Genomic DNA, 210,394 nt, shown 5'->3' on the forward strand with positions numbered 1-210,394 from the left:
AAGTAATGGAAAGTTAATTTATACCTAATCCGTTGAAATATAAATATGGTGTCGTCTACTTTTTTGTAGAAAATTTAATTTTACACAACTTGCTCCTTACATTTGTTTTGCATCTTTAACCGTAAAAAAAATCATTTTTCTTCAAAAAAAAATTTCAACAAATCTAGGACATCATATGCATATTCTATCATCTACAGTTTAGGTTTACTAATAAAAATAATAATAATAAAAAAAATGGTTATTATAAATGGTAAATATTATCTGTTTATTCAGATCTGTTTATTCTTACACGACAAAACATTACCATCAAAACATTAAGTTGACTAACCTTTTCTCCAGTATTGATCTTCGTCAATTTCCTAAATATGAAATTTTTTAAATAATGTTTGACTAACAGTAAAAACAGTGATGCATGGAATTATTAAAATTTAGAAGTTATACAGGTTTGAATTTGAAAATACGTTTAGCAACATTTGAAATTTCTTTATTGTAACAACGTTTGCCGAACTTGGACAAATATTTAGCGAGCAAGTAAAAATAGTGAACTGAAATTTTTGTTAATTACCATACATACTTTTAGAATAATCCGCTTTTTTAGCATTTGATGGATTGTCCTTGGGATCTATGGAATATCAAAAACAGAAAAATATTTTTGATGTTTATGGCAAATTTAATAAAACCAAAAACATTTTCCTGGAGAGGTATTTATTACATTTGATTACAGCTTTTCTCTTTCTGTAAGTAGGTATAAAAAAGTGATTACAAGGGTATTAATTATTTCGTTGTTTAGATCCTCAAAAAGTTTTTTCTTATGCCTTGGTTTTATTTAAACTGAGAGGCAAAACCATTAGCCATTAACATAAACGGTAATAAATTGTTTTTACTTAGTTTTTGTATTTTATTTATTCAAAGAGTTCCTCTGAATTCTCATTATTTTTTGTGATTTCTCTAGTTTTTACACCGATTTATTCTTAATTGTCTTTATCTGATTTGTTTAAAATTTTTTGCTGTGAAAAAAATGTGGTGCCCAATATCGCTCAATTTTATTAATTAATTAATTAACATTGTAAAACAGGTACAGGTAAGTTTCCAACCATCAAAACATAGGCGTTAGGATAGTTATGTAAAAATACACTATCGGACAAAAGTAAGGCAACATTTTGAAAAATATAGAAATCAATGTCTATCTAATGTAAATAAATTATGATCGGGCAAACTATGGTATTATTAAAAGAATCAAAGGAAGCTACTGTCATTAATGTCAAGTAATTATTTATTAAGGTTGAAAAAAACCGCTTTGTTGACTTGTAGTGTAAAAAAGGATTATTTTAAGACGACAAAAGTAAGGCAACATTTTGATTTTTTCAAAAAATGTTGTTGTAATGAAAAATTTGTTAGGCCACTATTAACAGTTCGTCTTGTGCAACAAGAGCCATGCCAACGGGTACACCAATTGGTAAAGAGTTGAAAGAAAGAGTGATAGATGCTTTCTTAAACAATGAAAAACAAGCGGATATTGCAAGAAGATTTCAACTGCCTAGATACAGCGTGTCTAAAATAATTATTCGCTACAACGAAAGAGGACATTTAAACAATAATCCAAAATCGGGAAGACCACGAAAAACCACTATAAACATGGACAGACGCATTAAAAGAATTTCGGAAAACGATCCATGGAAATCTGCATCTAAAATTATAGCGGAAATACCGGAAGTAGGAGTTAGTACACGAACAATTCAAAAAAGACTGGTTGCAGCAAAGCTTTTTAGTAGACGTCCTGCTAAAAAACCTTTGATTTCCGAAAGAAATAGACGCGCCAGACTTCAATTTGCAAGAGAACATTTGAATTGGACAGTGCAAGATTGGAGGAAAGTTCTGTTTAGTGACGAAACTCGATACAAATTATTTAATTCGGATGGAATGAAACGTGTGAGACGGCCAATCAATACACGATTCAACCCCAAGTATGTTACACCCACTGTTAAACATGGTCATGGTAGCGTTTTTCTGTGGGGGTGTTTTTCATGGAATGGTGTGGGTCCGTTGAGCTTTATTGAGGGTAATATGGATCGGTTCATCTATAGGGACATACTCCAAGATGTAATGCTGCCGTATGCAGAATGGGAAATGCCTCTTCGTTTTATCTTTCAGCAAGATAACGACCCCAAACACACTTCTGCATTGGTTAGTGAGTGGTTCCAAAATAACAATATTCATGTTTTGCAATGGCCTGCCCAATCACCAGACCTCAACCCAATTGAGAACTTATGGGAAGAGGTAGAGCGACGAATCCGGATACAAAGATTTCCCAACAAGCAATCTTTGATAGATAAAATCAAGGAAGTGTGGTCAAATCTGGATGAAAATGTTATTCAAAAATTAATTTTTTCAATGCCCAGACGGTGCCAAAAAATTATACTTAATAACGGCTATGCCATAAATTATTGAATTTTTCGTTCTATTTATTTAAACTTTGGTGTTGGGTAGTGTTATGTAAATGTTGAATCAAATAAAATTTGAGTTGAAAATATTTTCTGACAATGTTGCCTTACTTTTGTCGCATTAATATCGGGCTTTTTTATATTTCAAGCTAGTAGTATGTCATAATAATTACCCATAGGCTATCCATTTTCAACACGAATAAGAATATCTTTAAACATTTATTATAAAATTAAATTGAAGGTAAATACCAACTCTTAAAATTTAAAATACCAATATTTGTATATTTTTCAACATGTTGCCTTACTTTTGTCCGATAGTGTATATATGTAATTTTCTTAATAATGTTTGACGAACAGTAAAGACGCAATGACATTTGGGATGGTCGAGGAGGAATAATTTTATAATACATTTATTGGCCTTTAACTACAAAAACTACAAAAGTTTTTTGTAAGTAAATCAACTTTAATGTGCTAATAAAAGTTGATTATACCTACCGTTTTCAAGATCAATAAAGAATACATCAATAACTAGATATGCATCTGGTTTCTGTAGACTAACTAGTTTATTCCTTCATACATACTCTTCAGTGTTAAAAAAAATGAGTGATAACACAAAAAAGGCTACTACCAAGTCATTAGACTTGACGAACCCTTACTCTAGTTTAAAAAAAGTTTTTATCAATTTTGCTTACAGTAAAATAATGATTGTCTACACCAGCGCAACTTTAATTTTCCATATATTGTCACTTATCCTAGAAATTTATTACTTAGCCACCAATTTTAGTGTTGAACTTATTTGTCGGTATGGATGCATGATGTGTCTTATGACCTACGTAATAAAGACAAATAGTTTGATACGTTTTGTAAGTTTTGTTTCCAGATGGTTACTGCAAAATTTTTCGGAATGTTATTTTCCAATCAATTTAAATTATTGGAAGAACAATGTTTGTTGGATTTTTGGAAAGCTTTTAACTCTGGTCCAACAACGCAAAGATTAATTTTAAAAGAGTCTTCAAAAATGAATAGAAAAATACATTTGGCCCTAACTTTCTATGTCATATTGGCCATAATTATGCTTCCGATTTGGGAAGATGTGAACGATTTTTTTATGTTCAGTCAAGTATATGAAAATTATTTTGCAAATTGGGCCCCAGTTTTATATTATTTTTACATTTCTACCTTTGTTTGGTGTAGTTATTACTCGTTTCACTTCGCAGGGGTGATAATGTATCTTACGTTACTTCTCGATTTACAATTCAGATTAATCAATGATAAAATCACAGAAATTGATCAAAATTCCACTCAAAATGAAATATGCGGTACTCTACGTTTGTGCATTTCACATCATATTGCGTTGAAAAGGTGAGTGGATACAAAAACAAGACTTATTTCCTTAAAATCATTTTCAGATGGATGAATAAACTTGCCAACTCGGTGGACACAGCAATGCCTGTTTTTATTTTATTAGGAGCACTTAGTACAATAGCAGTTTCATTTTTTGTTCTCAACGTAAAATTTATTATTTGTGGATTCAAACAAAATTACTTATCATATTTTAGACATTGCAAAATACAAGTGTGATTTTAAAAATACGTTTAGCAACTATTACGGTTTGTAATCTCATTGTTGTAGCAACTTTTGCAGAACTTGGGCAAATATTTAGCGATCAAGTAAAAATAATGAACTCAAGCTTTTGCTCACTTACATACATTCTTTTAGAACAATTCACTTTTAGAGCATTTGATGGATTCTCCTTGGTATCTTTGGGATGTTGAAAATAGAAAAACACTTTTGATGTTTATGGCAAATTGTATGAAACCGAAAACATTTTCGTGGGGAGGTATTACACTTGATTATAGTTTTGCTCTTTCGGTAAGTAGAAAAATATTATAAAAATTATAATAAATTATTTGTTGCTTAGATCTTTAAAACATCATTTTCTTATGCTCTGGTTTTGTATCAATTAAGGGGTAATACCTTTTAATATTAAGCACAAAAAGCAATAGATTATACTTATTTAAAGTTTTGTCTTTTATTTATTAAGAATTCCTCTGACTTCTAACTCACGGTATTACGGCTACCCTTCGATTTTTTCTTATTTTACTAGTTTTATCACTTTTATGTATAACTTTTATCTTATTGCAAAAAACATTAACTCATTAGCGCTCAATCAGTTCTTCCAACGTATATTTAATTCAGCAGTATCTAATTTAATATTTTTATTCCACAAATTGCACTAAAATTATGTTTCAAAGGTTTAGAAGTAGCCTTCTTATGTGCCCAACAGAAATAAAAACGATTTAGTTGAGTAGAGTATTATCTGCCATTTTTTAACACTAATTTATTGAAAAAAATAAAAAAAATAAAAAATAGTTAGCATTAATGAGTTAATTAAAAATGTGAAACAATACAGTAAAACCTCACAACAATGAACAGCGATGGAGAATCTTGAATTGTCCGATGTGGAAACGTTTCCACTAATGGAAGGTGGAAGAATATAACATAAAATAAATGTTATATTTTTAATGAACAAATGGGTGTAATTCTGACATTGGAATGTGACAAAGTAACCACATAAAGTATATATGATCTGCTAAACTCTCAACATAATACCGATAAAGAAAGTTATTTATAGGGCTACGAAAGCATCATTCAATAAACTGTCCACCAAACATATTAAATATTAAATTAAATTAAACATATTAAAACATATTAAATGTTTGACTTGACTCTTGGAATTACTTCCAGGTTTTTTATACATAATGGTTGTGACATCAAAAAAGAACAAGGAAAAGAGTTTTTGTCAATCATTTTTGTTTAATACGCTAATGAAAGATGATTATACCGTTTTTGAGATCAATACCTACAAAGTATATGAGCTAGTCATGCACTTTAGATTAACTCTTAGTCAAAATTGAGTGTTACGACAATGAGTGGTAAAACAAAAAGAACTACTACCACCAGAAAAATAAACTTGGCAAACCCTTACTCTAGTTTAAAAAAAGTTTTTATCGATTTTGCTTATAGTAAAATAATGATGTTCTACACAAAAGCAACTTTAGCTTTCCATGTTTTGTCACTTCTTTTAGAACTTTATTATGTGGCCACCAATTTCAGTGTCGACCTTATTTGTCGTTATGGATGCATGATATGTCTCATGACTTATGTAATTAAAACCAAATAATTATTTTTTATGATTTTTTTCCAGGTAGTTACTGCAAAAGTAGTCGGGATTATGTTTTCCAAACCATTTAAATTGTTGGAAAAACAATGTTTATTTGTTTTTTGGAAAACTTATAACTCTGGTCCAACAACCCAACGATTAATCTTAGATGACTCTTTAAAAATGAATCGAAAATTATATTTGGCTCTAATGTTCTATCTTTTATTGGCCATAGTTTTGCTTCCGGTTTGGGGTGATTTAAACGAAATTTTTATCTTTAATCAAGTGTATGAAACGTATTTTAAATTTTGGGCCCCAGTTTTGTATTATTTTTACATCTCTACGTTCTTGTGGTGTTGTTATTATTCCTTCCACTTACCAGGGAGTATATTTTATCTTACGCTCCATCTCGATTTGCAAATTAGATTAATCAATGACAAAATCACCGAAATTGACCAAAATTTTTGTCAGAATGAAATTTCCGAAACTCTACGTATGTGTATTTCGCATCATATCGCATTAAAAAGGTAGATAAGCAAGTTCAAATTTATATTCTTACAATTTTTTTTCAGTTGGATGTCTAAACTGGCTAAACTGGTGGATGCAGTAATGCCAGTTTTTGTTTTGTTAGGAGCACTAAGTACTGTAGCTGTTTCATTTTTTGTTCTTAACGTAAAATTAACTATTAATTTATTCAAACAAAATTGATTGTTTCGTTTTAGACTTTGGAAAATACAAGTTTGATTTTAAAAATACGCTTAACAACTCTTACGGTTTGTAATGTCTTTATTGTATCAACGTTTGCAGAGCTTGGACAAATATTTAGCAATCACGTAATAATAATGAATTAAAAGTTCGCTAAGTAACACGAGCACTTTTAGAATAACACGGTTTTTGAGCATTTGATGAATTGTCCTTGGTATCTTTGGAATATTACAAACAGAAAAACACTTTTGATGTTTATGTTAAATTGCATGAAACCGAAAACATTTTCATGGGGAGGCATTACACTTGATTACAGATTTGCTCTTACTGTAAGTACAAAAAAGTGATTTCAAGAATATGATTATTTTGTTGCTTAGATCCTCAAAACGTCTTTCTCTTATGCCTTGGTTTTATATCAGCTAAGAGGCGAAACCAATTAACCATTACAATAAACCATTGACATCTTACTATGGCTGCGCTTGGCCAATGCTTACGCATATAAAAGCTGCTGTCAACATGGTTAAGCAACCATCAATTCGCATTAGTGGCAAAAAGCATTGGAACTTGTATGAAAGACAGTGGGAAAATTAGTTTTAATAGGCAATAGGGTATCCACAATAGTTCAGTTGGTTTACATTTAATACAATCATACATTACCTTGATTGTAATGTAGTATTTTCATTAATATAAACAAGAATACCCTTATTTCATGATACTAGTACCATGCGATCATTTAAATTTATAATTAGAGGAGGCGGTTTTGTGTCTTTGTGATTGATAAGCTAATACGAACCAAGGGAAAAATGTATTATACTTTAATAATACCTTTCAAAAGATATTATTTGGCTTTTAGTTTGATTAAATATCACATTCGGCATTTTCATCTAAATTAATTAGTTGCATAGGTCAGCTGATTTCATAGATTATAATTAATCTATGAAGTTAAGCAGCTCTGACCCCGGTCATTCCTTGGATGGGTGACCGGATAATGTAATGCCAAAAAACATCGCAACTAACTCGTCTTTCGGAGGAGAAATTGAATGCCGAAATCATATACTACGAAATTTTTGTACTAAAATTAGAGACATCGCTAAAACTCCTCGTTCTGACATAAATATAAAAACTTTTTTGCGCAACAATTATTTGAAATTTAGAACCGCAATTGAAAGAAAAAACGAAAACTGTACTTTCGATCAAAAAGCAGAAAATATGAATGCCATGTTACCAGAAATAATTGATTCAAGACATAGTCGCAATTTACCATTACGCAGCATAATAAAAAAGGATTTGTAAATAATATTTCAAGTTTAGTTTTAGAGATTTTTACATAAATACATAATGTGATGATAAGCATTTTAATAATAATTATAATTTTTAATTTGAACAATAAAAGTAAAAAAAAACTTCCTCAGTGGGTTGACACCTTGTCGTGGTGAGGGAGCTCAGTAGTTCTATCACAAAACCTGTGCAGAACGAAGCTAAGTACAACCAAAGTTTTAATCATCTTTTTTTATATTTTTTTTAAAACAGGAATAATTTTATTGTTAAAAGTATTCAAAAAAATAGAGAGCGTGATTACTCGTATTTCAAAATCTCATAAGATACGTTGATAGCAGTGTCTACAAAAAAAACGTAATGCAAATCTATAGGTACCTAATTATTTTGTTAAAAAAATTAGTTCCGAAATCATGTGCTTTAATTTTATACCACTATTAGAGAAATCGCTAAAATTCCTATTTGTGCCGATACATTTCTCTGTCTTGAACAAATGCAATAAAATTATTATCTTGTGGGTCACCCCAATGGTGGTTACCTCCAGCGGTGCGTCCTAAACCCGTCATAAATCTTCTTCCAGCTAGCTACGCATTCGAAGAAGGATGCATTAAAAGTTGCCTACTTACAATTTAATTTTTGCTTTATATCTAACAATTAAGAACAGTTAACAAAAATCTAAAATATCTCAAGTCTGTATTTTTAAATTTCCTATAAAATGGTTTTTTTAAATTCTCAATACAATGCACCGTTATCAAAAATTCGTATCAACTTCATTAACAGACATTTTATTTAATAAAAAAATATCTAGGCATTTATTTCAATCAAAAATGAATCTTCGACCTACATTTACTTATAAAGAAACACTGCAAATGTCAAGAAACTCTTCAAGTCTAAATTTGCGGCTAAAAACAGTAAAAACAGTTTACACGTAAAACGTATGCGCCAGCTCCCAGAGGGTCTAGAGCCTTAAGCGCTGTTGTTTTTAAGTCAGTAACTCAAAACTAATGGATTCTTGAAAAAACATTATTAAAATATACTAGAAAGCCACAAAACCCAAACTAATAACTACCTTTTAAATGTTCCGTCGGTCCCGGTCACTACTAGTGGTCGTTAGGTCAGGTGATGCGACCTGAAAACTCTGGCACTTGGGTGATGGCATTACCACCATACGCATATTTATATTTATTTTTATTTTTATCTAAATTAAAAACCTGACAAAGTCTACTCTAATTATAAATCAAATGATCACACGGTATAAAAAACAGCTCATTCTAAATAATTGATAAATACTGATTTACCTATGATTATTGTTGAAAATTGTCACTTTTATACTATCCATCGATACTGTAAATATGTAGTTACCAAACTGTGCAATTAGTTAGTTAGTAGTAATTAGTCGTGTAACTAGTTTACGGTTGTGCGATTATTTGGGGGTTTTACGTAATTTTATTTTTAGACACTGTCAAAATTTACAGTTTGTTTGCTGTCTAAGAAAGTTTTGACAACTGTTTGGCATATTTCGAAACTGATAAACGCTGATACTACCTTAGACTATGAATTATCTCCTGATGGAGCAAAAGATGTGGTGTTGATTAAATTTTTAGGTAAGAATGCAAGGTAAATATTTGTTGTTTTTAACAACATTATTAAATACAACACTACAGATATGGAGATTAGCAAATCCAAAAAACCCGTTTTTCTCTAGCTAAAAATTTCGTTTTGCCACCATTGAGTTTGATGTGTTGCCTACCTGTGTTGACAACAAAATTTTTGCTCAAGCGCAGTCTATCATTGTAGGAGATTAATGCAATAAACAGAGAAATGAATTGTTATTAAAGTTTGTATTTATTATTCAAAAAATTCTTCTAATTTCTACCCGATTTGAACACATTGTTTATAAATTTTAGATGTTGCAAAATACACGTTTGATTTAAAAAAAAAGTATAGCAACTGCTACGATTTGTAGTCTTATTCTTGTACCAATTTTTGCAGAGTTTGGACAAATATTTAACAATCAAGTAACAATAGTGAAGTTAAACTTTTGCTTATTTACTTAAATACTTTTAAGACAAATCACTTTTTGAACAGATGATAGATTTTCCTTGGAAACTTTGAAATGTTAAAAACATAAAATCATATTTATGGGAAATGGTATGAAACCTAAAGAATTTTTGTGGAGAGGTATGAAATTTAATTAGTTGATTAAAGTTTTGCTATTTTGGTAAGTAGTGAAACTTGTTAATATTAAAATCCAATCTACTGCTTTTGTGTTTACAGCTAAAAGATTTCGCCTCTGAATTGGTACAAAACCAGAGCATAAGAAAAAGCAAAAGCAAGTTAAATAAAAATTTAAAAAAATCATAAAAAATAATTATTTGGTTTTAATTACATAAGTCATGAGACACATCATGCATCCATAACGACCAATAAGTTCGACACTGAAATTGGTGGTCACAATAAAGTTCTAAAAGAAGTGACAAAACATGGAAAGCTAAAGTTGCTTTTGTGTAGAACATCATTATTTTGCTGTAAGCAAAACCGATAAAAACTTTTTTTAAACTGGAGTAAGAGTTTGCCAAGTTTATTATTTTGGTGGTAGTAGTTCTTTTTGTTTTACACTCATTCTTGTAACACTCAAACTTGAGTAAGAGTTAATCTAAAGTGCATGACTAGCTTTTATACTACTTTGGAGGTACTGATCTCAAAAACGGTATAATCATCTTTCATTAACCCATTAAGCAAAAATTATTTACAAGAACTCTTTTTCTTGTTCTTTTTTTTGTTGTATTAACTATTATTTACAAAAAAACCTTGGAAGTAATTCCAAGAATCAAGTCAAACATTTAAAAAATTACAAATACTTACATATTTGTAACCATCCTGAAGCTGTTTATTGTTAAAGTTTAGTGTTGAAATGAAAAACTGTCTTGTATTAACATTTTTAATTGATGTTTATCTCAATAAAATAAAAATTATATAAAAAATTGTTAAAACCAGTAAAACGAGTAAAAATCGAGAGGTAAATAAGTGTACAAAACTGAGGAAATTACAAGACATCACAAGAACTCTGAATAAATAAAATACAAAGCTTTAAATAAGCACAGCTGAAAGGTTTTACCTCTTATTTGAAACCAGACTACTTATAAGAAGAAAACATGTTCAGAAAACTAATTAACTTTAAAACCTCACACAAATCCTTTTGATTTCACACGTTTTGCAGTAAACATCAAAAGTGTTTTTCTATTTTTAGGGCATAAGAAAAGGAGGATCTAGACAACGAAATAATTGTTTTAGAATCACTATTTTTCTACTTACAGAAAGAGCAAATCTGTAATCAAATGTAATACCCCCCATGAAAATGTTTTCAGTTTCATGCAATTTGCCATAAACATCAAAAGAGCTTTTTTCCAGTGATACCAAGGACAATGCAACAAATGCTCAAATGAGGGTTATTCTAAAAGTGGTTATTTTAATTAGCAACAATTTAAATTCACGATTTTTCTTGATTGCTAAATATTTGAACAAGTTCTGCAAACGTTGATACACTAAAGACATTACAAATCGTAAGAGTTGCTAAACGTATTTTTTAAATCAAACTTGTGTTTTCCAACGTCTAAAATGTAACAATTAATTGTGTTTGAATATTCTAGTAGTAAATTTTGCATTAAGAACAAAAAATGAAACAGTTACAGTACTTAATTTCTTATAATTTCTTCCGTTTCTTTTACGGTTACCCTTCGATTTTTTCTCGCTTAACTCGTTTTTTGTGTATAACTAACATCGTAATTGGAAGAACATGAATTATAAATGTGAAATACTACAAGACAGTTTTTCAACATCTTAATAAAACATCTTTACAATAAACAGTTCTACGGTGGTTATAAATATGTAAGTACTTGAAATTTATTAATTGTTTGACTTGATTCTTGGAATTGCTTCAAAGGATTTTTTTATAAATAATGGTCGTTAGGCATCAAAAAAACAAGAAAGAAAAGAGTTTTTGTAAATCAATTTTGTTTAATGCGCTAATAAAAGATGATTATACCGTTTTTGAGATCAATACTTACTAAGTGTATGAGCTAGACATCCACTTTACTACTTTAGATTAACTCTTACACAAGTTTCAGTGTTACGAAAATGAGTGGTAAAACAAAAAGAATTACCACTAAAACTATACATTTGTCAAACCCTTACTCCAGTTTCAAAAAAGTTTTTAGCGATTTTGCTTACAGTAAAATAATGATATTCTACACCATAACAACTTTAGCTTTCCATATGTTGTCACTTTTTTTACAAATTTATTATGTGGCCACCAATTACAGTGTCGAACTTATTTGTCGTTATGGACCCATGATGTGCCTGGCGATTTATGTAATTAAAACCAAACAATTGTGTTTTATTACTTTTTTTCCAGGTAGTTACTGCAAAAGTAGTCGGGGTCTTTTATTATAAAACATTTACAATGTTGGAAAATCAATGTTTATTCGTTTTTTGGAAAACTTGTAACTCTGGTCCAACAACCCAACGATTAATTTTAAACAAGTCTTTAAAAATGAATCAAAAATTACATTTGGCTTTAATGTCGTATCTTTTGTTGGCCATAGTTATGCTTCCAACTTGGGGCGATTTAAACGAATTGTTTATTTTTAGCCAAGTCTATGAGAGATATTTCAAGTTTTGGGCGCCCGTTCTGTATTATTTTTATATTTCTACGTTCTTATGGTGTTCTTATTATTCTTTCCACTTACCAGGGTGTATATTATATCTATCGCTACTTCTCGATGTACAAATCAAATTAATCAATGACAAAATCACCGAAATTGGCCAAAATTTCAGTCAAAATGAAATATCCGAAACTCTACGTTTGTGTATTTCACATCACATCGCATTAAAACGGTATACAAGCAAGTTAAAATTTATTTTCTTAAAATTGATTTCAGTTGGATGTCAACACTGGCTAAAATGGTGAACTCTGTAATGCCAATTTTTGTTTTGTTAGGAGCACTAAGTACTGTAGCAGTTTCATTTTTTGTTCTTAACGTAAAATCTACTATTAAGTAGTGTATTCAAAATTAGTTATTACGTTTTAGACGTTGCAAAATACAACTATGATTTTAAAAATACGTCTAGCAATTCTTACAGTTTGTAATTTTGTTATTGTGTCAACGTTTGCAGAGCTTGGACAAATATTTAGCGATCAAGTAAAAATCGTGAACTGAAATTTTTATTAATTAACATGAACATTTTTAGAATAACTCACTTTTTGAGCATTTGATAGATTGTCCTTGGTACCTCTGGAATGTCAAAAACAGAAAAACACTTTTGATGTTTATGGCAAATTGTATGAAACCGAAAACATTTTCATGGGGAGGTATTACACTTGATTACAGTTTTGCTATTTCTGTAAGTAAAAAAGTGATTAGATTAGTATTAATTAATTTGTTGTTTAGATCCTCAAAACGTCTTTTTCTTATGCTCTGATTTTATTTAAATTAAGAGGTGAAACCATTAGAAATTAGCATAAACATTAAAAAATTGTCTCTACTTAGGTTTTGTATTTTCCGCTGATATTTTTTGTAATTGTTCTAATTTTGTCCACCGATTTACTCGTCGATTGTTTTTATCAAATTTTGTGTATAATTTTTTTCTTATGTATGTTTTATGCTGTTAAAAATAAATTTGAAAATATTTTTTTTAATATTGTTTTTAACTAAAAAACAGAAATGCTTTATTTTCTTGTAGATATTAAAAAGTTTCTCCATAGGTCAAAAGCTTTTACAAAAAATACAGAATGTTTTAAATAATTGAGGACATGGATATTAAGGACAGTGTTAATTCTTAGTCTTTAGCGGTTTCAAAGGATATTTTTTTTCTAATTTATGGTCGTTAACTTCAAGAAAAGATAAAAGAACAGTTTTTTGTAAATGAACTTTGTTTAATGTGGTAATAACAGTTAATTACACCGGGTTTAAGATCAATAGAAAACCGAAGGATTCTTCTTACACAAATTAGCTTGCAACTAAGTATAGTGGTGCAAAATGCGCGGTAAAACAATAGAATCTACTACCAACCCTTACTCTAGTTTAAAAAAAGTTTTTATCGATTTTGCTTACAGTAAATTAATGATAAGCTACACCAAAGCAAGTTTAATTTTTCATGTGCTATCACTTATTTTGGAAGTTTACTATCTGGTTACCAATTTCAGTATTGAACTTATTTGTCGTTATGGATGCATGATGTGCCTTATGACTTATGTAAGTTAAAAGCATATAATTTGCTTATTGAATTTTTTGTTTCAAGGTGGTTGCTACAAAATTAGTCGGAACCATGTATTCGAAAAAATTGAAATTGTTAGAGAAACCATGTTTGTTAGATTTTTGGAAAGTTTATAACTCTAGTACAGCAACGCAACGATTAATATCAGAGGAATCGTCAAAAACAAATCGCAGATTATACTGTGCTTTAACGTGCTGTTTTTTCTTGGTCATAATTTTGTTTCCGATATGGGGCGATCTAAATGAGTTTTTCATATTCAGTCAAGTCTATGAGAAGTATTTTACATCTTGGGCCCCAGCTTTTTGTTATTTTTACGTTTCTACGTTATTGTGGTGTTGTTTTTACTGTTTCCACTTACCAGGAATTATAATGTATCTTACGCTACATCTCGATTTGCAATTCAAATTAATCAAGGATAAAATCACAGAAATTGACAAAAATTGCAGTCAAAAGGAAATATACCAGATTCTACGCTTATGTATTTCACATCATGTTGCATTAAAAAAGTACCTACATTTGGTGAAATTTAAGTTTTTCTCATAACTGTTTTCAGATGGATGGATAAACTTGCCGATTTGCTGGTAACCATAATGCCCTTTTTTTTCTTATTCGGAGCACTTAATTCTATAGCAACTTCGTTTTTTGTTCTTTACGTAAACTTCATTATTAGTGTAATCAATTCAAAAATAATTGTTTTAGACATTGCAAAATACAACCATGATTTTAAAAATACGTCTAGGAACCCTTACACTTTGTAATTTTATTATTGTATCAACGTTCGCCGAAGTTGGACAAATATTTAGCGGTCAAGTAAAAATAATAGACTGAAATGTTGCTAATGAACAAGAGCACTTTTAGAACAACTCGCTTTTTGAGCATTTGATGGATTGTCCTTGGTATCTTTGGAATATCAAAAATAGAAAAACACTTCTAATGTTTATGCTCAATTGCATGAAACCGAAAACATTTTCATGGGGAGGTATTACACTTGATTACAGTTTTGTTCTTTTTGTAAGTAGAAAAGAGTAATTACAAAAGTATTAATTATTTTGTTGTTTAGATTCTCAAAACGTCTTTGTCTTATGCCTCCGTTTTATTTAAATTGAGAGGCGAAACGTTTTAGCCATTAACATAAACAATAATAAATTGTCTTTTTTTGAGTCTTGTTTTTTATTTATCAAAGCATTCTTTCGATTTCTAGTTTTGCATACCGGTACAAGTGGGTATTTCTAGATTGTGTTTTTGTATTTAAATTTGAGTAAAAACACAGAAGGAAAATAGCATCGAAATAGTTAATTTCATTCCCATAGCTTCCCATAGCAACGTGTTTTAAATTTAATTTAATATATAATATAATATTAATTTAAAACACGTTTTTGATTCGAAAAAAATTGAATAACACTCATGCAAAAACACTTAAAGTTTTCGGGTGTCTAACTTTGGGCTTATGTTTTCGCTCTTGTAGTATTAATAACTAAAATTAGAATGGTTATATAATAAAATATTTTTTTAAATAATGCTTGGCGAATAGTAAAGATTCATTATGCTTTGGAACGTTTAAAAATGACTTTTTAATATTTAATGGTCGTTAGACATCAAGAAAAGAACAAGGAAAATAATTTTTGTAATTCAATTTTGTTTAATGCGCTCATAAAAGATGATTACTCCGTTTTTAAGATTAATACCTACTATTTAGTATTTACAGAGTGATTCTTAAACAGATCTGCAAAATTATCCCTGTGGTAGTATTAAATGAGTAGATGCTGCAAGAAATACTAAAAAAATACTTTGTATAACCGTTTCTGAAATAAAAATTTGTAATGTTATGGAAGAGATTCATCCTACGTCAATGATATGTTAGTAAGTGGTATTAGCACAGTTAGAGGAAAGCATGATCATCATTTAATGATTTCTAAGAATGTTTTTGATCAATGATTATTGTGCTTTACCGATATTCGTAATGAAAACCATCACATTTTTTTACAATACAACTAATTTAAATTCATGAGGGTCGTAAGTGTTATGGATTATTCCTACGAAATAAAAACGTAAATATGGTATAGATCCTCGCCACTTATCCTGGGAAAGTTGTGATTAGTTTTCGGTGTATTTAAGAATTACCCTGTATAAATATAAGCTAGAAATGACCTTAGATTAATTCTTACACACGTTTTAGTGTTACGAAAATGAATGGTTAACAAAAAGGACTACAGTCATACCTTGTTAATCCGATGTCAATAAAGCCAAGTTGATTCGGACTATGAAACAATTCTGATAACTGAGTGTACTTGTAGAATGTAAAATTTCTGTGCATTTTTAGGCTTTATCTATGTAATACGCATAAACAAGTAACAACAATAGTTATTATAATTACAATGTGAAGAGACGTGGAGTTTTTAATAAATACATCATAAGTATAAAATACATATTATTGAAAAGTTTTAACACTCTTAAAATAATTGTGGTTTAAATTAGATTAATCCAAATTACAGGGACAGGATAGTTGCCTGCCCAACTCTATTTAAGTTTGCTAAGACACTGCCGTTTATAACACTCGATAATTTAACTACTATTTCTGGTTTTTGTTTTATTGTCAAAGTGCTGTGTTTCCTCATTGGAGCCATTGTAACAACTAATAAGTCTAATAAGAATGCAAACTGATAATAATTATTCGGATTACAAAAGCTTCGGACTATCGAAATCGATTATAACGAACTCCGAAAATGCATCAAAATCAATTTGTTACATCCGAAGTTCGGAATAAGCGGTAAATTAAAAATTAATAAATAAGTATCTTTTGTGAAAAAAACATGAATTTTTTGGGAAACAGTAATATGTACACTGTGTGAATTTTATAGATGTGCAAATATTGTAAAAGGTGATAATAGAGCTCAAAGAAAGTGAAAATAAATTTGCATTATCCAAATGTTCATAGTTTCTGAGATATAGAGCGTTTTAGTCGGCGAATAAATTTGGAACCAATAAAAATTTTAAATCAGTCATGATCTCTGAGCTTAGTTCTTCAAAATATATTACACTGTGGTTAAAATTAGCAAATACAGCCATAGAACAAACAACAAGTTCTCCCATAACAAAATTATAAAAATGTAAAAATTTTGCACTGAATTTCATTTTCTCAAATGTCACCGCCTATTATTAGTCATGTCAACTTTGAAAAAAAGTACTCAAAAGTATATTTTTTTAAAACTATTTTTAGATGGATGGCCAACTTATCGATTTGCTGGAAGCAGTAATGTCTTTTTTTTTCTTGTTTTTTTTATTAATTCTGTTGCAACTTCGTTTCTTTTTTGTTTCTTTACGTAAACTTCATTACTAGTGTAATCAATTTACCAAAATTAATTATAGACTTTGCAAAATATTTAATGATTTAAAGATTTTTAAATTTCTCTTTTCTTTTCTAGGATATCTGTTAAAAATTACTGCAGGTATTTAAGAAGTTTTTGTTTTAGAAAAAATATTGCCATTATTACATTTTCTTCTATAACATGTACTTGTGTTGCTGTGTATTTTTGACGAAGTTACTTTTTTGGGTCTAGTTACAGAGATAGGAATTAAAAACAAAATTGGTTTATTTGACTAGTTTCGTACTAAATCTGCTTTTGTTTTTTCTTTTTGTTTTTTATTACTTTGTAGAAAAGCTTGTTTTCTTGACTAGCTTTTACTTTGTTCTCGAAATTTTTCTTTAATTTGTTTTTGGTCGTATCATTGTTTTTTTTTGTTTCTGTGATAACTAGTATTTTTCCAGTTTTTTCTTATTTCTATTTGTTTATCCATTTTTACTAAATCTTTATTCAATGTTTAATTTTATTTTTTGTTATTTAAAATACTGAGCCTTTTTGGTAAAAGAAGTGCATCTATCTACTGTAAAAATTTCACGTCTTTACTCGAATTTTTATAAATATTTATTAATAATTGATCTGATGTGATGGACTGTATGTCATAAAATTTTAACGTTTTTAGGGCATTAGGTATTAAACCATTAAAATATTAATGTAAATAATTTTGCACAAAATTTATGGATACAAACTCTGTGTATCACCTATATACATGCTGACGTTTTGCAGCTTTTTTTGGTAGAGCTTGTTCAGTTTTTTTTTTTTGAAAAAGCAAATTTATTTTAAAATTCTCTTCATTAAATTCAAAAATAAAAAAAATCAAATAGGGTCAGCTTGAAAAAAGAACGCTTGCAGTTGCATTCGAAAAGTTAAAATATGAATTATTCTCTTAATAAAACTTGTATATTTTTTCAATCTATAAAAAATAAAAACATTAACAGTAGAGTATTTCTTACTGATTAGTGATTAATGATTTGGTACTCAAATTGCAAAAGGCTAAATGACTATTACCTACAACTTGAACTTTGGTTCTTAAAATGGTTAAAACCTTATTTTTCTAGTATTCTCAGTTTTTGTGTAATACATTTTTATAAAGAAGTAGAAACCTAGTATTAGAAACGACAAATAAAAGTTTCTGAAGATGTTTTATTAAAAAATACTTTAGTTTTGTATTGTAACTTTTTTTAGAAACTGAAAAAATTTATTAATTTTCGAGCCTTGGAATCTGATAAAAACAAATCAGTAAATATGTGTCTGCTTTTAATTTCATTCTTTTTATCAATTTTCTCTAAAATTTTAAACTATTCTTTGTTTTTATTTAGTTTATTTGTATGAAATACAACCCAATTTTGCAAATTTAATGATTTAAAAAAAACGTTTAGCAACTTACTTTTGTAATTTCATTATTGTATCAACGTTTGTTGAACTTGAACGATTATTTAGTGATCAAGTAAAAATAATGAACTGAAAGTTCGCTAATTAACACGAACACTTTTAAAACACTCGTTTTTTGAGCATTTGAGGGATTGTCCCTGGCAACTTTGAATTATCAACTAGTTAAAAATAGTATTAATTATTTTGTTGTTTAGATCCTCAAACCATTTTTTAAGGCCCTGGTTTTATTTAAATTAAGAGGTGAATTTTAATAGGTTATAAGTATAAACATAACAAGCTCAAAGAAAAATAAATTCTGTTTGAAGTTTTGTAATTTTCTTATTAGTTCCTTTTAGTGGAAATTCAATATGCGATATATTCTCTCATAGTAATTTCATTAATATGCACAAAATAGAGAGACAGAAAAGTTAACTAGAAGAGGATTTCTAGAACCTCTACAATCGAAGAAGATTATTTGATTTTTTGATTATTACCGTAATTTGATTTAGAATGGATTTTTTTCAAAAATTTATTGTACATCAAAAGTAGAACAATTACTCGTTGTTAATTTTTCAAATGTAGAATATTTAGGGCTGATTTACAGTACGTTTTAATCGTAATTAAATTTTAATTTCGCTTTCTGTATACCGACCCTTAATGTTTGAACATTATTTATTAGACATCAAAATTTTATTACATGATATTTTTCCGATAACAGTTTAATGACAACATGGAAAGTTCTTCGTAATATAATTTGTGATGATTGTATGTTATACCATAATTAATTCTCAGCAAACTAATTGACTTTTTATTCAGTCTTTGTTCACTATCTTAACCCACAACCCTTGTCTTTAGTGGCTTGGAAATAATTGTGTACCCATCTGTACTAAGGGGGTGTACATCGAACAAGACGTCTGACCTATATTTGCATAATTTTGTGTGATATTTTGGACTCTTCATGTAAACACTATTCCTATAAAAGCGAGAGTTTTGTCCGAAAATGATAGTTCGCAAACTACTTCCAGCAACTAATAAAGTAAGTTACTTGTTCCAAAACCCCAATAAAATACGTGTTTCAACAGATGGACAAACGAGTTCTGCTCTTCTTCTTCCTCATTAACATTATTTACGTCTGGTCTTCACCGCACATGGTCCACTTGATGAACAAACGCGAAATTTTCTGCGGCACAAAACTGGCCGAGACTTTAGCAATGCTCTGCAAAGGGAACTACTACTCTCCGAATCCAAACCCAACCAAAAAGTCGAGTAAGAATCGATTTTTTGTTATGTTGCGAGTAATAACACTTTTCCAGCCAATGATATTTTCGCCTACAACGAATACGACGAGTATTTCCCCAACGAGAGCGACGACGAAAATCAACTCGATTTTCCGTTCCTTCAAAAAGAAGCGGTCAATTCGTTTCTTCCAATCAGATTTCGGAGGACCAGAGTTGGGATTGTGGACGAATGTTGCCGGAAACCCTGCTCTCTCAAACACTTGAGTTTGTACTGTGGACAATAACTTAATAATAGTGCTCGTAGTTACGCTAAAAAATTATGATATTTTTTGTAAAAGAATAAACGATGTTGCATACACTTTGTAGTTTTATTCTTTTCGTTTTGAGTGATTTTTTTCCCAAGGTTGTTCAAAAATAGCCGCAGCTTCGCTGTTGTATCAGACATAAAATACCAAACCATCATGCGTTTAAAAATAAATTCGTTGTGACAATGTCGGCTTCCTGCAGTTGCTTGAAGTTGTGTTCAGTTGTGGTTGCTTTATCGAACCTTGTGAGTGCATTTTTTGTTTGATTAACCCTGGAATCGACTTTTCAGACCTTGGGCTTGTACATATTGGCCGAAGGAATTTTGCTGTTAACGAAATATTTAAACAACGATGCCGACGTGACGGTAGGTTTCGTCGTGGTGGATTTCCAAATGGCCTCGTTTCTTATTTTCGTTGGTCTGTTATTATTAATAGGTATCATAAAGGTTGGTTCATTTTGCGCGCGTTTCAACGCTCATTTTTCGATTTTTTAGGGGAAAGAGAAACATATTTCCTTGTATCTCTTGTTGAGTTCGCTGATTTGGTTTATTATAACTATGTTGGCGGTTAGTTACATGATTTTTTACAATACAACAGGGATGACTGTTGAGATACAACACAGTGTGGAAAATAATTACACGACGGCTGAACCAAAACCCAAAGAAACGGTTCCGATGGAAAAAGCTGTGGGATTTTCGCTTGGCTTGATTGCGATTTGGTGCGGACAGTTGGGTGTTTATAAATTTCATGACCAAGTTATTGAGAAAAATATGATCAATGCGGGCCAGAGTTACGTCAGCTCTGCTATTCACAGCAGTTGAGGAAGCTTATTGGTTTATTTTCGTTTGGGAACTTATTAACCAAAGTTTAAGCTTTTTAATCTAAATGGAGATTAATCAGGCCACAAATGATAAGAAAACGAATTATGCTCGAATATTATGTTTCTTGTAATAAAATTCTCTCATATTTTATTTAGAAATATGGATCTGCTTGTCCTCATCATTGGAGAAATGCGGCGCCTCACAATTTTATTTTAATAAAGATCTGTTGAATTTATTGCCTTTTTCATTTATCCTGTAGTTTTTATGGGGAATACTTTTGAAACTACACGGTTTTTAAAGATTAAGACACTGAGTTAAAAAATATCAAAAAAGTCACGTCTTGTTTAATAAATACGCTATTAATACAAACACAAAAGTATAATTTCAAATCCGCCTAACAAATTAAAAATGAGTTATTTTACTTTACTTTTTACATCAGTCTATATTATATTTTTGCGAGAAATGCTTTAAATTTATTGAAACAATCGCATAAAGGTTTTTTCGTAGAAAAACACTACTAAAATCACAGGAAATCTCATAAATGTTGTAAATAAATGATCATAAATAAATTTGTTTAAAGAGGCAGATGTACCTAACATATTTTTTGCATTATTTCAAAACAGTTTTACTTATTAAGTAAATTTCTGGTTAAAGAACGGCGCCTTTAATTTTGAAATTTTTAATATTTTTGAAACTCATTTCTAATTTAGTTTTCTTTCAATTAAAAAAAACACATTTTAGATTTGGTTTTTAAAAGTAACGTCTGTAGACTTAATTTAGCGCTTTAACTTAATGTTATGCTTGTCTATTTTTTTTTGTCAAAATATTTTTGCTTTAGTGCAGTTTAGATTTTCACTAAAAATGTTCTTAAATTACCAAAAAATAAATAAAATAAATAAATCTACGCGAAGTTGAGGTGCAAGCATGTATTGTTCTTAAGAGTTTGAGCCTAAAACACCTTAGTAAAATGTTGATGAATAACAAACATACAACTTCTTTTTCTTTTATTTTGAAAGCCGACCTAGGCTATGAAAAAGTAATAATAGAAGTAACATTGGTATCCATAATGATGATGTAGATTAATTTGGAGCGCTCATCTCAAAACGGTAGTTAGACCGGACTTAAAATTTTAGAATACCTAAACACTATCTCGGTTATTAAAAACATTTTATTTAAAACGATTTAGGCTAAAACTCTTAAAAATAGTGCTTAGAATCTCGTGTTAAAAGGAACGCCTTAACTTTGCGAACATCCGGTTCTAATACTAATGATTTTCCACTTTATTTTGGCACATTGTCGCTGAAATCCTAAATTCGTGGAAGTAAATACATTTCTTTTTGTTTGGGAATTTTTTGATTTGTTTTTTTAGAATCTTTCGAATTTAGTGTAGTACTTTGTATCATCTTTGCCTGAATATGGTTCCGTAAGGTATCGAAACGTCTCAACGTTAATATTTTTCTTAACGTACTAAAAACATAAATTGTTAATTTCTCGTCCAAAAATGCTTCATCTTTATTAAAGCAATCACACAATGGATTTCATTTTTGAGTGTTTTTTAATTTAGTGGATTTTTTTATAGAAAAACGTTTTCTTTTCAGCAAATAATACAGCTTAATTTAGTTTAATTTTTTTTTATTGATTTTGAAAAAATCTTTCCAATTTCTAAGTTTATGTTTGAATTATCTATTTTCCTAAATATGTAGAACGTCATACTTACATTTCATAGTTTAACGATTTTACATTACATTTTTCATCACAAAATCCTTGGTGCCGGTCTTCGAAGAAAAAAACAAGATGGCAAGAAAATTATATCTCGTAACACAAAAGTGTGAATGAATACAATGTAAATAAACATAAAAGTAATAATCCGGTCAAACGTATGTAAACTAATCTTATAGTTTGAATTCAACGATAATTTTTATTTATCTTCATAATTTTTACTTTGTTTTTGTTTTGTTTTCACGTTTTACTTTTACTTATCGTTGAAACAATTATGTTGCTAACTATACAGATATTATTATTTATACATGAAGAGGCAAATATAAGAAATATATAAAATATAAGAAACTTTTTTATTTTTCTTGTAACTTATGTCTAATTTTTTTTTGATAAAAATTTTACATGAAATAAAACATTTGAGACCTTGATATACCAATTTTTAATAATATTTTTTGATATACCAACAGTAAAACCTCTCAATAACGAACACAGATGGGGAATTTTTAATTGTTTATTGTAGAGAGATGTCTATTAATGGGAGGTAGGAAATTTTAATATAGGTTGTGTTACGTTTCCACAAAAATGTCCGTTGTGAAGAGGTGTCCGTTATTCGGAGTTGTTCGTTAAGGAAAGTTTCACTGTACTTATTATAGCGCTTAAACATAATTGTATGCCTTACTGTCTTTTTTTTCAAAATATTTCTGTTTCTGGAAGTTAAACTTTCATTGAACAATGTTCACAAATTTATACAAAAATTTAAACATGTTTACCAACTACTTTCTACTTTATATTAGCACATTATTCTCTCAAATTTTTAAAGCTTTTGCTGAAAAATTAGATCTTAAAGTTTTTGTTAATTTAGGAATAGAACAGAATAGAAATGAATTTTGCTTTATTCGTGATAAAAACCATAAATGGCGTTGAACATGTCTACTTTCTGGTTTCGAATTTAGTTGTAATTTCTTGTTAAAAAACGCACTAAATCTATTAAAGCAATCACACAATCACAATTTTGGATTTATTTCTTGATTTAGTTTATCTCAAAAATACGCTATCATATTCAAATATTTAAATGTTGTAAGTTTATCGTTAAAATAATTATGTTTCTAAGTAGATATTCATACAATAAATTTTTTGAAGACAAGAATATATAGATTTTTTCTGCGTTTCGACACAATTTTACGAATTTTTAGTGCGTTTCCTAAGTAACAAGTGTCCATCTGACTAAAATCCTGCACTTTTAATTTTTTTTTCAACTTGTTTCTAACTTCTCTTCCATTTTTTACATTTACAATTTACAAAAACTAAGATATTTTCAATGTGATATAACGGTTTTACGCTTTGTTTTGATTCACAAGTTATAGCATTTTAAAAAGTAACGTGTTTAAGACGTAGTTTAGCGCTTTAATTCAATTTTATGCTTTTCTGTTTTTTTTGTCAAAATATTTTCGTTTTTGTGAGAGTCAGACATTTACTAAAAATGTTTCTAAATTATCAAAAAAATAACAAGCTGATGGACATCTACAGGGTTTACTTGAACTTAATGGAAATCGTCGTAGAATTTTTCCACCACTTTGTTAAGTTCTCAGCAAGTTTTATGAAAAAAAGGGGCAATCTTACATATCAAAAGATAATTCAATTATTTAATGTTTTAAAATGTATGATGGATGATTTTTCAGTTTACTTTGCCACATTTTTAAGGTGTATTTCGGTTATTTTATGACTTTTTTGTTTAGTTTTTGCAGAATATTTCAAAATTAATGGTAATTTTTTTTTCAAAAATGCTGTAATCAGTCACACAAGGGACTTAATTTTGGATTTATTTTGTAATTTTTTTACTGACATTTTTTTACTAAAAACGCCCTCTTTACTTCAAACTGTTCACTTCGATCAATTTTATTTTATATTAATTGTGGAAAATCTTTCAAATGTTCTAAGATTATCGTTGAAATAAATATTTGCACAAACAAGCTAGAAAGAAGGTAAGAAAATTATTTTTCGTAGCACAAAGTGTGAAATAGTAGAAGGTAAATAAACCTAAAATTAATAGTTTGATGAAACGAGACATTATTTGTAAACTAACGTTATTGTTTGAATCCAATGATCATGTTTATTTCCTCATATGATCACAGTGAATTATAAAATTTCACTTTCTGTTTAAACAACATCCGTTGCGTCGCCAGAAACGCGAAACGCACTGAATAAGCGCCAAGAAGTTTTACGAGCGATAATAAAATCTTTGCAAAAAATTTAGTTTAGTGTCGTTCTTCCTTAGACCTCCCTGAATAAAATGTCGAAGACTTGCCGTCAGAAATTCGTCCGAATTGTGGTCTATTTTATGATTTTCAGCAACATCGTGAGTTCTTTTGTTCTTGTGTGTTGCTATCACACGTGGAATATTTTAGGTGGGAGGATTGTGCAGTATAGTTACGAGGGGAATAGCTCCATTAAGTGGTTTATTTTTAATGCTTGGTTTATTGGCGATTGCTGGTGGACTTGTATTGTTAGCGGGAGTTATTAAGGTTGGCTAATATTTTTCCACATTTCAGGATTAAAGGAAAATTTTCAGGGCAACGATAGATTTATCCTTGTCTACCTTATACTTGCAATTATGGTAATTGCGTTCACAACGGTGCTTATCTCAGTTTTAATTATCCCAAAAGTGAAAGAAGTGAAAGGACATGTGTTTGTTATCGTCTATTTTCTCCTAATCATTTGGTGGCCAATCCTCTATTGTGTCTATTTATTTTACAAAGACCTCCTCAGTACTAAAACTATGGAAGTTCCAGCTGTTGAAATTCAAACAAGTGGTGAAAAATGTGACGTTGTTGTGCATGAAGAAACGTCAGAAGGAACATCGGTGTGATGATTATTTTTATTTTTGTAACATTTTTATACTCAAATTATAATAAAAATTATGGGTAAAAATAGACAACATCCTCATTCTTTGATATGCAAAAGGCTTGGCATTATTTCAAGCTGCGTTGTTCAGTCAAAAAATGTGCAAATATCTGAGGTGCAACTGCAGCAAAATTTGCGTTAATTTCGGCGGAATTGTCGATATTGTAAGTGATTTTGTAAAATTTTCAATCGGTTAACATTGTCTCAACTTTTGAGGTCACAGGGATCATAATTTTCTGTTTGAAGGACTTTATTATTCCATCGTTTTATTCGGAAATCCACAATTATGTTTTACTCGCAGTTGCTTGCTTTTTAACACTCAAAGGATTTTTCTTGTTGCTTGTGTTAAGTCTGGTCAGTCTATAACAAAGTTTTATTACAACTAATTGTGTTTTTTTCAGAGAAAAAATTTACAAGTTCTAGTCCTAATTTATCTGGTCGTTACCACAATATTTTTATTGTTGGCGAAATTTTACATTATTTATTGCGCTATTCAAAAATTTAATGAAGTTGACCAAAACTATTCACAATCACTCAAACTGCACCACAATTACATTCTCATCGTAACTTTTGCCTTAGTTTGTCCCACAATTTTGATGCTAATGTGGCACATCCAACTCTATTTGTATCTTTTTTATCGAACGTTAACTCGAAGCTAGTCAAATTAATTTGGCACATATTTTCTGTAGCGTCACACATAATCACGACAGATGTTCAAAATTTAAAAATAAGTCAGTGTGGCGCTGCTTACTTACGAGGACAACACAATGAATTGTTGTCACACCAAAGTTTGGGCTTTCATAGCTGCTGCTGTTAATCTAGTAAGTGGATAATCGTCAATTGCTTGTTTAAAAAAATTGCAAAATTTTAGCTAGTTGGAGGCTTGACTTTAGGCGGTTTTATTTATAAAGTAGTAGTTATCAAAAATGGGCGAATTGGGATCATTGTCATCATGTTTTTAATGAGCATTTTACTGATTTATAACGGAATTTTGCTAATTGTTGGGATAGTTATGGTGAGTTGTTTTTTTCCAATTTTTCGTCACAATCACTTGTTTCAGGTGAATCAAGTGTACGTTTTGTTATACCTAGTGCTAAACTGTATGAATTGGTTAGTGGTGACTTTTGTGATTATTAAAGAAATCTCCCACAACATAGCGTTCGCCGGATTTTTAATACTTGTGATTATTATGACTTGTTTAGAATTAGTTGTTTACAAATTTTATAAACAAATGTGCAAATTGGAAATTAGAGACACGGAAGCAGGTCGTGGCAAAAACATATTTCAAAAATGATTTTGTAAACTAGCCAATTTTTTGTAATTTTATTCCACATTTCATTAAATTAAAAATATGTTTTAGTGTAATTATTTGCTGTTTGTTGTAAATGTGTAGAAAATATGAATTAAATGTATTAAATGATTGTGTTCAGGAAACTGAAGTAACTATCAACCATGAAGTTTTAACTTCGATCACCTAACATCCGTCCTCAAAATTAATCTAGCATTTTTTATTCCAAATCAATAATCCAACAATAGTAATATATCATACGTGTTCCATTTAATGGTTTCGTTAAGATATCTGTAAGCATTTCTTCTAAAGGGCAATATTAAAAACTTTTTTCGTTATTTTTTCATAAATGAAATAAAATTTAGTATTAATGTGCTTGCCTCAGTTACTAAATTTTGCAATTTACTAAAATTTTAAACAGTTTTGATTATCTTTAAACATTATCAATTTAAACTTTTTATGCTAAAATCAGTAAAAGCCATCAGTAGCTTTCTTAACCACAAAGCTTCTTTTATGTAAGTTTTCAGCTTTTGTTGAAAACAAAGTAACAACTTCTTGTTTTCTACTCGATCAGCTGGTTATGCCACCAAAAAATTTTAACTAATAATTACAATCTCATTTTCTGTCTGTTTTGTCTCTACTTCAATCAGCATAAACAACTAATTAAATTTCAATATAAAACGTTTTGTCTTTATATTTTGTTAATTGTAAATATATAACAAAATAAAATAACATTTTATTTTACCCAAAGATTGATTTTCAGTTATTTTCTAATCTTGGTTTCTGTGGTTGAATTTTGTCGATACTTGCTGTTAAAATATCATCAACATAATTGAATAAATAAATCCAATTTAAAATTTCCCCTTTTAAATCCAATATTTTCAAACATTTCACTAATTTTTTTATACCAAGATCTTGCTTGAAACATAAATCCTTTTTTTTATTTACAAACCAATTTTTTTCCTAATACCACACATCTGTTTTTTTTCTTTTTTGCTATTACCAAAAAAGTAATTAATGTCGTTTGTCGAACTGCAGGCGCGGGTACTTTATAATAATCATAATCATATAATAATTTTGAAAGTTTCTTTGTGCAACATGTCTTGCTTTAAATTGCATCTTTCTTTGTTTTTTGGACTAATTTTTAATTAACTGCTTTTTTTCTACAGAAACTTGCTTTGTACCTTGCTTGTGGACCTATATTTTTTCGTCAAAAGATTCTTTTATTTTTAATTTTATTTGTTTAATTTCTTTCTTCTATGTGACGTTTTACAACTTTAATTCTTTCTTGATCTTATTCCTCTACATTTTTCTCTAGATTCTTGTAAATTGCATTATTTAACCATCTTTACTCTTCCGTGAAGAAATTATTTCTATTTCCACTTCCCTATTAACTTCTTCAATTCCTGAATTATGTAACAATGTTTTCTTTTTCATGTCATTATCTTCCACAATCTTGTAGGTCTATACGCTTTTGATCTATTTTTTCAACCAACAAAGATTAATTTTGTGGCGGGTTTTTGAGTTTTCAAATTTGTGTTTTTTTTTACTTTTGGTCAAGCGGTGCTCTGCCAACACTACAATTTATTTGTGCATAAGATCCTCAGACATAATTTGTGAGAAAAACCATTTTCTGGAGAGAAAGAATTTGCTGTCATAAAAACTCTAATCATTTCTAAACTAATTTAATATTTATTAAAATAAAATAAAAATTTGCAAACATGAATACGTTAAAAAAATATAAAAAAGATTATAAAATGAGTAAACTCTCTGAACTTATATGAATTACAAAATTTTTACATTTCACATCAAATTTTAGGATTTGATTGAATCTCAAAAGCATTTTATCATTTCTAACAAATTTCGGAAGCAGTACAGAAAAATTATCATTTTACTATTATAACTAACAATTAATAAAACCTAAAACTTATTCAGAGAGAGACTGAAGCATAGAGACATACATTTAGTATGTATACATTTATTGTGATTATTACTTTAAAACAAATCATCTTCAAGTTTTAAGTTTTACAATTCATAATTCAAGTTTATCCCGGTCGAGTATGGTTAAAGTTATAAATTCATCTTGCAATGAATCAAACTTACGTGATGATTATGTTTATTTTTTCTTCAAAATGTCTTTAACTTTGTCCATATTCATCTGAACTAATTATTTTTGGCTTTCTTTCAAACATATTCTTAACTTTTTCTACATAAATCATTTGCTACTTCTAACGGGTAAATTTTTGTTTATTGTCTAAAATCGTTAATAAAACTTCCTAAAGCTTTTATAAATTTTAAAATCTTAATTTGTAAGCAAAAATATTCTCCTGTGTTAGAAAAACATAATTTTTTACTTTTTAATGCATCTTTTAAATAAAAGCTTTTTTTTAAAAATACATTTTTAATTTTTTTATTTAACATTTTAAACATTATCTGTTGTAACCTGTAGTAAATTTGTAGATAATACGAAATAAAACTATTAAACCACTTATTCAAAAACTGGAAATAACTATCTACAATAAAAATAGTATGTTATGTTAACTTCGATCTTCTGAAACTTTTTAGTCTTTTAATTATTTTATCATTTTTAAATGCGCCAAAAGGTGTACACAGAGCGCCTGTCTGGCGCCACATGAACTCTTCCTTTTTCAGCATATTTTCAGTAATGATCAACACTAAAGCCGCAATTTCGCGTTTAAGAGTGTGTGCTTTTATTTTGGTATTCATAACACCGGTAAGCAAGTTAAATAATTATTTATTAATGTTTGTTTAGATTGCAGGAGCTTTACTACTTATGGTTGCATTAATACAGATTTTATCACACTTGAAGGATGGATTACTTTTTCTAGACATTTATCAACTCACTGTTCCTGTAACTATCGGAGTAATACTCATAATTAGTGGATTGTTATTACTTTTCGGTTTAGTCCAGGTATTTAGTGACGATTATTTTTCAATTTAATTTTTCCATTTCAGGAAAAAGCAACGTGGATTTTTATTTATTTGACTGCAAGTAGTCCGAGTTTGGTCTATTTAATGTGTGAGGCCGTTTCAATGCAATTTTTAGACACACATTTTAAAATTCCAATGGTCATAGTTGTGGCTTTTTTACTGTGTGACCAGTTCTGTGTGATTATATTTTTCGTGTTTATGATTAGGAAAAAAAGGACTGAAAGCGTGGAAAACTTAGTGATTTTTTACAAATATGGGTACTTAAATAGCACGTTTTCTAGTAGTTTTTCTTTGAGTGATGTTACAAGTGTTTGAAAAATAATAATAAAAATTGGTGGATGCGCCGGGTGATTTTTTTATTTTGAAAATCGATCCATTTCCAAGGCGCCAAGAAGTCTGGCGTCTCGTCCCACCCAATCAAATCTCTCAGTTTGACTCGTCTCCTGTACCAAAATGCCGAAACATTTTTGTGTTTGTATTAGTTTGAAAAGTGGGGCGATTATTATGTCTTTTTTGAACCTTGTGAGTACATAAAATGTTAAATACAGAAAACAAAGTAAAAATTTTAGCTAGAAGGGGCCGTGTTGGCTGTGTCGGCTATAATCGAACTTTCGGATCTAGATGCCAAAGAACGTTTAAATTCCATGACTAGGAAAGTAAATATTCTTGAAAATATTTGTAACAAAACTGAAATTTGTAATTCCACGACCATACATCATTATAAATATGGAGATGAAGTGTCGGGGCTTGAGGGACATGTTACTCTATTTTCAGTGTGTCTTGCAGTAGGGCTTTTGTCCATGTTCAATGGAATTTTGCTTTTAGTCGGGATTATCAAGGTTTGTTACCAAGTGTTTAAATACATTTTTTAATATTCGATTGCAGGCGAAGGAAAAATACGTTTTGCTGTACTTATTGTTAGGTTCCACAACGTTGTTCATCGTAATTATTTATAGTGGAATTTATATGTTTAAAAATGGGGTTCTTTTCCTCTTGTTTTGTTTTTCAGGTAATTAAAATGAAAATGACGCGTCTATTGCGGAACTTTCTTTCAAAGGTTTTAGCACATTTTCTAGCCAGAAATTTAACTATTTCGCAAAATTTCATTACAAATAAGCCGTAAAAAATTGAAAAATGGGCCGAAAAATGGTAATATTGTCTTTTTTTTTAAGTTTAAGTTCATTTTTTAGGTCAAAACGAAACGTTTTTGATTAATTTTGCTAATACGTATTCATATCATTTTAGTATAACATTCTGACCTTAATTTTGCAAGATCATGCTATTAAAGCTTTATGTCATTTGTTTTAATCGATTTAGATTTAGTTTGTTTTTGAACGAAATTTCTTCAAAAATAAACTGAAAAACCATGAAGGATATGTTATTTTTATATTTTTTAAGCAAGTAAACACATGTTTAAAGTTACATTCTCAAGTTTTTGTGAGAAACAAATACACTAAATTTAGTCGATTAAAACATCATTTTACTTTTATTGAATGTTTTGACACTGTTTATATCTAGTACAAGAAAAACAAATTAGACGGAACTTTGCGTAAATTTAGCATTTTTCAACTTTTATTTTTTTTTAATTCCCCTAAAAATGCGTGAAAATTAGATTGTTTCAAACAGCTTTCAATAAAAGATGCAAGAACATTTTACAGCAATAAATTATGGTCAAAAGTAATTGTTATTTCTGCCTATCTTGAGGATTTAAGCAGGTTTTATTAAAGCTAAAATCTTATTTTTTTTATTCAAAATTTGCTCAGAGAGACGGAAAAAAACATCAATTCCAATCTAAAGTTAAATTGTTTTTACTTTTGTTGAGCACGTTTTTTTATCCAGAAACGCAATTTTTACAAAATTTTTGTTGAAAACATTTGCAAGAACTTCTCAAAACACATCTAAAAATTACAAAGTAAACGGAAATTAATGTTAGTTTTTCTCGATTTCACTCGTTTGGTCCACCATTTTGTCAAAATAAGCCGAAAAACAACACCATTTACTTACTTAAAAATGATGATTTGTTTTTGAGTTAAACTTTTAGGCTTAGAGATGTAATTAAAACGAACCGAAAAATTACTAAATTAAGTCTAAAGTAGGTACATAATTTTTGTCTGTTTTAAGTGTCACATTTTTCAGCCAAAAACGGAAATACACGGTGTTTCACATTATTTTACAAGGCCTGCGCCTGTAAAGTGCCACCAACAATACATATTCCGAAACGAACTTAATTAGAAATTTAAAAAAACTGGATAGTCATCTTTATTTTGTTCACACTTTCAAAAAATCACAATGTTTTTAGTTAGTTAGTGATTAAGATAAATATATTAGAATAATATTCGTGCCGTCTCTTGATAGAACACATTATAATTGTTTGTGAAAAACAGAAAATTATGACTAATAATGAAACAATCATTATTCTGACAACTACTGTAATGGGTTTCTAAAAATTTAATAATTTTTTTGGGTGCATACATTAGGCGCAGGTCTCCTAAAGTTATGTGGAACAACCTGTAATTCACAATATTTTATTCAATCTAAACTGATGTTTTTATAATATTAGGCCGAATTGAATTAGGATGTTTGGTTTTTTTGAGTGATTAACACAGTTTTCCCTCTAGAATTATTCAGCTAAAATTGACATATTTTGAATACTTTGCTAAAATCACTAAAGATCGAAATCCATATTAATTTTATCTTGTTTCATATAATTTAGTTCGTTTTTAAACCTAAAACTTATGCATTTTTAAGATTTTGTCAAAACACATTTTAAAATTAAAAAATAAAATAAAACTTATTTTATTTTGCCTGTTTCACTTAATTTGTTTTTTTGTTTTGAGCAAAATTTCATCAAGAATAAGCTAAAAATGACAAAATTAGTCTTTTAGTTAAACTATTAAGTTTAGAAATGTAGTTAAACAAATCGAAAAATTTACCAAATTAGGTCTAAAATAGAAAATAGGTATTTAAGTGTTGCTTTTTTTGTTTAGCATATTTTTCAGCCAAAAACGGAAATATTTCAGAAATTCATAAAATTTGGCCGAAATGAATTAGAATTGTGTTTTTTTTCGAGTTTTCTCTCTCTCTTTCGCTAAAGTTGACCATAGGTTGCAAAGATTGAAATCGATATTACTTTTATCCTGTTTTACTCAATTTAGTTCGTTTTTGAAGCTGACACTCATTCATTTTGTAAGATTTTGTCACATCACACTTCAAAATCAAAAAACAAAATAAGACTGATGTTACTTTGTTTGTTTCACTAGATTTTGTATCTTTGTGAGCCATATTACGTTAAGAATCAGCGAAAAAATTGTAAACTTTGGTCGAAAAAGAGTTACTTCTACTTTTTTAAAGCTTTTAAACACGTTTACACGTTTTTGCGTTCCATACCTGAATAGACCTAACTGAAAAATCACCTAATTGAGTCAAAATTCAAAAATAGCATTTTTCAGTTTCTTCTATTTATTAGCACGTTTTTGATTCAGAAACGTAACCGTTTTGTAAAAAATTAAAAATTTGTTGAAGAATTTAATTTGAATGGTATTCTAAAAAAATTAAATAAGAATCTATGTTTGTTTGTTATTCGACAAATTATAATTTCACCTTAATTTTTTTTTTCATCAAACAAAAACAATTTATTTTTGAAAACAAGCAAATTTATTTGTTGGCCTTTTATTATAGGCGAAAAATTTGAAAATTTATGGACGCGTCATTTGCAATTTTGTGTTTGTATACAATATACAGGGTGAGTCATTGATATGGGCGTGCCCGATTACACCTACACTGTCAAAGATATCTAAAGAAATCAAATGGCACTGCAATTGGGAACTCAAAGTGCACGTACTAAATTTATTTTGTTCTATACAGGGTTTCAGTTTTAGAGTGCAGATTTTAACATAGTTTTTTTAAATGGCACTCCTGTATATTTGAACATATTCAAATTTACACTTTATTAAGATTTATAAATTAGTTTAGTTTTTGCAATTTATTTTAACCGTTCAAAAACTATTTAATTTGCGTCTGCAGGCACATTGTTAAAAAATCACAGAGCGCTTGGTTTTTGGGATATCAAGTTAGGACTTTGTTCGTGGGTAAACAAATGTCTGGGGTATCCTACGGCGACAAAATCATACATTTACATTTTACATCACCTTGCTCGGACAAATTCATTTTGGTAAACTTTGAAGAACTATAACTTAATTTTTTAATGTAGCGTGCTATGAAAAACAACACATTCTGCCACATTAATGTGGAAATGGCATTTATAGTGTCATGTTTTAATTTTATTGTGAAAATGAATTTTTCGCGTAAAATGCATACCTATAAATTTTATCGAGACATGAAGTTTAATAAAATTTTGACAATAATTTATTTAAAAAGAATGATACAAATTTATAATTGAGAAATAAGAAAATAAAAAACTGAGGTATCACAAATCAACAGCGAAACATATTACTTGCAATTACAAAACTGTTTAAAATGACGACTTTTTTAAGCAACAAAGTAATACATTGGTCAATTCTTTTTAAAAATTTACCGCTTCTAGTGTGGTATGATTAATTCTACGAAAAGCTTTTATAATCTTTTCTTACATGTTTTCTCTGGTAGTGCCGTGTTTTTTTTCATTTTTATTTAATTCAATAATTTATTATCAAAATTAAAGTTTATATCTCGATGGGATTTGTATGTATTATACATGAAAAATTCATTTTCACGACAAAATCAAAATATGACGCTCAGTCTGATGTTGTTATGTCAGAATTTATTGTTTTTCATGGCATCCAATGGCATCCATCTTGGTATCCAAGAGATTTTATTTGCATTTTTCAGAAAAATCGAGTTATCTCTTAAACATCAACTTTTGGAAAAAAGTTAGGAGGTAAAAAAAGATGTAAAATGAGACGCTGAATAATAATTAGTAATAAAATACAGAGGGTGCTATTTAAAATAATAAAGTTATGGTCCTCCAAAGTTTACCAAAATGAATGTGTTACAGCATGGTAATGCTATTATAATAATACAATTGATAGTCTTGTCACCGAAAGATACCCCCGAAAGTTCTTTATACACAGACAAAATTTCAACTCACTATCTCAAAAACCAAACGCACTGTGATTTTTAAATGTGCCTGCAGACGCACAAAATTGTAGAAAAAATTAAATAACTTCTGTACGGTTCATGCACATTGCAAAAACTAAACTAATTTATAAAGTCTAAAGAAGCGCACATTTAAATATGTACTTATATACAAGGGGTGTCATTTAAAAAAAACTATGTTGAAGGTTGTACAGTAAAATGGATCACTTTGCAATTTGCAAATGCACTTTGACTTCCTATTTACAGTGCCGTGCCATTTGATTCATTTCGGTATCTTTGACAGTGTAGGTGCAATCGAGCACGCCCATATCACTGACTCACCCTGTATTTACCAGTACTTTCATTAATTCAAGTCTTATTTTAGTCTTCATGTGTTATGGACAAGTATTTATGTTCTATTTCTACGAAGAAGTCGCCGAATACAACACTGTTAAATCGGGAGTTATCGAAATATCGTACAATGGTGACCCGAAAAGTTACGACAATTCTGCCGTTGCTGCAGATGGGATAATTGATAACACAGCAGTTTAATCACATTTATTGCTTTTGCAATTTAAAGATTTTGCTTCAGAATTTGTAGAATAGTTCAAATTGTTGAATGCCACAATAATTAAAACATTGAAAAAACAAAGTGTTTTATTACATTATTATCCATCGAATTGCAAGACAATCACTACATAATTAATAATATCTGAGATAATGTCAAAAAAGGCTCTTCTGTCTACTGGTGACCCTTGCGGAAGGCGAATTGTGGGCGCTAAATGATCGACTTGTTTCAAAAATTGTTTCATAATTTTCGTTTTCTTTAGATTGCGACACAGTTGTGGCGTTTTTTTCGGCTTCTTGGTTGGCTCTATCACACGAAAAAACAAGCACAACGCAACCAACAATCAAAAATTTGTTCCACAGAAGGTAGCAAATGGCTTCGGCTACATGAAAATTTAATCCTGACGACTTCAGTAAGTGGATAAAGTAAAGACCTCCTACTATATACAAGGCTAACATTTTGTACATTAATAATATTTGCCAGCCGTAAATTGTGCTAATATTTTCCATCAGTTTGCTCAAAACATAATGAGTTTTCATACAGTTTGTAATTTGGTCCACGTCGCAAGTTTGTGCCATTTCACGATGTAAAATATTAAATCTCCTTTCGATTTTTGTGGCCAAATTGTGGATTTGTAATGCGAATAATTGAAACTTGTAGAGAAAAAATAAAGGCACTAAATTGTATTTGTAAGCAGCCCATCCCAAACTTCTGTTTCGTGAAAAAATGTCCCAGCTGAAGGTTAAACAGACAACACAGTGGACTGAAACGTGTAATAATTTAGATCGGTTTGTTTGAATGTCGATTTTTTTCACTGAAGCGTTAATTGAAAGCTGTTGTTTTCTGTTTAAAATGTTTGCAGAGAGTGTGTTTATTACAGAAATTCCGACAACTAATGCGTCACCCATTGCATCCATAATGCCACTGGTTAATTCCAGTTTTGGGTATGTTTCGTTTATTTTTCCCACAATGTCCCATAAATACAAGGCCAGCATTGCTAGAATTGTGGAAACTGAAGAGATTTTGTGACAAATGGGCGAGGATTGATTTATTTTTAAAAAAGCCAACGTTTTGTTAGACATTCTGAACGTGAAATAATCTAAAAACTCAATTAATAAATTGTACTTTAAGTTAATAGCTATTAAGCGGATTACTCGAATTAATTCATAATTATTACAACTGGTTAAATATTGACTAGGCAACACAATATTGACCTGTGTAGGTTTAATTCAATACCTGACGACACTCGCTGAAAAGCGTCGAATTTTAAGCATTTGTTGAAACGTTTTGATCAAAAGTGTTATTAAAGTCAGTTTTTTTGCGAAATTTCGTTAAAGAGGTTTATTAAAGCACCAAATAAAGTCTAGCGATACATATTTTGTTCGAGTGTTCTAGTTTATATTTTAGGCAGACACCTAATATATCCCATTTCAGTTCATAGTAGAATTCTAACAGCACATTTGATTTTTTTGGAGTGAAAAATAAAGCACAAAATAGGAGTTTCTGTATACACTTTGAGCTAATAAAAACCATCCAAAAATTTTCAATTTGTGCTCCATTTCATTCAAAAGAAATGCCAAATGTTGCAAAATTCTACTGTAAACTGAAATGAAATATACCGGTACAGGGCTGTTCCGTTTTTATTGTTACAAATTTAAACAGGTGATAGAACATTCAATTTTAAGATAAAAGTTTCTTATAAACATGTATCGAAAAATTCTTAAGGGAGCTACACCCTCTGAAAGGGGTGCTTTTTTAGTGACTTTTCTCAATATTTCAGAAACCATTACAGATAAAATTACAAAATTTGCTACACTTAGTAATTTTTATACGCCTAATCGAATTCAAGAATCAAATGTAAAAAAAATAATCAGTGGCGTTACAAACTGGGGGGAGAGTGTGGAGTAAAAACTACCCAAACTATTTTGGCTTTAGTTTTTTGACATTTTCAGTGTAATAAACTCTATGGTTTTTATTTACACAAAAGTGATCTTTTGTGTTGTTTTGATAAAAAAAATAATCAGTGGCGTTACAAACTGGGGGGAGAGTGTGGAGTAAAAACTACCCAAACTATTTTGGCTTTAGTTTTTTGACATTTTCAGTGACAAAATAATAAACTCTATGGTTTTTATTTACACAAAAGTGATCTTTTGTGTTGTTTCGATATAACTTACTGTTTTTAAGTAAAATTAATTTAAACTTTGTCTAACAGCATGAAAATCAGAGATGAACAGAGACTTTTGCGGTCATAACCTGTCCTGAAGATGCTCCTTACAAGAACTGGCAAAACGGCGACATTTTCTTACAAATTGATGCGGTCTAACTCCAAAAGACTCAGATTTTATTTTTGTTCAGGTCATCCTTCTTGATTTTCATGCGGTTTATAGCCTGTAACATAAATTTTAAATTGACTTTACTCAAAAACGGTGAGTTGTATTGAAACAACACAAGAGATCATTTTTGTGTAAAAAACTATGGAATTTACGATTTTTTTGCCGAAAGTGTCAAAAAACTAAACTAAAGCCAAAATTGTTAGAGTATTTTTTTACCCTACTCCTCTCCAGTTTGGGACGCCCTTGAATATTTTTTTTTACATTTAATCCTCGAATTCGATTAGGCGTATGAAGGTTACTAACTGTACCAAATTTAGCAAATTTATCTGCAATGGTTTCTAAAATATTGAAAAAAAAAACCTCACTAAAAGAAGCACCCCTTTCAGGGGGTGTAGCTCTCTTACAGAGCGTTTTTTTAATACATGTCTATAACAAAACTTTTGTTTTAAAATTAAATGTTCTATCACTTGTTTAAATTTGTAACAATATAAACGGAACATCCAGTTTTTCACAAAAAAATGTAAATTTTAATTACTCTTTGCCCCAAATAACCAACAAATCTTTTCCGGCTAACAAGTACAATTAAATTGTTTAGGACTGGTTTACAGAACGTTTTATTCGTAATTGAAATTTAATTCGAGATTAACTTGACTTTTGTCAATGCATTTCAATTGGCACTTATTCGAATTAGTTTAATCTTGAATTAAAAACTGATCTTTTATTTACTATTTTAATGCATTAAACATTAATTTACCCCTTGGACGTAATTTATTTTAGTTTTTTGTACAATGAAAAAAAAACTTTATACAGGGTGTGCCGTCTAAACCCCACATTAGATGTATTGGTAGTTCTAATAATGATAGTCAACTAAAAATTTGTGTACAACCATAATCTTTTAGGTCCTGTTCAATAAAAATATTTTCAAGATGGTGATATTTCGGTTATACCAGAAGTCGCTATCAATTTAATGGAATTCAATTTAAATGGAATGCTATATTTTTTAAAGCGTTTTTGGATTACTAGAGTTATTTTAAGGAAGTTTTCATAAGTTTTTTCTATACTTAAATTTAACCGTTTACGAAATATTTAAGGTTTTATGAAAATTTTTGGATTTGCATTTGTCACTTAAAAAAGCGAACTGAGCAATAAACATCTTAACCAGAGGAAACTCTATTTTGCATTTTACTGCAGGCTAATTATCTGTCCCCAACAGCATTATCCAGTGATTTATTATTATAGTCAATTTTCACTAATTCTGTTGGAAGACTGTACAAATTGTTATAACTGGATTTTTTTAAAAGTAACACCCTATATTTTATTACACCATTGCATGGCACTTTTTATGAGCTTTTTGTCGATATAAGGTTTTTGGGTCTATTTTGTAAAATAAAAAGTATTGATGATTTTTTCGTAAAACTTAACACTCCCATACCATTTCAACAAACGGTAAATTGTAATAGAAACAGGAATACATTTCAAAGGAAACAATTATAGTCAAATTAAAATATTTTTAGAATGTGTCTATCGTTTAAAAAAATCAAAGCGATAGCTTGCATGATTTTTTTTATAGAGCATGCACGCATCTCTGGGTCACCTTGTTTTATTTGAAATAATTTAAAATGGCTGTGATTTTTAGTCAATTGCTTAAATTGGACTTAGATGCAATTTCTCGATAAAATGTCTAATCAGTACAAACCGGAATTTGTTTTTCTGCCAAGTGGAGCAATTTCGGCCAATTCATGTAAATAGGAAGACTTTCAACGTAAATAACTAATTAATCTCTTACTTCTTATTAATTAGAATCAATAATCTATAAATTGTTTGTTACAGTGATTAATCAACTAGCAAATAAGCAATTAGTCTGAACTAATTGAAACTATTTTCACTTTTTGTTTGTGGAAAAAACGCCGAATCATTTGTGTTGTTTATCAATGAAATAAGTAAAAAATAAGTCAGAAATTTTGTTTGCGTGGGAATCGGCGCAATTAATAATTTAATCAATGAAAGTATGTTGTAAATAATTGATAAGTCTTAAATTTTGATTTACAAAGTTGCTTGCAGGAATTTTTGTTCCAAAAAATGTCCACCTACGTATTCACAACTGACGACAGTTTATTTACAATGCATTTGTAAAACTCAAGGTTAATAACTTCTTGATATTCAAATCAAGAATTTTTATTCGCCTTATCAACAAAAACAAATTAATTGCACTTTTAACACATTTTATTTTATCGTCTAAAATATTCGCGTTGAAAACATTGAAATGTTTCAAATACAATTTGGCAATCGCGTATTTTCGGTACGAATTCCAAATGTCGATGTCCACTTTTATCAAATGATAAAATTTAAATCACCGATCGGTGCCACAAGAGTTTTTGTGTTTTTTTATAATAAAAAAAATTGTTGTGACATGTTATCAGCACACTTGTTTAAATTTTAATCACTTTATGTCATTATTTGGCAATACGTTTAAGGCAAAAATGGTGGATGCGCCGGGTTTACCTGTTATTACCACAAATATTTGCTCTATAAATAAATTGACACAGTTTTGGTACAACTCGACAAATTTATGTATTACGTAAACTAAAAATCTTCCATTAATCCACTCTTCTAATCAAATTGAGCGCATTATTTAGTAAACAAAATTATTTCATTTTATTTTTCTGCCACATAGTAACAAACCATGCCATGTCTACCACACACTAAAAGCCATTTTTTCTTCGGATTTGTAGTGATTTCAAGTGTGGTTGTTTTGACAATAGTCCAAATGTTTGGAAAATTAAATTACGTTTATCCCTTGTTGAAGACCTCAATTTGTGCACTTGACGGAAGCGTTGCATTGTTGATTGCTTCGTTCGAAATTGTTGACACTGTCAACAGAAATTTCATTAACGTAAAGACAATCTACCGGTTTTATGCTCATTTGAAGAAAATTGATGAATTCCTGAACTTGCCACCAGTTGACAATTATTTCATTCGAGGCATTTTTACTTACAAAAGTCTCATAATAATTGTGCACCTTGTAACCATTGCTACATTTATCAACGACGTTAATTCTAATTACGATTTTTATGGATGGAAAGGCCACAAATACAATTGCATCAGTTTTATTCTAATTTATAAAATGACCTGGTTCGTGGTCCACTTATATGTGATCGTGAGCGAAATTCGGCGACGTTTCGAGCTTCTCAACACCAAGTTTGAGTACATCATCAGAACCACAAGCTCGGAAGCTGCAGCAATCAACTGTCTCAAATGCCACGATTTATTGTGTGGCTTAATAACCAAAGTTAATAAAACCTTCGGCTTTCAAATCATGATAGTGGACAAACTCATCGCTTTGCGAGTTGTCGAAACGAGCTATTTGTGTTTGTTGTTTGCCATTGAAGAGCGTACAAAGTTTAGTGTGCTCACATTTGTGAACAATTTTATCTGGAGCATTGATTTCATTGTAAGTCTGTTGTCCCTCAAACCAAATTCTTGAAGATTATTTCAGATTTGTGGCGCTCTGATTAGTTTTTCGTGCGGGAAAACCAATAAACAGGCGCAGTTTTCGCTAATTCTCTGCCAAAATTTGCAAAATGAAGTGGGAAATGATCCTCTCAAAGGAGAAATTTTGACGCAGTTTGCAAAGCAAGTGGTTGCTGCTAGACCCGAGTTTAACTGTTTGGGGTTTCTTCCAGTGAATTATGGTTCTTTTCTGAAAATATTGGGCAGTATTTTTAACTATATCGTGATTGTTTTACAATTTGATCACTAGAAGTTTGAAGAGTTAACCCGTTTTTTCTTTGAGAGCAATAAAGGCCCTTTATTTCTTTGATTGCTAAAGTTAACATTTTAATTAAATTTTAACATTGTTATAGTTATAATATTAAAAATTCTAGAATTCCGAATTTACAATTTCCAAATACAAATAAATAAAAATTTTCACATTTAAATTTTTTATTAAGACGTTCTTCATTTTGGGATTTGGTAACCTTGGATAAATTTTGTGTGATATCGAGCCGACTATTAATAGATCTAATTATTTAATACGTTTCATGGAATGACCCATATTTGATAATCAAAGTGTTTTGCTAATATAACTCGTCAAATAATTTTTATCGCGGCTATTTCTATTTTTACGTCTACTCGAAATAGCCAAATCTAGGCGACTGAATCAAATTGCTAATTGTTTATATTTTTGTAAATCATTCTTTAAACAAGCGACTGATTCCCTGTGTAATGTTTAGTCTACGTTTTTTATGTTTAAATTTTCACGCCTAGATAATTTTATTAATTTTTGTTGTTGTTACCAATTCAAAAGAATAAAAAACCAACAATCAGATTAAAATTTTAATTATTTTTAAGTATCAGTACATAACAAGTCGCTCACTCACAAAAACACATTTTTGGTTAGTAAACATTTTACATTTTGGTCTTACATTATCTCCTCTGTTATTAATAATTGTTATTTTGCAATTTCACATTTTTCGATTAAAACCATTTTTAATGTTTTATTTAATTAGTGCGTGGGCTCATAGATTAGTTGTGACATACACTAGTCGACAGATAAATTGACCAATTGTGATCAGTTAATAAAACATAATACAAAATGAAATCTACAGAATGGGCATGTCAAACTTGTGAAACAAATTTTTAAATGTTTAAAGGTATAGCCCTTAATTTGAATGATTTTAAATTAAACTTAAGCGTTTTAAGATCATTTTTAACATCCAAATAGACTTTATCAACTAACTGCGCTTCGCTGGATAACAATATATTGTTTTAAGTTTATTTATTTGTTGTCAAACAACTCCAGAAACGAATACCACATATTTGGAAATTCTGTTGAAAAGAAAAACTTGTCAATAATAAAAGATTTTAACTTTAGAATCGTGGATTATTACCAAATTTTAAGTTTATGTTAATAAATATTACGAAAACTTTTATATGGATTCTTAAACTGTATTTATCTTTCTTTTACAATGGAAAGCTTTATTTAGTTTTTTTTTGATTTAAAATACAATTAAGTTGTAGTAAGAAAAGAGTGCTTTAATTAATTTTATGTTAAACTTTTCTTGATTATCAAAACAATTAAACATTAATAAGTTTTTTAACGCAGAATTGTCCAAAGATTCCAAATCTCTTTTTATTTCTTAACTACAACCATTAGTTCTTTAGATATCGGTCAAAGTTTGGTTTTTCAAGAAACCGATTATTTAGAATATAACTTTTGAGACAGTACATCGAGAATTTTTTTTTGTAATTTTATATACGATAGAATAAAAAAATGGCTACTTTATTCCATGGAATTTTTGTTGTATGGTTTTAATTGAACAAATTTTTATAACTAAGTGTATTGTTTACTCCAAACCCGGGTACGTAATGTAAATCTAATTTCTCAATTTCCCCTTTTAAGGCGATATGAACTACTTTTAAACCCGATTTTGCCACTAACAATTGTTAATAAAAAATACAGATAATAACTAAATGAAATAATGTACCTAGTAACCACTTGTATACAATCTCTTTTAAAATCTCAGAATTTAGAGAAGTTGTCAATGTTTAAAATTTAGAATTTTAGAACTAAAATTCACAAATTTGAAATTTCTGTTAACGCAATATACGGAAAATTGTTTTAGGATTCCGAAACTGTTTTTCGTAGAGTAAAGGTTTTTTGAAATATCGTTTGATTTGATTTCTTGGGATACATTTTAATAAGACATGAGCGTTTTATTATTTTTTAATAATTCAAACGCTGCAATTATTATTTCAGTAAGGAATTGAATTTATCTTTATTTTTTGTTTGCAAGCAATATTTTTGATATCGGTCAAAGTTTAAGACAAATTTCAAACTTTTGAGCAACATATTTTTTTAGCCAATGTGAAGTGTCAAAGCAATAAAAAAATTGTTTTTCTCACATGGAATTGTCCGAGGATTTCAAAACAATTTTTTATTTTTTATCGACAATGAAGAGTTTTTTTTTAGATATCCCTTAAAGTTTGTTTTTAAAAAAATACAGACTATTTAGTATAAAAAGTAAATGCTTTTTAATTATTTCAAAAATTGAAATTCGTTTAATTGTTTTATTTACGAGCCTAAGTAAATTGTAAGCCTAAGTTCGAGATTTTGGTTAACATTTAATTTGGTAAAACCACGTCAAAAAGAAAAGATTAAACGGCTCTAAACCAATGAAACGAAATTTTGAAATATAATTGTCAGTGTTTAAAAAGACAAAAAAATGAAATTCTGAAATTGTTTCTAGCAGAGTAAAAATTTTTAAGATATCGTTTGATTTGTTTTTTTATGTAGTTTTGTATTGTATTCAGTTATTTTATAGATTTGGATGGGTGACCGGATAATGTAATGCCAAAACATCGCAACTAACTCGTCTTTCGGAGGAGACGTTAAGCCGTCGGTCCCGGTCACTACTAGTGGTCGTTAGGTCAGGTCAGAGGCTGTAGATGCGACCTGAAAACTCTGGCACTTGGGTGATGGCATTACCACCATACGCATATTCATATTATAGATTTGTATCTGCCTTTATTTTTTGTTTTTTATATGTTTTTTTTGTTAGCAAGCAGTAGTTTCTGATCCCAGTCAAAATTTGAGACACTAATTGTCAAAAGAAATGGTTTAGTTATTTAAAGGAGCAGTAAATTAAATGTTGTTGTAAAAATTTATTTGGAGTGTGAAATGTGTGTTAATAAATCTCTAGAACCAGCACATTATAAACAAAATTTAATTAGTTTTCTTTTAACTTCGATTATGATACTTGCTCTAAGTTTGAATAACTTGATGTTTTAATTTATTCTTTAAATAAAGTTTTTCAGTCATTTAACACATACCTTCTTGTACATTGTTTCAAACTTAGTCGAAACCAGTACAGAACGTGTGATTTCGGTTTTTGTTGCATTTTATCCAAGATTTTACTTTTTAGCAACAAACAACCAAACAGAGCAACAATGCTTTTATAAAAATTGTCAATACCTACTGCTAAAAGTTGGCAAAATTTTTGTTTTTGCTAGAAATTTATTGAAGCTATGATTTTAGTAAGAAGTCAAACTACTTATCTATCATTAAAGCCCTTCTCTTGGTATAAAATAACTATTACGAGTTTTAATTTGCCTTTATTTTTTGTTCACAACAAATATTCTGATATCAGTCAAAGTTTGAAATATTATTTGTCAAAAAAATGTTTAGTAAAGTAATACCTAGGTTTGAATAACTTGATGTGTAATGTTTTAATGTTATTAATGTTCTTTTACATAAAATTATCTGAGGATTTTAAATCAGACTTTTTTTGAGATTTGTTTAACAAAAAAAATGATTTTTTTACGTGTGTGTGTCTGAAGATTCTGAATCTGTGTTTATTTTCTAATCGTATCTACAATCAACAGGTTTTTTTAGATATGAGTCAAAGTTAGTGTGTTAATAAGAAGTGAATGTTCTTTTTTTTGTTAAAGTCAGACAGTTCAAACAACTAAATTAGCTTTTCTTATTAGTTATTACAGAAAATGGTTCAAGAATTTTAAATCTGGTTTTATTTTTATCAATCAATCATTGTTTTTAAAATGTAAGTCCAAGTTTGAGACATTATTGGTTGACTTAATTTGGTAAAATCGCTAACATCGTAACCCTTTATCACAATTTTTTGTGGTGAAGGTAAAATCTAAACGTCTTAATTTTTAAGTTTCCTTGGGTCAAATTCCCCGAGGATTTTAAACTAGACTTTGTTTCACATCTATGAGATATCGATTAACATTTATCATACTTTTATTTTCGCCTCTATGGATTAATAAAATTTTGAAATTCTATTTTAAGCGGATGAACGAGAGGTCACTTGTGTGTGTGACCCCTCCAATGCATTATGTAAATTTTGCTTGGCTCAATTACGAAAACCTCGTCGATTACATAACTGGAGCCAGTGGAGGGTCCCGTGTCAATTTCAATAACCGCAAACCAGACGTGAAGATTGGATAAATGTAGGAATTTGCCGTCATTAAAATGGCAATGGATCAATCAGGCCAATAAAAAAATGAGCAACCTGCCGTTGATTCGGGCAAAATTTTGAATTAATTTTGCCATTAACAATGCATTTGAAGACGAACAATTTACCACTCACCCACATGCAGCTAGATTGGCGCCATTAATAAATCACGTTGACACGTGAACCCTTTAAATAGATTGCTCCAACACGTGAAATAATGATTTAAGACGGGAGCAAGCAACAATAATAACCCCCTGTCTGAAATGTGCGTAGATAAAATTATTTATAACAATTGTAATAATAAGTCGTCTGGCGCTATGGCTGGTCATTTTTTCTCGTTCTATAAATAACATAAATGTTGAGAAAACAATGACCCTCTGTGCTCATTATAAATGTTTATAATAACTTTGTGGTATGCGTAAGTAGGTACACAATTGTTATCTAGGTACACTATCTGGCGTGTGGACAAACAACGGGGGGCTCTGGTGCATTTTTGCTATTTCCGTGTTTATTCTTTCTCCAATGTTTGGTTTTTTTCCATGCGGATGTAATATTAATCGCTTTCTATAAATAGGAAATTCAAAATATTCTAATCTTTGGATGCTACAGTCAAATAACGACCAGTAAAAATGTGTTTAATTTGATAAGCTATCAGCTACAAATATTTACTAGTTTTTTCTAAATGCCATGAACTGTACCTATTATGATAACCTTAGGTATTTTGATATTGTAGGGATAACACTTCGTAACAATGTTGACCACACGTGTCCGTTCCGTGCCGCCTCAATAAAACTCCCCAGTTAAGAAAAATTCAATAATTTATTACACGCTTTAGCTAGGTAAATAAAATTATGCAACAATAAATCCGTAGATACAGTATCACAAGGTCATATCATTACTAAATAAATACCGCAACGACAATTTTTCTTCTTCTCCTTCAATACACGTAATACAACAAGAGTTTGTGTGCCATCTACAAAATTTAAGTGCACGTTGGCAGAAGCGAAACGAAGCGCACCTATAGCTACATTATATCACAAATTTTTGCCGACTAATCACAATTTAATCACAAGTTCACTTTTTAAGTCACAATTTTATCGACTAGGGCCGCCGCAATATTGGGACAGTTCTTCCAGTGAACAGGGTTTTTCACAGCACTCGTTAAAAACACCACGACGCTTCCTTCGACGAAAACCGGACATATGATGAGACGCTGCATTCGCCTTACTTTGGTACGGGTAGTCTAAACTATGCTGGGACAACGATGGGTAGCCGGGACGTCGCGACGCACCCATCTCGTGAACTGCAAACAAAAATGAGAAATCAATTTGGTTGCTTAAGAAAATAGATCATTAATTAAATTGTCGCAATTAATTGTTGTAATGTTTTGAGCCAAAATAAAAATTAATAAGGCGATATAATTTATCTTAAAATGTGTTGTTTTGTTATTGAAAATTTAAACATTACCACTGCTAGTTGGTTGTCTCGGTTATGAAGAAAACGGTATGTCATGCTACGAACATTTTTAATGGTGGCTACGAAAACTACAGCACGAGCTGTAGGCGAGTGTCGTACAAGTATGAATTCATTAAATGCAAGCTGTATTTACAATTTTTTCTAGAAAAAACAATAAACAAATTACATTTTTTTAATGACAAACTAAAGTTGTGCTTTTAAGCGGTCAAAAATTTCTAGTCTTTTGACTGGTCAATTGATATATTATTTGACAATATTTAAAAAGATTGTTCTTTTTCAATTTTCGTCATTGTGTTTTTAATAACAATCAACAATTTAATAAATAATCATGTTTAATGGTAATAATGATCTAATTGTGAATACAGTTTAAGTTGAGAGAAATATGCAGGTTGCTTCTTATAGTATTTTGGGAATATGCGGTCCAGTTGCTGAAAAAAATTGGATTTTTTTAGGATAAACTTATCTATTATAGGATGTTTTGGCTTTAAGTTGCTATTTATGTGATTTACATTGATTTCAAAAATTCATCTCCGTTAAAAATTGAATTGACTCATGAACATTTTTGAGCGATATTTTTTCCAGTTTTCGGCGTGGATTATTTCAACAGTGCATTGATAAACTTGATGTAAATTTTGGCAATAAACTGTATATTGGTGCTGAATTTAATTCAAGAGTTCAACTTCATTGAAAATATTTTGAAATTTTTTAAAGCGGTACACCAGAACTAATTTTTGATACTGTACTCAATTTCAAAAACACAATGTGTTTTTAAATGATTCGCATGTAGTCGTCTGTAAATTTCTCATGTAAAATCAGAAAGTTATTATTCTCTATTTATTAAGTCTCGAATTCGGAAATAAGCTTCAATAATAAGAGTGTTTTCTTGCACAATATAATAATTTAGTTGCATTTTAAAGAAATTTTTTATAGAAATTAATGGAATTTCACAACTGACAGATTTATTGACAGAGAAGTCAATTGAGTAGAGCGGCACAACTTTTTTACTTGTAAACCAATTTCAAACTTAACTAGATGGAAATTATTTAAAACCACATTGTATAAAAAACACGCCATTATCACGTATCTTGATATCTTGCTCGTTTTATTTCTATCAATGGAATATTGGTAAATGGGCTGAACTATCAGAAAATGAATATTTTTTGGGATACCAGTTCTATATTTTAAACCAAAATTGAAATCCTGGTCACTTTTTTCCGAAACAAAGTTTTTGTCCAGTAGATCGAACAAACGACTTTGAGGGTAACCAGACCGGTGAGTTGACTGCGGCACACTCTATGCCAGACTAATGTCAAACGTTTAAGGCAGTCTTATAATAAATTGCTATCATGTTATATTGCCATTGGTTACAAGTTGTCCCGTGGTTGTCATAACGCATTCTGATTGATCTTAAATTTATATTATCTTAATGACAAATATGTATTGTGAATGAAGCAATTAAAGCATTGGAGGAGAAAAAATATACATATTATGACTAATTATAAGCCAGTCGTGACATGGCAGCCGATCAAGGGTTAAAAAAATTAAAGGTTCTAACAAAAATCAAACTAAAAAGAATAGATAATAAGTATAAAAATGTTAATATAATTGCTTGTATCTTTAAAAAAACTGAAATCAAAAGGTTTATTTATAATAAAATAATATTTATAATTAAATTAAATGGGCGTTATTGACTATTTGTACACGTGCAAATTAACGAGTAAACAAAATAGTCATTGTAATTCTAACATCAGTTTTTAAAATTGTTAACAACATTCTGTTTTGTGGTTAAGTTAATATTACTTGGACATTAAAAAATTGCGTAAAAAAAGATGTTCCGAATTGCTTTTCTAAGAAATCTAAAATTGTTTTATTTAAAATTATTGCAGAACTAACTGACTTAACTTTAAATGCTTGAAATAAAAAAAAATACGTAATACCTACTCTTCATCGTGAATTATCATTTATTCTATCGCAAACAATAAAATGGTATTTTATTCACTGTTTACTTCATGGTAAAATGAAATTTTACCTTCTAAAGAAATATGGCTTACAATCAATGCTGAATTTTTTAACCTTTATAATTGTCAAGCAAAATAACTTAGTAGTTCAATCGATAAAATAAAGGATGAAATACAATTTTGTATCGTATATGACGATAAAATTCACCATTATCTTCTCAACCTCTCTCAAAGATAAAATCAAATTTTATCGTCTTGTATAATAAATAACTATCATTATTAAATCACTCAAAATGTTTTGAAAGATTAGCAACCTGCTGATTAATCAAAAGATTACAAGAAATAAAAAGGAAATCAAATAGTAGGACTATCAAAAACATTATTTATTTAATCATTTGGTTATGATTACTAAAAAATTGGATATACAAAAAGAAAGTAAAAAAAGCATAAAAAACACAATTAGTTAAGAATTGAATGAGTCTAAAACAAATGGTAGATATTTATGACTTCAATTTATTGTTTGAGTTTAAAAAAAAACACTACAAGACTTTTAAATTATTTGTTGAATGCATTTTTTAAAGATTAACAATATGGTTTTTGTTCAAAAAACAAGTAAGAAAATTTGTCTTAAATATTTTTAAAATAATTTAAGGAATTTGTTGGTCCTGAACAAGTGTTCTTAATTTAATACACTAAAAGTCGTTCGAAATTGTTGAAGAAGTCGACGGTAAGCGTTAAGAAAATGAGAACGAAAGAAATTTTGGCGTGTTGTGTGTGCGAAAAAGCGTACTTACTGTCTGACTTCTTGTTGAGCGTGTTGTAATTGCCTTTGCATACCGTGGACAGCGTCTCTGAGAGTCTTCTTCCGCAGTAGACCGCTTTGGACTTGGTTCCTCTAAAGTTGGCCATCTCGTCTGTCCTACAAGTGTGTATTCCGGCCAAGACCGTCGCCACCACCACCAAAACGTACTGGAGATCCATCTGTAAAATGAGCACTTATTTCCATCATCCTCTCTCCCATGCACCTACTTATAATAAACAATAAAGCCATTAAACTTGTAATGGCAAGCGCGACCAGCGATAATTTTGTTGTTATTTTTTATTACATTACTGAGAGGCTTATTAATTTATTGAGCCGCACGCTCGATTGGGATTAATGGTCTCTGGACCACAATTACCTTGAGTGCTTCCCCGAAACTCCTACATTCGCACAGATGATGAGTGGTTGGGGTTCATGCATTCGGCACTTTATCAGCGACATCACAGACTGAACGCGAACTGGGACCACAAGACATCACAACTGTGTATCATCGACCGCTAACTGTAATCAACTGGACGGAGAACCGATGGACACACTTATAAAACACATCACAAATCACATGCTGGAGAGAAGCGATCGAATGGTGGACGATGCTTGAGGAATGATGAGGAGGAAAAGGTTTGGAGGGACTTTTGGGCACGTGTCGGGGGGGCTTCGCTGGACTTTGCTTCGCTTGATTGCAAAGGTGGAAGGTTGAGTGTTTACTTCTCGCTGATTCGATCCATGCCAGACTATCTGGCAATTAGGGTAATTGCAAGACTGCTTATTTCTTCATCTTCTCCTAATCCCCCATTCGAAAGCTTCCAGACTCTTCCAAGATATTTCGTGCTAACCATTTTGTTTGTTTATCACTTGTTTACTCGAAATTAATAGACTTTTTTCATTTATATTTTAAAATCTACTCTAATCTTAATTTTTCTACCTTACTAATTCAATAATTATCTTTTTGACTTTATTGTTGTTTCTTTTGCTTGCTTGGAGCCAGTGAGATAGGCTAACTCTTTTTGTTACATTTTTTGTATGGTTCTACCATTTTATTTCAAAATGCCTACTTCATTTTATTAGCATCAAAGTGGTTTGCATTTATATTACTGCTTTGTATTAATAAATCTTCTTGAATTGAGATTTTATACTTTTCAGAAGAGATGTAGAGCGTCGCTAGACAATTTATTGCATAAACGAGTTCTAATTTTCACAAATTAAATAATTTGACAACAAAGGCTGAATAAGTATGTAATTTCATTTACGTTTTGTTAATAAAATTACTAGAATTAAATTTTATTAAAGCAAACAATAATTTTGTGACACATTTTTATTTAGTTCATAATTTTTCAAAAACAATTTGTCAGATTCTAAAAGTGAATTATTTTTTTTGTGTTTGAGTAAAAAAACTTTCAAATAAATTAAACTCTGTTAAACATCTTGTTCAACAATTTATAGAAAACGTTGAAATCTTAACCAAAAGTTACTACAAAACAAGATAAAAAAAATAAAATGTAGAGTAAAAAAGAAAAGGGTGAGTTAAGACCCTTAAACCTGGGAAATATAACATTTGGTAATAATAACTAGCGATCGGATTTTGAAAAAGTAAAAGCTTTAATTAGATGTCAAAAATGGTTGTAAAAAATGGGTATAGTAAATTCTGGTAATTGAGGATAAACTTTTATTAGTAGGAAAAACAGAAAAAATAAAAATCAACGGGTAAATCTCATTCTAAATTTTGTACACCAGACTTTCTCAGAGATTTCCTTTCATTTAATATTGATTTTCTTTGATCTCTTTAATTTTCTTAAAATTATCCTTAGACACATATTTCTAAATACCAAAATATTTGTTCATTCAGTCAAAATTTTTATTTTTATTTAGGATTTTTGCGTATTTTTGTTTATTTTTTACTAGGGATGTTTCCTCAACTCCTGGAATATTTTTTTGGAATTTTTTTTAACTTTAACCTTCCAGTAAAATAGCTTCAATAAGAAGCAAGCATTTTCTTATCTTGTTATTACTAAATTTTCAAAGTGAGTTCTCATATAAAGTTTCTAAGGCATTTTGCAATTTGGTTTGATTAAATAGATTTTTGCTTTTGCTGAGGCTTGAGAATCTTCAGAATTAAAAAAAACAGTACAAATTTGCAAATAAATTTAACAATAACAATTAAATATTTATGAATATTTAAAACATTTTTTGAGTCTGTCATAATAGTGAGCTGCATAAAAATAAGAGCATGTTTTCCAACTTGTGACAATATAGGTTCTTATGATAATAGAACGCCAGAAAATGCTTCCAATTAAAAAAAATTCCTGAACACAATGTTTTTTTTTTAATTAAGAAGATTCAACAGAGTTGTAAGATGTTTAGAACATAGAATCCAGGATACAACAAATCAATTTAAAGGTTTTTAGGAAAAATAAAAATATTGTCAAAAACAAAACAAAACTATTTTTGCACTTGCTTCGTTAAAACAAGTTTTCTTTATCTAAAATTACCTCAAACCACTTTTAGTTATGGGGTATAGTTCATTTAACTCAAGATTATATTCTTGATACCCAAAATTCTGAACAAAGGTAATAATAAAACCTCAAGTAAGTTACCCGCTATTTTCTCTTATTTTTCATTATTTATTATTTGGGGGATAACAGAGTTCATTATTAGCTTTATCAGTATGTAACATATTTCCGCATATCTTCTATTGAAAAATGTTCAGTTTGGCTAATTTCGCGGATGAAGATCCGTCCTTGCACAATAATTTCGGTATCGTTTGTTGGTTGCATTTTGTTCACGTGAACGCAAACCTCCAAATTTTCCACTCTGTTTACACTGCTTTTTTTTTCTATCACCGATTCGTTTGGACCGATAACTTCGTTACGAAATAGGAATTCTATTATCAACACGGATTTTGAAGGAGTTGTTTATTTATTTCAAGAATAGAAATCATGTCGTAAACAAGAGTTTTATTTTTAAAAAACATTTATTTTTAAGTACAAATCAAATGGTCATTGTTTCGCATTGTAGTAGCAATAGAAAAACCAAACTTGCAGTTCTGGTCCATTTTAGACAAAACTAAGGGGTCGTTCGGGGTCAAGGAGAACAAAATAGAATGATAATTCTAATGTAAACATCACTGACCTCTATGCCGGGCAAACTAGAGGACCTTTTCTAGCACCAAAATTAGAAGATCCAACTGCATTGTCTCAAAAACGACCAGAACTCAAAATAGAAGACGGGTTCAAGGACGGGTTTTACTCGTGGGATCATGGGGCAAGAGCAACATATCCACGTGGGCTAGGGCGTGGTGGGGGGTTTATCGTTATCAGCATTATCACCAGTACCCGGAATTAACGATAGCTTCCAAAATTTGCATGTTATCAAGCACAAAAATGTTGTGCCCTAACAGAAACAAAGTATCTTAGTCGGTGATGCAACTCGATTTTAATTAGAACGAAAAACAGAGATAAAACAAATTAACATAAATAGAACGTGCAATTTCGTTCCGGTTCACGAATTTTTTTACGTAATTTGCGCTTTTTTCGGCAATTGTCAAAGCTGAGCCGACTTCCTATCCACAAATAAAACTTTATCAGCCTCCAAGTAATCTCAATTGGTGCCAAATCCGCCTTCTTCAGAGACTTTCGCCGCATTCGTTGTTAAGTTCTTTGAGATTCGCTGAGTACTTGTAGCCTTTGAACGGTGAGTATTTGAAGGAGTTCTTCAAAACGATGTAATACTTGAACACCAAGTACCACGACGACCAAAATATCACTGAAATGTTTTGATAGTAATAGGCAAAATATTTACTCACAACAAACCAATAAATGCATAGTTAATGATACTTTGCACACTATCACCGGTCGCTATGTATAAAGTTGCGTAAGCCGTAGCCATACAGAAGGTGGGTGCTGTGAAACACAACCAAGGAAGAAGAAATACGTGCTGCTTCTAAAAAAGAGAAATCAAAAAAATCCTTTTTTGTTTTCAAACAAAAATTATTATGTGTTAGTTACCTTTGTCGCTCCAACAAATAGACTTATGATTATGCCTAGCTGAAGCAAAGTAATTAGAGTCACATACGTTAATTGGTTAACTTCAGCAAGTTCTTCTAGAAAATACAGATCCATGGCGATTTCATATATTCGAAAAATGAGGAATATCTAAGAAAATAATTAGCCATGATTCTACTGGCGTCAAACACTTACCAAGTGAAATATTCCGATTAGGATGGTGGGATATTTCAGGTCGATTTTGATGATAAATCGTTTGTACATTGCAAAAACGTTTTCTTTTTTACTGAACTAAACTGTTACTCATCCAGATGATTCGATCGCTTTTTATCTTATCTGCCGATAGTACTAATTTATTTACTACTAAATGGGTTATTAGAATTCAGACAAAAGCGTGAAAACTGTACTCAGAATCAGTCGATTGTCACACTAATGTGTCGTTACTTGAAACCAAGACGTAGATAATAATTAAATGTTCACCTACATCTTAATATTGATTTTTATGAAGATTTGGTAAAACTTGGTTTGTTTGCAAAATCTGCTCACTTATGACTAAGTGTTTAATAAACGGTGTTGTCTTACACGCAAATTGTTTACCTTTTATATTGCCATAAACTTTAATTAGGCATCGATTGGGTTGAGATTTTTGTGGAAAATTAAAAAATTAGTTTTGTACAAATAAATGTGTGTAGACTTTTTCGAGGAAATGTGTTGGTAATGTAGAGCACAGGTCGATAAGATACACCTTCAAAGCAAATGTTTGTTTTGTTGTTCCTCGAATAACACTAAAAGTGTTTAAAAGGTTTGGTTACCTATTCTTATTTACTTTACGAAATCGTAATTTCTGCGCACAATTCCAAGAGCAAAATCTTCTCTTTAGTGAAATATTTGAATTTTTTTAGACAGTTTGTCACAACTGAAATGTCACTCTTATTACAAAGTTCATCTTTATTTATCTCAAGTCAGTCATCGATATGATATTTGATAAGTTCAACAAATCCGACCCCTTTCGACGACTCATCTATTGAAACTTGCTTGCCTCCTTTCTTCTGCTTCTGAGTGGGCGTCGTCATTGCGAACTCAGCCGGTTTTGGCACTCCTGGCATTATGGATTGTTTCCTTGAAGCCATTGCTTTCTTATCATCGTCGTCATCAGTGATCCTGATTCCAGGCATAACAGACATGCGTCTGGCAGCTGGCATTGCAGACATCATCCTGAAAAGATGAGCAGCTTCGTCTTTCATCTTATCACCAGCCATCATCTCGACAATCTTTTGCTCTCGCTGCATCAATACTTTCGGGCCTAGTTTCTCGTCAAAGGCAACTTTTTCGATAACTTGCTTGCACTAAAACAAATTTTTAAGTCCAAGCCCAAATAATGCTAGTTCAGAAAAAATTACGTAACGGTTTACGTCCGTATCTTTTAGTAGTAATTTTTGCGTTAATTCGTAAAAATAAAGGATTGTATTGAAGAAAACTATTTATTATTGTTCATCTGCGACGTTTTACGATAATTATAACTGTTTTTTTCAATACAGTACAACAATTAGATCAGTTTTTGTTATACAGGGTAATACAAAAGTGTTGGACAAACTTCCGAATAGTGATAATGATAAAAGACGTTTACTTAAGCACAAAGATAAAGCCAATTTTTCAAGTATCAAGCAATTTAATTTAGTTTAAAAGTTTTTTAAATGTTTGATCCATCTCTAAGACATTAATTGATGATTTATTTAGGTATCTGTTTAGTGTAGCAAGAGCAGGCGTTTCCGCTAACTAAAGCCAAAAAATATTTTCGGAACCCCAGATATTTACCTTAAAAATTTAATTTCGATGAGCTATATCTCGTAAAAGAAGGCTTTTGTCACAGGTGCTTTTAATTTACTTTGATGTTCTTTATCAGTTTTATCACCTCCCTAGGAATTATCTGATACATTTAAATAATTCTAACTATCACATGGATTTCTTTTTGTTTTTTTTTTCTAATTTTGTAACTTTTAAATTTTGGAAGATTATAAATTATAATTGAAATACTTCTGTTTCTAAATTAAGGTAAACAATTATTCAAAACCAAAACCAGGACTTATATTAATTAATTAATAGTTATGTATTTTAAAAAATTGGCTGAAATAAAATACCTAAAATACTTATATCAGTTTTAAAGAATAATAATTTGCAATACCTATATAAGAAAAAAAAAACATTCATTTAAAGTAAACACAAAAATACTTTAATAAAAAATGTAATTAAAATTGTTAAACTGGGGGTAGTTTCTTAGGTTTAGCTTTTCTTTTTTTTTCTTCTAAATTATCTGTATTTTCTATACTCTGTTCAGTGATGTATGCTATATTCTCTCCGGAATCGGTTAGTTATTTTCAAGTATATTTTTCTATTTCTTATCAAATATTTTATTTTCCATTTACTATTCTTATTTAAATCCTACTTATAAACTTCTCTTGCCTTCTATCCTTTTTCAGTTGTCTACGCCTTCTGATCGATACTGTTAGTTTTCTCTGCTCTCTCATCCAAAGAAAATCCGAAAGCATTTCCGAACATGGGTCTATAGAAACTTTTTTTAACCTAAGAATTTATGATTTAACAAACCACTTTTCAAAATGTTTCAACTTTATTTATTGTTCAAAGGTATATTTTTTATTTTTTGTCTCTTATAACGTATTTCTACTCTCTCTCTGTTTTCTGTCTTCTTCCAGTTTAGTTTTTCTCCTCTCTGGTGTACATTATTTGTATTTTCTGTTTTTTTTTCTGTAGTGTAGGCTTTATTCTCTATCTAATACCGGATAGGTATTAGCAAGTATCATGCGATCATTTGAATTTATAGAGTAGGCGTTTTTTTTTCTTTGTAATTGATATAAACTTGCGCAAACTGAGGAAAAATGTATTTTAATTTGAAACTTTATTATTTCACTCTTTATCTTGATTAATTTTCTATTTCTTGTTTATATCTTCTATTCTCAAATGGAAAGTTTTTTATCCTCTGTCTTTTAGTTTCTGCCTTTTTTCCCTCATGTTTTTGGTTTTCAAATTGCGATCTTTTATTTTATATTCTTTCTTCTTTATTCTCTGTTTTTTTCTTTTTGTTCAATATTTTAGTCAATCATTTACTACACTTTTCTATTTTTAATTTTTTCTTTCTCCCTCTTTTCGTTGTCTGTGCTTTCTCATCGCTTCTGTCTGTTTTGTTTTGTTTTTCTCTGTTTTTTTTTAGTCGAAGTAAATCAGAAAGCATTTCTTTAGAAACATTTTTTTACCTTATCAGTTTATGACTCAAGAAATCTCTTCCCAAAATGTTTCAACGTTTCATTGTTCTGTTGTTTAAAATTTTACTTCTTTGAAAAATGAATTACTTTTAAGATATCTCTATTTTTTAGGACCCCAAAAAATTTCGTACATGTGTATATTTTAAAACTTAAGAAAACGTCAAGAAATAATAATTTTTTTCTGGTCTTTTTTGATCAGAACAGAATTTACCAAAAATAATACTATCCTGGATAAAATAGTACTGTTTGACACCTTATTCTATATGAATGTTCGTGATTTAGCATCTACATTTTTGACAAAATCGTTTGAATTTATAAGTTTCTTATAAAAAATGCTATAATAAATTTCCGTCAGTAGAAGCAAATATAACGAGTTTTTTCTGCATTGTTTTAACAGAATCTTTCGCATTTAGTAAACGCCAGTACAAGTTCAAAAACGCGTTTTCGAATTAATCAGCAATTTTTTACATTTTTGTGATATACCTATTCCTAATTTTGTAAAGTAGGTTTTCATTTAAAAACGTTTCTACATTTTCGGAAAATAACTCATTTTGATCACAAGCTTGTGTAAAGCTTTTTTCTAGAAAAATCCAGTGACGTGATAGAAAAATTTCAATAATAATTTAAATAAATGAAACAAGTTTATTCTTACTTTGTTTAAGAAAGCTATTAGGTTCTTATCACCCATTTGCGTCGCCAGTTCTATAGCAGCTTGCGCATCCGATTTGGCATCATTTTTGCTATGTTGAGCTATGTTAATCCTCATGATAAGTAGCAAAGCATTGATGACCCATTTATTATTTTCGGTACGTTTGCCCTCGTTCATACATTTCCTGGCATAGACACGGGCTAATTCATATTGCTTCAACTCGGTGTGGAATCGGCTCAGTTCATGGTACAGCCAACACATTTCTTTGGGTGTTGTTGCTTTACGTAACCGATCACCATATACAGTAATCTGCTTCTTCCAATCGATAAAAACTCCCTTAAACTGAGTGATAACCGAATCGGTTGATGGTTCCCGACTTAAATGGAGCCCCAACATTTTATAAATTCTCTTCTCTTGATCCCACTCGAGCTGGTTCTTGTTGATACGCTTCAAATCGTAATGTGCTTGACACACCGTATCGTACAACACTTCCAAATAAGTGTCACGATCAGGAAGGATTTTGCGAGATTTGAGGTCGCAGAAAGTTTTCAATTTCTCGGCCGTTTCAAGCACTGACTTCCAACCCTTCTCTTCAAGAGCATCCTTCATTTTGGAGACTATCGAATCTGCTTCTTTCTTTGCTGCGTCTCTTAATTTGTTCAGTTGTTGCTCTTGTCGCACCTTGAGGGCACCAGAAGACGTAGCTTCTTGGTACTTGATGAAATAAAAAGGTCGTCTGGCTCGTAACAACTCTTGTTTGTATTTAACCGTTTTGTAGCCGGTCTTAGCCAGTAGTAGAATTTTCTTCGTCCCGGCTTCATTGGGGCAAGAAATTCCAGGTTCTGTTGGGAGATTTTTGAGAAAAAGTTTGTCCTTGTAAAGTGTGTCGAGGTATTTTTCGGCCATATAGTTTTCAATGTTGCTGGTGTATCGCTGAAGGGGTCTGTAAGGGAATTTAATGGGGGGTGGAAGAATGTTGCGTTCTGATTTTAACGAGTAGATGCTGTCAACAATGCTTTCGCGATCGGTTGGAGGTTCATCAACTTGGGTTAGAGTATTCTCAGAGGTTAAAGATTGTTGATTTAAGTTTCGTGATGATTTTAGGGGAATAATAGGATCGCCTTTACTGGTCACTTTATCGGGAAGAACGATTTTCTTCTTCTTTTTCTTCTTGTAACGTGATTTGGGCTGGAAGCGTTTCTGTTCTTCAAAATTTTTTTTCCAAGCTAATCGCCGAATTATTAAGTAGTGGTCACGTAACGGCCTTCCGGCTCGTTCACCCAAACAGTTTTCAATAGCATCAGCACACTAACAAATCATTAAACTTACTTCAAATTTATCGATGCTAATTAGGTCGTATGAATAAAGTGAAAGCATGCGTATAAAGTAAAAGCAAATACTTGAAATGAAAAATAAAAGCATTTGATCAGTATGAAGAAACTTTTGCTTTTACGTTAAAGCATTTTTTTGGAAAATCTAATCTAAAAATAAATGAACTTAATAGACTGTTGATTAGGAGAGTTGGGACAATGAACGTCAAACTGAGCCAATTTTGTATTATGTAGGTAAGGTGGTGACCAGAAATAAGTTCACACGAAAAATGTGAGGAAAAAAGAGGAAAAAAGGTCACAAACATAAATGCCCACAAGGGAAGAAACGCACAGTAAAAAAACCCACAACAAAAGAAACTTACACCGAAAAAAGCTCACACCGATAAAAAGTCACATTGTGAAAGCTCACACAGAAAAATATCTCTTTACCAAAAAACACACATACAAAAAACCCACAGATAGAGAAACTCAGTATAAGTTGTATTGATGTACATGGGTAGTATTACGTTTCCCCTCTATTTTCTATTCACCAGTAAACTGTTTTTTTGTCTTCCTTTATTTTAAAGATAAGATTTACTGTCAATTTACAATTTACTAAAATCAACACGAGGGTAGCATAACCCTCAGTTAGCTCTTCTTTTAACTTTTACGCCAGTTTTTAAATTTAAAATGTTTAATTATTAATTTATGATGTAGGTAACTTTTTAACCATTTTATCATCTATTGCTAGGTATGGTTTAATATTAAACCGAAGCTAGTCTACATTTTAATTTTTCACTTTTATCCGTGGTTATTAATTCCCATGTTATAAATAAAATTACGTTAACATTTTTGAACCAAATCAAAAATTTTCTGAATATTTAACAAATCGGGGGTAGCGACTCGGAGGTGACAAGTGATAAGAATTAAAAAAAAATACAGAAGTTTGGAGTCTATCAATTTTCTTATTTTAATTTTTGGTCGACTTATAAATTCGTCCACAACAGCAAAGACTGATTTTTCTCTGTGAATTTTTTTCCGTGGACTTTTTGACGGTTGGGCTTTTTTTATAGTGGGTTTTTTTCTAGGTGGGCATTTTTCTCTGTAGGTTTACTTCTGCGTGGGTATTTTACTATGTGGGGTGGTTTCAATGTGAGATTTTTTCTCAGTGCGTTTTTTTTGTGGGCTGATTTATGTGTGGGATTTTTTTTGTGTGAGTTTTTTTCGGTGTGGGCTTTTTTCTTGTGCACATTTTTCGTGTGGGTTTCATTTCATGGATAAGGTATATATTTCTATTCTTTTTATTAAAATTTTTGTTAGCATCTTATGTCAGGTCAGGTTCATGTTTAAAATAATTTCAAGGCTGTAATGCACCATTTTTTTCAGTTTAAGAATTTTTTTATGAATTCGATAAAACACTAACGACATTTTAAAAGACTTTCTCATCTACAGCCCGAATAGAAAAATGCATGTATTCTTTAAATAAGTTTCCAAAATGTTACTTAAAACGGCTGTAAAACGCTGAAGAAAATGACACAATAACTAATAAGTTTCATCCGGTAAGCAGATGGGTGAAGGACGACCCTAATTCGGATCTTAAACTATAACTAATTAAACAAAGTTTTTAATGTTATAATTTCTTCAATGGATCCTTCATTTTCTATTACATTTTTTTTTTACAATTACATTGTATTACAAAAATTGTTGAATAATATGTGCGATGTCTTGTCGTCATTATCGTCTCCGTCGAAATCTTAAGCAACATTATGTAGAACAAAGCAGCAAGTATTTATTTCAGGAATTTTCTTCAGAGTAGTTTTACATAGGTATGTATTAAATAATTGAAAATCTTCTTTTAACTTATCCAAAATACCGCTCGATTATGACTCTTTTTGATAATCTATAACAAACGTGTTCCTGAAGATTTTCTGATCTGCGGAAAGGAGTCATTAGCCAAGGTTCTAAACCATATCCACTATTTCCTAACAAATTGGAGTTACAGTTATTCCTACTAAAAAGTTCTCATATTTAAAAGTTTTTACATAATCATGAACTGAACCTGACCAAGAAGCACCAGTACTTAGTAAACGTTTCCTTGACATCACATGTTAACTGTACATTTGACCTATTTTTTTTTCTTATTTATTTATACATCCCCAGGAAAAGGTTTTAAAATTCGAACGTGTGTATCTACCAATCTCATATGCTGGTGGGCATGACAATGACGATTTGAAGCACACTGTAAATCAACTTAAAAACACCGCAAAAAATAGTTTAACGCAAATGGTTTAAAATTGAATTCAACTAAAACCCAGAATATAACTTTTTCCTCAAAACATCGCATAAATACTGGTGTCACAGTAAATTTACTTGGTATTACGTTAGACCATTCACTAACTTGGTGTGCACTTGTATCTACCGGGTGACTATTAATGATTGTAATTTTTGTGGTCATATTTTCATATTTTTTATTTATAATAGTGTAGGTACCTAAGACCCGTACCAATTTTCAGCATTATGCAAATTTTTGCAAGGTTGCCACTATATTTTTGTCTATTTTGACCAGCTGTTCGTTAAGTTGAGGCGTTCCTTTTAACACGAGATACTGTGCATCATTCTTAAGAACTTTAGCGTAAATCGTCTTAATAAAATGTTTTTAGTAACGGAGATATTATTATTTTTACCACTACTATTATTTTTTTTATACTCTCAAAATTAAATGCAGCTGCATTCTGATAACAATTGCAATAAATCTGTTATTTTAGATTTTTATCATTGTAATACTGAGCTTCTCCAATTAGTCAGATGACAATTGTAACATTTTTGTTAATTACGCCAATGGTCCTTTGATTTTTTTTATCTGAACAGGGTCGGCTTCCAAAATAAAAAAAGAGGTATTGTATTTCCGTTATCACCAACATTTTACTAAGGTGTTTTAGGTTAACACTCTTAAGATCAATTTCTAGCACCTCTTAATAAGAAAGCCTTAACTTCACGAACACGTTGTATTAAATTCGTTAAAAATAATGATGAAATTTTTTATTAGATTTTTTAGAGGTTTCCTGAAATGTTTCCTATAATGTACCAGAGGGCATAGAGAGCGTTGGGCAAAAGTATGGAACCAAGCGTTTTTTGCCTAAACTATGTAGTTTACCAAAAAAACTAATTAGTTCATTATCAACTACTTTAAAAATGTCATCATTTTTAAAGAATACATTTTTTCGAAATTTCTTTTAGTTTTCAAGTTATTCAAAAAAAATGTTAATGGTATCCTACTATGGCAGTTTTTTTTTGGTAAAAAATTATGCTCTAAAAATGAAGTAGTGTTTTTTTTAATAAATTATTAAATTTGTGTTCTAAGCCCATTACGACGATTTTCTCAATTTAGCGGAAGAGGTTGTATCCATAAATGTTTTTATTCGAGTAATTTGATCGTTAAATTTTTCGTAAATACACCATCCACGGATACAACCACTTCGACTAAGTTCGAAAAACCTTCGTAATATTTATTTTCTAAAAATAATCACATTTTTAAAGTAGTTGATAATGTACTAATTAGTTTTTTCCTAAGGTACATAGTATAGGTGTCGTAGGCTAATAATAAAACCAGACGTATAAAAAACGCCTAATAAATTATGGTCTTATTGTAAAATAGTTTTATGTACCTACTCATAGCGTTTAAATAGCTATTTCCCACAGCCCACAGCCTGAATTTTGATAATATTTATTTTCGAAGGGGGCAGATTATAAGACACGATGTTTCAAATGTATTTAGTAGCAATTGTAATTGAAAGAAATTACATTCTTTTTGAAAACTGTGATACTGATACTAAAAACTAAAGAATTTGCTCCAATGTAAAAGCAAGTGCTTCTTCATACTAATCAAATGCATTTACTTTTTTCTTCAAGTATTATTTGCTTGTACTTTATACTTACGCTTTAAATAAGTAATTCAACTTTATTCATACAGAAAAATCTTACATGCATTGCGCCCATTTGGAAGTAATCTGGTTTTTTACGTATCGGCAGAAGCCGAGTGTTTTGCACTAACCCATCTTCAAATTCACAATTTAGATAAGTGTTGAGGGCCTTATGTGCCAACATGACAAGGTCATCGGGATCCAAATTAAGGGCCGTTCTGATGTCATCAAGGGCCCCCTCGTATTTACAAGCCTTAGACCGGGCCCAAGCGCGCCCCATTAGAGCTCTTCGGTCATTTGGTGTTTTGGCAATAGCTTCATCGAAAAATTTCAAAGCTTGGGCAAAAAATTAGTGTTTTGTAAGTTCTTCAAAACTGGTACCTCTCTCATATTGCTCCAGTCGAGATATGTAGTAGCCAAGCTCGCGGTAGAGGGTTTTAAACCCATAAACTTCTTCTTTTTTAAAGGGTGAGGCCATAATTTAGTGGACAAAAACTTTGACAAATTGTCAAAAATGAAAGTTTCAAGCTTTTATTAAACAATTTCAGCACACGCATAATAAAAAAATGTTAGTTAGTATTAAGCACTAATCTAAAGACTAAGCTCCAAAAACAGTTCAACAGTAAATAATTACGTCTTGTTACAGCTACTGGAACTGCACAAATTGTTGGGAGAGAAGTTGTATAAAATTTATGGTTATTTGATTCAACAACAAATTTACAATTATCTTGTGATTTTCTACATCATGGTGTAATGACCTTGTGTGTAAAAAATTCGAAATTGAAAAAAAATTCTTACAAACTAATCTTACAATCTAATTTTTCGGGTAGATGTGGCGGATATATTTGTTCTTTAATGTTAGACTTAACAGATTAATGAGTTAAAAAATAGTTTAGTGAAGTCGTTATATTTACATTTCTAGTGAATGTAGCATAAGTATTATAAAAATACCCACTTTTACACATTAAACACACACTAATCTAATCTAAGGCAATGACAATGAAACTAACATGTTCGAAGGCCTCTTGTAAATATTCTTCAATAAAATTTATCCTAAAAGAGTTCTAATGATTCTATCTTACAGTAAGACTAGATTTAGGAAAATTCGAAACGATGTGAATGGCAGTAAAACATCAGAATTAAAAAAAAAATCACTGTTAACTAAATCTGATATTCATTTCCTCAACACCCTGTGAAATTACCTTAATAACCATAAATGGTCCGTTATGGCTACGATTTATTTTTAAACAGGCTGTCATAAGCAGGGACGGGTTCTGACTTAAAAAGAATATTACATAAATTCAGTGAAATTTTGTCAAAAATATTATAAAAATAAAGAACGATTTTACGGTACAAACTCAGCACTTTTTCAAAAAAACTATACAGGGTGCGTATGCTAAAAGTATCTTTCACTACATCTCATAATACTATTAGTAGCATCGAATTTAGCGTTTACTAGTAAATACTTGGTGTTTTTAGTTAATAATATAAATATTCCTACCGACTTTTTAACGGTTTATTACCAAAAAACAAGATTAAAACATCGCTTTTTTTCAGATGACACAATAACAATTTTTTTAGCCACCTAAGTCCGTTATTTCAAAGTCGAGTTAATTTCGAGTTAATTAAACATAAACTTCAGGTTAAATAAGTCAAAATAACTTCGAAATAACCTGACTTTTGAGTTAACTTAAACTTTTTGTAGCTCAGACTTAAGATAGTAGGTAATTGAAAGAGTTGTCATTATTTAACTATAAGTTCATTATGTTTAGGTTGAGTTATTTCACTCTTAAGTTAACTCACTATTAAAGTAACCGGCAAACTTTTAGTAAATAATAATTCATTAATTAGTTTTAATTGGAAGCAATTGAAATACAGTAAAAACATACCTTTAGTAGGCTCACCCTGTATATTACCTCTGACCAAAAATATATCAGACATTTGAAATTGTTTTGAAAATTAATACGTCGTCAGTTTAATTTATTGTTAATTAATTTAATAATGTAATAAGATAATTACGAAATTAAAGTAAGTCATAAAATTCGTATCTTTATTGTTAGCCGTAATTTTTCACAAAATATATAAACAATAATACAGAATTAAAAAGTTATCTATAATTGTAATTACACAGAAAGCGCTTTATCTTTATGTAGTCTTTTTTTATTGACAACCTAAATTTTTTCTTTCTGTTTCTGAAAGTGCATTCATCAAGGTATAATCTTCTTAGCAAATGTAGAAAGAGCAGAAAAAAATAAAGTAAACATTTAAAAATAAAAGAAGATTAAAAAGTTACCTATTTCATTAATTACACACAAAGTGTATTTTTTAAGAGGAAGACGATCTGTTCTAAGATACTTAATTTATTATTATTTTTTATATTTATTATTATCTTTAATAGTACTTATTAGCAGTTTCAACACTATAGGAATGCCAACGTCGCATTTTCTCTTAAAATTAGTTGTTATAATTATTCATAGACTTCAAAAAATTAAAAACTAAGTTTCAATGAGAGATCATTAATAACTGTTTTACAATTTTATCAACTTCATTTAATAAAATAATTCGGTCAAATGCGACGTTGGTGTTTTTATAATTTGTAGCGTATATTTTGAGAGAAATAAATTCCAAATTTATTCCAAATGTATTTGAAACATAATTTCGGACAGAGGAAGCATCATAAAAAAACTGTGATTACGTGTATTACTTTTTCTAAATTTGGCGCCTTTTTTCCAAAGTTAAAGAAATGGCGATTGGCATGACCCGTCCCTGGTTACACCCTGTATAATAAATAATTATCACATATTTTTCAACTAACAAATTAAATGCATTTGGTGTGTGATCCCTAGAGTCAATGATTTTCTCCTAATTTTTAAACCGTCCCTCAATCAATTCTACTAGTTTTAGAATGTCACGCCCCGTAAAAAACGCAACTAAAATTCGTTGTTAATTTGAAAAACCATTGACTCGGCTTGAACTAACTACAACCATCCGGTTGGCCCATTGTGTCCACTCAAGGGAATAACTCCTGGTAGTTTGGGTAAAGACTGCGAATTGTGGTGACTTCTGAACTCTTCTTCGGGAGTTTGAGAAGAACCAGTGGCTTGGTTACTCGAAGACGAATAGCAAAGGAGGGGCTCTCTTGAAGTACCCGAGTTTTGCCCCACTGCTGTCACACTCTCCTCAGTGGTGGAAGGTGTGAGGGTTGGAGGAGCGGAAGTAGGAATTTCGACCGAGTCTTGGGGGTTGTCGTGGCGGGAGGCCATTTGAATCACTTCTGGTACGCGAGTAGGAACGCTAGAGGCCCTCTTCAACACTTGAGGGATCTGAAATATTTTATAAAGTATTTTTTATTATTTTTTTAATACTAGTAGAAGACGAAACGATAAACAAAATCGCTCGATTTTTGTACTCAAAAAATACAGGTTCGCTCTGCTAGAATAAATCGCGTACAAATTAGCGACTGCTATTTTATGGGTCGGTTTATACAGGTTGTTCCGTCTAAATCCCACATTAGAAATATTGAAAGTTCTAATAAATATATTTATTTAAAAGTTGGTTCATAGCCATAATCCGTTGAGTTCTACTGAATGAAAAGATTTTTAATATGGCGGCACTTCTGGTTATACCAGAAGTCGTTATCAACTTTTTTACATTAAATGGAAAGCTATGTTTTTCACTGCGTTTTTAAATTAGATGAGTTATTTTAAGGCCGTTTTTGTTAACTTTTCCTATGCCTAAGTTTAATTGTTTTCGAGATATTTAAGTTTTTTTTTAAATTTTTGGATTTGCACCTATCACTGTAAAACTCAGTAACTGTTTTAGTTTTAGAGATTTCGAAATCATATTTGGAAAATTAAAAAAGAAAGCCTATATCTGTTCTCCAATGCGTCAATATTGAAAAAGAACTTAATCAACCCAAAAGTTTTAAGGTTAAGTTTAAACAACTTCAAGTACCCATAACTTAATTTTTTCAAATGTAATGTCCCATTTTTTATTTCACTAAATAGAGGAGAATTTTTTTCTGCATCTTCTATATTAGCATTCCCTATACCTCTCTGTGATAATTTTCAAATTATGTTGTTTTTTTTTATATTGTAGAAAATTTCTTATTAACCACAGCTATTGTGTGGACAAATTGTGTTGTCCGTCCTGTGAAAACAAAATAAATTCATTGAATGTTGATTTAAAAAACTTAAATTTCTCACATTTTTTTCTAGTTTCTATGGCAATCTATGAGAAAAGACCTATGGCTAATGAATTTCTAAATGCCAATAAAAAGTTATTGTAACTTGAAAACTATTAAATATAATACATATCGATGCAGAATGAAATTCTTTACGATTTAATGACTTATGGCATTTCATTTGAAAAAATTGAGTTATGGGTGCTCAAAGTTCTAAACTTTAAACATTTAGGTGTTGTTATTCGTTTTTAGAAATTTGAAAAGACCAAAGAAAAGATCTAGGTTTCCTCTTTCAAATGAGCTAAACAATATTTCCAAATTTTTAGAAAATAGCGGAGTTATCGATTTTTGAACTGGAAGGTGCAAATTTAAAAAAAATTAAAAACCCTTCATATTTTATAAACGGCTAAATTGAGGTGTAGGAACGGCTTACGAAAATAACCTTAAAATAACTATAAACTGCTAAAAACTGCAAAACATTGGTTTTGCACCTTTAGGATCGGTTTATAGAAGCATAATTAATTTAACCGGCAATTAAATAATGGAGGGTGGTTCACTGTCAAAAAATTAAAAGTAAAAACCAAATTGTATAAAATATTTAAGTCCAAAATATGTTTTCAACAAAATTTTCACGTGATAAATACAAAAAAAATCAAAGATAATTTTGTGTAAAACGTTCATTGCTAAAATTTGTAGAATCAAAATAAAATAGAGGCAAAAGTGGGTGACTAACTGATCACGTGACCAAATTGAACCAATTTTAGTAGTCTATTTGCGTTGTTAACTTTTAACAACAAATTAAAATGTAACGATCGAAGCTTTCTATAAACCGGTCCTTAGATTTAAAAATTAATAAAAAATACAAATAGTGTCCTTTTGGCAACATTATTATTAGACGCGTGTTAAACAAAGTCTAGCAAACTTATTAGTGTTTGCAATTTACTACTAAGTGAAACAAGTTCAGTTAAGCATGAAAATTATTTCACGTTTTTGGTTCAAGCCAATTTTTTTATTTTTGTTGCTATTTTCCTTCTCATGTTGTCAGATTTTATTTATTGTCGAGTTTGCTAGTTTGGTAAATCTTTAATAGGTACTTACACAACAAGAAATACAATATAGTGATTTGATTTTTTCAATAGGTAATGATGTAATAATATAGTAAGGTTTGTCATTTCAGCTAATTAAATTCAAGAAAATATAATCAGAAAAGCTCAAAACTCAACATAACAATCTAACATTGAAGTGCTGTCTTGTGAAAAAAGTCATTTTTGTTATAGAAACTTTTAAGGTTAATTCTTTATTTTACATTTTGTTTTACTTTTTAGGTTAATGTCACATATCAGTATCGAAGTCCGCGACTTTTGAATTACCCTGCATAGTTATTTATATGTGGAAAAATACAACTTTTTCTAATTCAGTTAGGAAAATTTGCAGTTTTCCTCAGCCAAGTATAGTACTCCAAGCGAAATAGTGAAGATTGACTAAAGTAATATTGCATGCCAACAATACAATGGGGATAAAAAATGATTAGTCTACAGTAAAATGCAAATTAGGGATTCTTTGGGTAAAGATGTTTATTGCTCACTTCGTCACACATTTCAAAACAGATGTTGCCATGAGCAGATATGGAGCCTAAGCCGACCCAAACTCGAAGAAGCCCTAATTTGCATTTTACTGCAGACTAATCATTTTCTGTCCCCAACTGCTTTGTTATCATAAATTATTACTTTAGTCAATCTTCACTCTTTCGCTTGGAGTACTGTAAATATTGAATTTGTGAAATTGAAAGTCTGCACTTTTTTACACTCAAATAAATAGTGAAAAGTTAGAGAATTCCTCAGCGAATTTTAGAATTTTATTTTGTAGGGAATTTAAATATCTACAACTTTGTTTTTTATTGTTTCATATCTTCAATCGTATTTGAAGTAACAAAGAAAATATGAGGTGGTGCGCGAATTAGTAGAATAGTAAAGAATTAAATTTTTTGTGATAAAATTTTTGACTGATTTTACATTTAACATAAAATTACATTATTGATTTAAAAATACAAAAATTGGATATGCAAGCATAAAAAATTTTCAAAGTAGTTGAAGACCATAATTCAGCTAGTGAGGATTACCCAAAACATTTGATAGTATGAACTGTTGAACTAAATGCTTTCAGTTTATTGTCAGTCATATTCAAAACATTTATATTAAATCATTGATTGATTAATATTGTACTGAACAAGACTGTAATTCAGTTTTCAATGTTTGAGATGAAGACGAAAATGCAGCATCTAAAGACGACTCTAAAGATTTTAGTGACCCCCTTTCGCCTATAAAAAAGTTTTGGACTCAATAAATTTAATTCATTGTCAGTTTTTCAAATCACATGACATTCTCTTTTAAAGCATACTTTTTTAATTGATTATTTCTTTCATAATCCCACAAAAAATGCTTATAACTTTATGTATGAAATTTTATCAGCTTTAATTTTGGTAAGATGTTCAAAACTGATAGAAGTGATTGTTTTCGAGATACAAAGCAAAATACCATAAAAATATCATCTTCAACCCCCTCCCCCTCTTCGACCTCACCCCCTACCTCTGGAAACTTTTGAGATTTGTTTACTCAAGTCTAATGAAAGTGTTAAGCAAAAGCTTATTTCTGCAAATATTATAGTTTTTGAAAATAGATCCTATTATGTTTTGTGCAAAAAAATTGTCGCTTGCGATAAAGAAAATATTAAAAATTATTATGCTGTTCAGATTTAATAGTAACAATATAACTAATAAATTTTTAAATTCATGACTAATGTGAGTGTTGCGAAGTAAATAGCAACTAAATAGAAACTAATAAACAAACTTTTTTTAAGCCAGGAAGTATTTTTTTATTTAATTTTTGCAAAAACAACGTTAACTAATCAATTTAAAGGATCTGTAAATAAATTTTAAAAAAAATGACATACATGCCGATAGAAATAAAGTATGTAACATCAACGAACACTGCTTTATAATCAATTTTTTAAATATAGTATACTCTTATTTAAGCGTTCCAGAAATGTACTCGTAAGTAGGTACTTAAGCATGATTCACTAAAAGTCGTTAAAAAATAAAAATGGATTGTTATTATCTTTTCTAGACTTTTGAAATAGAGTTTGCGTACTTTTTTGGGTGGTTTTTTGACACTGGCCACTTCTCGAACTGGCGCCACAATCGGACTGGTGTTTCTCGAGGCCGAAAACTTTTTCCGCTTCTTCTTCAGCAGAGCTAACCCGTGGGCCAACCCATGTGGTTCCGGCTGGTCTGGAACGTCCAGACTTGGGTTCGAGTCCGTTGACCTGGACCTAACGGAGCCATTATCATCCGAGGCTGGACTATTGCTATGGCTGTGGGAGTGGTTGTGCCCGTTTTCTCTGCAGTTGTTGCAGACTGAGTCTTCGGAACGGGAACGTCCTATCAAGCGGGAAACTTTTCCAGTTTTTGCTGCCTCGATCAATGTTCCCCAGCGACGTTTGTGCGAGTGTGTGCGTTTCAAATGAAACCTACAACCGTCACTATAATTACCCGAAAAACACTTTTTCCAGTGCACTTACATTCAAAGCGTCTAGCATAGCCATGCTGAAGTGAGCAAATCAAAGAGAAACATAAGCTTTGCCTAAACTAGTCACTAGAAAAGCGATGGTTACCTGCCGATTCCTCTAGAGTTGTGGTTGTGCGAACCTTCGTTGATGCTCCCTTGGGAGGAAGAAACCGTACTGCTGTGCTGGTGCAGTTTACGAGAGGTTGAATTGAAAATACCGGAGAGGGTGCTTCCGAAAAAATCGTGGTGGTGGGCCTCCTGTTGGTGCTGGAGGGAGGCGATGAATTCGGCTACAGGGGGCAGAGGACCACTGGTTGTGGAAGTTTGGGGCCCAATGTTGAACCCCTTCATCAGTCTTCGCTCTTTTTGGCGGTTTTTCTTGCCCCCAGTACCTGGAGTAAAATTAATTATTTAATTTCGATCCATGTTTATCTTGTCAATACAAAACATAAAAGGCGAAATTGCAGCAATTTCAGACGGACGAAAGCTAATTAAAATTCACCACACATGAAAATACTAAATAATTCATTCCTTTATAACTGAAAGCTTTCGTGTGCTTGAGTTAATTCTTGATAAAAGTTGCAGTTTTATTCAAGCGAAGTGGAAAGCAGCCGTGGAACAAATTAATTTTTCCTCTTTTGCTAATCTGAGGAATGATAACAATAGAATAATAATCTTTGTTCATGTTAATATAAGTGTTTTAAACAATAATAATTAATAGCATCTCGCGGGCGGTTTAGTCCTAAGGATTCATGGTGGAGTAAGTCTTTATGGTGAGTATAATGTTCGTGATCCGGAATTAAAAATTCAAAAAAGTTATCTTTTACAAAATCTAACCAACAAAAAAGTGTCATGACCTTCGAATCTGCGAAACTCTTGCGGCAACATTCTCTATAATTTAAATTAAAGTATTAATAACACGAGTACTTTTACATTGGAGAGTAAAGAGCTTTTTGGTATGACAAGACAAGTAGATCGTTAATTGACTTTGTATGTAGGCAAAATACGCCGTTATTGTAATTGCTTTTTTTTGATGAAACTTTTAGGGGTATCTTTGGAAGTTAATTTTTTGTAATATTTTATTTGCAATATACCGTGAAGATTTTATTTAGCTGAACATTGGCGTTTCTATGGAACTGTTTAAACTTACTGACAGTATTTTGTGTTATGCTATATTCAGTAAAATAAAAACCTCAGTGTATGTTACATGATTTTTCCAAGTAAGTTTATTATCAACATAAAGATCTAATAATTGAATAACTTTTGAAGTTTCATCCATGTTCCGTAACAAAAATGTAATTAATTGTGTTTTGTCTTCATTAAGAGAAACCATATTTTGATCTTTGTTCGAGGATAAAGCAATATTATGTAATAATGTAGCACCACTATTGTGACTGTCTACAATTGTGGTATCGTCTGTGAATGTTAGATATGTTACGACATGTGGCTTTGGAAAGATCATTAATATAAATTAAAAATAGTAAGGGTCCCAATACAGATCCTTGAGGAACACCAAATTTATTTTAGGGGCAGATGGAAACGTTGTCTTTATATTGAACAAATTGTGTCCAGTATTGTGACTGTTTACAATTGTGGTATCGTCTGTGAATGTTAGATATGTTAAAACATGTCGCTTTGAAAAGAACATTAATATAAATTAAAAATAGTAAGGGTCCCAATACAGATTTTCGAGGAACAACAAATTTATTTTAGGGGCAGCTGGAAACGTTGTCTTTATATTGAATAAATTGTTTGATAGAGAAATACTATCAGAAGAAAAACCATAATACTGCAGTATATTTAAAAGAATGCTATGCGTCATACAATCAAAAGTCTTACTTAAATCGTAACAAACAGCAAAAGCCTGATTTTTATTTTCAACTGCATCAATGATCAGTTGTGACAGGAGTTGTAAAGCAGAAGTAGTCAATATATTACATCTACTTGGCTGACAAATAAATAAACTGGTCAGAAGATAAAATATTTTTTTGTAATTTTCCACCATTTTGATGCTCTAATGGACATTTTAAAGCACGCAACGTCATCAAGTGCGATGTCATATTAGTCATTATTTGACGGAACATGTTACGAAAATTTTTAGTTTGGCAGGAAACAAATTCGCGACCGTATTTTTGTCAATTTCAAAAAACTGAGATATCACCAATCGTCAAAAATTCCTAAATCGATTAAAATAACAATTTTTATTTAAAAACGGCAAAAAGGGGGCAAATTACAAAAAAATAGTATAAATAATAAAAAATATAGTATAAAATAAAAGTGGCTAACGCCACTCATTCTTGAAACTTGAATTCGCACTCTAACAATGGTTTTATGAAACTTGTTTTTTAATATACCATTGCTTTTTCAAATGATTTATTATGTTCTTATCCAGAAAGACAAACAATTATTTCGCAAAATTATTGAAGAAGCGAATAAATTTTTTATCATTTGTAAAATTTTGGGCTTCTTAAATTAGTTTTTGAGCAAAAAAAGTAGTTAAGATTAATAATATTTTGGTGTTTTGCCACGTATTTCGTCCAACAATGCAGCAAATATCTTGGGAGATTTCGTTAAAAAAATCACTAAAATACTCGCATTAGAAAAATGCAAACCAAACTGCACCCCAAATTTTCTACACCAGATTTTCTCTAATTTACACCAATTTCCTTCGATTTTACTTGATTTCCAGAAGATTGTTCCGAACTTTTTAAAATATGTACTCAAGATTTCGCCTATAATTTTTGTCCTCTTCAAGCGTTTAAGCAAGTTTTTGTTGCATGAGATTTCGTTAAAGTGAACCGAAAAATCGCTAAGCGGAGCGGAAAATAACATTATGTTGCGGTTTTCGGAAATTTTAGCACTTTTTCCATCGTCTAATGGAATTATGTATTATGTATCTTATATAATCTTTTAGATTTTTTAAGGGTTTTAAGATGTAAGTCAAAAATTCAATTTTGATGTAAAATTTTACTAAACCTCAATCGAAACTCACTAAAATGGGTCAAAAATAACAATATTTTGCCGTCTTAGCAACGCATGCAATTATTTCACAATTTTTTCTATATGTGGGCATTTAAGCAAGTTTGTTAAAAAGCAATTAGAAAAAATGTAGAATTTGGTCGAAAATTATGTTATCTTTGTTTTTTCGAGCACTAAATCACGTTTTTTAAAGTAAAAAATTTGGGTTTTAATCAAAATCTAGTTAATCTTTGTTTTATAATTATAAATCACAAAATTAAGTCAAAAATCTATTTTTTACTCTCTACTTATGTTTAAAATTAGGTTTCTTCTGGAAATGCATTTTTTTGAGCTTAACATTTATTGGTTGAACCTGTTTATTATAGTTTTTAATATTGTAATTTATTTTCAAGACTTAAAGAAAGGAAAAAAATTGTTAATAGATAACTATCAGTACGCTTTGACATAATTTACAGGGCTTTTTTCTATTTTTACCTTAGCCCACTTAATTTTACGTTTAATTTTGTTTACGTTAAAAATAATAAAGGATTTTTTCTGATACGTTCCTTATAAATTACAAGTATAACATCCATGACATTTCTGTTTCTACAAAAAACACAGAAAATAAAAAACTAACTTCGTGTTTAATCAAGAAATAAAAAATGCAAGTAAATCAATTATAAATTACCCATTCCGCTGTGCGCTGTGGACGTGTTCATTCCCGAATTTTTGAGTATTTCGATAAGTTCAAAGCGAAAAGCTGATATGTCCTGTTTGATTTCATTCACGTCATCCTCGGTGACTCCCTGATTTTCCGCCTTTCTTTGTTCGACTGTCACGTATCGGCGCACCAAGTTTCTCATAATACTCTATAGAAAAGTGAACAATGTAACCAAATGTATAATAATAATGCACTTAATTATCTCACCTGGTATCGAAAATCCCTCTCGCTCGCTTGTTTGACTTTCCTCTGCAACAAAATTTATTACCATAATTTGATTTATTCAACAGTTACCAATTCGGACGCTTGTCCGAGTTTAATCACCGACGATAAATCGCCCGGATTTGCATTACACGACGTTCGAATTCGGGTAATAACAAAAATCAAACGGCAAGATAATCCACTCACCCTTATCGTCCGCATGTGTTCCTTTTTGGCAGCTCGGGAATGGCCGCAGAATTTCCGCCGGATCCACTGAATCACGTACCAGATACTTTTAGGGGTTGGAATGATGTTAAATGGCGGGGGTGCAGTGCCCCCTTCTTCGAAATAACTAATCCACAGTTTGCTACGCGCAAATTTCCACTCGGTGTCGGCTCGTTCCTGAAAAAATTCATTTTTTCAAGTTTCAAAATCGCTCATTGTCGATACTCCCCCGAGGTTCGACAACCTCGCATGCAACTTTTCCCTTAATTATAGTACGAGTCACGCAATAGTGCACCTAACTTATGCAATAAATCATTGTTGGACAGGATTTTACTTTTCGCGAATTCGGAAATGTGTTATTTAAGGAATAGGAAGTAAAAAAACGATTAAGTTTTCTACTCCCACGCGAATTGCATAGTAAGAAGGCAATTCAGTTCCAACAAGGCTGTTATTAGTTTCGCGGTTTAATTTAACTTCAAAAGATCAATCTTGCAACGGGAAAGTAACCATTTGTGATCTCGATTTTTAGATGTAATTCGTTGGTGAATTCCAAACAAATTTATTATCGATGCAAAAATTAAGTAAATTGAGTCTAGAAGTATATTTTAAGCGAAGTGTTTGTGAAATTAAGAAAGGGAGTAAAACAATAGGTATTTATGTAATCAGTTATGAAAAGACCGATTTTGTTTAATGAGCATAATGTTTACCAAAACTAGTGAGCGTAATGACCAAGTTTTGCATAATACGCGACTTAAACAATAATAGGCTTTTCATAATGTATTACGCACAACTTTTTTCAATTAAAAATTTATTTCTGCCATATATTTTTTTAATAGTAAACAAATCTATTGGCTTCGACCAAAAAGGAGTTACGTAGAAATTTATTACGTAACTGCTTTTATTACACCCCTAGTTATAAAATAAGTCATAGTTACGTCAAAATCTGATATTTGGTAACGAGATAAGGAAAAAGAAAATTTACAAATTAAACCGTGTTTAAATACCATTAAATACTGAATATTCTAATGAAAATTTGGAAATACAGACTTCAATCTCTGTTTGTTTATGGCACAGAAGATTATTTGGTTACAAAAATTTCTATGCCAAATTGTTTCATTTGTGAATCGCCATTAATAATATGTGAGACGTTTGTCAAAGGAAACATAAGAAAATATTATTTTTGAAGAAGTCATCGATAAAAACAGATAAAACACTTGAGTTGATTTACAATGATCTCAATGGACTAACGCAAATTACTGCAGAGATTAAAGTTACAATATAACTTTAATTAACAATTATAATCGATATAAAAAAAGAAGTTCATAAAATATTACATCGAAAATATTAAGAATATCTTTGAAAGAAAGTCAAAAGTAATTCGTTTAGATGGATGTGGAAAACAAATAATAAATTATGAGGTTGAAGACATTTTGAAGCAAGAACAGCTTGCATACAGGCTGTCCCAACGATTTGAAAAAGCTCTATAACTTGTTTATTACAAAAGATATTGACTTTTTCTTTTTTTTAAATTATAGCTGTGTTTTTGCTGCAAATAAAATATTGCGGTATATATACAGGTTGTTCTAGTATTAAAAAAAACTAAAGTTATGTTTTTCAAATAAAACACCCTAATTTTTATTGCATTTTTCGACGTAGCTTTTAATACTGATGATTTTAATCTAAACTTCATGAGCATTGTTGTTACCATAGTTAACCATAATATAACTACAGCAACTCCACCTCAAACCATTTATTTGTTGGAGTTTATACGGAAATTTAAAAATTCAACCTAAATATTAAAACTTTAGTTATTTAATTGTAATAAATGACAAATAATGGCCTAAAGGTAACATTTATTAATGCAATAAAATTTAGGATGTTTCATTAAAAAAACATAACTTTAGTGTTTTTTCAATATTAGAACATCCTGTATATATACTGCAAATATTTTAAAAACATGCAGCAGAAACTAGCTATAATCTAGAGAAAGAAAAATTCAATATCTTTAATAATAAACAAGTTATGGAGCTTTTCGGATCGTTGGAATATCTGTATATGTGGATTCAATAAGAAAAAAGACAAAAATTAAATCAAAGAGCACTGAAATTAGTGTTTGTTGGTTATGAAGATTGACTTTAACCTAGCAACATATTCAAGAATTTATTTCAGTGCAAATTTTAAAATTATAGGAGATGCTGAAATGAAACAAGAAAAAATTTCCTCTAATTCACGAATTGAAGAACTTAGTGGGTATGTAGAAATAGAAATAATTTCTTCATATTATAAAGCGAATCAAACAAGGCAATTTGAAGAAATCGAGAAGAAGGGAGAAGAACGAAATCAAGGAAGAAATGAAATTGTAGAACGATAAAATCAAAAAAGGAATCAAAGTAATAAAATTGAAAAAAAAAAGAAGCAAGGCAAAAAAAACATAAAGTAGTGCACTTTAAACCAAGGATATTTTCAAAAATATGAAGAACATTATAATCAAGTATTTGCTCGTGTTTTTCGACAAACGATACTAAGAACTTTTTTGGTAACAGCAGGAATAAATGAATGTAAGGCATTATGACATAAATGCTGCAAGTGGAGAATTAGAAGAAAAGCTCTATATGAAGAAACCAGAAGGTTTTACTAACGAAAAGAAGACAAACTTGGTTGTAAACTAAAGAAAATAATTTAGTTCTAGAAAAAAATTGAAAAATGGATATATTTATTTATTTATTGATTTATAATATTTTAAAGCAAGAAATTAACAATTATTATAAAGCACTGTAACCAAGATTAGAAAAGTACTAGAAGTAAAATCTTTGAGCAAAATAAAGTATTATTTGGGTTTAAATAACAAGACATAAAAATGTTTTATATTAATTAAGAAAGATACATTGACAAGGTTCTAAAGGAATTTAAAATGGAAAATGCAAAGCCTTCTAGAATGCCTATGTTATTGTAATTAAAGGATTCGGAGTAAGTAAACAATAATGAGGGAGCTAAAAAAACAACTGAAGGTTTATTATACATAGCTGTCAATACTAGACCAAATATTGCAGTAAACGTTATGCAAATTGAAGTGAAGACAAAACAGACAAAAAATTCAAGAATGTGTATTGTTTAATTTTTCGGAGGCACCATCAGCTCGTCATGGAGAAGTTGTTCCTTTATCTTTAAAAGAATCTAAATACGAGTACTTTCGTTAATGAAGCATTGTGGTGAAGAAAGCTGCTGATGGATTTTAGCATAAAAAAGTTTGAATTGATAATGTTTAAAGATAATCAGAGATGTTTAAAATTTTAGGAAATTTCAAAATCTTGTAACAGAGGCAAATATATTGATACTCAATTTCATTTCATAGAAGATTTTGATTTTAATATAATTTTAAATATTGAGCCAGTCTCAATAACTTTTGAAATTGAGTAAATCTATTTTCAAGCAAAAAGAAGTCGATTAGAATTGCGAGGGCGAAGTTCAATACCAACATTAGTTACATTTTAGGTTTCATCTCCTAATCGCTAGCCACCCCTATTCTAAAATTTTAAATGGCGATTTTTTGGCAATTTTTTTAGATGAGGATGGTTTTATTTTTGAAATTTTTAATCTTAGTAGGCTTTGATTTGAAGCCAATTTAATTTAAAAAAAAATTTGACGATTAAAAATGCGTTGAGGGAGTTTAAAACCAGCATCAGCTACATTTTAGGTTTCATCCCCTAATCGCTAGTCACCTCACCCCTACTTTAAAATTTTTTGATGGCACCTTCTACTTTTTGAAACATTTTTGTCTATTAGAGATGCAATGAAAGAGTTCAAAGCTAAGAAAGGTAGGTACGTTTTAGATTTCATCCCCCAGCCCTTACTTTTAAATTTAAATTTTAATAGCACCCCTAAATTTTTAAATATTTTTTGAAAGGGGGTAGAGAGCCTATCTAACCGTAAATGCAGCAACTAAAAAGCACATCAGAATTTTTTTAACAATTATTACATACGCTAATTTTTACATTTCCAAAAATGTTTAAAAAGTAAAAAGTGCCATTTAAAATTTTTAAATAGGGGTGGCTAGCGACCAAGGGATAAAACTGAAAATGTAACTAATGGTGGTTTTAAACTCTCTCATCGCATCTCTAATTTAATTTTTTTTATTTAGCTTAAAATGGCTTTAAAACAAGGGCTACTAAAATTAAAAATTTGAAAAATAAAACCACCCTTAATTAAAAAACAAATCGCCAAAAAAATTTTTCTTGGACAGTTAGATACGCTATGTTTTCCCTTTCGGGAAAAGTAAGGAGTGCCATTTAAAATTTTAAAGTAGAAGTGGCTAGCGATTAAGGGATAAAACCTAAAATGTAACCAAAATATTGGTTTTAAACTTCCCCCTTGCGGTTCTAATCGACCTGTTTTTGTTTGAAAACAGATTCGCTCAATGTCAAACGTTATTGAGACTGGCTCTTTTTGAAATAAAAGCCCTGTATATACTCTTGCAGAAGAAATGGTTGCAAATTATTAGCTTCAATCGGTATGAAATGTATTGTTGGTGTAATTGGTTTGGAATGAATGTAAATGATAGGTAAACTTTGAGAAAGGATGTAAGATGATTGAAATTATTTATTTGTATTCATATTTTCATTGTTGATAGTTTTTACTTCAATTTTCTGAATAGTCACAGTTTCGTATTATTTTTCATTTTGCAGATTCACTATTTCAAATTACAAATCTGAACTGAATCAGTAACTAGATTAACTTACCGAAATTAGTTGATATGAATGATTCATCATAGCAATGAGTAAGTTGAGCAGAACGACGATGTTAATAACCGAGTACGTCCCAAACATAAGCATCCCCCAAAACCTCGTGAATATTTTAATTTCGTTCAATTCGAAGCTCTCCAAGTCGACCAATCCGAAAACGGCCCAAAAGAGCGTCTGACTGGTCTCGAATAAGCTGCAACATAATTGAATATGACACGATTACGTTCTCGGTGAATTGCAAATTTATTCGAAGCCTTTGAAGTGAGTGATCAAGAGACTTAACACACGCAAAATATTAATTACTCACTTTGAAAACCTTCTCCATATTATACAGGCGTTTGTGTCGTTATTTTCCGTTTGATTTAAGGAATGAGGGTTCTCTTCTGGACACTTTCTTTTCTCAGCTTTGGCGTAATATGAAAGTAGCTGATTCAGACCTGTAATAATTTGTGCAAGCTGACACCACGTGGAAATGGGACTTACCACAAGAAAACGCAAACAGGACTAGAACGTACAAGAAGAAGAATTTCATGATGTCCATCACCATTCGTGATAGCGACACTTGAAGTGGTCCCAAGTGAGGGTTCACCGAAAATATGTACACTAACTTCAATGAACTAAAACAAGAAAAATGAGATGAGAAATGTGTGTTCTCACTTAAGCGACTTGTCTTAATTAACGTGTTCCCGTCTTATCTCAAAATGTTTAACAGGAAAATAACCACAGACTGTTAAAGAAGCTAATACTTGGGGAACCACTAATCCCGAAAGCGTTAAGTTGAGATCGATGTCTGGAAGTTGCTCGAAACTTTTGAAAGATTTGTGGCAACGTGGTCACAGTCGAGCAAAAAATTTAAAGTACATTTTTTATAACAAACTGTTGGTTAACAGCTTGTTAATTTCCAAACCCAAGTTTTATTTAGCTCGCTCTCATTTAAACGGTCGTAATTTCCCGAAAATAAAAGTTATGGAATATTTTAATAGGCAGGGCAGGGCAGTTTAATCTGCTTATGGATTCGCTCGTTCGTAATGAATTAAAGAGCCGTCTAACACACGTCAAGCGACAATTCATCTCATCAGTCATTCGCGTATCTAGTCTCGATTTCGTGCTATTATTAAATCGCGATTTAACACATCCTGAAATACTCCAATCCTCGTTTAATGGCAAGGGTACAATACACGTTCTCGTGTAAATCACACGCTGGGGTTGAATACTAATAGCGAGGATTTCGGACTGAAAAATTAAATTGGAAGAATTTCCAATATATCTGGGCAATTGGATTTTACGTAACGCACAGAAATTCCACCACAAATGCTCTAATTACCAATCGATACGCTTATCTGGGAAGCTCATCACCACGTTCTTATTTATTTATGACTAGATTTGTATATATTTGTGTTTAATTGCAAAATGTTTAGAATTTAATGATTTGCCCGGCGCATCCACCATTTTTGAATGCCTTTTTTTTTCGTCAATCTGTCTTTATTTTAATTATAATAATGCTAGTTAATATTACCTATTCATTCTGTTAAAAAGAGATGTAGTTTTAGGGCGACTGTGATAAAAAGAAACCATCAAGTCGGATCAAATTACTCAAATTTATTCTAAACACGTGTCTGAATAAAAATTTGTTCGAACTATGCAGAATCCTGGAGTGTAGAGTGCAACCCGATATAAAATGTAAGTTCATTTTGCTTTCACAAAATAAGAGTAACTTTCTGTGGTAAAATCAACCTGACAGCGATGGACGTTTTCATATTCATGTAATAGTTAATGGAAATTATGTAAAACTAGTCGCAAGAGCAAGAAAATGTCAAATCTATTTATTTTTATATGAGCTCACGCCTAGAAACTGGATTTTCACGAATTTTTTTAACAAAAATTAGATAATTAAATCTGGAAATCTTTTATTAATTCCAACAGTACGAAAAAAAAACAGTGGTACTTACCATCAACAAACAAAACAATAACAATGAAACAAAATAAGTGTTGTACAAAAACAACGTACAAATAAAACGTGCTCGCACTCGATAGTTTCGCTAATGTCGCCAGAGAGCGCAGTTGTTCTATTACCGACAAAATTTTCAGAGCAATAAATTTAAAACAATTTTGTATTAGTATAACAGTTAGCACAAAGCAAATATATTAAAAAGAATTCGAACATATATCAATGTGCATTCTGTTCCATATTTTTCAAAACGCTAGGGTTACAGATACAAGTAAACTTTTAGGAAGAAAGTTGTAGAGAATGAAATTTCTTACGGAAAAGTTTGCAAGACCAAAGTTCCAAAGACGCTCAAGCGGCGGATTTGTTTCATTTTACTGGTGGTCCAGTACCGGAAAGTGATTTTATAGCTAAACTATTGAAGATTTTTGTTTGTTACTTACACTGATTTGTATCTTTATCCGTATTCCCAGCGTTCACAAAAATATTTAGTGGAACTCGAACTGATAATTTTAAGCGATAGTTTTTTGGAAATACGGTTGACGATACAAAAAGCGTAAGGAGCAAAGTTGTGGAGACTTAAATTGCCACCACAATACATCATATTTCTATCTTCTACAGTTTAGGTATAAATATGGTTACTCGACCACCGGTAAAATGCAATAAATTCGTCGTTTCAGTGAATTTGAATGTCTTTGAGACCTAAAAAGTTGACGATAGAAATCTGGTTTTGCAAAATTTAAAAAAAAAAATTTTCCATAAATTCTTTCTTAACATTTTTTTGTATCTTTAACCGTATGCGCAGCGTCTTGAAAAATAATCAGTTTCCCTCTGTTAAGAGTTCAAAGCTTAACATTTCTGCGTTTTTTCCAAATAATTAGTGAATTTGTTGAATTTAAATTCAAGCTCAAAGTGCCCTTATTTCTACTCTGCCATACAATTTTTTTGGGTTCAGAAAATGCTGCAATTTTATATTTGGTTTCGTCTCCGTAGTATAGTCCTCCGTAGTTTTTCTCTAAGAATTTACTTAATAGAAAAATGTTTTGCATCACAAAATCCCTGCGAATGACAATTTTGCAAAAAATGAATATGTGTCAAAAATACATATATCAAATGATTCCTAACAACTAAAATTTACTCAATTTGAAAAAGGAAATTAAAAAATGCCATAATAATGGTGGTTACGTTATAAAATTTTAAAGTTAGCGCCAGTTTGTCGTAGCTTCGGAAGTTCAGTCATTTTGAAAATAATTTAATTGAATTTAAAATGGTTGATTTGATTTGATACAATAGACATTAAAAAAAATAATATACTGGGTGACTTTTAATAAATGAAGCAAAAAAATCTATTGACAACATTGAGTTATTGGCCTCCCTGCTAGCTTGTTGTATGGAGATGTTTCATCTGACAGTCATGTCAGCCAAATTTAATTTTCAAATTTGTTATCAACTTGACCACAAAAATCACAATCGTTAATAGTCACCCGGTAGGTAATAAAACACCAGGAAGTAACTTCAATTTTCGAAAAACAAAATTTATTAGGTACATTAAAACTTAAGATAAAAGATAAATTTTTCATAATTAGGAAGATTAAGCACAATGTTAGGATGTTTAAAACCTATTTAGGATTCAACAAGTAAGTTAGGAATAAAAGAAATATAATAAGAATAGTGTCAAGTATTTGCATTTTTAACAAAGCAAATTTATTTCGTGTTTAAAGGAAATTACAGATTAGGGAAGTTTTCTAAGATCCGGTCTCTAGGCATACCTTTTCACACAAGCCAGGAAAAATTACCTGAAAATATTCGCTGCTGAAAAAAGCCCTTCTGAGATCAGCATTGGATCCCAGGCATCCCACTCTTTTCTCGGAACATTCAGAGCACTCGGATCTTTTTGTACCTGAAAGAAATAAGCGATTGCAGACATCTCGCTGTCGCTCAAAAACTGCAAACATTTTTCTCAGGAACTAAAGGGGAAGGAAACACTTTCCTACCTGATAAATCGAAACTGCCCTTAAAGCCACTGTCGCTACGTATAACGAGTTTGTAATGAAGTCAATGACGTTCCACATATCTCTCACATACTCCTCGAGACCCACGTCCCATAACTGCTTTATTTCACTCCATATTAATCCTGGAAAGGAAGTTTGTGTTAGCTTTGCTTGCACAGCCACTAACTTGTTAACCACACATTTCCGGACTTATCATCAACAAAATTAAAATGCCTCCACCCGAGAAACTAACCCTTCCATTATCATTACGCGGACGGTTCCATCTATTATTTTAATAAATATTTGCAACCGCACTTTAATCAAACGAAACTTTGACCTTATTCAGCTCATTTTTCCGCGGGGTTATGCACTGCTTACAAGACGCAATACAATAAAAAACAATACTCAAAAATACACGACATTACACTACTACTAGTACTAGAAAATACTTGACAATAGGCTAAAGAAAGCGTTTAAAAAAATCCAACTCTATAATTTTTTCCACCAATTGCATAATGTTTTGCCTAATTTGACTGGGCTAATGAAGTAACAACAAAGTCCCAAAAAAAGATCAATACGAAAGTAAAAGCGAGACATTAAACTTAAACTTATTTATTTATATGTTATGAAGATTGGATCAGTTTTCTGTAATTTGAACTGAAATGGGCTTGAAGTTACAGCAAGTTCTAAATTTTTCTTCCGACTTAGTTTAAAAATAAAATTGGCACTTTTTTATTCCTTCGTATCATCTAATTGTTTTCTGTCACATAATTATTTTACATTTTATTTACTTTCTTGTTAAAAATTGGAAGTTGCAGAGTTAATTAGTACTTTTTGTCTTTACATTTAAATCAAAAACTTTTTTCTTATACGGAATTTGACCATGTTTTGTGTTTTCGTATCTACATTTTCATCTAGGATTTTTTTGCCAACATTAATGACATATTCTATAAATAAATCAAACACTGGACCCAACTTTTTTTACTAAAATTCCTCCGAATGAATTGGCTATGGTGCCAACGTTAAAATTATATAACATGTCCAAAAGTATTTACTGTAATCTGTTCCTAATTTAAAAATAAAAAAATACAAAAATAGGTATTAAAGTATTCGTTTTTTAAAATTCATATTCATTAACATTCATTCAATTCAAAATGTGCAACAAAAAAAATCTCCTATCAAATTTTATTGTCTTTTTAAAGCTGTATAAGGGGTTCGACAATTTCTGTCGGATGTTAGAAGAGGTTCGCAAGGTGAAAAAAGTTGGGAACCACTGCTTTAATCCATTTAATTTGTATACAGATTGAGTTTAAAGTAACACATAAAATTCATATTTTTGTAAAAGATCTCCCCAGTTGGGTATTTTTTTAATAACTCGAAAACTAAAAGAAATTTTGAAAAAATTTATTCTTGAAAAATGATCACATTTTTTAAGTAGTTGATGATGTACTAATTAGTTTTTTCGTAAGGTACATAGTTTAGGCACAAAACGCTTGTTTTCATACCTTTGCCCAACGCAAAAAATCAACTTCAGTTGATAAAAAACAAGACAGAACTACCAGGAAATCATTCGAGAATTTTTTTCATTGGTGTGAAATATGCAACAAGTCCTTTCAAAAGTTCATGTTTTTATTCTTCCTTTTAGATTTTTTTAACGCAAATATTAGCGCAGTATTGATAAATATGAAGACAGGTGTCATCAAGATGTACATAGATGAGAGAAGATCGTCATATAGCAAATTTTAGTTGGTTGTAACTTCATTGGAAAGTGGGGAAAAAAATTACATAGAAATATGCTATTATTATGCAACTAGATAGATCTTTTTAATAATCTTTAGTATTTGTTGTTAATTATTGTCGCAATCATTAAACTTACTGTTATAGTTTTAAGTAAAATCAACGATTTATAATATTTATAAGATAAGAAAACTGTTTATGTGAAACAGTTTTTGTTATTATAGTTATATATTCAGAAGCATCAAATGTATAATAATCACTCATAATAATAATAATGAAGAAAAAAATTTTTTTGCAGACCAGTTTTATTAGTTTTGGAGATACATTAAAAATGTACTTTTAGCATACTCACCCTGTATTTATAAAATTTAGAAAGTTTTGAGACTGGCCAGTGATGAATAATATAAGGCATCACTTAACTGTACTGTTTACGCAATACTTGTGCCAATATTTGTACAAAAAAGAGGTAGTAAAAGACCTTTCGCATTTTCCTTAGTTTTTTGCGACTTAAAATCCGGAATTTCGTTATTAAAGCGGTTTTATTTCCTACCAAGTCAAGCATAATGCAGCGTCACACGTACGCTTCAAGCCCTTCAAGGGCACAATACTCCATCTAAACTTATTCCAAACTCATTTCCAATATAATTAAGCTCCAATTTGTGCCGAAAATCGCTGGAATAAATCTCAACCTCATTGTTATTCCATCAAAAATGCAAAAGCTGTTCCGTGCACGATATATCTCAGATTGTTAGATCTGTGTTAAGTTCGGTGTTAACATGCATATTTGACGTCTCCATCGCTTAGCTCGGACACGTAAACAATTACGAATAACAACACAAAACGGCAAAAAATTTCAATAGCAAATTGATTGTTTGCATGAAAAGCGAGGAACAAGTTTCTCGACTGTGGCAAGGTTTGCTTAAAAAGTTGGCGAATTGTGCTCACCACTAACGTAGGCGAGTATTATCCATTCGACAAGGGTGGGTTTGGCACCCCTCTGTGTGTACACGACGCCAGGATCGTCGAAGAAAACAGTCTGTGACAACAAAACTGGAAAGAAATCATTTTGAAACAATTCCAAATTAAGCTTCGCAACTTACACAAAAATGTGAAATAAGAGGCGGAATGGCAGATGAACTTGATGAAAGGCTTCCGCATCGTCTGGCCAATCACGGAATGTGGTGCAAGGATGTAAGCAATCGAGAAGAACGGGAAAAGGATGCCAATCCTCACAATTTCTAAGGCTTGCAGAACCATGTTTTTCCTGCGGAAACCCGGAAGACCTTCGTACCAAATCGAAGCTAGCAGTTGCTGGACGTTGGAATGAGCTACAAACTGAAAATCAATCAATCAGTGTTGCTTACACCGGATTAAAGTTGATCTAACGACTTCAATTCATTCAAAAAAATTTCACCGTGCGTGCGTTTTTTTTTTAATTAAATCAAGCACTAATATTCAGATTCGGAAGTTATGCAAATCATGTGTTAATTAAATTCTGTTGGTATTGGCGATGGAATGAAAAATCGATCGGATTGAGGGAATGTGGGGGAAAACAGTCAAAGGCGTTGCGGTATTGTAAATGTGAATAAAAAGGCTCGAAAGTGTTCTGAAGTTTAATTTAGCGAACTTAATGGAAAAATAGCTTTAACAATAGATAAAGAGGTTGGTGTTGTTGGCCGCGGCGTAAAGGCACTGTTATCACAAAGTTTAAATGTTTCACTGGAATGTGAAGTAGAACAGATAAGGGATGAAGCTTGCCCTTTGATAAAATATTACTTGTATAGTGCCTAATTCCTCGCCAAGATCTCTTTGATCGTGACTAATTACTAATGTGCTTTTTAAATTTTGTTTGTATTCAGATATAATTACTTTTTTGCAAATAAGTTTCTATTGTAGGAATTAATAAAAAATGTATCAGAAATTACGTACCACCAGATTTTAATTACTAATTTCCCTTTTTACAAACTTTTTTGCCACCTAATTAAAACTTTTTCCTTCCCAAAAGTTTGATCTCTAATTATTATTAACTAAAAAAAAGTACACGGTTGTATGTTTCTAAAAAGCTAAAAGCTCCTAAAAATTTCTTCCCAGCACAGTTAATTAAAATTCCCCTTTCATTTTGAAAAAAATAATTAGTTGCAATAATAATAATTATAATCATTTATGTAAGAAGTCCGCAAAATAGACTTTTAGCGGACGAATCGGATTAATGAAATCAGTTCACTAAAAAAACTATTTTGCGGAAGTGTTGCATACAAACTTTTTTTGTACCAGCTCTCTAAAACAACAAAACTGTAAAATTTTTTAAATTTGCAATTTCACCCTTCACAAGTGCATTCGACCGATAGTCATCGCAACGTCAAATTTATTGAAACAATAATTATTGTTTTGTCAAATAATAAATAAATTAGAGTCCGCAAAATGTTGCTATGGCGACTTTAAGTACTTGACATGTACTTGACATTTTGCGGAGTCAAAGCAGTTCCCACAATAACCATTTTAGGAAACGTGTATCAAAAAAATTATTAATCGGAACCGGATCTTAGAAAACTTCTCTAACTCGCAACTTTTAAGGGCTTTCCTTGAAACTCTAAATAAATCTGTTTGTGAAAAATGTAACCACTGATGAAGACCATTTTAGTTTTTCTTTAAAGAATTTTCTTAAATTGACTTGTATCCTAGATGTGTTCTAAACAACTTAGAATTGTGTTCCAAATATATATTCCATTTTTTTATTATTATAAAATCAAATTTTTCAGTTTTTTTTAAAGATTTTTTGTTTCTTATAGGTTTTTATACAGACTGATCCAGAAATACTGAGTCTGTTGGCAACAAATTTGAAAGTATTTGTGCTCGTAATTTGCAACATTGCAACCGAATTCGATTTTTCTTGACAACTATTTGACGTACAACCCCACAAGAATGTTAAATTGTTGTTAACTGGAAGCGTACTCCATTGGTATCCTTAAAAATTTAAGTCCAGTGTTGCCAACAGACTCAGTATTTCTGGATCAGTCTGTATTTTCACTTTCAAAATTTCCTATTGTTTCAGTTTTTAAGTTTTTCAGTATTCTAGCTTTTTAGTTTTTACAAACTTCATATTCATTTCCTAAATTTTTCAATTATTTGTCCTTTCATCATCTTATAATTTCAGTTTTTCAATTTCCTAGGCACAGTTAGGAAACATATTTAACCGAGAGATAAATTTAAAACTCAGTAAAACATAGCAACGCAATCAGATACGCACTACCTTAACAACTAATAATACAGATATAAAATTTAACTAAAATTTAATCGTACTAGAAATCGGGCCTTAATGTTTTTAATTTGCAGTTTCAAAGTTTTTTAATCTCTCTCTTTTCCAGTCACAGAATTTTATCACACTATTGTTTTTTTTTTGTATTTCAGTTTTTCAAATTTTTGGCTTTTCAGTCTCATAGTGTATTGACTTTTATTGAAAATGTATTGTTCAATTTATTAGTGTTTTTCTTTCTCAGTTCTATAATTTTTTCAGTTTCTCAGTTTTCATGTACTTTGTTCTTTAGAATTTCAATCTCACTATTTTTGTTTTTTTTGTGTTTCAGCTTTTTAGTTTTTCAGTGTTAAAGTTAGTTTCTTGAAGTGTCAGTTTTTGAACATTTTTTTTTCCACTTTACAGTTAGAAATACTCTAGTCATATATTAAATTAATTTTTAAGATTGCACTATGAATTTAATTATGAAGATTCATGAGCTCTTGCAAAAGCAAAGCATTATAAAGCCAGTTTGAAAAATGAATTACTTTTTTACCTTAAAATTTTACCAAATAGCATAACAAAACAAAACAGTAAATTTGTAATTTGTTGAAGCAATTGTACTCGTAAATGGAGTGTAATTTTTTTTATAAAAAATATTAAAAATTAGTTAGTGACAAATTAAAACATACAACACAAAAATTCTGCATACAAAAATATTGGAATTGCAGAAGTTTTAGTACTAGGTATTCTTACAGGTTAATGAACTAATTTAATCTTAAGGTTCAACGATTAGGTATTCCACTTCTTTTTAGCTTTTTTGTGCAGTTAAAGTATTTAAAATTTTTTACAAAACATATTTCGTCTTGTTTGTTTTTGTAACTGAATTTATTGCAATAAAAATTGTTTGTATTTTTATTTTTTTGCTGTAGAAATTAATAAAATATATATCCTAAATTACCAGTTATTTGTTTTTTACAACCTTTTTAAATAAAAATAACATTGCTCGCCTAAATGTGTGGGGAGAAAAACTTTAAATTCTAGTGTATAATAAACGTAAGCATCCACTAAGAAACAATTTTTAGAAATTAACCCCCTAAAGAGGTAAAATATGGTGTAAAAGTTATTATATTAAAGTTATATCCTTGAAATTCCTTCAGGAATTAGAAGAAATTAGCATTAATTATTTTTAGAAAATCCACCCTCAAAGAGAATTAAATATAAAATATAAATACATATAAATAGGTATAAATATAAAAAAAAATATAAAAAGTTATAAAACAAGTAAAAGTAACTTGAAGTAACTCGGGTTTGTATTGGGTCATGATATTTTAAAGTTCACAATGAAATTATGTGTTTCTACTTTTTGTTACTAAGTTTAGTTATGTTTTTCTGGGTTTCAAAATAGTTGAGAACATGCATTTGAAGCCGTAGACAACCGCTAGTAATTAAATAAATTTTTATAATCAATTATAATAATTGGTTACTTAAATATTTTTTACTCTAAAGCCAAGGCCGATAGGAAAATTTTATAATAAATATAAAAATTGTAAAAATTGAAGAACTTCTTTACACGGATAACGTATAACAAAAATATGACTTTATATGTGTAAAGTCGATAATAAGATAAACAACAAAATAGCGCCAAATCATGTAGTTTTGATAGCTTTTATAAAAATCGATTTTTTTAAAGAAATTATTAAAAGAAGATTATAATTTTTAAACTTTAGCGCCCTCTTCTCATCTTTCGTTACACCTTTCTTTTAATCAAAATTGTGTAGTACGAAGCTTGAATGGGGAGAAATCCCCGAGAAATTAGTCGAAAAATTCTATTATATCGGAGCGCTAAACGATCTAAAAGGCGTGATAAATCTCTCGACATCGTCTAACTCTGATTTAGTTTCAAGTCGGCTATCCAATCGTAAATTACAAAGACGGGGATATTATTCTTCTCCTTGTAATCCTATTGACATAGCAGTAAGGCTTGATACCAAAACCCACACGGATTTATTATTGTCCTCCTATTATTCCCCGTGATTGTGCTGAAACCCATTTTTCGTCAAATTTGATCGATGCTCGAACAAAAAGCTAATAAGGGGTAAACAACCTCGAACTGTGCCACCTTCAGGGATGCAATTATGAACCTTTGAAGGTGCACTTTAAGACACTATCAAAGCGCTTTTTTCCGCGTAATCGTATTTGGGTAGAGATGTGGAAAATTGAAAACGTGCAAAAGTGCGACCGACCATTAGTGCGTGACTGATAGACGTGTGACACTAATTTGAATTTATGAAAGGTGTGCTGTCTTCAATAAACTAAATTGGGCGCCCTGAAAAGTTACAGCAACACAAAAAAGTTGCTTCTGGTTGCAGTTGAAATGAAAAACGGGTCTACCGAGTATTATTTTATTAATCAAAAGTTAGGTTTGTTTCCCTTGCTCATACAGCTGTAGGAAATAATCGCATTGTGTGTTGTCTGCAAACTGTGCTTTGGCAATATCGCATAAATTCTCTTTGCGGCACGTCTCACTACATCCGGCGTTAATTCCATCATCTCCATTTCGAAATTTGAACCTACAACGAGTCAATTATTAACACCCAGCAAGTCTTGCTTTATTCTCTCCCACCTAAAATAGTCATCGAGCAAGGAATGATCTTGAGCCATCTTATAGAGGACTTTGTCAACTTCAATGGCTTGTAAATTATTCACGCCGTAAGCTTGAGCGAAGCTGTAAAGCTTGTACCATTCCGGTGTTTCACTAACTGGCTGCGAATTCGCCAAAGTGAGATTAAACGTCCATTCTTCATAATCTAAAAGCGACTAGACGGCCGTTTTTCTGGGACACAACGCGTTCCAATGTACTCACGTAAGTGCTTTGGTCAACACGATAAAGTTTATAACTGGGGTTGGAGCTGTCGTAAGGTGTTACAGAAGCCCCATTAAAAGCCACACCGATGGCTTCAGTTGGAGCCGAACTGTTGTAGTAAACATGGAATTCGTCGCGATGAGTGTGGCCGTTAAACTGGCCCGTTATGGTCGAAGAGAATCTAAAAGACAAATAGGAGGGGAAATGGAACAGTTTGATGTTACCTTTCGACTATGCGGTGGTATTCTCGACTCCAAACTTTCAGACATGAAATATCCCCTGTGGGGACGTGAGACAAAATATGGACGCTTTCGTTGGCAGCTTCGGCTTGTTCTAACGTGTCCGCCAGCCATTGCAATTGGTTAAAAGGGTCCACGTCGTCGTATATCAACCACCTTTGCGTTGGAAATTATTAGGTTTGGATGAGTGAACCGATAAAACTCAACACTCGAATACAATTTGATTTCAAATTAAGATAATGACGAAATAGATTAGAATCAAATTGTCACTTATCAGTTGAAGGAAGTACAAAATTTCAAGGACAGAAATCTTTAGATAAAATCACAAAATTTAAACAATTTTTTGCAAACAAAATCTTTTCATAATCTTATTGCCTTAAGAAACCTTGGATTAAGGATATTTTTGTTGAAAGAAAGGTCGAGTTAATTAAACCTTTTCTACTAAGGTGTTAAAAACTTTTAGAATTTATAAAAAAAGGAGTGAACACAAAGTTGAAGCCTACTGACTGCGCCATTTAACTTGGTTTTGATGGCGAATTTTTTTCTATTGTTTTCAAAATCTTTTGAAGTTGCAAATTTAAAATTGAAATTAAAATTAAAAAAGAATATTTTATAGGCAATTGATTAGTTGATTGAATCTTCTCCATTATTGTTGTGCCGTCTTTTTTTTTCTTGTGTTTCTTACACCAAAATTGCCTACATACAGGCTGATTCTTTTAGGGCCTAGTTTAAAAATTTTCTAACTTCTAATATAGTTAGAGCTTTAAATTCTTGAACACAGTCTAAATCAACTATTCTGACTTCAACTAAATTATTTTCAAAATGGCAGAATTTCCGGAACTACGAAAAATTGGCGCCAATTTTTAAATTTTAAATAGTAACCACCTATTTTTATTGCATTTTTAAATTCGCCTCTTGAAACTGAGTGAAATGCATCTAGTTGTTAGTACTAATCTGTCATAGACGTATGTCAATTTTTTGCAGGGGTTCATTTAAAATATCACAGCTTGTGAACCCTTCAAAATAAGTGAATAATTCTTTTTGTATTTGATAGCCACCGGTTCAGAGGGTCTTCTCAAGTCTTTAGGATTGTCAACTGTTAAATTGCAAGGCTACTATGATTTTTTGACAATGATGATAAATAGTGATTATAAAACATATTTTTCAAATGGAATGACCACGTTTTTTAAAGGCAATCAAAAGAACATCAATTTTTATGCAGACTTTTATTATTCTATATCTATCTCTTACAGTTTTTTAAATAATCGCAAAAACTGAATTTTTGCTCATTATTTTCATTTTTAATCAAGTAAACTTTAAAAAAATACGATAAAATTGTGCTATCAATTAAAGGAAATGTTAGATTTGTTCTCTATTTTATTTCAAGAAGTTTAAAATGCGATGCCAGACTGACTGAGTTACTTTACATAATTAACTATGTTATAAAAAAAACATAATTAAATTATTATTGTTTTACTGCTTATTCGATAATGAACCAGCTAAAAACTAAATAAAATATTGAAGTTTGACAATTGTTGGCCATTTTGCAAGGTCTATACTTTATTAACTTTGAAAATTACAAAGTAAAATCTGTTTTTTGTGATTTTTTTCAAAAACTGTAAGAGACAGGTATAGGACGTTTTAATAAAAGTCACCATAAATATTAATATTGTTTCCATTTTCGTTAAGAAAATAGGGTCGACCCATTTGAAAAAACTGAGTTATAGCAGTTTCTTGTAAACCATTTCGAAAAAATCCTACTAGCCATGAATTTTACCAATTGACAATTTGGAAAAATCTAGAAAACTCTTCAAACCTTCGGTTATCGAATGCAAAAAAAGTATCCTCTTATCGCACAGGATTCAATGGCTGTGATGTCTTAGATAAACCCATACAAATGAAAATTTTAACAAAAAAATTAACACATGTCAAAAAGTATGACAGATAAGTACCAACAACTTGGGTAAATTTTACTCAGCTTGAGAAGGTAAATTCAAATCTGCAATAATAATGTGTGATTACAATTTAAAATTTCAAAATTGACGCCAATTTTTTGTAGTTCCGAAAGCTCAGCCATTTTAAAAATAATTTTGTTGAACTCAAAATGATCGATTTAAACCGTATTCAAAATTTTAAAACTCTAGATATATTAGAAGTTAAAAAGTTTCAAATGTAAGCCCTAAAAAAAATCACCCAGTATACTTCAGTGGATATCACCTATTATCACTTAAAGGAAGTACAATACGAGTACAAAACTTGAAGGTCAGAATAAATAAAAGCTTGCAGAATTACAATACAATTTTCTACAAGCAAATTTATAATTTTTTCTGCTTCTACTTGGCATAAAGATTTGTTGTTATGTTCTCCTTTGTTAAAACGAAATAATGAAGTCAATAAAAAATTGAAACTCACTGTCTGCGCCGATTGACTTTGTGAAAAACAAGCTTTGGATTCAGTGGCAAACTTTTTTCTTGAAGTTGCAAATTTAACGTTAAACTCTGATCTTGAGAAATTTAGGGAAAACATGACACTAAAAAGTAGTTCCGCGAATCCTACTGACTGCGTCAAGTTTAAAATAAAACAAAACTGTTTTTTTTTATAGAAAAACGATATACTCGTGTGATCAATAGGAAATATGTAGTTGTTTTACCAACGTTAGTTGCCTGAATTTTCTACATAATTGTTATAACGTGTTTTATTGCTATAATGTCTTTTATTCTTATATTTTTTACACCAAGACTCCCCTGATTTCCTCTAGATTTCCCCTGGTGTTCTCAGTTTACCCCTCGGCTTACAGATTAAAACACAATTTTCTACAAGCACAAACTCCATCTCATTATTTGTCCTTTAGAAACCTTCACTTTTAGGTGGATGAAATGTATGTTCTGTTATTTGTTAAAAGAAAAGTCAACAAAAATTAAACGTTTTTTTGACACTGCAGACTGAATGTTAAAAAAACGACATAAGGGAGCAAACACACAATTGAAGCCTACTGACTGCGCCAATTAACTTTGTGAAAAACAAGACTTGGTTTCAGTGTCGATTTTTTTTCTACTGTCTTACTGTTGCGAATTAAATGTTAAGCTTACGAAAAAATACGATCACTGGATAAAAAAAAGCATAAATAGTGGTTGTATCCACAATTCTTTTAGATTTGCAAGCATGGAGCAACAGTCGTATATTAGGATTATTAGGTATTTACAGAAACACTGATTTCTGTGTGACTCGTCACTCGTAATTTGCAAAATTCAGCAAAAAATTATTTTTTGCACGATTGTGCTCTATTTAATTGTTTACTGCGTCTGTTTCCAAGACGTATGTGGTGTTTACTAGTTGCTACATCCAAAGGCGTCAGTAAGTAAATTAGGCGTCGGTAAGTAATTTTGTCGAAGTCTTGGATGTAGCAACCGGTAACCATAACCTGCTGTCTTGACAATTATTTTGATATTATTTGATAAATCTTTAAAGAAAATTAAGGATCGTGCAAAAAATGCCATAAGAATCACGAACGTTAAGGATTGCCGATCTCAGACAATTGTCTTCGATCGGTAAACTCTCCTTACCGTTTTTGATACTTAATATACTATTACCAGGCGTGCATACTTTAGTGCATGCCAATTAAAAAATCGTAGTTACATCAAATAAACTTCCTAGAAATAATAATAATTCTCAAGTATAATTTGACTTTTTCATTGCTGGCATAATTTTTTGCATTAATTTTGCAACATTTTCTCTAATCAATTATTTTTTAACTTAATTCTAGATTTTGTCCCATTTTTTGTTAAATAATTTTTTAATTAAGTATTTTTTAATGAATACTAATTTATTGCAACAATTTGAAGCATTTAGTATTGGACAATGGACATATCCTAAAATTTCGACAAAACATGTAATTTATCGAATTCATGTCACTATTATGATAATTCTCCTCACGCCCGGTGTTCGGCGACAAATTGCATTCGAGTTTAGCGCGACAGTGGACAATTTATCATTTCATGTGGCGGCCATTCCGCATTCAAAACAAACGACACTAATATTGTTAATCCAAAAATTATTACTTACCAATTATCCGTATAACACAAATTGCCATTAACGCCAATAATCCTAAACCCTGGCCTTGGACTGACACTATAATACCCCCCTTTTAACACCGTCTCACTAACATCTTGCCCAATCAATTTCGACCACTCATCCGCTGCTAATTTAAACAACCATTTAACCGAAAGTGTTTCATCTTTAAGGCGATCATCCGGCCAACTAAAACTGACTTAGGACAAAACCTCTTACAAAATCTTATCGACTCACACATTTAAAGGGTGAGGCTCGTGGTTGCCAAAAATCGGAAAAACCGGAACATCGTACGACTGTTTGAAGAAGGAGTACAACTTGGAGATGGTTTTTGTGTTGTTTTCAACAGTGGTTTGCCAAACCCTGTGACTTATTATATCACCTGTGTAGTAAACGTAGTCGAAGTCTTGTGTTTTGGTTTGTCTTATTGTTTCTTCGACCAAATGCCACGGCGTATCAGCGAAGCGATAATCCGACCAATAACCACAAGCATTTTCGGGTGAATCTGCTTCACCTTGGTCCTCCTGACAACAAACAGGTTCCCCACAATTGGCTTTGCCATTGATTTTGTAGTTAGGGTCGTAGTGAATGTCACTAAGTTGCAAAATATTGAAACTTGAACCAGATGTGTCTGGTTGCGGTCTTTTGGCTGCATTTCCCGGCGGGAGAATTATGGACCAGTCGAAATCATCACCGGTTGAACAACCGAAAGCTTGCAAAACGGAGCCACACAGTCTATTGGCTTTGATATCAGGGTAGTTTTCAACGATGTAGAAAACAATATCAGCGTTAATAGTGATCGAACCGTTGCAAACTCGATCATTTTCGATTCCTAACGTAACACAAATGTACTTGACAATGTCTAAGATCTTGTCTTTGGTCATTCCTTGCTTCCATTCGTCAATCACCAAATCAAAGAGTAGGTTACACAAAGTGCAGATTTCCTCATTGTTGTAGACTTTTTCCATGTGTTCTCTCAACACGTGTGGTAATTGGTACGATTTTGCAGTTTTAGCAAAATAGGGTTTGTTCCCAGTTTTGAAAAGTTGGGTAATGCCATGTTTAACCGACTCAAAATCATCTATTACATTCGGTTATTTAAGGAACTACTCTGTTAAAAAAGCGATACTTACCGTTATGTTTCGAATAAGTTGATGCAACTAATATTAAAACGAGAAAAGAAACAAAGCGAAATGTCATGGTGTTATCGTTAAGTACTGTCTGTTCGGTACAGTTTTGAAACTTTAAATACTTGATAATGACCTTGCGAAAGAATAACATCTAATCTATTTCTATTAAAAAATACTTCAAGAGTCTGTCAAGGAAAATAAAAAATGGAATTATAGCTGATGGACAATCTCAAGATAATATCAAACGTATTGTCGTAAACTGCGCTGCTTTAATTAAACGAAAACAAGAAAAATAATAAGTTCATAGGTCAAGTGTTTTTTTTTTATAAATTTATTAATTTTCAAAAAATGTTGTGATTTTTAGACAACAAACACTGATTTAATATTTGCATAATAATTACATTGTATTTTTTGGCATAAATTAAACAAATAGAATTATCTTTGAGTCCTCGAATAATTAATCGTTAAGTTTTAAGTTTTTATTTACTGTTGATTACTTGATTAGATTAGATTAAGAGCCTCTACGCATGTTTAGAAAAACAACACTTAAAACTTGATTTAATTTGATATAATGTGCCTATAATTTAATTATATAATTTAAGTTAATTAAAAATATGTAATAATTAATAATGTAATAGTATATTACATAACAAGTATGGAAAGTGAGTGCTATCCTGCATCTGAGAATCTTGAATCTGGAAAGCTCACAAGCAGATGATAGACACTTTCCATTGAATTTTGTACACTATTCTTCCCACGACCCCAAGTACACTATTTTTCCACGACGCCAATTACCGAAAAACATCAATTTTTATCAAATCGTTTATTTTTAAATGAACGACAGTTTAATAACAGCGCATTTGATTTTATCGTTGTGAAAAATAAAGCACATATTAAGAGTTTCTGTAAAAGAAAAGAATAAAAGAATTCTGTGTTAAACTAAATCCTAGTGACACGTTTTGAGCTAAGAAAACTCATCAGAAACTCTCAATTTGTGTACTCCATTTCACTCCAAAAAATTCAAAATCGCTGTTGCATTAAATTATTAATCAAAACTTATTGAAATTTGGTATATGCTTTAAAATATTTAAATTCTATTTTTATCTGCTCCGATGATACAAGGCTAACTTGATTTTTTTAATGGTGAAAAGGGTCAAATTTATTATTTTTAGAAAGAGCTTTTTTTCTGAGTTCTGTGATGTATGCATATCTTACTTTAGAAAAAAACTAATAAAATTTTGTTAGTTTTGAAAATGCTTTCTTTACCAAACCTTAGCTCTTTGTAGACTGAACTTTGATCAAAAAATAAGTAAAAAAATAAGTAAAAGTTAATAATAATTGTTAGAATAACACTTTTAACTAAAAAGACTACATTTTAATAAAAAAAAATATTTGGCTGTATCCATACTTATTCGCGACTCTGTATAACGAAAAGCATTATACAGGCTGTTCCGTTTTTATTGTTACAAATTTAAACAGGTGATAGAACAATCAATTCTAAGGCCAAAGTTTCCTATAAATATGTAGCAAAAAATATTTCCTAAGGGAGCTACACCCTTTTAAAGTGGAGCTCTTTGTAGTGAATTTTCCCAAATATTTCAGAAACCACGGTATATAAAATTACAAACTTTGGTAGAGTTAATAATCTTTGTATGCCTAATAGAATTCGAAGATCAAATGTAAAAAAAGGTGTTCCAAACTGGGGGAGGGGGAAGGTTTAGAGTAAAAAATACCACCACTATTTTGACTTCTGCTTTTTGACAATTTCAGCAACGAAATCTTAAATTCTATAGTATTTTGCATAAAAATAGTCTCTTGTGTTGTTCCGATACAACTCACCGTTTTTAAATAAAATCGATTTAAAAACTATGTTACAGACTACAAACAGCATCAAAATCAGTAAGGGCGACCAGAATCAAATTAAAATCATGGTCTTTTGAGGTCAGACCGCATGAATTTATAAGAAAATGTCGGCATTTTTCTCGTACATTTTCAGGACAAGTTCCGATCGCGAAAGTCTCTGTTCTTCCTGATCTTCATGCTGTTTATAGTTTGCAACATAACGTTTAAATTAAATTTTACTCAGAAACGGTGAGTTGCATCGAAACAACACAAGAAACCATTTTTGCGTAAAAAACTATGACATTAACGATTTTGTTGCTGAAAGCGTCAGAACACTAAAACCACAATAGCTAGGAAACTTTTTACCCTTCGCCCTTTCGCCCAGTTTAGGACGCTCCTGATTATAAATTTCTACATATGATCCCCGAATTCGATTATGTGTATAAAGGTTATCAACTGTACAAATTTTGTAATTTTACCTGTAATGGTTTCTGAAATATTGAGGAAAACCTACTAAAAGAAGTATCCTTTTGAAAGGGGTGTAGCTCCCTTACGAAATATTTTTCGATACATGTTTATAGAAAACTTTTGTCTTGAAATTGAATGTTCTATCACCTGTTTAAATTTGTAACAATAAAAACGGAACAGCCTGTAAAAAACAAACGTGTTTGTAAAGAAATAATGACATTTTTTGAAATTGTGGGGAAAATAATTGCAATATAAGGCAATAACAGAGAAATAAAGCCTTTTGTGTGCAGTTATCAAAAAACTTAAATTCTCTTATAGGTATTAATAGATCCGAGTAGAGGTAGTATACAAGCGGTTACTATGGAACATCATTGGTTTAATTTTTTTTATTCTTCGACACTGTCAAAATTTACGGTTTTTCTCCTGTGTAAGGAAGTTTTGACAACTGTTTGGCATTTCTCAGTACGAAACGTCAGATTATTTTTAACAAATTTAAAGCAATTTTAAGTCTTGCTGAGTCTATTTCGAAGAATAAAATGTATTCAACTCGTTTTTGTGTAAATCGGTTCATTTATTTCGCTTCGTGGATGATAAACCACTCGTTTTCACTCGTGGTTTAAAAATCCACTCGTGAAATAAAGCGTCCGATTTACACTCAAACTCATTAAATAAATAACTATTTTCTTACTCGATAGAATAAAGTAGCCATTTGATATTGGATGTACGTATAAGAAAAAACGTGGTATTATACACGTAAACAAAAGTTGGCATTATCTGCCACACATCACTCACAGATAATGAACAACTGTTCTTTATTTGCGTAATAAACTACTTTTTATTTAATTTTTTGAATATTAATTTAATTTTTGTAATATGACCAGAAAGATAAAAGAGTGTAATTTTTTAATATCAAAACCGTATTTTTAGAAAGGATGAAAAGTAAATGGTTCAAGCATTTTATTCAGGTACCAAGTTCATCAAATAAATTAAACATTATTGTCCTTTGTCATACAGATCAGTGAAACGATTACAGTGGACGTCCACTCCATACACAGTTGTTGCAATCTCACACAGATTATCTTTCTTGCACTTGTCATCACAGCCATCCTTAATTCCAGCATCACCATTTCGAAATTTGAACAAAAAGTAATCGTCAAGTAATGAGTGATTCTCTGCCATTTTATACAAAACTTTATCAACCTCAACTGGCGATAAATTATCAACTCCGAAAGCTTCAGTAAAAGAATACAATTTGTACCAATCGGGAGACTCATTCGAACTTTTAGAGTTGGCTAACGTGAGATTAAACGTCCATTCTTCATAGTCGAGCAAATCCTAAATATGAAATTTAAGTTTATTTGCTCAAATAATTTGAGTTGCTTTGCTCACAAAAGTGGTCGAATCAACGTCGTAAATTTTATAACTGGGGTTGGAGGCGGTGTAAGGTGTTACCGAAGCCCCGTTAAAAGCAGTGCCTATTGGTTGTGTTGGGTTTGAACTGTTATAATAAACGTGAAACTGGTCCCTGTGTGTGTGTCCATTGAACTGGCCAGTGATGGTATTTGCGAATCTGAATTCAATACGTTAAATAGTCAAGTCAAAATATTGAGGATAAGGATAAGTTACAGTGAAGAATATAAAACGTTTAGTCAAAGAACTTTTTGTCCCAACCTCCAAGAAGGGGTTGAAAAAACAAAAGTAGAGTGTTTTTTCAAAAATTAAAAAAAATTAGTAAAATTTTTTAATAAAAATTTGTTTTCTTGACTTTTTTTGATATTGTTTAAATTAACAGAATTATGGGTAGTTAAATGTAGAGAGATGATAAGTACAATTTTTATTTAATTTTTTTCCGTTTTTGTTTCAATCCCTTCTCTGGGCTTGGAAGAAAAAAATTTTTGAGCAAACGTTTTTATACAGTGGTAGGGAATGGTTTAGCAAATATTTAAAGAGATATAGATTAATCAAAATTTATGTAAATCAAAAATGCACAGTTTTCGCAAAAAATCGTTCTGAAGTAAAGTCCCAAATTTTGAGAACCGCTGAACTAGAATTATAAAAATTAGCGTAAATTTTAATATTACTGACAAAACAACAAAAGTAGATTAACTTTTTGGTCCACTACGTTATTCTTCTATTTCAATTTGTGTTTTGTTATGGTTTTGTTATTAAATTTTACGAAAAAAAACATTTTTTTGTCAGGACCGGGATTCGAACCTCACATACAAATAAATATGTTAGCCACAATTTTAAAAAATTCTCAAAACGTCCACGCGCCACCATCTCCATTTTGTTTAATAAAAAATTTAACTTCTAATAACTACCATAAACACACAGTGGCTCTCAACAGGTGAGGTAATAAAAATTTCTGAAGAAAGCACGGACTTTTTGGAAAAATGATTTGAGGGTTTTTAACTCGTCTGATCATGAAAAATTCACATACAAAGTATTGCTAAGCCTCTCCCTAACACCCATTCAAGTAACTTATCAAAAATTCAAGCTTATCACCAACATTTTGATTTAAAGCTTATTTGACTAGACGTTAGATGAAACTACAACCTTTCAATAATTCTGGAATATTCGCGCCCCCAGACTGATAAACTTTCAGACGTTCCTGACGGAACGTGCGATAAAATGTGGACGCTTTCGTTGTTTTTCTCGGCTTCAAGAAGCGTTTCAGTCAGCCATTGCAACTGTCCGTAAGGGTCGACATCGTTGAAAATGAGCCACCAGTTGTAGGTATAACAAAGATTGCCATTAATTGCGATAATTCGAAATCCGGGTTTTGGACTAACTGTATAGTAACCCCCTTTTAGAACAGTTTCGCTTATATCTTGGCCTACGAGTTCAGACCAAGGGCCTGAAACTAGCTCAAAGAGCCACTGGACTGAGAATTTCTCGTCTTTGACGCTTTCAGTGGGCCAGCTACAATTTTTGTTTAAATACTAGGTGCAGTGTGAAAAAAACTTGAATTAGTTACAGGTCAAGCGGATGTGGTTCGTGGTTTCCAAAAACTGGGAAAACTGGGACGTCGAAACTTTGTTTAAAGTAGGTGAAAAGATCGGAGATTGATTGCGAGTTATTCCGAATGCTGGTTTCCCAAACCCGGTGACTGATGATATCACCGGTGTAGTAAACGTACTCGAACTCCTGAACAAATTGTTATTTCCGATTAATTACCTATTTTACAAATAATAACCTGTTTCATATCAAATTATTATTTTTATGTTTATTTATGTACCTTATATCGAACAAACTGATAGTTAAAATATTTCCATCACGTCACAGAAAATAATGTTCTCGTTAAACTGCACGAATGCCTTCGATTTCAAATTTGCTGTTTTAACAGATATTGTACCAGAAAAAATGCTAAATGTGAAAAATTAGTCAATAGATTGTGTAAATTATCTAAAAACTGACAAATAAGACCTGAAGATCTAAAGTTTTTCAAGCGTGGAACAAAAATTTTTGCGAGGGGTAAACCGCATAAGAAATCGGGTAAAACTTTGAGGAAATCACTTTAAAAAATTAGAGGAAATCTTAGGAAAAAGCTAAGTAAATCATCAAAGAAAGAAAGTCTTGATTAAATTAGAGAAAATCAAAAGAAATCTGGTGTACAGGGATAGAGTTTATTTCTCTGGTTTTTGAGTTGAAATATAACAGGCGATAATTCTTGGAGACTGTTGACTCGCCAAAAATGTTTTGATAAAAAGACGAAAAACTATATAAAAATCTGAAATGTGTTTTTTGGGCTTATTTTGTCCGACAAGAAATCGATGTTTGTATTGTGTTTCTACTTTTAATTTCTACTCTAATTCATTCATTCTCTTGCTCTGTTTTCAGATATTTTGTAATAAAATGTGTAAATGTAAATGTATAAATGTGTTACAGACTATTTCAATTTTTTTACAATCAGTAATTATTTTGTTGTTCTCACCGCTTTTATGAAGTTTCCATGTTTTCTTTTCATTTTTTTTGTTTGTTTTATTTTGCAATTTTGACCACAAAAAATAATTCTTGCTCTCATTCAATAGTTTTCTAGTTTCTATAGTAACTAAATTAGACACATTTTCACAAAACAAAGCAAAAAATTGAATGCTTTATTTTTTGTTAATTAGGAACATTTTTCCGAGAAAGACTGGTATTAAAGCACAAATATTTTAACAAAATATAGCAAACCATAAAATTAAGTTTTGTGGTCTTATTCTAGACGATTAAGAGTATTTATTCTTCGACACTGTCAAAATTTACAGTTATTTCTCCTGTGTAAGGAAGTTTTGACATCTGTCTGACATTTCTCAATACGAAACATCAGACTATTTTTAACAGAATTAAAGCAATTTTAAGCCTCGTTGAGTCTAATTCAAAGAATAAAATGTAGTATTCAACTCGTAATTGTCCTATAATTACAAAGCAATCAGAAAGTCCTTCTTTCAAGTAAGCTTAGGAATTAAAGGTCGTATGTTTGCGGAACTTAAGCCTAATGTCAAAGAAAAAATGTTAAAAAATAAACAAATTAAATTATTGTTGGAATCTAGTTTTGCCCCTTAGACACCATTTACGGGTCATGTAGCGTTCGGGTGTTATTTGTGTCACGAATTCACGGCATCTAACAGTTTACGTTTGAAGTAATTTCAGTTTAAAATTTGACAGCAGGCTGAACTAATACACGACACCGGACACACATTTTCAAGTAAGATGCCTACTTGTTAGAAAGACTTTTTGATCGCTTTGTACTTGGAGTACCGGAAATTGATCAAAATCTCGACAAGAATCGGAAAAACTCACATCTATTTACGTTTTCTTGCACTCTTAAACATTGTTGAGGACTTTAAAAGTATAGAAGAATCTATAAAACTGCTACAGCGAGTTTTAGAAAAGTTAATAATTGTGTTGATTTTTTGAAAGCAAAAAATTTTTATTTAAAAAAATAGTCTAAGTAACATGTAAAATTTAACCGCGTGATTTGCTGGAATAAACCGTTTTGGAGTTTTAGAGTTATGAATATTTGTATCGAACCGTAGCCCAAGACGGCTTCGCATTGTGACGGTAAAATATAGATGTTTTAAAGCGCATTCTGATGCTTTTTTGTTTTTGCTCTGAGTCTTACAGATTACAAAAAAACACAAAAATTATGTTAAAAGTAAGTTAATTAATTAATTTACTTAAGTTCTGAATGTGTTATTTGATATTTTGTTCTTTATTTTTCAAATAAAGTACCGGGTGTATCAGAAATACGTGTGTTAATTTTAACAGGTAACAGAGCTCAATATATAAAACACTTTTTGTATTTGTAATTTTTCAATGAAAGTTTTGCAAATTTACTTAAAAATTGGAACAAATAACATACAGAAATGCCTACCCGCCTATGAAAGAAGGAAAACAGTGAAAATAATAAATAAGAATTTTGCAAAATGTTATATAGAAAAGTTGTACTTGATGAGTTCTCTTACGTGGTAAAATTACACATGTATTTCTGATACACTCTGTATACGGGTGGTCAAAAACGGGCGGACCGACTCAATGGTATGTGGTAGAGAATTACTTATATACAAAGGTAAAAATAGTAACAAAATTCTTTACCTTAAAATTATTGATAAATAACGAATTGTAAATTCGTAGATGTAAATTTTCTCCCAAAAATAGTTGTTATAGACCATTCATGCACTTCAAAAACATAATAGCTAATGTGATTTATACTTTCAATGAGAGATCTAATCATTCATAACTATTTTACAATTTTGTCAATGTTATTTAAAGAAATAATCTAGTAAACTGCGACGTTGGCGTTTTTATAGTTTTGAGACAGCTAATAATTGTGTATTTGATCAACAAAAAAAATATTTTTGAAACGGTTTCATCTACAAATTGTGATTTTTTATATTATTTTTTTTAATTAATGAAACTGCTAAAGTCTGAAAGTAGATTTAAAAATAATTATTCATCGTTTTGTTAGGGAACGATTACTTAGTGAAACATAACAACATTAAAAAATATTGAAAACTTAGAAGTTAACACAATAAGTTTGTATCTCTTAAAAAATTTTAATAATGTGACTAGGAATTTTTTCAAGATTTCTCCGTAATCTACACCTGCTTCTCAACAACGTACCACTGAGTTGGTGAGCACTCTGTATAAACCGTGGAAACTAGTGTAATTAACGGACAATTTCACCTGAGTTTTAGCCTGCCTGACTGTTTCTTCGATCAAATGCCATGGCACATCAGCCTCTCGGTAATCCGTCCAATACCCGCATGTATTTTCGGGTGAACTAGGCTCCCCTTGGTCAGTTTGACAACAGATAGGTTCACCACAATCAGCATTTCCATACGGTTTATAATTCGGGTCATAGTGAATATCAGACAATTGCAAAATTTTGAAACTATCCAGCGTATCGTTGTGTTTAGGTCTAACTGGCGAACTACCACTAGGGAGTTCAATTGACCATTCAAAATTATCCCCAGGTGAGCAACCCAAAGACTGAAGAACGGACCCACAAACTCGATGCGAGTCAAGATTTGGGTAATTGTCAACGATATAAAGAAAAACGTCCTAGTGGCAATAAAATTACAACTAATTTTTCAATTTTTATCAACTCACTATGTTCAGGTCAATTACTCCCGTGCAAACGCGCTCGCTCTCAATACCCAGATGGACACAAATAAACTCAATTTCTTTGGCTAGAACTTCACGACTTGCCCCCAACCGGCGCTCACCGATAGCCAAATCGACCAACAAATTGCAAAAGAAGCAAATCACAGGGTGTTCGTAGGTATTTTCCATGCCTTCGCGGAACAAGCGAGGCATTCGGAAATTTTCCAAATCTTTGGCAAGATTTTCGGGAGCCTGTCCAGTTTTGAATAATTCCTTGATTTCATTTGTGACCGATTCTAAGGTTTTTTCAGTTTAATATGTAACTAAAAATGAAAAAAGTACGCACCTGGAACTTCGGTTGGTGTTACTGTTAACAAAAGCGAACTCAAAATTAAAGCAGAAACTAACTGGGCGAACGCCATCGTAATGAATGGATGTAGGTAAGTCGGGTGTCAAGTACTTATAATCTTTTCCTCAAAATGACAATGAATTGTTATCAGAGTTTTGTAAGCGTTATTAAAGACCGCAAATTTGAATTTAATTGAGCAAAGTACATAGTTTAAGACCACCGGTGATAAAATTATTTTGCTGTAAATAGCAAGAATTGCAAAATTTTTAAGTAACTCACATTTACCCCAATCCATTTTTCAAGTTTGTAATTATCTATTTTGAGTGCATTTAAGTTGGTTCAAGTTGCTATCATATAATTGTGGCATTATTATTAGGAATTACAAAGAAAATCTTATCTAAAATGGAAAATAGCATATTTTCCTGCCAATTTGTGTACCGCATAAAAGGTACATGCGTCTATATTTATCCACAAAAGTAAATAAAGGTGTTACTTAAAGCATGATTTCGTAATTAGCTTTATTTTAATATTTTGAGGATGACTGCAAGATTTTAATCTCAGTAAGAAGGTTGTTTGTAAGATCTTTATCTTTCGTCAGTTGAATTGGTTTGATAACAATCAGATTTGTTAATAGTATATTAAAAAACAAGTTTCATAAGATCAGTCTTAAAGCACGTTAGCCACGAGTTTTTTTAAAGAATGAGTGCGTCAAGGGCTTTTGAAACGAATTTTTATACTATTTTTTGTAATTTACCTACCTTTTTTCCGTTTTTTGACAAAAATTTCATTTTAGTCGATTTAGGGATTTTTGTGATAGTTGGTTATTACCAACGCAATTTAGAAAGTAAAAAATTGATTTAAAATTTTTGTTTTATCAAAGTTTTGTCCAAAAACAAGAGTTTGGATGACAACGGAGGAAATCTTGCATGAACTCTCCCTGAAATTTGTGAAATTCGCAAAAATACGGTCCCGAATTTGCTTCTTGGCAACCAAAAAATGTTCGTAAAATGTTCCGTCAAATAATGACTATTAAAACATCGCACTTGATGACGTTAAGTGCTTTAAGATGCCTATTAAAGCATCAAAATGGCGGCAAATTACAAAAAATTATTAAAGTATTAGTTTATCTATTATTTAATCTTTCAGAAGCCACAATTTTCATGACATAACAAGCAAGTCTACAAATTTCCTCATTTGGATGTCAAGAATCAAAATTATTACCTGTCAAATTGTGGTAATACAACTAATAATGCAATGAATAAGATAAAGTGAAAATTAATATGTTCGAATATAGTATTTAGCTGGTGTAAGATTGTGTTTATAAATTATAAGATTAATAAGAAGCAAGCTAAGAGAAGCCTTCCTTGTCATTAAGCACTAACATTTTGCACTATCATCTCCAAAAACTGTAGCAAAATACATAATGATTCGTGTTATCTAGATATCTAGAAAAACTACGTTTTTTTTCAATATTAAGTCTTTTAAGCTCTAAGTCTTTTAAGTATATTTTTTTTTGATTTTTATACTATTCGTGTTATTGTGATCTTGTTTAATTCTCTCGTTCGATCTTGGAATATCCTAGTACTATTTGGCGTCCTTATTACTAGTCGCACACTATAAGATTAGAAAAAATTCAAAAGAAATTCGTTAAACATTTATGTTACAAATTTAATATTACTTATTCCCGTGTTTTAAGATTAAGAATTTAGCTTATTTTGCTCTATTTGAACAACTTCAGGTGTGTGTGTATTGCTTATTGACGACAAAATCTCTATCTTCTAACAACATTAGTATCAAAGCACAGTGAGATTTGACGACATTTGTAAAAATTATGGCACGATCAAACTATGACATTATTTTTACCCCTCCGTGTATATTTTTGAGGTCAAAATATAACATGGTTTAATTTCGCTTGCACTGTAAAATCGCAAAATTTTATCCAAAATTGTATTATTTAATCCTATTTCGCACAATTTAATGCGTTTGAACTTTATTTTGCAAGACCATGTCAAAGCTTTTTGTTTCATTCGATTTGTGCGAAATTTCTTTAAAAAAAAGAAAAAAAACAAATATTGATGAATTGAAATAGCTTTTGAGCTAAATTTTTAAGTTTATTAGTTAAAATGTTGCTAAAACAAACCAATCGCTATACTATAATTAAGTCGAAAATTACATAATTTTTGCCTTTTTTCAGTCTTTCACACTTTTTTTAACAGAAACCGCAAATATTCGCAAAATTTTATTCAGTCCGGGTTATTTATTCAAACCAAATGGAAGAATCACTAAAATTAAGCCGAATTAAACTGTAATTTTTGCGTTTTTGAATTAACTAAGAATATGTTTTCACGAAAATTTTTCCTAAAATCGGCTGAATAACCACCAAAATTGATAAAAATGCATATTTTTTTAACTGAAACTTTTTAATTTTGTACTATCTTGTCAAGACACGCCTCAAAATTGCAAAAATAAAATAACGAGTGTTACTTTTCCTGTTGCACTGGATTTCATTCATCATTCACAATTTGATCGAAAAAGGAATTATCTTTACTTTTTTCGATCTGTTAAACAGGTTTTTGAGTTTCTTACTTAATAAACAGCACCGAAAAATCACATAAAAATCACCTAATTGGTTCCAAAGTCAAGAAAAACAATTTTTGCAATACAAAAACGTATTTTTTTTCAGAAAAATTGTCCAAGAATAGGTAAACAAAAAATCGTCGAAAAATTTAATTAATAATCTTCAATTTTGCTCATTATTTCAAATGGTATTCTAAACAAACTAAAATAAAAGCAGTGTTTTGCTGTGTTTGCTTGATATGCGGTAAATTTTAATCGCACAACTTAGTTCGCAACAACCATGATTAATGAAATTCGCAAACAAACAAATTTCAAATTTATTTGATTCATTTGTCGTAACTAACTACTTTGAACAAAAAATCCTCAATCATTTCAAAGAACGTTAACGAAATATGTCACACTGCTTCCAAAACTAGTTTACAATGTTTCGTTTATGAACGTGTCATTTTCATTTTGGGTGACTGTACGTTCTTTAATTTGTAATAAGTGAACAATAAACTCACTTGCCTTATTGTTTTTAAAAGCGTCACAAAAATGTTACACAATTTTCAGTTATCGTATCATTGTAATTGTGTCTCTGGCAAAATGGTAGTTATTATGCAAATTTGTATTTATGAACAATTACTGCTTTTACGTCTATTCATCATTTTATCAAAACCAATTAAATAAAAAAATAGACAGGTTTTAATTTTTGATATTTTATAATAATGTTTATTGTCCTCGATCATAAAGTTCAGTAAATCGCCTGCATTGTGTGTCATCTCCAGTGATTGTGGTCGCAATTTTACACAAACTCTTTTTCTTGCAACTATCATCACAACCTTTCTCAACCCCAGGATCACCATTTCGATACCTATACCTACAAAAAAAAATGATTTAAACAATTCAACTACGTTTCACGCACTTGTAATAATCATCAAGCAATGCGTGATTTTCAGCCATTTTATACAAAAGTTTATCAACTTCAGTTGGCGATAAGTTATCAACGCCATAAGCTTCAGTAAATCGGTAAAGCTTGTACCATTCAAGTGGGGCAGAAGGTTGAGAGTTGGCTAAAGTAAGATTAAAGGTCCACTCTTCGTAGTCTAGAAGATTCTATTTTGTTTTTTTATTAATTAAAAATGTATGGGTTGTTTCCCAACGTACAAAACTCTTGGAGTCAACGTCAAAAATTTTGTAACTGGGGTTAGACTCAATCCATGGAGTTACAGCAGCGCCGTTAAAAGCAGCACCAACAGCTTGGGTATCATCGGAACAATTATAGTAAACATAAAACTCATCCTGGTGTGTGTGGCCAACAAATTGTCCAGCAATCGTATTTGCAAATCTAAATTCTATAAATAATAGCACGATAAAGACTCTCTTATTTATACCGTTCCACAATTTTGGAATATTCCCTCGCCCAAACTGATAAACATTCGGAAGTTCCTGACGGAACATGGGACAAAATATGAACTCTTTCGTCGTTCTTTTCCGCTTCAAGTAACGTATCAGCAAGCCATTGCAACTGTCCGTAAGGATCAACATCGTTTAAAACGAGCCACCAGTTGTAGGAATAACACGGATTGCTATTAATTGCGATAATTCTAAAACCTGTTCTGGGACTAACTGTGTAATAACCCCCTTTTAGGACCGTTTCACTTATATCTTCTCCGACAAGTGGTGACCAAAGCTTGGCCACTAACTCGAAAAGCCACCGGTTTGAAATTCTTTCGTCTTGGACATCGAGTGGAGGCCATCTAAAAATTTCAGTCACGTTTGAATTTTGATATTGCAGTATAATACTGATCAAGAGGATAAGGTTCGTGATTGCCAAGAACGGGAAAAACGGGCACGTTGAATTTTTTTTTCATGTAGGAATAAATTTTTGAGAGCGATTTCGTGTTACGTTTGATGCTCGTTTCCCAAACCCTATGACTGATAATATCACCGGTGTAATACAAATAATCGAATTGCTAAAAATCAGGATAAATTATGTGTTAGTCGACAATAAACACCAAACATGAGTGTTGATTTGTTTGACGGTTTCTTTAACCAATTTCCAGGACGTGTCAGCTTCTTTGTAACTACTCCAGTAACCACAAGTCGTTTCGGAGGAGTTGGGTTTGCCCTGATCACTCTGGCAACAAATCGGTTCACCACAATCTTCGTTACCACCCGGTGTATAATCGGGATCGAAATGAAAATCGGATAAATGCAAAATTTTAAAACTTTGTTTTTTGTCGTAAGATTTTGGCGTGAATGGTGAACCTCCACTTGGGAGTTGGATAGACCAATTGAAATTATTTCCAGAGGGACAACCGATGGATTGAAGAACTGAGCCACAAACCCTTGTCGAGTCAAGATCTGGGGTATTGTCAACGATGTAAAGAAGAATATCCTAACGGAAATGAAAAATTTATGGGAGAATACGTTACGTGAGATTACGGATTATTCTATAGCTTAGGATGCAAAACGACGTACTAATGAAACGTCCTTGTCCTCGGTAGTTCCGTTAAGGTCGCTAGAAAGCGCAGTTGTTCTATTACCGTCTGTTTCAAAACTATAAAAAAGCCAACGTCGCATTTTCTCTCAAAAGTAGCTGTTATAAATTATTCATGCACTTATAGGATCGGTTTATAAAAGCATCATTAATTTAATTCGCATTTAATTGCGTGATTGCGTGAGACCAAATTGAACAAATGTGATTGGTCCATTCGCGTTGTTAACTTTTAACAACGAATTAAATTTCAACAAAGCTTTCTATAAACCGGTCCTAAGTTTTGTCTCTAGAAATATTTTGCTAAAACTATTTTACAATTTTATCAAACTCATTTAAAAAAAATATTCGGTAAAATGAGACTCTCGCCATTTTCTTGAAAAAGCTAATGAGTTTTCAGAGCAACAAATTATTTAAATAACTAAGCACGAAACAAAGAAAAAATGCAAACGTATTGAGCATTAAATTATTAATAGTAAGAAATGAAAATAGTGAAAACTATATCGTAAACGATATTTTTAAAAGTTTCAAACTTTTACCAATTTGCACTCTATCTCACATTTTTCAAAAACGCTGCGAATATGGTTACAGATCTCAGAAAGATGTTAGGAAAAAGCTGTAGAGAATTAAATTGTCCACAAAAAAGTCCGAAGACCATATCTTTAGCCCTAAAGGCCCTAAAACCGTTCAAGCAACGGATTCATTTCAACTTACCGAATAATCCGGAAAAATAATTAAAACCTAAAACAGTGAAGATAGATAAATAGTGTAGCAAACTTTTTTGTAGAAAATTTAATTCTCTACAACTTTGTTACTTACACTTTTTTTGTACCTTCAAGCGTATTCTCTTCATTCTCAAAAATACAATGCGGAACGCAAATTAATAATTGCTTATAATTTTTTGCACTCGTACTCGTACCTACTCTTTTTAAAATTTGAATTAGGATTTATCTGTATTGATAGTCTTTTTTTGTAATTAATGAAATATACTGAATATACTTAAAAAAATACAAAAAGTTAATATGTAAAAACAATAAGTTACATTTTAAAGTTGTATCTTTTTCTTAAATACAAAATTTTGATTTCATTCTTATCATTCTTATTATCATACGACTTTTGTAAGACGTTCTATTGTGGCACGAATGGTTTTGGAGCTCGACGAAGGGGTGCTCCAATAGAATGAGTGCCAAAATTAAGTCTCATAAAACGAGTGTAATATACAATTTTTCCACTTTTTATTTTTGTTTAGTTTGACTTATCAAAACGTGTTCAAAGTATTTCCTCTTAATTTTGTTAATTATTTGGGTTTTATCAATAAACGACTTGACCCTGTTGACAGACCACACACTAAATTACAGTAATGTGTTAATGACTGATGACACCCAGCCCAGCAATGCCAAACAACTCCTAAAAATTTACTCAAAGGAGTTGCACAAAAGTTGCACAATTTGTGAAACCAAAGTAGAAAAACATTCTATTCTACAGTCAGACAAGTCTGTTAGTCACTAATACAAGAGAATATAATAAGTACTAACGTACTAAATATTTCATAATAATTAATAAATTAAAATCTGTGCAAGAAAAGTTACGTTTAGGATTTTTTTTTTTGTACGAGAGGTAGTATACCATGCATTCGAAAGATCGTATGACACTTATATCGCGCTACGGTCAAAAGTTTGCATTTGTATGAAGTTAATTTTTTTATTATATATTATACGAGAAAATAACTACAAGACGCCACTATAAATATGTGAGTGACAATTTTTGTTATACACTGAGATTTTTATGTTACTGAACATCGCATAACACACTTGAGACTATATCAATCCTATGTTCAGTTTTAAAAAATCCATGTCACTGCATGGCAAACAGTTCCACAGAAACTTCAATGTTCAGCAAAATAAATTCTTCACTGTATATTGTTCCAAAACAAGTCAAGCTCAAAATTGTTACTGAAATCAAATTTACCTTACTGCTACATGCCTAAAAAAATTGCAAATAAAAATGAATGATGTAGAAAAATCATTGGACATTGAAAACATTTGGTCAGTAGTTAAGATTTTCTGAACAGTAAAAAAGTGTATACCTTTAAGTTATATAGTATGTCCATTAGGATGCATTTTTACATTCTCAGTTGGACTTTTTTCAGCAAAATTTGGGTGCTGTAAGCAAAGAACGTGAGGAAAGTTTTCATCGGAATGGAAAAGCGTTATGAAGAGAAATGGAACGCGGCAATGATGGAAAACTAGTACGCATGTACCATGCTACGTATTTTGCTTTATAAAAAAAGAAAAATATCAAACGTTCATTTTTAGTTCACATCATTTTAATAGTAGGTGTTTTTCATGTTTCTTTATATGGCAAATCTTTTGCTTGACTCCATTTGTTATATTTTTGGGCCTACTTGATTTAATGTCATAGTCTCATCTAACGAAAAATACAATATAACTTAAGTTATACAAAAACAAAAATTATCTATCCAACTTAATTAATGGTTTTAATTTAGAAATTGTAAAAAAATTCCATAAACAAACAAAAGGTTAATATTTGTTGCATAGTGATAATGATAAATGATAATAATTCATAGTCATAGACAAAAATAGTGAAAACACTTTATCGAAAACAAGATAAAAAATACTATTAATGTAAGGAACAAAGTTGTAGAGAATTAAATTTCCTATAAAAAAATCTACAAAAAAAACATCTTTCCATCTTCAGAGATAAGAATAGTGAAAAAAATATGAAAAATTACTACCATTCAATCATTTGAATTTATAATTCAAATAGGCTTTATCAGATTTTTTAACTTGGGTGAAAAGGCCGATTGTGTTATTTACTCAAGCTGAAGGGACAAATAATAATGTCTTTAACGGTAATGTTCAATTAAAATACAATTTCCCTCAGTTTGCACTAGTTTTTCGATCACAAAGACACAACCACCTACTCTAATTATTATAAATGCAAATGATTGCATGGTAAGGAAAAGTTGTAGACAATTAAATTTTCTGTAAAAAAGTCCGCGACACCAAGATTTATATCTTAAACGGTTTATCTATAAATATTTTTTCGATACTTGACCAGTGGTTAAATGAAATAAATCCGTTAGAGGAGGTAGAGATAGAAAAATTTAATTCGATACAATTTTCTTTTTGACATTTTTCTTGTAAATTTAACCGTATTCACAACGTTTTGAATAATATAAGACGAAGCGCAAATTCTAAATTCTAAATAATTATATCCTCACGTACTCGTGAAAATTTTGATTGACAGTTTTGATTAGTCTGTTAAGAGTGTAAAGCTCGACAGTTTTACATTTTTTCCAAGTAGACAGTGTAATGCTCGAAGCGCCCTCAATAAGACTCTGCAGTACTATATTTCTTTGGCTACAGAACATAGTGCGATTTTGTATGTCGTTTCCTCTCCTAACCTACAGCCCTCCGTAAACGAAACTTACTATATGTCGCTCAATCGCCCCCTTACAAACCCTCTCATTTTCCACAGCTAAGTTAACGCACAAATAGCCACCTTCCGTAGCAAGAAGTTCCCGACTTGCGTTAAGTCTGCGTTGCTCAATCAGCAAATTCACAATTACGTGGCAGAAGAAACAAGTCTTGCTGTTGACATCTTCATTTTCCACAACATTATCGCGGAAAATGTTACGTAGTTGATTGTTTTGCAACGTCTCTCGTAAGTAATCAGGCTCACGACCTGTTGTAAAAAATTCGTTGAGTCCCTCAGCAACTAGCTCCAAACCCTCTAAAGACAAAGTAAGATTCGGGTTTAATTTTTTAACACAAACCTGGAGTTTCGATATCAATAGGTGAAGTAAAAGACACAAAAACCAAAAGGTAAATTAGGCTTAGCAGAGCCATGGTGTACTGAAACTACGTCTAGGAATTTAACTAAAGGAAGGTTGAAGCAATAAAAAAAATTTGAATATTGTTTGCAATTTAAATTTATTGGTCGTACAAGTCTAGGAAACGCTTGCATTGCGCGTCGTCACCAAACACAGTTGTTGCAATATCGCACAACAAATCTTTCTTACACCCATCATCGCACCCAGGACTAATCCCAGGATCACCATTTCGGAATTTGAATCTACAACAGGCCGATAAAGACTGGACCAATTTGGTTCAACAAATTACTTGAAATAGTCGTCAAGTAGCGAGTGGTCGTCGGTCATTTTGTACAACACTTTATCGACTTCAGAAGGGAGCAAATTATCGACGCCGTAAGCTTCCACAAAACTGTACAATTTGTACCATTCTGGCAACTTGGAGGAGCCGTAAGAGTTGGCAAGGGTTAAATTAAAGGCCCACTCTTCGTAATCTAGTAAATTCTTTTTTTAAATAAATAAAAATTGTTGTCGAACTTAAACTACTCACAAAAGTGGTTTCGTCAACGTGGTAATATTTGAAACTTGGATTAGAAAGATCGTATGGAGTTACAGAAGCTCCGTTAAATGCAGCTCCAATGGCTTGAGTCGGATTTGAACTGTTGTAGTAAACTAGAAACTCGTCTCTATGGGTGTGTCCATTAAAGTGCCCAGTTATGGTATTAGCAAATCTTTCAAGGATTTTTCTATATTCGCGATTCCAAACCTTTAAACTGTATGAGCAACCAGTTGGAACATGGGTCAGTATATGGACACTTTCGTTATTATCTTCGGCTTTTTTAAGAGTGTCACTTAACCATTGCAATTGCCCATATGGGTCAACATCATCGTACATCAACCACCAATTGTCGGTATAAGCAACGTTACTGTTCATCCCAATAATCCTGAATCCAGGACGTGGACTCACGGTATAATAACCACCTTTTAAAACCGTTTCGCTAACATCTTCACCTATTAATTCGGACCAGTGTTTGGCTGCGAGTTCAAACAACCATTTAATACTCAACTTATCGTCGAGTATTTTATCATTAGGCCACCTGAAACGAACCCGACATAATTTTATTTGAGTCTGTTTGATTAATTTACACGTTAAGAGGATGAGATTCGTGATTTCCAAAAATGGGATAAACTGGAACATCGTAACTATCCTTAAAGTATGAATACAGTTTAGTGATAGCTTCGGTATTGCTTTCAATGCTAGTTTCCCAAGTTCGGTGTACGATAATATCGCCAGTGTAGTAAACATAATCAACTTGCTACAAATTTGATTTAGAGGAGAAAAAAATCCTGGAGTCAAACCTGGGTTTTTGTTTGCCTAATTGTTTCCTCTATTAAATACCACGGACTATCTCCTAATCTATAATCGGTCCAGTATCCACAAGCATTTTCGGGACCTGAAGGCTCTCCTTGGTCCGGTTGGCAACAAACAGGTTCGCCACAAACAGCATTCCCATTTGGAGTGTAGTTAGGATCGTAGTGAATATCACTGAGTTGTAAAATAGTGAAACTATCTGTTCCACTGGGTTTTGGACGTTCGGGTGAATTACCAGACGGGATGTTAATAGTCCATTCAAAAGCGTCACCAGTGTCACAATTGTGGCCTTGGAGGAACCCACCACAAACTCGATTCGAAGTAAAGTTTGGGTAATTGTCAATTGTGTACAAGAAAATATCCTTTCAAGTGATTGAATTAGTTGGAATCGAACGTGCAAGACAATAACTTACAATATTGAGCTCCATTTGGCCTTTACAGACCCTCGCAGCTTCCATTTTTAATTCAGAACACAAGAAAGTAGCTTCATCGAGGATAGTTTCACGACTAACGCCTGCATTTTTTCGTTGATTGATCACAAAATCTACGACTAAACTACACATGTAGCAAACGGCCGCACTGTCGTAGAATTTTTCCATCCCATCGCGAAACAAGTAAGGAAATTCGTACGAATGTAAAGTTTTCAGAAACTCGTCTGTAGCTTGACCTGTTTGGAAGTATTCGCGAAGCCCGGTTTCAAGTGGCTCCAAATCCTCTTTGAGTAAATAATAAAAACATGGCAAGTTGATAAAGGTTTTACATACCAATGGTGACCTTTTTACACGTCGTTAAGGTAAAAATTGTAACGAAGAACAGTAAACTAAGGAAGGTAGATGGTGCCATGGTGGCAAAGTATAAAATCGATTTGTTTTTGGGTCATCAATTATATATTTTCCAAGTGAAGAGTTTTATCTCAAGTGATTTTGGTTTATCAGTGATATTTTGGAAAGGATAGACGAAAAAATAACACTGCAAACACGTTTCAATTTCAAAATCGAAAGGCTTTTGACCTCTTTTAAAAACAACTCAAAACTTTGCGTTTGGTTAAGTAACCAGCACCCACAAAAAATAATGATACCTAATAAAAATAATACTACCGATTATCGCGCAACAGATTTCTCCAACTGCAGAACAACAGACACAATGTTTCTGTAATATTATAGTAAACAATGTGTTTTTAAATTATTTTCATCTAGTCGACTGTGAGTTTCTCATGTAGAATCAGAAATTCCGCTTTATAGAATTAATGACAGGCTAGACACTCCACTTATTAAGTCTTATTAATTCAGAAATAAGCTTCGACAATAAAAATGTTTTCTTGCACAGTTTAACAATTTAGTTGCATTTTAACGGAATTTTTAAAATTAATTAACAATTTATTGACATTTATTGACAGAGAATTCACTTGAGCACAGCGGTACAATTTTTTTACATGTAGACTAATTTCAAAGCTAACTAGATGAAAATTAAAAACACATTGCATAACGAAAATTAATACATCAAAATTAAAGGAAGAAAAAGAGCTATAAGAACAACTATTATTTTGGAAAAAAGGAATGATAATTTCAAAAACTATTTAAAACATAATTATTAATTACAAAAATAAAATAGTAAAGTTGGGTACAGATACCAAATACAGGTGCCTAATCATGTTTTAGTTACTTTAGATAATTTATCTGCAAATAATAATTATGTCACATATTTCTCCCAAGCAATTGCACTTCTCATATTACATAAACCGGTGATTTGTGACTTTTGAGCGATACACTCTTACTATAAAATCGACTGCAAACCCTGAGTTATCAGTTATCATTGATAATATAGGCCCGTTATTTCAACATCTAATTAAACTGTCAAGTTAAATACTGTCTGTCTATAAATGAATGTAGGATCGTAGTGGGTATTAAAAGTTTGTCGCTTCTTTCCAGAAAAAACGAACAATGTTAGTATATGAAAAATTTGGTTTTACTGGTTGCTTGAGTAGATAAAAATTGCTACTTTTCAGAATTCTCATAGAAATAAAACAATTAAATGCGGCAAATTCAAATTCCATAACCGTCTGGGATCCTACACTCTTTTACAAACAGTCCGTATAAACCTTTTTTTAACTTTTTAACTTCGAAATTACTGACTCTTCAAATGAAGAATTTAATTAATACCTTAGGTCTGAGTTAAAAAAGTCTAAGTTAACTAACTTAGATTTTTTAACTCAGACCTAAGGTATTAATTAAAATAGCCGTCGTTATTTAACTATAGGCTAAGATTAATTCAGAATTATTTAACTCTTAAGTTAACTCATTATTGAAATAACGGGTCATAGGAGTCAGTCAAGGAAAGCAACTAGGCACAGTCAACAATAATTCATGCATCTAGATTATAGCAGATCAGCAGATTATGGTCGCAGCATGTTTACTTTATAAAAAAAAATTAGAAAACGTTTGTGTACCTACTTTTTCTAGCGCCATCAAACCAACACATTAAAAACTAACGAGCAATATTAAGTTTACTGCGTACTAGTGAAAAGTATAAACATTTAATAGAACTGATGTCATCGGAAGATTTAGTACTTATTTCTAAATAAAAAGCCTAAGTTCTGTAAATCGAATTTACACTAGAATTTATGTGGTCAAATCTTTAATAAACTCTTTTCTGGCAACTATTTCATTTTTTCATTGTTGTATTCATAGAATTGTTCTTTTCTTTTCAGTGTATGACATAACACTGCACTTGTTTGTATTCAATTTAAACCCATTTGTATTATACCAACTCAAAACAACATTTAAATCATATTGAAGTTTGGTGTAATCTGTCATTGTTAATAGACAGATAAAGTTTTAAGCCATCAGCACTTATGTAAACTAAAAAAGTAAAGAGCCCAAATTTAATCCTTGAGGCACTCCTGAGTTCTACACGAAAGGTGAAAAAAAACATTATTACAAACAAACGGCTGTCTATTGTTGATTAAACAAGAATTAAAACATTCGATCATGATATCTGAGAAACCAAAAAATTTTAATTTTTCAGCAATATTTTATAAATTACTTTATCAAATGCCTTAGCGAAATCTGTGTAAATAACATCGACTTTATCTTGATCCAATTCTTCAGATATAAATTGAGTAATTCAGTAATTAGATTAGTTAGGATAGATCTACCTGTCATAAATCCATGATGAAGTCTGAAATTTGTCTAGAAATAGTAGTTCGTTAAATAAGTTCATAAATAATGATCGCAAAAATTTTTGCAAAACTGGTTAAGATCGAAGCCTGCATTTTGTAATTTCACAATTAGTTTAGTCTAGTCCCAATGAGTTTATCACCGCAGCCTCTAATAGAGATTGGGTGCATCCTAATTTCCGATAGTGTACTAAACAGTTGTCACTTGTCAGTTATGAAAAGACCAATTTTGTTTAATGAGCACAATGTTTGCCAAAACGAGTGAGCGGAACAAATTATGAGAGTTAAACAATAATAAAATTAATAAATAATAAGCTTTTCATAACATTTACGTATATTTTTTTTCTAATTCCCTCATAAATTAAAAAATTATTTATTTTTATACTTTATTTTTAATACTTCTAAGTTCAATTGGGAATCCCTGAAGATAAATTAAATATGAAGGTAAAAAATGATTTACTTTTTCTTGACGCAGAAGTGAAACGGATTATTGGTAACATATTAGATATTTTGATAAATTTGTGCCTTGGAAGATTACTTTCGGAAATAATGGGCGCTGAAGCGTACCATCCCTCATTTATAAGAGATTGATTTTAAATTTAAATTTAGTCGTCAGATTCAGTTATCTCTTTTACACTTGAAACATTATTGCATAAAAGATTTATTTCTTGAATATTCAAATTCAATGAAAGGAGACAAGTGTACTTTAAAATTTAATTTTTACTATTTATTATTGGTCGTACAAATCCATGAAACGCTCACACTGCTCATTTTCACCATACACTGTTGTTACAATATTACAGAGCAAAGTTTTTTTACAGGTATCATCGCATCCATTTTTAATACCAGGGTCACCGTTACGATACTTAAACCTAAAATAAATCAATGTGGTTTTCATTCAGTTATAAGAAAAAAAAATACTTGAAATAATCATCAAGGATGGAATGGTCTTGGACCATTTTATACAAAACTTTATCAACCTCTGACGGTAGCAAACTATTGACACCATAAGCTTCAACAAAGTTGTACAGTTTGTACCATTCTGGTAACTTTGAGGAACCATAAGAGTTTGCAAGAGTTAAATTAAATGTCCACTCTTCGTAATTTAGCAAGTCCTAATAAATTATTATTTAGAAAGTATTGGACAAATCTGATACGCACAAAAGTAGTTTCGTCAACTTGGTAGTATTTGAAACTTGGATTTGCAAGGTAGTACGGAGTTACGGAAGCTCCGTTAAAAACAGCTCCAATTGCTTGAGTCGGGTTTGAACTGTTGTAATAGACAGCAAACTCGTCTCTGTGGGTGTGCCCATTAAAATGCCCAGTAATGGTATTAGCAAATCGTTCAAGGATTTTTGTATATTCGCGGTTCCAGACCTTTAAACTGTAATAAGTACCAGTCGGGACATGGGTCAGTATATGGACACTTTCGTTATTATGTTCCGCTTTTTTAAGAGTGTCACTTAACCATTGCAATTGCCCATACGGGTCAAAGTCATCGTACATCAACCACCAATTGTCGGTATAAGCAACGTTACTGTTAATACCAATAATCCTGAATCCAGGACGTGGACTCACGGTATAATAACCACCTTTTAAAACCGTTTCGCTAACATCTTCACCTATTAAGTCGGACCAGTGTTTAGCCGCAAGCTCAAACAACCATTTCATACTCAATTTATCATTAACATTATCATAAGGCCACCTAAAATGTATTAGGAGTTTTTGCAATTGTGTCAAAATCGGCAAAATTACACGTTATGAGGATGGGATTCATGATTACCAAAAATGGGATAAACCGGGACGTTGTAACTATCCTTAAAAAATGAATACAATTTGCTTATAGCATCCGTGTTGCTTTCAATGCTTGTTTCCCAAATTCGGTGGGCAATGATATCACCAGTGTAATAAACATAATCAATTTGCTAAAAATTTGATTCAAAGAAGGAAAAACATACTGGGGCCAAACCTGGGTTTTTGTTTGTCTAATTGTTTCCTCTACTAGATACCACGGACTATCACCTAATCTATAATCAGTCCAGTACCCACAAGCATTTTCGGGACTTGAAGGCTCTCCTTGGTCCGGTTGGCAACAAATAGGTTCGCCACACACAGCATTCCCATTAGGAGTATATTTAGGATCATAGTGAATATCACTAAGTTGTAAAATAGTGAAACTATCTGTTCCACTAGGTTTTGGACGTTCGGGTGAATTACCAGACGGGATGTTAATAGTCCATTCAAAAGCATCACCAGTGTCACAATTGTGGGCTTGGAGGAACCCACCACAAACTCGATTCGAAGTAAAGTTTGGGTAATTGTCAATTGTGTACAAGAAAATATCCTTCCAAGTGAGTGAATTAGTTGGAATCGAACGTGCAAGACAATAACTTACAATATTGAGCTCCATTTCACCCTTACAAACCCTCTCAGACTCCATTTTCAATTCAGTGCATAAAAAAGTAGCCTCATCGAGGATGGTTTCACGACTAACGCCTGCATTTTTTCGTTGATTGATCACAAAATCAACGACTAAACTACACATGTAGCAAACTGTGGCACTGTCGTAGACTTGTTCCATGCCATCGCGAAGCAAATAAGGAAATTCGTACGAATGTAAAGTTTCCAGAAACTCGTCAGTGGTTTGACCCGTTTGGAAATATTCACGAAGGCCGGTTTCAAGTGGCTCCAAATCCTCTGTGATGAGAATTTAAGTGACAACAAAAAAAGGTGTTACGTACCAATCGTGACTTTACAGTTTGTTGCAAAAATAATTGTAACAAAGAACAGGAAACTGAAAGTTGATGCCATGGTGGCAAAGTATAAAATAAACAAGTCTTTTGAGTCATCAAATATATACCGTTCCGGTGAGTCTTATCTCAAGTGACTATCCTAGTTTAAAAATGTAGGAAATGGATAGGCAAGATTTTCTAGACAATGTAGTCTGCATTTACAATTGTGTTAAGCTTGGCTACACATAAAAAACAATTTTTCTAAACCTTACACTTGACTTAAATGTGCTTCAAAGCTTTAGTTACTCAAGTGTTACGATGGTTTTTCATTTTCGTTTAGTAATTTCCGGTTAAGAAACACTCACAAATTTATTTAATCATTGTTTAGATTTTTTTATCCACTTGGATACAAATCTGCGTTCATTTGTTCATCACCTCAGACTACTAACAAAGATTAAGTGCTTTCAATATCTAAAGTACTATTTTAAGTACCTTTTTCACCCTTCATTACAGGAGGCTGGATTTTACGCAAGATACATATTTCTACTTTTTGCTTCCGTACTTTGTACTTATCCGTTTCACATTCTAATATTATCACTTAAATGTTTTTTAAAGTGCTAATAAAGCATATTTAAGTTTTTGGTCATAAATGCATATGATTGTTCATATTTGCTATTTATAAATTGACATATTTAAGCATTATTTCTACCAGTTGTTCTAATAGGCAAATATTTCAATAACACATTTCCTGGATAAGATCTCATGGAAAAGTGATGAAAACGACTGTGCTAATCAAAAATTCTATGGAGGAACGATTTACTTCTGCAGTGTTCATTCAGTAACTGCTACACAAATGTTAAATTGTTACACAATTTGGTTCTACAAATCATCTTGCCGTTGAAAAATATTACTGAATTTTTTTAGACCCTCCTATACAAAATTACAGTTCAAAAATCCAAAATTATTGTGAAATGATAGTGTCGAGGATAGTGTTAGCTTCATCAGCAACATTGAGAAAAAAATTTAAAAAACACTTGGGAACAAAATTAAAGATAAATTAGTAGACGTCTTAAGTAAAACGGGATTATTGTTTTAAAATCGACCAACAATGTTCTGAATGTCAATTTCATTTGTGTAAGAATGTGAATGTCATTTGTGTAAGTTCTTTTGTAGTACCTAGTTTTAGTTTAGTCACCTGGGACCGGTTTATAGAAGCGTCATTAACTTAATTCGCAATTTAATGCGTGATTAACTAATCACGTGACCAAATTGAACAAATGTGATTGGTGCATTTGCATTGTTAACTTTTAGCAACGAATTAAATTTTAACAAAGTCGTCTTTAAACCGGCCTGTGAATGTGTTTTGTTTTGTTAATAGTTATCGAACATTTTCAGTGCATATTAACTATTAGCTATTGTAAGCTATTACAAAAATTTATTATTACTACTATACGGATCAATCGAATTATTAAATATTTTGATAAATTTCTGCCGTGGAAGATTACTTCCCGAACTAATAGGCGCTGAAGAGAACCATCTCTCATTCATTCATTGATTTTAAATTTAAATTCTTCTTTATAAAATTGAGATTTATCTCTTGAATATTCATATTCAATCGGTGGCATATTTTTAAAAGAGCTAATAGTTAAGACGGATTGTAGGTTCTTAATTAATGAGTTTTAAGAAGTTTTTAGTAGTTTCAATTCAAATTATAAGAAAATTTACGATAAGAGAATAACAAAAAATGTCAACGCCAACGTAATATTTTAGAAAAAAACTGTAAATTGGCTACGTCTTGTGCAAAATAAGAAGAATAAGAATAAACACAGGATAATTTTTTAAAAGATATCTTAGAAAATAAAGGACACATTTAAAAACCAAGTTCATATTTGGTGATATTACAAAGAACTTTTGTGCATTTTTAAATAACTTGTGCTAGGACTGGGTTTGCTATTTCATTCAAATAAACTAATTGAAAAAAGTTTAATAATTTTAAAGATAATCAACTGTCAAAAGCATGAAGTTAAAAGCAGATACATATTTATTTATATATTCCAATTCTCGAAAATTGATAGAATTTGTTTGATGTTAGAATAATTAGACATCTTAACTGTTGTAAAGCGGTGTATATTAAATCACCAATATTTCTAACATTTTTCGATTAGTTTATGCAGTTCAGCAATTCGTTTGAGGTGCCACAAGAGGGGAGGTAGGTAGCATTTATAATTTTGGAGGGTGTTTTGTGTTACAAAAGGATTATAAGTGCTATAAATCCCCAAATTTCTCCCAATCAATAAAAATTGTCTATCTTTGTGGGTTGTAATTTTTTCCTTATTTTCAGAATAAAACAGTAAATGTAAATACGCCACTGAATACAATTAGAAAACAAGTGTATTTCAAAATTTATTTTTCACAGTTATTGATCGTACAAATCCATAAAACGTTCACATTGGTCATTTTCGCCATATACTGTTGTTACAATATTACAAAGTAAATTTTTCTTGCACGAATCACTGCAGCCATTTTTAATACCAGGATCACCGTTGCGATACTTAAACCTACAAAAATCATTGTTCCAACTGCTCATTAACTATCGAAGAAATTTTACTTGAAGTAATCATCAAGAAGAGAGTGGTCTTGGGTCATTTTATTCAAAAGTTTATCAACTTCGGAAGGCAACAAATTATCAACACCATAAGCTTCAACAAAGCTATACAATTTGTACCACTCGGGCGACTTTGAGGAGTCTTGAGAGTTGGCAAGAGTCAAATTAAAAGTCCACTCGTCATAATCTACCAAATTCTGAAAATTGATTCCAAACAAACGTTCACACAAAATAGATACTCACAAAAGTGCTTTCGTCCACGTAATAGTATTTGAAACTCGGGTTCGAATTAGAGAACGGAGTTACGGAAGCTCCGTTAAACACAACTCCGATTGCTTGAGTCGGATTTGAACTATTGTAATGAACATGAAATTCGTCTTTATGGGTGTGTCCATTAAAATGCCCAGTGATGGTATTTGCAAATCTAAATAGTTAGTAGTTAAATGGTTGACAAAAATTATGAAATACCTTTCAATAATTCTATTATATTCGCGATTCCAGACCTTAAGACTTGAGGAAGAACCAGTCGGAACATGGGTCAAAATGTGAACACTTTCATTATTATCTTCGGCTTTTTTAAGAGTCTGGACTAACCACTGCAATTGATCGTAAGGGTCAAAGTCGTCGTAAATCAACCACCAATTATCAGTATATCCAACATTGCTGTTAACACCAATGATCCTAAATCCGGGTCTAGGACTAACTGAATAGTAACCACCTTTTAAAACCGTTTCACTGATATCTTCACCTATTAAATCGGACCAGTGTTTGGCCGCAAGCTCAAACAGCCATTTAATATCAAAAGAATCGGCCACCTTATCAGTAGGCCACCTAAAAGGTTTGAAATGTTTTTTACTGTAAAAAAATTACGAAAAATTTACACATTAAGAGGGTGAGGTTCATGGTTTCCAAAAATCGGATAAACTGGAACACCCAAATTATCCTTGAAGTAGGAATACAGTTTAGTGATAGCTTCGGTATTATTTTCGACGCTTGTTTCCCAAATTCGATGACTGATAATATCGCCAGTGTAGTAAGCATAGTCAAATTTCTGTGTGTTTGGTGAAGAAAAACGAGTTAAAATTGTTAGACCATCCGGAGGTTGACCGCGCAACCATATTATAAATCATCAGAGATTGTAAACTACATAGTTTTGAGTTCGACATTTCGATGATATTATTTTAGCATCGATTCATTTTTGAATCAGTTATCTACCTATTAATTTATTTTACAAGATTTAGTCAAAAATCAAAATTGGTAGAATTTTAACTGCTTCGTCATTTTTCTACGAAATTGTGTCAAAAATAACCCCAAAAAAAAACAAAATTTTGTGTTTGAAACCTCATAGTTGAAAGATCACAAAATTAGATCAAGATTGATTTCATTTAGCTTATTTTCCTGGATTTAACTAGTTTTTGCTCGAAAAATTATTTGCAAAACAAATTTTGGTCAAAAGTATTGTAAAAACTATATTTTGTGAAAACTTGCTCGCACCTAACACCAAATAATTTTTGTATTTTTTTAATGTTTTAACAGTTTTAACTCAGTTTCCAGTCAAAAACCTAAATCGGCAAGAGTAAGTCGTATAACCACCAAATTAGACCGAAATGCTGTTTTTATTATTTTCGAAAGTTTGGACACATTTTTTAAGACTAAATCAAAACTTTTTCGATTAATTTCACTGGAAGGAAAATCGTAAAATTTAATGCAAATTTTATTGCGATTGAACTTTATTTAGCAAAATCATGCCAAAGCTTTATTATTTGACTTGTTTGACTCGATTTAGTTTGATTTTGAGCAAAATTTCTTCAGAAAAACTATAAAATTTGGTCTAAATATATATTTTTATAATCAGATTTCTAAGAAAAAAACTCTTTTCTAGGAAAATTTCGCTAAAAGTAAATGAAAATTAGATTACATGTTTCAACCAGATACAGATTTATTTATTTATTTATTTATTGTACAAGAACTTTTTACGGCAACCAATTTTGGTGAAAAGTAATGATACATATTTGTGCTTTTCGTAAGTTTTTAACGTTTTAAAAATCTGAGTTTTTCCCAAGATTTCACTAGATGAGATCGAAAACTCACGAGTTTAATTTCAATGTTGTATTAGTTGATTTTTTGAGCACTTACTTTTCAACCAGAAACCTAATATTTTCGCAAAATTTCATTAAAAACAAATCAAAAAGTCACCTCAGTATAGTAAATATAATGTTATTTTTATTTTCTTGTTAAAGTAAAAAATAGATAAATTTTTTTTAAACTTACCTAAAATAGGATAAAAAATAACCGAATTAGATAGATATTAATATTATCTTAACTTTTTAGGTAAACTGATTTTTGCAGGAACTGGTCGAATCACATCATCTAATAAATATCACAAAATAAATAGTTTGTGTAAGTTTCTCAAAAATAAGCCGAAAAAACAAAACATTTCATGCAAAATCGTATTCTGCATTTAGTTAAAATTTTAAATTTCGAGATAACACTAAAACAAACAAAAATATTGCCAAATTAAGACTAAAAATACATACATTTTTTAGTATTAACATGTTTTTCATTCAAAAAAGAAAATATTTGCAAAATTTTATTCAAATTAAACCAGGGCAAATTAAAATTAGACCGAATTAAATTGTAATTTTTTATTTTTTCAAGTGTTTAACACAAAACACACATTAACACAAATTTGATCGTACTTGATACTAATTGTACCTTGTTTCAGTCAATTTATTTTGTTTTTAAAAGCTTTTATTTCACTTGCTTTGTTGTCTGTCTGTCTGTTTCATATTTTTGGAGCCAAATTTGAAAAGCTTCCCGTTGTCCCAATGAATTGAAATTTTGCATACTTACTTAATCTGCGTGACAATGCAAATCAGCAAAATAATGGTGTTACAAACTAAACGAAGCTAAATCTCAGCGAAAAAGACGTTTAGAATAAGTAAAGACTAAAAAGTAATAAATAAATAAATTAAACAATAGTTTTTTTAGAAAAAAGCTTTTATTCAAAAGATGCACTAAAAAGTAGAAAATAATGTTCTTCTATCAGAGGAGAATATTTTTGCTTACAAATTAGGATTTTAAAATTCATAAAAGATTAGCGAACGGTCATAAGTCATAACTCATAACAATACGACATTACACAATTACTTTCTTAAATTGAGCACTGCTTTTATAAATTTTAAAATCCTAATTTGCATGCAAAAATATTCTTCTCTGATAGAAAAACATTATTTTTTACATTTTAGTGCATCTTTTAAATAAAAGCTTTTTTCTTAAAAAAACATTTTTTTATTTTTTTTATTGAACGTAAAACTGATTTATTGTGTAAAATCCTGTCAAAAAATATCTTAAAATTGGCCAAATAAAATGAAAACTAATGTTACTTTGTCACTCGATTTTGTTTGTTTTTGAGCCAAATTTCGTTAAAACTAAGCTGAAAAATAACAAAGTTTTGTCGAGCAAACAGTTTTATCAACAAGAAAAGCCAAAATATCGTCGAAAAATTTAATTAATTTTCAGTTTTGTTCTTTAATTCAGAAATGAAAATTTACAATCTCTTACAATTTATGGTAGGGCTTTTATCTATTTTGATTTTTACCTGGGTTTTAGCCTGTCTGACTGTTTCCTCAACTAAATGCCAAGGACTATCAGCATCTCTATAATCTGTCCAATACCCACAAGCGTTTTCAGGACTTGAAGGCTCACCTTGATCCGGTTGACAACAAATAGGTTCGCCACAATCGGCATTACCATTTGGGGTATAATTAGGATCGTAGTGAATATCACTTAGTTGTAATATAGTAAAAGTAGGGACGTCCGTATCGTTGGGTTTTGGACGTTCGGGTGAATTACCAGATGGTAAATCAATCGACCATTCGAAGGCATCACCAGTGGGACACCCTTGCGCTTGAAGAATCGAACCGCAAATTCGATTTGATGTAAAATTCGCGTAATTATCGATCGCGTAAAGAAAAACATCCTTGTGGTACAACAAATTATTGAGTGTTCGTAAAAACACAGCAACTTACAATATTAAGCTCAATTGCGCCTTTGCAAACCCTCTCGTTCTCAATTTTCAAATGGGTACACAAAAGAGTTGCTTCCTTGACTAGTGTTTCACGAGTTAAGCCCAAAAAACGCTCACCAATCACTAAATCAACCACTAAGTTACACATGTAGCATACAGTCGGGTTATCGTAAACATTTTCCATTCCATCACGGAACAAGTAAGGAAATTCGTAAGAATGCAATGTTTTGAGAAACTCATCTGTGGCTATGCCTGTTTGGAAATATTCGCGAAGCCCCATTTCAAGAGGACCTACATCGTCTTTAAAAAAATTTAGTGAAGACAGAATAAAAATTAATTAATTGTACATACCTATGGTGGTTTTGCAAGTTACAATTGTGACCAAAAATAGGAAATTAAAAAAAGTGAATGGTGCCATCGTGACGATGGATGAAGTAAAGGACAATACGATTTTTAATGATTAAATAAGAAGTTTTATCTCAAGTGATTTTTTTCATTTGGCTTATCAAATCAAAAACAAAATATTCGCCCAATGTAATTTTATTTAGTTTCGCCAGCATGTGCTGAACTGTTATTAAGAGATAAAGATTTTTACATTTTTATAAGATTTCTTATCAGTCTTTGAACTACTTGTAGTGTACTTCATAATCGACTAGTCACTGTGTGGTTCGTTTTCGATTTTTAAACACTTCGACCCATCTAGGAAATATAATAATATTGTTGCTTTTTTGGAGTCATTTTACTATTGGCATTATTAAAAATTGAAGCGACGTTTCAATATTTGTTACTAATATTCTTTCGGTAACAGATAAAGACTAGATCCTAGAAATCTTTATTAACTCGCAATTGTTAAGGGCTTTTATGAAACTGGAAATAAATCTGTTTTGTTCAAAATGTACTACTTTTATTGAAGTGGGGCGGCGAAAATGCTCGAACGAAGCCAGTGTCATGACTTCATGAGAATGTGATAGTTATTGTTAGATATTTCTAAATCTCTAAATTTATTTGTTGTGTCTTTACTATTACACAAACAAAAAGTTTTTTTTGTTATTTTTGGTTGTAGCTTTTACCTAACTTTTGTGTAATGACAAATGTGTTTTGCCACCAGAAACAAATATTGTAACAGGTTGGGAAACATGCTCTTCTCTTAATAAATAAATAAATTTTTGGTTCACTTACATAAAAACCATTGTGATGCAAATGACTAACTTGTAACCATGACAACTGACAACTCATATAAAACTTAATGCAAAGAGTACGTTATTTGCACCACAAGGGACACAAAGAAACCGAAGGTCTAATAGAAATACAGGCTGTAAATGATATAAGTACATTAATTTTAATTGGTAATAGATCTCGTCGAGACGAACAATTTTTCCTAATAACTTCGTTTTCAAAACGTTTTAGTTTTGGTGTTAATTTTTTTTAATCTTACACAATTTTCTTTCACGCCACTGTAACCAAAGTTACCTAGTCGACAAGATTACCGTATGAAACGGTTACCGTTGGCTGCGACTGTTATTTATTATTACTTTTCTTTGTGAGGGCATTTTCATAAGTTCTTCATAAGTTCTATAACTGGTTAAAATTAATGTACTTATTTCGTTTACACCCTGTATTTAATTGATATGCTATCTATTCTTCGACACTGTCAAAATGTACGCTTTTTCTTGTGTGTAAGGAAGTTTGGACATTGTCTAACATTTTTCAATACGAAATATCAGATTATTTTTAACCCATTTTAACAATGTTCATTATTTCAATATTTCACTCCTGAAATAAAACGTTTAATTTATTCACTCAAACTCGTTAAACAAATAAGTAATTAAGCTTATACTGCTCTTTGTTTTTACAGTTTTTTATTTTTAGATATTCGAGCTTAATAAGAGCTCAAAATTATTTCACTCAAACCACATAATAAAATACTTTCTCTTATAGGTATTAATAATGTTGTTGCTTATTCCATAAATAGGAGTAGAGGTAGTTTACCTTTATTCTACAAGTGGTACATTATTTCATTTAGTATTTCATTCAGTTATACTCTGTTTTTTTATAAACAATTGTCAGTGTCAAAATCGGATATAAAAGTAGTTCATTTCCCTTTAAAGGAAAAATTAGAGAAATTAGATTTACATTACGTACCCGGATTTAGGGTGAGCAATACACCTAGTTAAAAAATTTCTTCAATTAAAGCGATACAATAAAAATTCGATAGAATAAAATAGCCATTTGGTGATTTTTTATTCTACAAACAAAAATTTCTCGATGTACCTATATGAGAAAACGTTGCATTATACACATAAAGAAAAGTTGGCATTATCTGCTCGTAAATCCTTTCCGAAACTCGTGCACATCACATCACTCACAGATAATGAACAACTTTTCTTTACTTGTATACTAAACTACTATTTTCGTGTATTTTCTAGGTTGAAAGGAATTCTTACAGAAAAATAAACTAATTTTACAAATATTTAGTTTCATCTGAAAATTTGCAAAAGATTAATTAACTTGTTTATAGCTTTTCTATGTCGTGCAATAGAGAATTTGTAGTTTTTACAATATGTATTTTGTTTTATTTTGTTTGTTATTGTAATGTAATGAAATTTATTCCATCAGAAATAAATGTTTTTATTTTCCCCACTGTAGGAATTAATAAATAATGATTGCTGAGCTAATTTTTAGTTGATGCTGTACGAACATGATTTCGAAAAATGATGATGAAATCTCAGGTGCAGCTATCAGAGGCGAGATTTCCGCAAATTTGTTTTAAAGGTTTTATGAATTATTATGACAATTTCAAATTAAATCAAAAGCAGCTTTATTCCCAAGGATTCAATACAAAGCCAAAAATATTTTATTTTTTGTGATCAACACTGATTGTTGATGAAAAATAATGTTCAAAGAGCTCCAATTTTTTTCAGTTTATAGAATTTAAAAAAAAATTAATAAAGCACTGATTGCGTTTTAAAATACTCTCTCCCCTAAAGCCCGAGTAGGCGAATGTAACCTGTGCATAAGTTTTAAAAATAGTGACACATTTAAACATTTGAAATATTGAAAACATTTAAAAATATTGCTTAGATCGGCTGTAAAACAGTGAAAAATAGCTAAGATTCGAAAAATTTGAGTAGTATTTTGCACTATTCTCCCCTTTAAAATGTAACATTTTATTACATTTTTTAAGCTTTTTACTTTCCAAAACAATTCACAATAATTTAGTTAATTAAAAAAATTGACGCAATCCGTAAAAATCCAAGGAATTATTCATGCCAGATTATCATAATTAGGTTTATTTTAAAGTATTTATTTTTATCAGCTTGTAGAAATGCATATTGAAGTGCTAACAATCCACTTATCAGTCAAAATTTGGCACACAATTAGACGTAATATACGAGTATACATATTAGATAAAGAACTCGAATTTCGAACAAGAATAATTAAAAACAAACAACAGTTTCAAAGATTTACTTGTAATATCGTAAAAGGAAACACGTTGTGTTCGTAATAATTCAATACACAAGTAAATATTAGGGTAATTTTGATAACCGCAAATTTAAATTTTAAATTAAATTTACGATTTCCACCTTCTCCGAGGTCGCACTTATTTGTATTTATTTGTATCGTTGTTGCTACCGTCTTAAACTATCTTAATTTAGGAACACTTGGACAAACAACAGGTATATATCGACCGTATCGTTAGATCAACTTTAATTGATAAGATTAAATCTCGGGTGAGATTTGTTTTACAAAAATTAATTTTTCCGAAACCTTCCAAACAAATGTTCAGTCTGGAATATCTCATTTTTCATCATAATCTCGCAGAAGACATTGAAAAACGTACTAAACCCGTAACAAATTACAACAATAACGCACGCAAGAATTTAAATTGTGATAACATCCGACCATTAATTTTCCACATAAAGCCTTACCTTTTTTTGCCTAAGTTTGATGGCGAGCTTGAGCCTGTTCAAGTGCATCCTGTCTCCGTGTTCGAAAGCCGGCCCTGTTGGATCGTGATTTAGTAGCACCTCCAGTTCGTAAGAGCTCCTCGTGTGATCGAGCAGCGCTGTAGCGAAATCCTGACACTGTTTCCTTAGCTCTTGATACTCGCTCTTGAACTCGTGCTCCATCAGACTTAGCCTGGAAAGCTCCGGGTCAAACATCCATGTTAACAAGGTGATCGCTGAATTCTCACCGGCGCAATTCCCAAGACAGCTCGAAGGCGGTAAGGATGGGGTCTTTGGACGAAAGGGCGATCAGAGAAGGTGATGCTAGGGCCCGGTACGCGTTGATTCGGCTCCGGGAGTGCCGCAGGGAGTCCTCCTGGCGGGAGGTCACGCATTCGTCGCAGCCGCATCTTAAAAACGACAAAATTTAGCAATAACTCAAACCACTACCTCTTTTTTTGAACAAGTATTGTCATAATAATATTTAGGTAGATGAGAGAAACCTAAAATGACGAAGTAGGTAAGATGACGAATTGCAAATTCCTACTAAACTTATAAACTAAAGGTTTTAAAATCGAGAAATTGCTACAGTACGTCCTCACTGAGTAGAGCAGTATGGTATACAGGCTGTTCGCGAAGTTGAGGCGTTCCTTTTAACACGAGATACTATGTTATTTTTAATTATTTTTAGCCTAAATCGTCTCAATAAAATGTTTTTAATAACGGAGATAATTTTAAGTTTTTCTAAAATTTTGAGTCCGGTCCTGTCTAACTGCCGTTTTGAGATGAGAGCTTCAAAATAATCTACCTCATTATTGTGAATACCAGATTTTCAATAATGTTCCTTTTAGTCCACTTTGAATGCCGCAGCTGCATTCTGATAGCATTGCCCATACAATTTCATGAAATCTGTAACATTGTTATAGTGATAGTAAGCTTTTCCGACTAACTAGATGACAATTGTAACAGTTTTTGTTGATTACGCCAATGGTCCTTTGATTTTTTATGATCTGAACAGGGTCGGCTTCCAAAATAAAAAAAATTAAAAATCTTTGTTATCATCAACATTTTACTAAAGTGTTTTAGGCTAAAACTCTTAAGAACAATGCATGCTAGCACCTCTTAAAAGAAACACCTCCAACTTCGCGAAAATCTTGTATACAAACTATTTATAAAAAAGTGTAGGATCTCAGGTGGTTCTGGAATTTGAATTTGCCGCATTTAATTACTTTATTTCTATAAAATTTCTGAAAAGTACCAATTTTTATCTAACCAGGCATCTAGTAAAACCACTTTTTTCATATACTAACATTGTTCGTTTTTACTTGAAATAAGTAGCAAACTTTTAATACCTACTACGATCATACATTCATTTATAGACAGACTGTATTTTCCAGTCGTAGATTGGACGTTTTTAAATACCCTGGAAACACTGAGATGAGCGGGGTGTTTAGTGCGGGCTGTTAAGTTGGTAGTATTCCCGCGCTTGTAATCCTCCGCCGATTTTGCACCTGTCATGTCTTGTGGTCTTGTCTAATTTAAATTCAAAACGTGTTGTGCTAAAGATTTAGAATTGATTTTGTTTAACAACGTTTGTAAAGTGTTAATTAATAATAATCGTTTATAGTTTGTGTTCTAGTAAATATTTATTGTTCATAGTGGATTGGTTTTTGATCATTTGAACACATTCACAAGACGAAGATTTTGTCTTCAAAAATGGTTGTTCATCAAGTCACCTTTGAAATTTGAACTTAATGTGCCGCCTAATTTAATTTGTGAATGCCGTCAAAGTGACTGATCCGTCAAAATAATGGTCATTTCAACGAAGCGACACATTAATTATGAGTTCCATAGTCGACTTAATAAACAACCATTTTTGAACACATTGTATTATTAGTTGATTATTAATAGGGGTTTAATCCTAAATATTGTTATTCATCAACACGAAAAATAAATTTTAAAGAAAAAACTAAACTTTGGTCCGTTAATTCTTTAAAAAGCGGAGTGTTAGTAACTTGTTTTTCATTTAATTATGGACTGGAAATAGTATTAGCTTCGATATTTAGGTCGCAGAGCAGGCTAATTTGAAGTTAAACGTTGATAAGTGGTATTGGCGCATGGGATTACAATTAGTGACGTTACTGAAATAAGGAATTTTGACCGGCGGATAACAAAAAGAGTTAATCAAGGATTTTTTCGTTTTTAAAATTGGGTCTCCTAAGTGAGTTGATCTTAAACGTTACTGATTTGCATCAGCTATTAAAAATACTTTATTTACGTTTATTTACGTATTTACGTTTATTTACAAATATTGCTTGGTGGTAAGTTGACGAACAACACATGAAACTAAAATTGTAATTACAAAACTATCCTAAAGATAGTATGAAAATTTGGTCTTTCAGCCTTATCTCGGGAATGACACAAAAGCCAACCACAACAAATTTTCTTAAAGTGTGGATTTGTGAGCTATGTGCTTAATATACTTTCTGTAATAAATTGATTTTAAATTTTGGTTTAAGATTTTTTAATACGTCACTTAAAACATTACTCAGTAATTCGTCAAGTTATTAGCAATGAGTGATAAGATCACGAACGGGTTATTTTTTTAATTTCAATATTTTTTTGGTAAAATATCTTTTTTGTTATATGTTTTCTTGTCAGTCATTTCAAATATGTTCTAACTCGCAACTGTAATAGAGTACATAACTTTTTTTTCTAAATAACAAATTTACTACCCAAAAAGTCTTAAATTCAATAGTAATCTATGACATGTTTTAATATGCAACCAAAAAATACTAATTGCACTTACCAGTTGGATACTTCGATTGATTTTTAAAAGCATTATTTCAATCAACACTACCCAGAACAATGAAATCGTGGATTAAATTTAATTTTTTTTAACGATTACCGATCTGGTCAGTTGGAATCAATATTATTTGTTGCATATTTATAGAAATTCAAAAATAACCCACTATTCACTCATCTTGTACTACCACCCTTTGAAATACAGTGGAATTCGGTTATAACGGCCCCGGATTGATTGATTGATACGAAGGGACTAATAAAAGTTGGCTTAGTCAGCAGTGATTTATAATTTTTTGAAAAATTAATTTTGTCATTCGATTCGTTGTAGTTTTAAGTTAAACTGATAAAATGAACATAAGAAAACAAAAATTAAATAGAAAGAACTCTGAAATGTTTTGCCACCTGCACAAGAAAAAAACGAAAACCTAAAGAAATGTTCGATGAATGCAAAATTGCTTTTGGTGTAAACGCCCCATCTCTTGTAACTGTTGTAAGTAGTACAGAATATTCCAAACCAAATTTTTTATTTATCACTTTTTTATACACTCCTTTCTTTTCAAAACTGACCAGTTTCAACAACTTTTTAAATTGGGTGGTAAATACAGTGTGAGTGAGTATGCTAAAAGAATATTTTCTCTGTAACTCATAAAACAGAAAACGAGCGTTTGCTACAATGTGTTCACCTATGAAATTTAAACGTAACATGCCGCCTAAATTGTGAATGCTGTCAAAGAGACAGATCCGTCAAATTAATGCAAAAAGGCTTCGAATATAAAACATAAAGAATACACAACGTTAAAAATTTCGGAAATATAAAACAATCAAAACAAAACCTACACCTGAAATAATTTTGCCGAAAAAAAAATAAAGACAAGTCTAAGATTTAACAGAGATGATAATTCTCAGAAACTACAAAAGTCATTTGTATGAAGCGGCTTTATAAACAACCATTTTTGAACTTACTGTAGGTATTAAATATTTTATTTTTTTCTCTTTGAATGCGAATTTTTTCCTACAATTTTTTAGACATAATTAAAATTTATTATTTAATTAAAAATGTACTTGCTAACTTCAAAAAAGCCCCCTAAAAATTTATTAGTTGTGTAGTTCATGTTTAATAGCATTAACATTTAATAACAAACGGTGATTTCTGGATGATTATTATTAGGTTTTGAGACATTTAGGATCGGTTTATAGAAGCGTCATTATTTTAATTTGTAATTAAATGCGTGATTAATTGATCACATGACCAAATTGAACAATTGTGATTGGTCCATTCGCGTTGTTAACCTTTAACAACAAATTAAATTTTAACAAAGCTTTCTATAAACCGCCCCTAAAAATATTATTTTAATTGATATGCTGACTTATCCATCTTTTAATTTAAAATTATAAGTAACACCATCTATTTTTAGAAACATTTTTATATCATTTTTTAAGCATATTGTCAAATAGTAACGTAAAGGAATGTCGTCTATTTTTAAATATTATTTAAATTTGTTGTAGGTACCATAATGTACTGCTTAATGAACATATTGCAAGTATTGGCAGCAGTGGATGACGCCTCGGTTTAATCTAGAAATGAAGCCACAAATTTCAAGTTTTGATGACTGTTGTTTTGCATAACAATCCCTCAAATCTTCAAATAAATCATTGTTTGAACGGTTTGCATTTAAATGAATTAATTTCAAGCGCTTGCATTGTTCAAAATGATCATTAGTGGAGTGCACTAACGAAATATAAAACTCTCAAAGAAAGTTCATCCCTTTTATGTCGGAGATTTATTTGCAGGCGTATAGACTTACAGCTTCGAGAAATTCGGCCTGGTTTTATCACCAATTGAAATCTGAATCTTTAGTTGGGTTGGGAATACAGTTGAGTTATTCAAAGTGTGAATTTTTTATTCGAAAAAGTCAAAAGTAATAATTTCCCTACATCTATTGCAGTGTTATTGAATTTTCTCGACGATAAAAACAAAAAGAGATTCCTGAATGAGCTACAAATATCACCCCTTTTACTTTTCACGGAATTTTCTCTCTTCCTTCGTCACAAACATCCCTAATCCCGGAAGAGCAAACAGGCTTTTATCCGTCAAGAAAATAAAACCTTGTTTAGTTTACCGAGGTTGAGCGGGAATCCTAATAAAATAAGACGAAACTCAACTTTCACAAAAATTATTTCAAACATTTTGTTTGGAGGAAGGCAATTTAGTAAATTACTATAACGAAAGTACGAAAGTACTTCCTTCAGGCATTATTTATGCAGAGATATGCTTGAATCTTCGAATAAAGAATTCAATGGCGAAACTGGCTTATTGTTTGGCGAAAACTTGCTAATTTAAAAAACATTAATAGATATCACAGTAGAAGTCCCTTTGTTAATAAGCCTTAGTTTTAACAAGAATCAGAAAAACTTTACGAGTAATTTGTATAAAATATGCCAAAAAATTCATTAACGCCTTTAAAAACTGACTGTCGATTCACTGTTTCTTTGCAGTCGAAGTCCCCTTTGAATCAGTTTTGGTTTCAGGAAATATCAAGAAAATGATACAGATGATTCGGCTAAAAACGAACAGAGTTAAATTGAAAACACTTAATTTTTGAAGAGTGAACCAGAAACAAACAGTAACGATCTATAGATTAACTTGGTTAAAATTAGTTGATTTTACACATTTCCTCACTTAAAATTCATCCACACATGGTTTAAAATGGCTCAAATTATCTTATTTTGATCTAAAACAACGAATTTCTTACTAGTGAAAAACTTTTTTTTAAACGAAGATTTTTGGATCATTTATTGGAAAATTCTGATTTGGGACAATGTCTTGCTTCAAAATGAAAAAAATCGTTTTAGAAAGGCTGAAATTACCAATTATGTCAGAAAACGGCGACATGCGGATCATTTGTGTTGAAAATCTTTTACTCCGAACGATTCGGTGGTTAGTAAAAAAATTGCTTTCAAAACTTTAAAATGGCTTTATTCTGCCACGAAACAACGATTTACTCTCTAATTTAGCTGAAAAAGCTTGATTTTCAATGATGTGACCGAAAATACCGAACTACATATTGTTAATAAATTAATATTTTCACTCTTAAAAACATGGCACAAATGCTTTGAAATGGCACAGATCGACTTATTTTTTACCTAAAACGACGACTTTAGTGCTATAATTCTCGAATAACTTGTTTTTCGTTTATAGTTGGCTTAGAAAATGACTAAATCGTTTTGAAATGGCTAATTCTGAGCGAAATCAGAAACTTAAAACATTTTAAATTTTTTCGATCAATTTTTGATTCTCTCAAAACCTTGCCAAACCCAAAATATGATTGCAAAATATAAAAAACACGGTCTTTGTAGAAATGATTATCAATTCGCTTTTATTTTTACAACGTAGGGTCATGAATAAATTTTAAATGTTTCAAGTTGTTTCAAGTTAAGGCTGAAAACGATATATTTTTTAATTTTTTTAAAATAATACTAACTTGACTTTTGCCGATTCCTAGCTGGCTTTAAAGACAGCGAAACCGCTTTGAGATAGCTCACAACTTTTTATTCGAGTCAGGTGTTGAAAATTTTGATTTAAAAATATCTTGCAAAAAATAGTTTAGAAAGGCTGCATTCGTCTTATGCTGACCGGAAACACAAATCTACCTATTAATTTTGTTAAAATATATTGTTTCCTAACATTTTCTCGCTTAAAAAGTTAACATAAATACACTCTGCCAATAACACCGATCTAATTTCGTTAAATTAAATAATTAATAAAATTAAATTATAGTTAATAGTACGACCGCGAAAACACAATCTTAAAGTTCGAAGGCTGTCGTTATGCAACGAGCGTATGCGAGTTGCATACGTAGACACCCGAGAACTTTAAGTGTTTTCGCATAAATGTTATTCAAAAATTTTTTTGTTGGAACATTTTAATTTAAAACACGTTACTATAGAAAGCGTGTTTTAAAATAGTGAAAACACGTTGCTATCGGAAACGTGTTTTAAAATAGTGTTTATAATCTAGAATTCAGATTGAAAAAAAGAGGCTTAAAAGTGCTTATAATTTAGGATTCAGATTGTAAAAAGAGGCATAAAATGTTACCAACAAAAAATAAACACTTTCACGCTTAAAAACTTTCTACAATATTTTAAGATGGCCCAAAATGACATACTTTTTACTTAAAAAGAGGTTTCCTTATCAGGTTCTTTAAATAACATGCTTTTCGCCAATTCCTAACTTAAAAAACGGCCAAATTTTTTTTAAATGGCTTGTTCTTGTCGCATCAGTTCTAGATTTTATTTTATTTTTTTAATCAATCTTATTTGGAAAAAGGTCTAAACTTTTCAATTAACTGATTTTTTTCAATTTATGTCAAGTGCACAAGATTGCTTCCATATCATTTGAAGAGGTGAAGCTTCTCACAAACCTAATAGTAAGTCACACTCTGTACCAACCTTTAATTAACTCGCTTTAATGGAAACCAACTTACCTGACATCATGTGGCATCGGCAATGTGGCTCCTCTATCCAACAAGATCTTGATAATTTCGTAGTTGTCGCGATGAGCTGACAAGATGAGCGGAGTGATGTCTGGAGTAAAAGTTGCAGTGTCTGGAGGTAAAGCTTCCCAACTCTTTGGAAAAAACATCAATATTAAGATATCTCCCCTGAAGCAAACACGAAACGAAGACGAATTGCTTTATTTTTCCAAATATATTTAAATCAACAATTTGGTTGTTTAAAAAATACGAAAAATAAAATTGGATCGGAAAGCGTTGTCAGCGATATTTCAGAATGATTGATTTTGCAATAGTGGCTGAAAGTATTTCAGTCAATAACAAAGCGTTTTTAAGTGCTGCTTTGTGACGCAAATATTTAAAACCCTTACATGTGGTTCGCCTGGCTTGTGGATGGTCTCTTCATGGTCTAGTAGCACCTCAACAGCTTCAACAAACTCCTCCGAAATGGCATGAAGGAGCGCGTCCTTGGTCTCAACTTTATGTTCGATTAATAGTTCGACCATTTCCAAGTTTTCGTTATCAATGGCCATAAGAAGGGCACTTCGCCCTAATGGATCCACACAGTTGATGTTAATGAAACCAGTTTCTTCAGCCTTCTGCAGCGTCCTACAATACACAAATGCATCCTAGTTTTTACAAAATTGCACCCTCTGCTAACTTAATTATGATGAGAGAGAGGGACTGGTAAGTGCTAATATATCCCAAACTTAAATTGTGTAATATCGAGTTATGCCACAAAATGCTTTCCCGGCTACTAACTTGTCAACTCCCGAGTGCTTAATGTGATTTCAAAGCGAATCTGGAGCGTTAATTAACACGGAGACAAATCGGCTTAAATTTAAAAACAAACCAATTTTTACGTGACACTGAAAACTCATGCATTTTGTAAAGCTTTTGGCGTAGAAAAAGCTTCCTCTCGTCCAAACTTTCTTTATTATTTACTTTAAAGTCGTTGAATCTGGGAAGAGCGCGCCCAGTTTCTATTCCGAATAGGTATTGAAAGGCTTTTCGATGGAAAGAAAACGAATAAATATTAAACACTCTTCGAGGCTAAGTAAGAGTACGAAAAACAGAAATACACACAACAAACGTATCATTATTTCAGAATGGTTCATTTGAGCCACTATCTCAATTGCACTAAGAGGGAATTACTTACGAGGGTAACCCTCATCACGTTTTCACGCGGAAAAATCCTTTAACCCCCAGTTATCCACTCGCTTGTCATTAACCACGTTCCTCAAAGACACGCACCCTTATCATCACCACTTTCAAGAAAAAAATCGTCTTGTGTGTTTGAATATCGTTACGGAAACTGTGTTTACCCGTTTTTGATTAAAATCAATGCAATGCTCGATGAGAAATACTCGCACAAAACATCACACCCCACATCAAGGAAAATGACGTAAATAAGCAACGCGACACTTGAACCAACCCTAAATTTTCTTCGAGCGTATTATTTCATAGTAACAGCTCTCGCCTCGCATTATTTATTGCCTGTCAGGGACATACTCACCGGATAAATGCCGGCTAAAATTTTGGGCATTTTTTGCCTTTACAAGAAATGTGACAAAAATAATAAAAATACAAGTATTAGGCCTTTATTGAAAAAAATACAAACTCTGTGGTGCGAAGTCTAGCCGAAGGTTACTCAACTCAATCCCCAAAATAATAATAAAAAATATTATAAAATAAACAAAAGAGAAAATAAAAAAATAATTACCGAGAAGAACAAAAAAGTGGAAAAAACTTTATGCAGATTTTATTTTGCTGAACATTGGCGTTTTTATAGAACTGTGTGTAAAGCATTGACATGGACTATTAAAAATTGAACTAAGGTTAACACTATTAAGAGTGTTATGTGGGTTGTGATGTTCAACAATCAACAAAATAAACCATATAATACAAAAGATCTAAGATTTCTAGTAATACACTGATATGAATTTTTTTAAATTGAACATAGAATTAATATAGCGTTATGTGTGTTATGTAGTGTTCAGTGAAATAAAACCTCCATTGTACAGGGTGCTCAACCTATCAACGCACAGCCCAAACGGCTAAGTATAGAAACATGAAATTTTCAGAATAGGTAGCTTTTATAACGTAATATGTACTAAGAAAGGATTTTTGGAAAATCACGTCCTAAGAGGGTTAAATGGGGTGTTAAAATTTGAAAAAAAACCGTCATTTTTAATGTTATACAGCGTGCTCAAAAACTGGCGCACCAACTGAATGGTGTGTAGTAGAGAACTGGTTACATATAAAGGTAAAAATAGTAAAAAAAATCTTTGTATTTAAGTTATTGATAAATAACGGATTTTAAATAAATGATATGTGGCAACGTTGTCAAATAGTCGTGATCGCAATAGAATTTGATCAACAAAAAAAATAAATTATTTTTGAAACGGTTTCCTAGGAAATAATTCCCAGTGTTGGCACATCTACACATTGTGATTTTTTTGATAAATTTTAATTTTTTTAAATTAAAAAAACTGCTGAAATTTGATAGTAAATTTAAAAATAATTATTCATCGTTTTATTAGGAAATGATTACTTAGTGTGAAACATAAAAACATTAAAAAATAATGAAAACTAAAGAAGTTAACACAATAAGTTTGTAGCTCCATATTTTTTAAAATATGACTTTAGGAATTTTTTCAACATTTTTCCCGTAATCTGCACTTGCTTCTCAAAAACGTACCACTGAATTGGTGCGCTAGTTTTTGAGCACCCTGTATTCTTGAAAATTAGTATTTAGCTTTCGATTAAAAAAAATCTAAAAATTTTCGAAAAATCAACTCCTAATTAGAGGGTTAAATGGCGTAATAAAATTTGTATACAAATTCGTAACTTTTGAATTCACATTAATTAAAGCTGGTTATTGGGCTTTTAGTAAAAAGTGAAGAAACAAGTGTTTTAGTAGGAAATACTAACCTCAAGGGGGTTGAACAGGGATTTTAATTTGTATAAAAATCTGTAATTTTTAATTTGTATCCATGCAATTTCTACTTGAGCTTTCGGTTAAAGATAAAAAACGTGTGTGTAAGAACATTTGGAATTTTTTGGAATATTAAAATCCGTCATTTTTGACTATAAAAATTGGTATTTAGACATCCGGTGAAAAATAAAGAAACAAGTATTTTATTATTTTTAGAAAATCCACTCCCAAAAAAGATTAAACATATGAAATCGTCATTTTTGAAGCGATATTCATAAAAAATGGTATTTGATCTTTAGATTAAAAATGAAAAAAGACGTGTTTCCGGATTTTGAAAGTTTCACCCCCAAGAGGGTTGAATACAAAAATCGAAGTTATAACCAAGACAATTGGTATTTGAGCGTTCGTCCAAAAATAAAAAAACGCATGTTTTAGGTTTGTTAAAAATTCCACTCCAAAGAGGTTAAACAAAAAATCCTTCATTGTTTAAGTTATACATATAACAAATTCAACAGAGAAAAAGTTTGTTTGCAATTATGAAAAAAAGCAAAATTTACTCGGGTTCGCATTGTCACGGTTTTAAAGTTCAACATAAAATTATGTGTTTCTACTTTTTGATATAAGATTTGCATTGTTTTTCTATCTTTCAAAATGGTTGTGGACATGCGTGCCAAGCCGTGAGCAACTGCTAGTATATACATATGAAGGTAAAGATCCTACGAAAATCTATCTATTAAAGCTATTCATGAATAACGAATTTTAAATAAATGATATGTGGGAATCGTGATCACAACAGAAATCAACAGTCAAAATGAATTAATTTTGAAAGGGTTTTCTACAAAATAGTACCTAGTGTTGGCACAAACAGGTTGTCCCAGCGAGTTGGTAAAGTACATTAGTCATCTCTAAATGTTACAAAAGTAATAATTTTTTCTTCATAAGCCACAGATACTAATCCCCTACCTCACCTAAATTGATACAGGATTTAAGTTTTAACTTTCCTCTTTAAAGTGGTGAAAGTTCGATTTTTAGTTTCTGAGTTACACATGTTAAAAGAAACTTGTTTTTGTTAAAAAATTAAGATATTTCAGAAACTAAGCAAAATCAACCAATAAAAATGCAAAAACATAAAGAATGTTCCATTTAAAAAAAACATATGTTTGTATTGTAGCTTATTTCCAAAACACCCTGTATATTTGAAACTAATTTTAGGTGAGGCAGAGAGTTAGTATCTACGGGTTAGGAAAATAAAATCATACTTTTCCAATATTTAGAAGTGAATAATTGGACTTAACCTACTCGCTGGCGCAACCTGTATGGAAATTTTGATTTTTTGCTAAATTTTATTTTTTTTATAAAAAAAAACTGATAGCACATATTTATAAATAATTATTCATTTTTGTCTTAGGGACCGATTATTTGGTGTGAAACATAAAAACATTAAAAAATAGTAAAAACTGAAGAAGTTCACAAAATAAATTAGTAGGTCCACATTTAAAAAAAAATGATTTTAGGAATTTTTTCAACATTTTTCCCGTAATATACACTTACACATGCTTCTCAACAACGTAAATCGTCAGTGGGCTAATTTTTGAGCACCCGGCGTAACTAATAAAAAACTTAAAACTAAAAAAATTGTAAACAGAATGAAATGTAGGTAAATGATAATGCAGCATGCAATGATGAAAATCATAATTAACAGTTAACCATGTAAGAATAAGAAATGTTTATTAAGTGTACGAAATTTATTCACCGAAAAATTCAACTGAAAAAGTACCGTTGAATTAAATACTTTAACACAATTGTGAACTACGAAGTGTTAAAAGATGGATATACTAAACTAAGGCATAGACATTTTAGTATCAAGACGATAGCTGACAATATAAATTTGAATGTGTAACATATTTAGCAATAGTAGGAGAAGAAAATTTTATCATGTTGGCCGTAATACCGTCTACCCCACAAGCCCTAGATTATGTATTATTTAGAAAACTTTGTCGACAGACAGACGCAAGATTAAACTCAAAACTTAAATTGTTCTTATATTTTTTCCAAGTAGGTTGTTGACAGCGTCAGTGTAATTTTTATCAAGAGGTCTAAACACGGATAGAAAAAATTATTTACAATGTTTGGACTAAAGTTAGATAAGTCTGCGTTGTTTTTACTTTTCTCAACATTTAGTTTAAAAGTGAATAGGGATATTGCTAAACAGACCTTATACCGCATTCTAAGTTTTAATTATTTTTATGCATTATACTTTTTCTTAGTGGTTGCAGAAGCATTCATTTGTAATGCTTTGATGCAATTTATTTTTTAAATAACAAATAAAATCTTAGTTATAACCAATATCCCAATTCATATGTGCGTAGTTTACAAAGTCCAAAGTTCTTGTCAGTAAATTTTTGTTCTTGTTGTGATAGGAACAAAGTTTTTTTCACATCTAATTATTAATACAGTAAAAATCCTAAGTTGTTTATGATAAAGACAGTCGTTCACTTCTTTTGTTTTTTTAGTATCTTTCACAATATGCCTGACTTGGCCATTTAGGCAAGTCGTGTACCTAATTGAAGCATGCAGATCAATGAGGTCATTTACATTTCTAGTTAATTTCTGGATTTTTTTCATCAATGTTATAAATATACAAACTTTTCAAAAATGGTTGTTCATCAAGTCACCTACAAAATTTAACAAAGCCGTCAAAATAATGCAAAAAGGCTCGAAAGAATACAGGACAAAAGTGACAGAAATATAAACACAAATCAACACAAACCCTACACTTGAAAAAACTTTGCGGAAAAATTTAAAAAAGTAAGCAAAAAGCTAATTCAATGATTTCTGACAATACTAAGAAATTACAATAATCATTTGGATGAAGCGGCACATTGAATTTGAATTCCATAGTCGACTTTTGATGATCAATCATTTTTGAACACTTTGTATAAAATATTAGTCCACTGAATAATAATAAATGATCAGGCAGTAAAAATGTACTTAATTTAATATTTAAATTTAAAGTGCTTTTTATCTACACAAGCTTTAATGTGCTATAAAACACGATAGTTTCAAATATTTTTTTTTATCTTACCGTCTGGTCGAGGCAACATCGCCCCTTTCCACAGCCAACAGGAACTTCTTCTCATCGAGGGATAATTGTGCGATCTCCTGGTGCGGCCTGATGACATTTTCCTCCTCCATCATTCCATGTATGCTATGTCTCTGTCCAACAAACATGAATCATTAGTTTTTCGCATTCTCGATCGGATGAATTAATTCCGGTGAAACCGATATGTCAATTAAATTAAATGCCTCCCTAGTAATAGAGGTAATACAAATTTTGCATCTTGTCCTGCGAAAATCCCGCTAAATAATGTTAAAGTAATATTGAATTAGTGAGGGTGATTTATAGACAAAACACGCTAGACAACACGTGGGCGATCGAGAGGGAGCTAATGAATTTGAGGCAATTTGTCTTGTCTGTTTTATTAAGAATGAAAGTCCTGCATTTAACAAAAATTCATTTCAAGGCTAATAAAAGTGACTCGGAGTGAATGAAAGCAAATGATTAAAGAGCCCATCATTATCTGATTAACAATTCAGAGTAAATAACTTGCGTCGGAATGCAGTTTTTGGCGAGCTTGAAACCGATGATTAAAGGAACTGGATGTGTTTGATTACGTTCTTTGTCAACAGTTAAATCCGGCACTTACTGAAGCAAAAGATAAACAATTTTGAGGTGAATTTCACTGAATTATGTAATTATATAGTTTAATATTTGTGAAGCGAGTTAAATTAAATGCACCAATTTATAATAAGACATAATTAATGCGTTTCGACAATAGCACGCAAACACCGTAGCTTAATAACCATCTATTTACGGAACGTCAAAATCAGTTGTTATTTACGTGTCAATTACTACAATAAATGTCGGTGGACGTGTTTCTTTCCATAAAATAAATCAAGTCCTTTCTCTAATTTCATTCAATCGCTGCTTTGCTCGTGCTAACACACCTAAAACTAGACGCGAATTTTGTCAACAAAATGCCCGGGAAAAGTTTTAATGGGAAACGGAATTCGATACAAGTTTTAGTCTAAAAGAGACAAGTTTAATTTGCTGAATCAATAGATGATTCTTTTCGAATTTGTAGAGGATTTAGTGGTTGATAGATGCGTTAGAGCAGTGATCCATCTTGGAGATGGACATCTTAAGCGGTGGATACCCACAGATCAATGATGGTTATTTGAAGACACGTATTAACATATTTATTTTACGTCGATGGCTGTTTATAGACTGGCACTAAATCAAACATTACACACTCAAAAGAATTCATCTGTGATGATGTTCCACATTCTCATAAATATAAATACACGCTTTACTAAATCTATCCCCCAAGTTCGATAAAAATTTGTTCAAATTTTGTCACAAAAGCGCCTTCAGGACCTTGAGCGCACTGATAAATGTTGTCAATTGTCGGCTGATAAGACTTTCAATTACCTGTGACATTTAACATTTATCACGAGTTTAACATGAAAGAGATGTTTCATAATGTAGAGGAAGCTTTGACGATCGCTCAAAGCAGCTGCTCCTGAAAATTTCACGTCTAATTCAAAATTAATTGAACTGAATTTTAGTTGTATTTCGATTAAAACCCACAACTCCATCAAATTTAATAATTCAATTATCCTGCACCAGGATAACTCCACGCTCCTTGTGTGGCATTAAATCATTTTTGCTGACAACGGAATATTGCTCAAAATACGTTCCTAGCGAAAATATAACGAGATCCTTTTTATTTTTTCAAATGCAGTGTCTACAAGAATTGGAATACGATTAAGCGTCCGTAGCAAACACGATTCCATTAAAAAACAATAATCTCTAATTCGTATTTTAATTTCTTCAGAGAAGTGACAAACGTACGGACTAGAGGAAGAAGAGGTAAAATAGGAACTAGAAAATCGCTGAAAAAACTAATTTTTCAACTATGTACTCTTAGGGCGGATTTTACAATCGTCGGATAATTTTATCCTGGGAATAAATTTTGAAACATACATTGTTGTAACAATTATAACCATAGTAATAATACTAGAAATAACTTATCCATTATGAAAACGTTGAGTACAAGAAAAGAAAAAATAAAAAAGATCGTAAAAATAGTAATAAACTTAAAAATCAAGTTATTATAATTGTACAGAATAAGTTGAAAATTCAAACTAAGATAAGCAGCTTAAAAAAAGATTACGTATAACATGTGCATCATAGAAATGAAAAACAGAGCTGAAACAATTAAGGTTTTTAAAATTTTAATTTAATTTAAGAAATTTAAGATATAGGTAAAGTAGATGCGAAGAATGAAAGAAACAAAATTACCCACAAAAAATTATTTATTAATGGAAGAGAATACAAAAGGAATAAAGAAAATTGTAACTTAGAAGACGTAAACAACACAAATACCATCATAATACAAGAAACAAAAAACTAAATAATTTGACAAAGGAGGATAACTTGAAGACGGTAATGATAAATAACTAAGAACACGAAAAATGGAAAACGTTGGAAGTATAGAAAATAACAAGATGGACTGAAAAAAATTATGTGTGAATATAATAAAATCGACTTGGATATAGTCTATACATATTATAGTAAAGTCTAAACAAAGAAAAAAGAAAGAAGAGAAATAGGACTTATTAGATGGGCATTTATGATATTCAGTGAACATAACAGCTTGAAATTACAGATAAATAAGTGCAGCAAAACAAATTCGTATTAAGATAACTATCTTAGAGCAGGTTTATAGAAAGCTCTGTTAAAATTTAAGAAAATGTTGAAAAAAAAAATCGAAAGCAAGCTTCAAAAGAAATCAAACGGTTTTCTACAAGATACTGAAAAATTTAAGGAAAAGAAAAAGTAAACATTAGATATAAAATACACAGAGAAACATAATTAACATTACTAACCAGACCGATTTCCAAAAACTACTAAACAATCAGACAGAAAGAAATCTAGAAGAAGAAAAATGACAGAAGGTAGAAAAGAAAAAAATTGAGGTGAGAAAATTGACATTACAGAAGAAGGGGTAAATGAAACCATTAAGAAACAAAATTATGGAAAATGAGAGCGGAAATAATCAAGAAAATGGGTAGTGAAGAAAAAAGCCATTTTGGCTGAAGAATAAGAGATGGAACAAATAATACCAATACACAAGAAAGTCAGAGACTTTCGAAAACAAATTAAAAATAATTATTAAACCAATATTATTAAAAGCACAGAGTGGTTTTTGCGCAAGGTCGCATTTTCACTAAATAATACAAATAAATAAACAAATAAAGTAGTTTAATAACTAAACTAACAAAAAAAAGAAAAATGTTATAAACTTATTACTTATTTACTTATTAACTTATTTCATAAAGAAGGAAAGTCTTGAGAAAAACTATGAATCATAGGTGTTATTAAGAGACCGAATGAAATCAAGACAGAATGTAACAGAGAAGAAATAGTAATGAGTAAAGAGTAAAAAAAGTAAGACTGATCGATAAAAAACGAAGAAGTTAAATAAGGAAAGAGCTGGAATAACACAATTGACAGATTTTAAAGGTGGAGATTTTTAAATATATATGTAGAATGACAGAAAACGGAATACTAGTGGGAAGCAAATATTTAAAGGAACAGAAAAAGATATGTAGGTTAGTGCTGTTGAAAAAATACTTACAAGAAAAGATAAAACTTGGGGCGAAGTGAAAACAATATCAAAAAACAGAAATCGCGGCGGGACTTTGAACATTATTAGAGAAACAGTTGATTTAAATTTTATTGTGAAATTGAATTATTTATACAGCGTGTTAGGAAATAGTTTAGCAAAAATTTAAAAGCAAATAGAGAAGTAAGACAAATCGATTAAGAAAAATTTATGTAAATCAAAAATGAATAGTTTTCGCAAAAAATCGTTCTGAAATTAAAGTCCCAAATTTTTAGAACCTTTAAACTAGAAGTATAGAAATTAGCGTAAATTTTAAAATTATTGACAAAACAGCAAAGGTAAATTAACTTCTTGGTCCACTACGTTATTTTTCTATTTCAATTTTTATTTTGTTAATAAATTTTACAAAAAAAAAACAAATTTGTTTTTGCCAGGATCGGGATTCAAACCTCCCACACAAATGAACATAGTCACAATAGTTAGTCACAATTTTAAAAAATCTCAAAACGCCCATGCGCCGCCATCTCCATTTTGTTCAATAAAAAAATTAAATGCTCAAAAATTATCATATCCATCAACCGATGGGTTGACATAAATTTCTAAGAAAGTATGCAATTTTTGAAAAAATGATGTAAGAGTTTTTAACTCGTCTGTATTATTATTAACACCCTGTATTTATAAATCTCTACAGCAACATAGCGAGATCCTCATTATTTTGTCAGATGCACTGTCAACAAGAATTCTAATATACAATTAAGCGTCCGTCGCAAACACGACGCAATTAAAAAACAATAACCTCTAATTCGTATTTTAATTTCTCCAGTTTGTTTTGTAAACCTTTTCAGTCTTCGATCAAAGCTCGCAATTTATTTTAAACTAGTTTGATTAACGTTGGGCTTGTGTTAACAGTAGCATCAAAATCTATGTTATTTTTATCATTGTGAAAGTTATAACATAACACATCAAATCTCCCTTTGTTAGCTACCTAATATTCTCACAACAAAATGTTCCTGTCAGATGTCATGTTCCTAGCATGCAATTTTCTCCAAGTTTGACAACGCCAAATAGGTCATTTTTATTTATAAAAGAGGCCAAATGAATGTAGACGTTTCTTTATTAGTAGATGAAAAGCTGGATAAAAGACTAGCATGTTTTATCCGGAGCTTTGTAGCATTAAAAGAGAATAATAGTTGTGATTGCTGATGAGACGGCAAAGCACAGTTACAATTTCATGTGATTGCATGTAAAAATAGCTTTATTCACTATTTTTACCGTCCAGTACTTCACCACATGATTGAAAAGGCATTTCGGGATGTGGTACAAAAAGCTTTCAAACGCAATGTAATATTAACAACGCAATTGCCCTCCCATCTAATATTTTATTTCACGCTACAGTTTTTACAAAATTGTACAAACATTCCAAATTTTCATGCAATTAAGAAGATATTTATCATTCACGCAGGGCCGAGAACAATTTCGCACATCCGTTCTGATTTATATCGCTCACAAATTCAGAGTTTTCCGTGAAAAACACATGTGTAAAATTCACAGAGTGACTCATTCGTTCAGAACATAAATCTCGCAAAAGTCCAGGCACCACATTTCCTCGTTATCCTTTGTCTTTCGCAAACTTGTTTGAAAATGCTAGTTTTTCGGGGCAAATTCATGCAATTTGGAATTCAAGAGATATTCTGAGCTAAGTCGTGTAGCTCCTTAACGTAATTATCCTTATTTCCATCCCCTGACACGGAGTCGTGTACTACAAACACCTAACTGCTGTCTCGTTTAAAATTTATGTATGGAAATGCAAGTCGGTGAGACACACATTCGGGAAAACGTCCAAGTCTAATCTAAATGGAAATGGAAGCTGAGCCCGCTAAAAAATTCTTAACGGGGCCATAACCTGTCTGATTTACTTGACAATGTTGTTTACAGCTTCTGTGGGCGGAATTTCAACAAACCCTTTTTAAATCCAGACTCCATAATGCAACAAATTAATTTTAGTGGTTTTAATAGTTTGAGACGATGGTGCGAACATTTGCATATTACGTACACGCAGCGTTTGGATCGATACAGTTTAATACCTTCCAAAATACAAATCGAACTTTGCCGTATCTTGAGGCAATAAAAGTGTTTATTCGGGGAAAAGTTTCATAATTTGAATAAAAGCACCCCATGTTGGGACACAAAGTTAAAAATTTCAAAAGGCTTACGTTGGAATTTAATTTATGAATCGATGAGATTCTTTGTGTTCCGCTTAGGTGCAAATGCCCTGTGGAGAAAAAGTTTAAACTCATTTTAAAACAAAACTAATAGGCGTTATTTTACCAAAATAATACAACTACTTTAAAAAACTTGAGCTTTCAAGGAAAGCATCTCTGATGGAATTGTTTTGAAATCCTCTTACGGTATTAGCTTTCGTTTAAGTATTTTTCAACAGTTTCAGTTCCGAGTTACTTAAACAAACTTAATCTAGTTTATCAACCCTCAACGTCAGTTATTCTCAAACCTTGGCTAGTCCATTTAATCTTCAACCCCATGTAACTGTCCGACACCTATTAATTCACGTCATTCCAGCCAACACAGATTAGCAATTTTCAATGATTTTATTCGAGCTTTTTGGGCTTCAATTAAGTGCGTGCAATGTCCCGTAAAATGGAATTTTATTAAGAAAAGATTTATCATCTAAACCAGTCGCCTCGTGTTGTCGATCAATCTTTCCCGTTAAAAATCGCGCCGGAAAAGTATAAATAACAGCACAAGGAATCATTCAGTCGTGTAGAGATTTAGTTTCCTGGTCCAACTTGCCATAACATGTAGCATATGTCACCCCCGAGTGATTCTTTAAAGTCGAGCAAAATACAAATTCAATTGGTTGGAACGTATTTGAGCAAAGAAAATGGGATTTTTAAATGGACTGCGATTTCGCTTCAGTGTGTCATGTTGGATGTGGCTTCACATCGATTAATAAGAGAGCTAAAGCTCTTCAAATCGCCAGAAATGCAATTTTTCGGAGATGAGAGTTTTTACTGTTTTGCTCTGATAACCATTGATGTAATAAGCGACGCTTGCAGCTGCTCCTTTTTGCCAGTGAAGGATCGCATTTTTGGTCGAGATGTGGCAAGCAATTACCCCAAAAGAGGGGAACAAAGGAATGTTTGTCAGACGATTTGAACTCATAAGAGTTGAAACGTTATTAATTAATTCCGTTCTTTTATTTCATAATTCAAAGACAAAATTGGACAAAATAACTTCAAGTTTACTTTGGAACAAAAATGCAACAAAGTGGAGCTGTTGCCAGTTCAGGTCGATATTTTCAGTGATATTCAGTTTTCGCTTCAGTTGCAAGACAAGTTTACACTCGATGACGGTATGTATTTGCATATGCTGAAAGTGAATTGTTGCGGAATATTGTCCTGTCATTACGATTTGGTGGCTGTACAAGCACACCACATGTATGGGTTTGCATATATTGTATATTGGATTTGTTAGTTGGTTGGGAATTTTATTTCAGAGATAAACACATCTAAAGTTTTCATTCTCATATGTTTCAATGAATTTTGTTTCAGCTGGATTTTAAACTTGTAAACTTGGAAAACAATAGCTGTGCAATTTTACTACTATGATACTCAAAGTTTTATAATTCAACAATTTGCATTTTATGAACGGATTTTTAGGTCAAAAACACTTAAATGAATCATTAGAATTTTTTAAACTCATTCTTTTACGATCAATTAACTTTCCTAAAATTATTAATTAAGAAATTATGAAAGTTGTCCTTCACTTGGTCAAAATTTTTACTTACGAACATACCCAATAAAACGGTTATCAAGATCACAATAACAGAAAATTTATGTCTAATTTATTCCTACAAATGACGTAAAATTATCTGAAGAATCTACATTTGTACTTTAATTTTGATCTACGACTTCTTGTTTTGGAGATAATAAACTAAATATAGTCGATTTTAATTTTGCACATGTACCAAAAATAAAGTAAAAATAAAAAAATTAAAACTAATCTAAAACAACTCGTAGTTTTTTTACCTTAGTTAATTATCAAAGCAATTGTGTAGATAATTCAAATGAAACAACTTGGTCAAAATTTTTGTTTACTTATCTATCAATAAACAGTTATCAGTATTACAATAACCAAAAATTATTGTCAAAAGTTAACGTATTTGACGTAAAATTTCTGTTTTACAACTCATAGTTTTGAAGGTATTAGACAAAATGCAGTTGATTTTAATTTATCAATCTAACAATAATAAATAAAATTGATTGACCAAAACAATTTATAGCCTCTTTAGTGAGTGAAATATATATTTCTAAGTAGAATTTTGTGATTGAATCAAAATTAAGCAAATAATATACGGATAAAACAAGTCGGTCAAAATTTTTGTCTAATTATTTCATTCTACCACAAAACAATAATCAAGATCGCTGAAACCACTGATTAGAATACTTTATAATATTTTATAATCAATGCGGTATCTAAAAATTTACGCCAAAAATAAATTGTTTTCATTTTCGCTCTACGATTCGTAATTTCGAAGATTTTAGACAAAATACAGTCAATTTTAATTTTTTCAATCTATCTATCTAATTCTATCAAAAATAAATACTATATCAAAAAATCGAAATTGGTCTAAAAGGATTTGTAACCCCATTAGTTACCTAATCATTTATTTGCGAGCAAAATTTTCTAGCAATCGAGTCAAAATTGTACGAATAATAAGACTAAAACAACTTGGTTAAAATTTTTGTTTACTTATATAAAAAAGTAACAACAGCCAAAACTTTATGTCAAAACCTATTTGACGTAAAAGTGCCTCAAAATTCCAAAACTAGCTACATTTTTAATCTACGACCCATAGTTTTAAAAATATTATCAAAAATAAATAAAATATCAAAATACTGAAATTGATCTAAAAGTATTTGTCGCCTTTTTAGCTAGCTAATTATCTATTTCTAAGTAAAATTTTGTGGTAGTCGAATCAAAAATAAACAACTTGCGCAAAATATTCGTGAAATATATTTTTCTACCAGAAAAAATATCAAGGTCACTGTAAATTCAAATTTACGTCAAAAAATGCTTATTTAGCGTAAATTTGTGTAGTACTCCGAATCTGTTTTTATTTTTGCTCTACGATTCGTAATTATATTAGACAAAAGAGTCGTTTTTAATTTTTCAATGATCAAAAATAAATGAAATATCAAAAAATTGAAATAATTGGTCAAAAATGGTTTGAAACCCTAGCTAGTTAATTATCAATTTGTAAGCAAAATTTTCTAGCAATCGAGACAAAATTGAACAAATAATCTGAACAAAATAACTTGGTTAAAATTTTTGTTTACTAGCAATAAAAAAATATCTAGATCACAATAATCAAAGATTTATGTCAACAGTGTGCTTATTTAACGTAAAGTTGTCTTAGAACTCGAAAACTGTCTTCAGTTTTATTCTATGACTTATAGTTTTGAATATATTAGACAAAACAAAGTCTATTTTAATTTTTCTAATCTATCAATATAAAACAATTAGTAGTCTCTTTAGCTAGTTTAATTATTTTATTTATTATTATATTATTAATTTTTATTTTATAGATTAATTTGCAATCTAGTGCAAATAATCCAAATAAAACAATTTGGTCCAAATTTTTGTTTACTTATGTATAACTCATTTCAGTTCATAGTACAATTTTGCAACAGCGCATTTGCATTTTTTTGAATAAAATGGAGCACAAATTGAAAGTTTTTGTTGGATTTTCTTAGCTCAAAGTGTAGCGCTGGGATTTAGTTTAATACAGAATTCTTTTCTTATACAAAACCTTTCAATCTGTATTTTATTTTTCATTGCAAAAAATTTAAATGCGCTGTTGCAATTCCACTATGAACTGAAATGGGATATACCAATAAAAAATCATCAAAATCACAGTGACTAAAAATTTATGTCAAAAGATGCCTCTCTGGCATAAAATTGTATAAGAATTCCAAATCTGTTTTCATTTGTAAATTGTGCCAATAATAAAACAACTTGGTCAATGATCAAAATGTTTGTTCACATACCCACCAATAAAAAAATATCAGGGGTAGGTAAGAACCAAGAAAGTATTTCAAAAGTGCCTATTTAACGTAAAATTGATTAAGAATTTCAAAATTGTCTCTATTTTTGCTCTACGACTCGTAGTTTTAAAAATATAGTTGATTTTAATTTCTCTAATCTTCTGAAACTAAATATTTCTAACAAAGTATTAAAAAAATAAGGAACATTATTAAACGCGCATAAGAAAAGCATTGAAGCTAAAAGTGTTTGTCTAGCTTCAAGTTCAAGTTCACTGTGTAAAAATTATTTTCTAAAAGTTCAACTAACTGATAAATAAAATACTAAGAAGTTGGTCTCGAAACTTATTAATCCAGACTGATCCAGAAAAATTGAGTCTGTTGACAACAGATTTGAAAGTATTTTTGCTCGTAATTTGCAACACAGCAACCTATTTTGATTTCTCTTCACAATCAATTGACATACAACCCTACAAAATTGTTAAATTGTTGCTAACTGGGAGCGTACTCTATTGGTATTCTTTAAAATTTACATCCAGTGTTCTCAACAGACTCAGCATTTCTGGATCAGCCTGTAGTTATTAATTACAATTATTTTATACTTAGGCACGTTTTCTCTTATATTTTAAATTTTTATATTTGGAGTAACTGCTCTAAATATAAATAGTGCTATTACCTCTAAGCGATTTTCATTAAAAATGTGCTCAATGGAATCATTGTAACATTTTAACTACTTTGCTATAAAATCTCAACATACTTAGATGCGTATAAAAACCACTCCTAAACAATCAAAATTTATTGTTACAGCTGTTGTATAAATTTTTAAACACATTTTTCACCGAAGCCGAAGTTTAAAAATACCTAAAAGCTTCTAAAACCAGCTTGAGTTCATTCATCAAACTAAACCTCGCAACTACAATAAACAATTTTTTGAGACAATGTTTAAACCCACCTTAACTTTTTTATCGATCAATGGCTTCTCCAGGAGATGAGCTGAGGAGAAAGTGGCGATGTTATCGGTCCGGACCATCTCTATACAGGTCTCCGTGGGCCCAGACGAAGGGGCCAGTCCGGACCCCGTTTCTTCCTCATCTTCGCCCGGACTCTCTGGAATTAATAAAATTTGTTAGGGATCTGACGAGGTCTCAAATTTATTTGGAGCCTTCTTGCTGCTAATAAATCGTATTTCAATTTCAACGCCGGTGATTTATTGCCGTCGAATACTTCGTTTTTAATAATATTTCATATGTAATGAAAACATTCTAAAAATACGTTTTATTACTCAGGACTCAATCTCCAACAAGAGTGAAATTAACAGAAAATGGAAGTGCTGCAACAATTAAAAAAGTTTTGCGTAATACATAAATTCCATTTGTTAAAACATAACTGTAATAAAAAACATAAACTCAGTCCTGAAGTTATCCAGACTTTGTGACTATTTAAACAAATATTTTAAAAATACTTTTAAGAGTCTACTTTTAAGATTTTTCCGAATCTGGAAATAAATCAAGGAACTTAACATATAAACTCACAACTTTTTTCTATATAACGAAAACAAGGTTAAAACCCAAGATTTTTTATTTTCTTCTGTAGGATACACATTTAAAATTAATTGATCCTAACTACGCAAAGTTCTGGTTCTTCCACTCTCATAATTAAGATGTTGCAGAAGAAAATTTATTATTAACACCCCCAGTCCTGAATAGACTTGGTAACGAAAGCATTCTGCTCATATTTCCCTTCAAACTTTCAGGCCTTACCCTTAGAACAAAACATGGATCTCATCTGAACACATTTTCAGGCGAAAACTCGACAAAAACGCGCACTCCTTCCCAACACCACTTACCAACTGAAATACCGATCTGGAAATTCGGGAACACTCCTGTTTACATGTTAGCATTCATACTTAAAATAATATACAAAATAAAATATATCGCGAACTAAATTTGAAAACGACAGGGGAATAAAAAACGATTCGGTGAATCCCCAGGAAAGCCGTTCCATCCCGTTTTATTTATTTTTTACATGGGCAAGGTCAACGGCTTGAGGCTTTCCCGAATTGCGTAATGGCCACATTTCCGCTCCAATTGGAGCAATTCAATTTGGGGCCGCTACGGCTCTTGAGGGAGTAAGTGTGATAAGAAACTACCCTTAATAATAACGTGTTATTCAATTTTGCATTGTTTCCACAGCTGCAAAAATTAAATTCAAGTTTTATGAAACGTTCAAAATCGGATAATCGGGCGGCAAAGTGGTTTTGACGCAGTTCTAAATTTTTCTTAATTATTTTTCCGCGAAAATTCGTTTATGCAAACTGTAATTTATCGTATTTTGCTCCAGAAATCGGCCCGATTTGTTTGTATAAATGATATTAAATTTATTAATAAAATTATGTAAATAATCGTTTAGGATTATAAAGTCTCGGGAGATTGAAAAGGGGAATCTAACGGTGATTGAATTTTGTATATGACGCTCGTTCAATTTACTTTATGACTTTTGAACAATATTTCAGCTTTATGATCGGGTTCGAAATATTATTTCATCCCTTGCGAGTTTCAATGATTCAATTTTTGCTCTCAAATAAATTGTCTAGACAAAAATAACCAAATCACAAAAAATACAATAGGTGATCCGTTCGCGCTGTTGTATTTCGAGTTACAAAGCGTAAATTAAATCAAATTGTAGCAGGCAAAGTTTTACACCGCCTCAAATTGTGTCTCGTTTCGTTTCATCACTTTACAACCAAATTTTAAATTGAGCAATTTTCTCTTTCGTACAAATCAATGATGTTTGCATAACCAATCACACCATTAACTTGTCTATCAAAAGTTCCGTGAACTCTGACATTCCAGCTTTATGTGCTGTAATTAAACAATAATTTCCGAAATGAATTGTTACAATACAATCAAAATAACTGTACAATTGAAGAGATAAATCATGACGTGTGTGCAATGGAGCTGCTCGAATTTTTTCAATACAAACAAACCTGGATGAAACCTTCACACTCTACTTATTCCACATTTGAGATTTGAATCACTAACATGAAGGTGACGTACGTAATTCTGGTCCATTTTGTGTTCGTGCTAAAATGTGATTTGGGTGATAGTGATAACAGTACCACCACGGAACCAACTTTTGAGAATAGTACCGACACAGTACCCGAAACAACAACCACCACAATTACCGAAACAACACCCGATTCGAATTTTGGTACTCGGGGTTTTTACGGTGGTTCTTACTACAACCCCAAGGCTTGTAACCCTCAAAACATCCACTACGTTCATGGTACTTACCAACCACCCATCAGAGATTACTACAGGGTTCAAAAATATTTCCGGGACGATGGTTCCGACGAAACTTTCGATTATTACCTAGGCTACGGCATGAGCAAAATGACCAATAATGATTTCCAGTACCGTGACTTCCATTATTACTACCATGACATCAATCGAACCATTTCCGACAACGAGACCATTTTGTCCGACCATGTGAATGACTGTCATCCAAATGCAACGTTTTTGTGTCCCGAAAATACAGAAACGGTTTGTTTGCGCAATGGTACCATTTACTGTATGTCCAAAATAAGTGTGGTGGTACCTTGTGATAATATTACGTGCATTCAAACTACGGTACCTTGTGTACGAGCCTGCATTAATGTAGCATTTAATTTTGAAACCCTGCTTTTGCCGTGTTTAGCCAATATTGTAATAGAAGATGTGTACGAGGACGGGAAAGGGATGAGTTTGAGTAGGGTAGGTGGTACTTTTGTTCTAGTACCAGCCTTGACAAGGATCGAAAGGACTTATTGCGTGGTTGTGGTCCTCGACCCTGAACCAAAAGAAGAAGAGCTGTAATAAATTGTATTCAAGTAAAAAGTAAATGTAATAAATTTAAAAAAATATCTGGTGTTTTAGTACCCTCACATTGCTTGGTAGAAAATTAAAAACATACCTATAACATTATTTTTAAGCATACATACACATTGTTTTAATAATAAGTTACAAGTTATAATTGTCCCAATGAGACACTTTTGTCCAGTGTGAACATGCATTTAAATTTATATAATTTTTAAAATGATTTCTTTGGCAAAAACAGTAAAAGCTTCACTTGAAAACATCAAAATTAAAAACAACATCTAAACATGCTAAAAAATACCAAAATGCCAAATCAACTGAGAATACCGATATTCACCAAATAGCTTTATTTTGACGAAAAACGAAGATTTGCGAATTAGTTTTGTGAAAAACTTTTCTACGATTCATTTTTTCAGAATAAGTTAAATATAGCTTGAACATTGCTCCGACCGTTTGCTATTGGTTAAAAACAATTTTTAGGAACTTGTTGTTGAAATACGTGGATTTTCAGTAATTCTTTGCTTATGATTAGACTGTGAATGGTTTCAAATCCATATTTTTGTCGAGAATTTACGATTTCTTGTTCTAAAAGAAACAAAATTGCTTTATAACGGCCAAAAATTAAAATATTTTGCCCAAAAACGACGATTATACGATTACGTAGTTTTTATAATTTCCAAGCTACTCCACCTTTGAAAAGGAGCCAAATCGCGGTGAAATACCTTAAATCGTTTTTTTTAGCCACAAATAATGATATTTTTACACAATTTTTATTGAAATGTTGGTTTTTGACATGTTTTTTGACATTTTTTTGTTTATAAACGAAACTTCAAATAGCTTAGGTAGCCTTGTTTTGGATCCAAATCACAGAATCCATGTTGGTTCAAAATTAGGGAAATCAAAGAAAATTTTTAAAAATCACAAAAAATTTTTAAAAATTAAGTAAAATTTTGAGAAAATCAGAAGCTATAACAAACCAAAAAAAATCTGCTTTACAAAGTTTGAAGTTCTTTGAAACAATTATAAAAAAGCCAAATAGCCTAGATGTGCCTGAAACCGCTTTAGTTTGGCTTATTATAATGATTTGCTAATTTGCTAATAAATTCTTCTTTTCGAATTTCTTCAAGACTTGTCCTAATTTTTTAAATTATTTTCAGCGATTTCCTCTGCGGTTTCCCATGCTGATGCATAAAACGCATTATTTTTGATAACAGCAATGATTTTTGCACTTGCTTCATTGGAAACTTAAATTTTCCACTATTGCTAGCTAATAAACTAGTCAAAATAGCTTAGGATCATAATACTAGATTATTATAACGCACTGCGACATAACACCTTGTCGCTCATTTAGTCATTTGTGTCATTTGTCTCTAAATAAGAGCAAAAGTTGCTTCGGAGTAAGTACTTTCCTCTCTCATTTTCCTCCCTCGCCCTCGACAGGAAATAATGTTTTGTCTTAGAATATTTGAAAAGTGTAAAACCATATTTTCTGATAAAGCCGTTGAAAAAATCATATACAGGCTGCTCCGTCTAGAAGTATTGGTAGTTTTAATAACGATAGTCATCTGAAAATTTGCATAATATCGTACGTCCTGCTCAATGAAACTATTTTCAAGATGATGACACTTCCGGTTATACCGGAGTTCGCTATCAACTTCCCTATTTTAAATAGAAAGCTATATACTTTTTAATGCGGTTTTGGATTACTAGAGTTATTTGAGAGTAGTTTTCATAACCCTTCCCTATACCTAAATTTAGCCGTTTACGAAATATTTAGGGTTTTTAATTTTCTGTTAATTTACACCTTACAGTTCTAAAATCGATCTCAGCAATTTTTAAAAATTTAAAAAAAAAAATTTTTTAGCTCATTTGAAAGCGGAAGCCTTGATCTGTTGTTTGGTGTTTTCAAATTTGTAAAAAAGAATAACAAACCCCAAATTTTTAAGGATAAGTTTTCTGAACTTTAAGCACCCAAGACTTAATTTTTTCAAATGAAATGCCACAAGATTTTATTTCTGTATTAGTTAGTATTCCCTATAGTCTATACTTATCTGTGTTAATTTTCAAGATACAATAAATTTTTGTTGGAATTGAGAAATTCGTTAGCCATGGGACTTTTCTGATATTTTGCAATGGAAACGAGAAAAAAAATGTAAAAAATTAAAGTTTTTTAAACCAACATTCAATGAATTTATTTTGTTTTCACAATCGGACAACACAATTTTGAACAGAGTATGGCGTTTGTTTAATCAGAAATGTTTTGATGGACAACTATGCAAAGATAGCTCTTAGTAAAAAATTTTCTACTATGTCAAAAAAACCAACATAACTACAAAATTTTCACAGACAGGTATAGAGAATGTTAATACAGATCGATGCAGAAAAAAATTCTTCTCCATCTAGTAAAATAAAAATTGGAACTTGAAAAAATTAAGTTATGGGTACTGAAGTTGTTCAAACTTCAAACCTTAGAATTTTTGAGTTTATTATCCTTTTTCCAATTTTAAACATACTAGAAAACAGATAGACTGTCTCTTTTAATTCTCCAAATATGATCTCGAAATCTCTAAAACTATGAAAATTACCGCTTTTTTAAGTAAAACTAAAATATCTCAAAAACGGTTAAGCTTAGGTATAAGAAAAGCTGATAAAAACGGCTTTAAAATAACTCAGATAATTAAAAAATGCAGTGAAAAACGTAGCTTTCCATTTAAATTGAGAAAGGTGATAGCAACTTCTGGTATAACCGAAAGTGCCGCCACCTTGAAAAAATTTTCATTGAGTAGAACTCAACGGATTATGGCTGAGTACCAATTTTCAAACAAATATCTTTATTAGAACTATCAATAATTCTAATATGGGGTTCAGACGAAACTGATTGTACACAATAACATTGGGGACTTAATTTATTTTTGGATCTTTATGTCTTTCCTCCCTTGCTAAACAAGTAGCTATTTTTCTAATAAGACACTATTTTTTGCATTGCGGATGTACATTTTAAATTCCATTTTTCCATTTTTTTTACTAATCTGGTCGATTTTGATTAGTTTTACTAATTTATTTGAAAAAAATACAATGTTTTGAAACGACGCAATAAAAGCTTTACTTAAAAACATCAAAATTAAAAGCCACATCTAACAATCCAAATCAACTTAGAGTCATCAAATCACTTTATTTTGAGAAAGCACAATACCTTTGTGAAAAACTTCGACTTTCCACGACTATTTTTCTTCAGAAGGGGTTTAATGGTCTGGAAACAGCTCAAACCCTTTGATTTTTGCTGAAAAATTTTTAGACTCAATAATTTTTTGCTTTTAATTATCCTATGCATGACTTAAAATGTCTTTTTTACAATCCTTACTTTTTAAAAATTCTAGCGCTTTAGATGTTCTAAAATTGTCAAGTTTCGCCCATTAACCAGGGAAATTGGTTTCTGATAATTTCTCATTTATAAACAAAACTAGAATGTTTGAGGTCGTTTCATTTGGCTGGAAACATTTTTGTAGTGGATGTGTTAAAGATCCCTTGCCTATAATTTTATAACTTCCCTGTCAATGTAAAATAAAACGAGGAGTAAACCAACAGATCCATTTGCTCATGATTTCCTCTCATTTTCGCAAAAATTTTTATAGATTTGTAATAAATCCTGTGATTTCCTCTGCGGTTTTCCCTGGACTTAAAACCAATGATTTAAAACGCTTTATTTTAGCCACAAGCAACGATTTTTTCACTTGGTTTGGTAAAACTAAAAACTAACAAAACTAATTTTCTACTATTGCTTGCCACTAAACGAATCTGAGAATAACTCAGACCGCTTTATTATTTTTGTGTAAAATTTTCTTAGAGTCTTTAACATTCAATAATAATAGACTAGTCAACTCGAGCAGCACACGCTGCGGTAAAAATTGTTTCAGAGCACAATCCAAAATACTTATTAATCATTGACTCTGATAATGATAACAAATCTAATTTAATGAATACATACATATTTACATATTTTGATTAAAACCAAAAACCTGATAAGTGAATCATTTGTACGTAATATCCGACGTTACCCGAATTGGGAAAATTGTTTGAAGTTAATATCTCTTGTATTCGTCATAAAGTGACCTTTAAGTATCAAACTGAATTCGCAGTACTAACACTGCAGTCTGATATTTAAGTGAGACGTTAAATGGTCGTAATTACACTTAATCCAACATGGAATGTGTAAAAACATGCTTCTTGATATTTGTTCTTTTAACGTTTGTTGAATTGTACCAGTGTGGACGTTATGGGGGATGTAAGTACTTTTTTATTCAAAAACTCTTCTAATAAAATAAACAAAGAGTGACTGTGTGGTGCTTTCTTATTCTTTTCTATTTTTTAACTTCTTATTTGTTGCTACTAAAAATTAAAGACAGGTAAGTAGCTTGCCAATATTTCCTAAAGCATGAGTTGTAGCTACTCTAACTTAAAATTATGTTTTATTAGCTCGTGGAGGTGGTTTTGGTAGAGGGAGCAGCAGTCGTGGGACATACCATTCTCCATCACCTTCATACCATGTCCCATCACCATCATACCATGCCCCGTCCTACCATAGCCCTTCATACTCCCCATCGTACCGCCCAACCTCAAGACCATACCCTCCAGCTTATGCTACTCCAAGATATAGACCCACCCATGGCCCAAGTCCTCCCCCATACAGAGCACCTTCAACCTCTCGACCTTATCAAGCCTCAACTCGCCGACCTATGTCTCCAGCTAGTACTCCAAGACCTTATTTTGGAGGAGGAGTAACAACTCGTCGATCACAATACTCAACTCCAAGACCTTATTTTGGAGGGGCGACCACAAGACGCCCTTATTATCAAACAACTCCAAGAACTGTGGGTGGTAGTGGGTGGAATTTACCTCCACGACCTGGGCAAGGACCCATCGGGCCTCCGAAATATGGGTACAGTCAAGGATCAGGTCAGTAGTTATAAATTTGTACGAAAAGAAAAAAAGTTAACCTATCATTTTTATTCCTAAAAATCTTATTTCCAGTTCTTTTCCAATCTTGATTAATGACTGAGTTTTCAAATAATTTTGTTGATTTACTTGTTTTTAAAATATCTTCAATATAAATCAATAAATGAATCCAACTTTCACTTTTTTTCTTGGATTATAAACAATAAAAATACATAAGCTGTTCCTTTTCTGAATTTAATTTTCAAATATTTCATTCAAATCTTATGTTGCTTCAATTTACAAATCAATTTTTTCTTCTCCTCGTTAATATTACTTTCTCCTTGTTTCATGTAGATTTCTTTTTATAATTCTCCATTTAAAAATGCAGCCTTTATGTATTAATGTTTCACATTCATTTTTTCTTTTCCTGCTAGTACCAGAATATTTTTTTGTCGAAACACAGTTGTTAATATTTAATCCTTGGGAAAAAAATCTTACTTTAAATCGATTGCATCTTACTTTATACATTCTTTTATGAAGTCGGCTCTTCTAAATTTTGTTCAACAGAATTCAGTTTTATTTATTTTTACGTTAAGAAATTCTACTATTTTCAATTTCATTAGTATGATTTATTTCATGATTCTGTTATTCTACAAGTTTCTTTCTTTCTTTCATGTTCATGTTCCTCGACATATTTCTCGATGTCTTCAAAATGCCTTATTTAACCTTCTTTATGAAAAAATTATTTCCACTTCCTTCTTCCTCATTAATTTCTTCAATTCATTAAATTAGGTGAAACTATTTTTTTATTTTAGTATGTTCCACAATTTTAACATTTCTACTAAAATAAATTCATTATTTTAAAATCTATAAGCTTTTGATCCATCTTTACAACCAACAAATACTAATTTTATTTCAAGAATTTTTTATCTCATTTTTGCCTTTTTTTGGAATCCAGATATAAGCTGTACTGCAAAATGTTCTCATGCAAACCTGTTCTTAAGTTTTTCTGTGTAATATTTTATGAATTCAGAAACTTCATTCTTTGCTTCTAACAGATACACTTTTGGATATAGACTAAAATCGTCAATTAATGTTCACACCCGGTGTAAGAATTTGCATTGGTCCAATCAGATCACTGTAAATCACCTCAAGTATATATGATATGTTTTTGTCGATGATTTGTTCGGAAATAATATTTTTTTCATCTTTCCTAGGCACATGTCTCACATATCATTGGCGATTCACATTTGAAACAATTAAACTTGGAAACTCTTGTTACTAAATTTTCTTTAATATCTTTTTTACAGCTTCATAATATCGATGTCCAAATTTTCTGTGCCATAAATAAGCATAAAATGAACTACCTTACATCAAATTTTTATTGAATCTTCAATTTTTAAGATTAAACACAGTTATTCAGTTTGTAAACTTTTTCGTTAATGAACCAATGAACCATGAGCAATTATTCTGCTCCCTTTCTTAATTTCACAAACATTTCTCTTAAAACATACTTGTAGTTACAATTTACTTAATTTTTGCACCGTCAGTAAACTTGTTTCAGGATAAGGGACATTAAGAACATTAAGAATCAAATGTTTTATAGAATGGACAATCAAAATGGTCAAATGTATGTGTATTGTGTATATGTGTTGCTCCAAAGTCAATACACAATGAACCAGTTAAATTAAATCATTTCTAAATATACCAAACAAAATAATTCTTTTCTGCTTCAATATGTTTTTTTTATTTAATTTGATATAATGTGTATTCACCTCTTCACCTAACACTGAGATTCATTAATTCATTATCACATTCAAGTGATTTTCCATATTTCCTTCTTCTACCAAATTCACTCAGCACAAGCTTTTTAGAATAAAAATTCTATTTGTTCGAATAGACCTTCCATGGTAATTCCTTAGAAAATAATGAAAATATATGTTAACTTCAATCTTCTTTTTACAAAGTTAATTGGCGCAGTCAGTAGGATTTGCAAAACTTAATTTTGGTCTTTTAGGACCCCAAAAAATCAAAATTGTGAACAAGTACAACTATCACTATCCCGGGTACTACCACATCCCAGTGCAACAGTACGGATATCCTGGTTATTTCTACACCCCTTCGTACTACCATTACAGCAGTCATGATACCGGTAGTACCGCTTTGGGATTCTTCCTGGGGTACTCTTTAGGGAAATTGACGACACCCACGTTTTCGCACCATTCGTTCTACGATGGATATACGCCACGGTACGACCATTACACCGTCCATCACTACTACCATAACCGCGATGCAATCCCACAAAGTCAAGAAATCCGAGCTAATACCATCGTGGGCTGTGTTGGAGATAGTGTTACCATTTGCCCAGTTAACACCGTATCACTTTGCACTTCGAATGGGGCCCTCATGTGCGTTGCAAGTGCCACTTCGACGGTACCATGTACCGACAATAGGCAAATCAACTGTGTCAGAAGTGTAGTCCCGTGTGTTAATAGCACAGCACCGGAATGCAAAAATTCCAATCAGAATACCACAACGATCAATATTCCGTGCATTTCCAAAGCAGAACTTTACGGAGATTTGAAAACGATTAATAATACGATAATCCCAGCTAATGCCACTTTGTTGAACACAACAGCAGTTAATAATAGTACGGGTACCAACGAGGTGTCAACGCAATACCCTATTACGACAACCCCAGTACCACATTTAAGAAAACGAGATGTAGCCCAAAATTATTGTGTCACGATTGTGGCTTTGCCAGCCAAAAGACAACCAACTGAAGGAGAGCAGTTTTTAAGCGATGCTAAGTTTCTAACAGGGAAGTTCTTCGAATCGGCTTGGAATTTATAGTCATGTATTAATCGTTTAGGTTTAAGAGTATAGGAATATTGTTAAGAAAATAAAACAGTATAAGTTTTTATTGTTTAAGTTTTTTATTTATTAGTTTTATCTTTAATTATTATTAGAAAGATAGAACTATTTTTATGGAAGTGGTGATTAAAATTGAAATGGCACCTTGACACATAACATATAATGCTGACACTGATAACCTTTGATAACAGATGATTTTATAGGAATAAACATCAACAGAACTATGTATTTCAGTTGCTAAAGTTATTAGTATATGATGTAGGTATTTTAGAAGCGACCCTGAACATTATTCGGTCATAGTGCAGATTTCTTTATTTTTTCATAAAGGAATCACTCACGTTTTTAAATTTGAAACGCGGTTTAAATATTGAAATTGACTTAAAAATTCACAAAATTGTATCAAAAATTTGCAGCTTTTATTTTTTTGCGTCCTGATTTAGCTAAGACAGACTTATGTTTTTACTGCCTAATTTTATTTATGTTTATTTCCTGATTTGTCCCGACTTCATGACAAAGAAACCAATTTTAACGCGATTAAAAGTAAATCACACGTAATGAACATATTAAATTGCATTATTCATATTTTTTTATAATATGCTTGCAGAGCTGTTCATAATGCACTTTCAGAATTCATTTTTATCTCAAAGACCAATTATCATACAGAATTTAGTATTTGCATTTATGGTATATTATGATCAGTGTGAGGAAATTTTATGGGATGGCCATGAGGCCACAACCGATCAGTTGACTCGTCGTAGCGCTCTCGCGATGTTCATATTTATCGATGAAATGGTCCGATACAGCGCGTGCATTGGCGTAGTTTACTTGGGGTTTATACAATTAATATTACCGGTCGCTTACAAAAATCTAATTAAAACATAAATATTATTGTTTTATTATAATTACGGAGTACCCAAGAAAAATTGTGGCAATAAAATAGTCGCTAATTTATTAAGACTGCGGTATATTTGTTGAGATTATTTTCTGAACCAATTTTAAAATAGTCGCTAATATCAGCTTCTGCTTGGCTAGTTCAAACCCTGACAAGGCACCTAATTTGACATAATCGTTAAAAAATAACTTCATCATTTCCTCAATCTTACATGGACACCAATAAAGATGTTTAATACAGGGGAGCGTAAGTCACTATTACATTATGAAAATGTTACGTTTTAATTCAGTGGAAATTAAAATTAAAAACTAAATAAAAATATTTTAATCATTTTCTCTGAGAAATACGTTTGAATAACTGTGATTCTTTCTAAATTCTCGAAAACTGATTCCGTTTTGCGGTTAAAATATCTTTGAATTTCGAAAAAGATCTTTCTACATCACAGCTGGTTACAGGAGTAAATAAAAAGTTTGGTGCTAATGCAAAATATGTCGAAGGTGGTACATTATTCGCTATTTGTTTTAAAATCGGGATTTCTAGTAACTGCATCAATTTTTGCATTAAATTTATCTTGTAATGACCATTCTACAGAATTTAACTCTATCAACGTAGACCCAAATTTCTCAACTGTATAATAAACTGGATAATTTAAAATTTTACGTTTCTAGAAATTTGATCGTAGTTGGAATATTTGAAAAATTGTTTTCAATAAAATTAAGTTGAGAAACTAAATTTGTGGTTAAAACTAAAGTTTTACTTTGTTTAATGCTTTGTGCATCATCGTTTAAAGCAATAAACAAATGATTTTAATTGATTAAAATTTTTAGAAATTTGCTTCTAACCAAGTAGTACCCCAGCGTGTAAGTACAATTGTTGATTCGTCAGAAACGTTACGATTTGTATATTTTTTTAAAAAGGACTTTAAAGAAAGATTATTTAGTTATCTACAAAATGTGCTCGGGGTGAAATCGCAACGTATTTCCCTTTGAAACGTGGTGTGGTTGAAAACATTTCAAGGGCTAAAAATGGTAAATAATTAAAAAAATATTAATGTCACACCAAAGAATTCTTTGAAATGAATTACAATTTCGTAATTTAGTTCTACTGGGTCACTTTTATGCTTTTTAAATAAGTACATGAGATAAAAATGTTCTTTTGACTTTTTAGATATTATTAAAATTAACAGAGAGTTAGGGCGGTTAAAAGTAAAGGTATAATATTAATAGATAAGTGACATTAATTATTTTTTAATTATTTACGAATTACGATTTTTAGCTCTCGAAATGTTATCAAAGGCGATGAACACGCTTCAGAGGGAAATACGGTTCGGTTTCACCTCAGGCGCATTTTGCAGTAATTTTAAATTGCAATAACTTGGTGAGTCTTACAGATAACGAAATGATTCTTGCACCAAAAATTTATTTCAAGTATTAGCTTTATTTCGTCTCGATTATGTAGGAGTCTATCTTTTAAATTAAAAAACTTTCTCGCATCTCGAAAATTTCACTACACAATTATGCATCGTTACAAGAAAATGTATTTTTTTTTGGTTTCCCTTTATCAAAACTCTACCTTGTTAAACTACGTATAAATCTGCATTTATTGAAAATTTGTTTGGAAAAAAAACGGAGTTTCTAGCTTTATCCAGAAGGAAGATATGAGTATGTAAACGCAAAATGTGTCCAATTTTAGGTGTTTGCAAATTTTTAGCTAAAACGTCTTTTCAGCCCCTTCGCGAGGGTTGAAACAAAAAATTCTTTGTCTAAACATTTTTTAATACTCTTTCCTAACTTATATCAACAATGCAAGCTGTTCCACAACATTTCGATTTAAAGGTTTATCTGACTGTAAGCGCGCGCCCATGCACTAACCTTCGCCCATAAAATTTCCTCACACTGATTATGATATGATTTTTATAAGACGCATTTTGTCGCACGGACGGATTTAGGAGTAAGTGCGACAAAATGCTTTTTAAACGAGTTGTCATACAGTTTTTTCTACTTCGCACCTTTTTTACCAAAAAAAATAATTTTGAAATTTAATGAATTTTATGACAGTTGACAGCATTTCCTGTGCAATTAAATTAATAATTTGGATCGTCATTAGTTTATTTGTAAAATGTTTTCTGAAAGTGTCCAAAACGTTTTGCAATGTATCCTTTTTAACAAATACGGGCTTTTGTGGCAAATACGTCGAATTTGAAAATTGACCTAAGGATAATGAGATCTCAAGTTGCTTACTTGCACTGGCTTTGGAAGTTATGTTTGTATATTACTCGAAAGGTGTTCGAAGGGATTACATATCAGGGATAGTACAAAAGCCTCTAAAGGTTGGTATTTGATTAAATTAAGCACTTGAAACAGGTGCCGATTTAAACTGACACTTCTCTCAGATAATTGTCAAAAAACTAGATTGTCAACATTATCCACCTAAATTACTCTGATTTTTAGCGTAATTATTATAGCAGTCCCTTGGATATTACGATATGCAAATCGCGTATCGTAATGACCTCAGCACGAAACCAAAGTAGAAAAAATCCTTTTTGTAATTTGCCGCCATTTTGATGCTTTAATAGGCATCTTAAAGCACTCAGCGTCATCAAAAGCGATGGTTGGCGAGAAGCAAATTCAGGCCCGTATTTTTTCGAATTTAACAAATTTCAGAGGGCGTTCGTGCAAAATTACCTCCATTGTCATACAAACTCTTGTTTTTTGACAAAACTTTAAAAAACAAAAATAACAATTTTTGTTTAAAAACGGCAAAAACGGGGCAAATTACAAAAAATAGTATAAAAACTCGTTTCCTAAGACCTCGAAGCACTCATACTTTCAAAAAACTCGTTTTTTAAAATAAGTTCGTGCTTTAAGACTGGTCTTATGAAACTTGTTTTTTAATATAATTAATATATATTTTAATTTAATATAGTTTAGGTAATCAGTAATAACGGATTGTTTAACGGATTTAATGTTTGCCAAAACGAGTGAGCACAGCGAATTGGACATTGGACTGTCATTACGAACATTTTTTTCTTAATTCCGTTGTAAATTAAAAATTTATTTCCTCAATTTTATTTTTTTAAATAGTAAACAAACCAACTTGCCTCGGCCGTTAACGGGTAACGTAACGAAATTTACTAAGTAACTAGTTAAGTAATAAATTTCCTTACATTACTAATTAGGTAATAAGTAACCGTACATCACGTCAAAATTAGACACAAAATCTAAATCAAATTGTGACTAAATAATGTTCCATGCAAATTATACGTTAAAAAAATATTTAAAAAAACCTAATAAAAGTAGCACAATTCTTTATATAGTTTTATCAAAAAGCATCCTTTGTTTTAGACTGAGATAATCATAAAATTTTGATTAATTAAAAGTTTAATATGTACAATTAATTAATATTTATTATAAGGAATTGTAATAAAATTCTGAAAAAAATTACATGTAAGTACTTATATGTAGAAAAAAATATAAAGTATTTAAATAGCAAGCGCTATTTAGTCACATTTCTGTGTGATTTTTAGTCAAAAATTAAACTTTAAGTAAGTAGTTTTTAAGGTAACAGCAAAAATACGTTTAGACCTTATATGCAGGGTGATTTATTTATGAGTTATTTCTGAAATTTTTTTAGATCTTAGATGCAACTAAAAGTGCAACCAAAACTGCAACTTAAAATTAATTCGATTAAACGGAATCGAAAATAGTTTTTACTCCTAAAATGATGATTAGTTAATAACAAAATTTTAGCAAAACTGTCAAAACAAAGACAGAACAATGCAATCCTAAATTAATTTTGTAATTTTTGAACAATGACGTATAGATCTGGCCAGCTAAAAATAAACAGAAGTAACCCATAACTGGCTCAACCTTTATGTGTAAGAGACTTAAAAAAAAATTTGAAATTAAATATCTGGCATCTAGTCATTTGATGAAGAATTATTTAGACAATAATCTGATTACGCTTTTGAAAACTTTGTTAAATTTAAGGTACCAACTACCTTAAACCGACTTGAAAAGTCACTACATTGCTTCAGTTGATTCGCTAATGATATAAAAATTAAAAAATCCAATTATCCAGTTTATGAGCTAAACACAACATAAAACGCTCCAGAAAACACACTGACTCTGAGGAACTGAACAGGGAGCAACAACATCGAAAACACTGGAACAAATTTTGACACTATTTTATCCATTTCAAAACATCAGCAAACTAGTTCAACGCATAAACAATTCGATTGCTTGTAAACAAACAATAAATCTCACATCAAATACCAGTAGTGGCAGTAGTGGCAGCAGTGAGTACTCGATTACTATTGTGCATGTTTCGAGAAAACGGTACAATTTAACGACCTTGCCTATATACCTTGTATTCGAATTAAATAAAAAACATTGAAGGCATCATAAGGTATTGAACTCTCAAATTACGTCTACTGGTACCACCTCCACACCTGTGCACTGACCAATACCAAACAAGTTTCACTTCAGTGTGTGTTAGACCGTGAATCTGTAATCTCCCAAACTAGACAAGTGACGGTTTTCCAAATAACAAGCCTAAAGATGAACAGTTTCAAAATTAGTTTAGTGTTGGTTTTACTGGCAGTGATCGACTTTCACCAATGTGCTCGTTACGGTGGCTGTAAGTACCATTCAAACAGCTAATCTCGAACACAACTTGACCAATTTTTAGCAAGAGGTCGAGGTGGTGGTAGTTACACCCGACGACCCCATCCACCCCCCAGTCGACGCACCACTAGCCGACCTCGTAGCACTGCCCCAACGAGTTCTAGACCACCGAATTACCAATCAACTAGACGTCCATATCCCACCGGAACCACCCCCAGCTCTGGGTGGAACATACCTCCCAGACCCGGCACTTACCCCCAACAAAGTAAGTTATTAGTACCAGTTAGGTTAGGGGAATCATAACGATTTAATTTCAGGTTATCAAGGGCCACAAAAAGTTACGATTAAAAATAAATACAATTATAATTATCCCGGACATTACTCACTCCCAGTGCAGAACCCGAGCCACCCTGGGTACTTCTACACCCCAACTAGTTATCACTACAGTAGTAGTGATACGGGAAGTACCGCTTTGGGATTTTTCCTGGGTTATTCCCTTGCTCGTTTGACAACGCCCACGTTTTCGCATTATTCATTTTACGATGGGTACAGACCTCGGTACGACCATTACACCGTGCATCATTATTACCATAACAAAAACGCAGTGCCACAAAATCAGGAGATTCAATCAAACACAATCGTTGGTTGTGTTGGCGATAGTGTTACTGTTTGCCCATCGAACACTACATCACTTTGCACCTCAAATGGGGCCCTCATGTGTGTTGTTAGTGCAACTTCGACCGTACCATGCACTGACAATCGGCAAGTCAACTGTGTTAAAAGTGTGGTCCCGTGTGTTAATAACACAGCACCGGAATGCAAAAATTCGAACCAAAATGCAACAACTGTGAGCATACCGTGCATTTCCAATGCCAAGGTTTATGGCGATGTTAAAACTGTCAATAATACGATTGTAACAAACTCCACAAATGCGAATTCGACGACTAGTTCCACTCAATATCCGATAACTACAACACCAGTGGCGATTGTAAGTTCAAGTGATGGTACGACATCGACTTATTCAACGAAATATCCTATAACTACTACCCCGGAACCCTCCACGAACCCTCCAGTTCGGAAGAAAAGGGAAACGGCGCAAAATTTCTGTGTTACTATTGTTGCACTCCCTGCTGAGAAGAAACCAACGGAGGGGGAATTATTTTTGAAAGATGCCAAATCGATCGTTGAGAAATTTATTGAATCTGCCTGGAACTTGTAGGTTTTTTTTAACTTAATGTACAGTGTTGTTATTTCATATTTATATGCTCAAAAATAAAAATTATGTTTTATAAATAGTTACCTAAATGCACCCTACTATTTTTACTTTAATAAAGATAAACTAGCAGTTTTTCTTTAATCCCAATTTAATACTATTGCCTCTGCGTCAGTAAAGTGTATTAAAAAGCATCTCGAATATAAGCCAAAAACTCATCAAATTAGAGAGCCTATTTTGAGCCCAAATAAGCTTACTTAGTTTAAAGATTCTGCTAAAACAAGCTGAAAAATCACAAAACTGTGGAAACAAATTGAACGCTACGTAATTTAATAAAACTCGAAGCACATTTACTATGTTTGTATAAATATGTAAGTGGGTAAACGCCACGTATACGCTGTTTCAAAACTATAAAAACGCCAACGTTGCATTTTCTCTCAAAATTAGCTGGTATAAATTATTCATGCATAGCTAATGTAATTTATTCTTTCAATGAGAGATCTAATCAATAATAACTCTTCTAAAATTTTCATCAATTTTATTTAAAAAAAATATTCGATAAAATGCGACGTTGATGTTTCTATTGTTTTCAAACAGCTAATATAGACATAAACACTAGGTGAAAATTATTTTTTTCAAAAGTTTTCTAAACAGGATGATTCTTTTAGGGCCTAAATTAGAAACTTTTTAACTTTTAATTTAGCTAGAGCTTTGAAATTTTTCACATTACCCAAATTGACTATTTCTGATTTAACTAAATTATACAGAGTGTCTCAAAATTGTACAAAATCACTTCAGAAATTCAAATGTAGAAAAAAATTAAGATTGAGAGCTTCCCCACAAAGACACACTAGTTTGAAGATCAAATCCAAGTTAAAAATTCATTCTGTGTTTATGGCGATTTATGGTTTAGATAATTGTGGAGAAAAATAATGTAGAATTTTTTTTTAATTAGTTTCATTTTGGAGTAAATAAATCTTAAATTTTGGTAATTTCCGTCTTATTTAATAAAAATTACAAAAATTTTGAATTTTTTCTTCAAAATAAAGCTAGTTTTTCGAGAAATTGTTTTACATTATTATTTTTTACAATCATCTACACCATAAATAGCAATAAACACTGAAATTTTTTGCCTGCATTTGATGACATCTCAATTCAAAGTGCACCTGAATTGTACCTTCAAACCAACGTATATCTTTGTGGGGAAGCCCAAATCTTTATTTTGTTTCCACATTTGGAGTAGTGAAGTAATTCTCTACAACGCTCTGAACTCGAAATTTGACAAATTTTGAGACACGCTGTATTTTCGAAATGACTGAACTACCAGAACAAAGAAAAATTGTCATTAACTTTGAAATTTTAAATGGTAACGACTTATTTTTATTGCTTCGATAACCGAAGGTTTAAGAGGTCCTCTATGATTTTATGAAAATGATAATCAAAAATTTGTTATAACACCTTGTTTTTTGAATGGCAATCAAAAGAATATAATTTTTTTAAGAAACTTTTATCAACATTTTCTATACCTACTTGCTGTTTTAAAACTATAAAAAAATGGCAACAGTGCACTTACCTACATTTTTTGGAGTCAAACAAGTCGCAAATTAAAACTTTATGTGTTTTTATTTTTAAAATATATAGTGACAAATCTAAAGCCAAGAGATTAAAATAATCAAAAGAGAAAACCAACTGTGAAAAGTCTCACTTGTTTTTATAGTTTTGAAACAGATAGTGTCTCTAATCTTAAACAGATTTTAGCTTACTATTTTCATTTTTAATTGAGTAAACTTTAGAATTCTACGATAAAGTTGTGCAGCTAATTAATAACAATGTTCAATTTGCCCACCATTTTCATTCAAGAAGTTCAAAACTCGAAGGTAGTCTGAGTAAGTTACTTTAAATAATTCACTAAGTTATAACAAGCACTAATTAAATATACTATTGTTTTACTGCTTTTTCAATAATAAAGCAGCTAAAAAATGAATAAAATATTGACGATTTTGCTAAAAAAAACTTAGCAAAAGTAATTATCTCGTAAATGTTGATGCTCTTCAGGTTTCCGTTAAGAAAATAAAGTAGATTGATTTAAAAAACTGAGTTATAGCTTACAACAGTTATTTAAAAAAATACTAGCGTTGTAATTCGACAGTTGACAATTTTAAAAATTTTAGATGACTTTTCGAATCTTCGGTTATCGAATACAAAAAGAATAATTTATTTATCACAAAGGGATTAAGACCAGTAAAGTTTTGAATGAACCTGCAAATAATTTTGTGCCAAAAAATTTGGCATAATATGTTAAAAACTATGACAGATAAGTACATTTTGCTCAGTATGAAAAGGCGGCGAATTCAAAAAACCAATAAAATAGGTGATTACTATTTAAAATTTCAAAGTTACTCGTAGTTTGTGAAGTTCAGCCACTTTTAAAATTATTTAGCTAAATCAGGAATGATGAAGTTGTGGCCAAAATTTTGTAGCTCTATTACCTGTCTCAAAACTATAAAAAACGCCAACGTGGCATTTTTTCTCAATATTAGATATTATAAATTATTCATGCACTTCAAAAAAATAATAGCCGATGTAAGCGACAAATTTTGAGCTAAGAAAACCCAACAGAAGATCTTAATTTGTTCTTTAATTCACTCTAAAATATGCAAATGCGTTGTTGCAAAATTCTAATTAAACTGGCATAGGATATAAAATGCGACGTTGGCGTTTTTGTAATTTGGAACAGCTAATAGATACATTAGAAGTTAAAAAGTTTCCCCTAAGAGAATCAGTCTGTATGTATCACCACTTAGCACTTAGATTATTTCCAATAGGTAATAATTAAACCAATTAAACCCAGGTCTAAAAAAATCAGAAACTAACTGTCATTTCAAGCTTTCCAAAAAAAAACAAAATAAATATTATATCAGAAACAAAAGAACAAAAAAACCTTAAAAATTCAGTCAATTTGGAATGATTAGGTGCGCCTTAAAATCGCAAAAATCGCCCAAATTACGTTACCTTAACTAATTTCAAACAACTTAACTCGTAAATTCTCTAATTGTTGACGTGATATTAACTGTTTTTTGTATTTTAAATTTTTTTGGACCCCAAAATATTTTCAAAGAAAATACTAGCCCGCAAAGAGAAGTTGAACAGTCTGAAGTTTCGTCGAACTAGAATGAAATTTCCTATGTAAATTTAGGCTCTGAAACATAACAAACTCACGGCCCACATCAGCCACATAACAAGGGTGCAATTAGAAACAATTCCCCGAATATAATAAGCACCTTTCTCCCCCAACTCCTAATTAGATAAACATTTCTTGAAACTGTAACAAATTTCTCGTCGAGCGGAAGATTGTGAACTAGTCCGTCGTAAAATGCGTTTTTATTGCAATTATGTTTCAATATTTATCAGTGCAGACGTTGCGGTAACGACATGGTCAATAAACATTGAACGAAAGTAGGACATACGACCTGTGTTTGATTGAATTTTTATTCCCAGCTTACGACGACGAGATTCAATCAACTGTGGGCCCTGATAATTGGGGGTCAGGACTCCAAGCACTTGCTTACCAATCAAAAACCACAAGGAGGAGCAGAACCACACCACGAAGAACAAACCCTCCAACAACACCACAAAGGGTTAGAACTACAGCCCGGAGAACAAACCCTCCAACAACACCACGAAGAACTACCCAACGATGGGTGGAGGTAACAACCAGAAGACCCACAACAACCAGAAGGTCCACAACAACCAGAAGGTCCACAACTCCCAGACGTACCCAACCAACAACAAGGCCTTGGGTAACTGTTACAACAAGAAAGACTACAACTACCAGACGTTGGATAAGTGTTACAACTAGAAAGCCTACAACTACAAGACGTACCCAACCCCCAACTACACCCCGACCTCGACTGACTACCACAACCCCTAGACGAACATACCCAACTCCAACTCCAACCCCTTGGTGGAAAACTAAAAGTACCACCAGATGGACACCACCCACTAGAACCGTTACAACACGAAGGCCTAAAACGACCACTAAACCATATTACAAGAAAGACATGTCTTGGGTTGACTTACCACCTCCTCCTGGATCAAGTCAGTACTCTTTTGTTGCTAACTTGCCAATAATCAATAATTTACAGAAGTTAAACATGGGAAAACAACAATTAAAATCGTCAACAAATACAATTACCACTACCCCGGCTTTTACACAATTCCCGTTCAACACCCACACTACCATGGGTACTACCAAACTTACTCAACCTACCACTACACTACTTCTGATACCGGAAGTGGTATTCTTGGATTTTACTTGGGGTATAAGTTGGGTAAATTATCAACACCCACATACTCACACGAGTCATTCTATGATGGATACCGCCCACGGTATGACCATTACACAATCCATCATTACTACCATAACGCCCAAGCCATTCCTAAAAGACAAGAAATTGTTTCCAATGCTATTATTGGTTGTGTTGGAGATAGTACTACTGTATGTCCAGCTAATACAACATCACTTTGTACCAGCGATGGTACCTTAATGTGTGTGGTGGCTGCTACAGCTCTGATTACTTGTAAAGACGCTAACAATCAAATGGTAAGTTGTACGAGTAGTACCATGTCTTGCGTCAACAATACAGCACCGGAATGTGTTGGTACTAACAAGCCTAATGTCGTGGTGAATATACCATGCTTATCGACGGCCGATATTCACGGTGATATCAAATTTGTCAACAATACCATTGTAAAAAATACGGTACCACCAAATAATACCACCACAGAAAGGATGAGCTATGGTAGTACTTATGGTTCTGTGCCTTTAATTAACAATAATCAAACACTTAATGGTACCACAAATCGTGCAAATCTCAATGGGACTGAAGGAGAAATGAAATATATCAACAACAATGAAACTTTAGCCATAAGTAATGGTACCATAAATGGTACTGAAGTAATTCCAGGAAGCATAAAATATGTTAATAATAACGAAACTCTGGCTACACTTAATGGTACTACAAATCTCAATGGTACTGAAGGCGGTTCAGGAGGAATGAAATATGTTGATAATAACGAAACACTGTCTCTTTCCACAACTCCAAGTAGTACTACTTCGGAGTACTGGAAATGGAAGCGATCAGTACCTCAAGCATCTCAACAGTTTTGTGTCACAATAGTGGCATCACCTGCGAAGAGAGAGCCAACACAAGGAGAAGAATTTTTGGCAGAAGCCAACAGTCTATTGCGAAAATTCATCGAAACTGCTTGGAATCTCTAGTGTGAAAGTTGCTTTAATAAAAATTACCCTCGATTAAGACCAGCTGCTTTACGTTATGAGCTAATTGCATTAAAAATTGATTCTGAACACTTTGCTGAAAGCGAGATAAATTTTCGCTTGCAGACACAAAAATTTTATGTTCGCTGCATTCCAGCAACCGGAATTTATTTCACTTATACGTTTTCTGTTATTCCGGCAAAAATTCCGGTTCGGTGATGTGATTAAGTCAGGATCTGAAATTAATCTCCAAACGCAACCGATGCTCCTTAACGATGATAGTTCCCCCAACTTTAACTAACACTATTGTATAGTTTGTGCCAAATTCAGACTTCGAAGTTGATCTATTAAATTAGCTTTCGAAAAATGCAATGACTTGTCCCTTATTAATTCAATTTAAAACTCGAACCTACCGTTGCAAAAGTTTTGATGAGAATAACTTCTTCCTCTACAAGGGTTTAGCTCGTTAAATGACTAAGAAAATTGGACTAGGGCTTTGCCTCTGAATTAATCACATTGGTTGAGTTAGCACTTAAAAATAGGTTTATCACTCGGCGGAATTTTCAAACGTAAACGCGAATATTTTGTGACCCTGAAACTGGAACAAGGCTGAAAGTCGTGTAATTTCAGCACGACACCCTTGAACGCTAGTTTCATAAACTCAAATGGAATAAACATCTCTCACCACATTTATTTCGCTCCAAGACGATGAAATAAATCCATTACAAATGCGACGCACTTAAATAAAGAGCTAATATTCACCCTTCCGCCCGTTTTATTAATTTATTTTTGCTTCCCATCTTTTCTTATTAAATTCAGTCCAGCGTCGTAAAATGATGGAGAATAAACGTGACACTGTGTGCATAACAAATTCAACTTACCGATATCCGGTGTCTCGTCTTTGTCATGATCCGTCCATTCGGAGAACTGTAACAAATAAATCAATGTTTAATTATAAAATTTTAGAATCGGGGCGTAATTAGGTTGTGCCGAAGAGTGGAGAGAAAGCTCTTGACTTCTCGACGTCTTCCTAGTGGTCGATATTTACGACTTCCGCCACATATCTGCCACGAACGAGTCCGAGAATCTACTTTTCTAGTTTCCTGTACATATTCAAATGACGGTGGGCTTATTGAAATTTATGGCCTTGCTGAAAATAACGCCGAGATGATGCATGAGATGGGAAACCTTCTGCGAGTATATTTGCATAAAAAGCGGCTTTTTTACATATTTTTTCATTAATTGAAGCTACAATTCTCTATTGTTAAATTGTTATTGGAACCTATTTCTGCAATCATACTTAACCCCATATTGCAAGAAATTTATTTCTGAAACGTGTGGTTTTGCACACATAACCGAGGATATTGGGTTTTCTAATCGCATTTATATGGGATTCGCATTATTTTTGCAAAAGGAATAAGACACCAGTTCTCGTCGAAAGCAGTAGCTGGCAATTAAGACTGAAAAACTTGGCTTTGCATTCGTTTTATCCCCTAATTTCCAATTCTATTATCAAATTGAGTGCGGCTTTTATATTTTGAATAAAAATATCATTACAAAAGCAAATTCGCAATGAAATTTTTACGTTGAGTAGGCAAGATTTCTGTCGTAAAAGACACGAAATGAAGTTGTATAAGTTCCATTTCGTTGCAAATTTTATTTTTAAGAGACTTGGAGTTTTTAATAACGTTACAGGAGTAATATACACGGTGTCCCAGCGATTTAAGAAAATCCATTATTGATCTTTAAAGGTTCAATGCTAAATTAATTTTCAGTTAAATATTAACTTTAGGTTAAAAACCTTTTTCCAACTTCGGAATAACCTGACTCTTGAGTTGTCTTTCCTAACTCAGTGTCAAAAGCGATAAAAGCGTTCTAGTTCGGAATATGGATTCGGATGATGTAAATGCCTATAATGGTCATGAGGAAATTCCTAATCGGAAGCAACGATCAAAGATTTTGTTTATCACTTCAGTTATTTGACGAAGTTGAAAATGTAGTAGGAGATATATTAAAAAAAAGTTACCTACATTATTTTGAGTCGCTTTCAACACAGTTGAAAAAGAGTAGAAAATTATGCATTTCCTTTTCCAATATTTCCTCTTCCATTTAATTTATATCAGTAGGTGCCTGAATTTTGCAAAAATCTCCACTAGTTTGTACTATATTGTTTTGTGATCGATTATTTTATATTTATACTTATATCATTTTTTATATCACTTTTTACCTTCTTCATCAACTTTTTCAAAGTTTGTTGTTTTCTTCTGATGTTGCTTCTGACACAATATTTTAATACTGTGTATTTAGCGACTTCAAATTCACATCAAAAAACATTTGCTACACTTTTAATACCAAACAAGTAACAACATAACAGCATTTTTTGACAAAAAAGATAATCAAACCCCAATTATTTAACGTAAATACGTTAAATTAATAATATTTAGGTTGACTCAGAGTTATTTAACTCTAAAGTTAATTCACTATTGAAATAAAGGGCCCTTACTTTATAAAATTACAAAAGCCGTAGATACGAATCCCCTGCATCATCTAAAATTATTTTCAAATATACAGAGTGTTTCAGAAATAATTTACATAACAAGCTTATGTTTTTTTAATGGAACGGTCTAGATTTTTCTGCAATTTTCGACGTAGCTTTCAATACTGATCAGTCATTATTTTGCCTAGTTTTTTAAATAATTTGATTTTTTGACTAATACACATTTGTTTTTAAGTTTATTACACAAAAACTAAGATTCCTTGAAAAATAGGACTTTCACCACTTTAAAGAGCAAAATTCAAAATTTAAATTAGTGTCAGTTGTTTGGGAGCATTGCAGTTAGGTACGTAAAAAAATAAGAAGTTTGTTAAAAACTGAATAACTTGAAAAAGTTAAATGAAACAACTTATTTTTTGTTTTTGCTTCTCAAAGATTATTAAACTGTCTATGTAAAATATAAAGGTTTAAAAGCCTAAAGTTAATAACTAAAAAGACATTTGACTTTAAAAGTTGATTACAGCAACAATGCACATTATTCATAACTTCATGAACATTGTTATTATCATAAAGTCGGATCACTTTTGTAATATTGGGATATTAGAGATTTTTATTGTTACATTCGGACCAAGTTTTGTTACTAAATTTGATAGTTGGCAATGCTCTCACTACTGTCATGAAAATTTGAAGTTTGTCTTTGGCATTGTCAAAATTAGCGAATTTAAAAGAATTAAGCGAGCAGCAACGAACTAGCCCCCTATTGCTGTTTGTATAACCCCATGAAATTGGCATGGGGGCCCGCCAAGACAGTCTGCAACCACTGACAAAGGTTGTTTTCAATATTATGACAAGAGAGTTTAAATCAATCTGTGGCTCATAAAACACGCCGAAAAGTCTTCAAAAGCTTTCTCCACTTACTTCTCGCTAAGGTTTCTGCCAATTCCGGACGAACAATAACTAATTATTTGTCTAAAAAAACTTTTAAAGTAGGTTTTACCAATCTCCAATATTTGTCCGTTCATATTTCAATACACAAGATTATTTAATTTATTTGATTAGTTGCCCATTAATTTATTGGTTTGTTATTAAAATGTCTTATATTTGATAGTTTTGGTCACGTTTTGACTGTAAATAAGCTTGAGTGAAGCAGTTTTATGATTGCCTGAATGTCCCTTTTTAGCGGCTGGAAATGCAAATAATGTCCTCAGATATCGCTAAAATGACTATGCAATGTTACTTACAAGCAGAAAACTTAACTGACTTAACGTATTTTGCAGGATTTCTACTTAAAGAATTGAACAATTTGACACTGACATATAACGTAACCTATTTTTGAAAGCCTAAATTCGCGATAAATGACGCAACTTACAATGCCAAAATTTTGAAGTTGATGCGATTTTGTTTAATATTACAAAAGTGATCGGAGTTTAGTAAACAAGTCGGGGATTTAAAGATTCGCCATAAAAATTAAAATTTTAGACGAAGTACTCCCTTAGAAATTTATGATGGTGGAATGGATACAGTTACAGAGACAAGAAATAAAACAAAATTGCTTTGGTCGACTAGTTTTGTTCTAATTCGAACATCATCAGCACTACAATGGAAACAGACAATTACAAAACGATAATTCCTTAAATGGTTCGGACTGCTTTAAGGTAAGTCCAAACCATTTAAGGAATTATCGTCTAAGGTCTGTTATGCAAGAAAAAAAAAGCAGTTATCTATAATACAAGTGCGAAAACCATAGCATAGTCCCCGAGAACTTTAAGCGATTTCGCATGAATGTTATTCAAAAATTATTTTGTTGGAACAAAACATGTTAAATTATCGTTATTTATTTAATAAGAATGAGTATAAATCGAACGTTTTATTTCACGAGTGAAAATGAGTGGTTTATCATCCACGAGATGAAATAAATGAACCAATTTACACAAAAACAACATTTCATTCTTCGAATTACACTTATTAAGACTTAAAATGGCCTTAAATGTGTTAAAAATCATCTGACGTTGCGTATTGAGAAATGCCAAACAGTTGTCAAAACTGCCTTACACAAGAGAATGACAAGAGAAAAACCGGAAATTTTGACAGTGTCGAAGAATAATAGTTATGTCTTCCCAAGCGGGAATAAAGTGAAGGTTTATTCCCTCGTTTTTGATCAAAAATAAGGTACTTTATTCCCTAGGGAATTAGAATTTTTTTATTTATTAACATTGAAGTTTATTTATTTATTAATATTGAGATTTATATTAAGAAACTTCAATGTTAATAAATAAAAAAATTCGAATTCCCTAGGGAATAAAGTACCTTATTTTTTATCAAAAACAAGGGAATAAACCTTCACTTTATTCCCGCTTGAGAAGAAAATTATTTTTTTTAATTAAATGTTTCATTAATTTATTTTAAATTTAAACGTGTTTTAAATTACATTTAAAACACGTTGCTATGGAAGGCGTGTTTTCGTAATAGTGAAAACACGTTAATATAAGAAACGTGTTTTAAAATAGTCTTTATAATCTAGGATTGATACATTAAAAAAAGGCTTAAAATATTACCAACAATAAAAGTATTAAACGTAGGTACAGATGCAAAAGCATAGATTCACATAAAACAGTTGCACACTACCACTGAATTTTGGTCACTCCTGCTCACACAAACGTAAGTGACATTTATCTCTCACTCTTAAAAAAAATAAAAAACAATATTTTTGACTCATTTGTTCAATTGGATGCTTTAATTCTTTCATAAAAAACTAAAACACTGAACGACAACTAAAAAATGCTTACCACTAAAATAACATTTGTTAGCTTCAATTAGTTTTTTTGCTTCTAATTAAAAAACCACCTTCTACAATAAGCGCATTCTAAACGTAATAAAAATTCGTTTACAAATAGCTGAGATATTAAGCTCGAAAGTCTCAGGTGATGCACCTTGTAGAGTGTTCCATTTAAAAAAAAACATTGTATTGTACCTACAGTGGCAGACATGCAATTTTGGACACTTTTGTCATTTCGTTGTTAAAAGGTATGGAGTATTCCATACATTTATGTCAACGAAATGTCATAGGAGTTTAAAATTTCGTGTTTTGGAAAACTGTAGCTAATTTCGGAAACAGCCCTGTACACTAAAATAATTTTAGGTAAGTTCGCGGGGAGTTAGGATTTACGGCTTTTGTAAAAAAATATTAATTTTTTAATTATTTAAAGGCTAGTAATGGACTTTTTCAAATCGCTGGGACACCTGTATAGTAGTCAAGACGAGTAATGGCTTAATTGCATTTGACAGGCATGATGAGATTTTATTGAGCCGAAATGTTCGATTTCGAATTCTCCCGGTATCCCTTGAAATGAAGTGATTTGTTGTTATTAGCAGCCAAGCCACAAATTCCCGCTTTTCCACCAGGATCAGCAGGAAATTTATGTACGCGAAGCAGGTCCGGCTCTTAATAATTGGGAATGATACCGCCAATTAGAGGCCCATATTGTTATCTATTTGAAGCCTGAAACACAACGTTGCCAATAAACAAACAAACAAACTATCAATACTGAACCCTTACAAAGGCCACAAGCAAACCAATCTCAGGAAAACATTTCGTGTTTACCTAAAATTGTAACAAATAATGCATCGAGTCAATAAAAATGCTCCATTCTGCTAGAGCACGGAATGAAGTCAGCACTCATCATAAAAATTTCCGAGGCTTAATAACGGCTGATATATTAACCAAGTCAGATAGCGGTGTTTAAAATTCAACAGGCCACCTAAGTGCCTTGATAGCTTCGTTGGCCCCAGCTAAAAATACTGGATTAATACGAAGATTCGATTCTTGGTGATTTTTCTCGTCTCCACTAATAAAACTAATATTTTTATCACGTTATTGCGTCCTATAACAATCCAGCTTGATGTCCTGTTTTTAATATCGAAAATACGTCATCCTGCGTCAACACTCCACCAAGACAAACAGATCGCATTTCAGTGTATTATATCTAGGACGAATTTTCTGCTTTTTCAGGTACTTTCAGGCGTCACAATTAACGATATGCGTTTTCACGAGAAGCGGAGTTTTAATCGCCTTAAATTCGGCGCATATTCAATCAATATCGGCAGAGCTTGAGCTTGAGATAGCTTTTAAAAAACGACAGCTTTAATTTAAAACAAAACGAAAACTGAAAATTTATTACGGGCATTAGAAACTTATGATTTATTTTAAGTCGCATTCGACCCAAGTTATGTTTGTTTGGGTTAGATAAGCAAAGGCGAATTGAGAGATCAGAGGAAACAAATCGAAAACTTGGCTTAAAATAAAAAGTTAAATTAATGTCGTTGGAAACTTTTTCTAAAAGAGGATTTTTGAAAGAAATGTGTTTTACGTTGTGTTTGCAAGCTCGTTAAACTGAATTTGCTAGCAAGTGCTTGAATATTGTACTAATTAGCTTGATTTTATAATTAAAGAGCAATTAAATTAGAGCGATAACTTTCCTCATTTCAAAATAGCATTTCTAAACTTCTTGATTTATAAAAAACTGCAATATTTGCATTTTTATATAGAGAACTTTAATGACTAATGAGTAGAGACTGGATTTTAAGAAACTTCCCTTGAAACTCGAAATAAATCTGTTTTGTTAAAAGAGAAACTATTTTACACTATTCTTATTATTTTTAAATTACTAAAGTGGCTTGTAACTTTCCTATAAAAAAAAATCTAAAGTTATTGATATTTTAATATATTGATCTCTATTTAATAAGATTATTCGTTTTTAAGAGTGATAATTTTTACTGTGGAAACCAGTTCAATTGTAAACGACGAAAAAAAATTCATACTTTCTTTAACTTCAACAACATTAACTTACTTCCTTCGTTCAGTTAATAATTTGGGTATCGCCTCATTCGGCAGATTTGTTTTGAAAATTACAAGTTGAGATTACAAGTGACAAGCTTATTAGTTACATTACTATAGAAAATGTGTACAAGTGATAAATAAATCACTTGGAGAATATCCAACTTACTTTGACATATTTAAAAGAAATACAAATTACTTTAAATTTACAAATATTGAATTATTATGCTTAAATTAATTTCTAAGTTTGTACTTCTTTTAATTTTTAAGATACTTTAGCAAAAGTAGAAAATTATTTTTTTGCCAACCCCATCAGAAGACATCATTTAACACCCTCAAAAAAGCCATAAAAATACATTATTTTCTTACAAGAAAAGAAAGTATTTTTCTCATTTATTTTCCTCCCTTTGGAGAAAGGATGTACTTTCCTCTCTCATTTTTCTCCCTCGAGAGGAATGAACGTTCTGTCTTGAAAGATAAAAACGATATTTTCTGATGAAGACGTAGAAAAAATCATGTGTATAGCACTGGAGAAATATCTCTTCTGCCCCCTCCCCCCTCCAAACTTCAATCTTTATTTTTTAAATAACAATACAAAAGCTTATTGAACAAATGCTTTTTAAATAATAACATTACAAGTCTTTTTAATGTACCTTTATTAATAACTTAATAAATAAATTATTAAATTATTATTACTTAATAAAATACTTTGGTAAGATTCCACCAAAAGTAAAACAAGGAAGTTGTTTTTTATGCTTAGAAGTACTTTTTACATTTAGAAATTTTTATTTCTTAAACTTACTTTAACAACAACTGTAGATAAATATTCCCTGTTGTTTTATGTTTTAGTTCTTTTATAATAATTATTTTTAAAAACAGTGTGTTGTTTTTATAAGTGAGATTCAATTATTTCAAAAACTTATGTAAATCTACTAGTACAAAAAGATTATGAATAACAACTATGTATTTCCAAAAATGCACATAAATTTATTTATTTTTGGGTTTAAATTTTGGATACATTCATTTAAATGTTTTAACAACCAATAGTAAATGTTTCATTTAATTTAAGTTAAGCTAACTTTCACCATTCAAAGATTTTTGAAAGCGCCCCCCCCCCTCTAAAAATTTAATTTTCAGATCCGCTCCTCAACTGTATATCTGTACTCACTTTAATATTTTGGTAAGAAGAAGAATAAAATTATAAAGTTAAAAACAAAAAGTTGGCTTATTACTTGAAGCTAATGGACTAGTAAATAAAATTAAAAATTCTCTAAAAATATTTCAAAGACAAATTTACAGAAAAATCCTGAATGACAATAAAATGTTCACCGAATATAAAAATAGTCATACAAAACAAAGCTGCCTTATTTTATTATTTAAAAATGCGCAAATAATAATTTGCCATCCAGAGGATTTTTTGTAGTTGAAAGAATAATTTATTAAAACAGAAATAATTTTTATTAAGAATTTATTCTAAACCACCAGATTTTATTGCCTTTTTATTTTTTAAACCCTTTTTTGACAACTACAGCGTGCTCAAAAACTGGCGCACCAACTCAATGGTGTGTGGTAGAGAACTGGTTACATATAAAGGTAAAAATAGTAAAAAAATTCTTTGTATTAAAGTTATTGATAAATAACAGATTTTAGATAAATGATATGTGGCAACGTTGTCTAACAGTCATGATCGCAATAGAATTTGATCAACAATAAAAATAAATTATTTTTGAAAAGGTTTCCTAGGAAATAATTCCCAGTGTTGGCACATCTACACATTGTGATTTTATTGATGAATTTTAATTTTTTTAAATTAAAAAAACTGCTAAAATCTGACAGTAAATTTAAAAATAATTATTCATCGTTTTGTTACGGATCGATTTCCTGGTATGGAACATAAAAACATAAAAAAATAATCAAAAACTAAAGAAGTTAACACAATAAATTTGTAGCTCCAAATTTTTTAAAATATGACTTTAAGAATTTTTTCAACATTTTTCCCTTAATCTGCACTTGCTTCTCAATAACGTACCGCTGAGTTGGTGCGCCAGTTTTTGAGCACCTTATATTTAAGCTACCAAATATTTTAAAAATATTAAGAAAAATTCAGTCATGATACAGTCAACAATTAATAAACATTTCAACATAAAATTGCTGAAAATTCATGATCCAAATTAAATCGTTGCAGCTGGCGGCGAATCTGTTTAGAAACGTGGAAAGTGCATCCAAATTCTTTGATTACAATGAGCAGACAAACTCCGTCAAAAAGCTTGTTTACGTTAAGAAAAATTTCCTAATGTATTTTAAGCACGAAACATAAACACACATCAATTAATCAACATTGCAAATATAAACACTGAAGCAAAGCGAATTGACATTTACATCTATTTCCTATGAAATATACATTTTCGGTTTTATGGAATTTACATTGAAGGCAAGTGCATAAAATTAACGGCGGAATTTACATATTTGAATACTGTGAAACCTCGAGCGACGCAAGCGCCCTTCAGTGAAATATTCGCTGAGGTCGGAAAAATTCAACGGCCTTTTTCCTTCGCTACCAATGATAAAATTAAGGCGAACATCAGTTCTAGCAACTCTAATAATCTAATCTAGTAAAATGTGGATTTTTTGAGAACTTGCAAGACCAACTACAAATCCTTCCACCCTTATTAATGTTACAGACGATTTGGTTTACCTGACTCCAACTTTCTCCCAACTGCTTTATAAAACATTAATTTGTGCTAAAACCGACGACAAACCCCGAATTTGGACATAAACAAATCACCGAATGCGTTTTTATAATTGGGTAATTAGGCCAATGGCTATCATAAATCACCCTTTCGACACTTTAACTAAATGCGTCTGTTTGAAAATAAGTGGAACGAGTTATGGAGCTACAAACCCGGAGTTCCCAGAGTCGATAACCTACCTGCAATCATAAAGGTCTTTGACACTGTGACCTAATGATTGCACTGCACCGTCACGGTTACCTATAAACCTGTGGTGGATCGCGATTTAGGGGTGGCGTGATAGCTTTGCGTGTTGCAATGCACAATATAACCCCATTAACCCCGTTTGTAATGCGATTGGAAATTACACTTCCATTCGGCAGATTTTAATTCCGGGTTTTATTGCGGTGAATCCGGATTATTTCCAAAGAAAGTGAAATTATTATTTAAAAATGAAGCTTGTTCCGGAAAATTGCATTTGAAAACTTCGCGGTATCAAATCCGGTTCTGAGGGTAAGTAAATCCGGATTAGACGCAGTGGCGAAACCACGCAGTGCGGGAGACAATGACGAATTTTAGAATGTTAAATGGTCCAATATTTAAAGATTTCGACTTTTATCCTTTAAAAGATTAACCCAAATTCCAACAGTGAGTTAATGTTTTAAATGATCGAGAGTATGGAAATGAAACAAGATACAAGATCGCAGAATTTTCTGAATCCAAAAAAAATAATACGAGAACGACTAATTACTAATTACTTGAAAAATGCAAAAATGTTGTGCTTTACACTCCTCTTAACAGTCGGAGAAAATGTGACAACTAAACTTTTCATAAAAAACATGAGGAAAAAATATTTAAAATTTGCACTTTGCCCATATTTTCTACGACGCTATGAATACGGTTAATGATATTAAAAAAATGTTAGGAAAACATATGTAAAGAATGAAATTTTCTTTAAAAATGTCTTTAAGACAATATTTGCGTTATCTACGGTTTAGGCTCTAAAGACGTTCAAAGACGCTTAGAATTATCAATTGGCGCATTCCACCTAATTATTTTTGCGAATGCTACGAAAACGGTTGAAGATACAAAAAAAAGTCTGCGACACCAAATTTCTGTCTTTAACAGTTTAAGTATAAACTGACTTTTCAATACTTGACCACCGGCAAAACGAAGCAAATCCGTCGCCGGAGCATCTTTGAACGACTTTGGGGTCTACACCGAGAAAAGGATTTGTTATATACTAATGAAAATTATTAATATTTAATAAATACCTTATTGAAATATGGCGGATTAAATATTTTTTTATTAAAAACACATTAATACTTAAAAAATATTTGTTAGCTATAAAGAACCATTTATTTGCTTGTTATTAGTAGATAGAGATAGCCGGTTCAAAAACCACCTCCACCTCCCTCTACTGCGCATGTGTGAAAATTGTGTCAGTCAGCCGCAGACGCAAGCGCGTAATCGCAGCTCGCTGGCCTGCGACCAGCTGGTCAGCCGGCCTGCGGCCGACTGACGCCATTTGTGATGATGCAAATATATTTATGTAGTATAATAATAATAATAATAATAATAATCGTCGCCATCTTGGAAGTTTGAAAGTCGGCGGCGGTCATTTTTGTTTAATGGTAAATTGGCGCCAAATTTAAATTATTTCAAAATTAATATTTGAAATTAGTCGGCCATGTTTGTTTGTTAAAAAAAATGGCGCCAAAATTTTAATTTATTTAAAAATTAATATTGGGTGTAATGTTGGTAGCGCCGATGTCGTCACAAATTCCGCCTAAATTCTCACGTTAGATGGCGCCACGGTCTGCAAACTTTTCGCTAGATGGCGCTGCCGTCAGCGCAGCCGTCAATCAAAGATGGCGCTGGCCTCCATTTTTTTTTTTAAACACACCCCCCGCCCGTTTGCGAATATGCAACCAAGAAAACAAGTAGTAGTAGTAGTAGTAGCTTTTTGGGGTTGTGAAATTTTTGGTTTTTGGGGTTGTGAAATTTTGAATATATGATTTTTGAAATGTGCAATTTTGAATACATGAAGTATATATACAATACATGCTGTATTGAGTTAAGCAAAATATCAGAAAATCATCGCGCTTGTCACTAATAACTAATAAAGGAAAGTCATTATTTTATCGATAAGGAAAAAAAACCTAGTATATGTAGTTTTTTATTTTTGTAATGTTGTTTGCCTAACTTGTCTGTTGCGCACCAAGTTTATTTTGTTATTTGTTTAAAATATAATGCAAAAAAAGTTGTTGTTGTTGTTGTTCCTTCCATGGGGAGTCGAACCTCAGGTAGGTAGAGTGGATAGTGCTGTCTATTTTGGAAACCTGAAACAAATTCACATAAGCTATTTGGTTAATGGATAATAATAAAAACAATAAATTACTTTAATTGTTTATTACATCTAAATATAAGTACATACATACATACATATTATAATACATAAACATTATAATACAATAACTACAATACAAATTAAATATTATTCCTGAGTTTGAGGAAGAATATTTTTATGACCCCAAGATAATGTTCTACCTTCAGAATTGTTTAAGATGTAACGTTTATCATCTTTGAAAGATAAAGCAATTTTTTTCTTTAATTCTGTGTAAATGTTATGAAGCTTCGAACGAAAGATATTCATTTCTTTAATAATTTCAGTGTTTGGAACAGTAACTGCGTTTTGGTAGTCAATTTTATGTAATTCACTTGTAATTACATTGTGTTTAATACCCTTAGCTTTTTTAGATAATTCACCTTCAACATCCACACAATATGCTTTAGCACCTGTTCCTAAAAATTCTGATATTACACGTCCTTTATATTCATCTTTCATCTTCCCGATGACAGAAGACGATACAGGTATTCCATGAATATTTTCTGCTTTATAATTTGAAGTATCAAAACGCTCTATATTAGATTTAATATCATCATAAATATTTTCACAAAAAATTTCAATTACTAAACTATCAGTATCGGTATACAAAAGCGTTGCATTGTTACCGTATTTAAGTTTTATGAAATTATAATAAAAATCATACATAATAGTTTTACTGATATCTAGAATAGTAAAACCTACATACAGAGGTTTATTGTAGAAAACTTTTTCGTTCTCTAATTGAATAGCTACAAAATTTGGTGTAAAGATAGATGAATTTTTAAAATTTGGTCGTGCAATTAAACTTTCAGCACCTGGTTTTCTACCTATATTATTCCATGATGTTACCAATTTCACGTTTACTCTTTTATCAATTGATTCCATGGTTTTACCAAAAACTGAATTATTCATTAATTTAAATACATCTTTTTCTAACGCGTTTTTTGATTTGTTACGCATTTCTGTATTTAAATCAATATATGTTTTCAACCATGGTGATTGATTAAAACTTAAAACACGGTGAATATTAATTAATTTTAAACCACCTTGTATAGCTTGTCTTAAATTTCGATAATGTAAAACATAGTGTACTTTATTGTTCAAGGTTGCGCAAAGTTTCTCAGTTTTACTAGAGGGAGGAATAAATTTTTCAGGACAAAATGGTAAATTGTTGTGAAGATTATGTAATTCAGAAGGATATTCTAAATCAACTTCGAATATATAACCTACATCAGCGTTATCTGTCAAATTGAGAATTAGGTTATCATTGAATTCATTAGGATCTTCCCATCGAAAACCGCTATAAGGTAAATATTCAGACATTGCTGCTCCATACAAGTTGGTTGCATCAAGGTACATTATAAAAGAAGTTGGTTTAGAAGGATCATGATTTGATAAAAACTTATTATTTGCTACTGCTTTACGTTTTGAACATTGACAAAGTCCTCCTCTAATAGATTTTCGAAAGAAATGTACCATGTCTATATCAGTTAACAATTCGAATTTAATTCCAGTCATTTTTAACATAGCATCCCAGCCAAATGAAGGTGCTGTTAAGTAATGAGCTGGATCTAGTTCATAAATTTTGAGACAAACCTTTCTGAAATTTTCAAAAATGTCTGTTAGTAACAAAACATCAGACTTTAAATAAATGTCGGAATAATCACCTAACGTTTTGCAATCAAATAGATTCCAGACTTCCTGTGCTCGCTCATAATCATGTTCACTGATATCAGTTTTATTAAGATTATCATAAAATTGTTGAATCAATGGTAAACTGGTATCATCTAACTTATTAAAACAATCCAAATATGAATATGGAAAAACACCTTTTTGTCTTATCAAATTAAATTGGTTATCGTCCGGAAAGTGTTTCCGAATGGTTAGACATTCATCAGAAGTTAAAGTCTGAGATAATTTATCTAATGAAAAAGAAAGGAAACGGAACGAATCTACGAATCTAAGCGTTATAAAAATATTGTCAACTGTATTTGTAGTCGTGTTCATGACCTTATCAACTAAAATTTTTTTTGAAAATGTAATATACTTTTCTTTAGTTTGAGCAATGCAATTAATGATGGTCTTTTCTGTTGCTAAAGCTTTAATAAATAAATGACTATCATAATTAGTTAAATTATGACAAAAAACAGGGATATATTTTGGAATCTTATAATTTAAATTACAAATAGAATGTGCAGGTCCTAAAAATTCACCTGTTAAGTGACAATGATTACGAACTCTATCACAATTTAGACTTCCGTAATCTGTTTTGAAAGGTTCTTTACATAAATGACAATGGGTAGATATTTGAAAAACCAATTCATCTAACGGAGTCATTTCAAGTGGTACGATATGTTTGAGGTGATCGTGATAAAGTCTATTTACATCATCTTGCAACCATTTCACAAAAATTTTAGGAGCATCTTTTCCTCGATAAGTCCGATAAATTGATAAATTATCATTATATGCACATTTTATGTAATATCCGAAACTATATGGTTCATGTAAATGTGTAACAATTGTACGGATATTATCGGCTGAATTATCATTGCGTAAAGGTTTTAAAATAGATTCAAAATCGAAATAAAATACAAAAGGAACTTTAAGAGATTTATCAAAATTTTGAAATGTTAATTCATTACCAGGCACTTCTTTACCAAATTTATTTATAATCAGATCAGAAGTTGGTAATGTAGTGACAACTTCATTACAAGCATACTTACGATGTTTAACTAATTTTTGTTCACTCGAAAAAAATAATAGACAACCGTTACATATAAATTTAGCATGATTATGTTTGGAAAGTTGTGAACTTATTAATCGAGAAATGTTGCTTATCAGACAGTAATGTTTGATCATTCTTTCATCGTCTACGATAAGTAATAAATTTACATGAATGTCTCGTTTCTTAGAAGTTAAATAAAAGGGACCTATAATATCTGATACCCATTTACCTTTTTCATGATCAAAACGCTGCTCTGTTCCATAGACATTTACACTAATATTATTAAGTGCTTCAAATTTAAAAATATCAGTTAATTTAACCGGAAATGAAATATCTGTAAAATCTAATTCCTCTTCAAACTCACGATAAGCATCAACTCGATGTCAATTAACATTTACTTCAGTTGAATGAAGGTGTGCCAAAACAGACCATTTGAAACATTCATTATCATCATTATGAATATTGATAACCGCTCTCCGCTTCGCTATGTCCTTCGGTAATGGTATATATGTTGATGCACGTAGTGGATTGAATTTGTTGATATTAAGTTCCAAAAACAAAATTTCCATTAAAATCCAACCTAAAAAATTTAATACAATAATATGTTTATAAATAAAATTGATATTACTTACCACTATCTTTTTCCAAGAATTCACTCATTTTGTTTTTTATGACGCCACATATTTCTTCCAGTTCTACCTTAATATTTGTCGATATTGAAATGATGATATTTTTAGTGTTGAATGATTTGATTTCGATAATGTCTTTAGAAGGTAAAATATATTTAGCAAAAAGTTCGAAATTAATTTTAAGTTGGTTAAATTCTCTCAGTTTTCTAGTTATTAAAGTGATAAGTTTATCTTGATTTCTTTCAAAAAAATTGCACACTTCCAAGTCATCTAGTTGTGAATTTTTCAATCGGTATGAGGTAATTCTTGATTTGAAGGCAACTTGATATTCTTCAACGAAATCATCATCATCATTAATTTTGGCGGAGATGACACTTTTATGTTTTAAAGAACGTAAATGGTTTAATCTGGATCCTCTGTAGTGACTATTGCATATTTCACAAAATTGATGAAATGAACATGATGGAGCGTTAGTAGTAACTTCTAAAAACAAAAACAAGTTATAATAATAATAATATAAAGAATATTTACAAAAATACCTTGTAAAGGTGTTCTAGTTGTCAGGCGGGCTTTTTTAGGAGTCATATCATCCGAATCCATTGAACACAATGATGAATTTGTAATATGACGCCTATAGTTATCAAATCTCGTAAATGACGTTTTACATCCGGTGCAAGTGAGTTTAGATAATTTATCACCTTAAAAATGCTCTTAATTAAAACAATTTCTATAACGTAAAATGTATTTACTTACTATGTTTTTTTACATGACGTGTTAAAGCATCTTTGCGAGTAAACTTGTTATCGCATTGAGAGCACTTGAACATGATTACTTTCATACACGGACAGTCGAAGTAGAAATGAATTAATCATTGATGCGATATGATTTTATATTCCATAAACTTTGCAACCGGATATTGTGGTTCCTTACGTAAAAATTCAAAAAATTCAAAATATAACTGATAAAAATTTAACGTTTTTAAGGAAAAAAACGTTAGACAGGAAATATGATAACAAAAATAATCAGAATGAATATTATTTTTTATTAGACATAAAACAAACTACATACTTAAACTAACAAAGTCATACACCTAAATAAATTTTTAATTGCAGTTTTTAAGCCAAACCTAACGCTATGAACATCATAAAAACGATCCAACATGTACAAACAATTCCAAACATTGCTAAAAAGGTAGGAACATGATTAAAACAATTTTTTATTGAAACTACATCATGATCATTAAGTATAAGTCTCTTCCAGTCAGTATCAATATAATTACTATTGGTAAAAACTAGTCTTAATTTAAAATATATTACAGAGTTTGCTATAGAAACATTTTCATATTTAAATATTTCTATTGCAGTATTGCTCAAATAACCCAGATTCATCTTCTTCCATTGGTAATCAACATCGTTGAAAAATAAACTTTTCCAGAGAGGAGACCATCTTGTGTTGTTAGGACTTTCACTAGTGAAGACGATGTACATATCTACAACATCTAACGGTTTTTGCACGTACAACACATTTTGTATAAGAGTAACAAACAAGATGAGTGATGAGTTCAAAAGAGGCATTACACTTGAAACGCAGTGGGTTGTTGTTGTTGTTGTTGTTGTTGTTGTTGTTGGCTTCCTGTATCATCTAAAATACACGAAACACAATTATTTATTGATGAAGGAGGACCATCAAACTGATCTTCGTCAAAACTGTTATAATAATGTTGTAAACATGGTAGATTCAGCTTTATATCATGATCTTGTTGATATGTTTCCGGTAATTTATGAAATATATCCATCAACTGGCACGGTCCTAATTTCAGTAGTTCCAGTTTCATTAGTAATCGAATATCGCTTATGGTTTTTTCAAAATGCAGCACTTTTTTTATAACAGGTTCTACACTCGTTGCCATCTTAAATGGAACTAAATTAGACGTTAAATAATTATATCGTATATATATTTCTTATTTATTAGGTAATATCTTTCATTTCAATCCAACTATTCTGATTATCTGGTAAACCTAACCATTTCACAAATAATTTAGTTCCTTTACGTCGAATCACTTTCTCAACTAAATAGACGTCAGGATATTGAGTTTTTGATAATTCCCAAATATAAAAAGCTCCTTTGATTGGTTGACCTTCTTTATCTTCTAGCAGAAATGTTACAGGATTGGTTAGATTAATCTTACTGATTTTAAAAATTTCCGTTGACCAATTGGGTGTATATCCTTTTTCAAATAACATCTTTTCTTTGCTAATTCTTACGAAATCTCCGACTTTAAATTTTTTTCTGTTTTTATCAACAATCTTTAGATGATCATATGCTGTTATGTCTCCTTGATTCGAAGCGTTTATCTCTGTGGGTTTCCTTCCTGTTGTTCGATGTATTGTAGTATTATAATTTTTGGTTATCTCTTGCAATTTATTTATCCATTTATGTGTCGCAAATAACGTAAAATATCGATAAATTTTGGATTTTAAAGTACGTATAACTCGTTCAGCAATTGCTGCTTTTTTAACGCTGTACGTACTATAGTGATTAATATTATAACGTCTCATCAAATCCTGAAAAGTGGTATTATAAAATTCCTTTCCTTGATCTGACTGTAAATTCTTTGGTATTCGTTCTTTTTCATTCTTCAGTATTGATTCCATAGCTCTGCTAACCTCATTAGCTGATTTCGATTTCAGTGGTCTGGTCCATAAAAATTTAGAAAAACAGTCGATTACGACTAAAATATATTTAAATCCATTATTATGATAAGATAAATTTTGCATTTCTGCTAAATCTACTTGCCATAAATCATCCAATCCTTTAATTATAGTACGTCTTCGTTTAAAATTCCTGCGTGCAGGTTTAAATATCTCGTTTACCAATTTTTGCTTTACATCACTAACTTGCTTTAGTCGAACCATTGCTTATTTACGGTACACTTCTCTACAATTTCCATGACGATCTGACATTTGACCTGGAGGACACTTGTTTTTATTATGAGGCATGGGTTCTATCTTTCACTATTTTCATATGAATCTGTTACTTTCCTTTTCTTTGATATAGGTACATTTTCAAGTTGATCTGTATCACCTGCTTTAGAACGTTTGGAAATGGTTTCTGGTTTTATCTTAATACTATCGATTCCTTCAAAGCGTTCTTCAAGTTTTTTTATTCGTCTGGTTATCTCATTTGAATTATTCATAAATTTTTTCCACTTGTTATCGATTTCATAATTTATACTTAAATGTTTGTTATGCAATTCTGATTCAATCGTGTGAGGAATTGTAGCAATTATATTATCAATTTTTTCATCAAGTATTTTGTACTTAACATTCATGGTTAAGTTTAACTGATTAAATTTATCCATCCATATAGCATCTGCTTTATGAACATTATTATTTAAATCCGTTAAAGCAGCTATTACTCCTTCCATCTTTTGGTATATTTGTTTACTTACTAAATCAATATATACCTTATTCGCACAATCTTTGTCTTCTGTTGGATCATTAATGTTACAGATTCTATGATGTTTTAAATCAAGGTCACCATCAGCAGTGAAAGCAAAAGGTGATGGTGTAGATTTAAAAAATGCACTTGATGCTGATAACACTTTACGTCCGAATAGATCAATGGGCATTTCAACACTGAGGATTAACCAGAAAAAAACTTAAGCCTAATATATTACACCACATTCCTTTAATTCTTCTTCTATTGATAAAATTTCATTCAGATGGGAATTGTTACCCGCTTTTGTCGCTGCATGTAATAATGCTAGACGTGACACTAATTCATTTATGTCATCCCAGTAAACATATTCTACACGTTTATTAGTGAATAATCCTTCACCAATAAACGGAGATTTAGGAAATGAAGTAAACATTGGTTGCACAATTTGAGTATATTTTACACCTCTATGACCTTTTAGTTGTTTTGTGGGATCATTATTTTTTCTAAGTGTATTAGAAATTTCAAGTATTTTTTTGTATGCTGACCGATCCTCTTTTGTAATTTGAGTGTATTTATCTTCAGGGTTTTTAAAAAATATTAGTCTGTATAAACCAGGAGTACCAGGAAATGATTCATTATCTAAAATTAAATCACCATTTTGACTGATTATTAATTCATGTTTACCCATAAATAGTTTATTCTCTTTTGAATTATATCTAGGACCAAATGTCTGATCACTGGTTTTCTCTAAAACTGCTTCTATTGCATTTCTCGCAACTGGAGGATATTGTTCTAAAAATTCATCTAAAATATGTCTGCTATTAATTAAATCATCCATAGTGTCAGATTTGGTTTCTTCATCTTCTTCTTTTATTTCTGGTAATGACTCATATATTTCTTCTGGTTGTCGCAGTGATGTACTAGGTTCATATGTTTCTTCAACTGGTAGTTCAAGTTCTTGTTTAATCTTTTCTTTTTTTGGTAGTTTAAGAAATTGTTTCCTTTGCTTTTGAATATGATGTTTTGGTCTTTTGTGTTGTTTTTGTTGTTGTTGCTGTGGTGGTGGAGATTGCTTCTCCAATTTTATTGAAATTTCTTCTAAAGGATTTATAACAGGCTGAAAAAGCTTTTTAATTGACTCATCCGCTTCACTGCTGTTTAACTTTATGGCTTTATACTTCTTTCGAATTGAATCAGCTGCTTTTAATATATGTCTTTTAAGGTTTTGATCTGGTTTGGTACCCATCATTACCGCTTAATGTTATAAACTAACCGAACAAATCAGAATTATTGTTTATATAACTTCTTATTCGACTGCTATTATAACGGGTCTCAAACTGATATTAACCGATCTCAAACCGATCAGGAACTGCTTTTTAACAGACATTAACCGGTCTGAAACCGATATTAACCGGTCTCTATCCGATAATAACCGCTCTGGAACCGGTATTAACCAATATCACACCGATACTAACCGGTCTGAGACCGATATTAACCGGTCTCTAACCGGTATCTAACCGATACTAACCGCTTTGGAACCGGTATTAACCGATATCGCACCGATACTAACCGCTGTGAAACTGATATTAACCGGTCTGGAAACGTTCTCAAATAGATATCACTCTACACTTGAATAAAATGATCAAACCCTTTTCTATATCGACCCTTATTTAATTCATTATCTTTACATATAACCAAAAAACCATATTGGTTTTTCCAACATTCCTGACATATTTCACAGAATTGTTCGAATTTCATATCAGCACCAACATGATCTTCATATACATGTTTTAAATTTAACAGATCTTGTTTTAATATTACCAATAAATTTGCATTATCTCGAATTAAATGTTTCGGTATTTTTGTATATGTTTGACAGAGATAGAAACTATCAATATTTTTATGCCGGCCCATGCAAAAGTAATCCCTTATCTTAGCTTGATTACACATTATGACATCATCAAATATAAAAATAGAGTTATTTTTTGCATCTTTTGGATCTAGCACGTCTTCATTATGTTCATACTGGTTATATTCCATTCCTTTAATTTTTTGTAGCACATCACTAAGCAGTTTATACTTCGGTTGATATAATGATTTACAATAAATATACATGTTTTCAAATTTCAATCCGTTGGGATCAAACAATAAAGACAATAATATGTTAGTTTTTCCTCCACCAGAAGGTCCACAAATTATACAACGTATTGATTCGGGTAAAAGTGTACCATGTCGATGAGACATTTTATGTTTATTATCAACATTATTATAATCATGATTTATGATAGGTAATTGTAATTTTTGCTTTAACACTTTCATTTTCATACTAAATTAAAAACATTTATAAGAAGGTTTATATAGGGAAAAAAGTTCAGTTAAATGTTGTCTTTCAAAGGGGAAGGACTATTAAATACTGCAATCAATAAATTACCTTTTGAATTACATTTACCAGGATATCAATATTGCGGACCTGGTACAAAACTTAAGAAACGGTTAGAACGAGGTGATCCTGGAATAAACAAGCTTGACAGCTTTTGTAAAACGCACGATATAGCTTACGCTAATTCCAACGATTTAAAAGATAGACATCAAGCGGATCGAATTTTAGAAGATAGTGCATGGTCACGTGTTAAGTCTAAAGACGCTTCATTTGGTGAAAAAGCAAGTGCCTGGTTTGTAACTAACGCAATGAAAGTCAAAAGGAAATTAGGTATGGGAATCCAAAGGAAAAAATCGAAAAGGAAGACAAAGAAATCTAGAAAGAGGACACAGAAAAAACAACAACCTTTTCATAAAGCTCTTTTATCAAATTTAGAAAATAAGGGATATGATAATATAAAATCTGCATTATCAGCTGCTCGTATAGCAGTTAGAAAATCTGGAGGTCGTAAGCGTATAAAAATTCCTCGTATTATACCTATAAAAACAGGAGGATTTTTACCATTGTTACCATTAATTTTTGGAGGACTTAGTGCCTTAGGGGCTATGGGCGGAGGTGCTGCTGCTATAACTAAAGCTGTAAATGATGCTAAAGCAGCGAAACAGAAATTAGATGAGAATAAACGTCATAATAAAGTACTGGAAGATATCGCTATCGGGAAGGCGGGAAGTGGTTTATATCTTCGAAAGCAACCACGAGGTTATGGATTGTATTTACGTAAATTTCCAAAAAACTACCAATAAAACTGCCTAATAGGGCACTAACTGATAATGATTTAAGAAGATATGCTAAATTATTAAAACTACCCAAATTTAAAGGCGTTTTTATGAGAGATGAATTAATTCATATGAAACCTGATAAGACAGAATGTGCTATCATTAATTTGGACTCTAAAAAAGGATCCGGAACTCATTGGGTTTGTTATAGAAAAACAAATAAACAGGTTGATTATTTTGATAGTTATGGAAATCTAAAGCCACCTCTAGAATTAGTACGATACTTAGGAAATTGTAATATTTACTTTAATCATGATCGTTATCAATTTTTATCATATAATTGCGGACATTTATGTTTGATGTTTTTACATAATAAAAGATGAGATAATCATGTATTTTATTCAGTCATGTATAAGACATTCTCCCAAACAGGTGTTGAAAGTACGCTGTCTGAACACTATGAGCCACCCATTGACCTTGAAGAAAATTCGAATTATTCTATAGCTTTAATCGGTTTTTATACTAACAATAATATACCAAATATAGAAGAGGGTACAAATAAATTTTATTATTTTGCTCCGAACACTACTGAAGAAAAAGTGATAACATTTCCGAAAGGTGCTTATGAAATAGCTGCTATAGAAAAATATATACAAATTATTCTTAGTGGACGATCTGCAACTGATGCTCAAAAACAGAATACATTTTCATTGAAGGCTAACGAAAACACATTAAAGTGTGAGATATTTAGTATTTACGACATTAATTTCGCTCACGAAGATAGTATTGGTAAATTGTTAGGTTTTTCTAAAAGGAAACTTAAAGCAAGACAATTACATGAAAGTGATTTACCTGTTAACATAATTAAGGTTAATACAATACGTATCGAGTGTAATATTGTAAGAGGTTCTTTCTACAAAAACAAAGAATCTCATACTCTTTATGAAACTGCTTTAAGTGTTAGTCCAGCCGAACAGATTTTTGTGGAACCATTAAATCCTATTTATTTACCTATCATTAATAGATCCAATATACCTAACCTAACTATTGATATTGTTGATCAAGACCATTGTCCTATAGATTTTAACGGTCAAACAATCAATATTCGTCTTGCTCTGAAAAAAGAAGCATAAACATGGGTTTAGTGTTTCAAAATCAATATAAAAAATCATACAATCCATCAAATTATCAGTCAGTATCTTGTCATCAGTCGACATTATCACATCAGAGCGTGCAGATTCTTAAATCGTTAGGATATAATGTCCGCCAGCAAACTTCAGGTTTACAGTTCACCGGAAATAGACGACAGCATAAGTAAAGAGGAAGAACATACATATAGTCCGCAAGTAAGATCTTTCGATAACAATGATGAAATCGAAATTATAATTAATCAGAGAGATATTTGGATTTCTCTCTTTGAATCATTTATACAAGTGGACGGTGAGTTCATACCAGATCCGGTACCGGAAACTGGCGGTGGAAATGTAACCTTGACTAATAATGCAGCAGCATATTTATTTGAGAATGTAAGCTATGAATTGAATAATGTTGAGTTAGATAGTGTACGTGAAGTCGGAACAGTATCTACAATCAAAACTTTTCTATGTTATGGCAAAGATGAAGTAAGAGCATTAACTCTCGCTGGATGGAATGATCAAGAAAGTCAACAACTGAAGACATTTAATGAAACTGATAATACGTTTTCATTTAGAATCCCTTTATCTTATCTGTTAAATTTACCATTTGATTATCATCGGATAGTTAGCGGTCATCAAAAACTTCGATTAATACGAAGTCGTAACGATGCTAATTGTTTCATTTCTACCGGAACGAGAAAAGCGACACTTAAGATTAACAATATTGAATTAAAAGCAAAACATGTTTACCCAAATGATGAAATTAAATTAACTATATTAGAAGGGATCAACAAAGATCGTGTTATATCGTTACCGTTCAGAAAATGGGAAATTCATGAACTTCCATCAGTTCGACAAACTAATAACGACATCTGGAGAGTTAAAACATCTACTCAATTAGAAAGACCAAGATTTATTATCGTTTGCTTTCAAACAAACCGAAAAAATAATCCAAAGTCTGATGTTACTCTATTTGATCATTGTGATGTAAGAAGCGTACGTTTATGGTTGAATTCAAATGTTTATCCATATGAAACATGGAAACTACAATTTGCTAAAAATAAATATTTAGAAGCATATCAAGCTTACGTTGATTTTTATAAGGAATTTAATGGAAAAGATCGTGCTGAACCTATATTAAGCTATACAGATTATACAAAAAGACCGATATTTGTATTAGACTGTTCCAAGCAAAACGAAGCAATTCGAAGTTCCACCATTGATATCAGCTTAGAATTTGAAAGCGATAATAATTTCCCAGCCGATACAAGAGCTTATTGTATTATCATTCATGATAGAATAATGCAGTACTATCCGTTAACAGGAATAATTAGACAACTGATATAAGGATGAAAAAAAGTGTTACTATAAGTGATAGTGCTCCGGAAGTACATAATCTAATAGTTTGGTCATATGCTTATCAAGATGCTAGAAAAGGAAACTATTGGATACAATGCGCTGCAGACAGAGAAAGGTTTAAGTTTAGAATTAATCAAATGAAAAATATTTTAAAGGAGATCTTAAATTCTGCTCATCGTGAACAAATTTTTCAGTCTAGATTTAAGTGTTCAACATGAAGGTAGTAGTGATTGATGTTCAAGGATTTTATATACCTGAATTCATCGTTAAAGAATTAACAATATTTGATGGACATCGAACTGGTCACTATTTGTTTAAATCACCGGTGCCGTTTCGTCAACTAAGTGCAGATGTAAAAAAACAAGTGAAATATTTAGAATTAAATCATCATCTATTACGTTACAACAGTGGAAATATCGACTATGAAAATATTTATAACATACTAGAAGAAAATATTATCGATGATGTTATCGATATTATTTACGTAAAAGGAAGCGTTAAAGAGGATTTTTTAAGACAATTTTTCGATTCAAAGGACTTTTACCCTAGGATCATCAATTTGGAGGAAGCAAACTCTTGTCCAAAATTGCAACCACAACTTCCGTTATGTATGCATCATTACTTAAAAACTAAAATATGTATCTGTAGTCTTAATAATGTACGGTTTATTTATAATTATGTAATTCAGAATTTACCGAAATAAACGTTTAAAGTTTTAATCTCGTTTCCTTCTCCTACTTCATTAACCTGCCCTCTCCACTCTAGTTAAGATTACAAAAAGTATAAAGGGATCAACTTTTAGTGTGTGAAATAATTTTTATTGAAATATCAACAGTCAACACAACCATCATGTCTAGTAAGTAGAAATAATTTTTACATTATTTTATTTTAAATTTTTTCCGAATCAATTGTTTGAAATTTAATTACAACACTTCATCATCAGTCTTAATAAATTAATGTAATCTATTTATTAAATTTCTCTTTCTTTTGTTACAGAACATCCCGCAGGTTACTATGGGGACTATAACCCAGATTTGGTTGTTAACCACGCTGGGTTAACCGAAGAGGAGGTGGACCACCTCCTCACCCAAATTCCCGCGGGCACCTTCGAGTGGGTTTCCCTTATTAACATCTATCTGCGACTGGAACCGCCCCCATCCCTTGGAGGTTATTTTGATATTTTTACCGTGGGGCGCTTGACCGCCGCGATAGACACCGATGAGGAGCGGGGTATAATTGACATTTGGGTATGGGTACATTAAACCTCATACATGTTGGATCGTTTTATGATGTTCATAGCGTTTTTTATGATGTTCATAGCGTTAGGTTTGGCTTAAAAACTGCAATTAAAAATTTATTTAGGTGTATGACTTTTTTAGTTTAAGTATGTAGTTTGTTTTATGTATAATAAAAAATAATATTCATTCTGATTATTTTTGTTATCTTATTTCCTGTCTAACGTTTTTTTCTTGTAAATTTATGAATCAAAAATTTTATAAATATCCAGTTGTATTTGATTATTAATTTATCGTTACAATCATTTTCCCCAAAAAATTTATATCCAATAGTTTACAAACAATATATACATTTCTAATAGTTAAAACACATTTATACATCTTTTATAAAAAAAGTGGATTTGTTTAATTGAAATAGGTAAAAATTCATATCCAAAACCTTAATTAATTACTGGGCGGTTAACATTTTTTACCAAAAGATTTTGAAGAATTTACAACAATTTATCATAAACCCTCAACAGATGATATAGTAATTATTGTAAAAGCTGAAGTTTATATTTTTTTCATTATCTACTTTTAGATTTAAAACTAATTATCCGAAATCTATAAGCGAAGAATTTAAAATATCAAGTCCAATTTCGGCAGCGATAACAACTTACTCAGGTGGTATTTATCTTTTTCTCAGAGATAATACATATATTACATTATCTAGTTGCATCTCTGGATATAATGTTCCTGGTTTAACAAACGAATTATTTGAAGGTGTTCCTAATAAAATAACAAGGACATTTAGATATTTAAACGGAAAGCTGTACTTTTTTAATGAAAATAATTACTTTGAATATGATGAGTTTACTAAGAGTGTCATACAAGCGGGACCTAAAACTTTATCTATATTTAACATTAATTGTCCGCGAGAACCCATCTTAATTCAATTGAAAAAATTATCTTTTAAAAAGATTATTACACACAATGCAGTCCTGGTTGAAAATTTAACAGATTATACTCGTGAAGAAGATAGTTGGTGTAGTTGGTGTATTCATCAGTGTTTGTTTACAGTAAGTTTATATTACAACTTAATAAAACGTTCTTTCTAAACATCTAATTTAAACATCTAATTTCAGCTTCAGACCTACAAAAGTTGTGCCAAAAAGACGCATCGTAAGTTTATCGAAAATATTGACTTCGGCACAAGTTCTTCATCCACAAATTCTTCCGATTCAGACTACTGAATTCTTCTCTAAAACCAACATAAATAATCTTTTTTTGGTAAATTCTTTAATTTTTTAAATTTGTTTACCACATTTGATTGCTAAAAATGTGTTTAATTTTTTAGGAAAATTTTTATCAAATTTTTATCAAACAAAAAGTGCGTCACAAAATTCCTACGATAAGGTAAACCACAAAATTAGTATTAAATCATATTTTATTTCATTTTTATTTTTTAGGAAAGCGTGTTATCTGTTAACCGCAAAAATTGATTATAAAAGTTCCGTTTTTTACACATTTCACCAGTTTTATTAAAACTATCTTTGTGAGAAGTTGTATGTGCTCCGCTGTGTATTTTTGCATTTAAATTTCAAAGGATTCTGTAATGGCTGATCAACTATTAAATCTGAATAAAATTGCTGCCTGTGAATATACTGATACATATGTCAGTGCCAACGATTTGGAAGTGAACAAGAAATATAAAATCATCAATTTAACCAAGGCAAACACACAACATGGGGTTTTGATGGTAGCATATCTGGACAACGTCGGTAAAGTTTTTTTACCTAAACGACTAACAGCAGTTATGAATGATACCATAATTACGACACTAATGGAAGGACTCGGATCTTATTTGATTTATATGGGACGTAAGCAAGCTAATGGAAATCAGGAACATGATGCCCACATTTTTAATTTCGAACGTATTGTTCACGAAGATTAATGTAAAATTTTTTGGTAAGTGTCATGTTCACCTCTATTTAAAAAACTAATTTATGATTTTTTTCAGGTTTCCAAAATAGACAGCACTATCCACTCTACCTACCTGAGGTTCGACTCCCCATGGAAGGAACAACAACAACAACAACAACTTTTTTTGCATTATATTTTAAACAAATAACAAAATAAACTTGGTGCGCAACAGACAAGTTAGGCAAACAACATTACAAAAATAAAAAACTACATATACTAGGTTTTTTTTCCTTATCGATAAAATAATGACTTTCCTTTATTAGTTATTAGTGACAAGCGCGATGATTTTCTGATATTTTGCTTAACTCAATACAGCATGTATTGTATATATACTTCATGTATTCAAAATTGCACATTTCAAAAATCATATATTCAAAATTTCACAACCCCAAAAACCAAAAATTTCACAACCCCAAAAAGCTACTACTACTACTACTACTTGTTTTCTTGGTTGCATATTCGCAAACGGGCGGGGGGTGTGTTTAAAAAAAAAAAATGGAGGCCAGCGCCATCTTTGATTGACGGCTGCGCTGACGGCAGCGCCATCTAGCGAAAAGTTTGCAGACCGTGGCGCCATCTAACGTGAGAATTTAGGCGGAATTTGTGACGACATCGGCGCTACCAACATTACACCCAATATTAATTTTTAAATAAATTAAAATTTTGGCGCCATTTTTTTTAACAAACAAACATGGCCGACTAATTTCAAATATTAATTTTGAAATAATTTAAATTTGGCGCCAATTTACCATTAAACAAAAATGACCGCCGCCGACTTTCAAACTTCCAAGATGGCGACGATTATTATTATTATTATTATTATTATACTACATAAATATATTTGCATCATCACAAATGGCGTCAGTCGGCCGCAGGCCGGCTGACCAGCTGGTCGCAGGCCAGCGAGCTGCGATTACGCGCTTGCGTCTGCGGCTGACTGACACAATTTTCACACATGCGCAGTAGAGGGAGGTGGAGGTGGTTTTTCACAAATAATTTAGTTCCTTTACGTCGAATCACTTTCTCAACTAAATAGACGTCAGGATATTGAGTTTTTGATAATTCCCAAATATAAAAAGCTCCTTTGATTGGTTGACCTTCTTTATCTTCTAGCAGAAATGTTACAGGATTGGTTAGATTAATCTTACTGATTTTAAAAATTTCCGTTGACCAATTGGGTGTATATCCTTTTTCAAATAACATCTTTTCTTTGCTAATTCTTACGAAATCTCCGACTTTAAATTTTTTTCTGTTTTTATCAACAATCTTTAGATGATCATATGCTGTTATGTCTCCTTGATTCGAAGCGTTTATCTCTGTGGGTTTCCTTCCTGTTGTTCGATGTATTGTAGTATTATAATTTTTGGTTATCTCTTGCAATTTATTTATCCATTTATGTGTCGCAAATAACGTAAAATATCGATAAATTTTGGATTTTAAAGTACGTATAACTCGTTCAGCAATTGCTGCTTTTTTAACGCTGTACGTACTATAGTGATTAATATTATAACGTCTCATCAAATCCTGAAAAGTGGTATTATAAAATTCCTTTCCTTGATCTGACTGTAAATTCTTTGGTATTCGTTCTTTTTCATTCTTCAGTATTGATTCCATAGCTCTGCTAACCTCATTAGCTGATTTCGATTTCAGTGGTCTGGTCCATAAAAATTTAGAAAAACAGTCGATTACGACTAAAATATATTTAAATCCATTATTATGATAAGATAAATTTTGCATTTCTGCTAAATCTACTTGCCATAAATCATCCAATCCTTTAATTATAGTACGTCTTCGTTTAAAATTCCTGCGTGCAGGTTTAAATATCTCGTTTACCAATTTTTGCTTTACATCACTAACTTGCTTTAGTCGAACCATTGCTTATTTACGGTACACTTCTCTACAATTTCCATGACGATCTGACATTTGACCTGGAGGACACTTGTTTTTATTATGAGGCATGGGTTCTATCTTTCACTATTTTCATATGAATCTGTTACTTTCCTTTTCTTTGATATAGGTACATTTTCAAGTTGATCTGTATCACCTGCTTTAGAACGTTTGGAAATGGTTTCTGGTTTTATCTTAATACTATCGATTCCTTCAAAGCGTTCTTCAAGTTTTTTTATTCGTCTGGTTATCTCATTTGAATTATTCATAAATTTTTTCCACTTGTTATCGATTTCATAATTTATACTTAAATGTTTGTTATGCAATTCTGATTCAATCGTGTGAGGAATTGTAGCAATTATATTATCAATTTTTTCATCAAGTATTTTGTACTTAACATTCATGGTTAAGTTTAACTGATTAAATTTATCCATCCATATAGCATCTGCTTTATGAACATTATTATTTAAATCCGTTAAAGCAGCTATTACTCCTTCCATCTTTTGGTATATTTGTTTACTTACTAAATCAATATATACCTTATTCGCACAATCTTTGTCTTCTGTTGGATCATTAATGTTACAGATTCTATGATGTTTTAAATCAAGGTCACCATCAGCAGTGAAAACAAAAGGTGATGGTGTAGATTTAAAAAATGCACTTGATGCTGATAACACTTTACGTCCGAATAGATCAATGGGCATTTCAACACTGAGGATTAACCAGAAAAAAACTTAAGCCTAATATATTACACCACATTCCTTTAATTCTT

The 210,394-nt window shown here is 31.2% G+C and overlaps 15 protein-coding genes, 2 long non-coding RNA genes and 1 other non-coding gene across 30 annotated transcripts; 8 read left to right on the forward strand and 10 right to left on the reverse strand.

Annotated features, from left to right (window-relative positions):
- Positions 1-19,472: 19,472 nt before the first annotated feature.
- On the forward strand, positions 19,473-20,186 carry LOC135267136 (LIRP-like). The gene is made up of 3 exons (XM_064358975.1): positions 19,473-19,626; positions 19,673-19,856; positions 19,904-20,186. Exons 1-3 carry the CDS (start codon positions 19,591-19,593, stop codon positions 20,110-20,112), a joined length of 429 nt encoding a protein of 142 aa, XP_064215045.1. The 5' UTR covers positions 19,473-19,590; the 3' UTR covers positions 20,113-20,186.
- Positions 20,187-20,236: 50 nt separating this feature from the next.
- On the forward strand, positions 20,237-21,189 carry LOC103312864 (hypothetical protein). Its single transcript, XM_008194646.3, has 3 exons — positions 20,237-20,378; positions 20,424-20,579; positions 20,628-21,189. The coding sequence occupies exons 1-3, from the start codon at positions 20,319-20,321 to the stop codon at positions 20,952-20,954; spliced, it is 543 nt and encodes a 180-aa protein (XP_008192868.1). The 5' UTR covers positions 20,237-20,318; the 3' UTR covers positions 20,955-21,189.
- A 3,391-nt stretch (positions 21,190-24,580) lies between these two features.
- On the forward strand, positions 24,581-35,533 carry LOC103312867 (uncharacterized). Of its 5 annotated transcripts, none has more exons than XM_015979594.2 (8): positions 24,581-25,029; positions 25,079-25,195; positions 25,243-25,738; positions 29,636-29,794; positions 29,839-30,336; positions 30,384-30,653; positions 30,700-30,823; positions 35,273-35,533. In XM_015979594.2, the coding sequence occupies exons 5-8, from the start codon at positions 30,268-30,270 to the stop codon at positions 35,437-35,439; spliced, it is 630 nt and encodes a 209-aa protein (XP_015835080.2). In that variant the 5' UTR covers positions 24,581-25,029; positions 25,079-25,195; positions 25,243-25,738; positions 29,636-29,794; positions 29,839-30,267; the 3' UTR covers positions 35,440-35,533. The 5 variants fall into 5 exon arrangements, with proteins under 5 accessions (XP_015835080.2, XP_015835082.2, XP_064214794.1 ...); XM_015979596.2 differs by lacking the exons at positions 24,581-25,029; positions 25,079-25,195; positions 25,243-25,738 and adding exons at positions 26,257-26,395; positions 26,446-26,589; positions 26,635-29,596; XM_064358724.1 differs by lacking the exons at positions 24,581-25,029; positions 25,079-25,195; positions 25,243-25,738 and adding exons at positions 26,257-26,395; positions 26,446-26,589; positions 26,635-29,581.
- Positions 35,534-41,550: 6,017 nt separating this feature from the next.
- On the forward strand, positions 41,551-47,182 carry LOC107397846 (uncharacterized). Its single transcript, XR_001574868.2, has 2 exons — positions 41,551-46,026; positions 46,495-47,182. It is a non-coding gene; the product is annotated as an uncharacterized LOC107397846 (transcript).
- LOC100142381 (insulin-like peptide) lies at positions 46,562-50,641 on the reverse strand. The gene is made up of 3 exons (XM_001814129.4): positions 50,374-50,641; positions 49,990-50,176; positions 46,562-47,064 (listed from the first exon to the last, which is right to left on the reverse strand). Exons 2-3 carry the CDS (start codon positions 50,174-50,176, stop codon positions 46,856-46,858), a joined length of 396 nt encoding a protein of 131 aa, XP_001814181.1. The 5' UTR covers positions 50,374-50,641; the 3' UTR covers positions 46,562-46,855.
- Positions 50,642-52,951: 2,310 nt separating this feature from the next.
- On the reverse strand, positions 52,952-63,689 carry LOC103312868 (outer dynein arm-docking complex subunit 4). Of its 3 annotated transcripts, none has more exons than XM_008194650.3 (8): positions 63,552-63,689; positions 63,232-63,506; positions 57,944-59,248; positions 54,840-55,359; positions 54,209-54,787; positions 54,017-54,163; positions 53,822-53,951; positions 52,952-53,774 (listed from the first exon to the last, which is right to left on the reverse strand). In XM_008194650.3, the coding sequence occupies exons 1-4, from the start codon at positions 63,646-63,648 to the stop codon at positions 54,976-54,978; spliced, it is 2,061 nt and encodes a 686-aa protein (XP_008192872.3). In that variant the 5' UTR covers positions 63,649-63,689; the 3' UTR covers positions 52,952-53,774; positions 53,822-53,951; positions 54,017-54,163; positions 54,209-54,787; positions 54,840-54,975. The 3 variants fall into 3 exon arrangements, with proteins under 3 accessions (XP_008192872.3, XP_064215066.1, XP_015835075.2); XM_064358996.1 differs by having other exon boundaries at positions 54,209-54,758; positions 54,826-55,359; XM_015979589.2 differs by having other exon boundaries at positions 54,209-55,359.
- Positions 63,686-157,843, reverse strand: Trpgamma (Transient receptor potential cation channel gamma). Of its 2 annotated transcripts, none has more exons than XM_015979223.2 (20): positions 157,739-157,843; positions 156,931-157,085; positions 146,310-146,440; positions 140,658-140,895; positions 140,260-140,402; positions 133,219-133,380; positions 132,953-133,163; positions 86,534-86,768; positions 86,379-86,483; positions 83,700-83,839; positions 83,502-83,605; positions 80,244-80,377; positions 80,068-80,197; positions 79,758-79,953; positions 75,004-75,198; positions 74,803-74,844; positions 74,563-74,743; positions 71,023-71,308; positions 70,500-70,878; positions 63,686-66,493 (listed from the first exon to the last, which is right to left on the reverse strand). In XM_015979223.2, exons 1-20 carry the CDS (start codon positions 157,761-157,763, stop codon positions 66,149-66,151), a joined length of 3,537 nt encoding a protein of 1,178 aa, XP_015834709.1. In that variant the 5' UTR covers positions 157,764-157,843; the 3' UTR covers positions 63,686-66,148. The 2 variants fall into 2 exon arrangements, with proteins under 2 accessions (XP_015834709.1, XP_015834708.1); XM_015979222.2 differs by having other exon boundaries at positions 83,502-83,650.
- On the reverse strand, positions 91,057-97,126 carry LOC100142311 (sphingomyelin phosphodiesterase). The gene is made up of 7 exons (XM_001815438.4): positions 96,972-97,126; positions 96,076-96,919; positions 95,833-96,027; positions 91,756-91,926; positions 91,532-91,712; positions 91,292-91,485; positions 91,057-91,238 (listed from the first exon to the last, which is right to left on the reverse strand). Exons 1-7 carry the CDS (start codon positions 97,117-97,119, stop codon positions 91,085-91,087), a joined length of 1,887 nt encoding a protein of 628 aa, XP_001815490.3. The 5' UTR covers positions 97,120-97,126; the 3' UTR covers positions 91,057-91,084.
- Positions 100,221-106,372, reverse strand: LOC103312872 (sphingomyelin phosphodiesterase). The gene is made up of 7 exons (XM_008194657.3): positions 106,216-106,372; positions 105,876-106,165; positions 105,450-105,827; positions 102,256-102,425; positions 101,835-102,200; positions 100,668-100,848; positions 100,221-100,613 (listed from the first exon to the last, which is right to left on the reverse strand). The coding sequence occupies exons 1-7, from the start codon at positions 106,289-106,291 to the stop codon at positions 100,272-100,274; spliced, it is 1,803 nt and encodes a 600-aa protein (XP_008192879.2). The 5' UTR covers positions 106,292-106,372; the 3' UTR covers positions 100,221-100,271.
- LOC103312871 (sphingomyelin phosphodiesterase) lies at positions 109,488-115,177 on the reverse strand. 2 transcript variants are annotated; one of them, XM_015979224.2, is made up of 8 exons: positions 115,074-115,177; positions 114,729-115,030; positions 110,798-111,175; positions 110,581-110,750; positions 110,169-110,534; positions 109,942-110,122; positions 109,700-109,890; positions 109,488-109,654 (listed from the first exon to the last, which is right to left on the reverse strand). In XM_015979224.2, the coding sequence occupies exons 1-8, from the start codon at positions 115,144-115,146 to the stop codon at positions 109,507-109,509; spliced, it is 1,809 nt and encodes a 602-aa protein (XP_015834710.2). In that variant the 5' UTR covers positions 115,147-115,177; the 3' UTR covers positions 109,488-109,506. The 2 variants fall into 2 exon arrangements, with proteins under 2 accessions (XP_015834710.2, XP_015834711.2); XM_015979225.2 differs by lacking the exon at positions 109,488-109,654 and having other exon boundaries at positions 109,710-109,880.
- On the reverse strand, positions 115,212-117,406 carry LOC103312870 (sphingomyelin phosphodiesterase). Its single transcript, XM_008194654.3, has 7 exons — positions 117,246-117,406; positions 116,895-117,196; positions 116,469-116,843; positions 116,256-116,425; positions 115,660-116,206; positions 115,420-115,613; positions 115,212-115,372 (listed from the first exon to the last, which is right to left on the reverse strand). Exons 1-7 carry the CDS (start codon positions 117,322-117,324, stop codon positions 115,231-115,233), a joined length of 1,809 nt encoding a protein of 602 aa, XP_008192876.2. The 5' UTR covers positions 117,325-117,406; the 3' UTR covers positions 115,212-115,230.
- LOC107397783 (sphingomyelin phosphodiesterase) lies at positions 120,357-122,499 on the reverse strand. The gene is made up of 7 exons (XM_015979226.2): positions 122,398-122,499; positions 122,052-122,353; positions 121,626-122,000; positions 121,412-121,581; positions 120,818-121,361; positions 120,578-120,771; positions 120,357-120,528 (listed from the first exon to the last, which is right to left on the reverse strand). Exons 1-7 carry the CDS (start codon positions 122,465-122,467, stop codon positions 120,387-120,389), a joined length of 1,797 nt encoding a protein of 598 aa, XP_015834712.2. The 5' UTR covers positions 122,468-122,499; the 3' UTR covers positions 120,357-120,386.
- Positions 124,779-129,518, reverse strand: LOC103312869 (sphingomyelin phosphodiesterase). The gene is made up of 8 exons (XM_008194653.3): positions 129,375-129,518; positions 129,025-129,323; positions 128,595-128,975; positions 125,875-126,044; positions 125,462-125,824; positions 125,237-125,417; positions 124,997-125,190; positions 124,779-124,946 (listed from the first exon to the last, which is right to left on the reverse strand). The coding sequence occupies exons 1-8, from the start codon at positions 129,439-129,441 to the stop codon at positions 124,805-124,807; spliced, it is 1,797 nt and encodes a 598-aa protein (XP_008192875.2). The 5' UTR covers positions 129,442-129,518; the 3' UTR covers positions 124,779-124,804.
- A 970-nt stretch (positions 157,844-158,813) lies between the features above and the next one.
- Positions 158,814-159,879, forward strand: LOC107397784 (uncharacterized). The gene is made up of 2 exons (XM_015979227.2): positions 158,814-159,030; positions 159,085-159,879. Exons 1-2 carry the CDS (start codon positions 159,020-159,022, stop codon positions 159,830-159,832), a joined length of 759 nt encoding a protein of 252 aa, XP_015834713.1. The 5' UTR covers positions 158,814-159,019; the 3' UTR covers positions 159,833-159,879.
- Positions 159,880-163,907: 4,028 nt separating this feature from the next.
- LOC663436 (mucin-2) lies at positions 163,908-179,688 on the forward strand. Of its 2 annotated transcripts, none has more exons than XM_008194652.3 (3): positions 163,908-164,114; positions 177,867-178,466; positions 178,514-179,688. In XM_008194652.3, exons 1-3 carry the CDS (start codon positions 164,033-164,035, stop codon positions 179,647-179,649), a joined length of 1,818 nt encoding a protein of 605 aa, XP_008192874.2. In that variant the 5' UTR covers positions 163,908-164,032; the 3' UTR covers positions 179,650-179,688. The 2 variants fall into 2 exon arrangements, with proteins under 2 accessions (XP_008192874.2, XP_976452.1); XM_971359.4 differs by lacking the exons at positions 177,867-178,466; positions 178,514-179,688 and adding exons at positions 164,306-164,785; positions 166,782-167,687 and having other exon boundaries at positions 163,924-164,114.
- On the forward strand, positions 172,005-174,448 carry LOC100142247 (mucin-2). The gene is made up of 3 exons (XM_001815654.4): positions 172,005-173,168; positions 173,220-173,420; positions 173,473-174,448. Exons 1-3 carry the CDS (start codon positions 173,090-173,092, stop codon positions 174,372-174,374), a joined length of 1,182 nt encoding a protein of 393 aa, XP_001815706.2. The 5' UTR covers positions 172,005-173,089; the 3' UTR covers positions 174,375-174,448.
- A 12,181-nt stretch (positions 179,689-191,869) lies between the features above and the next one.
- On the reverse strand, positions 191,870-197,006 carry LOC135267099 (uncharacterized). Of its 2 annotated transcripts, XR_010335374.1 has the most exons (6): positions 196,992-197,006; positions 196,200-196,935; positions 195,986-196,144; positions 195,450-195,929; positions 195,216-195,397; positions 191,870-192,045 (listed from the first exon to the last, which is right to left on the reverse strand). It is a non-coding gene; the product is annotated as an uncharacterized LOC135267099 (long non-coding RNA). The 2 variants fall into 2 exon arrangements; XR_010335375.1 differs by lacking the exon at positions 196,992-197,006 and having other exon boundaries at positions 195,247-195,397; positions 196,200-196,486.
- An 8,281-nt stretch (positions 197,007-205,287) lies between these two features.
- On the forward strand, positions 205,288-207,954 carry LOC135267098 (uncharacterized). 3 transcript variants are annotated; one of them, XR_010335372.1, is made up of 5 exons: positions 205,288-205,394; positions 205,535-207,042; positions 207,110-207,168; positions 207,222-207,720; positions 207,773-207,954. It is a non-coding gene; the product is annotated as an uncharacterized LOC135267098 (long non-coding RNA). The 3 variants fall into 3 exon arrangements; XR_010335373.1 differs by having other exon boundaries at positions 205,535-206,831; positions 206,898-207,168; XR_010335371.1 differs by having other exon boundaries at positions 205,535-207,168.
- The last annotated feature ends 2,440 nt before the right edge of the window (positions 207,955-210,394 follow it).

The sequence above is a fragment of the Tribolium castaneum genome, chromosome 9, assembly GCF_031307605.1.
Source record: "Tribolium castaneum strain GA2 chromosome 9, icTriCast1.1, whole genome shotgun sequence".
NCBI lineage: Eukaryota > Metazoa > Arthropoda > Insecta > Coleoptera > Tenebrionidae > Tribolium > Tribolium castaneum.

Excerpts from the sequence above, each read along its gene's own strand:
- LOC100142247 (XM_001815654.4), top strand. The coding sequence starts at position 173,090 with ATGAACAGTTTCAAAATTAGTTTAGTGTTGGTTTTACTGGCAGTGATC. Across the intron at positions 173,169-173,219 it reads ATGTGCTCGTTACGGTGGCT|CAAGAGGTCGAGGTGGTGGT; the intron begins GTAAGTACCATT and ends ACCAATTTTTAG. Across the intron at positions 173,421-173,472 it reads CGGCACTTACCCCCAACAAA|GTTATCAAGGGCCACAAAAA; the intron begins GTAAGTTATTAG and ends ATTTAATTTCAG.
- LOC107397783 (XM_015979226.2), bottom strand. The coding sequence starts at position 122,467 with ATGGCATCAACTTTCAGTTTCCTGTTCTTTGTTACAATTATTTTTGCA. Across the intron at positions 121,362-121,411 it reads GAATCCCATCCTCATAACGT|GTGGCCTTATGATAATGTTA; the intron begins GTAATTTTGCCG and ends AATACATTTTAG. Across the intron at positions 120,772-120,817 it reads AAGTTGACGAAACTACTTTT|GACTTGCTAAATTACGAAGA; the intron begins GTGCGTATCAGA and ends ATAATTTATTAG.
- LOC100142311 (XM_001815438.4), bottom strand. The coding sequence starts at position 97,119 with ATGTTATTCTTTCGCAAGGTCATTATCAAGTATTTAAAGTTTCAAAAC. Across the intron at positions 91,486-91,531 it reads GTGTTGACCAAAGCACTTAC|TCGCTTTTAGATTATGAAGA; the intron begins GTGAGTACATTG and ends ACGGCCGTCTAG. Across the intron at positions 91,239-91,291 it reads TTGCTCGATGACTATTTTAG|GTTCAAATTTCGAAATGGAG; the intron begins GTGGGAGAGAAT and ends GACTCGTTGTAG.
- LOC103312869 (XM_008194653.3), bottom strand. The coding sequence starts at position 129,441 with ATGGCACCATTCACTTTTTTTAATTTCCTATTTTTGGTCACAATTGTA. Across the intron at positions 125,418-125,461 it reads TATAATAGAATTATTGAAAG|ATTTGCAAATACCATCACTG; the intron begins GTATTTCATAAT and ends CTAACTATTTAG. Across the intron at positions 124,947-124,996 it reads CTTCTTGATGATTACTTCAA|GTTTAAGTATCGCAACGGTG; the intron begins GTAAAATTTCTT and ends TGATTTTTGTAG.
- LOC103312864 (XM_008194646.3), top strand. The coding sequence starts at position 20,319 with ATGTCGGCTTCCTGCAGTTGCTTGAAGTTGTGTTCAGTTGTGGTTGCT. Across the intron at positions 20,379-20,423 it reads TGGTTGCTTTATCGAACCTT|ACCTTGGGCTTGTACATATT; the intron begins GTGAGTGCATTT and ends TCGACTTTTCAG. Across the intron at positions 20,580-20,627 it reads TATTAATAGGTATCATAAAG|GGGAAAGAGAAACATATTTC; the intron begins GTTGGTTCATTT and ends TCGATTTTTTAG.
- LOC103312870 (XM_008194654.3), bottom strand. The coding sequence starts at position 117,324 with ATGGCACCATCTACCTTCCTTAGTTTACTGTTCTTCGTTACAATTTTT. Across the intron at positions 116,426-116,468 it reads TTAGGCAAACAAAAACCCAG|CAAGTTGATTATGTTTACTA; the intron begins GTTTGACTCCAG and ends TCAAATTTGTAG. Across the intron at positions 115,614-115,659 it reads ACGTTGACGAAACCACTTTT|AATTTACTAGATTACGAAGA; the intron begins GTGAGTAGTTTA and ends ATTTAAAAAAAG.
- LOC100142381 (XM_001814129.4), bottom strand. The coding sequence starts at position 50,176 with ATGGATCTCCAGTACGTTTTGGTGGTGGTGGCGACGGTCTTGGCCGGA. Across the intron at positions 47,065-49,989 it reads GCTCAACAAGAAGTCAGACA|TTCACGAGATGGGTGCGTCG; the intron begins GTAAGTACGCTT and ends TTTTGTTTGCAG.
- LOC663436 (XM_008194652.3), top strand. The coding sequence starts at position 164,033 with ATGGAATGTGTAAAAACATGCTTCTTGATATTTGTTCTTTTAACGTTT. Across the intron at positions 164,115-177,866 it reads GTGTGGACGTTATGGGGGAT|CTTACGACGACGAGATTCAA; the intron begins GTAAGTACTTTT and ends TTTTATTCCCAG. Across the intron at positions 178,467-178,513 it reads ACCACCTCCTCCTGGATCAA|AAGTTAAACATGGGAAAACA; the intron begins GTCAGTACTCTT and ends AATAATTTACAG.
- LOC103312872 (XM_008194657.3), bottom strand. The coding sequence starts at position 106,291 with ATGGCGTTCGCCCAGTTAGTTTCTGCTTTAATTTTGAGTTCGCTTTTG. Across the intron at positions 105,828-105,875 it reads GAGTAATTGACCTGAACATA|GACGTTTTTCTTTATATCGT; the intron begins GTGAGTTGATAA and ends TATTGCCACTAG. Across the intron at positions 102,426-105,449 it reads TCAGGCAGGCTAAAACTCAG|GAGTTCGAGTACGTTTACTA; the intron begins GTGAAATTGTCC and ends CAATTTGTTCAG.
- LOC103312867 (XM_015979594.2), top strand. The coding sequence starts at position 30,268 with ATGCCGAAACATTTTTGTGTTTGTATTAGTTTGAAAAGTGGGGCGATT. Across the intron at positions 30,337-30,383 it reads TTATGTCTTTTTTGAACCTT|CTAGAAGGGGCCGTGTTGGC; the intron begins GTGAGTACATAA and ends TAAAAATTTTAG. Across the intron at positions 30,824-35,272 it reads CCTCTTGTTTTGTTTTTCAG|TCTTCATGTGTTATGGACAA; the intron begins GTAATTAAAATG and ends GTCTTATTTTAG.
- LOC103312871 (XM_015979224.2), bottom strand. The coding sequence starts at position 115,146 with ATGGCTCTGCTAAGCCTAATTTACCTTTTGGTTTTTGTGTCTTTTACT. Across the intron at positions 111,176-114,728 it reads GGGCGATTGAGCGACATATA|GATATTCTTCTTTACATCGT; the intron begins GTAAGTTTCGTT and ends CATTTCCGTTAG. Across the intron at positions 110,535-110,580 it reads GAACCTTATCCTCTTGATCA|ATGGCCTCCACTCGATGTCC; the intron begins GTATTATACTGC and ends TGAAATTTTTAG.
- LOC103312868 (XM_008194650.3), bottom strand. The coding sequence starts at position 63,648 with ATGGCCTCACCCTTTAAAAAAGAAGAAGTTTATGGGTTTAAAACCCTC. Across the intron at positions 59,249-63,231 it reads TCCAAATGGGCGCAATGCAT|TGTGCTGATGCTATTGAAAA; the intron begins GTAAGATTTTTC and ends ATGATTTGTTAG. Across the intron at positions 55,360-57,943 it reads TAATAGCTTTCTTAAACAAA|TGCAAGCAAGTTATCGAAAA; the intron begins GTAAGAATAAAC and ends AATTTGTTTTAG.
- LOC135267136 (XM_064358975.1), top strand. The coding sequence starts at position 19,591 with ATGATAGTTCGCAAACTACTTCCAGCAACTAATAAA. Across the intron at positions 19,627-19,672 it reads TACTTCCAGCAACTAATAAA|ATGGACAAACGAGTTCTGCT; the intron begins GTAAGTTACTTG and ends GTGTTTCAACAG. Across the intron at positions 19,857-19,903 it reads AAACCCAACCAAAAAGTCGA|CCAATGATATTTTCGCCTAC; the intron begins GTAAGAATCGAT and ends ACACTTTTCCAG.
- Trpgamma (XM_015979222.2), bottom strand. The coding sequence starts at position 157,763 with ATGAGATCCATGTTTTGTTCTAAGG. Across the intron at positions 133,164-133,218 it reads CTGTCTTGGGAATTGCGCCG|GCTAAGTCTGATGGAGCACG; the intron begins GTGAGAATTCAG and ends GGAGCTTTCCAG. Across the intron at positions 74,845-75,003 it reads AACACATGCGGACGATAAGG|AGGAAAGTCAAACAAGCGAG; the intron begins GTGAGTGGATTA and ends ATTTTGTTGCAG.